Source organism: Sciurus carolinensis, chromosome 1 (genome assembly GCF_902686445.1).
Source record: "Sciurus carolinensis chromosome 1, mSciCar1.2, whole genome shotgun sequence".
NCBI classification, from domain to species: domain Eukaryota; kingdom Metazoa; phylum Chordata; class Mammalia; order Rodentia; family Sciuridae; genus Sciurus; species Sciurus carolinensis.
Genome location: NC_062213.1, coordinates 54,946,269 through 55,223,894, shown reverse-complemented (window position 1 = coordinate 55,223,894; position 277,626 = coordinate 54,946,269). Strand labels below are relative to the sequence as shown.

Below are 277,626 nucleotides of genomic sequence, written 5' to 3'. Positions count from 1 at the left end.
AATCATGTTATCAGTGACACCAATCAGAAATCCAGAGGCTCAAGGGCCTTACTCACTGTTACAGTACTAAACCCAGGTCTGATACAATTTGTCCTACATCGTCTAATTTCTAGATGCTCAAGACTTTTCTGCTGAAGCTAAGTATTCAAGTTAGATTGATTAATATAAAACCAATACAAAGATTATGGTAAAATCATTTAGTCTGTGTCAGTGGGTTTTCTAGTTGGGGAGAGTAATCAAGCTGTTCAGTGTCTTCACTGAAGACTAGGGAATGGAAAAAACAGCTTAAATCCTAACAAAGTTTCAGTAAGGAATGGTGTTCTAAGAGTGGTGAAATACCTAGCAGAGCAGGAAGGAAGGACAGCGAAAACCTGACCTGTGATCCTTAGGAATAATTTACGTTAGGTGGTTTTGAGTCAATCCTAAGAGGATAGTTTATGTGATTTCTTAAATTCCCTTTTAGCTCTATGCCACATTTTATTAAGAAAAAAATAAAGGATATATAGCAGCACAGTCTGTTTAATTGAGACAATGCTTTAGTACCTTGTTTCTTCCTTTCCTTTCCTTTTTCTTTTGTTTGCTTCCATAATGGGCATATTGGAAAATAACTTCTATGAAAATTATCTGGACATTAAAGTCAAATAAGTCACATGTAATTATTAATGGTGTCATAGGCCCCATCAAGAAAAAAGAAATTCATAAGCCCCCCATCCTCCATCCAGTCTTGTTGGTTATCTCTAGCTTGATTAAAAGGAATGATACTCATTTGTAAATGCATTTGGCAAACTTACCCTGCTATTGTTTCCATTATTTTGCAAATTACAGACATTGAGATGAAGGCTCTGTAATTTCCTAGCGTTTCCTTTATTCCTGCTTGGAAAACTGGTATTGCCCTGGCATACTTCCACTTTGCTGTTATTTCATTTGAATACAGCAAATTCTTTATTATGATTAACAAAGACTTCTGCTCCATTCCTCTTTGAATATCAGTCTGCTTGTGAAGATGAGTTGATTTTGAGCCTGCTGTCTCCCTGCATCTCTGTTTCGCTGATCTCAAAGATGTTCAAGATAACAGACTCCCAAGTATTCCTAAATGACATGTTTTTTGTATGTTCTCCATTTTGAATTTGTTATATGTTTAGTAATTTAGCCATCGTCTGGAACTTTTTTTCTCCTTTCAATTGTCTGATTCTAAATGTCTCCTTCGCTCATTACTTAAAAACCTGAAAATATGCCAGTGGTTCAGTTTGGTAATTGTTGGGGATCAGAACAATGATGCCTCAAAGCAAAAGCCTCAGAAGCAGTTTCTCCTTGACCTTCCCCTGCCCTCCTATCTCATCCCTTCTCCCAGGTCAGCCACAGAAACTAGAATTCCTCTTTCCCAAGGCAGGTCATAGAAACCAGAACGCTTTTCCTTAAAGCCAACCACAAATCCTAAAAGTACTTTAATTTTCCTGCCCTATGTAAGAACTGACCATAAAGAAATTCTCTGGCCCACTTTGTTTGATTGTAGATGTTAAGACCTCCCATTCCAGAGAGGTCCTGTCCCATACCTGGAAGAAAGGAATGCTACACAGAGAAGCCACAATCTGAGCAGACAGCCTTGCTGAACTGGGCTTCCTCAATCAGTGTGTATACATTAGCTCTTGACCTTTTTGCCCAATCACATGTCTATGTGGGTGTCTTAGGCTTTATGAAACCTAAGCATCAAAATGAATAGCTTACCTCGGGTCTTTGGATCTTCAATCTGAAGGCTCTTGGGTTACATGAAACTGTAATTGAATCAATTTATTAGGGTTTTCTCTTGTTAACCTGTCTTTTGTTGTAGGGGCATTTGGCCATGACCCTTCATGATGGACATGACCTTTCCTTCCCCTACATGATCTTGCAATTTTTCTCTTGTTAATCTTTTGGGTTTTCTTCTTTGTCATACATATATCAAGCTTTTTATAATATTTTGTAAGTAACCTTGATTCCAGGTACTTTTACTATTATTTAGATATTTATCCTGCATGTATTGAGCGCTACTGCATGCTAGGCTGGATTTGACCTTTCACCTCATTTAATTTTCACACAGAATTAGGATTTCCATTTTACAGTCAAGTAAATGGAACGTCAAAGGCATTCTCTAACTTGTCTGAGATTACTCATGCTAGTGGGCAGGGGAAGCCCCCTGTACATCCTGGTTAGTCTCCCCTTTTCATCCCTCTACAGGGGTTTGCTTTGTAGAACATACTGAATCTTTTATCATCAAACTGAGGATTCTAACAAGGTCAAGGTCACATTATGACAACAACTTGGAAGTGAGTAACTTGTGTTTTCACCTGCACAAACAGGCAGTAGTCACTGGAGGGGAAGACCACATGTGCTCACACAAGTCTCCTGCTGGGAGTTGTCCCTGTTCTGTGGGATCCCTCTGCCCAAGGCATGGTGGTTGGGGGGTGTTGTACAGTGGCCAGTGGCAAAATGGGGAAGATGAATTCACACCTCTCTTATCCTTATGGTGCTTCTAGGGCCTTGGTACTCTGATACCTAGCGCTATTGTTTTTACGTTTCCTTAAACATGTTAAAAAGCTCTTTCACTTTTCATTTAAAGCCCCTCTGCTGTCCATACAATTCAATTACAAGTGCATGTGGGCCAGGCAGGTCCTAGGGCCCAAAATCCTATGACAGACACCATTCTGCATCAGGAATCCTCTTCCCGCCCACCGACTAACATGTTTTGCTCCCTGGTTGACCTCACTGAGCCTGGATCTACTTTCTTCAGAATGACTTCTTGCAGAAGACTCCTCTGGCAAGTCAATCTATCCATGTTCTCAATATGTTCTACACTCTAAATCTCATTTCAAACTTGGGAGGAGCCTCTAATGACTGCTTGTCACTTGCTGTCTGTCCAGTATCCAAATGGCAGCACCTATTTCTTTTTGGGAATTGTCCTTTCTCCAAAGTTTGTTATCTTTGTGGAGGGCAACACCTGTCCCCTCCCACAGGAAGAGAACGGGTGATCTTTTTAGCCAATCAGTGCTCTTTTCTGGGACCCTGCCTCTTGAGTGAGTGACATGAAGGTGTGAGGGTGTGTATCAGTGGGTGGTGCAACCCACCAGCAGGGTAATTGCAGCTGGGGATCCTGAGGGCTTGCTCTTGAATGTCCTTAATGCCTACCAATTCTCTGGGTTTCTGCTAGTTTTATAATAAATCACAGTGTGTGTGTGTGTGTGTGTGTGTGTGTGTGTGTGTGTACTGGTGACTGAACCCAGAGCCTCATGTATACTAGGCAAGCGCTCTAGGCTATATCCCCAGTCCTAATAAGTTACCTTTAACATAAACTAGTTGGAGTGCATTTTTGTTGCACACTGTGAAGAATCCATACTGAAACTTGAATTGACAATGTAAATGTGGCAAAGAACATCTTTGTGGTCTTCTCTTGTCCCCTTTCCATTCCTTTCCCTCTTGGCTTCTCCTCTATTTCTAACTCCCAATGATCTTATGCTGCCCTTACTGCACAAGCCCTCTCATGGCCTGAGCTTGTTCTCTCCAGAGCCCTGAGGTCTGGATTTCTTTCTCCACCTTTTGCCACAACCCACAAAGCAATGTATTCTGGGCAAGGACTGCTGCCCAGGTGATCTGCACTGTTGGATGCCATAAAATCATATATCTTAAACCATAGAATACTCTTGAAATGAAGTCTTAAAGGGGCAATCTGGGTATCAGGTAAACAGCAGTTTCTCTGGCCCACACTGAGTTTGAAAACTAGTGTTATAAGCCAGTTTATGATCCCCTCTCCCAAAGGCATTCATAGCTGTTGATGGTTTTGAATAGGCAGGGCAAAGAAAGGTTATTGTCTGGGTCTAAGGAGAACTAGAATCATCTCCTACCTCTGCCACCATCTCAGGGGGTAGCTTTAATCCAATCACAGAGACCTTTGGGGTTTCCATTTTTGATTTTGGAAAAACAAAGGTGTTGCTTTAGATTTTCTTTAAATTCCTTCCAGCACTAGGATGTGGCTCTTACTTGTTATGGTGGTATTTGCATATTCCTAGAAGATTCTTGAAGATTTCAGACTCTTGAGTTCCAAACATAAATTGACAGTGTCCAGAAACTGAACTTTATGACTGGTATCAGGAAAGATGTTTTGGAAGAAGGAGAGAGGAAAGGAAAGAAGAAAAGAATTATCTCCAATTTGTTGATGCTTTCTGTCAATTACAACTCCACAACCAATTCTTTTTCATTAGACAATGGAAGGGTCTAAGTGCCACATCAGCGTGGCATAAAAGACTTCCTGGTATACTTTGATATTTGGCACAAACATAAGACTGATGACTTCCTTCCAGTGTGTGTGTGTGGCACTACCAACTCATTGCCCAATACCTTCCAGTGTGTGTGCAGCAATACCAACTTCCCTAGGAGAGCTTCAGTTCAAAGCACAGACTCCACATTTTATCCTTGAGTAAATAAAAACCCCTCCTTGCCATTCTGCACGAGTGGAGGGAGCTTGATGGCTTTCTGCTATATGGGTGTTTGTCTTTGTATTCTGTCCCTTTCATCGATGGGGATGTGTTTCTATTGTTACCTGGTTACAACTCTCACCAAGGAATGTTAGCCATGAGGTTGTAGTTACCCACCTTTTGACTCTTCAACAAAGACAATGCTTATAAAAGTTTTAAAATATTATCATTTAGTTTCAACAGTTATATGGAAGAAATACATTTTCCTTTTCATTGTACATGAGGAAACTGGGCAATGAGAAGCTCAGTAAATTTTCCAAAGTCACACAGCTATTAAGAGGCAGAGATGGGATTTGAACTTGCACTGATTTTCCTCAAAGTTCTTGTTGCTAAAAAGAACCTTGAATGAGATTTTTCAAGAGTGTGGGCAGATCATCTGAGGAATCAGAGGAGGATAAGCGCCTATTTCTCTCTATTCATTGTGACTTGGCCTGTCTAAAAGCAGGAGATATAAGGCATGAGTGTTCCCCATAATATTTGCAGTTCATAAGTTAGAAATTAGCAATCAGTCCCTTTTCACGTAGGACACAATAATAGACACTGGCACAGTCCCTGCAATTTGGTTTGTGCAAAGAAAACAGGAAACAAGCCCATTTCAACTGCAGCTTCAGTCTGAGGAGGGCTGGCATCTGCCGACTGAGGGCTAGATTTTCTTGTCAATATTGTATTTACTATCCTGGTCACATGAGCAGAGAGAGAAGGATGAGTCACAGTTAACTGACTGCTAAATTAGGAAAATGTAATCCATTTGTTTCTTTCAAATTAGATTCCCCCAAAGCATTTTAGATTTTTTTTTTCCTCAGCAACCACAGCCACAACCTAAACAGCAAATGCATTCCCAAATTGTGCTCATCTTGCTCTCTATTATAAGTAAATAAATTATCATTTTGTAGCATTCTCTTCCTAAGTTAGCAGGTTTTTACGTATATTTATCTTCACTTTACAAATGCCAAACCTCTTCCACCTTGGTCTTACCCATGACCACCCCTCACGGCTTACTTTCCAGAGCCATCAAAATATATCATGTCAGATGATGATTATTCCTGGTTAGCCACAGTATAGTCCTTATCCAGTGAAAATCATAGATCAGTCACTCTGTAAGGGATGTGTTGGATCACTCAATGCAATTTTCTTTTTCCCCTGTACTGAGGCTCAAACCCAGGGCCTCACATATACTAGGCAAGCACTCTATCAAGCTACACCCTTACCCCTTTTGATTTTTTTTTTTTGAGACAGAGTCTTGCTAAGTTGCCTAGGTTAGCCTCAAATTTGGGATCCTCCTAGCTGGGATCCTAGTTAGCTGGGATTGCAGGCTTGTACCAACATGCCTAACTTTAACTTCCTCAAGTTATAGGTAAGGAAATAAGAGACCCAACAAGACTTAGGCTATTGCATGCATGAACTCGGGTTTCTGGATGCCCAGTTAACCATTATAGTCCCATTTTTCCTGTGCACACCAGCACAACTGAACATCAGTACTATAGAGGAAACCTTGGTTTGAAAGTGTCAGTTGCATAATGGTTAAATCAAACAAGCTAAAAACAAAAGCCCCAAACCAAAACCAAACAAAGAAAGTAAGAAACACAAAAAGCCTATATAAATCAGGAGGTCCACACAGATTCCAGTTAGGCCATTCCCCAGGAGGGGTATGGTGGCAGGTGGGTGTGGGAAGCCACTCACAGTTAGCAGAATCAAGCTTGGCTGAGCCTTGGGATACAGAGGTCTGACTCCCAGGAACTGGCAGTCATGAGAGACTGTTTCAGATAGCCTGGGGTATGTGACTCTGTGCAGGTGGCTCACCGCCTGAGGAAATGCTAATTCTAGAGCAAATGGCTTCCCTAACTCCACCCCATCCTGTTCCTCTCAGAAGAAGCTCCTCCCCTACCTGTAGGACTACAAATAAAGGGAAGGTGGGCTTCTCCATGTTGTTAGAGGCCAGATCTTGGCATGGCTCAATCCGTCACACCCCCTTCCATTTAAAAAGTCATTGGCTCCTGTGTTTATTTAATTAAATAAGTTTCTTAGTGATTAATCAATAGCTGGCACCATCCTCTGACAGAAACTCTTTCCCTCACCCACACTCGAAGTGGCAGGAACATCCCTGGGGGGGGGGGGGTTCTATAGGAAGTAGTTGTGTTTAATCTCCTAATCTGTATCCTTCTTATAAAATTTGCTTACTTGAATCAGAGCCAGATTTCTCATTTTACCCACCTTTATTTAGCAATGAGATCAGCAAGACTTGGGTTTTTTCAAGCATAGTCACTAGATTGCCTGTTTTGGTCTTTACTTTTCAAGGAATGTCTCTGCTCTTTGGAAACCACTGATGATGTTTCTCCTGATGAACAGGGATGTGTTTCCTTTGGTCCTGAACAGAGGAGGCACAATGTAGCCCATGGGTAAGAGCAGGCTTCAGCAGTAATGTGGGCCAGAAAAAGGTACCCCTGAAACCATCCTTTCTCCTCATGGTCATCATTACCTCTTCATTTATGCTGAGCACTCTGGTAGGGTTTTATGTGAATGCCTCACTTAATATTCTTGTGAATTTTTTTTTCTTATTAATGAGAACATCTAGACTTAGGTTAAGAACTTGGTCTAGACCATTATAACTAATGAGAAACAACAATCTGAAGTGAGGAGTTTGACTCTGGAGCAACAGATCAACACACCATTGCAGGAGCTTTTGCCTCCTGCAAGTTGATAGCCCAGTGTTTCCAGCAGTGTGTGTTTTGAAAGAGAGCATCTATAGTCATAAGGGTCTAGGTCCTGGTTCAGATGCTCCTGCTTTCTGCTTGGACCATGGAAGTTAACTTTTCTGTCTTCAGTCCACTTCCAGGGTTGCTGTAAGCATGAAATTAAAAAGTTGTATTATCTTTGAAAATCCATAGAGCCACGAAAAGATGTGGCAAATTTCAATGGTTTCTTCTCTTCTATCAAGGAGACCACTAGATGAACCCAGAGGAATGATCTATGCATTTAAATGGTGATTTTTAAAACAATAGGGGCCAGTCCTCATGGAAAGAGATTTTGGGGTGACGGTGTGGACTTCCTTTCAGTCATTTTGAGGAAGTAGGAATTTGTGTAACAAGGAGTTCTAGCACAGGACTAACAGCAGTCAAGCCAGACAGCTAGCTTGGGTGCAAATTTCAGTTTGCCACTTGCTCCTCATGTGGCCTGAGTGCTCTGTGGCCTGATAACTCTGTACTTTGGTTTTCTTGTTTGTAAAACTAGATTATGGTAACAGAAAATCAAACTACCCAATTAAAAAGTTGAGAAAGGCCTTATATAGATATTCTTCCAAAGAGGATATACAAATGGCTAAAAATGACATGAAAAGATGCTCAAATGTCTTCAGTCACCAGAGAAGAACAAATCAAAACTACAATGAGCTATCACTTCACAGCCAGTGGATGGTCCTAATAAAAAGAGAAAATGACTAGCATCAGCAAGTACTTGAAGAAATAAGTACCTTTGTACATTGCTGATGCATATGTGAGGTCATACAGCTTTTGTGATTTGGTGGTTTGGTGATTCCTCAAAAAGTGAAATATAGAATTAGCATATGACCCAACAAATCTACTCCTAGGTCTATACCTAAATTATTAAAAACAGGCTTTCAAACAAACACTTATATATGAACATAGCAATATCTACGATATTTAAAAGGTGGAACTAGCCCAATGTTCATCCACTGGTGAATGGACAAATAAAATGTGTTCTGTTCATCCAATGGTACACCATTTGGTCATAAAAGGGAACAATGTACTTTACTATCCTATAATATGGATGAACCTTTGAAGCTTTGCACTACATGAAAGAAGCGAGACACAAAAACGATACAATATTGAATCATATTAGTATTTAATATGTATGAAATATCTAGAATAGAGAGATCCACAGAGAGTGAAAGTTGATTAGTGTTTCCAGGGTTGATCAGAGGAGGGAATTGAATTAGTTTCTTAATGGGTACAGTTTTTCTTTTTGGTTGACAATGTTCTAAAACCAGACAATGTTCTAAAATTAAATGGGTTCTAAACTTTGACAATGCTCTAAAACTAGATGGTGGTGACATTTATGAATGTAATAAGTGTCACTTAGTTGTATACTTTAAAATGATTAAATGGTAAGCTTTTTTTGCTATGTGTATTTTATCACAATTTAAAAAAGAGATCCTGGTAACATACCCCATAGAGTTTTCAGACTTAAGTTACATGGTAAACACCAAATAATTGTTGTCAGTGATGGTATTGACAGGGATAAAGCCTGGGAGAAGATAGAAAGGGGGTCCAAAAAGTCAGGATTGAAAAACTAGTGTGGAAAAGAAAGAAGTTGAAGCCTGGGAGGCCACGTCATGAGGAATGAGTCCAGAAATTGTGTAGGAGGCACAGAAGAGGTGATGTAGGATAGAAAAGGTATGTGCACGTGTATATTAAAGTAGGGGGAGTTATAGCAACCCTTTTGTAAAATTCTAAGCAATGGGCTAATTTCTACAAAGCCAGCCTAAAGTCAATGGAAGGGCTGACATTTTGTGGCAAGAATCAGATCTATGAATTAAGTGCAGCATGCAAGTTCTACCTTGTGAAGTAACCCAAGTTCACGTTAAGGGTTCCTCTCACTTAAACAGTAACAACAACAATAACATTTCTGGGTGAAATAAAAAAGCATTATTGGGGTACTTTGATCAGGATGGACACATTTGACAAGTAGTGTAGTAGATTTCAGAAAATGAGGATGTGATATCTGACCCTACCTCTGTCCAGCAGCAGCTCTGATTCTAGAATATTGTTTTCCTTTTTGGGAAGTGGATGGGTATCAGGGATTAACTCAGGAGCACTTGACTACTGAGCTACATCCGCAACCCTATTTTGTATTTTTATTTAGAGATAGGATCTCATTGAGTTGTTTAGTGTCTAGCTTTTGCTGAGGCTGGCTTTGAACTCTTAATCCTCCTGCTTTAGCCTTCAGAGACACTAGGATTATAGGTGTATGCCACTGCGCCCAGCTAGACTATTCCTGATAAAAACATTCCAAGGTGTGGTTCCAGAGTGAAAGAATAATTAGCTGTGGCCAGTTTTGCAACTCAAGGTGGCTCTCTGGGTTCTTTTATTTTAAAAAATATATATTTTTAGTTGTAGACACACTATGCCTTTATTTATTTATTTATTTTTATTTGGTGCTGAGGATTGAACCTGGTACCTCACACATGCTAGTTGAACACTCTACTACTGAGCCACAACCCCAGCCCCTCTCTGGGTTCTTTTATGAAAAGTTACCTATCTCTCCTATCCACTTCACTTCCAGTCCTCCTTCACTCTCCCTCCCCTAATATTCTGGCCACGCTAGGCTAGAAGTGATTATATACATTACACATAGGAAAAAGCTGTAATTCTCAGGTCAAAACAGAAGGGAGAAGAAATAAGATATAACTACTACAAACTCTTGTAATTCATAGCTATCTTACTTTTTGCTCTGTTTCTAAGCAGAGTACAAAGAAACTTCCAGAAGGAAGTTTCCCTTCCCTTGGGAAGGGAAAATAAAATGTAGATTTGCAGCAGACTAGGGTTAAAGAAACCTGAGTGGATGTTCTAGGGTTGGAGAAAGAGTGATAACTGTATTTAGGAGCTGTCTGTCTTGAAGTCCAGTGTGTTAAGTTGTTTATTGGCCAATGTTTCCATCTTCCTCCCCCCTCAGCTCTTACCCGACTCATGAATTTTCTTCCAAAACTGGGTCTCTAATTACTAATTGAGAGTCCTTGCCAGTTGGGTTCCTGGACAGTTTATGAGAAAGAATTGGGACAATCAAGGAAGGCAAGCTAGAGAAAAATGGGTGGGTTGATGGGAAGAAAGTGGGATAGGGCAAATTGCCTGGAATGGCAATGATGGTCCACATAATGAAGAAAAGGAGAGAGAAACAGGGTCAGGATGGAGGAGCAGAGAAAAGCCTGGTGGGCTGTTCTGAGACAGTTTTGGATGTTGCATATAAGATGGTTGCATTGGATGGTTGTGACAGAACTGGGTTGGGGAGGAGGATGGGGTTTCAAGGGCTCTTGAGGGAGATTAAAGCTAGGATTAACTGCTAGTAGCCAGCCTGATTAGTCCTCCATGAACATAGAGATGAGACCACAGGAGATGAACTTATATTTGGGTAAATAAATAAAGAGACATGAAAGCCTTTCTGGTGTACCTTGTCCCTTGTTTTTTTTTTTTTTTTTTTTTTTTTTTGTGGTACTGGGCATTGAACCCATGGCCTTGTGCTTGTGAGGCAAACTCTACCAACTGAGCTATATCCCCAGCCCACTTGTCCCTTGGTTCTGAGAAAGCAACTGAGATAATGCCAAGATCATTGAATTAAATACATGGACAAAAATCTGTAGCTCCAAGAAGCTTAACCCTCCCTCAAGCCATTCGGGGTTGTATGGTTTACAGTGAGATGCTGAATGGGTTCATTTTAGTAGCAGCAATGTTTTTATCCATGTTTGTATTAGATGGAGTTGTATCTCTGCAAACCAAGGTTTTGTTTTGTTTGTTTGTTTGTTTGTTTAGGGAAAATTTTCCTTCTCCACAAAGAACACAGGTTGAAACATCTCTACAGTTGTGGAAGCACGGAATATTCCGGGCAGTGCTACACTGAGGAGGACTCAGAAAAGATCTTGAGACACATTGGTTGGGGAAATTTAGCTCCAGTTGCATCCATTTGACCAGTCACTTCTGCCTTGCTTTCACAACCAAATTTCAGGGACATTTAAGTTCCTATAAGCTAGGGAAGAGTTTCAACTATTCACCATGACTAAAGTTACAAAGGACTCTGGTGATTTAAGTATCCAATTATTTTTTCTTATTTTTAGAAATGGATTTTTTTTTTAACATCTAAGAAAGAAAGCCTATTTCTTTTGATCTTTCAAAATGTTACAGCAAGGTTATTTGAGCTCTGGTTCTGGTAAAATCATCACTTCCCCCAAATCTATTGCTACCTCTTGTCTCATCTTAGGAATGATCAAAGGGATCACATATAGCGTCCCCTCTAAAACCTGGAGCAAGGAGAGGGAACCACAGGCAGCCCCACGCTGTGGAATCTTTAGAAGACTCTGGCATAATAGAAAACTTAGAATAACTGAACTGTAACTATATCTCCTATTTAGGCATGAGGGGCAGTTTCTTAAACTCCAGTTTTAAAATCAGTTGGAATCTTAAATCTCTCAACTTCCCACTCTCTCCTCTCTCGGTGACTTCTGAGGACAGTCCCCAAGTGGGGCAAAAAAAAAGTTACTGTGCTTTTAGTTCCTTTATGTTTCAAAACTTCTGAGTCAGAGGAAATTGTTTAACGACAATTTTATCCCAACATAAATACATGTGAGGGAGAGGAAGGAAGAAAAATCTCACCAGCTCACAAGAGCATTTTCCCATTCACTGCCCACTTTTGCTGACCTGACAAATTAAAGCATGTCATTTCCTCACAGCATTTCAGGCATTCTTTCAGCAATATTTTGAAAGAGGAAAAAAAGTCCAGTTTGCTCTTCATAAACAGGCCTCTTGGACTTTGGTTCCCTGAACACAATCCTGAGTTTGGAAACACTCCAAGTGACAGAAAATTGGCAGGTTCCTCATCATTGATTCCTCACTGGCTGGAGGGGCGGGGAGAAAGGGGTTCTGCTAGGGACTTGGCTGAGTTCTTTGCTTGGCGCCCCAGCCAGTTACTCAAAGTTCAAGGAACTTGACAGACAGAGGCTGCTTGTCTGGCGAGAGACTTGGACGTGCTGGTTCAGTCTGCCATCTCATGTCTGGATCTTCTGTCTCCTTCCAGGGAAGCCTGATTTCTGACTAGGCTCGTGTTGGGTGTATTCTATGTGGGAAGACTTTTGTCCACTGAGAGTGGCATTTGCCCTGTGTCAGGGCGAACCCTGGATCCCTCTGGCATCCCACCCATGCAGCCTCATTGGGCTGCACAAGAATAGTGGCTCTGTGTGTGTGTGTGTGTGTGTGTGTGTGTGTATGTGTGTGTGATTACTCAGTTAAAAAAGAAAAAAAGACAGAAGGCTTAGACAGATTTCCAACAAACAGACTGCAACAGTCTAGACTAGTTAAACATAGCCAATTTAATTTCTGGATTTGCGAATATTATTGCTGTATTTATTTTCTATTTAACCTCCCTCCCTACCAAAAGAATAAAGCAAGAAAAACTGTATGTATGTACTAAGCTTAGAAACTGCCAATCATATCAACTGCTATATTGGCGTCAGGACCGTGAAAATTCCAAGTATTAGAGAGTATATATTGTTTCTATAAAGAAGAAACTTTGGTGTGAATCTCTAAAGATCACCAATTTTTTTGAAGAGAAAACTAAAATTATTTTCAATTATACCATTGTTTGTGTAGAAAATACAAAAAAGCATAAAGATCACTATTGTTTAAAAGTCACATTGTTAAAACTTTAGGGAAAAATAAACCACGTGTAATCTCTCCATCTAGATATAAGATTACATGGTCTTGCAAAGTGGGGTTTTGGCATTGGGTTGGGTAGAACATAATTAAAATTATGGGCCTAACTGTATGATTCAGAACATGTTAACCTTGCTAAACATCAATTTTGTCTTCATAAACTGTGTAGGGTTGTGGTAAAATTTAGAACACAAAAATAATTGCTGATTTATATCCATATTTTATTCCCTGAACTATTTATCATATCTCACTGTTAATTTCATGACCTACAGTTTCAGAAAATGAGTTCCTTTGTTTGTTATATTGTTGTGACATGAATTCTTGACTTTATTCTTCTGCTTTGTGGTTTCTATTGTTTATACTTGTCTAGGGTAAGATGTATACAGAGCCATGTTTTATAGAGGGTAAGTGTGACTCCATAGTCCTACCATTTTGTTTTGTCAGTGAATGACACTGTAGCAGATCTGAAACCAACTTTATTTTACTCTATATAGGTGATTATTTTGCCTGGTAATTGCTTAAGAGTTTCTTAAAGTTAGGAAGTGTACTTAAGATAAATTTCTATGTAGATGTTCTCATTTAAATAATCCCAGAACATGATATTTATTTTTTATCTGTAGTTTCAGTAACAACTTAAAATTCAGATAATTCCCTTGTATTTTATCTTTGAATATATATTTTCTTTGGGGTTTTCAAATTCAGATACATCTATCATTCTTATACTGGATTATGTTTATCTACTGTATACAATGTCTTCTATATAATTGCCTTTTAAAATTTTGCATTCACTCAATAATTTGGTATTCTTCAGTTTTTTATTTTATTAGCTCTATAGCTTTGCTACATTGTTCAATTTTTCTTCATTCAGAAATTTTTTTTTTAAATCTCATGTTTCTCTTTCTTACTGATTTGATGTTTTTATTCATACGCTAGTGAGAAATAAGTGTAATATATTTTGGTTGCTTAAGTTAAATTTTTCTAGTTTGAGGTTTTTTTCTTTTGTACACTATGGTCCCCCTTTTTCATCTGCTTATTTTTTTAGGGGGTTAAAAGTGGGTTATTATTATATTATTTCATTTATTATTAAACTTTTTATTTTGGGATAATTAGAGTTAAAAATTAATACTGAGAAATTTTATGAATGCTTCATCAATTCCATGCTAACATCTTGTAAAATTATAATACAATATTGCATCTAGGATAATGATATCAGTGCAACCAATCTTGTTAGGCTTTTTCCAGTTTTACTTGTGCTTGTGGGCTCGTGTGCATGTGTGTCTTTTGTTCTATGCAATTTCATTACATGTGTAGGTTGGTGTATCTAGCACTAGAGCAAAAATATAAAATATTTCCATCAAGATTGGTATCCCCTAGATTGTCTTTTATAAGCCAAAGGGACTATTTTGGACATTTCCTATAAACAGAGTCATACAATATGTGGCCTTTTGTGACTGGATACTTTCATTTAGTATACTTTTTCTGGATTTATCAATAATATAGCATGTTTCACTATCTCATTCATTTTTATTGCAGAAAATATTCCATTTTATTGATACACCATATTTTACTTCTCTGTCCATCAGTTAATATTTGGGGTTGTTGACACTGGCTGTTATGAATAATGCTGCTATGAACATTTATGTGTAAGTTTTTGTGAGGACGTGTTTTCATTTCTCTTGGGTGTGTATATAGGAGTAGAATTGCTGGTTCATGGGACAACCATGTTGCAAAGTGATTACACCATTTTCATCCTCACCAGTCATAGACAGAGCTTTCCATTTCACCCCTTTCTCACCAGTTTCCTTTCCTTCCTTCCTTCCTTCCTTCCTTCCTTCCTTCCTTCCTTCCTTCCTTCCTTCCTCTCTCTCTCTCTCTCTTTCTTCATTAGAGATATCCTAGTTGGTGTGAAGTATTATCTTGCTGCAATTTTTCTTTTTATTCTCCTGATAGCTACTAATGCTGAGTACCTTTTCATGTACTTATTGGCCAGTTGTATATTTTCTTTCCTCAAATATATGTTCAAATCTTATTATTATTATTATTATTTGGTACCAAGGATTGAACCCAGAGGTGATTTACCACTCACTGAGCAACATCCCCAGCCCTTTTTATTTTTCATTTTGAGATAGCGTCTTACTAAGTTGCTTAGGTTCTCGCTAAGTTACTGAGTCTGGCTTTGAACTTGTGATCCTCCTGCCTCACAAGTAGCTGGGATTACAGGGGTGCATCAAAGCATCCAGCTTGTATGTTCAATTTGTAAGCTCATTTAAAATATTTTTATTACTGATTTGTAAAGTTCTTCTTATATTTTACCTATAAGTCCCTTATCAATTATGTAGTTAACAAATAATGTCTCCAGTTCTGTGAGTTGTCTTTTCACTTTCTTGATAGTGACTTCTGAATCAGAAAAGCAAAACAAAATTTTTTGGTAGTACTAGGTTTTATTTTTTCTTGAGACAGGGTTCACTAAATTGATGAGGGTTGCCTTAAACTTGTGATCTTTCTGCCTCAGCCTCCCAAATAGGATGTACCCACAACTTTCAATTATGATGAAGTCCAATTCATTTATTCTCCCTTTGTAGCTTATGTGGTGCTGGTGATTGAACCCAGTGCCTTGGACATGCCAGGCAAGCACTCTACCATGGACCTACATTCCCAGTGCTGTTGCTTGTGCTTTTGTGTTATGTCTAGTTAAAAGTACAAAGTCATTAAAAATCATGCCTATTTTCCTCTAAGAGTTTTATAGTTTAATTCTTACACTGAGATCTTTAGTTCATTTTCAGTTACTTTTCATATATGGGAGTCAGATAATTTTTGTATATGGGGCAAATCATTCCAATGTCGTCCTTTGACACATGAATGCTCAGTTGTCCTGGTATTATTTGTGAAGTGACTATTCTTTCCCTCTTTGAATCTTCTTGGTTCCCTTGTAAAAAAACAAATAAACCACAGATATGAGAGGTTAACCCACACCCCCAACTCAGTTCTGTTACACTGGTCTGTGTCCTTCCTTTTGGTAGTTGCTGATGCTTCTTGTCTGGGCCTTTGCTTTCCCCCTAACTCCCTGACTACACAGTTGTTTTTAGATGTTAATTTCCCTGAGCCTTGCCACATTTCTCTCAGGAAATTGGGGCTGTAATAAAGACATTCTATGAAAATCTATAGTTTAGCCCCCACCTGGCCTTGCATGATGAGGAAGCAAACACTGGATGACTTCCTCAAGCTGTGTGAGATCCAGGAAGATCTTTCTCTTCCACCCATGGTAGGGCTGGTTCCTGTGCTCCAATCTTTTCCAGGAGTTCCCACAAGGTTCTCACACTGCTCTGGATCTTCTCTGTCACCAGGGTTTTGTGTGGCTTCCTTTGGCTACTTTAAAGCCAGGCGGAGTCACACCTACTCTCCTCTCTGTTTTCTTTCCCACTGGCTTTGTGTGAAGAGGAAGCAAACATTTTCCATGTTTGTCTTTCTCTATTGCTAAGACCACAGAATACTGCTAGTCTGCCCTCTGTTCCTTAAAAGCACAGTTGGTTTTTTGTTTGTTTATTTTTCATCACAGCTCTGCTTCCTGAGGCTTTGGAACAAGGCCCAGAGAACTGAGCAGGAAAGACCCCTGACTGCTCCTTCCCTGAGACATATTTCCTTCCTCCCTCACCCTATGGACTTACCCCCAGCCTGTACCTCCAGGACCAGTCCCACCACTCTCTCCCCGCAGGCAATTTCCTTTAACTTTCCTTTCCTATTCCGAATGGCCTTTGGGGCTGGGGTTGTGGCTCAGTGGTAGAGTGCTCGCCTAGCATGCATGAGGCCCTGGGTTTGATCCTCAGCACCGCATAAAAATAAAATAAAGGTATTGTGTTCAACTACAACTAAATCAATAAAATAAAAAGAACTCGGAATATAGCTCAGTGGTAAAACCCCCTGTGTTCAATCCCTAAATCTCTAGTACAATAAATAAATAAATAAATAAAAGGAATGTCCTTTATTTGCTCATCAGCCCAAGGGGCTTAGTTCTTGCAGAAAGATCTCTACACCAGCTGACTCGTGGTGCTGAACTTTCATGCACAATCATCAGAGCGGAATAGTTAAGTGTCTCAGTTAAGCTGCAGAGATATGAGTCAGAGCCACCAGTGACCATGAGAATAAATGAAAAATTGGGGACAGAATTTGGACCCCTGCAGGGCATGGAAAAGAGTCGAACTGATGTTATCTTTAGCTTGTTGACCATGCTTCCAACTAACATCTGGAATCCATAGAAAGCAACACAGGCTGCCTCTTGTTATCTAAATTTCTACTTTCATAGCAGTGTTGAGAAATGTGCATTTTTGCCAGTTTGGAGAAGGTTTGTCAGTGTAAGATCATGCAACCTTAACTTTGCTGGTCCCAATTTCTACCCACCTGAGAAAGAGCTGCTCAGAGTGCCTTGTGTATGGAACCTCCCTGATACCTCTGGATACTTTAACTTTGTGCCCAAGACTATACCCAGGCATTATGTTTATTCAGGGAGCAATGAGGGAGGACTTGAGAAAGACGAGTAGGAATTAGCTAAATGAGAAAATGGGTCAGGAATTCCCAGCAGAAAGATAAGAGTGCATGCAAAGGCCCTGGGGTAGAGTGGTAGGGGCAGATGAGGCTGAAACTAAGTTTCATCACCGTGAAGACCTTGATATGACCGAGTAATAGTTTTATATTGCTGTTGCAACAAGTAAGCTCAACACAAATTTATTATCTTTTAGTTCTGGAGGTTAAAAGTCTTGCTTGGGCTAAAATCAAAGTATCAACGGAACTGTGTTCCTTTCTGGAGTCTCTAGAAGAGGATCCATTTCCTTGCCTTCTCCAACCTCTAAAGGTCACATGTATTCTTTGGCTTGTGGCCCCATCCTCCATCTTCAAAGTCAACTGTATACAGTCTTCTAATGTCTTCTGATTTCTTTTTCCTTTTTATACTTTTATAACCTTTGCGTCTAGATGGAGCCCACCTGGATAATCCAGGGTCATCTTCCCATCCTAGGGTTAGCTGAGTAGCAACTTAAATTTTATCTGTAAACTTAATTCTCCCCTTGATGTGCAAGGTTATATATTTACAGGCTCTGGGGATTGGGACATGGATATCTTTGGGGGCAACTATTCTGCTTACTACAGATAAGGAACTAACAACAGATCTGAGCAGAGGAGTGACATGATCAGATTTGGATTTAGAGGAATAGGTATTTTGGTTGGGTGAGATGGGGTTGGGGTGGTTGGGGTGGTGGGGTGGGTGGCATGGGGAGCCGGGCTACCTTATAGAAACTGTAAGTAAACAGCTCAGTAATTAAGTGAAAAATGATTGTGTCTACGTGTACACACATTAGCTAACTTAACCATAGAGTTCTTTCAAAAGTTCAATATAACTAAATTTGAGACAGACCTCATAGTGTGGAGACATGAACATTGTTTTAACATTCCAGTTTAACACACAAAGGACTTTGGAGCAAAGATTCAGTCTTCCCATATAATTTTCTTACTTTTCCTAAGAAAGTTTTCTTAGTTTATAAAATGAGGCTGTTGGACTAGGTCATCTCCAGTTTTCTCCCTATTTGCCTTCCTCAATTCTATGAAAAAGAGATGGAAATTGTTTCCAGTCTACTGAGATTGTGACCGGGAGGTAAATCAACCCTTATTACAGAGATGTTTGCAAACATACCAACAGAGCTAAGGGTAAAGTTGAATCCCATCAACTATTGAACTATAGAAGATGAGAGGAAAACATGTAAGTATGTAAAATCTGAACATCTCTGAATCTCAGGGACTGAAGACTGAAATTCTCAGGGTGTGTTTTCAAAAGAAATATAGTAGGTTTTAGCTTCAAATTTTTAAAACCTTGCAGATGGAAAGAATGGTCTGAGGGGCGGACTTTTCCCATGTCCATCAGGACTCTTGGTGGCAGTCAACAATGGAAGCTGACTGCCTTGGGTGGCTCTTGAGGATGGAGATTGGCAGGGAAGCTGAAGTCTGGCCCTGGAGGATTGTCAGGAAGAAAAGAGCACAGACTCTCAGAGATAGGATCATGGACAGGGGATGCTGCAGAAATATGCTGTCCCTGTGCCTGCAGAGAAAGTGACCTCATCTTTGTGCTGCTGAAAAGTAAAGCTGAAGGGTCAGAGCCTGAGGCACAAACATCTGATGAGTTTCACACCCACTTCCTTAGCTGGAGAGAAAGAATAGGGCTACCTCAGCTTCACCTCCCAACCAGCCACTCTTCACAGTAAAAATCTCTTATGAGGGTGGAACAGGTTCCAGTAAGTGTGCAGATGGGGTGAGGGTGGATGGTGGGTGGGATGTTTGGTTGTTAAATGGCCAAAAAAAAAAAAAAAAAAAAAGACAAATGTCTTCTAACCCAACTACTTTGGGTTTTCTCTCAGCCTCCTTTTAGTGTGTAAACTTACTGAAAGGGAGATACGCTGCCTCATTCTAGAATGATAGTTAAGGTAACACCTGAATTGCCAGGGTGAGCCAAAAAATGAGGTTTTAAGAATCCCCAATTCTTTGGAGAGTAACATCTGATAGCGCATCTTGGCACCTGCAAGTGCTAAACCCCCACCTCAAGGAAGCTTAGGTGGATTTTTTTTTTCAGCCAATTTCTAACTTGTTCTTGTAGTATACGTGTAGCTCCTGACTGTCTCCTATCAAGGTTGGGTGGACAGACAGAATGCATGTGGATAGTGGCCCAAAGGGACCATTGCTTTGGGAGATGGATACATTAATGGCAGTTACCTTTGTCCACAAGGTTCATGATGTCTGTCTAATTCTCCACCATTCTTGCTATGTAGTAATTCTAGTCAGAACTCAGTGACAGGGATAAGCTAAATTGACTGCTTCACTCTGGAAGTATCTGTCTGTTGTTAATAGGACCAGAGGTAGAAATTAGTGCTTAATTTCACCATCATGCTGGTCCAGAGTGAAAAAATAAGATGAAATTCATCTACCTGAGAGGAAAACGTCTGGCTTTTAGGGGGTCACTCTGTGTCTGGCTGAGAGGCTGACAGGCTCAGGAGTACCAGTAGAAGAGGAACCAAAGGACGAGGCTGGAGAACTGAGTTTCAGTGGTTGTGCCCAAGAAGCTAGTTGCTGAGAAATAAAGGACAACAATTTTTCTTCTTTCTGAATTATTTCTTTTCTGAATTATTGTCATGTTATAATATTGAAATGTTGCAAAAATCCTCAAAGAAGAGAATTTTGGAATAATAAGCAGCAGCAACTGTTAGTGAGTGGAATTTATACAAATGACTTACAGTTCATCATATCTTATATGGGAAGAATTTTTTTTTTTTTTTTTTTTTTTTTTTAGATACTAGGAATTGAACTCAGGGAACTTCTACCACTGAGCTACATATCCCTTTTTTTAAAATATGTTTTTAGTTGTTGATGAACCTTTATTTATTTATTTTTTATTATATGTGGTGCTGAGAATTAAACCCAGTGCCTCATACATGCTAGGCAAGCTCTCTACCACTAAGCCACAACCCCAGCCCATCTCTTTTTTGTTTTTTATTTTGAGACAGGGTCTCACTGAATTGCTCAAGCTTGACCTCCAACTTGTGATCCTCCTGCCTCAGCTGCCTGAGTAGCTGGGATTATGGGTATGCAGCACTGAGCCTAGTTTAAGTAGTTAGATTTATAGTAATTTATTATAGCAGCAATAAGAAATGAACGCAGGCCCTGTCTCGGTCTGCTTGTCATAGACTGGGTAACTTAGAAACAACGGGAATGGACTTCTCAGTTCTGGAGGCCAGGAGGTCCACCACTGAGGTGCCAGCCCACATGTCTGGTGAGGGTTGCTTCCTGCTTCCAAGATGGCACCTTTTGCTGCATCCCCTGAGGAGAGGAAGGCTTGTCCTCACATGGAAGAAGGGATAGGGGAGCAAAAGTCTGCTCCCTCCAACCTCAAGCCCTTTGCACAAGGGTGGACCCTCGTGATTCCATCAGCTTCCAAGGGCCCACCACCTCTTAACACTGCTGCATTAGGGATTAAGTTTCAACATGGTTTCTAAAGGGAAAATGAACATTCAAACCATAGCAGAACCAGAAGATAAGAGGTGATGAGGCAAATGATATACATTGAAATTATTATGGGATAGTAAAACCAGCCCAGCCTATTACCCCCAGTAGACTATAAAAGAGAAGGCAGGACAGCTGAAGATAAGTTTGTTAAAGAACTTTTCATGGAATCTTTGAAGCACAAAGTGTTTTGGGTCTGTCTTTCTTCCTATGTGCATTGCAGAAGGTATTCACCCTTACATCAAGCATGATGTGGCAAGGTGAGTCAAAATTAGAGATGGGCCAGACCTATGGCCTTTCCTCCATCGATGGAGGCCGATTGAGCTGCAGACGTGCATACATCCACCTCAGCAGCACCTGAGGGGTGGAGGAGGGCAATGAGAGGTCTTAGGAGGACTGGTATTCCTGGAGACCAGTGCCTGATTCTGGCCTTGAGAACTGGAAGCTTGGAGGCTTCAGGAGATAGTTGGGGCCATGGGTAAAGGTAGAGGCCATAGCTCTACTTCCATTGGGACATGGGAGTGCCCACAGGTACCTGACAGTGCTGTCTTCAAAGAACCCAGTCCTAGAGACCTGCTTACTGGCCCTTCACCCAAAAAGCGAGGCTATGGGATAGCGTCTGGGACTGGAACTAAGGTTGAGATGAGAAGTCACCAATGGTGCAGAGCAGTTGACCCCTCTGGCCTCCTCTGAAGGTCCCACTGACTAACCCCTCCCACTTTTTCACTTGGGGCTCTGCCAAGGGAGAGCCTGAGCAAGTTGGGGAGAGGATTAGAGAATTGTGGATGTACAGGTGAGGAGGTGATGTCCAAGTTACAGAGACTAGTTCAAAACTCAGGATTTTGAACATGGCAGGATCAAGAGTGTATATCACGGGTGAGAGGCATGGCAATGCTGTTCCCACCCTTTTATTTATCTATTCATTTAAAAATATTTACTCAGTGTTGACTGGGTAATCACTTTATCTACAGAGCTGGTCTTTCTGAGAAAGGGTCAAACCCCTTCTTGGATTATTTAGCTGTGTATGAGATTCCCCCTAGTGACTCTGAGAGAGATCCACCTTGCTGAAGACACTAATGTCTCCTTTCTCATCATTACCAGCATTGTGATATAAAACGCTTGCACTGCAAATCAGATGAGCAGTTCCGTTTTGAGGGACTATCTGCTAATTGTACTCTGGAGGTTTGTTTTCCAAATATTTCTAAGTAAGCCAAGTACCCAGAAGTGGCAAAACTTTAATCCCTCCAAATCCTGGCTGATCGCTTCAAAAGTATGAACAACTCACCACTATGTTCCTGCCTTAAGTCCCTGGGAGAAGGGGTCTCATTTTCTCACCTCTCTATTGGTAAATTAGAATTTAGCCACTGCGTACAGCTGAATCAGAGCCTTGTACGGCAGCCAAAACACAGTGTGCCTTAGACAACTAAAGATGTCTTTTCAAGTGAAACAAAGAAATTTAATTAGAGCCAGGCGGAAAAGTGTTTGCAGTGTGACATCTGGCTTTGTACCCTCTCTCTGGCCCTGCAGGCACCACCAAGGATGGTACAATGTGGCAGGTGATTGTTGGGAAACTAAGCCAAACCTAGAAGTTAACCGAGAATCCCTCACAGGATGGCGGCTACCACCAGAGCTAGTGCAGGTGAGCAGGTTGGGTCTCCCACAGGGAGTAAGTCAATATCAAGTGTGTGTGTGCGTGTGTATGTGTGCATGTGCACGCATGTGTGCTTGCAAATTCTGTATAGAACACAGGCAGGAGGACACTAAAATAAGGTTGTGATGATGATAAATGGGCATTTTTTTCTTCCCTCCAATGTAAAGGGACAGTGTCTTTGAAGGAAGGAATGAAGAAAGCTGGCCAAACTGTGGAGGATAAGTCAGGCACTTTCATATGATCATGTAATCCCCTGAGCTGAGTGGTGTCCCCATTTCACAGTTGAACAGACTGAGCAGAGTGACTGATCTGATCGAGGTTCTATGGTGAATAAGTACCAATGCTAGGATCTTTGATGTCTTGAACACCAACTCCCATGACATCCTCTCTCCTACATTGCCCCTCCAATAGCTCTTTCCAAGGACATGTGCCCTTGAGACTCCATTGGCGGAACTCTGGAGGTGGATGACTCTGCCTTTCTAGCCTCTGTGTCCTCATCTCTAAAATGAGGTGGACCAAGTAGGTGAGCTCAAGATCCCTTTTAGCTGGAACATTCTGATTTTGAAAGGTATCACAAACTCTAGAAGATACTAGCTGTGTTGGAAATCTTACTTCATCATCAGACCCAGATACACACAGTTTTTCAAAAACTGACTTGAAATTGGATACTAGTTTCCACTCTCCTCCACTGCAGGCCTCCTGTTTTTAGTGTCTGGTACATAAAACGCTCAGCAATTATCTGACAAATGAAAGACGAAATGGAACACAGCACTCATTTGGTGGTGTGTTCAGCGTCAGGAAGGAGAGTCTTCTATAGGTAATAGCATTGAGGAAGGACTGTCAGGGTTCCAAGGTGAATGATGCCTTAATTTAAATTTTTTTTTTTTAATTTTAAAGCAAACAAAGATCCAGTTTCAGTGATTTGGTTAAATGACTTACCTTGTTGTGGCTACTTTATAGGCATGTTGTGGAAGAGCAGAAAAGAAGTGAAATTTTAAAGCTACTGTCTGTTTATCTTTGTGGCAAAGAGGGAGATTCAGAGCAGATGATATTTTGTCTGCAAAGCAGCACATCAAACAGTCTTAGAATATGTGATGGAAAGTCTTGAGCCCAGCAGGGAGTGGAGAATGGAATTGCATGGCATGTTCAAATGAGGTGACTGAGGGAAGAGTGTTGGTGACCAAGGCTGTTGGGGTGACTCCACACTCCATCTGAGATGCCATACTCAGTTCAACTTTTTCTTTCTGTGACATCTGTTACCTTGATCAATGCTTTGTGTGTGTAAGTTTGAGGGAAATTAAAAAAAAAATGGGTTCTGGGTTATTGCAGAACTAGCAACAGAGGAAAACAAGGTGGATGGTTTAGTATAGACCAAGTACAGCTGATGCCTGTTGAAGTCACTAACATTCTGCAGAGATCTGAGGACAACCTTGACCAACCTATAACCTCACTTTACAAGGAAACCAATTTTGTTGAAATTTCAAATGAGAGCTTGACCTTCACTGAAATCTGTGTAATCTGGAGGGTATGGGGCTTTGCCAAGGCAAGGGCTTCCATTCACTACAGCCAGAGACAGGGGCATTTGGTTTAGGAGGCACAGCACAAGCAGGGCTCTATACACATGGCTGCTTTATTTCAGGACTCAGGAGGAAGCCATTGGCGCCAAGGGATATGAATATTTAACATGTTCCCAAGAAAACAGTCAATCTGTTAGTTTTACCCTTCTGCATGCAAAAGATGTGGATGGTAAGCAAGTGAAAGACACTGAGGACAATTCAAGGTCACTGGATCCAACTGGTTATGAGAAATAATGAAATGAGAGAAACACCAGAGGACTGAAGATCACGTAGAAAAATACGAACAAGAGGAGCGTGTAAAGGATATACATATGTATTTTTATCGGGAAACTTTTTACCTTAATTTAAAAAAATGCTAATCAGGTGATCAGTAGATAGTTCTCTGTACATTCTTTCTTTGTCTCCTTCTCTTCTTTGATACTGAGGGTTGAACCCAGAGATGCTTTACCACTCAACTACATTCCTAGTCATTTTTATTTTTCCTTCGTGATAGGGTCTTGCCAAGTTGCTGAGGCTCGAACTTGTGATCCTCCTGGCTTAGTCTCCCGAGTTGCTGGGATTACAGACATGTGCCACCATGCCTAGCATTCTTCCTTCTTTTTAGCTGTTCTCTGGCTTTCCACTATGTTGGGCCTCTATTCAGTTACCACGCTAGTCTTCATTCAAGTAACTGTGCACTTTCATCTAGTACTGACAATCATATCCTGCAACACTTATTGGCTGGGGGTAGGGTTCATGTACTGTTAACTAAGTTAATGGACAATAGCTATGAGTTTTTGGGAAAACCATTAATGAAGTCTCCATGTGGAAGGACCCACTGATTGGTTCAGGTTTTTCAATTCATTATAGTTGGAGAGCTTACATCTCCCTCAACTCCATGTCATGAGCTTCTTTCACCAAGAAGCTTAAAGTATTATTATTATTATTATTATTCTGGTACTGTAGGTGGAACTCACCTACACTTTATCACTGAGCTATATGTTTCCAAAGCTATACATCTCCAGTTCTTTTTATCTTTTATTTTGAGAAAGGGTCTCACTAAGTTGCTGAGGCTGGCCTCAAACTTGGGATCCTCCTACCTCTTTCTCCAGAGTTGCTGGAATGACAGGTGTGCACCATCACGCCAGGCTCAAAGCAGTATTATTAAATAATTATGAAATCAATAGGAAATAGGTAAATAGTAGATTATTAGTTGTGGAAAGAGAGGTGCATATTCTAAGTCTCAACTTAAATCATCTATTCCCTTTAAATTTTCTCTTTCTATCCCTGTAGGCTAATATCATCATCTATCCAGAAATCCAAGAATTATCTTTTCATCTGTATGTCCTTAATCCTTTACATTGTAGCAGTCATCAGATCGCTTCTGTTCTACCACTTAATTAGGTCTAGAATTAGATTTTTTTTTTTAAACCCTCATCATGTGTGAACTGGTCTTCCTGCCTCTGGTCCCAGCACTTCCCAGTACTGCCTCTGGCTGAAGTCCCTCAACTCTGCAAATGCCTGTATCTCCCACGGACTGAGTTCACCTTTATGTCACCAGTACACCTGTACAGCCTGGGGGCCTGCCGCACATAAACTTAAATGCTACCTATCTACCTGCTTATGTATCATCCATCCCTTGACATACATTTAATGCACTCCTATTTTGTGCGAGCATACTTATAGGTGAATGAGATCATGGCAGATATTGCTGTCTTTAAACATGTTGCTTCTTATTCTGATGGATATATTTAAACATTTATAACGAAGTTTTATAAATCTATGGTGATAAACATAGCAGTGTCTTCCTTTATGATTTGTGCTTTGGTGTATTGCTCTAGAAATCCTTCGGTTCTAAACCCTACCAAAAATCTTCATAGCACAAAGCTGGACAACTTAGTTAACTATGGTAGTGCTTCAGTTTGATCATCTATACAGTGAGAATAAGAATATTTAACTCATAGGTCTTTTTTTTTATTTTTTTTATTTTTTTACGTTTACATAGGGTAATGATGTTTATTATATTTTTCCCCTCCCCCCCACCCCTCCCACCCCTCCCACCCCTCCCACCCCTCTTTTCCCTCTACACAGTCCTTCTTTCCTTCATTCTTACCGCTCTCCTTAGCCTAACTCTAAACCTAACCCTAAACCTAATGCTAGCCCGTCCCACCCCCCATTATATGTCCTCATCCGCTTATCAGCGAGATCATTCGTCCTTTAGTTTTTTGAGATTGGCTTATCTCACTTAGCATGATATTCTCCAATTTCGACCATTTGCCTACAAATGCCATAATTTTATCATTCGTCATTGCGGAGTAATATTCCATTGTATAAATATGCCACAGTTTCTTTATCCATTCATCAACTGAAGGGCATCTAGGTTGGTTCCACAATCTGGCTATGGTGAATTGAGCAGCAATGAACATTGATGTGGCTGTATCTCTGTAGTATGCTGATTTTAAGTCCTTTGGGTATAGGCCAAGGAGTGGGATAGCTGGGTCAAATGGTGTTTCCATTCCAAGCTTTCTGAGGAATCTCCACACTGCTTTCCAGAGTGGCTGCACTAATTTGCAACCCCACCAGCAATGTATGAGTGTTCCTTTTTCACCACATCCTCGCCAACACCTATTGTTGCTTGTATTCTTGATAATCGCCATTCTAATTGGGGTGAGATGAAATCTTAGGGTAGTTTTGATTTGCATTTCCCTTATTACTAGGGATGTTGAACATTTTTTCATATATCTGGTGATTACTTGTACAGGTCTTTTGAAGATTAAAGGTGCTGTTGTTCATAGGAAAATGGATGGAACTTAAGACCATTATGCTAAGTGAAACAAGTCAAACTCAGAAGGTCAAGTGTCCTGTGTTTTCTCTCGTATGTGGAAACTAAAGAGGAAAAAGTAAAAGAAATGTGGTGGGGTGATGGCAAAAAAGCAAAGTGAGATCAGCAGAATAGAGGAGGGGAGAGTGGGGTGACGTGCCAGGGAGGACTGTTATCCAAATTATACTGGTATATGTGTGCATGTACAAACATGTAATAACAAATTCCATCATTATGTACAACTATAATGCACCAATAAAAATATGGAGAAAAAAGATTAAAGGTGTTAATACAATTAAATGTGTATAGAATGTCACCTTACAAGTGGCAGGCTCATACAGCTATTTCATTATTTATCTCTTTAATGGAAATTTATTTTCATTTGTTGTATAAATTTTGAATCCAATTTTATGTGTTTTTTTGGGGGGGTACGGAAAGATAATCATTGCTAAACCCATTTAAAACCTTTCAATACCTTCTTTTGCTCCTAGACTCACCTCTCAATTTCTGATTTTGGTCTACTGTGCTCTATTGGATCTGATCCCTGCTCATCTTTAAATTTTTTTTCCACCATTGTTTATCACTGGGGTTCCCTTGAGGCCTTGAACATACAGCCTCTTTTCCTCCTTAGGGTTCTTTGCAATTGCTATTTCCTCTTCTTGGACTATTTTGCTCCTCAAGTTTTATATGGCTTCAGGTCACTCACCACCCTGACTATCTACCAGAAAAGATATCTTTCTTCACTCCCAAACTCTGGAACTCTTTACTTCATCCTCATTTATTAATCTATTTTATTTATCACACATATGATCTGAAATTTGTTTTGATAAGTTGTTTGTCTCCCACTGGACTGTATGTTCATTGGAGTAGAAGCTCTTGTTTTACTTAGTCCTGCATCCTCAAAACCTGGAACAGTGCCTAGGAAATAGTAAGGACTTAGTGCTTACTTTATTGAGAAATCTGTCCTTGTCTAACCCAAGTGGGCTTACTTTTTGGAAGAATAATTCTAGTAACATTATGGAAGGTTTGGGTGCTGCAGAGGTACTCAGGAGGGGAATGGCTAGATATGGGCAAGCATGGTGGAGACAGAGACATCTGGGAGGCCTGACTGGTTGACCCTGCACTGATTTGTGTATATGTGTATGAGAAGGTCTAGGTTTTCCTGGCTTGGAGTTTTGGTGTTGGCTGGGTGCCATGACTGGAGTGCTCTTTCTTTGAATTACCCTTTTGATCTTATATGAACTATAACCTGCTCACAGACCCTTTTATCTAAAGGGGATCTCCAGGGGTCATACAATTGGCTGAGATATCAGGATACTGAATTCCCTGAGAATTTAAATGTTTGTCAAACATTTAAAGGTAGGCACTAAAGCCATTACAATGTGAGCTCCAAAGAGAAGAGTTTTGTCTCTCTTCTGTCACTGTCTTTCAGCACCTGGAACATACTAAGTGCTTAGTAAATATTTATAGAATAAACCAATAAGTGGATTTCCTGTGGTTTCTTTTGTTTTCCTGTTAACTTGTTTTTCTACTTTGATGTTGCAATGATTTTTTTTTTTTTTCTTTCTCTTTTGGGCTTGAGCATTGAAAGCTGTTTGCTTTGAATCACTAGTCAGTTTCAGAAGACCCTTCTGCCAGGTGGTGAGGTTGCTCAACTCCAAGTCAGATGCCTCGCTTCTTCCCCTGCCACTTTTTGGGCTGGTCTATTTTGGAGGACATCCCTACCTTGTTACCCTGCCATCTATTCGGAAATTCAAAGTCACAGAGAAGCTTTTTGAAAAGCTCAAGTATAAAATGTTAAGGCTTGAAAAACACTATTACAAGATATACTCATGAGACTATGGATGATAAGAGAGGTGTGAGAATTTGAGTCAGACGAACAGGTATTTGGTGCTTGCTATGTGTAGAAAACTGCAGTATATGTTATGAGGGCCACTTCACATCGAAAATGGCCCCCAAACAGTAAACAGGACAGCTGGGAAAGATGATTCTACTCCAGAATGATCACATTTTAAGATGACAACAGGACAAACAGATGGAGATGTCTTGGAAACAGATGTGATGCTGGTAGACAGTTGGCTTTGGAGCCCCTGGGGACCAGCCTTAAGATTTTGATTTAAGAATCAACTTGGATGACAGCAAACAGTCACCAGGATAACCTTAAAGGTAGCTGGGGATGTAGCTCAGTGGCAGAATGCTTACCTAGCATGAGTAAGGCCTTGGGTTCAATTCCCAGCAGTGCTAAAAAACCCCAACAAAAAAGCCTTAAAGGTATAGTAAGGTCCTGAATAATTTTTTAAATGAATAGAACCATAATGCAGATTGCAGTCTCAGAGGTAGAAAGGTGGAGTACTGAACACTTTTTTAAAACAATGACAAAATAGGTGGGATATGTTTGAGTCACCATAATTAGGGGATCTGAATTCTCATCTCTCAATGAACCCTCACTAAATGTCTGCTAAGTGCTGGAATTGGCAATGCACCTCTGGTAGAACTGGAGAGACTCTATTCTCAGGTGACAGAAACCCTACTGAGTTCCAGAACTTCAATTTGCCCAGGTAGTTCAGATGCAATGATGGGGTTCTGTGACCCAAAGACTCAGAACAAGCTTTTCTTAGCTCCGAGGCTTCACATATAGAATGGCGTTGAGACTAATGGGTCTGAGAAAGGAGAGGCAGTTCTACATGGTGAGAAATGAATCCGGGGCTTGAAACCAAAATGATCAGGATTTTCCCCACGCTTGCTTCCAGGTTGCCATCAGTGCTTTGTATCACATGTAAAGGAAGGTAAGTCCTCTGGGGAGCCAAGCCCTTTGACGTGGGGGAGTGGCAAGCATGGCCTCTGTGAGGGTTCAGCAGGCCTGAGCTGAGTGGCCTGCAGTCTGGGGAAGCCTTTGCTCCCTATTCTGCCTCTTCCAACCCATATGCTACCTGCAGCCTCTCTTGGGCTTGCAATGCCTATCATGAGAGTGACAGATGGTTCTGGTTCAAGAGCCACAGGAGTAAGCTTCTTAAATTGTGAATGGTCTAAGGAAAAGCGGGGAGAGTAACCCGCTGCACAGGAAGGAGTCAACTGGTTAGAAATGAGCAGGTGAGGAGAAATAGGGCCACCAGGTGATTATACTTGTGCAGATAGGGTGGGACAGAAGGAAAGAGCAAGGAACAGGCTCAGAAAGGGAGGTTGGGCTGGGGGTGCGTCTTATCTGAGGGAATATAGATTACAGGGTTTGGGGGCCTCCTGAATTCAGGGGCACAGGCAAAAAGGCGTCAGAACACAAAAGAAAACCCTCACTGTTACACCTTTTGGTTCCAAGGCCAGTCTTTCCCCCCACCCTCAATATTTTTAGTTGTAGATGGACAAAATACCTTTATTTATTTTTATGTGGCGCTGAGGATCAAACCAGTGCCTTACATGTTCTAGGCATGTGCTCCACCCCTGAGCTATAACTCCAGTCTCCAAGGCCAGTCTTGATCAGGAGAGAGTAGCCAAAGTTGGATTCTGAATTAAAGCCATTTGCTCTAAGACCTCCTCCTGGAGTTGCTCAGCCCCTTCAGTGGACTTACAGATGGGTCTTCCTCAAGACCTGGGCACTGCTTGCTCACCTTCCTAGAAGTACCTGTTATGTGTGGGCAGATACCACTCAAAATTTCCCCAGGGTCATTGTGAAAGACAGTCTGATAGTATTTGAGAGCATTTAGCATTTGCTGGGTGCTATGCTGAAGACTGCACTTAGTCCCCCAGGTAACCCTGTTAGTCATTTCTATGCTATGAGCCCTCCTTTAATGTGGAAACGGGCACAGAGAGGCCACAGTCACCTAGGAATTGGGATGCAAATCTGCAGGTTCTTTTTTTTTATTGTAAACAAATGGGATACATGTTGTTTCTCTGTTTGTACATGGAGTAAGGCATACCACTTGTGTAATCATAAATGTACATAGGGTAATGTTGTTTGATTCATTCTGTTATTTTTGCCCTCCACCCTACCCCTCCTACCCCTCTTTTCCCTCTATACAGTCCTTCCTTCCTCCATTCTTACCACCCTCCTTATCCCTAACCCTAACCCTAACCCTAACACTAACCCCTCCCACTCCCCATTATGTGTCATCATCCGCTTATCAGAGAGATCATTTGTCCTTTGGTTTTTTGACATTGGCTTATCTCACTTAGCATGATAGTCTCCAATTTCATCCATTTGCCTGCAAATGCCATAATTTTATCATTCTTTATGACTGAGTAATATTCCATTGTATATATATATACCACAGTTTCTTTATCCATTCACCAACTGAAGGGCATCTAGGTTGGATTCAACTCTGCAGGTTCTTTTATGCAGATTTCGACTCTCACCACTAGTCACTTTGGTCTGATCATTACTCATATTCCCCTTCCTGTTATGGTGGTGAGCCAACTGCTGGAGTTCCCAAACCTGGCTATGTACTAAGAGTACATGAGTCACCCCTTCTTGACCTTCCCAAATACCAAATGAATTTTAACAAGGCTTTATATAAAACTGACCTTTATTATAATTAAAAAAGAACAAAGACAAATTGATAAGTGCCTTTAATTATAGTGCACCTGCTATTTATATGTAATTATACTTTTTATATACAGCTTGGATAAGATTCATTACATGTAAACTATAAGATATTACAAGCTACACTCCAGCCTTTTCTGAATATTCAGAATTAAAGTACTACCAGCAGGAACACAGAAAACAAATACCCACTTTAGTTCTTTAGGTAACATTACGATGAATAATCAAGATCTGGTCACAGAAGAGAATTGGAAATATGCATCAGATTGAAAGAGATTCTTAACATGACTAACAGTATTGCTATTGTCTAAACTCTAAACATAATTATTGTATCATTAAAAACAATACAACTTCAATTTATATAGCACCTTTCTTCGAAAGAGGTCAAAGCATTCATACTTATCTAAATTATCTCATTTGTCCCCAAAACATCCCTATGAGGTAGGAAATGGTTGGTATCATTATCCCCATTTTGTATATGGAGAAACTGAGGCACAGAGAAGTTAAATCATTTCTTTGAGGTCACACAGTAAAGTAAATGCTGGAACAGGTACCACAGCCCTGTGCTCTTGTCTCCAAAACCAATGTGTTGTTTCAACTAAATTGTTGCATTAGAGATTTTAATGCAACATCTCAATTCACTTTTCGAAAAAATTAAAAAATGTGCACTTTTTTTCACTCATAAAAATTGTTGAAATAATAAAGGCAAGACCCATTCTGGGATGGATAGATTGATGTTATACTCTTCTAGAAAGAGCTTAGGGAAGTTTTTGTTTTGCTTTTTTCATTCATTCAAGGAGTTCTCTTCCTAGTTGAAACACAGAAGAATATTTGAAAGAATTCTCCCAGCCATATCCAAATTTTAGCTTTTGTGGCCATATTATGTTATCTGCAAATCAGATTTATTCCTGAGTTTGAAAAAGAAGAAAATATCTAAACAGTAAGTTGTATCTTTGAAATAATTTTTCTCACTGATACATATTTTCTGCTCACTCCTTAAAAGACTCCAGGTGGTAGACAGGGAGCTGGGGTCATACATTTTCCAGAGAGACATACAGATTAAGAAATGTAAAGGCAGTTAGTCACCCAGGTCATTTGATTCAAATTTTACTACTAATCCCTGCCCCCTCTCCGAGTCAAATACATAGTCCATACTCAAAGGAAGGAAAAAATAATTTTTTAAGAAGTGTCAAAATCTAAGAAATAGAGAATGCGCTCAGGTCGCAAGTTGTTGACTTGAACCTCAAATTCAGTTTTCCTGGTATTTTTCATGTTGCCTGTCCCAAGAGTCAAGCTCTGCTGAAAGGACTGCCCCCTTCTGGGATATCCACGGGCAAACGTGGAGCAGCACAGAGGAATTAAGGTTCTGGTGCTTCCAGAAAAAACAAGAGAAGCCTAAGTGTGAAAAATAAATTTCATAAAACCAAGTGAGCTAAGGGAGGGGTGGCCAGTGTCACATCAGGTTCCTCTGGGGGTTTTACATGGAAAATGCACAGAAGCCTGTCACAGCAATGTCAAGATCTCAAAATCATTTGCAAGTAGTAGACGTGCTTTTGGTCTCAGCTGCTTCACTGAGGGAAGGACACTGCTGTCATTTAGGAAGCCTTCACTGCCTAAATGGGAGCTAAAGGCTAAAAAAAAAAAAAAAAAAAATCTCTTTAAGAAGAGAAAAGGAAATATATAGAGTGAAGGGGTGGGGAGTGTGTGTTTATATGTTTTTGTCTGGGAATTAAACCCAGGGGTGCTTTACCACTGAGTCACATTCCCAGCCCTTTGAATTTTTTTATTTTGAGACAGGATCTCACTAAGTTGCTAAGGCTCATCTTGAACTTGAAATTCTCCTGCCTCAGGTTCCTAAGTAGCTGGGATTATAGGTGGATGCCACACACTTGGTTGGAGATAGTGTCTTCTAAACTCATTGTTTCCAAGTTGTTGAGTTAAAAAGCAAACTAAACCAAACCAAACCAGGACATTACAAGGCAATTCTGAACTATAGGCTCCAAGCACCAAGACTGGTCTGTCTTCTAGCCTTAGTGCACCATTTAGGGTGAACTTTAAAAAAAAAAAAATGTATAGTGAGAATGAGTAGATATGTATACTGTTAATTTTTTTAAAAAATTGTACTCTCAAATATTCAAAGAACTATGATGAATTATAAGGAAGTTTAAAAATAAAAATTTGACACATCCTGGTGCCTTACGTATGTAGAAAATGAGTACCTAGCCTGCTTTATCACCCATTCAGCTGTGCCAGTTCTTAAAAAGTTAGTCTTGCATTCATAAATCAGACCTTTGCCTATAAATGGTTCAGTTATTCTCAATATCTGGGAACTTTTTATTTAGATGCTTGAACACTGTCAGTTTTCTTGAGACCTGGGAGAGTAGAAAAAACTAGTTATAACTAACACAGCCCACAAGCACCACTTTCCAGGGAAGAGTGTGTGAGAGTTGGATGGCTAAGACATTTTACATTCAGTTTATTTTAAAAGTGATTAATTCTTATGAGGATCTTTTCCTCTCAGAATAATCATCTTTCTCCTACTTTTCTAGCAACAATTATTCTGCAGCGGTACGAGGGTTACCTTTAACAGGATGCTCAGTGAGGCTTCCTTCCTTGGGACACATGGGGACATGGACCAGTCTTGGAACATTGTGGGGGAAAGCAAGCTTACTTGTTATTTGGTGACAGCATGGTGCTAATATTTCTGAACTTGTGAGTCTGATTCTTCCTCACCATTTTAAAAAGTTCCTTTCCATCTCCCCTTAGTGTCAATTATGCTCATGAAAGAGATGGGCAGGAGCATACATGGTTTGGCAAAACTTGTGATAAAGAACACCAACACCTGCTTCCCCAGGTTGACCTCTGGTCTTATCTTGATAGCCTGTGAAGCAGGGAAATATGACTTGGGCAGAGTTGTCTGGTCACCTAGCAGTTATGGAGAACGGTTTTGGGTTGGCTAGCAGGGTCTGTGGTAACAAGGGACCGTGATTTGTACTAGAAAAGATGTTAGAGGATGTCCTTTAAATAGCAGACAGATAGGGACTGGGTGGGGAAGAGACCCAGGTGTGGTGCTACACAAAGGGACGGTGACAGAATCTGTGTAAGACAAGCCAAAAAAAGGCAGGAAGAAATATTAACTTCATGACCCCATTCTTTAGACTCCCTTCTTCAAAGGACTAGAGTCAGGGAGACTCAACATCTAGTAGGATTTTGCACTTAAAACTATGGTTTAATAATTCACTTAAGTATTAAAAGCAACTTCCCCACTGTTTTATGAATTGGACAATTTGACCATTACATAGACCTTTCGAGACAATGAGTGAAACTGCTGCTAAGTGCCCCAAATTATATTTTGCTGTTTTTGAGTAAGGGGGAGTACTTTCACACTGATCAGGACCTCCCTTTAGACAGTATGTCACTTTTGGGGTAACCATTTTTATGAGGAAAAAAATACACAAACAATGAAATGCTAATTCTTATTTAAAACAGATTTTTGGGGGCTACATTTCAATTCCCCCCAGAAAACATGAGACATGTTAATATAACACAAGTATCTAAAAAGTAACACTAAAACATTTTACTGTTGACAATTTAATATACAGAAATCTGAGGAAAGACAATCACTCATCTTTATAATACATTATATAAGTGATACAAAACAACCATAGCACAATACTTTTTTGAAAATTATCCATTGTATGTAAGTGGCAAGCAAATAAAAACCTGCTTTAAGATAAATGAACACCAAATTGGATAATTTTTAAAAAAACAGTCTTTAAGTAAAAACATTTTTCTCATTTCGAAGGCTAACGTTCTGAGGAATTTGAACTACTATTTTTCATTAACTTGAAAATAAATGAAATATTTCACAAATATGAGAAACTAGATGTGAACAAGACTTAAAAATGAGCAACAGGATAAAAACAACACCACTACATATGTTTGTTCTCTTCTGGACCATGATTTTAAAATTTCATTTGGAAATTCCAGATAAAAGTTGTAACTCATCTGGGCTTTTGGACTGATCTCTTAAGTCGAACACTTTCAGTCTCGGTGTGTTCAATTTGTCTGATGTCACTGCCAGGAATAATGAATTTAAAATTTCCATAGAGCATGGAAATACCACTACAAGATAAGGAAGTCAGATTCCACTGTAAATAAACCGTATTTGATATTATAGACACATGTTCCTATTTTCACATCAGTCACTTATCAACACCAAACATTACACTTTAACTTTTCCCAACGACACAGTACAATAAGCCTGTCAAGATTTCCAGGAAATAATCATCAGTACCTACTGTGCTTCCAGCAGACAAAGCTTGGCTGGGTACCTGAAATCGACACTTTTAGAACAGCATCGCAGGAGTACATGAACTTGTATTAACTATTACAAGAATGTTGAAAAAAATGTCACTCATTTCCACAGTCCTAACTCAGTCTTGAGTTGGAGCTTTGTAATCTTAGCCATGGTGTCCTCTCCGGGCTGTTTTGCATATCATATCACATCGCTGCCTGTTGATTCTGCTGGAAAACCTCTGGGTTTTAAAAGGGAATGAAACAGATTGCCACCACCAGGTAACCAGTTGGGTACTGAGACCTGGGGCTCACATGGCCTGGGCTCCATCCTGGGTTGGGGTCACTCACTTGTTGCTTTTGACCAAATCTCTTCTCACACACTTATCTGAGAAGTATACCTATGTACATTTCCTCCTCTCAGAGAGAACATGTAATAAGTCACACGTAAAACAAAACCTTAAAATACTACTGTTTTTCAGCCAAGAGAAGTAGAGACATAATTTAAAATCTAAAATGTATTCATTAAAAAAATTAAATTAAATGAAGATCACTCTAGTTTTCTCTTAATTACCAAATGCAAACTTTTGGTGGACTGTTTCTTCTAATCCTGCTTTTATGACAAGTTCATCTTACTCATATGATAAATACTTATAGAACGTATCCTAATTATTAAGCACCAGAGTTGTGCAGAGCAACCATACATACATACGTGTGTGTGCGTGTGTGTGTGTGTGTGTGTGTGTGTGTGTGTGTGTGTGTGTAGTTTATTACTGGTTAAGGTAAGTGCTCTAATTTGAAAATTGAATAAGAGAAATAGATACAGTGACATACTGAGATTAAATTTTAATACTTTGTGTTGACTACCTATTGTTAATTTAGAACTCAATTAGAATTAACTCTGGAATTTTTGATGGCAGATAAACCAGTGATTAACCTTTTCCCCACAAAGAATATTGGTATCTTTAAAAGCTTTAAAAGACTTAATGATGTAATTTAGATCAGGACAAGAAAAAAATACATGTGGCTAATATATCTGCAAAAATTACTTTCTTCTAGAACTTCTTAAACATTTCACATAAAACACACTGACTTTCTGCTAACTATATTTGGGAAATACTAAAAGAAGCACAAAAATGCTTCTAAACTTTTAAAATATCTGAACAAAGATCTTCCAACCAAGGCAGATTTATAATTCAGATTTATAGCACAAACATTTTCATACATTTTACTATCTTTTTATATAATTTCACATAACCTAGGTTATAACTAGATGCTTACTATAGATGTCAGGGGTGAATTATGAACATACAGTGAATTGTTCTTGATAATCACCTTTCATACATTTAAACTCTGTAGCATTTAGATCAAGATCAAACTTTTTAAAAAAAGTCACAGGTTTCTAACTCCAAGACTGGAGTATAGATTTTGAACAAAGTAAAAGAGATGAAATTTATGAAAAACCACAATAAAGTCAAAACAAAGATGATACATCAATAAATACACTTTAATAAAACACCCAATGCCCCGAAGAGCTGAGCTGTCTTCCTAGGGTTCACTCTTTATCTCCCTCCCCCATCCTGATGGACTGTGCTATCATATATTCTTCTAGAATTTTTGCAGGAGGGCCTTAGAGTTCTTTTTAAAGTACACTTAAAATATTTTCTATCACAACATATTCTCACCACTTGTTCTCAAATTAAGAGAGTTTTTTCAGTGCATATTTTATGACTATATTGCATAACCTATATTTGAAAACTTCTGGAGGAAATTCTGATAATGAAATTTTAAGATGACATGATTATTTATAAAGAACTTGTCTCTAAAAGAGTATTCTACACTTTAGAGATCAGACCTATTTCCCTGGCTATAAGTAAGATAGTAGGAAATGCAATGAATGTTTGACCTTCTCTGGAAGGTGCCTAGAGAGGAGGGTGCAGCAGCACACTGTGTGCAGGTGGCAGCTGTTCCCATTCACTAGGAGAACCCGTGACCTGAGATTGCTGGGTCAAACTCGTTAATACAAAGCAGTGAAAATCAGCAGGCAAAGCAGGGTTTACGAAAGATCTGAATTCAGAGGGGAAGTGCCTTGAACTTTCCTGATAAACTTCTCTCAAGAGATTCAAGGTTATTCCACCGCTGTTTTCGAATCAGCAATAACTGTGTTCATGCACATGACTTCTTCATGGGAGAGACTTAGTGGACTGACGAGGAATGGCAACCAACCTGTGCTCCCTGACAGAGTTCACTTTACAATTTCAAAAGTGTGATACAGAGCAGTCACAAGACCAATCTACAAATAGAGACCAGCGAGCGGGTCTTGACAATTTTCAAGATGCTTCATCTTGCCAATTGCATTCTTCATAAGGAGGGAAAAGAAAGATTATTAAGTGTCTAAAATCACAGATGTCACGGTGGCATAGGATAATGACCTCCCCTTCCATAGCCTACACTTGAGATACTTCAAATGACCAGTGAACACATTTTCCAATGTTGGCCACATAAGACTAAAGAGATGATTAAATTCAAACTGGGATGGCCTCTTAATCTGAGCTACTACAGCCACTGATTTTTGTAAAATGAAGGAAAAAATTTTAATAGGCAATTTGCAGTGGCAAGTACTGGACTGTAGAATTCATCACTGTTTTCTTAAAAATGCTATGAAACTTTAATAAAAGTGTGATACTTTCAGGAAGTTCACAATTCCTTGTCCTATTTTATTCTTCTGTCCCTTTTTACCATTTCAAATATTTCAGTATTGCCCTCTACAGCCACTAAAAAGGATTATTTATTCCTATCATGACTGATCTAGGTTATTGATGAGGAGTTCCAAGTACCATTTGAAAAGCTGAGTCTTTAAAAACCTTCAAATTTTTAAACATTTGTTATAAAAAAAGAATAACAACTACTTGTAATTATCTAGCTTATGTGCTTTGTGGTGTCATTCCAAAATGAGAGTATAAATCATTGTACATAAAACCAAAATAGTTAATATACATTTTTCGGCACTTTCTAGAAATTAGGCATTAAACATAAAACATCTTATAAATTTATATAATAAAAATAAATGTTTACATTTTAGTCTTAGATTACCTTAGGGTGCAGACAACTTATGCAAGTCCACACTGTTGGTGCTGGCAGCGGAGATCACTGGAAATACCCATGTCCACAGCCCTTCCAGGATGGACGCCTCACTGCCATCCACACGTGTGGTCTGTGTTCCAACATAAAGATTAAGGCTCTCTGTTTGGAAGGAACGAGCTCTGGGATTAAGGAGTACAGACGTACCACGGTATTCACTGAAAATACTGAAAAGGCTCTAATGAGTTCCCAAGGTTTCGATTAGAAAAATAAAACAAAGCATCTAAAACTGACTTCAAGTACTTTAGGGAAACGCTGCTGATGCACAGTGCCAAAATAAGAAGGAAGGGACTCAAGGGACCTCCTGCCCCAAACCTATGCATAGTTTGGATTCCCAGAGACCAAAACTGTAGCTCTGGGAAGAGGAAGGGTGAGCTGGGTGGGGACCAGCAACCAGTTGCTCCCCATCCTAACTTGCCTATCTTGAAAACCTTTGCCAAGCCCTGTAGGAGAATTTCCTTGGACTGAGTCATAGAAATCAGAAGATTCTATAGGGGAACATGCCATATATTTTAAAGATGGTAGCAGACAGAGAAAAGGGGAAGAGACAGGAAGAAAAACCTTGTTCTTCCAAATGGCAGTATTTCAGGCGGGTGGAAGTGTGGTTCTTGCTGAGTGTAGTTCTTCCTTACAGCGTGGCTGTCCTCACTAGTGGGATAAACCCCCACAGGACAGCTGGGATCTTTTGTGGAGGGTTAGAGAGTTTTGTGTGGGTGCTGGGGTGTGTCTTCTAGGGCAGGCAGGTGCACACTCAGGGGCAGCCAGGCCTGAACATCACAGTTCCAGAAACCGGGAAAATGGTCGGTGCGGCATGTCCAATGGTCTTCAGTTTACTAAAGCAGCATATAAAGTAGAGATTGATGTCACTTCTTATCCCCACAGAACTGTCCCAAAATACTGACCACAGGCTCTTTGGAGTTGTCTTCTGGGTTGCTAGAGTCTGGTGACATCTCTGCATTGCTGCAGGTCCCCAATGCTCTCATAGTCATTCTCCTTGGGAACGAGACCAGGGTGGCCATTTATCTCCAGGGGAGCCTTTTCTTCCTCTCTGTTTAGAGTCTGTATTGCTTCATAATCGGGCTCTGGCTCCTCACTGGGTCTCCCTGCTGGTGGAAGCGTGTTGTTCGGAGTTTTCTCAAAGTCTTTAACGGTGGCATAGAGGTCATTACAGGAAGAGGGTGATCTCTGAGGGGCATCTTGAATGGAGGTGGATTCTGGTGCTTTAAACAACTGTCCCGATTTATGCAGCGACTGTCCGGGTTTATTCACTGATGAGTACATGGCTGAGATCTAGGAAACAGAGGGAGAACTGAATAAACAAGCTTCAAGCTGTGACTTCCTCCTCCCTTTCCTGGCACAAGCTATATACTTAGCACTCATGGGTATCTGAGAGGGCGTGTGTGTGGGCATGTGTGCGTGTATGTAGGCATGTGTGCGTGTGTGTGTGTGTGTGTGTGTGTGTGTGTGTCTTGTGTGCCTTTAAGATTTGTTTTACTTATCTGTACTAATTCTAGTGTATGTTACCAGAGAATAATGATAGACGTTATCTTCAAACTTTGTAAATATATCAATCGTATTTGCTTGATTCTGTGCAAACTGAGTTCCTTGGGTCTGCTGAGGGGACTGTGGGCACCAGGAGAAGCGGGAGCTCAGGAAGCCCCAGGACCTGGCACACACCCTCCATATTTATTTGATTTTGATATCAGGATGATATTATGCTCAAAAAGGTTCCACAGCTTTACCACAAAAGGGTAGAAAACTAGCAATTCTCCAAATGTGGCTTCCAACCAACAGCAGTAGCCTGTTGGAATTTTTTAGGAGGGTAAATTCTCAGGCTGAACCTCGGAGCCTTTGATTCAGAGACTCCAGGGTGGGGCTTGCCATTTGATGCCCCTAGTGTGAGAACCACTGAAGGAGACTGTTCCAGGCTTCCTGCTTCCAGACAGTGGGAGTGGCTGCTGGGCTCTGGTACATGTGCACCTTAAGCGTACAGTTCTCCACCCTGCTCTGACCTGGCTGCACATTACTGGTTAAAGACATTTACAGAGCAGGCTTAGTTTTCTTTAGTGGGAAAAATTCATTCTTTTCTGCAGTCAGAAATGAAATTTGGGGACCATTTTGGGATTCTCTTTCCTCTAGTCAGAGGGGTCCTTTCCAAGCACACCTTGGCAGCGCTAATACATTTCCTACAACCTGTAACATCAAGAGAGATTTAATTCTTCAGTAACGAGAGACTACATGTACTGATGCACAGATATTTGGGGAGTACTACTCCTCAAATTTTTGTTAGAAATCGTCCAATAAAACATATTCTTCATTTACCTGTATTTATTTTTACCACAGTGATTAATTCATTCAAATGCTCTGGAAATAAATAAACATGTTTCCTGACAGATGCTTGGCTTCCTGAGCGCCCAGGGCCCTGTTCCTGTTCTCCCACATCTTGCAGACTGTGGGCGAGCTTTCCAGCTGGCTGCAGAAGCTTCTGAAGATGGCCCCACCGCCTGCTAGCTGGTCATCTGCATCAGAACTTTTTACTACCGGCTGGTGGCTCTGTTTTGTGAGGCCCTGACAGAGAAATCATCTTTGGAAGACTCTTGCCGTGCCCATCTGACTGTTTAATTAATATTACATGAAGAGTCCTACCTTAGAGGTTTTTGTTTTTGTGGTGCTGGGGATCCAACCCAGGGCCCTGCACATGCGAGGCAAGTGCTCTACCAATGAGTGGCACCCCCAGCCTTCACCTTAAGGTATTAATGGGAAAATTGCCCTCAAACAGAAGAATTCTAATTTCTTTCAATTTGGGAAGAATTTTAAAAACTCACCAATTTTCATAGTGAGGTACATATATGGGATTTATAATCTAAAAGTGGTCCGGAAGTCAAAAATGGGAATGGATTATAAATGGGTAAACCATGAACAACAGGGACAAAGGGATTATCTTTCACTTTTACCTGGATGGTGACAATGACAGGTGACTCTCCCTGCCATGTCAACTCCCCACTCCAAGGTCCCTGACATTAACATTTTCCTCTCTTTGTAAGAGTTCTTGGGTCTTCTATTCTTTTTTTTAAAAAAAATATGTTTTAAAAAATATTTTTAGTTGTAGATGAACACAATGCTTTTCTTATTTTATTTTTATGTGGTGCTGAGGATTGAACCCAGGGCTCATATGTACTAGGCAAGCGCTCTACCACTGAGCTGTAACCCCAACCCTAGAAAATATGTTTTTATTTGTGCCATATAGTTATACATAATAGTGTGGTTTGGCTTTTGTTTTTAAAATTTCAGGCTCTTCCATGAACTTGCAACTTAACATTGGCTCTGGGAATCAACCTATCCTATACTGGGTGTCACTGGACATTCCAATTTGTATAAAAGCTTGTCAAACCTTCGATTATTCCTTTCGAATATTTGTCTTCTATGACTATTATTTCTAGTTTATATATATGTTTCTCTTCAAGCCCCCTTGCAACTTCACTTTTCGATTTTTCTCTTTAAAACCTTTAATCTCTATTACTCAATACACTATTACAGTCTTATGGATTACATGAGTCACTCTTTCCCTTTTTCCCATTTCTTATCAGTTTATAATTGTCTCTCTTCCTCACTCTTAAACTGGGACCAGGGGACTCAAAGAACACACCTCAGTTTCACTCTAGGTTATCACTAAAGGCATACAAAAATAAATAACTTCTACATTTGGTTTTTCCAAATCTTCCTCAAATGATTTTTGTGAGTCACAGTTCTTTATGTTAAAAATTCATCAATATAACTAGGTGCTATTTTCATAAACCTCAGAAGGAGTAAAGTACTTTTAAAATTTTACATAGAATGGATTTATTTTCAAGGGCAAGCTTCCAGTTCTTCTTTATATTTTGCTTTCTTTTCCCGATTGTGTCTCTCTGGCTGAAAAAAACAGACCAGAGGGAGGCAAAGGAGTTGCCAAGGGACCTGGGAGGGAACTGCGGTGGTCTCGTGAAGAGCCCAACAGATGGGGTGTGTCTATGAAACCATTTGGAGGTATACTTGAAGGAACCTGGCAGTTGACTGCACCAGGGAAAGGAGGCATCAAGGATGACCCCCAGGCTTTTGGCTTGTGCAAGCAGGTGGACAGATGGCAGGTCCGTTCCTGGGGGAAGAGACATGCAGGGGATTAGGCAAGATTGCCTAAGGAAAGCACTTCTGCTCCTTGAACTTTCAATGTGGGAGTCTATCTTCACACTGATACTTCACTCAGAGTCCTATATAGACACATACTTGCACACATACTTCAGTCTTGTACATGTGCAAATTTACTATGCTGGAAGTTTCAGCTAGAAGCTGCAGGCAGCTGATCCATGAAGAAGTTTAGCTCTGTCTGAGCCTTGCTTGATATGTACCTCACATACTGGTTTTTATAATTGTAAGGCTTCACTAAAAGTCTAGCAAATTTTCAGAGCAGTGTTTGGAAATACACAATTTGTTCTAGTTGGCTGCTACGTTTGACCCTTGTTCCAGTCTGGAATGGAACTTTCTAAAACTTCCTGCTCTCTGGTATCCAAAATCTTCACTGACCCCATCTTCCAAGTGGGATCACATTCTCCAACCTGCTCTTGACTTCCTTCTGATGTGTTCTTCTTGGCTTTTAACTGAAGCTCCCTTATTGAAATTCCTCTCATCCTGTTCTTACGTCCTCCCTTCTCCTGTTCTTCTGACCCTCCTTTCCTCCTCAGGTCTTTTTACTTAGACTATCTGTTCTTCCTGTTATTCTGCTTGGCCTACCACCTGCCAGTCACCCTCCCCAACATATAAATGCCCATCCCCAACCTTGACCTCCACACATAGGTGTAAGAGAGTATTTCAGCTCTTTCAGACAAAGAGAAACATTACAGTGCATGCATTCAAGGAGAGAAGCTCTATTATTACAGAAGCTTTCTGGTTACTTAAAAAAGAAACCCAGCTTACCTCCTCTTCTGTGAGAGTCGGGTCTTCTTCTCGAGACTTGTATGACAATGAGCTAAATCTCTGTCAAAGACAAACCAAAAAAAGGTAGATTGAAGTCAGTAATCCCATCATCATTTACATATGTTTCCATGGATTTATTAAAATGTCTTCCAATTACTTCTATGGAGCCACAAAGAAATTGTGTCAAATTATTTTTATGGAACTATGAAGGAATTTTGTGAAGTACCTGAGAAACAAACATTTACACAGTTATTATATAATATTCTTTTATAACTAGTAGTATTACAAACAGCAAAACTCTTAACATTACGATCTGTAAGTACAAATAAGCCAGAAATAAACACTTAGACTTCTACTTCAAGTTCTAATTGTCATTAAAGAATTGATCATTAAAGAAGGATTGGTAATAAAAGGTATCTCTTTATCTAAATGCCTGAATTTGATATTTCTATGGCTTGATGGCATCATCAGAAAGATCCTTAAGTAATTCTGGAAATTTCAAACCCAAAGAAGACATGAACTCTCATCTTGTGGCTTTCCCCCACCTGATTTCTCAATGACTGGTTCCTGTTTGCTAATTTAAATTCTGTGATTGATTTTGAGATTTGATTTTTGAGAGGTAGAAGGGCTTAGGCAGCCAGGGCAAGATGGCGAGTGAGGAGTTTGGGGACAGTGTCAGAATAAAGGAGCATGGAGAGGGTCTTCCGATGAGGTCAACTTCCTGGTTGACCCCTGTGGACACAAGCAGGAGACCCACGCAGACACACACTTCCATACAGTGCTCCTAAGCGGGGGATCCGATTGAAAAACTAAAACACACATGGACAGAGGGGGCACCAAACACTAACAGTGAGGAGCGTGTGGACAGGGGAGGAGATAAAGAAAGGAGGAAATTCCAGAGATCATAAAAAGAACAGGCCAAAATTCCCCCAATGATTACCAGCTTGGGGGCCCCTTCTTTCTGGAGAAGTCTGTCACTTTCGGAATAAACCTGATGCTTGCTTGCTATCTCTGTGTCTTGTTCTTCAGTTCTTTGCTGAATAGAGACAATGAACCCAGCATCCCTAGACGATGACAATTTCAACAAATGATGATCCTCTCAAACCTGGCACATGACCTTGTGCTCCACCTGAGCACCCCGCCTACTCTCAGACCTTTGCACACCCTGACCCACAGCCCCTCCCTCTACCAGCCCTGTTCCCAGCCACTCTCTTCAGAACAACGCTCACTGTCCGGTTTCTCTCCTTCTATAACCAAATTCCTAGTCTTTTAACACTGTTGTGATCCAACCATCTTTCCAATGTCCTCCCTTCTTGATGGCCCCTCTTTCCTACTTTACCAAGCTTCAACTCCAGAGTCAACCATCACAGTCACCCCTGCTCCCTCCCTGGTCAATGCTGAACTGGACCCTTGAGTGAGAGAACCTACAATGCTGCTCTGTTTTGTGGGACTCGTCCCTAGTACATCCAGTCCCTGCCGGCCCATCCGTCCAATATGCACCTTCTCTTCTCCCCTCAAACCTCCAACACCTCTTCACCCAGCCTCACCGGGAGCTGATGACTCTGCTTCCTAAGTCACTAAGAAAACCAAAGGCAGCAGAAGAAATTCCTGTGAACTCCCCTACACCCCCCAACCAGACCCTGCCTCCACCTATTTTCTGTCCTCCCAGTTACCACAGGTGAACTTGCCATGCTCTTCCCGCCATGTCATTAAGGCCACTCCTCTTCCTGACCCATGTGCAGCATGTGCCACCGTTGTCGCTCCTCCTTCCCTGGACACATTCTTTAACTGCCTTCTAGTGCCCGGCACTTAACTAACCAGGGTCCCCTCTGCTGGTTCCTTTTCCAGCTCTCTCCTCTTGGACCCCGTAGAGCCCCATTTACACTTATCCATTCTGTGGCTTCATCCTACCCCATGGCTTCAGAAACCACATTTCCAAGGACCTCCAATGTGCAGATCCAGCCCTGGACACTACATGATGTGCCTCCGCCAGGTCCAACCCGTATCTCGAAAGAAACACATTCACCACTGAGTGCCCACTTGCCTACTCCACACCCGTCTGCCTGCAGCCCGCTCCACCTCTGTTCATGGCGATTTCCTCATCCAGAGGCTCAGGCCCAACTCTGAACTTGCCCCTGCCTCTTTTCCCTCTCACGACACTTTGTCCATTGGCAAGTCTCTTGGTTCTAGCTTAGCTTCTCTCATTTCTGCTGCCTCTGCCATCTCTTCTATGGTTCACACATTGGCCAGGCATGGTCCTAACATCTCCCGCCCTTTATGGTCTACCTCAAAACTGCAGTGAGGGGGATCCTTCAAAACATGGGTTGGGTTGTGCCACTCTGCTGACTTTTGTTCAGACTATGAGCCAAGGCCAACCAGGACCACCAGCGGTTACCTTTCTCCCAAGGAATCTTATTTTTGTCTTCCCTTGTCAATCATATCCGTCCCTTCCTTTTCTCTTTGCAAGCCACCACGCTCCAGCCTCAGGGGATTCACGCTGGGAATCTGCTCTGCTTCATTTGCTCTCCCCACAATAGCAACTTGCATAAGTGTCCCAAAGAGAACTTGCGTAACTCACTCTTCACTTTCTTTACTCTGATCAAAGGTCCCCTTCATGGTTATGTGGACACTAAAACTACACTACGATCCCCATTTCTCCAACCTTCCTTATTCTATTTTTTCTTATAAACTTTAAACTTTCTCTCTTCCCACTAAAATGAAGTTCCATAGGGGTAGAAATTATTGTTCACTTATATATTTTGTTCATTGGTGTAGTTCCAACACCTAGAAGGCCATGTGGCACTTATAAGGTGCTCATTAAAATCTTTGTCAAATACATGAGTAAGTATTAAACACTTCAAATTCTCAATTCATTTAAAATTAGGTTTACAAGGGAGATGATGGATTACTCATTAAACCATAAAAAGATAACTTGATTCCCAGAAAGACATTTGCAGTTTTTAACGTGAAATCAGGAGAACTGCTTATTAGTAGCTATTAGATAACTGTCTCTCCTATCTTCCAAGGACTTGAAAAGTTTTAACTGGTTTAGGCATCATAAATTTACATTGGTTTTATTATTTTTGGTTACATGGAGAACAGAAAATTTTACTGCATTTTTGCATTTTATGAACATGTTTGTAAATGCTTTCATTGGTGATCTCACAGCTGATTTCATGGGTAATATGAGAAGTTGGAACATAGTCAGGGAATAGTTTTAAATTTTTTTTTTTTAGTTGTAGATGGATATAGTACCTTTACTTTATTTGTTTATTTTTATGTGGTGCTGAGGATCAACCCCAATGCCTCATATGTGCTAGGCAAGTGCTCTACCACTGAGTTACAACTCCAGCCCCAGAGAACAGTTTTAAGAATGACTTCCTTCTTGTAACCTATACAACCACAGCCAGGGGTCACCTCTGACCGTGAACTACAGAAATGTTTTAAGGCCATAATGAACTGACCAACTCTTCCTTGTCCTTCCCACCTGAGTAGAAAAGAACTTTGCTTTTTTCTTTTCCCATGAAAAGCAGACTAGGCCTAGTTAAACCCGAAGGAAATTTTGACAACTGGAAATGTGAAGTTCCAGACGTCAAGTTGGATACCACGGAAGGCTGTGGAATACCAAGGCATTTCAGAGCTTTGCTGAGGTCTCAAATTTGGAGCTGTAAGTTATTGCTTTGAAACTCACAAAATAAGATCTCTTGACTTACATGAAACTATATACAACTAGATAGAACCAGTTGCACCTGTGAGTTGGCTCTCTCTGTAAATGTCACTATGCTTCGATTTCTGGGGTCCTGAAAGGGTCAAAGTCACATACCACTGAAGGCAGCAATAAGCAGAAGAGGTAAAATGTGCAGTAGAGAGTCTAGCCTAGTTAGTTCTTGGTGTTCAAGATGAAGAAAATAATACTTGGTCCTAAATAGACATGATGCAAAAATTGGAAAATATCCAAGGAAGGTGCTGGGAGAGAAATATTTTATAAATATGAGTTTTCAGAATTTTATTATTTGGAGTGGGAAAAAGCAAATACTGCTGATGCTTAAATAGTTTTCATCAGTTAGTGCACTTCCAAGTGTTTGGAACTAGTTCCCAGGGCAATGTGCAAGAAAACCCCCAGGGTGACCCACAAAACAAAGAGCTGGAGCCCACCTTATTGGTCTCTCTGCTCCCCTCTGGGGCTCGCTCTTCTGCTTCTCTCTCCTCCTTCTCCTGAAGGTTTTCATTCGCATCCAGGAGTTTCACTGGAACAGGTGGTGGGGCTTCCTCTTCTGGATCACATGCATTTCCAAGAATGCTCTCTACGTTAACACTCTGGCGACACTTTTTGTTTCTGTCCACAGAGGCATACTCAGCAAACTCTGCTTTGCCCTCAGTTTGGGGCCCCGAAAGCTCTTTCAAGGTGGAAGCAGACTTTGACTTGCCACCCTGGCCTCTGTCTGGGTGTCCGGCAGCCGCCAACTCCTTGATTTCCTTTACGGTTTCATACAAGCAGTCCTCCACCATGTTTTCCTGGGAAGAACTGTCCTTGAGCACCTCGTATGGCCCCTCTGTGCCTGGTCCCTGGTCCCCATCCACGCTCCTGTCAGCGAGCATGGTGTCCACCCCACTCTCGGGGGGGATCCTGGGCAGCTCCCGACTCTGATGACACTTAGGCTTCCCTGTGCTGTCCTGGGAGTCCAGCAGATCAGAGGCCGAGGTCTGAACTTCCTCATAATGCTGCATGCAGGTCAGGGTACTGTCTTCTGAAAGAACTGAGAGAGCAGAAGCATTACAAGAAGGACAATTCCAGAAATGACCGTTACAGTGAATCAGATGTGCAGCCTTAGGTTGGATCAAGGTGCTTGTTTTTTATTTGATACCCCACAGCAAATTACGGATGTCATGTTGTCAATTTATAGTCTTAAATTCTTGTAAGGATTCTTATATTCTTAATTCTCCATCACAGCTTAAAATGGAATCCATCCATTATGTCTTTCCCAGTATAACATTTAATAAATCCTCCTGGCTACCATCTGGCTCCCTGTTACTTTCATTACTTAATATTATTCCTGATGAGACTCCTATAGGCAGAGTGTCCTATGAGACCAGAGGATGAAAATGACAATCAATGAAGACAAACTGGGAAGCTGGTCACCAAAGAAGGGAGCGTGTGGTGGCCACTCTCCCTGGCCCTCCTGGCTTCTACCTATTGGGAGGGAGTAGTTGGTAGCCATCTTCTTTCACCGGTCACTTTCTTTTGGCAGATGTAACAGAAGCAATGGGGGAAAAATGTACCCTTCAGCCAATATCACAAAGGGCCTGTAAACCCCATGCATCCTTAAGCAACTTTTTGCATCTCACTCCCTGATCCCAACATCCCTATCTCAAATTAGGACTTCCAAATGAGAAATTCTCCGACTGTCACAGAAACGTTCCTGTGTGAAGCCAGCCAGTTACCCCTTCATCAAACATTTTACCAAGTGCCTGCTACATACCAGGGATGATTCAAGAAGGTGGAAACACATTCGCCCATGAAGCAGAGTCCTGTCCTTGTAGTGCATTCACTGGAGTGAGTTCTTAAATGACTGTGCAGCCATTTGGGGTAGATTAGAAATAGTATCCTTGAGGGTGTGTGGGAAATGATCCAGAATTCCTGGACCTTTGAACTTAACAACAGCCCCCTGTGTTCTATACTCATCCTGCCCTTTGGTCCTGGTTGTCCGTGTCACGGAGGACAGAGAATGGGCACTTGTGTCTGAGACTCGGGTGTCAATACTGACCATGCCTCAAATTCCTTATCAGTAAATGGGGATAACAGGATGACCTCCTACCTCAGGTGCAAGTGCACTGTAGATTGTAAGGTCTGAAACAAATGTAGTCACTACCTTTGTCAGCAAATCCAGTGCACCAAATGGACATGATTGTTGAATGGTTCTGGGCATACACAATGATTCTAGGTGCTGGTTCCTACAGGTCCTCAGCAAAGGACTCTAAGACCTTAGGCTGGTTGGAAGAATGGCTCCCCAAGGATGCCCATGTCCTAATCCCTGTTAACTGTGCATATGTTATGTTATACTGTGAGGGGAATTAAGATTACAGATGAAGAATGTGGCCATTCAGCTGACCTTGACATGGGAGAGAATCCTGGACTAGCCAGTCTCCAATGAATTACAGGTCCTTATAAGTGAAGGAGGGAGGCCTCGAATTAAGGAGGCTGAGCAGGGCAAGGAAATGGGTCTCCCCAGAGACTCCAGGAACAGCCATACAACAGCCGATATCTGGATGTTAGCTCTGTGAGATCCATCTCAGAATTAGGACCTCAGGAACTGCATCTTAGTTAAATAAATCCATGTTGCTTTGGGGTACTAAGTTTGTGGTAATTTGTTAGAGTGTGAATGTAGACAGTTTCCTCCCTTTAAGTGGTGGGTAGCAACGGTGCCCATTTCAAGGCAATACTAACAGTCATATCATTAAGAGTAATATTTCAGGGTTAGGGTGATGAGTTGGTGCACACACCCATCTTTCAGCAATGTCTGGCACACAGAAGACAATTAGTAGATATGAGATACTGTTCACCCAAGTGAGATTGTTTGCTAAGGCTGATAGTAATACTGAAAGAGAGCAAGAACACGTTCCCTAGTTTCTGACCTACAGTTTTGAGACCTAGTACTTTTGTAGGTGATGAGGCCTGTGTGGGAAACTGGCTGGTTTTTTTGTTTTTGGTACTGGGGATTGAACTCAGGGGTACTTAAGTCCTGAGCTACAGTCCCAGCCCTTTTTTGTATTTTATTTAGAGATAGGGTCTCACTAAGTTGCTAATGACCTGGCTAAGTTGCTGAGGTTGGCTTTGAAACTGTGATCCTCCTGCCTCAGCCTCCCGAGCTGCTGGGATTACAGGTGAGCACCACCACACCCTGGTAAAGCTGGTGTTTCTGCAGAACTTACTGTCACCGTTGGTGAGTGCCCCGTTCTGTTCACTGCTAGCAAGAGCATCTGTTGTCAGGCTAGTCACCGAATGGCTGAACATCTCCTTGTCTGAAGGCTGCAAAAAAAAAATGTATCCACATTGGTAAGAATATGGACTGCACAGCACAGAATATTCCTGGCTTTTTCTAAAACCCAGAACAGCAAAAGCAAAAAAAACCAGAATCCACTATTTAGTTTTAAATGAAGTGAATCAAATCAAATCAAATTGAGCTTCTTGGTTAACTAGTCATATTATAGTGCTTCATAGTGGGGATAGAGACAGTACTAACACAGAACGTTCCACCATTGTGAAAGGGGTCTATTGGACCATGTGGTTACAGAGTCTCAGGGGCAATGGGAAACTTCCAAGACCACTGGCAGGACTCCCTACCTGGTGATCTATAAACGGACTACAAGTAGGTTGTGACATATCAGCCTCCTTAGCTCAAGGTAGGGAGGGGATCCGCACTGACTCCAGCAGGGAGCAGCCTCATCCTCACATCACAGGTGCTGTGAAACACTATTCTCACAGGTGTGCTATGCTGTGAGAGAGTGCAGAGCATCACCCTCTGTCATAGATGAGCACTGACTTAAATCTGGTCAAATACAGATAATGCCACTGATTTCTGAGACTATTTCAAAACCAGCCAAGTCTCTGGCTTCAAGGTTCACAAAAGAAATCATGTACTAAAAAACAAACAAACAGCTTTGTAAACCTTTCCTGTTCTCACAAACCAACATAGGACACTTGGAGGGAAGAATGGCATTGACAATTTTTGGCTGGGCTAGAATATGTAGCTACTTCCTGGGACAATATACCAGGCTGAGCTATTGCAAAGGGCAAGTCAGTTCTTTTCTTGGGGGCAGGTACTGGGGATTGAACTCAGAGGCACTCAATCACTGAGCTACATCCCCAGCCCTATTTTGTACTTTATTTAGAGACAGGGTCTCACTGAGTTGCTTAGCACCTCACCTTTGCTGAGGCTGGCTTTGAACTCTCAATCCTCCTGCCTCAGCCTCCCAAACAGCTGACATTATAGGCATGTGCGACTGCACCTGGCAACAAGTCAGTTCTTGCTGCACTTCTTTACATAACCAACAGGTCCAGACAGCAGCCTGACTCAGAATTTGCCCCCTCTCAGCCTTCTCATTTTTTTCAAGGTTTGTGTGACACAAGAGGTAACCTCAGGCTCCAGGATTCCACATGGAAAGTTCTGGCATAAAAAGCAGAGGAACTTTGTCTAATTGGTCTTGAAGATTATCTGACTCCTGATTGGAAATCAAATAATAATAGACAGCAAATAGTCCAGGCCTAAGTTTCTTGGGAGTCTTCTGTTTCAGTTCAATGCTGCTTACATGCACTGCCATATGAGATGGCCATTGTGTTGGGTGGCCAGGAACTTGTGATACAGATGTGAACATCCAGGTCCCAGAAATGATGACCTGACAGAGCAGGAGTGAGTGGGAGAGGAAGGCTCCCAGGTGGACCCACAGCAGCACAATTCATCACAGCTGAAGGTCCATATCCATTTCTGATCTTACCTTCTAAGAGACAGGGAATCTGCAAGTTGAATGTACATGAATTGATTTGGGAGCTGAGCTCTTAAGAGCAGGCAGGCAAGTGTGTGTGTGTGTATGCGTGCGCACGCTCATGCACACCACTGCCAGTGTCAGCACGCGTTCCTGTGTGTACACACTTGCTCTCAGACACATACAGGTACACAGGAGATGCTGTGAGGGACCAGTGACAAAGGAGACGGTGTGTTAGGAAGAAAACACAGAGGGCTAAGATTTTCCTTTATCCAGCTGCCTCTCTCTTCCTATCTCACCCAGGGCTGCTGCTGACCTTGAGCAGAACAGTAGGAACCAAAGGTCTAGAACTCTTGCTTGATGCCCTCACCTCCCAGGAGAATTTGCACTTCTCACCAGCTCCTGGGTGATGCTGCTGCTACTGATGACGGGGCCATACTTGAGAACCCCTGTCTTAGAAGAGGCGAGGGCAGAGTTGGATGCTCTTACCCCAACCCCACCTCACCCCCAATGGGCTCTGAGGATGGTGAGGGGTGAAGAAAGATGGGGCCCGGGCTCTGTGTGTGGGAGAAGCAACAGTAGAGGGCCCCCTCCATCCCTCCACCTTCTCTCCTGATTCCTGTACAGTGACAATGACTAGGGCAGAATAGAGACACTGGGAACAGATCAAAAGTGGGGACAGTGTGGATGATGAGACCCAGAAAGAGTCTAGGGAGGATCAGTGCTGAGGGCCAGGAGAGCTATCTGGGCAAGGAGTGTGTGCGTGTGCAGATGGAAGGTGAGGGAAAACTTGGGGTCTCTGAGAGGAACCCAGAGTCCTGGCTATTTCCTGCCTGCTTGGGCCACAGGAATCCTGAGAATCCAGTCAGGCAGCCTGGGCTGGGGGTGCCCCTGCCTGTGCTCCGAGTGTGTCTGCCGGGCTGAGAGTCTAACCTGGGTCTCGCGTTAAGTATTTGGCTCATCCATACTTTCCTTTTTGGATCCTCTTCCCCCAACCAGTCTTCACTTCCTCTTGAGAAATGATGACCAGGACAGGAAGCATCTTTTGTTTTAACACTGTCTCCAGGGTTCAGGCAGGACTCTGAATAGGAGGGTGGACAGGAGGGTGGACCTGTCCCTAGCTGCTGGGGCTGCCTGGCAATTTAAGAGCATGGCCCTGAGTCAAAGGACGTGGCAGGACTGGGACAATCTCAGGCTGTCCCTCCCCAGGTGGATCCCTGAGACTCTCAGGACCCACCAGAACCCAGGAGAGGCTGAGGACTGTCAGAATGCAGCAAAGCTCAGCTGTCTCTCAGGTCTCTGGGCTCCAGGCCGGGGTGAGCTTAATCATTAGCTGTTATGGGTTGAACTGTGTCCTCCTGCCCCCCAATTCACGTCAAAGTCCTAACCCCCAGTACCTCAGAATGTGACCTTATTTGGGAACACAGTCATTGCAGATAACACTGGCTAAGATGAGGTCACACAAGGATAGGCTGGACCCTAGTCCAATATGTCTGGTGTCTTTATAAAACGGGAAAACTTGGACTCAGACAGACATGCAAAGAGGGAAGATGATATGAAAGACAGAGGGAAAACGCCACGTGGAGATGAAGACAGTTTGCACTGACGCATCTACAAACCAAAGACTGCCAGCAAACCACAAGAAGCTGGGAGAGAGTTCTGGAACAGACCCGACCTCAGAAGGAACCAACCCTGCCAACACCTTGATTTTTGGACTTTTGGCCTCCAGAACTGAGAGACAGTAAGTTTGTTATTTAAGCCACCAGTTTGTCCTTATGATAGCCCTAGCAGACTAATAACACTGGATGGAGCCTGGCAGAGGCAAGACAGAAACATCCCTGCGGCAGATTGGAGCCACCTAAGGATCTTTCTGGCAGCAGCACAATTACATCTATTTCAGAAACTCTCCCCACAAACCTGGCTAAGGCACAGGCCTCGGGCCATGGCGAACAGGAACCTACAGAAGGCGGGCACAGTGCAGGCAGTCACAGCTAACTTCTGCTTAGCTCTGCTCCTGGTTCCATTCAGGTCATCCACAAGTGGGACAGGAGGTGAGGGGACTGATGTTTTAAAGTGCTCACAACACACACACACACACACACACACACACACACAGCTCACACTCACCACGTTCATCAGGTTCTCATGGTCCCCACTGTGAAGTCTTGGCTTCTTTTCTCTGAAATGGAAAATAAAACGTTGTTCTAATGCCAAATGTGCCCCTTGAAATTAAACACACTCTACCTTTTCCTACCCTAATTTCTATCAACTTTAAAATCGCTCATTTTAAGAGCCATATTTATTTTGTTACGAGAATGCTGGCCAGTCACTTGATCTGTCTGTAGGAGTCAGGGGTAGGAGGAGGCCCAGTCACAGCAAGGGACTGCTCCCTTCTTGCGAGCATCCTTTCACCAGGCGTAGAGAACACACGTTCACAACGAGAGGACCGAGGTGGGGTCCAGTGTGGAAACTGTTTATACCTGGAACACTGGAATGAGTTATATCATTTTTGTCTTTAGAAAAATGTAGACGGTTATCTCACCTCACAAAGTCTGTGAAGTCACACACTGCAATGGAACAGAGAAAGTAAAGAAAATACAAATTTTGGCACGTCAGGGAGGGTACATGCTCTCAGGATGAGTCATTTGTACTTCGAGTCTATGGAAAAGTCTGTTGAGTAAAAATAGAAAGTGTTTTTACCCAGGACAGTCTAAAGAAAGCTTTTGGTTGTAGAGGATCTCCATCTACGGTCGAGGCAAGAGTGCCACCTAGTGGTGGAGCAGGTAATTGCAGCAGCCGACCTCTGAAGCCTAGGAGAGCCAGTACCTCTATCTTTTCATCTTCCTGGCTGACTGACTTGTCCTCAGCCATGGAAGCCCGGGTCCAAGATGGCAAGTCTTAGGAGGCTCTGTGGGGTCAGAGAGCCTGGCTTTCCACATCTGGACAGATTTTGGCATAGGATGTCATATCAGACTTTTAATTGACACTAGTCTAAAGTTTCTTCTGAGGTTGAGAAAATAGACAGGAACAGGGCCAGACAAGCTGGTCCCCACTGTCTCCCAGCAGCATGGCTTGCACCAGAAAGCTGCATGCATTGTAACCATTCCTGAATGTCTGAAGAAGTCACTCCTGGTTAGAAAGAACTTTACTTCTCTCTGAGCAAAGATCTCCTTTTGGGGGTTCTGATGTTTTATCTGAGACAGAGGATAGAGACAGAAGAATAATTCTACAAAAAAAAAAAAATGATACTAATGAGTATTCCAGATACAGTCTATCTCTCTTCTAGGAAAACTAATCTGCTTCTTTAGAACTTGAAGTTCTACCTCACACATTTAAATAATAAGCTCCCTCTCCAAAACCATATGATAGGAAAACTCCAAATAGTGGTAAAAAAGATGCATATTGCTCTGAGATTTCAAAATGTCCACAGTTTGGAAAAGACAATAAAATATTGACAAGGATTGTACAAAAGAACAGAAAAAAATTTTATTAAAAGAAGTTTAAAATATAGGAGGGACTCTTTGGTTTTCTTCCCAGCAAAATCAATATGGATTTTCATTCAATTAATGTGAAATGTTCTGGGAACCCTCTGCAGCAGAGAGAGGTAAGCGGATCTTAACATATGAGTGTGACTGTCTTTACAGTGAGGTTCCATTTATAACAGGGTTTTTAGTGTAAAGATGCTTCTGGGTACAGGGAACAGGTTGAGATTCCAGTTAAATACATGTTGGCTCTCACCTGTCACAACTCGAGCACAGAAAGACCAGGAAGGTGATGAGGAAGAAAGTGGCAACAGCTGCCAAACTTCCCCAGAGGACGATCTGCATCTGTCCGCCACTCAGCACACTCCCTGCGGGTCCCATGGTGGGAGAAAGACCTGGTACAGCTGAAGGAATGAGTCAATTCTTCACAGGTGGCCACATGGAGGGCAGAGGGCTGTGTCTTCCTGCAAAGAAACCGATGTGTTTGGAAATTACTTCCCATGTGAGGTGCCAGACCATGCACAGCTTGAGCATTCCTAATCTCTAAGCCCCAAACTTGAAAGGCTCTAAAATCTGAAACTTTCCGAGTGTAGGCATGACTCCACAAGTGGAAAATTCCACACCTGACCCCATGTGATGGGTCACAGTCAAAACACGGGTGCACTAAAAATATGTATAAAATCACCTTCAGGTTATGTGTATAAGGTGAATATGAAGCAGAAATAAAATTCATGTGTAGACTTAAGTCCTTTCCCCAAGATATCTCATTCTGTATCTTCGAATATTCCAAAATCTGATAAAATTCCAATCCAAAACACTTCTGATCCCAAGAATTTTGGGTAAGAGGATCCCAACCCGTAGTCAGGTTCCTGCCAGAAGCAAGAACTCAGAGCACAACCAGGGAGGTGTATGCAGGAAGCAGATGTGATCTAAAACCTGACTCTAGGCAAGTCCCCAGGCATAATCTAGAATCTGTTTTCCTCATGTAAACACGTAAAACAGGAAAGTACCTGTGACTCGCACAGTGTTTGAAGCAATGAAAGTCATGTTATCTTTATATACTTGGGTATGGAGTCTTAATGTCTTCAAATAAAGATTCCAAGGGCCTGGGGTTGTGGTTCAGTGGTGGAGCACTTGCCTAGTATGTGTGAGGCACTTGGTTTGATCCTCAGCATCACATTAAAAAAAACAAAACAAAACAAAACAAAACTAAACAAACAAAATAAAGGTACTGTGTGGGGAAAAAACAAGCAAAAAAAAAGATTCCAAGTACTCCATACTGTATGGCAGATACATGTTGATTTGGATTTGCTTTTTTTTCCCCACCAGAACTGTATAAACATTATATAGCTTTTGCAAACAGGCAGTCATCACCTCCTTCTACTGCCATCTCTTAACTCTCCAAACCCATTTTTCTCTTGGAAGGTTTAAGGTTAATAAAACCGTGAAACAGAATGTCTCTTTATTCACCTGCATACACAGCTATCTATTCTGAGTATGTGACTTTATTTTCAGGGCAGGCTTCCACAAGCTGCTGTGAGCACCAATAAATGCATTTTCAAATGACTAGCTGGAAGTGTGGGCTTATAAATATATCCTCGGTAGTAAATAAGACCTATTTATAAACAACTACAAATTAAGCATAAGAGCTGTACTTAGTACGTTTTAGTACCTGGTACGTGCCAGGGACTCTGCTAAATGCTTTCCTCATTTAATCGCCCCCGTGACCTTTGTGGGAGGAACTGTTAGTCCCTGTTTTTCAGACAAGGAAGCAGAATCCCAGCAGAGAAGTAATCTGCTCCACGCATCCCAGGAGCTCCAAGGCAGGGAGGTATGAGTCCGGCCATCTGGGCCCCAAAGCCTATGGTCTCTGCTCCTCCAGGAAGCTCCTGGGGGCCACTGTTTCCTGCTCCTGCTACAGGGCTTCTAAATGAGTATGGTTAGATTACTCTTGCTAAACATTTTAAGTATTCCAGATCATTGGAAAATACAGCTGTATATCAGGTTGACAATGACCTGTCATCAAAGAGGCCTTGTTTCAAGAATATTGGTCAATATTCAGATTTACAAAGAACAATCTGGAACTTAATCTCAAGTGTCAGGTGTAAAGTAAGCACATACATTTTTGTTTGAGGACAATGATTCATAACAGCATTCTTCTTGAGAAAAACTGTTGGCCCATGTGTTCTGTTTGTCTGCTTCGGGGAGGAGGTGTAGACGTGTTTGGCCACCTGAGTGTCTGCATGGGTATCTTAGCAGCACACCAGGGTTTGCCTGGATGGGGGAAGATAAAGGCCATTTTGGCAAAGGCAGTTCAACTGGACCAAATTTTCTGCAGGGGAAATATGATCACATTTGTTTGAACATTTCAGGTGGAAGAATAATAAAAAGCTGAAGCACTAGGAACTGTTAGTTACAATGGGTGGAGAGAATTCTGGGAGATAAAGTGGGGAACTGCCTTTCTCAGTCTGTGAGACAACATGTACAGTTCTTTATAATGTTCTATAAAGATATAAATTGGAACTTTCTGTGTAACATAGAACGTCTTTCTTCCTGTGACTGGCTATGCATCGTGCTTATAAACACTACAGGCACACAGTAATAAACAATTGCTTTTACTTGTTTGTTCCTGGACAGCTGTAATTGAATGAAAATAACCACATTTCTAATGATTTGTTGATGCAAAGGATAATTCACTTTAAACTGAGTCTATGAATTGGCACCCAGAATAGGTTATTAAAACACATTCATCTCACTCCTGTCAGAAGGGCAACAATCAAGAATAAAAGTGACAATAAGTGTTGACGAGGATGTGGGGCAAAGATACACGCACACACTGCCTGTCAGACTGCAAATTGGTGCAACCACTCTGGAAAGCAGTAGGAGATTCCTCAGAAAACCTGGAATAGAACCACCATTTGATCCAGTTATATGACTCCTCAGTATATCCCTAAAGGACTTAAAATCAACATACTACAGTGACACAGCCACATCAATGTTTATAGCAGGTTAATTCACAATAGCTAAGTTATGGAACCAATGTAGGTGTCCTTTGACAAATGAATGGATGAAGAAAATGAGGTATATGTACACAATGGAATATTACTCAGTTATAAAGAAGAATGAGTTTATGATTTTTGCCAGGAAATGGATGGATCTGGAGACTATCCTGCTAAATGAAATAAGCCAATCCCTCCAAAATCAAAGGTTGAATATTTTCTCTGCTGTGTGGATGCTAACCAACAATAAGGGAGAGGCAGATGAAGAATAGCAGCTCAGTGGATTAGACAAAGGGGAACGAAGGGAAAGGAGGGGGGATGGGAATTGGAAAGACAGTGGAATAAATCTGACATAACTTTCCTATGTCCATAAAGGAATACACCACAGTGAATCTCAACATCATGCACAACCACAAGACTGGGATCCTAATTACCGTATTAGTATAAATATGTCAAAATATATTCTACTATCAGGCATAGCTAAAAAGAATTTTTAGAAAAAGAAAAAAAAAAAAAAAAAAAGAAAAACCAAAAACCAAAGAACAAACAAAAAAAACCCCAACATGTTCAAGGAAGCCCTGAAGTCATGAGGAACTATGAAAGCATATGAAATAACTTTTTGTATACAATTCCAAAGCATAAAACATTGTAGGGAGCACAGATAAAAGATCTGTCACTTGCACAGATATTTGTTTGTTCCTTCATTCACACAACAGATTCCACGCTTATTTATAAAGTGCTAAGTTCTTAGAAAAGAGATGCTGTGTGAATTGCTCAAAGGCAGAGGCGCATCCGGCAGGCCTAGCATGGGATCCGTGATTCCTCCCTCCGTGGCTGTATGTTTCTATACTTTCCTCTCCTCTCTCAACAGGAGGAGGCTGATAGGATACAATGAAATATGTGGGGTGCCAGACTATTTGGAACTTGCAGGGAGAAAGAGACTATATTACAAGCTCCCCAATAAAGACAGGAACTCTGAAAAAATGTGTCCAAATTCCTGGCTTACTCCCCTTCAATCAGAATTTTCTCAAAAACTATTGAAAGAAAGAACTTTTTCCTAACATTCTCAACCTGGATAAAAATCTCACAATGAAAAGAGGTCTTCTGGCACAGGTTTCTGAGTGAGATACAGTTGAATCCCGAGAGACAAGTGCTCCAGTGGTTTGGGCAGAGGCCTGCTAGTGCCACTGACCACGTGCCCTGTGGAGGCCTGGCAGCATGTGTGGAGGGGCAGTCATACACACCTGGCCCTTCATCCACACAGTAGAACTCTAGGTGAGATTACTCCCTCTTAGAGCTCTGCCATTCTTCTCTCTTGGTCTCTCTCTGCATTTACTTGCTCCAAAATTCTGCTGCCCATTTCTTCTCTGGCTTTCACCTTAATTTTTTGAGGGGGGCGGGTACTGGGGATTGAACCCAGGAGCTCTTAACCACCGAGTCATATCCACTGCCAATTTTATTTTTTATTTTGAGCAGGGTCTTCCTCACTAAGTTGCTGAGGCTGGCTTTGAACTTGCCTTCCTCCTGCTCAGTCTCCCGAGCTGCTGGGATTACAGGTGTGTACCATGGTGCCTGGCTTCACTTTAAACTTTGATGGCTTATCTACAACTGGCTAGTATAATCTCCCATCCCTTCCCCTCCTACACTGTAGATGAACGGCGCCCCATCTGTGCAGAAGTACACGTGTGACTTTTCTGCTCTACCTTATTGGCAGGGATAAGGGTGGAGTCTTCATGTGTATGAGCATATGGTCTGGGGGAGAAGTGTTTTGTCTCTGAAGTTTAAAAAATACTCTGTTGTAAAAAAAAATCCAGTTTTCAGACCACATGGGTATATATTTTTGATTTATTCAATCCAGGACAAAGGAGGACCATTTATTTCTACTCTACCTAAACTGACATTTATGACACCTGAATGCCCCACTAGAATGAACTACAGATATGAAAGTAATTGCAGATGTAGTTCATAATTGTATATGAGTTATTTTTGATTCAGAATAGGCTTAATTATTCACTGTGCTGAATTAAGATCATGGCCAGAGACTGCAATTTAATAAAAACCTACGGGATTGCTGGAAGAGGCAGTGGTATTCCCTCTGTCCTCCAGTGCTATATAAATTTGAATTACCATGGCAATTTGTTCTTTGGTCCTGAGAAGGTTATTGTTTGGGGTTATGGAACCTTATAGGGACTATTTAAGAAGTGAGTCTGGTTAATTATTTGGAACTGAAAACTTGATAATCTCTTATGAACAATCATACCATGATTTTAATGAATAAGGGAAAGGAAGTGCCACTTTCAACCACAAGGTGGCAGCACAATTCCAATCTCAGCCCTAATCAGCGGCTCCTCCTCCAAGGAGAGGTGTTCAATTATTCTTCCCTGTCTCCTATGTTTAGCATTTTAAGTGTCTTCATTAGCCTGGCCTATCAGCCACCAAAATCAATTCCAACAGGAAAGGAAATAAAACCCAGATGAAATTAATGAAAGTTTGCAGACCAAATGACAAGCCATTTACTTCTTTAGCCAAACACCCTTAACAGGTAGGTGCTCTGATCACAGCCAAATCTCCAAATAATACTTCAGGGAAACTGGGATGGCCAGTGAGAGCAGCTAAGAGGCAGGTACTTAACAGTTTCTTTGAAGCAGGTTTAGGTCAGTAATGACAGTCATTACCACTTTACATCTATCCAAGTCAGCCCATAATTAAGGATGATGGAAACCACCTCCGCTGATGACCCCAGTGATGGACAAAATCAGGAGAGTCAAGTCCCAAACCCCATGGGAATTCATCCTTCCCAGTCATTATCAGGTGTGGGAACTATGTGGTAAAACAACGCTCCATGGGCTACAAATTAACCATGACCAAGGAGCCACATTCTCTGATAGGTCTCTGTCCTGTGAGTACATTGGTGGATGCATCGGCCAAGGTTAAGTATTTAAATTCTTAACCTGTCATAGGAAACTTGGTATGAATGAGGGTAGACCCAGCCTGCTGTGATGCAGAGAATTGAAATGGGCGCTTATTCTTCCATTCTGATAAGGGTACAAAGTTGCCCACATCCTCCAGGAGACTGTAACCAAGATCTCCCTACATACTCCTTCACCAAGTCAGGGAAAAAACACAACCAATGAGACAAAGTGGTGAAGGACTCTGAGGCAAGATGTTCTTGTGTACAGTTTCCTGAATCATTTAATAATGTCACAGGAGAGCAACATCCTGACATTTCTTCCTGTAGCAGCTTGAGAAAAGCACATCACCTGGAAACCTTTCCACCACTAGACCAAAGGGGCACTGGTATCAAGGCTTGCTTACAGAAGAGGAGGCAGCCATTTGTCCTAAGAGTGAGTTATGAATCCTTACAGCCGTCTGTCAGGCTCAGTCAAATGTTTCGTATATGTAGAGCCTATTGATCTACTCAGGAAATAGGAAAGTGGACCTATTTGAAGAGGGGTGTGTGTGTTGTCTCTTGTCTTAGGGAATACATTAAACTTACATCACAGAAAAAACAGCTTACTGCTTTTATGTTTTTTTTTTTTTTTAATTGTTGTTTTGCATGGTGGTGGAACTGAACCCAGGGCCTTCTACAGACCAGGCAAGTGCTCTTATGACTGAGCCACATTTGCAGCCCCACTTTTATAAAAGATTAGACACTTGGCTTCTGCCTACAGGGACAAGTGACTTTGATGGGAAATGAAATGACTTCTAGGGTTGCTTTTTCTCATGTCATGATTAGGAAGTCAGCTGCCAAGGTTCATTTTTCATGGGGTGGAAAGGACAGGGAGAGAGAAAGAAAGAAGGCAGGGATAGAGGGAAGGATGGAGGGAGAGAGGTCCTTGCATAAGTACCTGTTGTTATGTACTGCGTGCATCCTGAGAGGAGCCCCGACATGCGCTCCTACTGGGGTTAAGACCACATGTTCAACAGACTGGGTGAGGTGACTTTGTTTTGCACCTAGAGTCTTTGTGTGATGTTTCAGAAAGCATGCAATTTGGACTTCAGGTCTTCTCTCTTCCTGTCTTGTGTGTTTGCACAGCTGGTCTACCTTAAAAGTTCCTTTAGGGTGAGATGTCCTGGTCTCATTTCCTACTATATTCCTGCAATCTACATGACCTGAAAAATCAGAGCCAGTCAGGGATTTTTTTTACTGAATATATGTTTCAGTAGGAAGAATGGTGATTCCTAAGCAGACTCTCAAAATGCAAATTTAATTTCTAATTTATATGGTACAAAAGAGGAGGAGAATAAAGGAGACCAGTACACCAAGAAAACAATTAAAAAATAGGCCCAGGGTGTCTTAAGGCCCAATCCTAACTCTTGAATGAACATAGTCTCCTGCCTTTGTCCTATCACCAAAGCAGTCGGATCTCTTAAAAAAAAAAAAAAAAAAAAAAAAAAAAATCACTGCACTGGTAATCTGTTTCTGTACCTGCATCACCCCAAACTCTGCCAGCCTCTCGAGACTGGGCAATCTACCTGTGTCCTCAGGCTTCATGTTCCTCCACCTGTGCTCCTGGTGACAATTCCATCTCTCTTCCATCTTTCAGGAATCGGACACTGGCCCTTCCCTTCCCTTCCCTTCTCCTCGAGGGGCCTGAACCTTGTGTTTCTCCAAGGAAAAGGCAGCTTTCCATATTCTTGTGACTCCTCCTCTTGATTTTCACCTGATGAGGCCCCCCACCCCCCACTTTAGGTCTCAGTTTAAATGGCACTTTTTTTGGAGTAGTTTCCCTGATGCTCCAACCCTCTCAGCCCCCAAGGATAGTTCAGGACCCTCTTTGATAAGAATTTCCCTTCCCAACATTATTCAAAACTGAAATTATGAAGGGATTGTAGTGTCTCCTCAGCCAACTAAGCCCTGTGAGGAGCAGATCCATGTGGGACAATGCTGTTGCCCTAGTGTGCAGCACACAGTGGGCACTATATATATATTTAGTGAAAAAACAGTTCAGAGGAGGAAAAGCTTCCAGGACAAGTACCTACTGATTAGGCCTTCAAAGATGGTAAGTGTGTGAGTAAGAAGTGACGGGGCGCAGCAGACACAAAATTTAGCTTGCCAGCCACCTGGCCAGACAGGCTAATCTGCACTGAGCTCCTTCCTATACTTAGTCACCTTGCCTTCCCCAGGGTCCCTGGTAGCCTTAAGAGGTCCTCTACAAATCAGTTGTGATTCACAAGCTTAAATAAAAAACACCGGAAAAGCTAAGGGAGTATACTATGTGCCAGCCACTTTTGCATGTGATCTTTTACTTAATCCTTATGACCCTGTGATTTTGGTGTCACTGAAACTATTTTGTGGATGAGAAAGTTTAAGCCCAAGTTAAGGGTCTGGTCTAGGGTCACACAGAGACAGCTTTCCTCACTCAGGGTCCCCAGGACTTTCTATTCTAGGATGTTGGCTGGCCGTGTGTTCTCATCCCCAGGTCGTTCATAACCCCCGGGTGCCTGGCCTGTCTGGCAGCAGCAGACAGGTGAGGACCTGGGAGCCACACCCTTCTTCCTGTTCATCTCTGCTTCCTCCATCATGACTCGTTTTTGGCATCAAAGAGAAGAATGTTTTCTCCCTATTGGTTTGGCCACCACGTGACCCCAGCCATGCATCCATCATAGACCGTCCCTCCAGGGGATCTGGAGAGCTTTGCAGAGCTCATCTGGCCAGCTACGCTGTGATGGATGTGGCGTTTACACGCAGGCCTGTTTCCTGAGACCAGGACTGTTTACAGTCACACTTGGCTAAGCATTGCTCTGTACTGTTTTTATTTGGCTTCTGAGGCTCAGTGATTCAGCCATTTTTTTTTCATAATAATAAAAGACTTAACCAAAAACAAACTTCAGTATCTTTGCTGAGAGAGGTTCAGAAATGTACTCTAGGGGAGAAATGGCTCTCAGTCAAATCCTCTTTGTGGTTCATGCTATTTAGAAGATCAGCTTCACTTTGACATGTGTTTAGACAGGGCTAATTACAAATGCTCCCCTCTGCCCCATGCCCTGACCATGCCACCCACTGACCTTGTACATCAGCAGGTACTTATTCTGGGAACAGGAAACTCAAGACTGGAGAGGTAGACCTTAAAAGCAGACGGCAGTTTAAGTCACACAACAGAGGAATGTGCACTGGGGTATTCAAACAGCAGCTCACTCATGTCTACCATGTTGTCAGAGGCTCCGCTATGGTAGGAACCATTGGCTTAACATTCTACTCAGATGCCAGCAAGAATATAGCTCAACTTATTGCCCAGGAGCCACGCCCTTATTACCTAGCACTTAATACATCAGAGTTATCTTTACTTATAATATTTTAAATTACGAAATAGACAAAAATACGTCTTGACTTTTGAAAAATAGAACCTGAATCCTTAGAACACACGCCTGCAAGCTACTTGCTGTGGTTATGTGATCTACATAGGGCTGAAGAAGCATATGAAGAGTGACTAGCTTAACCAAAATAAGCCTGAACTTGCATTTGAAAATGTAGGTTCTCAGGGCTTGTCTTCAAGGCTTCCTGGCAGGAGCAGGCAGGGGAAGGCAGATGGCTCAGGGGTGTGACTCTCCAGTGCCTAGGCCTCAGTGCAAGTATCACAGGCCATCTCAAAGAGTGTTCCTGGGAACTTGTTGAAAATGCTGAATTCTGGACTTCCCCAAGTTTTTGATGAAGACACTATGGGCTAGGGCTGGCAGCCTGATTTAACAAGCCCTCTGGGTAATCACAATGCACCCTGAAGTTTGAGAAGACTTCTAGAATGGTGTTTCTTCAACTTGAATGGGCCCATGGATGATGGGGGGTGGTGGTCCTGCTAAGGTGCAAATTCTGAATGACCCAAGCAGGAGGCAGTTCAGGTTCTGCATTTCTAACTGGCTGCCGGTGCTGTCCACACTGCTGTCTGCAGCCTTCAACCTGAAGTTCATCTTCCTTCCAAACAGGCTGAAGGCTTAGGCAGTTGGATTCCTGGTGCTGAAACTTGGTCTTCATCTTAAAGTTATGGGACCCCAAGGCCACGACTCCAGCATCCAAGAAAGCTTCTTGATTTCCATAGAGGAGCTTAAGTATAAGCAGCTCTCTCAGTCCAGAGTCTAAGAAAATGATAGTGAGTGGACACTGCCCAGGCATGGGCAACACAGTCCCCATTGCTATTCCGTGCTTTCCCACTACACTGCTGTGTGGCCTGAAACAATTCTAAACCTCCTTGTGCCTCAAATCCCCCTTCTGCAAAAAATGCAGTCATTTCTAAGGTTTCTTTCCAAATCTCAGCTTCTATCATTTTATAAAAGTGGCTAGTGATTCCTAGGGTCATAAAACAAAAATTCAGGACTTGGCACATGAAGGCAAATGTTGCTCTAGCAAGAACCTTAAATTTTCAATGTGATTGATAGTTTCAACTCCCCAGAAATCACAGTCTTGGTAATTCATGGGAAACTGGGTGCACCAGTTAAACGGGTGTCAGGAGGAGAAATCATGGGCGACCTTTCCAGGCAGTGTGCAGTGCCAGGAATCAATGCCGACTGCCCTTTCAAAACATCCAGGGCACTCTGCCGATGCCACCATTGTATACTGGCCGTGGAGCTGACTCCAGAGTCCTTTTATCCTTTCGTTAACATGTAGTTTTTATATTTACACATTTCCAATGAGATTTATAACAGCCTTTCAACAAAACGCAGGGACAGAACTGAAATGTGCAGCTGGCTCAAGAACAGGTAATGCAGAAAGAAAACACTTCTCCTGGAAGCTTCGAGGCTCTTTAAAGGCAGATATCCCAAATTTGGAAAATCTTACAGAGATAGCAAGAGGGATCCATCTAATTCCTAATCTGAATACCTAATAAGCCTGGTAAGACACTGTGGAGACCTTTGTTTTTAAAGACATCTTGGGTTGGTTTCATGACAAATACATTTAATGATATTTCTTACTCTTTGACACTCTCATTCACTGAACGATAATTGCTAAACATCTATCCTGTGCTAAGCACAATTCATCTTCTAACTACATCCTGACCCTGAAACCATACTGGTTCTCTGTAATTTAATTTTGCAAGTGGTAAAAATGTTTAGATATAAGTTCCTACTGCAGGGATGTATTTTGGCCAAAGATTAAAAAGCCAAAACCAAAACCACAATTTATTGTCGAATTCCAAGCATGTGAATTCAGAAACACAAACCAAGCAAACTTGAAACTCCTTCCCTCTCTACCATGCTGCATTAGAGATGGCACTTTGTCACAGTAACTGCAGCTTGATTCTATTCAGCTTGGTGGCAGAGGCTCCAAGGGATGGATGCAGCGGCAGTGCCCTTGGACTGATGTTGTTTCAAGCTGAGAACTGTCCTCAATGTGTCTAGTGGATTCCAAAGGCAGCCTTTGCATGTTCAGAGGGTGGAAAGGCCCACCTCCCATGTGTGCACACCACACAGCAGGTCTGCTGGCCTTGGAGGGTGGGCCGGGTTCCAAGGCGGGGATATGTGTGTGTGTGTGTGTGTGTGTGTGTGTGTGTGTGTGTATGTGTGTGTGTAGAGCCCCTGCCCTGGTATAAATGGAAGAAAACTAATTTTATTTTACAGTTAAGGCCAAAACTTTAAAAGCAAATACTCAAAGGAGGGCTGGCCTGTGCACTGACTATCACACTAAGGGGCTGGGGGCGTCAAGCTTACCTAGCATGGGTTCTAACCCCAGTGCCACAATAAAGAAAAACAAAACAGGAAAGAAAACTGTCCTAAAGCATGAGTGACAGACAACAGACCAAGTCACCTGGGGAGGAAAAAAAGGAGGAGGATGGGAGGGCTGAGGCCCAGACACAGGGGCGTTGTGTGCCAGAGGGAAATAAGACATGGGGGAATCCACATGGGTAGCTTTTCATGTCATTTTTCTCTGCTTTTCCATTTTGTCTAAGGCTGACCTTAATCCATAGGGAACTCAGTGAAGAATGACATATATATATGTATGTGCCTATGGACATTGGCCTCCCTGTCTTCCTTTACTCAAGGTGGAGGAGATAAAACTCTGTCAACAGAGGTGGGGAGACAGGTACATGGGAACAGTAATACCCGGGCAGAGCCTGTTCTTACATGGTCTGATGTAACTGATTATGGAACTCAACGATTAGAATTAGTCACTGCTTTGGAAGAGGCTCATGTTCATTTCAAAGGCTGCTCATACCCTGGAGAGCCTAAAACACTTTGGACTAGATATAAAAGGCAATATGGAATAATGTCAGGATCTCAAGGAGAGACATGACAGTAGGACAGAATAGTATCTCACTTCTGACAAGAGAACATGCTGTGAATCTATGTGGATGAGTGTTTTGACTGTGGTCCTACCACACCGGCCTAAATTTATATCAGAATACGTGACCTGTAAGTCCCTCCATGACCACCCCTCATCTATTGGCTTCACAGGTTTCCCTTGCTGTCCTTCCCAGGAAAATTCTCCCTCCAGAATCCCTTACTCCTTGACCTCTCCCAGTTCTTGCTTTGTTACACCTGGGACATTTGTTAAACTGTCAATGCCTAGACCTGGCTCTCAGATCTTCTGATATAGTAGATTTGGATGGGGCCCAAGTATTTGTACTTTTAATATGCACCTTATACCCCATGATGAATGAGAACAATAGTTTGTTCACTGAAAATCCTTTGAAGAACACATGTCTAGAGCTTGTGAGTCCTGTACTATTCAAGCCAGAAACTGTTCTTTGCCCCTCCAACCCCAATGAGCTGCTGAAGGGCCACTGCCTTCCTGACCCCTGTCATCTCATGGGTTCTGCAGACAGGCCTCACTATGGATCTGATGCACTGGCTTCAGTTTCTCCTGCCCAAGTTGACTCACAGCTCCCAATCGAGAGCTGAGCAAGAGAGGGCAGGGGAAAGGAAAGGGATTTTATACCACATATGGACAACTTAGGGCTGATTCTGAAAGCCGAGGCTTCCTAGTTTGTATGACACCAGTGATAAATATATGGAGTATTTGTTACATAGGAATTCCAGTGGAGTGGGGGTTGCTCATTGCATCAAGACTTCAGAAGTTCAGGATTATTTAAAACTGACATAGCACTGGGCCAGGGGAATCATTACAGAGGGTGAGCATGATTTCTACATGCAGTATTGTTTTCACTGATTCATCCTGTGAAAGGAAAAAAATCTAATCCCATCGTGGGCCCCTGTGGGCAGAGGGAGTGAAAGTCTGGGGAAGTCCAGGGGGACATCTCCAGAGGCCAACTCTGCTCCTCACAAAGCCACGCAGCTAATGTGATTATAAGACCTAATGAACTGAAACAAATCCAGTTTTGAACATCTTCATAGCTAATGACGATCACATCTTCTCCCTCAAGATTTTTCATTTTCTGTTTGTAAATCATGAATAAAATGGAGGTGATGGGTTCAGGATGACAAGTCTCAGCAGTTCACAAGTGTTTTATGCTGTGGATGTCACAGCAGTTTCCAGGTTGAAGGATCAAAGGGAACTTATGCTATATTACATGCCACAGTGAGAAGAACTTTTTTGAAGAGAACTTAGATTATGGATTTATTAAGCTAAAATTTTGGAGAGAGCCCTTTCTCCTTATTGAGCTTAAAGTGCTTGTATCTAAACAGCCTATATGGTCACTCTAGCTCAATTTCCATTTTCTTTGGAAGGTAAAGAGCAGAAAAACTCTACAGTCTTACACAATGAGAGCTAATATCAGGTACAGCTTGGACACCACTACCCCTCACTGCTCTATGCTGTGTTTCACTCCTTTTCTGGAAGGGACATTTTAAAGTCATTTAGTTGAGAGGCAGGCAGTGACAGATGGTGAAGCAGAAAGCTTCCCAGACTGGGAAAGACTTATCTTAGAGATGTGTTCCAATGCTGGCCATATCTTCCTGGAATGTTAAAATAACTCAATTCTAACTTTGTTAATTTAATAACAAAGGAAAGGAATATTTATGGAATACCAGGCTCCATTAAGAACTTTAAAAATAAAACAAGGGAACTCAAAAGAAATTTTGCACAAAGCATCAGGAATTCACTCTTCTCTGTCATAGAGGCTTTGAGTAGGTCTGATTGTGCCAAGGGCACAAGCTGCATTGTGAGTGGCGCCTCCCAGAGGTATGAGGTTGGCATTGCACAACCATGGTGGTGGATCTAATGTTGTAGACTGGAAAATAAAACAGCGGGATTTGATCTTGAGAGGACCACTGTGTACTTATTTCTCATAATTCCATTACATGAAAACTTCAAGAAAAATATACTTACAAAATGGCACAAGAGATGTGTTTTGGGGGCAAAAGGAAAACTCATCTGGAAGCCAGGTGTGGTGGTGCATGCCAGTAGTCTGAGGCTCAGGGAGGTAGATCACTTGAACCCTGGAGTCTGAGACCAGCCTGAGAAGCACAGTAAGACGGTGTCTCAAAAACAAAACAAATTCTAAAACACAAAACCAAAAGGTCATCTAGAAAAATCAAGCTGTCACTGATGTTTAGTAAATACTAATGGAAAAAGAAGTTCATATTTTAAATTCACTAGATTAAATAAACTAGTTAAGTGGCTTCATATCAGTTCTTTATGTAAGCAATTATTTGTAACAGTTATGTGGTTTCCCAATGCTAACTATAAAACAATAAATTGTAATACCTCTGAAGAGACTGATTTGGTCTTTTTCACATTACCTTTCTTAGACCTTTCTCCAAACTCTTAAAAACTTGAATTCATTTTCCTTCTTCATAAGCTTCCATGTTGTACTATATCAGGAACAAGCAGATTTTATGAACAACTGATCCACCTGTAGCTCAGACACGTTCTGTTTCACCTGACTGAGAACTCAATTAAGAGCAGTGCAAGACACTGAACCCTCTCTAGTCAGAATGATCTAAGTCTGCTAAGTATGTTTCTGCTGCCAGGATCCTTCTAGGACACCAAGGCATATAATTTCAGGATAGTTTCTAAACTGTTGTTTTTTTTGTTTTGATATATATATATATATATTTTTTTTTTTTTTTTTTTTTCTAAACTGTTAATACTCTCCCAGAGTACTAGGACTATAAGTGTTAAAGAGAGCAGGGGTTGGTTGAAGGGGCAAATGCCAACATTTTTATACTTCCTAATAGCGTGGTGCTCATTGGCCCTTTCCCTTAATTTATTAATTGGTGTGGCTTTCAGATGCACTGAAGGACATCCTTCTGCTGCAGGTGACTAGAATATTAATATTCTCCTTTACTGTGGCCTGCACAGTCCTATTGAGGGGGCTGTATTAGGTACCAGCTGAACATACTGATTAATGTCATAATAAGTGGCTTTTATAAAATATTAATATAAGAAAATGTCAAGATTTGTTTACCTGCCTTTTTCATAAAAGTATAAAAATGGTATTGTTCTATTGGTGGGTACATAAAGCTTTATGCCTCCATGTAAGAAACTCTTAAAAGATTTTAAAAGGTTTTCTGTCTTGATGAATTAGCTTGCCTCTTTTTATAAAAACTAAACTATACATACAAAAACCATATTTCCTTTTTTCTTCTTCCCTCGTAGGCTGACTGTAAGCTCAAAGAGTGTAATTATCTTCAATTATAGCAATTATCTTAGTCTATCTTTTTTTTCCTCTCTCTGCACCAACTCCAATTACAAGTTTATTTCACACATTTTGAAGAAACTTGTATGTCTTTATTATATCTTCAATATTTTTAGCAGCAAGTCTTAATTTCTGAGTAATGTATACACAGAGCTTTAAATTTAATTACAATGGACTATTCCTTTATAGATTTTAAACATTTTCAATGTCTGGATTACACTTTAGAAGGAAGATATGCTTTCATAGGATCAAATATTGAAAGGAGGAAAAAGGAAGGAAAGAAGAAAGGAGAGAAGGATAGAAAGGAGGAAGGAAAAGTTCTCCCATATAATTAAACTTTGGACCATAAATTCAGATACATAACGATATAATGAAGGCAGGATCCTGATGACATAAGACACAAAGACTAAGGAGATTAAGCTCTAACCAGCTTTATCCTAAGGGCTATCCAGGAAACTATGAAATTCTTTGACTATTCTATTTCTTTGAAAGAACTAGTAGCCTTCATCCCTATCTATACATTAGAATCACTCAGGAAAAATTTTATCATATATCAATGCCCAGGGCTAATCCCCAAAGTTGGCTTAATTGGTCAGGAATAGGGGTTGGGCATTTGATCCCCAGGGCATATGAATATGCAAATTTCAAAATTTGAATGTGCAAATTTATAAATTTGCAAATGCTATGTCAAAATCTTACTCATTTCTACTGCAGTATTGGGAAATGGTGTGAGTAAGGTGGGACAATATACAGCAGATACCGTTCATCTTTCTGCTTTCCCCACAAGTCTGGACCAGGAATCATGTTGACCGAACTGTTTGCTCAGATGTTCCCCGACTTATGATGGGGTTACAGTCCCAGGGAACCCCTCATAAAAAATACTTAAGTTGAAAAGGCATTCAATACCCCTTGTCTATCAAACAGGGTACTGTGTGAGGGGGGTTGTTGGTTGTCACCTTGTTGGTGGTGTGGCTGACTGGGAGTGGTGGCTTACTGCTGCTGCCCAGCAATGTGTCCCCCTGGGAGAAGGTACAAATTCAAAGCACAGTTTCTACTGAAAACACATTGCATTTTCACCATCATAAAACTGAGAAAACATAAGCTGAACCAATTTAAGTCGGGGAAGGTGTTATATTCTTAGAGCCCAGCATCAGTCTATTCCAGAGAGTGAAACACAAAGACTCAGATTCATCAGATGCAGGTTTGAGTCATATTTTTTAACTGCTATATTATTTCTACAACATCTTCTCTGCATTCCTCAAAATGCAAACTTAAAGTTATATAACTATTCATGATTTATTAAAGAAGCTGAAATAGCATGGTTTAAAAGTTTTTCTACTATAAAAATTTCAACAAGAAATATATTAAATCTCCCAACCTGTTATTGGTGTGAAGCTCACATACCACTGTTTCAGGGATGTGTGTCAAAGCTGATCTAAAATACACCTGTTACCAATCCACTTGCAAAATCATCCATAATTCTTAGAGGTAAAGAGGATAGAAGAAATTGACACAATATTATGACAATAACTTTTCTTTATGCTTTAAGTTATTTTAGTTTTTCTATTGATCTTCATTGTTTAAGTGGACACTATATACTTTGTTCAGCTCAGCTTGACATTCATTGGAAGATTATCATCATGGGCCAGGTGGGCCTGAACATTCCAGCCTTAGTCGGTCCTATCTCCTTGGTCATGACCTCCTGTGGGCTTTTTCTTTCCAGCCTTTGACCATGCTAGGTTTACCCTCACACTGGAACTTTTATATTAGTTGTTTATTTTCTAAAATGATCATCCTTTAGGGCATCATACAACTGGATCCTTATTTTTTAGTCCTGATGCAACATCATGTTCTCAGAGCTCTCTCTGACCAATCCACTCAATGGCCTGCTGTCCACTCCCAGCTCAGTCTTCATCTCATTACCCTGCCTTCTTTTCCTGTTAGCTGAAAGCATCTTATATATTGGTCTTTGTGCTTATTGTTGCATGTGTGCTCTACAGAATATAACTTCCAGGAGCACAGGTTGTCTTTGCAGCTATAATTCCTGCACCTATACAGTAGCAGACACCCAGTAAAACACTGATAGAGTGAATGAATGCACATCTCTTCAGTCTTAGTAAGAACAGAAATTAATACAGTCCTGTATTCTTTTGAGGTTGAAACTACTGATGGTTACTAGATAATAAATGAGTATGCACAATTGCAATTCTAACCTACAGTTCTCCATGCAATCTGCACATGTTGGGATTTTAATTGGATCCACAGTGCCAGCCACTTTTGCAGAGAAGGCAATTTGCATCCTGAGCCTCACTGACCTCTAGTTGGCTCTAAGCTTCTGCCAGAATGAGCTTCTCCATTTTGTACATCTTGCAGTCTTGGCTGTTCCTTTCAATTCCCAGCAGCTAGACATTGTTTGAAACTGCATTTCCAATCTTATGTTGATGCTTTTTTTTAGACTGCTTTATTGGGAACAACACCATGTTTATTTGGCCTAGGGCCCTCAGTATGCCATGGTAGTTTTGGGGTCTCTTTTCACATGTCTGTCTTGAGATGGGAGTTACATTGCAAAAAACATTCATTTAATGTTAGTGGATTCATTACAGTCTGGGATCTTTTGTCAGTAATCTTATCCTTCCATTATTACCACATGATACTAAGAGAACTGGCCAGAAAGTCAGTTGTAATATCTTCAGGACAAATCCTAGTGACATATGGCATAGACAGTTGGGCACTACCACTATTTTGAGATGCTTCTGCTTGGTCTAGACTAGCGCTTTCAGTCATATTGATAACACACTTCGCCAGCTTTCCAAACAAGTGCCTATGTTTGCATGTCGCTCTATTCAATATCGTCAGTATTTCAGTTTTCCATTCCATATAGAAAAGTATATTTGACAGCACTATTGAAATCAGCTACAGTTGGAGCTTGTCAAACATGCAGAGTCCAGTGCCCTCACCCAGAATAGATTTCCAATAACTATTAGTCCCTTCTCTTGCTTCCCTGGCTGATTTAGTAAAATCTTATTTTATTTCAAAATATACTTAAAGAATCTGTATCTTACTCTATTAAAAGGAGTTGATTCTGATATTATGATTATAATTTATCACTTGAATTTAACTGATGAGAAATAATTAGATACTAGCTGTACATTTATATACATTGAGTAATATTATTAACACAAGAAGATTCTTCTGAACCCAGTAGTTAATTTTTTTTTTTTTTTTGGTACTGGGGATTGAACCCAGGGCTGCTTAACTACTGAGTGACATACCCAGCCCTTTTTTATATTTTTTATTCAGATACTGTGTGTTGCTGAGTTGCTTAGGGCCTTGCTAAATTGCTGACCCTGGTTTTGGACTTGTGATCCTCCTGCTTCAGTCTCCCAAGCTCTAGTGGTTAATCTTAACATCGTGGAAAGAGGCACAACCAGATACTGTGTTGTGCAATGCAATAGGAAGTCATGGGCACTAGCTAGAAAGTCTAGTTATAATGTGAGCATGAAATGACAGACTTTTATTATGATGACTTTGTTACATTTATCACTTGAATGATCAAATATCACAGATTTTGTCTATCCCTGCCAGTAAACGCACATGCACATAATTTCAAAGTTTTTGAACAAACTTTTAGCTTTCTAACTGTGTAAAAATATCAGACCAAATTTTAGATGTGGCCCCTATATAACTATCCATAATGATTATCATCCAAGTATTAATTAAAAAGGTAGACAAATGGGTAAGAGGAAGATGACAGACTATGGCAATTGTGCATTTGAGTGAATACTCCCTGAGTTTGGTTCCTCTCCTTAGCTGTGACCTATTGTAGCTCCTTAAGGCCCAGGCTTAGACTCTTTTCCATACTTTGCTCCATGCTATCTTCCTGAATGAAAATGTGTATTACCCACAAGAATGGCTTTAATTCCCACCAGGTTGCCTCCATCCCCACATCTGGGTCTGAAGCACAAGCCTCCATGAGCTGCACCTGGACTCTCCATCTTCCTATGCCTCAGGATCTTCCCCCTCTCTGTGAATGGTGCCACTTTTAGCTAGGTGCTCTAGGGCAAATCCCAAGTTATCCTATTTACCACACTCTCTCAGCTTCCCTCCATGTCTATGCAACATCAAGTCCCCTCAATGTCATCCCTTAGATGACTTTCAAATTCAGGTCTTCAACTTAACCTTTCTCTCTACCTCCAGAGCCAGCACTCTCCCTGGTCCAAACCACCCTCTCTCACTTTGGCTACTGCAGGAGCCTACTGGTTTCCTGCGTTCACCCTGCTGCTCTCCAGCCCCTTCTCTAAACCTCTGCCAGACAGATGTTTTCAAAACGAAAGTCTGATCACACCAAGCCCACTGCTTAAAACCCTTTAACAGTTTCTCATTGATCAAGGAATAAAGAAAATGCAACCATATAAAGTAGCCTTCAACCTCCTGCAAACTCTGAAGGCTGGTGGCCTTTTGCCTACCTCCCCCCTCCACTCACTGCACTCTCTCACTGTCTACCATCGTGGCTACTTCCTCCTCGGGAACTTCTCCAACCCTACCACAGGCTTTCCCCAGTGAAGTTCCACATTTCTCAGATGTTGGGCAGTCTTCTGAACACAAGGTCACTGCCCACTGCTGTTGGGCTTCTTTCACAGCACCTCATTTTCTTAGTCCACCTAATATTTGATTCATGTTCCTCACAAGGGCCAGACTGTGTGGCAGTCATACCATGAAATCAAACCTGAGATAGCGGGCTGGGGAGATAGCTCAGTTGGTAGAGTGCTTGCCTTGCAAGCACAAGGCCCTGGGTTCAATTCCCAGCACTGCCAAAAAAAAAACAAAAAAAAAAACCACAAAAACCTGAGATAGCGTTAGCAGGACACTGTATCATCTCATCTTGTGGTTCATGCAATCTCACCTCCCGTTGCACACGCTTAATCTTGCTGGACCTGGAGACCCTCATCAGGATTTGATCTTGGTTTGTTTTCACCATTAGTTTTAAAAGAAGTTACATTTGAAAGGAGGGCCCATTTGCATGATGTGCTTTCCCCAATGCCCATGATTATAAATGATCAAATACTTCTGATTATCTAGTAGTAGACAATTATTTTATGAACTTTCAAGTTCAAAGTTTCACAGAACTATTTCCTCAAACTGATATGGATTGACTGATATGGATTTGTATCGGACTGACTTGGCACTATAAGAAAAAGGTACTAACAGAATTGTCAATGACACTGGGATGATGGAACGCCACAGTGAACACGCAGGGCTGAGGAGCTGAACAGAAAAGGGAAATCCTGCTCTGCTGAGATGTCACCACATGCTCAGGCTGAGTTCCCTAACCTTCATCTTTTACTCGCCTACAAAGACCCAAGAGCCTTCTCCGGTCACTACCACCACCCGGCTCCAATTCATAACAACTATTTTAGTTTTGTGTAAAGCTTCAGTTTATCAAGCATTTTCACAGATTTTCCTTTGTGAGGAACTTGAAAATCTTGTAAGAAATGGGGTCTGTGTGTGTGTGTGTGTGTATGTGTTGGTGTTTTTGTTTTTAAATCATTATGGGTGTTTTACAAATGAAGAATCAATAGGACAGAGAGATTCAATGGCTGCCTGAGACGCACAGCTAGCCCAGGAAACAGTCCGCTCCGCCTTACAAACCACACTCTATGTTCCTTCCTCATGATACACTTGTATTCGTAGAAATGTGGTTCTGCAAAGTGAAGTTCTTGCCATAAGCCAGGAGGACACACATCAGACAGCTACTACCATCATGAACCCTGAAGCTGCAGGGGCCTGGCAGCCAGTGCACATGGGGGCAGGCCAGGTGGATATTAATCTTTCTTCCCTTTTGCAAAGAAACACCATCTATCCCATTTTTATTGAAAGACATGGTCTACTTATTCTGTTTTTCTTTTTCTTTTTTCCCTTAGCCCCACCCAAAAAAAAAAAACCCTGGCACAAAAATAAGGAAAATGGTGATTTCAACTTCATGATTGGGGAGTAACAGAGGAGTGGGGCTGGGCCAACCATGATTCCCTCCACTCACCTTGGGTCTTGGCTGCCATTCTTTTAAAAAGACATGACATCCTCTAAAAGGGATGTAGTTCAAGAGTTTCAAAGAGTGAAAGAATGGGGGCGTCTAGGACAGTGTTGACCTGTGAGAACCATGTAAACACTGCAGAGGTGCAGAATAGAACCAGTACTTATGTTTTACTAGTTGTTTAAAAACTGAAGACGAAACAGATTAAGCTTACTAAATATGTGGATGGCTTTCATCTGTGTAGGGTTTCCAACCACTTTAGATGTTCGGTGCTTAATGTAAAATGTTTAATATAAATTCTTTACCATATTAAAAATATTAAAAATCTTAGGCTGTTCAGGGATTTCTGAGATCTAACCTAGGAGATTATCACTTATTTTCTTACTTATTAAGAAAAATCACTGAAGTAATTTAAAAATATTTGCAGGGCACGCAAGGGTAAAATTCTCTTATCCTAGGCTCATAAATCTGTATACAACTTCTAGTTTTGCAAACACATGTCAAAAATATGGAATTCCCCTCAAAGATCTATGCATAAATAGAGTCATCAAGTTTAGACTATGAAGCCCCAGATGGTCTATCGGTATCAACAGAAACCACTTTCCTTGCCAACACAAATTTCATAAACCAGAAATCATTCTCAGGCCTGTGAATGCAGGCATGTCAAGCCTATAAATACATATTACTGTATTCTCGGTACCATGGTAGGTACTTCATTACATGGTCCATAAGATATATTTCAAAAACAAACACTGAGTGTTCAAAATGAACTGTTTATTCTTTACAGCAAAGGTACTAATGCCTTTCTAGAAAGACTGACCTGTGTTCACATGTGTTTGAGTGAGGCAGGACAGTGATTACAGACGCCACCAGTGACCTTTAAAAGCAGAAGCAATACTCTCAGCAGAACTGTTTGTGTCAGGTTTCTTGGACATTTTAACCTATATCCTTTTTTCCTTTCTGATTATCTCAATTTCTGGAATTATATATTTGTGCTGTTGTTAGCAATCTAATAACTATAAATGTGATAGAACAGCTATGTAAACCTAAGTGGTATTATATGATCATTATTGACACAATAAGGAACTTATGAGGTTTTTGAGGTTTATGGCTTCAATAGCTTCCTCTTGTTGCTCAGAGAAGAAAATAAAAGAGATAGGATGCAAGACGCCGGTTTTATCACTGCACAAGAACTTTCTGAAATTGTCAGAGGTACTACAGGACAATGAGAACTCAGTGTTTGAAAATCTCATACAAGCAGGGGACACATGTCTCTTTGATGTCTTCACTGTTAAAGGAGTCAACAGGTTGGAGTCGAGAGAGGCACAGCCCAATGAACATCTGAGATTGCTTTAAGGAATTCCAATGAAAGTGCCATTTTTGTAAAAAGCAGGCACCATCCTCAAAGAACACTGCCTATTATTCTACCCTACACATTTAAAAATAACTTTTGATGTTCTATTTATTTCAAAAAAGACAGGTATTTTTTTGATTCAGTTCACATCACTGATTAGAGATGTTCTAGCTGCCAAGTAAATCTCCACTGAATGCAATTTATGACATTCAAGAACAATTTATGGATCAATTTGGAACTACATGGGACTTAGCTGGTTTTATGAAAATACTTATAGTGCTGAAAGAAATCAATGAAGATTTATTAAGATTGTCATTCTTTGCATAGGTTTTGAAATAGGTTCTTACCCCTTACAAAAAGCCTTTAATATTTCTGGAGTTGAAATAGAGTACTTTACTGCTCTGGTCCTTTTCTTGTGTTGACCCCTTACTCAGTGCTATGCCAGGCTCTGTCAACCTTGTCAGGTGATGGCATCTGGATTCTAAGCCAAGATACTCATGCACTCATAGATCATAAACTTGTCCCTATTTCTATCACCTTTCTGCAACAGGGAGAGAATGTATACCATTCAACCTTCCTGAGTAGCATCTGGAGGCTCATCTGATATTCTCTGAAAGTAAGCAATTAAAGAATCTGACTGAAAATCTGATTTTTAATATATATAAGCATAAGTTGATCATGCACGATTTGCCAGGTACTTCTGAACTTGGTGCCTTGCCTAAAAAAATCAAGTTATATCTAACTTGCTTTTCACAGGACTGCTGTGGGCCATAGGTAGGAGCAGAAGATTGCATGGATAACCATAAACCTTCCTCTCCCTGTACCCAAACTTACTGTAATTTAACTGTAGCTCTTTTCAGCAAGAAATACTCTCTTTGTGACTCTCTTTGGTCCGTGGAAGGCAGAAGGCCATAGTGTGTTAATTCTGAACCTACCCATAAGCTTTGCAGGCTTCCCTCTCACTCTTGGAAGCTTACCAATCCCCTCTGTGAATAAGCCCAGTCTGGCCTACTAGACGATGAGACAGGCATCCCAGTTGCCCTTGCTGTCTCCCAAAGGTCAAGCAGTCCCAGAGGCAGAGACACAAAGCAGAGTGCAAACTGACCATAGACTCATCCATGAGCCTAACTGAGAAAACCTGCCCAGCTAAGCCAGTCCAAACTAGGAAACCACTGAAGCAGGAGCTAAGCAAATAAAATCTATTGCTTTTAAGCTATAAAATTGTGGACTGATTTGTTACATAGCAAAGACACCTGGCACATAAGCATTGTTAACCTCACTTACTAAACAAAGGCCCTGGAACTTGCCGAGCTCAAGAAGTTGGTAAATGGTAAAGCTATCAGGTTACCACATCTGCTTTAAGGGTTCATGCTCTTACGTCACTCCCCTGTTTTTATCTAAATATGAAGTACATATGGAGTGCCTTCCATCCATGTTCCATGTTGGGCTAGACACATTTCCTACATTCAGGGAGCTAACAATTCCTATTTTGTATTTCACTAATGAAACTGCAATTTGATGGTCTTGCTCATACTCTTGCTGTACCTGAAATGCACTTTCCACTATTTTATATCTTTGAAGTCTGCTCAAATGTAACCACCTTGAAAGAATCTTCCTTAATGTCCCAAGATAAAATTTTCCACCTTGTGGTTGATTGCAAAAATAACTGCAATTGCTCACTCCTTCCTTCATCCTTGTTCTTTGCAATGTGACTTTTTGGCACTTTGTATCAAAAGATGAGAGATCTATTTTCCCACCTGCTGAATCCAAACTGGCCTTGTAATTTGCATTGGCCAAGAAACGTGGCAGAGGTGACAATGTGCTGTTCTGAGATAAGGCCTAAGGTATGCTGCATGTTGCCATTCATTTTCCAGAAACCTAACTCGACCTCTTTAACAAGCCAGAGCTGGCCTTGCTGAGGGTTGAGACCACAAGGACTAGAGCTTGGGCCGCCCGTCTGTCTCAACTAAAGCCCCCAGACATGTGAGGATCCCAGCCAAGATCAGCAAAGCCAAACCTCCCTGAGCAGGGTTGCTCACAAGGGAGACCAGCTGAGCCCAGCCTGAACTGCCCACCACAGAGTTAAATGGTCATTGAAAACTACTAGGCTTGTGCTGAAGCAACGGACAAGGGGTATCTATTGTACTTTTTGTGTAAGAGATTCTTTGTACTTTTGTAGCATTTCACCAAACTTATTTTTTGAATATCTCATGTATTCAACAAATGTCAGTGAATGAATGAATGGATAGGTGACTAAATATTCAATTACACAGAGGTAAGCTTTTTCTAATGTAACAGAACTCTGACTCTTTACTTTTATTTTGGAGGGAATATCTTCTATCTTGTCTGGCTGTGAATTAGAGCAATGTTGAGCACAGGGCCCAATACTTAGCAGGTGTGCTCAATAGATGTTCATTCCCATTGAGCCTGTACGTAAAATAAGATGTCAAGCAAAGAAGAAGCCAAAGCAAACATCATGCATTGAGACATGCAGAGCATTTTTCCTAAATGCTTTCAAAATCAGGACAAACTCTCCTGGTTATTGCTGGATGGAGATTTAGGGCAAGTGACATGCTGCTTTGTTTTCCCTTTGAAAATATATTCCTTTAAGTGGTTTCATGGCCCCTCAAGCCACCCAAGCACAAAGAGTAGCAAAGTTCCAATAGGAAAAGGCTGTCTCTGGAGGTTTTTCTACTTTCTCTAGGCTAGGAGTTTTCTTAGTTTGGGATGCACACTTGTAGCAGTTTGGGAGCTTTAAAAAAACACCTGTAATCCTAGCTATTCAGGAGGCTAAGCAGAGAGAAGATCATGAGTTTGAAGCCAGCCTCAGCAACTTGGTGAGACCCTGTATCTCTTTCTCTCTCTCTCTTCCTCCCTCTTTCCAACCCCACAAAACCACAAACAAAATAAAACAAAACAAAAAAGACAATGAAACGAAAAAGAAAAAAAAACCCACAAAAAACAAAAAAGCACCTCCAGAGGTTGATTTAATTAGTCTGAGGGTACAGCCTGCACATGGGGACTTTAAAAAGTCCTTTGGGTAATTTTACTAAATAGTCAAAGTTGAGAATTGCTGCTCAAACTTTCCCCAGAATATTCCACCAGTAAAATGGTTATGATTGGATTTAACTTTAAAGACAGTCCTAAATAAACCTTCTTTTTCATGTACCTATAATCAAAATCCAGCACTGAAATACTATAGCTGGAAAATAATTTCTTATAATAGACGACGACTGACTCAAAAGGAATTAAGAAATAATTATCAGATGAGCAACTTCCTGATGATCAACTCAACAGGCATAATACGAACACTTGGCAGGGTATTAAATGTCTTACAAGCCTTAAACATTATTAGATACTCAAAATTTTACTGACCTAAATTAAAAAACACAGAATACTACAGATTACATTAAATAATACATGGGAACTAAAATGCACTTAAGTGTACAATCTAAAAGTATATTAGCTTAAAAATCTTTCTCTGAAAATGTACACACATGAATAAAAATACTTTATTGTAAGTCAAGGTACAATATTTTAAAGTGATTTGGGGTTCAGATTTAGGATGTGAGTTTCAAAAGAACAGACTTCATCTTCCTAGTATATAAATGACATGACAATAGTGTTATTTTCAGGATTAATTATTTCTGATACTATTCAAGCATTGAAAAATGACAAATAATCTTGTTATAAGCTATGTTAAGGCATGCAAATGCTTTAATGCCAAAATTTCATTCTCAATAAATTCTGTAACTGTAATTTTAAGGACCTCCAACTCATATTCAGAATGAGAATTATCCAAGTCAAAGGTTTCCCAGGAGAAAAATCTGGTTTGACCTTCTGACTTCCAAGATAGGGAAAACAAGACTCAGAGAGGTCAGGCAATGCCCCCAACACTGCCCCAGTGACTGGGAATCCAGCCCTGATTGACTGATGCTCCCTCCTCTTGCCTCTATAGGGGCATCTGGAAGATAATGGTGAAGAGTATTCCAGTCCTGCAAAAATGGTGGTACAGCTGGATTTAATCCCCAGATTTTGCCAAGTATTTAGATTTGCCAACTTCTGCTATAGGTGGTTGTGTTCAGGATTTTGGCACTGGGAGAAATTATCACTTTCTACCCTAATTCTTATTATAAACAGGCTAAAGTCAACTGTTGTAATTTAATACACTGGTTAAAAATACATTTACTGTATTTTTTGTAGTCTATTTTTAACATATTACAATAGTATGTTATAATTAATGAACCAATATTGGCAATTATTATCTATGGTTCAAACTTGGTTTAGATTTCTTAGTTTTTATCTAATGTCCTTCTTTTGTTCTAGGATTCCATCTAGGATGCCATATTACATTTAGTTTTAGTTTGCCCTAATTTTCATTATTGAGAGGGAGGAAAAAGGAGAAAGAGAGAAACAGAGAGATACCAGCATGCACATGCACACATACAGAGAGAGAAAAGGAACATGAATATTTCTCTTCTACTTTGAAGCCAATCAAGGCCAAAATCCTACAAATTACTGTTCTCATGTTCTCTAACATAAAAGAAAAGGGCATATGTTAATGAAGAGATTTAGAATTTTAATAATGAGAAATACATTGGGATAAGAGGTTTGGTTAAAAATAATGTGACATTTGGAAAGACCTGGCCATGTGGTCTCTGATTTTAACATGGAATAACGACAACTAAAAAGCAAGAAATGGGGTAGAGTAATGTGAGAACTTAAAGTAGTAACAGGCAGTTCACATAAAACCATAGTAATGTGGTGCAATTTGCCATCATTTACTTTAGGGAAGTTTGCATTTTCAAAACCCATAGAGATTCAGTGATAGTTTCCTTGCCAATATTTATGTAAAACATTTTCCAAACAAGACTGATTTATCTTACTCTGCAATGAATTGTTAGATCACAACAGAGAATGTTAAAGCGTTTGCATCCCTTATAGAAATGCCAAACATTTTACTCTGCCTGATGCTGTACTATAAATAGGGAGATTCAAACGCTAAAAATGTTCAAGTTGCCAAACAGTTCTTTAGCATCTACTTCCTAGTACAAATGACTTGTTCTTCCAAAGTTTGAAACTGAAAGCTAGTTGCAATTTAGAGAAATGCTGTGGCTTACTTCAATTAATGAATTGTGAAAGATACTTCATTGATGTGTATTTCTTTTTCTTTTTGTTTAGATCATATTCATTGAACTGCTTCTTTCGGCATTTACTAAAGTTTTGTTAAATAGGAGCTATTCAGATGACAGTTGGGCTTTTAGATAAACAATTGGAACAGTCAAGGAACATCAGTATTGCTGGAAAATAATGATGCAGATTGAGATTACTTTGAATTTTGTTAGCTCTGTTTGGATGTAATACTAGATATAAAATTTATTTATAGTAATGAAAGTGAATAGTAAAGTCAGAACTTGAATACTAATAAACCCATCTAACAAGGTGATATAAATAAGACCCCAATATCCAGGAACATGAGGAGATTAAAATTAAACTCAAATTTTAATGGATTAAGAAAAACAGGACTTCTTAGGAAGAAATAACCTTTCGTGGTCAAGAGAACATTAAATGGGGAAGTGCCATTGATTGATGATTGGTATTTCAAATCTTTTTATGTCTTGCAAAGAGAACATAAATAATACAGGGATTTATGTGAGATAGTTAAGGCCAGCATTTACTTGAAGAAGTGATGATTAGGGCAGGAAACAACAGGAGATCTGTGACATAGAGTGAAGCACAGTAAGAATGGCTTTGTGACATTTTCTTCCAATCAACTGACTATCCCACTGATCTTCAATCTTCCTTCCACAACTGAACAATCCTCATACTATCCAACTGCAGTTATGTACTCAAAAAGGGCAAGATCTCACTTAAATGGAATCCAAATAATTACATTTTTTTCTTAGTGTTATTAAATGTGTCACCTGTGTTGATTTGCTGGGTTAAAATTTTGCAATGCGAAATAATGAAAATATCTATTATGGATTTTATAATACATAAGTGACTTAAGTAAAATTATTCAATTTTAGGTAAGTTATTAATTTTATTACCACGTTCACTTAAATACAAACTTTATTATATTTTGAGTTTTTCCAACTTAGGTCATGAGTTACTTAATTTACTTTAAATTCATTTTTAAATGAAATGTATGACTTGCAGGCAATTTTTGAAATTGTGGCATATATTCTTGACTTGGGGAATAATTATGTAAGTTTCAAGCTGTATTTAATATGTCACAATATCAAATAGATGTTATTTTTATTAACTAATGTCTTGATATCTTGCATTTTAGACAAGGGTAATTATCATCCTATAATAATCTTAGTGGATTATAAAATGAGAAAAGAGGAAAAGTTCTAGGCTGTTATTTTAAGCATTTCTCTGCAACTGATACATACTGTGTTTCGTTTGACTGTGTTATCAGCTCACCAGGGAGAGTCTAGGATGGACACACACAGTCCTCAGATACCTGGGGTTATCGCACACCAGTACATTGTGAAATTCCTATGCTTGGGGATTGATGTGGACACACAACTTTAAGAAACAGAAACACCAGGCTCCATCATGTTTATATTTCTGCCTAGTTCCCACTCCAGGGTTTGCACAGTGCTTTAAACCTTTGCTTTTGCAGTTTTGCCTTTATAGTTCTGGATGTTGTGGGTGTGGCTCCCTCTCATACTATCCCTAGAAATGTACCTCTTACTGCATGGCATGTCTTTAAATGTGTTTTTTCTCTTATCTTAGGAAGCACACACATGCTCCTATGAATCATAAGATAGTGGGCATAAGTCATTTATACCAACATGGATGCAAATGTACAAGGAGCAATGTTAAAGTAGTCTGGTATGTTCACAGAGTATTTCTAAACTTGCATGATTTTCATTCTCGTTAGTACAGTATTTAGATAGGCATACTGCTCTCTTAAAGACCTTTCTCATGTAATACATGCATAATGCAATGTGAAGAAAGGAATTGGCTGAAAGGAAAACTATTTCTCCAAATTATGACTTGCATCTCAGTAATGAGAAGCTATTAAAATATACTTTAAAAAATCCCTAAGCTGATCTATTCCTTAGCATTTTTAGATTTCCCACTGCTTTGCTATTTTCCCATTCTGTATGCACAGCACAGATTCCTGCCAGGCCTATTACAGTGAGCAAACAATGTCCTCTCTGTCAGAACACAGAATGAATAGTGTCACAAAATTCTCCTCTAATGTACAGCCTACGTTCCCCTACCCAAGCTTTTCAGAAGAGAATAACCAGGATGAGGGCTGAGGAGGAAAACTAAACTCTTCCTTTGCCATCTGAGATTGCCTTCTAGAACACTAAGGAATAAAGAATGGCAATTAAATATTAACTTCTAAACAGAGAAATCTGACAAGCACATTTTCTTTTAAATCGGATCATGTGTTTCTGCGTTTTCTGTGTATATGGGTATGTAAACATCTTTATCAGGAAAGAAGGAGGCATTTTATCAGATAAAGTTTCAGGGCTTAGCACAAACAGCTTTTCGCTACAAACTGAGCAACAACAGGGGAATTTCACAGAAATGACACAGCAATTTGTGTTAAAATTTTGGCAACTAATTCATGAATTCTGGAGCTATGAATTCAGTTGCTTTTGTTAAGCCTTGATTCCTGCTAAGCTCATGATTCATAAAGAACCTAGAGCAAGTCCTCTGATACACAACATGATGCTGACAGATTTCTCTTTGGTATCAGTATCTGTCTGTCTATCCGTCTCTCTCACACACTCTCTCCCTTCTCACAAGAGACATTAAGTATATGATCTTCTAAAAACAAGAAACCCATGAAGTATTTTTTTGTAAACCAGAGAAATGGTGTTTTCATAGAAGAACATGGGTTTCCTTAAACTCTACCTTATTTGTAAGTTTCAGTTAGTGTAAAATATGATGATTCAGGTTTTTCTGTCTCGTGATATGAATACAGTATTTATTCTAGTTAACCTTCAGGGGAATTACCTCATAAAAGTAGAAGTGCGATTTTTATAATCAAACTACATTGGCTTTTGTTTTTCATGAATATCTGCAACAGAAAAAAGTCCAGCTTCCCCTTCCCTCACTTTCCCACACATTTGCAGTCCAGCCCAATAAGCTTCCAGATTCTGATGGCATTCTCCTGGTAACACATTTAGCAAAGGCTGCAGGACACCCCAACAGCTTGGCTTTTTTCTCTCTTTCTCCTCTCACATCACCCTAGGTCTGTATTAGACTAAACAATTAGACCTTTGTGCTGCACCACTGCAATCTGAAAATTCTAATGCCGTGCCCCTAATTGGTACAATGGTAATATTTACCTTGGAGTGATGTTTGTCCAAAAAAGTATTACAAATTCTGGCAACGTGTCCCTTTGAAACGTTGTTGTGGCGAGACTCTTCTTTCTTGGCCTACAACCAAAAAGAAAGTTAGAACAAAAAAACAAATGGACACTGACTGTGAAAGACCCTTGTCCTGTTCACTATAAAAACGTTGGTGTTTTTATACCAAACATTGAGCTTTATATTCCTTCCTAACCTAAGTAAACGCAAAGTTTTAACCTCTGAACAGCCACAACTACAAAGAGCAGTGAATGAATATAAAACTTTATAATAGTGGCCAAGTCAGTGTTTGATCAAATACAAATTAATTTACTTGCATTTTCAATATTTTTCCAAGTTTATAACAAATAAATCTGTTGTTATTATAGTAATATTCATGCTTGAATAACTTATCTGAATTTGAGCTAAAAACCAAGTGATTTCTTTGAAAAGAGCCATTTATGAAAGCTATCTATGGCAAGGTAAGCTGTAATTCAGTTCTGGAAATTTCTTAATCAAGGGAGATGGGTGAATGGTATGATCTGAATGACTCGTAGATCTAATCCCAGGTCATTTCTTCATTCTGCCCTGGAAATGGGGAAGACATGTACATGAAGGAGACTGTCTTCCCTCTGATCTGTCAGCTCTCAATCCTGTCTGTGGTTTGGCTCAACTTTTTCCCAGCCCTTCCTCCATTCCTGATTCCTCTCTGGTTCTCTTTCCATAAAGCATCTCCTGCACTGAATGTTTACTTTGTGTAAATATACCATGACAGATGCTGGTGAGAGGGAGGAGGGGACAGGGGTGGATGGAATGAATGAAGGAAGGAAGGAATGCGTTCACACTGTAAAGGAGAATATCCTGTGGAGGACTAAGATCCAGACCCTCTCCATGACTAGCACACTGAGGCTCAACTCCTGATTTTCAATATAAAACACTGAGTAGAACATGAGGCTTCCAGATTTGCATCTACTGATGTTCTCTCAGCTGTATTATCATCTCAGACTGAGTGCTGCTTTCTTCCAGAGTCAGCAGATTATTTATATTATCTGAAGGTGCATCTCTTGTTTCCCTGCCAGTTATCAAGTGGGAAATGCTGCCTTGTTTGCCATTGCATTCAGCTACATTATTATTTTCTTATTTTTCAAAATAAATCTAAAAAGATCAGAACAACACACACAATCATGGGCTGTCTGCCTCCAACCTGACTGCAGGTCTTTCTACTGTCAATCATGCAAAGTAGGAGGACAGGGCTTCACTGGGAGAAGTGCTTGACAGATCAGGGCGCTCTGAAGCCATTGTTCTGCGTTTTCATTAGATTTCAAATCAAACCCCCTTCCAAACCCCCACCACTCAGTATTTAGATGTGGATTCCGATTGTAAACCTCTCCAGTTTTCTATGTTAATGGTCAATCCCAGAGAACTCTCTTGAATTAGTTAGCTGGATAGTTTTAATTATCCAAATCAAATGGTTGCAAAAAAATTAAATATTTTTCTTAAAATATCAGATCTTATTAATATATGTTAGAATAATAACTCAGTAGGTTTTTGTCCTATTATGAGATATGAATAAAGAGCTAGATTTAAAAAAACTTTTGCATTTTCAAAATAGACATTTCATGGGTTAAAAATATTCCAAGGAAATGAGGTAATCAGGACAGTTGGGGTAGTTTCATAAAGACAGACATACAGATCAATGGGACAGAATTCAGTCTCCACAGAAATAAACCCACATATTCATATTCCTTTAATTACATGGTGAGTTGATTTTTTTTTTTTTTTTTTTTTTTTTTTTTTGGACAAAGGTACCAAAACTGTTCAATGGGGAAAGAATCGTCACTTCAACAAATGCTGCTGGATAACTGACTAGCCATATGCAAAAGAATAAAGTGGGAACCTTACCTTAGACCATTTGAAAAAGTTCACATAAAATGGATAAAATACCTAAATGTAAGCAGTAAAACTACAAAACTCTTAGAAGGAAATAGAGGTAAATCTTCATGAGTTTGAATTTTGGCAGCGAAGCTTTAGTGTGACCCCAAAGGTACATGCAACAAAAGAAAAAAAAAAAAAAGATCTGAATAGACACTTCTCCAAAAAGGATGTATAGATGGCCAATAAGCACATGCAAAGAGCTGGGTGTAGTGGTGCACGTCTGTAATCCCAGCGACTTGGGAGGCTGAGGTAGGAGGAGCGAAAGTCCGAGGACAGAAGCAGCAATATAGCAAAACCCTTAGCAACTTGAAATAAAAGCACAATAAAAAATAAAAAGGACTGAGGATGTTGCTCTGTGGTACAGCATAGCTGGGTTCAATCCCCAGTGACAAAAAAAAAAAAAAAAGAATGAAAAAAAAAAAAAAGAAAGATAAAGGACATGCAAAGTTGCTCAAAATCATATCACCAAAAAGGAAATGCAAATCAAAGTCACAAGGAGATATCCCACTGGCACAGGTAAAATAAAAACGTCTAAGATAATAACAAGCATCAGGGAGGCTATGGAGAAATCAGAACCCTCACACCCTGTTGCTAAGAGTATAAAACGATGCAGCCACTTTGACAATCACCGGGCAGTTCTTCATCACTGTTAAGTACAGAATTGTCATTTGACTCAACAGTTCCCTCCCAGTTATACACCAAGAGAAACTTCAAATTTACGAACACAAAAACTTGTACCCGATGTTCACAGCAGCATTATTCAGAATAGCTGAAAAGCAGAAACAACCCAATGCCCATCCAATGGCAAGTGGATAAACAAAATTTGTTATAACCACACTAAAGAATATTATTCAGTCATTAAGTGGAATGAAGCACTGACACGTAGTTCAGCACAGATGTATTCTGAATGCAGAACACACAGTAAGGGGAAAAACCCATATATTATACGATCTCTTTTCTAAGAAATAAAATGGGCAAATGCATAGAGATGAAGAGTGAATTAGTGGTTGCTTAGGGCTGGAGGAAATGGGGAGAGAGGGAGATGATGACAGCCAAGGGGTGATAAAAATGTGCTAAATTGATGACTGCACAACTCTATACTAAACCCCATTAAATTGCATCCTTTAAATGAATGAATTGTATGGTATGTGAATTGTATCTCAGTACAGTTCTTACCAAAAAACAAACAAACAAACAAAATCCAAGGGATGTGGACATCATAAGATCAATCATGTTCCAGATCAGTCTTCAAGAAATGTGGCAAACCCAAGTGTAATTCTAGCTGGTTTGCTGGAGTTGTGGCACTGAAGCAGATCAACTAGCTCCACTGAAATCTATCATGTTCTGACTGATACCACCTGAGTATAATTCCTCATGGACCAAATGCTCCTTCAGGTCCCCTTTAATCTGCCTGACTACCTCTACATGTAGATAGGAGTTCATCACTGTAAAGATTATTGATTTAATCAAGCAGAAACCTCATGCTTTCAATATTAATTTTTCTACCGTATGGAATTTTATGACTTCTGAAACCAGCTACCTACTCAATATGACTGATCCCCCCACCTGCATATACTAAGTCAGAAGAAAGTCAAGTTCTACATCTATCTCATCGACAGCTTTCGTGAGGGCTGTTAGCAGGTTCCCACCACTGATGGTGAAATTCATAAGAAGACCTAAACAAGGGCATTCTGGGAGTTCATGATGTGGTTACCCAACTAATCTATGGGTCTATTCTGACTAACGTCACACAGAGGAAATGAAATAGAGTTTAATTTCTGGGCCACTGGGACCATGATGGATGAGATCTGCACCTGACAGATGGCCTAGTCTGAGCCCCTGCTGACATTACTTCTATTCCCAGCTTAAATTTAACAGTGTTTCTCAGAGACAGGACTCTGTAGGATGGAGGATGTCCTTAATTATGAAGGGAATCTGGCATAGGTTGGCTTGTGTTCTGTTTATTTCTGCTGTAACATGAAAGATAGTGATTACGTGGATGACATTTGCATGTTGGAAACATAGTGGTGGTGGGATGAGTGACCTAATCCTACTCCCTCCTTCGTCTATAGGGACTTTGAGTAAGAGTGGCTTTGTTAGAGCAATATCCTTGAGTCTACTTTGATTTTTTAAAAAATTAATTTACTTAATTAGCAAGTAGAGTGATTACTGTCTCTAAGGCCCTGTGATTCATTCAGTGCTCAGTACCCAGAAACACAGGAATAGAATGAGCTGATACACGGCATATCCAACTACCATGGAATCCTGGGCATCATTACTGGGATGCCAGACCCTGCATCTGGATGGCAAAAGACTACTAGGAATGCAACGATATTCATCCCTGTAATCAGACTGAGACAATACCATCTCAGCGTGGGAGGTTAAAATTCAACAAACAAATTCAGCCAGCATTGAGCAATATTCCACTGTGGGTTAGGCTCAGAGAAAGTGTGATTAGTGACATGCTCCATGGGATGAAGAGTACATTCCACCATAAGTATTTCCTGCTTTGACCAGAAAAGAAATCAGATTTGAGGAGGGAAAGACATGACAGGCAAGAGGAACAAATGGCAAGGAAAGAGAGAAAGCAGGAAGAGACAAATTGGGGGCTGATACTTCCATTTTCTGGTTTTCTTCTTCTACATGATCCAGGTCAAAGACAGTTCTCCAGATGAACTAGCCTTTCAGTAAAGAGTGGTACAGGACCCGGACTTTTGTTAGTCTGTATAACATACTTTATTCAGGAAGTGGACAATCAGAGGAGTTTTTTTTTTAACCATCTATATAGTATTGTTGACATACTGGTAATATTTGTAGTATTATTGACACACATTAAAATATATTTGACTAAAACAAGATCTACAGACACTCACCTGATTTATGGGTGTTAATTTTGTATTCTGCTACTTTGGTGAATTCACTTATGAGTTCTAGAAGTTTTCTGGTGGAGTATTTTGGGTCTTCTAAATATAGGGGCATGTTGTCAGCAAATAGAGATAGTTTGAGCCCTTCTTTTCCTATTTGTATCCCTTTAATTTCCTTCTTTTGTCTAACTGCTCTGGCTAGAGTTTCAAGAACTATGTTGAATAGAAGTGGTGAAAGAGGGAAAGAGAAATTTGGAAATCTATCCCATTCACAACAGCCTCAAAAAAAAAAAATAACATACTTGGGAATTAATCTAACAAAAGAGATGTAGGACCTCTACAATGAAAACTAAAGAACACTAAAGAAAGAAATTGAAGAAGATCTCAGAAGATGGAAAGATCTCCCATGTTCTTGAATAGGCAGAACTAATATTGTCAAAATGGCCATACTACCAAAAGCACCATACAGATTTAATGCAACTCCTATTAAAATTCCAAAGACGTTCTTCATAGAAATAGAAAAAGCAGTCATGAAATTCACCTGGGAAAATAAGAGGCCTAGAATAGCCAAAGCAATCCTTATCAAGAAAAGTGAAGCAGGAGGCATCACAACACCAGACTTTACATTATACTACAGAGCTATAGAAACAAAAACAGGTATGAAAACCAATGGACTATAATAGAAAACACAAAGATAAAATAGTCTAAATACAGTTATATCATCCTGGACAAAAGTGCCAAAAACATACACTGGAGAAAAGACAGTGTCTTCAACAAATGGTGCTGGGAAAACTGGAAATCTGTATGGAGTGGAATGAAATTTAACCCCCATCTCTCACCCTGCACGAAACTCAACTAAGTGGATCAAAAATCTAGGTATTAGTCCAGAAACCTTACATCTAATAGAAGAAAATGTATGCCCAACATTCAAACATGTCAATTTAGGAACTGACTTCTTCAAAAAGACTCCTAAATTGCAAGAAGTAAAATTAAGAATCAACAAATGGGATGGTATCAAATGATAAAGCTTCACAGCAAAGGAAACAAACAAGAGCATGAAAAGAGAGCCTACAGAACTGGGAGAGAATCTTTGCCAGCAGCACCTCAGATAAGGCATTAATTTCCAGGATATATAAGGAACTCAAAAAGCTTAACACCATAAAAACAAATACCCAATCAAAAAATGGGCAAAGGAAGTTAACAATCACTTCTCAGAAGAAGACATATGAGTAATCATTAAATATATGAAAAAATGTTCACCATCTCTAGCAATTAGAGAAATGCAAATTAAACCTATACTGAGATTTCACCTCACTCCAGTCAGAATGGCAATTATCAAGAATACAAGTAACAACAAATGTTGGCAAAAATGGGGGGGGACATACACTCACATTGCTGGTGGGACTGTAAAATTAGTGCAACGACTCTAGAAAACAGTACAGAGATTCCTCAAAAAACTAAGAATAGAACCACCATTTGACTTCCTTGGTATATAACCAAGGGAGTTAATATCAGCATACTACAGTGATGCAGCTACATCAATGTTCATATCAGCTCAATTCACAATAGCTAAGCTATGGAACCAAACTAGGTGCCCTTCAACAGATGAATGGATAAAGAAAATGTGGTTTAAATACACAATGGAATTACTCAGTCACAAAGAAGAATGACCTTATGACATTTGCTGATAAATGGATAGATCTAGAGACTATCATGGTAAGTGAAATAAGTCAATCACAAAAAAACCAAAGGTTGAAAGTTCCCTCTGATATGTGGATGGTAACCCACAACAAGGAGGGGACAGAGAATAGAAGTTCACTGGATTGGACAAAAGTGAATGAAGGAAGGAAGGGAGGATAGGAATAGGAAAGATAGTGGAATGAATCTGATATAACCTTCCTATGTTCATATATGAATACACAACAGTGAATCTCAACATCATGCATATACCTGCGAGAGTGGGATCCTAATTAGAATAATATTATACTTCATATTTGTATAAATATATCAAAATAGATTCTACTGTCATATATTACTATGAAGAACAAATAAATATTTTTAAAAAACAAGATCTAATTCTTTTTCAAACATGATGTTGCTAAACCATGTCTCTCCTTTCTGTCCTTTTGCAATTTCCCGGGGGAGAGGCCACTTGTGTGATCTCTACGGCAGTTCTGCTTCTGAGCTTTGGGTGACTGTGTTAAATGTCAAAATGTTCCCAAATTCTGCTTCTGTCATTTGTTACATTAGCCATCTCTTCCAGCTTAAGGTCATGTGCTTAAGGATTAGAAAAAAATATCAAAAACCTCCCTTCAGGAAAAGAACTATTTATTAAGCAGCTCCTTCTGGATATACCTACCAAAGATGCTGTTAACCCAGCTAATTATTGATACCCCTGATTTGTTCAAATGATGAATGTCAGCAATTTGATATACTTTTGCTGAAAAAAATCCACAAACTAATGCATGCTATTTCTCATTAATCTATCTGAATTCTATGATGGTTTTAATAAATTAATAAAATAGAGATCCACCTCAAACCACAGACATTTCCTTTCATTAAAATTTTAGTGTTCAGTCCTTTATAGCAATCATGCAAGAAAACTGTATTAAATGTGCTCAATATTATAGCAATCAAAGAGGTGGCTAAAAACAGTGTAGTGGGCTATGATGTACTGTGCAATATCAGAAAAACATAACCAGCAGTGCCTTCTCCTTCATCCTATGATTCTTGCTCTCTGTGGCCTCTCTTCTTTCCTTGATAAGCTCCCTCTGGTTTCTGGCCATTTCTCTTGCTGGTTCCCCTAGCTGTGCCTCTCATGCCCCGACTCAGCTGCTCTGGCTCACTCTTTCAGCCTTCCTCGTATTTACTGTGTTAACAGTTCTAGTCTTCGTGCCATCTGATGTCTCCTGCTTCATTTTTTTACACACTTGAACAGCTGAAATCCCTGATGGATACAAAGCAACAGTCCATTAAGAGGGGTGTGTTCTGGGTTTTATTTTCCTCATTGCAAACAGAAAAATGGAAGAAGCAAGGAAAGACAATTCACAGAGGGGCCAAAGAGGGAGGCACCCTGGAGATAAAGTTGAAGATTTTAAAAAACCCAGATTTTTTTTAAGCATCAAAAAGATGATGATACTCGGAAAATAGTTCCTTCTGAAAATCCTCTCAAAGGTACAGTTTAATAACATAATCTCCTTTCTAAGAGGAAGATATTTTTCTTGAATTTTAGAGAGTTGATAAAAATCCTTAAACATGTATTCTTCTACTATCTACAGTCTACAGGACCCAGATAAGATAGATACAATTATACATATGTTGATTTATTAACAAATGACATTTTATTAGCAAAATCCTTCTATTTATAAGTATACTACCTGGAAAGAGGCTTAAAATGAACTGAGTTAGCATAAGCCTTATCTGTCAGCATAAATCCCAAGCATGACTTGGACATAAACTCCTTGCAGTTTTAATATTAGAAGAGAAATAATTAAAATAATAAAGTACTCAACAAGAAACAAAAATCTCTCTTACTGGCAAAGAACAACATAGTTTGCAATATATACGTGTGATGTATTTAAGGGAAGTTCTGTAGCATGCTCCTCAGACATCTGAGTATAAAGGTAGAATAAATGCTAACATTAAAAAGATTAGCTTCAGTATTTAAATGCTGCTTCATTATATAAAATGACTCCTCTAATTGCTAGTTTATACATTGGTAGCAAAAGATACATTTAAAAAAATTTCCTTTAGACAATGTAAATAAACATGGAACCAAGTACAAAGAGGGCATTCATTCATTCATTCATTCATTCATTTTCTTTAGCACCTGTCAATGTTTCTTTCTTGCTTATGAATAAAAAGAACAAAAAATACATGGTACTCCAGAGCTTTCTACTATTTTTTTTTCTTTGCACTAGGGCTTTTCCTGCTGTTTAGAGGGTTTTGAGCTTTGTCTTATCTTTGCCTCAGGATGGACACCTCCTTGAGTCAGCCGCCCACAACACTGCCTGGTCCACCGCATAACCTTCAATCAGCCTCCAGAACATCCTGATGAGAAACAACTCCTCTAACTTCTGTTTCCTCTAGCCTTGGGATCACCAAGGGGTGGTGGAGGTAGGCAGCCAAGCTCTCCCAGCTGTTGTGTGAGTGAGTGTGTATGTCAGGGGAGAAACGCAAAGATGATTTTCCCCTCCCAGGAAGCAGAGGAAGGTGCAGGGGCAGGAACTGGAAGTTTGTTCAGGCATATCTTTGAGAACCCTAAATTCATGAGTATCTATTTACAGTTAGAAGTAACAGCCACAGAGTCACTTTGGGATAAAAAGGGTCCTTTCCTTCCCTCTGTTCTTGAGAATCTGCAAAATGGCAGTGCAGACTGTGTAGACCTGAGGCCAGGGCTGCCTGGGAGGGTCACAAAAGGAGATGCCTCTGAGCTCTGTGGATGTGACTGGGAGCCCTGTGTGCTGTCAAGGACAGTTGTCTGTAAAGTGTCTGTGTTTCAGAGGGATGTGGGGGCCCATGTAAGAGTAGGGGGTGGGGTAGGTTAGCATTCTGTAAATGAACCACGTGGGACAAAGTAACTTTGTGGTCTCCTTCCCTTATATGTATATACAGACTATATCTCCATCTTTCTCTGTATATATTAAGACTATATATACATATATTCTACAGACTCACAGTTAAAAAGGAAAATTCCTGAGACCAATTAAATTTAGTTAAGCTTATTGGAGTAAAACAAAATAAAAACAGATTCCTGATTTGGCAGTTTCCAGAACCAGAGCAGATTCTGAGAAACACAAGCGAGGTATAAAAACAACTTAATTGGTTACAGTTTAGTCAGCCAGCCAGTCAGCTGGTTATAACTTAACTAGTTAAATTGTCTATAGTCTAATCAGTCTGGCTACAGGTCCTCCTGCAACCAGCCAAAGTTCAGTACTGTGATTAATCTTGATACTGGTTTGGTCTCTTGGGCTCGGCGCAGATGCCCAATCCAAAGCCAAGGCCTCCTACAAGATGTTATTTCACAAACACACATGGTCTTCTGTGTCCATGCATTCAACCAACTATGGATCAAAAATATTTGATAAAAACCTGCATCTATACTCAATATATACAGACTTTTTTTCTTGTCATTGGACCCAAACAATACAGTTTAACAATAATTTATATTATATTAGATACTATAAGTAATCTAGTGAAGAATTAAAGGATATGGGAGGATAAGCAAGGTTATTTGCAAACACTGTTTCATTTTATGTAAGATTTGGTATTTGCAAGGAGGGGAAATATCCTAGAACCAACGCCCCTGCTACATGTGTACATGAAAGAACATAGACATGTGCACACTCACACTCAAGCACTCGGATCTTGGACTTCCCACACTACTTGAAGACTCCACACCAGCACGGTGCCATTTTCTCATAGCTCCTTCTATGAAATGCTGTCTTATGTACGTTTCAATCATTTCTCTGAGGGAAAGTAACTACTAGATGACTTAGGTTGAATTTTAGGGAAATTCTGAGACACATGCTCAGTAACACAGAGCAAGTCAAGAGATGAACCTAAGTACACCTGAGTCATGCAAGAGTAAGTGCTCAGTGTAAGTTAGATTATGAATTATAAGACATGGTGTGCTTAGCAGAACTGACATATCATGATGGCATGGTCTCCACAGGATGGCCACACTCAGAATACTGGACTGTGAGAGAGCATACAGACCTGTACACTATCTTTCTGAGCCTGTTATAGGGATGAATTATGTCCCTCCAAATCCATTAAAGTCCTAATCTCAAGTACCTTGGAATGTGACCTTATTTAGAAAGGAGTCATCAGAAATATAATTAGTTAAGATGAGGGTATACTAGAGTAGGGTAAGCCCCAATCCCATGTGACTGGTGTCCTTATAAAAGGGGGAAATTTAGACACAGTCTTGCACACAGAGGGAAGGCAGTTTGATTCTTTGCATCTCTCCTCTTAAGGTCCACACATCAATCCAGCTGCTGTGCTGAAATTATTTCTCAATTATATCAACTCAAATGAACATTGAAATAACAGGCAGATTCACATAATTTACTAAACAAAGAGGGGATTTATATTTTTTAAACATTGTTTTCAGCAATAGCTGGAAGGACTAATTATGAAAACAACATGCAGCAGAATTAATGAGAAAACACACTAATTTTAACTTGTGAGTAAAGTTTTGAAAGGATTCCATAAGAATTCAAATTTACCAAAATTCCAGGGGAACTGTTTTCCTTTATTGGGACACACTACATTCCAACTCTCTCTTTCTCTGTATGTTAGATCACTTAATTTATTTTGACTCCTCTTCATTAATCTACTCTGCCTTGTCTTTGAAAAGTCATTCCAAATTCATGCTTCACAGACTGACCTGATTCTCCTATATTTTCTCAGCCCTTAGTGTATCATAATGTTTCTGTTCGATTGCATAGTAGTTGTACCTATTTCAGAGTTAGATTACTATACTTTCAGACTTAAAAGCAAATCCTACAGTATTTCAGCTCAACTCCTAATGTCAGTGACAAGGAAACATAGCCCAAGTTGTGGTCACACAGCTGCTTAGGGTCTGAGTCATGAACAAAACTCAGCCTCTTTTCATAACCTCCAGCTCTATGGTGGTGGCATAGACATTTCATATCTGCTACTTTTATTTGTTCTCTATTATCAGAGGAAATACCTTGACCCAAAGATTCTCCTGCAATACTGTATTCAGGTTAGACATGCCAAAATGCTTGTTTAAATTCAGATTATTTGTTATAGCTAAGTTTTGGTACGAAGAGACTAGCAACTGATAGTTTATGACTGTTTTAGTACATTGCTCTTTTTTAAACGAGTCTTCAATTTACTAACCATCTGGAATATATTTCCTTCAACTTATCTGTAGAAATAATTAGCATTATGTATAACCCAGTTATTTTTAGTTGTTTTAATGTCCAGACTAATGATATTTTAAGTGAGTAATAAAATCTTGACTGTGCTCCTACAACCCTTTGCTGTCTAGTCAAAGAAGGAACATGAGCCCATCTAGTTGATCATGTAAGGTGGGGGTGCAGGGATGAAAGGAAAGAAGTAAATAAGAGAGAAAAGGAGAAAGGAAAAACAGGTTATAAAGATTTTGAACTCTTGGACTAAGACCTATCTTATTCTGTTATTGTTGGTAAAAATTATCAGACAATAAATACTCCAGAGGGTGATATGGTTGCATCTTAGCATGTCAAATTAAAACAGCAGGAAGTAGTTTCTGCATCCATCTGCCAAAATGGAGAAAATGGGTGCCACCAACAAGACTAGAAAGAAACACAATTATACTTTGAATCTAACTGGGGGAGTGAGGAGCAGGACAGTGAGGTGGTGACTTCCTCACTGCAGAATTACATGTTTTTATGTTTGATCTGCCATCAACAGGTGTTGCCATGGTAACTATCGTGTAGTTAAGAAGCAGAAGAGGTAAGAAAAACCATATCAAACCATCACAGAAGGAAAAAAATAAGTTCTATAGCAAGACCAACCTCTGACTTAAGAGAAGGAGCACCTAGAGACTTGATCTTCCATTTCATCAGGGTTTTATGTTATCTTAAAGGAATGCTGCAGTGAGAGAACACTATGCAGAAGCACGGTCCTTGGAGGAGCCAGAGCTATCAGTGAGAGGATGTTGTGGCCCTCAATTTATCTTAGGTGCTACTTTATATCCCCATTTCCATCAAAAACATTTTAGCTATTTGATAACTTTGGGGCATAAGGAGACAGTTGTATATTATTATGTCTGGAAACTTCTAGAAAATGAATATATCAGTATATGATCCTATACTGTAGGACTGTACTTCCACAATTTCTCTGCTTTCTTCTTCAGATGGAGAAGCTAGGGATCCCATGCTATGCATTAGTGGAATAATCAGTTAGCTATTTCTTCTTATGAACAAGTATTGCCAATATTTCTAAACCAGATACCAGGAAATACCCCAAAGCCTGGTGAGGATCAGAACGTCATTTCTTTGGTCCTTCCTCTCTTGCTTAAGCTCATGATAGTACCTCTAGATTTAGCTTCACAAATGAAGAAATAATTATTACTATTTCTGAAATTAAATTATAACAGTAAGCTATGTTTGGTAGCCTGCCAAAAAGGAACATTTTATTCCCATGACTTATTGAGCTTGTTGTTAAAATGACCAATCCACTTTACCTAACATGAATTAATATGCTTTGCAAACTTGTATGATTCTTCAAAGGTAATAAAACTGACAGAAGATTTTGGGGGATAAAATTTGAAAAGGTTTAGGCTGAGAGACAAATCCCTGGGGTACCAAGTACATCCTGCTAAGGCCAGGCAGGTATCAGAGTGTCACAGAAAAAAGAAAGCTGAGTTGTCACTGGACACGGGTCTGAGAACTGTCTCTACCTTCTGCCCATTTCTGGGACTCAGTTTCCCTTTCCACATTACTCACTCACTTTAAAGGGTTGGTGTGAGAACAACCAAATGAGATAGTACATGTGAAAGTGTTTTGTTTACCAGCTGTAACACACTAGACATTTGCACACTGTCACTGGAAATTCTACTGTTAGCTGTTTTTCAAGCTTTCTGCTCTAACAGTACCTGAGTCACACTTCTGATGACAAGGTAAGTAGGTCCTGTAAATTTTCAGAAGGTGATTTTGGTAGAACATCTGTTCCTCCTTATTTGGAGATGCTTATCTGATCTGGACATCATTTTGTCCTATAAGTTCCCTTTCTTTCAACTTTTTGTTTTCAAGCTGGAAGATTTCTATCAGAGGGATGGATGGGTGTGTGTATAAAAAAAGTAAGAGGGACAAGTGGAAAGGAGGATCAGACAGGGAAGGGAAACAGAGGGACAAGTGACAGAACAAACATTGAGAAGGGGTGAAGAGTTCTCCCCTGTGTTTCACAGATACCTACTTATCTTTGGTTTCGTTATTACTACAATCTGTTGCTCACTAGGAGAGTCATGGGTGCTCTATGCTCTTCAGTAGAAGCAATTTGGGGGATGACACAAATTTCCACAATGGTGATCTCATTAGGTATGGTTTCTCCATTCTCTGTGGATAGGGTTCACCAGGTGTGGTAGGAGATGCACAAATAATTCCTGTTCTTAAACTAAAACTCCCAGTTCTCCTTCATAGTAGGATGCATACTTGTGTTTTTAATCAGCTTTATTTTTACTTTAAATGTCACCCTTTTACCTCTGTTGTGAATTCCTGCTCCCCTTTCGTCCCTCCACCCTTCCTCCCCCTTTTCCCTCTCCATACATTTGAAAACCCTCATTCCTCCATCTAAATTCCTTCTCTCATCCCCTAAGCATTACCAATGCTCTCTAGTAGTCTTCAGAGCCACCTTCTTTAGGAGCTGTTTCTGATAGCCCCTCCCCACAAGTCTCCAGGCTAGCCCACTGTCCCCAGGGCCCCTTTGTGCTATACTCGGACACTATTTTGCACTGGTCTATGCACATCCTCCCCTCTCCTCGGTTGCAAGCTTTCTGGAGGTGTGTCCTGGCAAAGGTGCTGCACGTAGAACATTCAAGAGGGATTTTGCTGGGTAAACACTATTCCAATGCCATAAAACCATAAAAACTAGAAACCACCGATCATAAATTTTAACTCTTGAGAAGCGTCTCTTGCAAAGGGATAGAGTACCGTCAAGACTGCCTGCAAATGGCCCATGCACACAATGGAAAATGGCTCAGGAGTACTTTCCTACACACTGAATTGGTGGCTGTTTTTAGCCTGTTATTTCTGATGAGATTCAGTCTCTTAATCAGCCACATTTAGAAACTTTAGTCTTTCCCATCAGATATTGCAAACTAACAGCTCCCACCATCAAAGATAAGTGTACAGATAATGCTGCCACATGGGATGTGGACTCTGGTATTGACGGAAGCTTCCTTCATTTAAGGGTTGTTTATTAGAGATGGGAAGTAAACCAGTGGTGGTCCAAGGCTCGAACGGTAGGAGACGGAGAAATTGGGGTGGAGTGACAGATAAGGTGTGAGGAGCTTCCTTCCGGGTTTATGGGAATGTTCTGGGGTTGATTGTGCTGATGGTTGCACAACTCCGAATACACTGTACTGCGAACTTTCATCCACAGGGTCAAAACTAAGTCGACCTTCTGCACAAAAAGAAAAAATTACCACCACTGTGATGTTTACAGTGTCCCAAAGGAAACTTGACAAGCAGGCATTGCAAGTCTTGCCCTCCTACTCTGACCAATTTTCTAGTTGTAGCAGCATAAGCAGACCTCAGGATGCCCCTTTTCTTTGACAATGTCTTCACCGTCTCTTCTTTCTTTCTGTGTCACTAGAGAGACCCTGGTTCAAAAAATTGAGAGCCAAGAGGGAATGAAAAGATATTCACTTGGACCCAAAGCCCTCAATTTTATAGGTGATACAATGACAGTCAAGAAAGGAGCCCTAAACGTCTACCAAGTCTTAGGTAGTGGAGGTCAGTAAATTCAGGGACCAGTGTGTTAATCAGGACATGGCATGTCAGTGTGTCAGGCAGAGGACCTGTTCAGGAAGCCTTCAGAACAACCAAGGTAGTGCATGCCCATAAGCAGCATCTTGGTGCTTACCCACATGCGGCCTGCATCGATGACCCATCACATGACGGCTGGGAACAGCTCCCCAGTAAACTCCCAGCTTCTGAATGACAGGGAAGGTATCTGGTGGCTGGTGTGCTTTTCTGCTTCATGCTTTTCCTTACCACCTTTCCCTGAGAATTACTTAAGTTCCACAGTGGTCCATTCCCAAAGCATTCAGCAGAGCTAGCAACTGCTTTTGAGGTACAGCAGAGGCCTATTTCATGGTCTCACAGTATTGAAGTTTTTTTTTTTTTTTTTTTTTCCTCTTTTTAGTGATATTGTCTTTAAGCACACATGATTCATAATTTAATATATGGAATCATAAAACATATGTAATAAGTTGTTCCATAACTAACTGCTATCATGCTTTGAGGCCCCATTTTTAAAGACTTGATCTCTTTCCATTTTTTTTTTTTTTTTTTTTGCAGTGCTGGGTATTGAACCCAGGGCTTCACACATGCTAGGCAAGTGCTCTACCACTGAGCCACACCCTAAGCTTAAGGACTTAATCTTGAAATAAATTTATTGTGCTGTCACTTAAACAGAAACAGAAGTCTTCCAAATCAATAGGATCTTATTTTTTGAATATATATTTTTGAATATATGAACCTGTGAGCAGGATCCCACTGGGTCCACCCAGATTGACACATTCTATAGACTTCAATTTTGATAACTATCTCATAACTAAATCTTTTTTTGGAGGCAACTTTTAATGTAATCACAAACAAGATTTTTATCATAAAAAGGGTGGAAATAATATCTGTCTGCAACATGTCCTTATATAGATCGTACATTATAAAAATTACAGGCTCTTTGCTATTGAAATTTGATGATCAGTCACTGAGTTCAATATGTAACTGGAAAGCCTATAGTTAACTATAATTAGCCAAGATAAATTACAGAGGGAACTGTGCAAATATATAAAAAATATTCCCAGAGTTTAGGGTGCTAAGATAGAATATAGCAAAAAGCAAACCACTTATCTGCAATCAAATACTCAACTATGCTACTGCTGACAGCTCCTTAGGTAAGACACTTGGTTCTTAGTTCCTGTTATCAGCACTTTCCAGTCCTCAAACATGAATCCCAGCCTGGCTTTTTTTTCTAACACAAATTCACCTCCCCTGCACGTACCTTTGCTGATACCACTTATTTATGCCTAGAGTGTTCCTCCCACTTTATGCCTGACCACCAAGTTCCAAGTCCTGACCATCTTTAGGACTGTTCTTTTCCTTCGGTCCTTAGATTCTGTGCAGTTCATTTGGTGACAAATATTATTTTGTCTGTCCTATACAGGAGTGAATTGTTCCCCACTCCCACACTTTATGCTTGCATAAAGCATACCACATCTTCATTTACCCCATCTGCCAGGAGGTGAAGTGAATCATTTATTGAATGATCTACTGAATGATGCAGGGAGGTGACCCCTGGCCTAAGTTCCTCCTTCTCTTCAGCGAGTGGGGCTTCCCTCTGGGATGTGAGCTCTCCTCTGATCCTCCAGGTCATAATCTGAGTTGATCTTTTGGGCCCAGTTACCAGGGCCTAAGCCGGTCACTGTGGTCTGCACTTCTGGGGTTCTATATTAGAACAACAAACTCTGACCTCCAACCTGGCCTTTTGTGGTAATAATGGTGATATATGAGCCTTGTCCACCAATGATTTTAACCATCTCTTAATTTTTCTCAAAACTTGGGAAAGTCACAGAACTGTCATCGTAGTGGTTTTCATCAAAGACTCTACTGTCATTCCTATGTGTAAGGAAACATATAGAGATACGTATATAGAGAAGAATAAAAATAAAACAAGACTTAGGACTTTGATACTTGTGATTCTGGCTAATGGTTATGACTTTATTAGCACATTTCTGATATCACTTTTTTGCAGGGTTACTATCAAATTAATACAGGCAGGGTGAGTATAAAACTATTATATGCCACACACTGTGATCCTGCAGAGTAAATCTAATTGCACATTGAACAAGAAAAGAGAATAAAAGATAAGGCACATACTGATTGATTTTTTTCATCCAAACTCACAAGATTTAATTTCAACAAAACCCTTCATTAAATTGACAGAATATCTAAGAGTGACTTTTATGTGACATGCATCCTAATGTAACTGCTTAAACAGTGGAAGCAATCCATTTTGAACTGATTTTTCATTTACCTATGTCTTAAACCTTCATGTTATATGTTACATTATCCTTTGCTGACTCTTATTCACTTGTAGATAAAAAGTTATTAATGTACAATGTTGCTCAGAAATCATTTAGTTGTCTAAGTATGTATCTTTTTTTTTTTTTTTTTTTTTTGTACCAGGGATTGAACCTAAGGGCACTCAACTGAGCCACCTCCCCAGTCCTTTTTTTGTAAATTTAGAGACAGGGTCTCACTGAGTTGCCTAGAGTCTTGCTAATTTGCTGAGGCTGGCTTTGAACTTGTGATCCTCCTGCCTGAGCCTCCTGAGTTGCTGGGATTACAGGCATGTGCTACCATACCTGGAAATATGTATCAATTTTGAGAGTTCCTAATACAGAAAGGAATTACAATTATGTCTAAAAAGTTCAGTGTTTCAAAAATTTTATAACAAATAATCGAGGATGAATTAAATTTTCCTTAATTTTAATGGACAAATATTAGCTTTAAAAAATTTATTTATCGAATGCTAACTGGATGCCAGTCCTAACCACAGCACTGATAAGCAGCATATAACACAACATCATGCTGGTAATGACTCCCTGGGTCATCATTTTCCAGTTTTCAAAGACGTGACATTTTTCCTTTGATTCCCAGATTTTCATTCCTTTGACTCTTGTCTTCCATTAAAATGACAGAGTACATATTGTTATACCCAAAGTACAAGTGGGGAAAATGAGGTTCATGGGCTCAGTGATATTCTGGAAGAATGGCAGGGCTGGCACTCTGGTTCAGAATGCTGACTCCCTATGGTTAATCATTCATTTGGAGATTCAGTAAATAATTATTGAGCATCTCCTGTGTAACAACCCCATGTTGGTATTGGGGGTGGAGCTGGTCCCTGCCCTTCTGGTCCCTCCTTGTGGCTTCCCTATTAGACATAGGTCCACATCATCATGCTTATGGCAATTCTATGTACTATTTTCATTTTATATATGGATAAAACAAAAAATAACTTAGTAAATATTTTTCTATAAAAACAAAAGTAGGGAAAATTGCTTTAAAATTAATACAGCTTAATCATTTGCTTTAAAATCTTAGCACATGTTTCATTGTTACTCCTTAATGCTCAAAATGGAATGATAGTGTTTCAATTAAAATTGAGACTCTAAATTAAAAATGTCCTTTGGCATTTTGCAATGAAACATTTAATCTTCTATCAAACGAATGAGGATTTAATCACATAAATTAGTCTACCTCATGCACACACCAAAATGTCAGAATTTATCTAATAAAACAAACCTAGTGTCACACATTTGTAGGAAGAGCTGTAAGACTGTTGCTGGGGAAGATCCTGTCTGGAATTCAGTTTTAAGCATTATGTATCTATAGTCACAGGGATCTGAAGTCCAAGTACCACGCTACAGTTCTCAAGCCACTGTTTTGATATGAGTTTGTCACTTTATAAGTGCAGTTGTCTTAAAGTGCCATGAAACACGGGAGAGAGAAGACCCATGTTTAGTCCTGTAATGAAAGGTAATCACCCACAGAGCTTTTTATCTCTTTGCCCACAGGTTAATTCATGAGCGGTAAATGTTTTGGGCAGGCTTCCGTCCAGGTAGGAAGAACAACAGACAGACAAGCAAAAGTGATGCAGAGAAACCCAAGGAGGCAATGAAAAGAGAGAAGTGGTGCCTGCAAGTGGCTCCAGTCACAACCTCCCCACTCCCGCTGAGAAGCTGGGACCCTGTAGAAGGTGTGCTCAACATCATGGGGGCCGGGGAGTCATCAACCTGGAGCTGAACAACAGGGGAGTGCCAAAGGGAATCTGAGTTGCCCACACCCTTCCACTAGCTTTCTCTGTGTAGGACTGTAACTTTTCATTTGTCTTATGATTCACTTTTCATGAGATAAAGAGAGAGTGAGTGAGTGAGTGAGTGTGTGTGTGTGTGTGTGTGTGTGTGTTAAAAGCCTCTTACTGAACACAGCACGATTTCTCATGTGGTCCACTTTCCTGGGTCAATCTCTAAGCTGTCTCTCCTACGGTCTAGGTGCTGGGATACGTCACGTGATGCCAACTCTTATCACTGCCTGAGTTAAGCCTGGTCCACGATGATGCCCCAAGCCTCTGCTTTCTTATGTAAAATGAGCCCCACCATATTAGGGCCCCTCTTAGATACTGTAAGAGGAAACAGAAAAATGAGAACAGAGAGGTTCCATTTATATAAATCACGGTCATGTGTCCTTTACAAACTCCTTAAGTTTTTTGAAACCATCAGGCCCCAGAGTTCCATATAAATTGCTATAGAAGTATGCATCCATTTAATATTTCTCTACGTGGGCTCAATTAATTAGAGACCTAAGTCTTCTACTTAACCTTTCCACATGCTTTGGCTTACTGTATATACATAGGAATTTGGCAACCTGTGGGGGGTGGGGTGCAGAAGAGGCTTGGTTTACAAACAGGTTTTATTCCATGAGTTCATCTTCGAGTCTATCACAAGGAACACAGAATGCACTTTCTCATTAGAAAGTGAAGGTTGCTACATCTTAAAAGATAAATCATAACAATTTTTATGAAGTAATATGACTATGGAGAACAGAGAAACAAATGAAAATTAAATTCTATTGTATTCTAAAGTTTCTGTTCATCTTTCATTTTATAAAAATATTTACCAAGTTACTATTCGCAAGTAAATACTGTTAAGTACCATTTTCAGTTATGACGTCAAAAATACTTTTTCGTGTTTCAAAACAGTCTGCATGTGTCACTTAAAACTTATAAACTGTTAAACATTTTTATATCCTTAGTCACTTCCTACTTATTGAAGCAGAGTCACCAAATTCTCACTTTTTAAAAAATGGACTGTCATGCATGACATCAGATTTTTCTCAATGACACCAAATCATGATCTCAAATGATAGAAAATTTAGCATCCCAGAGAAGAGCCCTTTATTTATCAATATTTATTCTTCCTCTACTCAGCTAAAGATGGCACCTGTGAGTGACAAGGACAAGACCGGAAAACTGAACAGAGAGGAAGAATTAATTAGCATGATACTTGGAAGGTGGTGGCAGTGGTGATGGCAATTTTAGCATCAGACATGACCACTACACCAACCTAAGCACCTGCCCCCAAACATTATTCCTAAACAACTTTTATAAGGTAGGCATCCTTATTCCCATTGTAAGCATGAAGAGGGGTTAAGGGACTCTAAGGCCACTCAGTCTCCATGGTCTCAGACTGCCTCGTTTACAGAAAAGAATCCCTGGATGGGACAACTGATCTGCTGAGACCTCTTCACTGAAGACCTGAAAGTGATTTCTAGATGAGACCTGGTGGAGACACTTTATGTGCCACCCTTCAGCTTAGGTGGGAGGCTCTTCAGGGCCGGGAGCCCCCAGCACCACCAGCAGATGGAATCGTGACATAGTAAGAGCAGAGGCGGCCACCTCTGCAAGAGGCAGTTGACAAAGGGACACTATGACATGATTTTAGCTTTGCATCCTTCACCACTTACTTTTTTTCTTCTAAGTATGTCAGTTTATTTTGAAGCCTGATGATAGGTGGCATTTTTCTTTAAACTGGAAAGTAAAACCATCCTTATTTTGACAGTAATGGAGCTATATCATTTCTTTATGTGTCTGATCAAAATACAGCTTATAAAGTCTACAGATAGTTAAAATTTCAGGAAGTGTTTGGAGAAACTTATTAATGTATTACATAATCATTAACCAAAGAAAAATATAAATCATGAAGATCGTGCTCAGCCCGGGCAACAATAATTCTTGGGCTTATTTTGCATGAACAAACTCAAATCCTTATGTTACACAAAGGCTAATGTCTTTGCTCAGAGGATTAGAATTAATTTATGACTTCTGCTTTTGACTTAAGTGCTGTAAACAGCTCTGTTGTTCTTGGAAAACAAAGGCTGCTCCTGCGTAAGTTTTCCAATAGAGAAACTGAAATTAAAGTACTATGAAAACATTTGCTGGATAGAACAAATGCCAAGATCAAAGATGCTAAGACACTGAGCAGATATTTATTATCCCCACTAATCCTTTTGTATTTCAAAGTTTATTTATTTTTACTATGCTCCTCTGTGCTTTTCACCAGTTATTACAGCAGAATTTAAAATTCAGAAAGGCAAATGCAGAGTTAATGTTATCACGAGCTTCAGAATAATATCCAAGTAATACTGATGAGGGTGAAAATGCATTTATTATCTATGCTCTTTGGATGAACAAGAAAAAATGATAACCTGATATTAGAGTTCTAACTTGCTACCCCCAAAGAAGCCCTGCATAAAGAACAGAGATTTAGTTTTAAAACATTAGTGATGAACAGTTTTAAAATGACAACTCAGTAAATCAGATGGCCATGTACTTATCTAAGTAGTGCACATTCTACAACATTCTGACCTTCTACTGTTTCTAAGTTCTTACTTATGAAGCAGTTTCACAGCTTACTTTGAGTAACACAATGACAGTCATTCTCATCTTGTATATCATATGCAACTTCTGAGGGTCTGGACAGGGAACTTGGGGTCTGACTTAGGGTGGGTCCTGAGAACAGGAGCATGAGGAGCACTGACTGTCACTATCCTCAAGGAGTTTATGTATGTAGGAGAATCAATGGACAGGATTTGGCAACAGATTAGGCACGGACAGGAAAAGGAAGAAAAGCAGCCTGGCATATGGTGGTGCCATTAACCCGGGACGGGAAACTCAGGAAGAACTGACTTCAGGGTGGGAAGAAAACACACAAAGAATTTGGTGTGGTAAATGTTAATTTTAAGGTGGAAATGGGGTGTGGCAAGAGTATTTGCAGTGTGGCTAATATTTACAATTGAACATCTCAGGGAAAGATTGATAAGTAAGCAAGATCAGGGAATGTAAATCTTTTCTGTAAAGGGCTGGGGAGTAAATATTTCAGATTTTGTTGACCACACATTTCTCTTTGTACACCAAAGCAGCCAAAGTGAAGAGTGAGGGTCCCAGTGTTCCAATAAAACTTTATTTTCATAATCAGGTGCTGGAATGTATTTGGTCTGCAGGTCAAAGTCTGCCAATCCCTGAATCAGATGACAAAGGAAGCCCTGGGAATGGATTGGATAACAGAGAAAGAAAACACGAAAGGTAAATTTGCTGCTATGAAAACGTGAAAACACATAATTCTGAATTTTGATCAAATCCAGTAAGGATATACACTATATACAAGGTTTGCAGACAGACAGATGGAAAATCCCTGGCTCTGGGTTGTACCAACTGTATGTGAAATGGGGTGAGTTATTTAATCTCTGAGGTTCAGTTGCTTTGGCTGCAAAATGAAGATAATGATGATTACAGCTAACCCTGGGCACAGTGCTAAAGAATGTATTAATATTAATACCAACACTCAGAATTAGATGCTATGATTTGTGGATATGGAGGCACAAAGGGTGCTTAAGAAACCTAAGTTACCCGGCTAGTAAGTGGTTGGGGGAGGTCTGATTCCAGCCCAGCAAGTTGACCCTGAATCCCTTGTTCTTCATCATCCCCATACCTGGAAAGGTCATGATGAGGGTTAGATGGGAGAGGGGAGCATTTATCATTGCATGAGCATGCAGGCCACTATTATTATAACCTTGAGTGATGTTAATAGCCTAAGGCTATGAGGAGGGCTAAGACAGGTCAGTCTTGTCCAAGACACTCTCCATCATGAATTTCTAACATTAGCTTTGAAAGGGTCCCCAAGTCAAGTCCATTGCTAGTTTTCGTCCTCTCTTCCTTCTGAAGAGGGGGTGTTGAGGACAGGAAATAGTAGCAGCTTTCATTCCATTTGCTTGGCAGTTGTTTGTTTTTACCAAATGTACCTAGTAAATTTGTGCTGATGCTTCTTAGTGTAGACACAAGGAAGCTTCCAAAAGGATGCTTTCTTTTCTTTGCATTGCTGGTGATCAAACTGGCTGTAAGAATCTACTGGTCCCTTTTGGAATCCTTGGTAGATTATGTTTTAATAAGCATTTAATCTTCGCAGGAATTAGGATTAGGGTTTGGGGGGTGGGGGAAGCATCCACAAAGAAATCTTTGACCAACCGAGTCTCCCCTCTTCTGCAGAGTTCCCTAATTCCCTGGGTCCCCAGAGCTCCACTTTCTCTTGGCATGTTTGATACTTAAATCAGTAATTACTGTCAACAGTTCATTTTGTCCCTTCTGCTGGAGAAGGAGTTATTTGACTGATGAGACTGGAGTTATTTTTCCTGACATGTAGAATAATGCCTAGCAAAGGGATTTACATATATGATCTCAAGAAGTAAAAGAAAAGTCATTAACCAAAAAAGAAAATGGGATTTAAGTTATAAGCAAAAACAGAAAGTTTTCAGATTCAATCAGCAATCATTTTTCTAAACATTTTTGAAAAGTTTAATAATCACATATAACATACCCAATTATCATTTAAATATCAACTGTTACTAAGCTGAAGTTAAAGTCAGTTTTTAATTTTTCCAAAAGAATATGAACCCTGGGATGTATTATCCCAGCTCAGGAAATGGATTAAGCATTTGTATCTTAAGAAGCCAAGGATGTCACAGCAAGAGAAAATATAAAAATTAGGATTTGTAAGGGCAGACAGCATTCATGACATTTAAAAAAATCGGCTTATTTCTGTTAAGTATTCTATATAACTATACAGCTATTTTTAAAATAACTGTTAGCATCTTAAATAAGTACTTCATGACAAAAAGACTAAATAAATGTTTCTGTTTACAGGTTTTTACAACTTGAAAAAATGAGGCATAGAACCTGGGTGGAAGATGTAAGTCAGGGGGCTATAGATAATTACCAATGGTTCTCTGGTCAGCTTTGGAGGTTCTGTGAACTACCTGAAATTATAGGTAAAACTTTATATAGGTGTCTTTCTTTAGAAACAGTCTAGAATTGTCATTAGACTCCTAAGGAGTCTATTGCCCAAGTCAAATTAGGTTCTGCAAATAGGTTTCCCTTAAACACATTTATGTTGTTTAAAAAGTTAAAGTATTTTTCTTAAACTTCTACTTTTGAAAGAATAGAGAATTAGATTACCAATACAAATTATGTAAGTAAATATTTGTATTTCTGCACCAAACTCAAGATTTTGTCCTTAGTGCAAAAGTAAGTTCTCCTCTCACTGTTTACCCAAGGTAACTTAGCCTCAGAATTTTTAGTCAGTCTGTTCAAAGTTTTCAAGGATTTAGGAATGAAAAAATGAAAGACAAAAATCAGTAAACACCCCAGAAGTTAAGGCTTCTGAAATGTTCAACTATCAATGAACATACCTTACCTTTAAATTAATCTTTAGAATAAACTCTATTTAAAAGTGAAAACACACTGCAGTATGAGAATATCATCACTACAGGCTATTTTTTGAGGTTAACCACAGCAAGTTATGGCAAAATAAAAGTAAGAATTGAGAACTCCCAGTATTCCATTCATAGACAACAATACATTCTCCTTAATAAATAAATGGCATTTTAGCATCTCTTGGAAGACAAACTGACCTTTCTAGAACAAAGTAAATTTTCTCTTGGGGATTAGATTTTTTAGAGATTTTAAGGCACTAACAGGTTTTTCTCTATATCCTCCTGCAAATTTAATTTTCTGCCTTTTTTCTGTTAATAGCCAGGATCAATTTGGAATACCTTTTTGATATTATTGAAAATCGTTGAGCAAGAGTCTTATTAATGCTTGCAGGTCACTAATGTACAAAGGTCACCACTTCAAAGTGTAAAAAGATGGTCAGAAATGAGTTGACCTTCCTAAATTAGTAAGTAACAAAAGCCTTGAGATTCAAAAGCTCTTTCTGTTTCACCTGAGATCATTCAATAAACATCTTCGGTGAACACAGAGCCAACATTTCCTTGTGTATAACCTGACATGAGCTCATAAAATTGTATTCCACAGGCTCCACAACAGCTCTACTCCCTGAAACAATAGTATGATTCATACACACTCCAAATTATATCTGTTTTGCATAAATGAAGTAGACCTTGTAGAAAAGACTAGGTTCATTATCATGTAAAATACAGCCATTAGCAGAAAATCTAGTAATTATATTCCCAGACATAACAAGATCAGACTCTTAGGCTACTGGCTGGAGTTGGGGGATGAGAAGTGCAGTGTTCCTTAAAGAAAAAAGCCTTCCTTCTTAGTTGTTCACAGGGGTGAATGAAATAATAGGACCAGAAAAGGAAGCCACAGCAGGCCAAGCCTCAAGTCTACCATCAGAACATGCTGTCCAACTGCTCGTCTGTGTGAACACCAATGTAGGCAATTATTAAATGTGTGTGTTGTGTTTCTAGTTCAAAACCTTTCTTAAGCTGTCTTGAGGCTGAAAGTTTTTAGGACTGGTCTCAAATGCCTAGCATGTTGACACATAGTAGCTGTTCTCATTGTTATGGTATGGAAATGAGGTGTCCCCCAAAATCTCACATGGGAGACAATGTAAAAACCTTCAGAGGTGAAATGATTAGATTATGAGGTGTGGCCTAATCAGTGGCTTAATGCCCAGCAGATTAACTGGGTTGGTGACTACAGGCAGGTAGGGTGTGGCTGGAGGAGGTAGGTCACCTGGGGGTGTATCTTTGAGGTGAATATTTTGTCCCTGGTGAGCCAAACTCATATTTCATGTCCTGAGCTGTTTTGAGTTGGTCAGTTCATACTGACCCTCTGAAACCATGAGCCAAAAGAAACTTTTCCTCCTTTAAATTGTTCTTTTCATGTGTTTTTGTCAACTTTTTCATCACTGTGTTCTCCTCTACAAGAACAATTATAGAGGAAGAAAAGTTTATTTGGGGTTCATGGTTTCAGAGGTCTTAGTCCACACATGGCTGACTCCACTGCTCTGGGCCCAAGGTGAGGCATCACGACATGGTGCAAAGTGTGGAAGAGGAGAGAAGTTTAGTACATGAAACTAGGAAGGAGGGAGGGAGAGGGGGGAGAAAGAGAGAGAAAGAGAGAAAGAGAGAGAGAGAGAGAGAGAGAGAGAGAGAGAGAGAGAGAGAGAGAGAAAGAGAGAGAGAGATTGATCACACCATGGACAAAATATATAACCCAAAGGCACATCCACAGTGACCCACTTATCCAGTCACACTCTACCTGCCTACAGTCACCACCCAACACATTAGGTTAAGGTTCTCATAATCCCATCATTTCATCTCTAAACCTTCTTGCATTTTCTCACACATGAGCTTATGGGAGATACCTCATCTAAACTATAACATCAAGTCTTGGTCACAGCTATGAGAAACTACCTAAACTACCTACACTACTCAGTCCTACCAGTCAGATGCCAAAACCAGAAAGAAGCTGGTGATTAATGACAAAAAGACAGAGGATAAAGCACCAGATTCTAGAGGATGGGGTGGCCAAAGCAAAGTCTCATTCATCAGTGACCATGCAGTGGCTGGGAAAACAGGCACAGGGAAAAACCCAGAGAAGCAGCACATGGATGGAAGGGGCATTCACCAATGTGTGCCAAGTGCCAGGCACCATGCTGGGCACTGAGGATACAGGGTGAACAAAACAGGTAGATCTCAGCTGACAATGAAGTAATAGACAGGGAAAGCAAATTAAAAAGGAAGAGGAGAAAACAGTGACAGAGTGTTTTGGGGGGTTTCCTGAGATGTAGGTCTTGGGGAAACCCTTCTAAGAAGGTTTCAGTGACAGGAAGAAACATCCTCTATACTTTCAATCTACAAAAACCACCTCTGATGGGACAAGAGTGACAGATGGCATGCTGGAGAGGAGTGATGGAGTCTCATCTTTCGATGGTTTTCACCAGATTGTGTGTGTTTGAGGGACACTTTCAAATATCAGAATATTTATCAGATTATACAAAGGGATTATAAAACAGAGTAATTCAGAATCACTCGACAATACTTAGAGTCCTGTCAATCACAACACTTCAGCTAACAACGCCTTAGTTTTCATAAGAGCACCCATACTCACGCAAACAGTCCTGGCTGTGCTGCACTTCCGAGTTGCTATTTGCAGCCTATACCACACTCTCTTGTAGCCAAGGACAAACGAGTCTCCAGGTAAGCAGATCTTTTGTGAGCAGAGGCTCAGACATTAAACTCCTTGCATTGGTGTGTCCTTGGCAAACATAACCTGTTTGGCTTACTAATTATTAACGACACTTTTAACTGTATGTACACACATTATACTTATATATTTGACTGTGGAAAAATACATTTTAAACATTAACATTTGAAGTTAGTTGAGCAACAGGCGGGGAACACATTAATGGAGCAGTGAACCTATGCTGAGGTTCTAGTTTCCTTGCTGTCCCGTGATGAGATATTTTTCATTCTTCATGGGATTATCAACCTTTTGTTTTTTTCCTTGTATGAAAAAGGAGAAGATTTTATTTCTTTTGCTTTTTTCCTTGTTGGCAGATTCTTCATAACACCACCAAAGACAGGTTTAATACTGTCATTTTGTTTTTGCTACTGGGGATTGAATCCATAGGTGCTTAACCACATCCCCAGCCTTTTAAAATATTTTTTTTAGAGAAAAGGTCTTGCTAAATTGCTTATGGCTTTATTAAGTTGCTGAGGCTGCCTTTGAACTCATGATCATCCTGCCTTAGCCTCCCGAGCTTCTGGGATTACAGGTGTGTGCCACTGTGCCAGGCTTAACTTTTTATTTTTTTATGAAGAATATTTAGAAGCACAATCAAAACCATGTCAAATTCCACCATAGCTGATCTCATGGCTATAATGAAAACCTAGTTTTAGAAAATATTAAGAAAGTATGAGAGTTTCCAATTTGGCAAAGTGACATGCTATGTAGCAGTTTAGGTACTGATTTTTAAATCTGCTAAGTAAAGGGAAAAAAGGGGAAGATGGTGAAAGATAAAGGAAGAAAATCAGATACACAGAAGAATAATCCAGAACATCCCTCTTCCTGGTCATGAACAACCATGGGAAACCTGAAATTTCAAAAATCTAGAAAAAAACCACCATCCAGAACTGGGCCATCTGTCCTGGGGTGCCTGGGCAGAGCCACTGCAGCCCAGGTGGTCTCCTCTACTCAAGCTGCCTCAGGTAAGGCATAAGAGCCAAGGGCCTCCTTCTTAGCACAGTATTGGTGAGAGGCTCCAGGAAGGTCTTCATTCCCAAAGTGGCAGACTCATCAGAGAATGTCAATGTCATGAGAAAGGAATATGAAAGCAGCCACAGCTGTCTCTGGTGCGAGAAGGAACTGGAAGGAGAGCAACTCCACCCACCTTGCCTACCAGACTGGCCTACATATCCATGGCTCATAAGAGAGGCCTCCATGAGCATCCCTGGTCAACTTCAAGACACTAATAACCAGTGGGCAATTGCCTTCTCCACTGGAGTGGTAGTGGAGGAAGCTTTCCAAAGATGGAGTGGGAGCAACAGTCTGAAGAACATGAAAACAGGGCTGCCCTGGCATAAGAGGGGGATGAGACTAGGAAGAGAACGCAGCAGGAGAGAGGAAGGATGGGACCTTTATGACAACAGGTGAGATCTGGAACAGTCTTCCCCTGTGTGGTGCATGATCTGGCTAGAGCTATAATCACTATCTGTTGAAATGCCATCATTGGGAGATCTAACAGGATAAAGATGCTTAGAGGAATCTTTAGAGGATAAAGATTCCACTAAGCTGGATCCGAGGGAGGCTGAGAAGGCTGAGAGAAAGGAGGGCTTCACACCCCCAACCCAGCATGGATGAGGCTCCAGTGCATGCCAGGTGGGAGGGCCATAGTCAATGGCCCTGCACTGGCTACGGAAGCAGCCCCAGGCATGAGAGGCCATCAGAATGACTTCCCTGTTGTCTGCAGAGAAGAGTGAGGATGCACAGAGAAGGAACGCCCCCATCTCCTACAACCCAGAATTATCAAAGTACTAGAAACTGTGGGTGACCCTTGAAGTCCAGAGATCAACATCATCCTGTGTTAGTAATCTGGATGTGGTTGACTGTCTGGCTATGCCACTTGTCACTCTGATGATGACCAGGGTTGATCTGGTAAAGATGCAATCAAACACAGGCCAAGGAGAATGACTTCATGATCAGTTCTCTAGAAGAGTGCCACTTTAATTAATTTGAAAAGAGAGCAAATGGGCAGTGTCAAATAACATAAAGTGGATAATATTCAGGAATGCTAAAAAGACTTTGGAGGACTTAGCCTAGCTGGTTAGGAAATATAACAAGCAGCCCTTAACATAATGACTGGATTCCAAACGGCTACCTCTCTCTTCTTCAAAGGGGTTTCCTGGAGAAGGTGCAGGTTAGGCAGCTCACTTCTATCAAGAGATCCCAGCTTCAGGCCTCCCAAAGGCAGCACTGAGGATTCTCTCCTTTGTGAGATGAACAGCAATGCTTTCGAGCTTAATGGGAACAATTCTCAAACACAGACATGCCACCAGGCTGTCTGAGAGTCCAAGGCTGATGAGGCAAAGGAAAACAGGTGTGACTCCCAGAGAACTGCCACTGTGAACGAGTTCATGTCCTTTCCCTTCCCATTCCCAGCCCTTCCTCTGGAGAGCTTCCCACATTTGCTACCAGAAGAGAGGAAAGGGCTGAGATCTGAAGGGACAGCACCTTAAATGCTTCTCCCAGCCTGTGAGAAGGAATTGGGTCCCTGGGAGCCACAAGCCTGGTGGGAGCCCCAGCTGCTCCTGGGAGCAGGCACTGCAGATCCCAGTCACTGAATTCAAGTTGTGCACCCCTGGCTGAGAAGAAGGGAATCATGGCCACTGGTAGCTGAGCAAATCGTGTGAAATCTTTTTTTTTTTTTTTTTTTAACAGAAAATCATGGGGTTTTAAAACTGGAAGAAAACCTTTTGTTCATGAAGAAATAATCCTCACTTCTCTCTTTTTTTTTTTCTGTTTCATTTCCTCCTTTGAAAAAAATTCTACTCGTTACCTTTGAATGAAAAAGACATGGAAGACTACAGAAATCAAGAACTGAATGCCTGCCAAATTCACACACCCTCACTTACTGTTTCAAATGAACAAACGAAATAACAATATAAATAAAACAGTCCCAGAGAAGAGCAGGAATCCACCTTAGGTCACATAGCAGCCATGAGTGAACAAAACTAGTGTCTAGGTCATCTGATTACCTAACCAGTTACACTATGCTAAGATCAGATTCCTAAAAGAAAACAGGGGTGGGGGTGAGAGAAGAATGGAGGAACTTTGGATTATGTAGCAGGAAATGAGAGGGAGGGGGTGTGACAAATGGTGGAATGAGACAGACATTATTACCCTATGTACACGTATGATTACACGAATGGTATGAATCTACATCGTGTACAACCATAGAAACGAAGTGATGTGTCCCATTTGTGTGCAATGAATCAAAATGCAGTCTGTAGGGGCTGGGGAGATAGCTCAGTCGGTAGAGTGCTTGCCTTGTAAGCACAAGGCCCTGGGTTCGATCCCCAGCACCCAAAAAAAAAAAAACCTACAGTCTGTAAAAGAAAATAAATAAAGAAAGAAAGAAAATAAAAAGAAAATTCGACATTTCAGCTTCCAGATGGTAGAATGCACTTTTGACATCAGATACACTTTTCAACCACTAGAAAAGATTAGTTAAGATTCTGGGCAAATATGGAGCATATTTTTTCAAACAAATTTAAAAGGACCTATAATAATTTTCATATGATATAAACACTTTTAAAAGAAAATATACTATTCATAACATACATTTATCAACTTCTAGATTACACATGATTTATATGGCCCAGCTACATAGAGAGTTGCTACATATATTTGAACAAACCATGAAATATTCCAAAGTGACTATGCTCATACAGTCTGCCTCCTAGGCAGAAAAGCCCACCCCTGGAGCTCCTGCACCAAGAGGCAGACTTAGAAGGGACCGATGACAGGGTCAGCAATCCTTTGCAAGTGAGCTGACAGATTTAGTGTCATCAAGGGATCAGAGCTGATGCCTGGGTTCTATCCAGCCTGAGATTCCAACAACCAGTCATGCATCTGACCCAGACAAGGCCTGGTTTTAGTCACACCAAAGAAGCACAGAAAACAGAGGCAAGAGAGTCATCCTATGTTGAAGTTTTCCTTTTACTCATGGAAGTCTGGAAATGCACTTTTCCAGGCTTATGAGGTTACCCTCTGGCATTGGCTCATTGATTTCTGAGTCTTACAAAAGCTCTTCTTATTGTGCCTGCACCACAGATTTACAGTGCTGTAACTCCTGTCAGACATCATCTTAGCTTTATGAATAAATAAAACTATGCTCTAGGGAAACATTGATTTAAGAAGAAAAATCAATACCTATCTAGCATGTGACAGACCTGAGCTTTAAGGCTGCTTATCCCCAAAGTACAAGGCAATACTAAGTGTAAAACCTCACTTTTTGCCTCCTTATAAAAGGTGAGGGAGGAAGGACAGGGAAGTGCTCAGTGGTAGTGCACTTGCCTAGCATGTGCCAGGCTCTGGGTTAGATTCCCAGAATGGCAAAAAAAAAGTGAAGTAGGCAGGCAAATAATTTTTTACACAGTCCTCAGAATGTTGGGATCCTTCTTTTTCTTTTGAAAGTAGTTAGCTGCTGTTTCAAAAAAGGAAAGGAAAAGAGAAAGAGAAAAAAGGGATAAATGAATGAAACCATGGTGGCAAAATCTTGATCAACCTAGCTTGTGAGTACATGATGAGTCACTGTACAATTCTCTCCCGTGCATGTGAAATTTTTCATTATAGGAACTTTTAAAAGTGCACATGTATGCTTTAGAAGGCTAGGATCAACCATGCTGCTGACAGTGGTTCTCTTTGGGTGACGGACTCACGAGGAAACCTCTTTGATGAAGTTTTGTATTTTTTAACAACCTGCAGTGAATAGAGGTATGTGGGTCTTATCATTTAGAATATAATGAATGTAGGGGAGGACAGCGAAAAACAAAAGATTAAGAAGACAGGTCACAAGGTATTTTGTTGACTACCACCCTGGAGACAGCTATGATGTATATCAGAACACTTCTACTCCAGACCAACTCTTCCTTCCTGCTCTTGTGCATTCCACAGGGCACAAGCAGGTTGCTGTTAAAATGGACTGATTTCAAAAACAAAGCCAACAGCTTATGCTGAAATTAACTTCATCTTTGTGAGCCGAAGATAAAACACGAGACACGAGCTGACTATAGCCATCATTTCCTTAGCTCCGCAATCACCTTATAACCTAAGCCAATTTTTACAATGGAGACAGTTGTTAGAAGTTCCGACGTGCCCTGCGGTAACCTCTGATTACAAAGCCACTCCAGAAAGCCTGGCTCTTGTTCAGAATAGGCTTGAATCAAAAATGAATTCCATTCTTTTCCCTTAGCCTCTCAAAGATGTGGTTCATCACTAATTGTGCTGTGGCCTCTCAAGAAACACACTTATTTGTTGATTTGGATTAGGAACTTCAGTTTCACAGGACAGTTAGTGATCCTGTGTTTTCATTGCTTGTCTTTCTAACAACTGGGAACTCTGGAAATCTAAATTGCATATCCAATGCATGTTAGAAGTCTAAATATCATTTTGAACACATTAAATTTTGAAACTCAAATCAAAACATCACAAAAGTAGCTGGAGAAGATATTGCCTGAATCAACCTCCAAAGGGGACATGATACATAGTTTCAAGTTCTACAAAGATGTTGCCACTGAGTTAGCACTGATACCAGCAGAAGAGGGAAAGGGACCATGACTTGATTTTGGTGGCTCTTCTTTTTAACACATGGATACTAAAAGAAAAATAGAAAGCAAAGTCTCATTATTGAGAAAAAGTGCTTATGGGTAGTCAGAAAAAAAGCACAGCTTGAGATCAATTACTCTTCATGAATGTCCCTTTTTTTTCTTATTACAGTGTTAAAGATACACTCATTTAAAGAAATTACAGCATTCCCTGCATGACACTATGTGCCAGGCATTTATTAGAAGTTGTAGGTACATAAATAAGGTCTGAACTTTGCATTTAAGCTTTGCATCTAAAAGAGGGTCAGCTACATTACATAAGGAGATGACCACAACAGAGTGTGATTAGAGATAGAACTGAGAGATTGTGGGAGCCCAGTTATACTTAGAGGAATCTGGGAGAACTTCTTAGACAAGATGGAATCAGGTGGATCTTGAGAGATGTATTATATTAATCCTGAGAAAGTCATGTGTGCCTGATGGGGCACGATGTGTTGGAATACCCCAAGTAATTCAGTCTTAATGAAGCAGAGGCCAGAAAGTAGGCAAAGGCAGGCACTGTGCTGGAGGATGAGCAGGGCTGGATTACAGGGATCCATGTCATGGAGGCTGAGGCTAAGCGAGGTTATAAAGGCCTACAGAAATCTTTAAGAGGGAAACTGTTATAAATTTGGGAGCAGGGTCCACAGACTGGGACTGTCGGCTGGAAGACAGCTATAATAGTTAGCTCCAGGCATTGATCCGTGAAGAGGTAATGAGGATCAGAACTAAAGCCGTGACCAGTGGGAGGCAGAGGAGGGGAAGGTCAGAAAGACATTTACAATGAACATTTGTGAGAGCTGGCAGTGAGTATGTGACCTCATCAAGCACCAGTCCTTGGTCTCAAAACTTTCATATATTATCTTAGATCAAGAATCTGGTGTGGACTGAATGAGGGGGATGAGGCAATGACAGGACAGAGATTTCTGGCTTGAGTTACTGGGTCAACAGGGATGCCATTAATTGAAGTATTGATTCCAGGAGAGGCAATCAGTTGCAAGCAGAGGATGAGTGAGGGAGGCGGGGGAAGACGCATCATTGTAGACCTACTAGTTTATTTTTTTTTTTAATTTTTATGTTATTTTTAGTTTACCTATTAGTTTTGAGAGCTACTTGGTACACACAAATGAAGATAGCCAGAATGTCAGGGACAGGAAGGGGACATAGCAGAGAACAAACTGAAAAGTCAGGTTAAATAAAGGAAAAAAAAAGCGTAGAAAATTATCTTTTTAGTAAAACTCTATCAGTTGGGCATGTACCAAAAAGGACCTAATGTTTGTAGAAACTGAGGAGGACAAGGAGCCCATTCCAGAGGCATCTGATACATAATCTAAAATGTATAGATTCTTGAGTTAAATCTTAATGACCTCCTAACTGGAAAATACTCTGCACTTCAGACTACCACTAGAATGTGCCAGGCAAGCAGCTCTGATAGAAACAGAAGTGCATTAGAGAAAACAATGTTTAAGCCCCAGATCGAGATTCTTGTCAAATGTTTGAAGATCAGAGGAAAGCTTGTGGAGTGTGGATAATCAAAGCTCTTAATGCACTGATTCTTTAGCCTAAGTTAACTGACAAAAGGCAGGCTGTCTTCCAGGATCTGCAGTTATATTTAGAAAGATCCAGGCCTCAGAGGGAAACCAAAATGACCCTGAACTAGCTCCCTGCTCTCTTCAGGGGAAAGGGTTATTCTGGTTTGAGAAAGAATTTCTCACCGAGTTGAAGGAAGGTTTAATGAAGACAGTGGCCTATTTTACAAGGTTCCTTCTGTGAAGAGATGGGGAAATTCAGACCAGATGGACCCCTTCCTCTCTAGGCCATAAAGGAACTGGATAATGATATATAATGGGTATGGGTCAGGCAGGCCACAGCACTGGAGGTTTCTAAATCTTTTGAATGGGCTGGGCATGGCACTTCAAAGTCCAGAATTCATTATAAAAATTGATAACCCTTTAGTAAACTAATTGCTAAAATCAAATATAGAATGTCTTTGTGTCGTCACTCATTTGGGTTGGATGATTTCTTTCCCGGATTTGATATTAACAGAAGATGACCCAAGGTCATTAAGGAATTTTCCATGCTAATAATGATAACGACAAACACAGTCTCATATTTTTGATGATGGTGGTGGTGGTAAAGGTGCTGTGTATTCTACTAATCTCTCCATTGTGCCCATGAGGCTATCAATTATTATCCCATCTCAAAGATAAGGGAAGAGATTGAGAGAAGGTAAACATTTGTCCACCTTCATAGGAGCATTAAAAAGCAGAGCCAGGGTTGTGTCTGTCACTGATCACAAGGGAAACAGCATGTTGTAGGAATCACAACTCTTGATGTCTAGGTCTCTAAGATAGAAGACTTGTGGTGTTGAACTCAAAATGGACTAGCTCGTGCCTTGAGGTTTTTCAGCTTGGAAGCTATGTCTACAGACCCACAACTCAATCCTCAAATAAACCACTGATACGTATACACAAAGTAATCCAGAAACCAGTTTGAATGATTAATAATTCAGATAATAAGAGATAAATTCATACCTTGAAATCACCCTTTCCCAGTTCCAAAGTTGTGCCCAACTGTCGAAAAAAGAGGACTCCCTGCGTTCTTGAAAGGAAACACAACAGGAAACAATTTCAAAATTCTATACTGGCTTAAACTTGCAAAAACTTAGGATAAGATGATTATCTTTTCATTTACTTATTGTAGTTTTGGGTAATAAAAAAAAAGCAACTGACAATTGTAACCTTTAGCATTTTAATACTGTTTAAGGAAAATGTTCAAAGGCAAAAGTTAAAACTTGCTCTTAAAATATGCACAGACATATGTAGTATTCTAAATTTTATGTATGTAGGAAAATTAAAAAACAAGGTGTTAAAACATTTGAAAATTAATGCAGATGCTTTGTTTTCTCATTGTTCCCTTCTATCTCTTTCTGGGCGCAAGAGAATGGCTCAGAACCAGGAGGCGACTGTTAGAACAAATCTAGCCACATTATCCTAGGCCTTCGTCTTGAAATATACTGTATTTTGAACATGGTTCCTTATGCTTAAAAATAAAATTATATCACTTATAAAGATCACTTGTTCCAAGAGGAGGTGTGATTCAAGTTTGAGGAATGTAATCTTGAATCTCAAATTCTGCTTTTATACAACTGTGGCTCGAAGTCGACATCTTCAATGTGCCACGAGAAGGGAGAAGCCTGGACAGTGGAGTGGGTGACGCAGTGACTGGGCAGAAATTTTTGAGAAAGGGTCGCCACTGAGGTAAGCCAACATCTCTCCCCATCTCTACTTTGTTCCCCCTTCTTTTTTGGGCAAAGTTTAGATGAGAAAAGAAAGAAATGAAAGAAATGAAAGGCCAAACAATGCCAGATGACCACAGAGAAAGAGTAAATTGGATGACAAGCAAGGCTGGTGGCCCTCGTGAGCTGCCCATGTCAAGAGTCTGATGACAGCAAGACAGGAACTCCCAAGCTCCACATGGCCCCACCCACCCTGACCCTGAGGGCCAAGAGCCCTCAGATGTAGACAATGGGACAGATGCACAAGGTGAGAGGAGGGTGCACACAGGAGAGGCAAGAAAGGAGTCAAGATCACTTCTGCAAGAGGCCGCCTGCAGCAGCAAAGGGCAGGGGAATTCTCTGCTCTTGGCCTTTTGCTGGGAAAGTCCCATCCTGAGCAATTCAGCATTACAGTTCAATGACACTGTGGGTTCTGGACAATTTCCACACCAGCCTGGAAACCCATCTTTTTTCAAGCCAGGAAGGTAAACTGCAAGCTCTAAACAACTTCATCAGAATGGCACCTGTTCAAAAGTAGTGCAGTCACAGTTGTGAGATGCTGCTAGTGGTGTTTAAAGCACAGCTAAAGCTGTTTTATGAACACTGACAAACCTTCACGCTGTGTACAAAGGGCACACAGAGCCAACAAATGCGGACATGCATGTAATATAGCAGGAATATGTACAGGTTGTGAACAGGGTACAGAAAAGAGCATGATATCTTTGTTCTGGAGGGCCCATATGTACAGCTCTTGGGATAAAAACCACGCAGCCTGGCACAGCTTTGAGGTCTCCTGGAGCAGCACTTGCCGCCTGTCCAGTGTCCTCTCTCACTGGCCCCAGCCCCCACCCTGAGATCCCCAGGCTTCTGCTACATTGGTATTTTTTTAAAATATAGAAATCAAACAACTAATAAAGAAATGAATATCTAATAAGGTTTTTAGGTTAGAAACTGTAGTGTGTTTATAAAGAGTAGGTAGATCTTATAGCTGGCAAGTAAGGCCTTGGGTTGATCTCAACCTCTTGTCCCAACTATGTCCCTGGTCTGTCACATTCTACTTAACACTCTCCTTCTTTAGAATCCAGTGAAGAAATAAACTGTAAGCAGTGTAAAGTTTAAGCTCCAAAACAGGGGTTTTCGACTTCTGCCCTGCGTGTGTGTGGGGCTGGATAATTTTTTGTTTTGAGGGAATAGCAACCTTTCTTTAAGCTGTGACAACCAAAAATGTCTCCAGACTTTGACAAATGTCCCGGGTGGTAAAATTACCTCCATGTTAAGAAAATCACTAGTCTAAAATGAACAATAGCTTATTAAAACACAATATTTATATCTTAATTTCCATATTACACTGAAAGACAGTATGGGTGGGACCCATCAGAAAGGGCACGGATGGGAGAGGGGAGAAAAAGGGAGGGATGTGCATTGAGTACCTGCTGTGTCCTCAGCCCCATATTTGCAAAAACCCTGGGGGTCCCCCTGAAAAAGAGTTTGCTCCAAACCTTGAGCTGCAACGAGTCAGGGTATGCTGACGATGCTGTGAAATGCAGAACTCTCAGGAATGAACTAAAAAGAAATATGCTAGAACTTCATGTAGACGTCAGTACACCTTTCCTTCATCTTCAGCAGACAAAACACCCAACTCCTCGTCCTCAGGACCAGCTAGCACCACACGCTGTCATGCCAAGTGCCTCCACTGTGTGAATTAGGCTATTTCATCACCAACTCAAAGCCATGTGGTTGTTTTTCATAATGATATGCTTACATGGAATCAGAGGCATGGCTGAAATATCTCTTTTCCTAAAACCACAACAAATCAGGGATATTTTGCTCATGGGATAGCTATGAAATGCTAACTGGTTACAGCTCTTTGCCAGTGTCTGAGGAGAGCTTAACAATGCTTCCGAGTCCCACACAGCATGGTTGGTAAAATCCTGCCTTAAACTAGAGACCTCTCTGAGTGTGTTTATTGAGACAAGGGATAGGGATTCTCAAATGGAATTTGATACTGGTCATTTTCTCTCCTCACCTCTAACGGGTCTGGCATGCTCAACAATCTCTATTAAATTCAACAGATTTAAATCCCAAAGAGTCCCCAGACAGGGATCTTTCCTAGCCCCATCGATTCAAAAAGAACCTCAAACACCTCTTTTTAAATACATATGTTGGTATGCATTTTTTCTCCAGTTCCCTTTTTCTGATTCTAATGTAATCACATCTCTTATTCTAAGATCTATTTAAATACCTTAAGGAGCATGTCTCCCTGTGCCAGCTATATTCTAGGTGGGGTTTCATTACTGACCAAGCAATCACAGAGCTTTCTAGAGGAGGTGAAAAACAAACTAACCATCTTGCAAACCAAATGTAATACCCACTGTACTGAAGCCAGCAGGGAGTTGGGGGCTGCCCAAGGGGTGGGACTGTGTTAAGTGGAGAGTCAGAAAGTCATCCTAAGAGAATGCTGGATGGGCAAAGGCCTGAAGGTGGGGAGACGTAGGTCATGTGCCCACGATGACAGTGCTACTCATGGAGCCAGAACAAGCCCAGTGCTTCTGTGGACATGGAGGAAAGGACCCGGACCCCCACGGCACACACAAAGATATGGGGGTAGATCCAGGAGAGGAGGAAAGGCCATGGAAGAAGTTCTATTCTGTCCTGTCACAAAAAAGAATGGGAAACAAGATTATCAGCTGACATGAAGATTGAGAAAAAGGTATTTGGGGTTTGAAGAGGGAGCATGAAGCCGACTGGGAGAGGGCAGGAGTGAACAGACAAGGGGACCAGCAGCCTTGGGACCCACTGGGCTGGAAGTGAGACCTGTTAGCATAGTGGGGTGCGCTCCTCAGCCTTTTATCAGCAGAGGTGAGCACATGGAGTGGGCAGAGAGGTGGGATCTACAGGTTTTGCCAGGTGAGCTCAAAGAGTAGGAGAAAGAAGCAAAGAATGTGAGGATGGATGCAAAGGAGTGATTATGAGGAGATGGTGGAATTTAAGTTGGGTAAGTAGGAAAGAGCTAGAGGGAGTGGTGGACAGTGAAAACAAGAGGAAACAATGGATTGTGAATACAGGTGGAATTAAGGTACTGGGGACAGAAAGACAGGCAGTGGTGAACAGAGAAAGTGCTGCTTGGGGAGAGAGTAGGTTAGATACTTGCTACTCAAAGTATGGTCCCTGGACCATAACTTCAGCAAGACTGAGTCTCATTAGAAATGTAGGTCTTAGACTTCATCTCAGACCCTTGGAATCAGAATCTGCATTTTAACAAGCTCCCCAGGTGATTCATGTGCACAATAAATGTGGGTAAGAACTGGCATAAGCCACTGCTGCATCTGAGCCAAGTGGCTCCATCTCCACTTACATAGAGATGTGACTCCATCTCCACTCATAGGAAAGCCACAGATGTCTTGTCAAAGGTGCTGGTGGACAGGTTTCTGAGGTTAGGGCCTTTCCTGGGGGCTGTTTCCCATATAGTTGGCTCCACTTGAAGCGGCTCACTTTGGTTTCTTGAGTTTCTTTCCAGGTGTCTTACACCTTGTTCTGCAGGTCTTCTATCCCTACAATACAGCTGGCACGCTTCAGATTCCACTTACCAGGGAACGCTGCCCCATGACTTCCTCCCTGTTCTTACTTCCTGAGACCAAGTTCCAGATACCCCCTCTATTCTAATTTGCCTCTGAGGGGGCAATCAGACACTCAGGTCCCTCAATCAGGGCTGCACTATTCTATATGCCCACAGATCTATCATGAGATGCTACTGTAAAATACATAGCATTGCCATTTGTGGCTTTTTCAAAGCTTAGCTTCCTGCTTTAATAATTATTCATACCCCAGCACCTCAAAAAGAGAATCTCAGTTTTGTATCTTCTTTAACATGAGTAGACTGTCTTCATGCTTTACAGTTAATTTTATTTAAAAAAAATGAAATCAACATCTGTATGCAACATTACAGAATGAAAGATGAAGTGGAGCCTAATTAATGGAGGCTTTGTCTCCATAGCAGCTTTATTCCTAATAAACAGAGTGTGACATTTCATTAACCCAGAGACAACCTCCTGTACAAAGACATGAATGTGAAGTAATATAAAATACTAAATTTAGAATTGCTAGCTCTTTTTTTCCATGACAGAGGATCCTGATGCTTGTCATATATACCAGTTTTATTATGAAAACTGATAAAACTATTTGCAGACACTGTGCTACACATTCCACACATTCTCATCTCATCTAGTGCTTGTAAGAATTCCATGGGATTCATACAACTGTCATACTTGTTAGGGAAACTGAGGCTCAGAAAAGTGAATTAGCTCAGTCAATGAGTGGTGGAGTCAAGTTTCGCACCCAGGTACATCTGATTCCACAGTGGTTCCTAATATAAACCATAGTTATAGACTAAGAACAGCATTTCCTCTACATCTTTGTATCCCTGGGCACACATGTGGTCACTACTAAATATTATATGTGCCTACTTGAATCAAAAAGGCGTAAACCAAGGGTCAATAGTCTCATTATTAGCAAATATTTGATTCAGAAACCCCTGATTAAATATGAACAATTGCGAGGTCTGTGATAATTCTCTTAGCTCTTCCTGAGTTAAGAACAAATAAATAAGTGAACCATCCTGGGGTCACTCTGCTAACCAGAGTTAAGGTTATAACAAACTGGCTCATCATCCACAAGGACCTGAACATAATCTCTGGCAGGTGAGTGGCGTGACCTTCAGGAATAGAACTTGTGCTGCTGTCAGGAGAAAATGCTGGCAATTACCACTTCTTTGTCCCTATCTCAACCAAAGTAGTGAAGTCCTTGGATCAGTGAAGCCAATGCAAGTGCATACAGATGAAAAAGAACCAAATTCTAATATTTCTGTGGGAATTAATTACCATGAGCTTTGGACACACAATTTTCCCCTCTGCATCATCTAACAGCCTAGGAATCAAGACAACCGCATCCAGTCCTCCCTCTGCTGCTTCCAAGGGTAGCATAAGGGTGACTGATGGCCCTAGGTCCTCAGCTAGGAAGTGCTGAGGTTAATTTAATGGCCCTTAGTTCTGCCCAACAAAAAGTCAGAGCGAGGCACCTGCACATGGACAGGGTTAGGCATGTCTGGCTAATACAAAATTTTTTTAAAGTTAGTGAACTCAAAGTCAACCAAACAATAACAAAAGAAGCCTCAGAACTGTGCTGTTCCTAACCTCTGTCTGTAACACAGAAACAGAAACTTCTTGTTGTATTTACATAAAAATTATAGAGAACCTCTTTAGTTTCCCAGATTTTAAAAGGAACAATACATGCCCATTTTTATATTTTAATGTGTTTATATGTGGGTGAGCATTTATCACTCAGTATCTATTACTGCCTCAATATTTATTACTGTCTCTACATCTCTTAGACTGCCACATCTGATAAGGCAGGGACCAAATGTTTTTAGTTCTTTTTGTAAAGCTTGTAAAACTGTTATGTATAATTAGGCATGTAAAAGGTGTTTGATGAAGATGATTGTGAAGAATGAGAACAGTTAACACCATGGTAGGCATGTTTTGTGAAACACTCCTGTCTTTTCTGAGACATCAGATGATCACACTGTCATGGAATCATAGAATAAATGGAAGCTTGAGTCTAGTGATGTTGTGGAACTTGGTAAGCAATGTATGGTCTGTGGATCAGCAGCACCAAGAGCCCCTTAGAAAGGCAGACTCCAGGCCCCACCCTGGGCTTACCAAGTCAGAATCCGCAATTTTACAAGACTCCCAGGTGACTTCTATGCACATTAGAGTATGAGAGGCAGTGACTGCAGAACCATCAAGCCCAACTGCTCCATTTTACAGCTGAGGAAGTATCAGACCCAGGCAGGCTGAGTGACTTGCAAGGGGTCACATAACCAAATCTGTGACTTATACCTCAGATTCCAACCTTCTACAGCCCCTACTCTTTCTGGAATATCCTCCTTACATTACTCTGGTGGGGAACAATAGGAACTAAACTGCAAATAAATAACAGTCAACACCCTGCAGGAAACACCACCACTGACTGTATTTGTTTGCTACAAAGGTCTTTTTCTTTCAATGTTCTGAATATATTTATGAGATGCTGGCAATAGCAATCCAGATACCTATTTTGTAGAAGTGGGTTTGCTCACCACATGCTGCCAGAGACAGCGACCACACTGACGGCCTGTGGGACTGGCCGAGCTGTGGATCCTCACGTTTTTTGCAGGTCTCAGGACCACGGATGCAGCCCAGGCTGCCATCTCCTCTGATCTCCAGTTTCCTACTGCATTAGATGCTCCTAAGTCCTGGCTCACGCATGGCTCTCTCGGAGTTTTACAGCCCAGCCACAATGAACATAATTCAAATTTTCAAGGATTTGTAGTCCAAGAAAAAAAAAATGCAACTACTTAAAAACTTCTTAGGGTTGTCACTGATAGGCTGACTTCATCTTTCAAACCAGTTCCTGCCACACCTTGCCAGTCTGGCCATTATATACTTTCTATAACATATTTGGAGCCATTTAATGTCTAACTGGGGGAATATTATTATGATTATTTCCCCCTAGACTTCGTCCATAAAGTGTAGTTAGTAAAGTATATTTAATAACATTCAAATTCCATCACTGTTGTGCCACTAATGTTTTCCAAGGCTGAAAGGGACCCACATGCACTTTAATCATTCTGTGGGGCAGACATCTGTCTTCCCTTGTATTTGCATACCAACTGGCACCCTTCAAACATATGGTGACTTTTCTGGAAAAAAAAATATTCATTTCTCTAAGTATGAAGAGATTGGTTGTACTTTTTTCCACAACAAATTTTTGTTTTTCCTGCATATTTAGAAGTCAGGAATTTGCTGGATATAAAAGAAATTCACTGCACTGAAGAAGGTAGGGCTTAAAAACACGGTCGCTGGGACTGTAAATTAGTACAACAGCTACCGAAACCATATGGTGGTTCCTCAAAAGATGAAGCATGGAACCACTCGATTTCCCAGCTATACGACTATTTCAATATTAGAAGAATTAAAGAGATCTAACTACAGTGGTACATGCATACCCATGTTTATAGTAGCACAATTCAAAATAGCCAAACTGTGGAACCTGCCTAGGTGTCCATCAATGAATGAATGGATAAAGAAAATGTGGTATAGACACACAAAGGAACTTTATTCAGTCATAAAGGAAAATGAAATTATGGTATTTGCAGGAAAATGGATGGAACTAGAGATCATCATGTTAAGTACAATAAGTCAAACTCTGAAGGTTAAGGGTTATGTTTTCTCTCATATGTGGAAGCTAGAGAGTAAAGGAACACAAAGGTGGAGGGGGACCTCTTAAAAATCAGAGGGAGATCAACAGAAGAAAGGGACCAAGAAGTGGGAGGCAGGGCGGCAGGTGGGGAGTGCTGGGGAGTGATACTAGTCAATTTATATTATTATACTGGGAGCATGTGTGATGTGACTATGTAACAACAAATCCCATCAATAAGTACACCCATAACGCACCAATAAAAAATGTGGAAAAGAAGAAAAAAAGAAATACAAAAGAGTAAGTGAATCAATCATAAAGATTTGAAGGGGACTGGGATATAGCTCAGTTGGTAGAGTGCTTGCCCTGCATGCACAAGGCCCTGGGTTCAATCCCCAGCACTGCAAGAAAAAAAAAAAAAAGATTTGAAGGAAAGATTTGGAAAGGATATTGAAACTTTGCTGAAACACAGGACAGACTGACTTGTGTCCAGCGCTTCCTAACTAAACATTGAGAGGGACCAGCATTTGGAAGAGAGAAAGGGGACGGGTTTACCTAAAAGCTCTCTGTTTTGCCTCCAGGCAACATCCTCACAGAAGTACACCATCCCATCATTTGGGGAAAAGTACAAAGAGTAGAGACAGTTGAACTGTATGTCCCATGGAACTTGTCCAGGGACAAACTATAAACCTCGAAGGCATGCCTCCAGTGATCTACATCCTCCAGCCACTCCCCACCTGCCTACGCTTACCACCAAGGTTAATCCATATAAGTGGATTAATCCACTGATTAGGTTATGGTTCTCATAAACCAATCATTTAACCTCTGAAAATTCTTGCATCGTCTAACACATGAGCTTTTCAGGGACACCTCATATTTAAATCACAACTTTCTTCTGGTACTTCTGAAACTCTTCTCCCCAGCTGCCATTCTATAGTTCAGTAAAGAAGTTGGTGGATGTGACAAAGGGGGGATCAAAGGAGGGGATGGCAGCAAGAGAAGGAGAATGAAACATCCTCACCTTTGCTGCTCAGGACTTCCTAGCCCCCGGGGAGAGATGAAGTCAGTAGCCGCTGAAAGAGCTGGAAAGAAAAGATACTGGAGAAGGTGAACCCAGGGGAATGTCCTCACGCCTCCCTGTGACCGGCCACTCTAGCCTTCAAGCCTCCTTCACCCCAGGTCCTCACCTCAGTGCCCCGCTTCCCCTTGGCCACATGAATCCTTCTTGACATAATTCACTTCCCTTCTACCACATCCTGAAATCCATCTGAAAGAGCACTAGCAGGGGACCAAAAGATCTTGGAAGTCAGGATCCCCATCTTGTTGGGTGTTACTGTGCCTGCCGTTCCCTGGCCTGTGACAATCAAGCCTACATGAATGAAACTAGACCAATGCAAACCCTGAACTCAAACATATTTAATTCTCAGCAAACCTCTTGAAATACATTATTAAGAAAAACATAGAAGGCCTCTGATAGTTTATTTCCCTCAGATTTCTGGGCTTGAATTACTCAGTTGCATATTATTTCTCATGCACCTGCTTATTGACAAGATGTCTTATACTTTTCTTTTTTTTGGGGGGGGAGGTGGATCTGGGGATTGAACCCAGGGCTGCTTACCCACTGAGATGCACCCCTAGGCTTTTTAATTTTTTATTTAGAGACAGAGTCTTGCTGATGTGCTTGGGGCCTCGCTCAATTGATGAGGCTAGCTTTGAAATTGTGATCCTCCTGTCTCAGCCTCCTGAGCTGCTGGAATTACAGGTGTGTGCACCACACCTGGCATTAAACTTTTAATATGTTTAACAAAATCAACTGAAGAAACTTTAAAATTTAGTACTACTAATATTTTAAAATATCTAGAGAATTGAGGTCAATTTCACTGTACTAGGAAGGTTTTTCTTCTCTGGCTCTTAGGAAAGTAGGGATAAGAACTAGGCCTCCACCAGGGCCAAGGTCCTTCCTCATGTATTTTTAAGTCAAGAATAGATGTATTTTGGAAGTGAGCAGATATTTGGGTTTGGTGTACAGACTGAGTCGGGAAAAATATCTAAGGTTAGAAATGGGTTCTCCAAAGAGACATCTGGAAACACGCATTGCATTGGCTAGGATCCCAAAGGCAAGAGACATGACTGTCAATCTTTATCCTTCCTTATTTTATCTTAGTTTCCTCCCTGGTTAAGATACAGGCCATTTCGGATGACTTGGTAGGCATAGAATAAAAACAGCAATTGACAAAGAAGAAAAATAATTGTAGGAAGTAGAGCTGTTGCCACTTATGAAAAAGGTTGCTTCTTACTAGCTGTGGAGTACAGCCTCTTCTATCCTTGTCCCAGGAGCCTTCCCTCTTACAACAGCAAATGGCCGTTGCGCACCAGGCTGACAGCACACCAGGCACAACTGCATGCACTTTTCATAAGATAACAACCCAAGGGGGCAAATACCATTATGGTTCCCATTTTGCAGATGGGGAATCTGAGAAGTTAGTTATTTGCTCAGGTCACAGCTAATGGGGACAGGGGAAATGGGACAGAATGCTGAATACAAACAGTTTGGCCCCGAGTCTAAACTCTTACCCTCTCAACCTTTAGAGCTATTTTGCACCCATTCACTCATGTCCTTATCTTCTTCCTTACTCGCAAGTGCTAGAGTTCTGCCCACAGTGGCCAGCCTCAGCAACTTAGTGGGACTCTGTCGCCAAATAAAACGTAAGTAAGTAAGTAATAAATAAATAGGCTGGAAATGAAGCTCAGTGGTAAACATTCCTGGGTTCAATACCCTATACTGCAAAAAACAACCAAGAGTGAAAAGACTTCACTAGAAAACCAGATGTGAAAGAAATATGTCTACTTACTATGCATACTACATGCCATGAAGCAAAATCAATTTATAAGCACCCCACTGAAATCCTAGATAAGGAACTAGGAAGTCTTTAGCAAGAAATGTTAAAGTAATTATAACAATGAAGAAAGTAACATAAGAAATGATGAAGGAGACAATCTATTTCAGGTATGCCTATTCCATCTTAGTGAACAGTTTCAATGGATAGTAATTTTGGCCCCTCCAAATCCATGGTGGGGGTCTTAAGTTCAACAACTGTAAGTTCACTAATAATGGAGGTTTTCAGACAATAGCTTTAAGCCATTTATAACTAGGAAGAATACAACCAAACTGCTAAGATTAAAAGTGGAACCAAAAAGCTATCAGAAAGAAATACATGGTTTACATGTTAAAATAAAAATTAAAGCATTCAGTTTTTACTAAAGAGATCAGAAGGGATGAAAAAGCCTTGAAGGCATCCTATTGGCCAGGTGGGAAGGGAAGGAGAACATGGTCCTAGCAGGGGTAATGGCCTTCACAGTGTTAAAACCAGACGCTGACAGGCTCAGGCTGTACCCCACAAGAGTCAAGTCATCAAGAGGAGCACCAAGTAGTCTCAAAAGGGCTATGATTTGATGGAGAGGTAGGTAAAAACATTTCCCTTTATCCTACTTTAAGAAAAAACAATGGTGTCAAGTGACAATAAAAAGCTGCTTATGGTTGGCTGCAGAATCTGGGAGATAAGAAAGGTAAGGATTGTAGCAATCATGCCTCAGATAAGAGCAGCTCCTAAACATCTGTATCAAACTCTTTGGGGGGAATTTGGGAATGTGAACCCAGTGTTGGCAGATTTTTCTGATTTTGTCTAAGAGAAGCTAGAAAACTGAATTTTTATGATTATCTTATAATGTTTAAATTATGCCATTAATGTAAATTTTAAAATAATATCCTATCAACATTAAGAAGGCCAACAAAATATGCTTGAGGGTCTGTGTACTCCCTTCAATAAAATCTCTTTTCTATTTGCCTATTTTCTAATTGTACCATTTAAAAAATGGTTTCTAGTCCTCTGCTGATCACAGGGTTTACAAATATTTTCTCCCACCGTGGAGCCTGTCTTCTTATATGTATAACAGAGTCTTTTGAAAGGTCAAAAGTTTTAATTTTTATGACATTCTATCAGTACTTTTTTTTATAGAAATAAAAAGAAGTGCTTTCCCAGGTGTGGTGGCACACATCTGCAATACCAGCTACTTAGGAGGCTGAGGCAGGAGGATCACAAGTTGGAGGCTGGTGTGGGTTACTTATCACAACTGTCTCAGAATTAAGTAAAAGAGGATGTAGCTACAGTTCAGTGGGAAAGCACTTGCCTAGTATGCATGAGGCCTTAAGTTCAATTTCCAGTAACACACAAAAAACCCCAACAAGAAGTGCTTTGTGCATCTCTGTCCAAAAAAGAACAGTTGGGCATACTTGTGTGAATCTATTTCTGCACCTCTGTCAATACCACACAGTGTTGATTACTGTAGTTGTATAATGAGTCCTGTAATGGAGCAGACTGATTCCGCCCACTTATTCTTCTTTCCCCAAATTGTTTAAGCTATCTTAGTTCTATATAACTTTTAGAATAATTTTGTGTATGCCTATAAAAAAATCAAGCTGAGATTTTGAAATTTGTTAAACCAGTATGTTAACTTGGGAAGAATCAGCATCTTTACTATGTTGAGCCTTCTCATCCATGAAAACAGTATGCATCAGTGTTTTATAGCTTTCAATACACAAGTTCCATTTTGTAAGATTTATATTTATATATTTCTTTTATTTTTAGAGTTACTGTAACTGGTACTGTATTTTTAAAAATTTACCCTTTTAAATAATTTGTTTCTTTTCTATGTTCTCTCTCTATTTTTTTCCTGCTGCACTGGGGATCAAACCCAGAGAGAGTGCTTTACCACTGAGCTACATCCCTAGTCCTTTTTACTTTTTAGTTTGAGACAGGGTTTTGCTAAGTTCCTGACGATGGCCTGAAACTTGTGATCTTTCTGCCTGATCATCTGGCATCGCTGGGATTACAGGTGTGTGTAACTGCACCCAGCTAAATACTTAATTTTTAAAAAATTTTTTATTTGTTATAATTATTTATACATGACAGTAGAATGCATTTATACATTTTGATAAATCATATACGTGGAACACAATTTCTCATTTTTCTGATTATATATGTTATAGGATCACATCGGTCAGGAAGTCATATAGGTATGTGAGGTAACAATGTCTGTTTCTCTCTACTATCCTTCCTACCCTCATAGGGGTTCCCTTCCCTTCACTTCCCTCTACTTAATCTATAGTAACTCTATTCTTCCTACTGTCCTGCTCCCGCTTATTGTGAATCAGCATCCGCATATCAGAGAAAACACTCAGACTCTGGTTTTGGGGGTTTGGCTTATTTCTCTTAGCATGATACATATATGATGGAATATTACTCAGCTTTAAAGAATGAAATTATGGCATTTGCTGGTAAATAGTCTTAATTTTTAAGCAGTTTATGTTCATAGCACAATTAAGCAGAAAGTAGAGTTCCCAAATACTCCTTGGCTTCCCCTAATATACAGCACCACTCCCCCAAACTCCTACATTCAACTGGTACATTTGTCACAACTGATAAAGCTACACTGACACACAATGATCACCCCAAGTTGTCATTAGTGGTAGGGTTTGTTCCTAGAGTTGGTATTGCATTCTTAATTTGTTGTTTATGTATTCATTGCTGGCATGTAAGAATACTGCTGTTTTCCATGGTCCTCCTGAACTTACTTGTTAGTTTTAAGAGTTATTTTGCAGATTCATAGGTGTTCTCTACTGAGACAATCAAGTTTTCTGTAAACAAGAGCAGTTCCCCCTGCCAAATCTGTATATTTTTTTACTTTCTTTTCTTGCCTTATTGCACTGAGAACTTGTAGGGCTATACTGAATAGGAGTCACAAGAGTGTACATTTTTGCCTTCTTCCCAGTCTTAGGAGGAAAGCAATCTTTCACCACTAAGTAGCTGTAAGTTTTTGCAAATTCTCTTTATCAAGTTTTATTTTCCATTGGTTCTGTTTTTCACTTCCCTGTTTGCTTATACCTTCTAGTGAGTAACTTGAACATTGTTTAGAATTCCGTTTTGATTTGTCCTTAATGATTTTAAGTGCATCTCCTCATGTAGTCTTTGTAGTGGTTGTTCTAGGTACTACATTATAGATACCAAACTTAATCACTGTCTCCTGCTACCAACACTATACTTGGAGTGAACTATAGAAATCTTAACTTTCTTTATGTCCCTTTATCCTCTCTTGTATATATTTATCTTAACCATTTCTGCATATGTTTATAACCACATCAGTTCTAATTTTTTTGCATCAACCTTCAAATAAAACTTTAAAAACTCAAGAAGAAGGGAAGTTTATTGTCTTAACCACTATGCTTGCTCTGTCTTCCAGATTTTCTCCGTTAGTCATTCTTTTAGGGAAATTTACTGGTGACAAAAAGAAAAGAAGAAAAAAAAAAAAAAAAGGTTGTTCCTCACCCCCCCCACCCCGGGTCTTGATTTCCTCTTCATTCCTAACGAATATTTTCACTGAATATGGGATTCTGAGAAGACAGTGATTATAGTGCTTGAAATATCCTAATTCCTTTTGATCTCCATAGTTTCTGATGGGAATTCTGCTGTCATTCAATTGTTTTTCCATTGCCCCATGGAAAATGTTTCCCATTTCTTTCAAGACCTTTTGCCTTTAGTGTTCAGAAATTTATGAAGTTATTTTGGTGTGACTTTCTTTGGGCTTGTTTGAGGCTGACTCAGTGGATTAGTTTCCTTCTGCTGGTATAACAAATAACTACAAACTTGCTAGTTTAAAAAAATTAATTTATAATCATATAGATATTGAGGTGGAAAGACCCTCGCTGCAGTCTATCTGGCAGCACTAGGGAAAAATATATTTTCTTGACTTCTACTTTTTCAGTTTCCTGGTTTGTGACCTTGTATCACACTGCCTTTTCTCCTTCTGCTTCCATTATCACATCTTCTCTGATCCTCCTTGTAAGAATTCTTGTGATTGCAGTGGACCACTCAGATAATCCAGAATATTCTCTTCTTCTCAAAATATTTAAATTAATTACCTTGGAAAGTCCCTACCATGTAAGGTAATGCATTTTGGCCCCTCTGTCTTCTTCTGCAGTGACGCGAATGTCATGTCTTTAGTGTAGTCCCACAGGTCCCTGAGATCCTTTTTCTCCACTTCAGTCTATTTTTCCTGTTGTCCAGACTGGATAATTTCTATGGTTCTACCTTCTAATTTGTTGATTCTTTCCTCTGTCTTTTCTATTCTGCTATTCAACCTATCCACTGAGATTTTTATTTTGATTACTGTATTTTTTCATTCTAAGATATCTACTAAGTTCTTTATATCTTCTATTTATTTGCTGGCTTTTCTCTTTTTTTAATTTATATTCAGCAACATGTGCATAATTACTCAACAAAGAATTTTTATGATAGGTGCTTTAAAATTTTTAGCAGATAATTCTAACATCTTTGTCATCTTGCTATTGATGGCCTTTTTTTCCTTTTTCTTTTTAATCCAGCTTGAGAGCTTCCTGGTTTTTGGTATAACAAGGATTTTTTCATTGACACCTGAATTTTGGGGTTATTAGGTTTTAAGACCCTGGATCTTAACTATATAACCTATTTTAGTTGCCTTCCTCTGATAGCAACTCCAGCAAGGGAAGGGGGCAACTGTGTTATTACTGCCAGTTCAGGGCAGAATCCGGTCCCCTTTATACCTCCACTGAAGTCTGAGTGGGAGATTCTTTCCATAAGGCCTCCATTGATACCTTCCTGCTTCCCATGTATGGTCCTCTGACATCACCCCAGTGGGAGAGGAAAAAGGTACCTCATTACTGCTGGTAACTGGGAGGGAGGAAAGACATCCAGGTTCCTCCTGTGGTCTTTGCCTCATGGAGTCGGGGGTGGAGAATTTTGTTACCATCCATTGGAATGGGACAGTCAGCTCCCAACTCAGCCATCTGTCACCATCCAGTGGGGAAGAGTGGGTTGCCTCCATTCAGCCTGGAAAGAGTAGAAGTCTAGGCTTCCCAATCAGCTCTTACTGACAGAATTGGGGCCACATTTTTTTCTGTCATTTAAAGTGTACACAAGTATATACAAAGTGTACATGAGGTCATAATTTTACAGTTATTTTCCTTTAATAGTAAACACTAAGAGATATGTAAATGTAAGTAGCTTTCATGTTGATAAAGACACTTGAAAAGAATCTAAGATTTACTCAGATATGGTTGTCAGGCCTTAGAATAGTTCCGAGGAAATCAGGGCTCTGATTTTGTGCTCCACATGCCAATTAGAAGCAAATGGCGATTCCTCAGGCTAGACACTAAATTCATCACATTATTGCTTAATGTAGCCATTTTCTCTTTTTTTGGGCGAACAGAAGGAAACTGCATGGTACAGTACTCAGTGGAATGTAAAATAAGGATTAACAAGCCATTCTGGAGGATTTAGCAAAATTGAACGTCATCAACCAACTTGACTCACAGCCAATCCAGCAAAAAGCACCCTAGAAAGAAAACTAGCAGGGAAGTGACAAGTAACACAAAGAATTAACACACAGAAGCATTAAAATTGTGAAAAGGTGCACTGTGCTCAGCAATCAAGACAATCCATTAGTAGAATAAGAAGAGTTCATTCTGCATTCAATACACAATCTCAAAACGGCCCAGTGGCCCACCTGAAATCTGCTTAGGAAGAAAATAGTACATTGCCCTACCTATCTCCACTGGGGGGAGTTGTCCACCAGACAGGAATACACAGGCCTGTGTGAAGACATATTTTCCCTTCATATATGAAGGGTACATGAAACATCTTTACAGAGCTAAGTAGGACAAAAGGTCCCATCTCCAGCTTCTTGAGACCTAGAAGGATAATGCTGAGTAAATTTGAGTTCTGTTTGGATGGAATAAGTCTTTCATATGCAAAACTGAATTGTTAATACAGTCAAGTAAAGCTTAGTACACAGTCAATATTTGAAGCTGTTGAATGTTTAAGACTATAGCATGCATTTGGTCCATTATGTCTTTTTGATTTATGATCTTTTGCTTGTATAATTCTAATTCTTCTAGCAAGAAGATTACACTTTTTATATGGCTGGTTTATAGGTGCTATTTAACAACAGAATTTTGCCTAATTTAATAATGAATATATACCCTAACTTAGAATTTAGAACTGGGAGTACTATAGAAAAGTCATCAAGTTCATTCTCTTATCTTGAGATGGGACTATGATAAAGAATTTCAGGCCTAATAAGAGTAATCCTTACTCTCACTTTTGGGGATGAAGGGAAATAAAAGTGCTTTTGTTTAAATGTTTATTTTTATACAGGTGTGCTTGATTTTATAGTGCTGGAAATCCAACTCAGGGCCTGTGCATGCTATGCAAACTATCACTGAGCTATATCCCCAAGCCTTATTTATTTAATTTCTATTTAACCTGTTAATTCACATGCTCTAACTTAAGCCTGTTTTCAAGTGTTCATATCTTCTAGTTTGAGAACAAATCATTAGTATCTTTCCCTACAATACCTGAATAATATTAAAAATACTAGAATAACTGGTTATTAAAAAGGAATTATTGGGTCACAACTCACACACTATGCATAAACATCAATTTCAGGTAAATTAAATATTAAATGTAAAAGTGAAACCATAGAACCTTGAGAAGACAATGTAGAAAACCTCTTATAAGCTCAGTGTCAGAGCAATATCTTAAGACACAATACTAGCTACAAGCACAGAATCTACCAAATTCAGCTACATTAAAGTTAAGAGGTTCTTTGTGAACACAGTAAACAAATCATTGGATTGTATACTTTCAGAGTAAACTTCATGCCATGTGATTTGTAGTCTAGTTAAGATATTACAGGTTGAGCAATCCTAATTGGAAAACCTGAAGTCCAAAATGCTCTGACAACTGGAACTTCCTGAGCACCAACAGGATGCAGTTGGTAAAGTCAAGCAAACATTCCTGAATCAGAAAAAACCCTGAAGTCTAAACATTTCTGGTACCAAGCATTTTAGTAAGACTCAAACAGTATTTGGGAAAAAAAAATAAGACACTCTACAAAAGAATACAAAATCAGGCCACAAGAGAAAATATCTGAAACATAATAGCAGTGGAATATACAAAAATTCCTACATATTGAGAAGAAAATTTGCAAAAAGCCCAAATAAAAAACAAGCAAAACATACAAACGAGCACTTCACAGGATTGGAATCACAAACTGCTGACTGGAAATTGGGGAAATGTAAATTGAGGCCCATAATAAGATACCATTTCTATCTATTAGACAAATAATTAAAAATACAATAATGTCATGTTATGGAGTGGATGAGGTACATTGGGAATGCTCACGTATTATTTGTGGGAGGATAAATTGATAGAATCATGGTAAAAAGTTTTCGGTTGCCTGTCAAACTGAATGTGACTATAACTGATGATAAGTGATTCAACTCTTCAGTATATACCTGAAATCAGGGTTCAGCAAACCTATGGTTCACAAGCTAAGAATGATTTTTACGTTTTTAGAGTTGTTTAAAAAGAAGAGGTACACATAACAGAGATCATATATTCACTGCAAAGCCCAAATATTTACTACATGGTCATTTATAAAAAGTTTTGTTTATAGAAAAGTTTTGTTTGTTTGGTTTTGCTTATTCATAGCACTATGCTCTTAAGAGACCAAAAGAACAAACCCAAATAATCAACAAAAGATTAAATAAATCAATTGTCAAATATTTATACAACAGAATTCTATTCAGCAATGAAAATAAACTACAGCCCTATGCAATACACTTTATTTCAAAACTAACAATAAAAGAATTGAGTCACAGGATGTATGGTGCATGATTCCACTTGCTTACAGTTACTGAGATGATCAGCTAACACTCTGGGGATACATGCATGGGTAGTGAAGCTAGCTGTGTCTTGCAGCGCCAGGCACTGTGGATTTGTGGCAATAGGACCTTCAGCTGCAGAGCCACACCAGGGTGTGGCAGGCACCAAGAGCTGGTGCTAAGACCCAAAGGCAATCCTATATGTTGCCCACCATGATTTTAAGAACTTGGATAGTTATAGGAAAGAGGGGGCATTTGAAGTGTCACAGGGCTCCTCACAAATATATATTAAATATCAATTTAAAAAACACTGATTTAAAGCTAAAAGAAAACATTTACTCTGATTTTAAGATATCTTTATATTGCCTAACTGCCTCATGTTTGATTAAAAATAACTCCTCCAAATCCCTTATCTCAAGAGAGGTTTGCCTCTGGGTGTGCTTCTTTGATTATGTATTATTTATATACCAACTCCTTGCTATTAGGAGTTGAAGCAGTCTAAGTGATTTATAAGTTTAAGAAAAAATGTAGGAGACACAAATGTTGTAACAGTAGGTCATTAAAATTACAACTGGATATCAATGCTATTTTTATGATTTTTAATACCCCGAAGTCCATCACCCTCCAAAAGAGTAGCTCCTGGCACTAAAATAAGCAATCCATAATCATTACTAATGGAATTTTTTCACCTCTGTTTTTTCCTCTAATGCATCTAATCCTATAATGTGTTCATTACCGTTATGGGCAAACAGCAAAATGACTATGATATATTTAAGTGTAATCAGAGAAAACTGGCTATAGAGATTTGAAAAATAGTTGGAAAATGCTAAGATGAAAAGAAAAACAAAAGAGCCCAAATAAATATGCCTTGCCAAATTAATACTAACACATTTTAAATAAACAACCTCCACCATGCATAACACATTCAGAAAAAAAAAGTTAGCTTAAGATGTCAGTAGAAAGACCCAGAAATGCTAAATTCTAACAAGAGCAAAGGGAAGTCGTTATAGAAAATGTCAAAATGAAAGGCTTTAGACAAATTGAACAAGTTAATTTGTCATCCTTAAAAAGTTATATCAGCAAAGAATAATTTCTCTCTTGGCAACAATAACTGGCCTATTTGTTTAGCTTTTTGAGAAAGCATTGTGCCAAATTCTTATTGTGTTCACCCTTGTACTTCGATATGCCAGATAATTTTTGCAAGTTGAGATTTATCAAATTTTATCAAAAACTTCAAAAGATCTGAGATTTTATCCAATTTGTAGTCTAACAAGTTGACCTGCACATTTTCATGGATGCTGGAAGAAGACACAAGATTCCTGGATCTGAGACAAAGGTTATAATTACCCATGGCATGGCAAATAGTGTGAGTTTTATGTTCAGTCATTTCTGCTGTGCTGTAGTATGCTTGCATACACATGCAGTATGCTTGTATCACAACTGAAGAACCCTGAGTTTAGGGTACCTGAATTGCTGGTAATGGAGCCTTGCACTGAAGGGAGACATTATTGCATTAGGGAGTAAATAAACATATCCTTTGTTTTGGAGGGAAACACTATCTCTGTCTTCTACAGCTATTCACATCACAATATCCTTGAAAAGAGAGATTGGAACAAAAAGATCACTACTGCTTCTGCTTGCAAGACATATAGAAATGTAAAGAAAACATGGAGAATGGTCTCCCAATATTCTCATTTTAAAGCAAAAACAAACCTGTGAAGACTTTGATAGAAATTGCATTGTAGTTACATATTAACCTGGAGAGGGACAGCATCTTTCCAATACTGAATCTCTCAATCTGTGAAACAGTATTATCTTTCCACTTACCTAGTTATCTTATGTGATTCAACAGTTCTATAATTTTCTTCACAAAGGTAAGACATATTCTAGTTTCTGTTGCTAATTAAATGTTATTTTTACAGTTCTAAAACAATTAACTGATTCTCCTGGTATATAGGATACATTGAGGATATATCCTACAATCTTTCTAAACTCTCAGTAACTTGTCAAATTCCCTTTACTTTATCAATCAATAGCATTCTACAAATATCCAGTGATTACTTTACTACATTTTCTTGGGGTGGACTATAAAATAGGAAAACATCCATGGAGTTCTGTGTGCTAGGCATTATATTGATGCTTTCTATAGAGTAGCTCTTTTATTTCTCAAAAAGATTTTATGAGACAAATTTTGTTACCTAGATGAAGACAATGAAACAGGATATTTAACTTGACCAAAATGGCAAATATTTGATTGGTTACTACAGACTAGATTCAATGCTTGATACTAGGGAAATAAATATTAAGATGCAATGTCTGTCTTCAAGGAACCCCAAGAGGAGAAAGAGAAACCACTAGCCAGTCAACTACAATGGAGTATGAAAGACTCCTTAAAGGGATACGAGACAGCCTTCTGGAAATGCAAATGAGGGATGTCTAGACCAGATAGGGTTGAGGCTGTTGGACAGTCAGGATTGGCTTCTCAGAGAAAAGGGCATCCGTAGAGTGAAGCAGGAGTTAGTTGAGGAACTCAAGGGAATGGCTTATGCAAACCCTCAGGCCACATTTGAGAAACCCTAAGTTATGTAACTAGAACACAGAACACTTAGGAGATTATGAGATACTAGGCTGATTGACCATGAGGGACCTGATCACTGAAGACTCTGTAGCCTCATGCTAAGGAGTTAGAACTCTTTCCTGGAGACCATGTTCAGAAAAAAACAAAAAAACAAAAACAAACAAACAAAAAAAAACACCTAGGATTTTAAAGAATGACATGAACAAAATGGCATTGTAGAAAATTCTCTCTGGCACCAGAATAGAACAGACCTTGGGTCACATCTGGCAGAATAGAGAATAGCTAGGAGACTTTAAAAATAATATAGAACCACATGTCTTCCAGATGATGACAGAGGAATTTCAAATTAAAAGGCAGAAGCAAGATTTAGCAGATATAGAGTGCAGACTTCAAAGAATAAAGAGGCATCAGAGCGATTTCCTGTTTAATTTGTGGAGTCTACTGAATGGGTGATGGTAAGTGAGACAAAGACTACAGTAAGAGATCAAATGTGGCAGAAGGAAGCACATGTGGCAGATTGATGTCAGGTATTTGTCCATGCTGAGTTGGAATATCACACAGCAAGTATTCACTTCATGTAAGGCACTTCATGTAAGCTTCCAAAAGAAGCTCCAAACTTAATTATTTTACTCTATGATCTAGTAAAAAAAATACACATATGTGAATAAATAATCAGGATTTTTAAGTGCTAGAGTCCATGAAAACTTTAGCAATCAGTCAACAGTGAGTTTTATCAACTGGTTTTACAATAGTTGTATCCTAGGTCACAGAATAAAGATAACACCCTGATGATACTAGTTTGGACATCTGCTTGAATCAAAATAAATTACTTACACATATTAAAAAGACAATATCACTTTCTCTAATGAGGTTTCAGAGAAAGATATTTATTCTGAATATTATTTCATCATTAAATATCTTAAGCATGACAAATCCATAGAATGTATCTTGGAGAGAAGGGGATTCTAAATATCAACCACCTATAATAATCAAATGCTGATGTCCCTCTACAGATCTACCAATATTAGCCTTCTCCAAAATTTTACACCTCATCATGGACCTGATGTGACAAACAGTATCACACTTTGTTAGTTAAGTTCATCATTGAGCAGCATGCTTTTGCTCACATCACATAGAAAAACACACTGAAAATCATTTCTCATATCATCCCAGTCTAATCATTGTGACAGAAGAAAGATATTCTCTGAATTTTGAGGAGGAAAGAAAAAGGAAAATCATCTGTCCAGTAAAGTCATGTATCACTTTACCTAAGTCAGATGGACATGTGATCTGATTTAATATTGCATTCTTAAATCCTCAATTGATCTCAAAACTCATGCCTATTTCTTGTGCTGGTGAGCCTCTGAGGAGCAATCTCAGCAAAACACAGGTAGGAAGGCAGGGATGACACTTATAGTGTATTTCCCTTTCAAAACCAACCAAAACGCTTCCAGTCTGCAGGAATGAGATGAGGGATACCAACCCTTTAAGTAGATTCCTTCTCTTACAAAGAGGAAATTGTGGGGCCTTAATGATACACACTAGTGTGCTTGAAAAATACTTTGGTTTCAATAAATGTTTAAAGAATGAGGCCCCAAAGACATATAGCAGCTGGCCCCCCAAATCCATGGGTTCTGAGTTCATGGATTCAATCTGCTTTGGATGGAAAATATTTGGGGGGAAAAACCTGCAACTGTACTGAACTTGTACATACTTTTTTCCTGTCATTATTACCAAATAATACAGCATAACAATTATTTATATAGCATTTACATTGTATCAGGTATTAAGTTGCTTAGGGCCTTGCTAAACTGCTGAAGTTGGCCTGGCACTTGCAATCCTCCTGCCTCAGCCTCCCACGTACCTGGGATTACAGATGTATGTGCCACCACATCTGGCTTACTATGTCATTTTAGATAAAGGCCTTGAGCATCCTTGGATTTGGAGATCCGCAGAGAGTCCTGGAATCTATCCTCTACATATATCAAGGGGTGACTCTTCTAAAAACAACAAGAAGAAGCAGAGAAAACAGAATATCAACAGTACACAGTCATTTTGACACCATCAAAACCAGCTGTACAAAACCAGAACTAACTATATACCTGACCCAACTCTACCCCAGGAAAGACATGGTGCCCTCAATTGAGTCAGGATCAAGGATGTGGTAGCCCCTGAGAACACTATCTAGCAATTCATTTTAAAAAGGTCTAAGACTGGTCATAAAGTCTAGAAATAGGTGAATATCCATAACAAATGGCATAATGATATTACTGTACATTACATAATGCATTCTGGAACATATCTACCTATGTTTCCAGACTTTGTGGACAAATGATATTATCAGCACATAAATGCTTCCACTACAGTCATTAAGCCTATCTTTTATCTGTGCAAGTCTACTGTTCTTAAAAGTGGCTAGCCATTTACAGTTTTCTTTTCCTCTCAAGATTATCACTCCAGTTCCTCTTTCACTTAGGCACAAATGCAGGCACAGATGAAGCACGTGTTGCTTTCAGGATATGATCTGTATGCGATACCCCCAGAGGTGACCCTGAGTCCACCCTCAGTGATGAGATTGAGGCTGACCACCAACACTGAGCAATACGACATCCCCTTGGGAAAAACCTGGACACAACTAATCACACTCTCTGGACAATCAGCCCCTCACAGTAGCAACAGAATTTGATCACCAGTGATGAAAATCACCTAGGAAAGAGAGTTCATCTAATGCTCTGCAACAAGCAAAGCAGACATCTATACTGTGACCATCATGGTGAGGCACCCAGACAAAGAGGTCTACCTCTCCCCTGCCAATTCCGTAGGACATAACAGCCAGGCTTCAGGGGGAAAAAAGAGACCCTCCATCACTTCTCATTTAAGCTGGGTTTGTGCCAGAGACAGATAATTCACAGCCTGGACCCTGCTTGGAAGCAGAAGTTGGTGTTCTAGAGGACATTAAGGTGTAGCTCATTGCAATCTTCCCTGGCCCCTTAAGGTCACCAAACAGAACATGTGGTGGGAATGATGCAGGGTGGGTGGGTTGCACTGAAGAATCCTTTCTTTTCTTATCTTCCTTTGTGCACAGCTGGTGATTAAAGCCAGGGTCTTGCACATGGTAGGCAGGTATTCTAGCACTGAGTCACATCACCAGGAGAATCCTTTCTTGCCTTATGGATGTTATTCTTACCTATTCCCTAGGAGGGACACCTTCCTTAAACACACACACACACACACACACACACACACACACACACTCTTATGATGAAATTAAATCTTCCAGATAAATAAATTTAACACCCTATCCACAGAAGAAAATTGAGCTGGAACCTTCTTCACACATTTGGATGGGGGCAGGCAGGTAATTTACTGAAGCAAATGTGTTTTCGAGACAGGTTTTTTAAACAAGATTTCTAATTATTAGTATGCTTTTCACTCAGGAACCTTCCTCCACCTCTTCAACATCATTTCCACAACTCTTGGTTCAAGAGCCACTTAAGAAATAAATGATTCATGGCAACAGAAAGCATGATAATTCTCTGTGATACATAATGGTTGGGTTTCTAGGTCTACGGGTGATAAAACATGCTACCCTTTACCCCGCTCAACTCCTTTAAAAAAAAAAAAAAGGTAAAAGGAGACTCAGAAAGACCAATAAAGATTAAGTATCTTCTTTGAAATATAGATATTTACCCCTAGGACTTAAAATTCTAGCTTTGAGGAACAAAATTAAAACTTTTCTTAGAAAAAAGAAACATCAGCAAAAATGAACATTTCTGGTTCTTCCCATGATGGGATGTACTGAGTCCCAAATGTGAGAGATGGATCATGATCATGCATTAAGACACATGAGCCCACAGAGGTTTTCTGAAGGTTGCAGGGCTGTTCTTACTATTTTCACACAGGCAGGACTATCCACAAAATGGGGCAAATTGTTTTGCCAGCCGTAACATACGCCAGCTGTGTAACCTTGGGCCAGATGCTTAATCACACTGAGCCTACCGCCTAATCTGTAACCTAGGAAAAATAAGCCTCTCTCACAGGGTTCTGGTGAGATTTAAATGGGATGTTAAAATTAAATGGGATATTAAAGTAAAGGTACAATCTTTATTTACAATATTCCTCAAAGATTGGTCCATGGACCTCCTACATCAGACTCATCTGGAGGTTTAGTGAAGTACTGGATCCCACTCCATGTCATTCAGTGAAGATGGGGTCAGGAAATCATCATTTTCAACAAGCATTTTAACCAGTGAATTAAGGCTGGTGTACTCACCAGCTGTGAGTCCCAATCTGGGTTTAAGCAGAGGACAAAAGAGGAGTCCAAGATCAGCATTTTAGTAGTATCAGGTCGGCATCCTGCCTTCTCTACCCTGGCTGGGAGGCCCAGCATCCCTCTCTGGTTCCAATTTACCTTGTATGCTACTACCCAAGTGGTCCTCATTAAATACAAAGTTGGCCAGGAAACAGGCTCCCTGCTTCAGGGTGCAGGTGTCCATTAATTCTCTGCCCCACTGGCGTCCTCTGACTATCTGGGTCGACTCTGTCCAGGCTGATGCCAATTCCAGCTAGCCCTGTTGTCACAGTCACATCTCATCTTAAATGTGAATCTCCCCCGGAAGATTTTACCTAATGGCCCTGTCATTCCTGGTGACATAAATATATTTTATTCTCTAGAACCTAACACCTGATGATACTCCCTTATTTATGTGGTTGTGTTTACCCACGGGAATTAAGAGTAGATAGTCTGTTAGCTTCTGCATCTACTGCCTATCATGGTGCCTGGCACACAGTAGACCCTCAGTAAACATTCTGAATGCATGAACACGTTAGATAGCTATTGATCTGCACTACCACCAACAGAGGCAACATTCTCACTACGGGCCTGAGGGTTGGCAGGTAGAAAAGCTGCATTTCTTACCACTCAACAGGACAACTGCAGACCACAGTCTGCTTTATGCAATATCTGTGCTCCAGGAAAACTGACACATAAGTAAAATTTCTGTAAACTGACTGCACGAAATTAAAAAATAGTGGCATTTAAAAAATTCTTATGGAAAAGCAGTTTGTAAAATAAAGCATTTCTTTACATTTTTTGAACATCTGGATTGTCACAGAATTTTCACTCAGATTTCCTTGTCCTTAACATAAAAATCATCTCACTTAAAGTTTCCTATTTATTAATAAAACTATCATCCTTGGAACAAAAAGCCTGTGAATAATAGTGCAGTGGGGTCCAGAGAGTATTGTAAAACTGCCCATGTTCTAACTATTTGCAGCTTCTTAAGAAATTGTGTCCTGCTTTTTGGAAAAAACACAGACTTTCTGAGCACAGACACCTAGAGGAGACACTTCCTAAAGAAGGTCATGCAAATTAATCTCTGCCCAACTCCTGGACTTGTTAATGAAGGATGTTTGAGACTGTCTATGTATTGGGAACAGAAGAAAACTATGAATAGAGAAGATGGTTCAATTTTGGTAATGGCCTCCCTTCCCACCAACTCAGAAAAACATTCTATACATGAGTTCCCCAGGAGACTCTGCCTCCATTTTTACTACAAGTGAAAAATGAAGAGAAAGGAGCTGGGGTTGTGGCTCAGCAGAAGGCAGAGCACCCGCCTCACATGCATCAGGCCATGGGTTCCATCGCCAGAACCACCAAAAGAAAAAAAAAAAAAAAAAAGAAAAGAAAAGAATGAAAGAGAAAAATCTCCACTTGAGAACTTGAACTTGCTCCTGTCATTGTGGCTACCAAGTCTCAAGTGAACCAACAGCAGATGAGCAGGGTAGACCACATGGCTTATAGTGTATAACATAAAGGAAAAATGGAAATACTAGGTTGCAAGGGAGGAAAATCAGGATCCAGGTACCCAACATGAAGAGGTAAGTACAGGCTTCACCAGAACGGTTTCTTGCCTGCTGAGGCCACAAAGATGCCTGGGATGTACTGAGAACATAAGCCCAAGGGGGAGAAGTCACACCAGATGTCACTTCCCAGAACCCACTCTCCTGAGCTGAAACTGAAAGTAAACAGAAAAATGAGGGAGCATTTTTGTTTGCTTAGGTTTCCTCCCATCCTTTTTCAAAATTCCCTGCTACTCCTTCCACACTCCTCTCATATCTATAGCACACAGGTGTTGTACCCTGTACCCTGGTTGTTATCAGCACTGTCTGCTTCCTCCAGGGAGTTTTCAAAAAATGATCAAGGTCAATCCCCTCCAATCTCCCCCCAACCAGCCCCAGGCACTTTACTCAGATTACTGGGGGTGGTCCCGGACATGAGTAAGTTTTAAACCTCCCCAATGAAGCTTCAAGTGCAGCCAGCAGGGAGAACCGTGGCTCTCAAGAGCATCACCAGACATGAGGCGGTGATGGTGGTGGAGGGTGTATTCAAATGAGGAATAGCGTGGTGTTCACAAGGTGAGGCTCCTGTGGGTTGCCAACATTTTAACGACAGGAAATGTGGTAATAAGAAGAAATGTGTGCACATTCAGGAAGGCACTTGATGAGAAGACAGGTGCAACAGGAAAGCAGGACAAGTTCAGCTCTTTCAAGTTGGGAGGTAGGAGAGAAAATGATACTTGTGAGGAGTTTTAAGACCTGTGCAGAAACCACTGGCTGATATTAGAGCAAGAGGTGGCCACGCACTGAGACACCCAAGAACAAAATTTGCCAAGTCTATGAATAGGGAAGGCGGGGTCCATAGCTCCACAACCAAACTGCAGTGACTCAACCTCTCTTCATACTGATGGTTCACTTTCAGACAGGTATTTGGATGGCACACTTGAAACAATTAAGAATTTTAAAAAGGGGCCTGGGGTTGTGGCTCAGTGGTAGAGCACTTGCCTAGCATGTGTGAGGCACTGGGTTCCATGCTCAGCACCACATACAAATAAATAAAATAAAGGTACAGTGTCCATCTATAACTAAAAAAAAAAAAAAAAGAATTTAATAAAAGAAAGAAAATAAAATACTTCAGGCATGGTGGTGCACACCTGTAATCCCAGCTACTTGGGAGGCTGAGGCAAGAGGATCTCAAGTTCAAAACCAGTCCAGGCAATAAAAACAAATAAATAAAAAAGGCTGGGGGTGTAGTTCAATGATAGAGTGATTTCCTAGCATGGGCCAGTTACTGAGTTCAATCCCAGTAACAAAAAAATTTAAAAAATAAAAAATAAAAAACATTCCGGATTTACCACCTTACTCCCTAGGTTGAACTTTAGCATCATACTGCTCTTTTTGCGGGGGTACAGGGGATTGAACTTAGAAGCACTCAACCACTGAGCCACATCCCCAGCCCTATTTTGTATTTATTTAGAGACAGGGTCTCACTGAGTTGCATAGCAACTTTGCCATTGCTGAGGCTGGCTTTGATCTCTCGATCTTCCTGAGCCACAGAGATTACATGTGTGTGCCACCACATCTGGCTCATACCACCCATTAATAACTTACTACTGCCTTAAACATGCACCCAGTCCTTGGAAGGCAACCTTCTTCCATGTTCCTATATCTGTTAAATTTGTCTCTGGTGCAATACCACAATCTTTCTGCTAATTTGCAGAATTCAGGTTCCCTTGTTCATATATGGAACCCAAAATCTGTAACGTGTCCTGTCTCAGAATTACTGCCATCAGAGAATGCTTATTCACTCATAACAAAAGCAAATTTTATATATGAATCAAACTATTTATTCACATTCACAACTGGTTGAGAGCAAGGTTGGAAAACCAGTGAACTGTGCCACTGCCAAACAGGTATAGTTTCCTGAGTATGACCACTGGAATTTAGAAATTAATACAGATGCAAAATTTTCAAAAGATGAGTGAGGCTTACTGAGTACCATTAGGGCAATTATTTTAAATGACGATATAAAACTTAACACTTTGGAACATGTCTTCACAGTCTTGTTTTGAACCCCGTCCTACTTCTGAGATGCACGTCCACTAAAGGACACCACATTGTTCTCAACGTGTCCTTATTTTTCTTGAATTCTAAGTATCTTTATTTATCTCAAAAAAATCTACCCTAGTGATTCTCTTCCTGGTTTTCATCTTTTTCTACAGCTGTTTTGTGACAGGTGTGTGAGTCACCAAGCACAAGTCCAGGGCTACTCAGAATGAAACTGGTAATGCTTCCTTTGGATTTTTCTCCAAGGATATATTTTTGATCCAACAAAACCATCTGATTCTTTTAGGTTGCTGGTCCTGAAGTGGATGAAATGGCTATAATCCAGGCCTATGGCAGGGAGGTGAAACCACAAACCGCAAACCTGGCTGGCTAGAATAGGTCCATACCTGGCCTCCATCCACCAAACAGAACAGCTGACTTGGCATTTTGTCAAGTCTGATGGGAAGTTGTCACTATAAAAAAGCAAGGAAAACCCATCCATGGCTAAATTACATCAAGTGGGTATGTGGCAGAGGGAAACTGAGAGAAGCTGGAAAGAGGAGGAACAATTCACTAGACGTAGTATTTTGGGATGCATTGAGATTCTCTCACAAATCTTTATCCACAATTTTGAAATGCAAAAATTTCTGAAAACTGGAGTTTTTACTTTGCCACAAAATGAAGCTACTCCCCAAACTGACCTGAATTGTCATGCAGTTATTTATATTTTCTCTTCCCAACTAGATGTAAATATTCACCAACTTGGTAACCAAAACAACTATGTGTTTTCTGGACACTGATAAACACCATACTAACGGTATTATCTTGCTCAAAGTTGGATTCTGAGACATTTGGCCCCAGGATGGTGGGCCTGTACACAACTCCCAGACAGACAAGTTCTCCAGAGCTGATTCTTTAATACTTTCCTCACATTTTGCAGGTGTCACCTGACCTCAGCTCTTAAAGATTTCTACAATATTAGTAGAGTAGAAGGAATGTCACTACTGACACAGGGAACAAAGCAGGAAAAAGCTGAGAAAGGCACACCATTCACTCTTTAATGTGACATGTACTGCATTAAACATCCGCTTATCATCAACTCTGCTGTGTTTCTCAGTATAATGAAGGGTGTCCATGCCTGTGTTACCGCTTGGGTATGCCAGAGATAGTGTAAAAAATAAAAATGTGACACTGATCTTGAAAAAGATACCAAACTACATCTTACCAGTAGAAATTAATATCCCAAATGAAAGGTCCAGAGATTTTCTAAAAGGCAAATGTCTAGAGACAGACAGGAAGTGGGACAGAAAATGGAAAGTTAGTGACTGCCTGGGGTTGGCAGTGGGAAGGAGGATCAACCCCAGACAAGCACGAGGGATCTTTCTGAGGAAGGAAAAGTCCTAAAACTGAACTGTTGCATCTGTTACCTAGTTCTGTAAGTTTAATAAGCATCATGAGTTGTGTAGTTAAAAGATGAGACTTTCATGACATATAAATTACACTTCAATAAAGATGTTCAAAACCAATAACTTAAATTTATAAAGTAACACTTTTCATGTCAATACCTCCTCTTCTTTTCTGACATTTTAAATTAAAACCAGTTGAAATTAGAAGAGAAAAAAATGGTAAGGGGAATCTATTCCTGACTGCCAAGGGAAAATGAGAAATTTCACATATGAAGGTCTAATACTCCATCGAGACAGAGAACATGATCCCTTCCAGATATTTTCCTAAAATTAGACAATGCAATCTAAATTATTTTTATTTCAACATGCCATGCATGCCTCTAATTACAGTATACATGATAGTGAATAATAGTATTTTATTACCAGTCATTCTTGCAAAGAAAGTGCTTACTCCTGAGGGCAAGAACTCTGTCACCGTCTTCATTGTATTCTCAGAACTTAGTAGGTGTTTATTATGTTATTATATTGAACACAATGATTTCTTCACCAGAACTATTTCTCACATTTCCACTTGCATGAAAAACATAAAGTGAATCAAACTAACTTTTCCCATCTTCGGAACAGAGTCTCTCAACCTCAGCCCTACGGACATTTTGGCCCAGAAAATTCTCTGTGGTGCAGGCCTGTTTTGTACATTGCAGAATACAAAAAGTTTTGACTAGCAGGTGAGGATTCTCTGACCCCAGGTGTTGGCATATTACGGGGAGAAGAAAAGGAGAAAAATTCTTTTTATTCTCCATGTAACTGTGAAGATGTGAAAGGTTTATTCTCATCCAAGGCTGACAGTTTTCAGGATGTGTGGAGCTGTGAAAATACATAAGAGAAGGGTCCAAATGCCAAACGGCCTGTGGCTATAAACAGTTTGTGAGAAGCATGTTCATTGCCAGCACTGGGTTGTTTATTATGAATTGTATCTAGGAGAACAATTTCGAAAAAGCTATTGAATATTTATTAAAAGGAAAGATCTCTAAGAATTCAGGTCTTGACATGCTACTATTAGCAAATAACTTAGTTGGAGAGGTTAAGAACTGCAGAGGCAGAAACCATTAACTTAGGTGTAAGTTTAATATATCAGTGTTTTGTTTTTCTCAAAAACCAGAGTGTTTAGTAATCCTCTTCCAAAGAGCTCAGCACAAAGCCTGAAAAGCTGTTATCCATATTGTATTCTTTCAATAAGTCTCCAAACTTTCTGTCTCAATTCTTCTTTGGAAATATTAAGCATTTTACAGTAAGGTTCAAGTTCAAGATATACATTTTAGGCAAAGTGACCAATATCATAAAACTAAGGAAAAATGTTCTTAGCACTATACAAATATGTACAAATATTTATGAGTATTCATGAAGTATTACTTCAAAGCACCTTTTTTTAATTTAGCAAAACAAAGGAGTAGGCTTCTAACCTCATTGCCAACAATGAAGGTCCTACAAGCAACACCATCTGACTTTCAATCACCCCTATATTTCTTATCAATCTCTCTCACATAAAAGAAAGTTATAGTAGATAGCTATATCAATTCCTAACACTGAATAGGAAACACATCTTTTCAAATTCTGTTCATAAAATATTTATATTTTGCCCTGTGTCCTTGCTGGTAAACATAAATAGGGGTAGGAATGAAATATTGAGCATGTAATTCCTAAATCCACTAAAAGAAAGAACATACACAATATGCAAAATAACTCTATTCAATCAAACTGTACACATAATTACAGTATTCAAATTACATTACTAATCTAGACATGTCCTATCATGTCAAGTATACATGAACATAAAATGAATAAAATTCAAAAGGAATAAGAAAAAAAGACATCAAGAAGATTTAACTCTTCTTATTTAGGAAATGAAAACTCCTAGGACCTGATATTAAAATATGAAATCATGGAAAGATTAGTAGGAAATGCAGCTTAATTGTTCTTCTTGGTGAGTACTAAATATAGTAGTGTCAAATCACCTGAACAGACGTCTAACTCTACACCCTGGATTATCATATTTGCATTTGGATGAAATTGGAACACATGAGGCATGAAATGGGCAAATTAATCTTCATTTTGCTTCATTTGGGTTTCCTGATATATTAGTATAAAGTACAATAAAATCACAAATAAAATACTGTATTGCTTTACATTGTTATTTAAATTTTCATATAACTATATTGTAATTCCTCAGCTACACTGGACTAAAGCTGTGTAATGAAAATTACCAAAACTAAGCTTAACATTTTATAAAACTTTTTAAAATTTATAAATGTACTGTTATTTTAAAAAATCTGTACCACCAACAAAAGACCAATCACCGAATGTCACAATGCATAAGCCCCTTTGAATTCAACTTTTCCTACTGAAGCTAAAATGTAAAATTGGTACCATGAAGCTTGAAATTGAGATTTAGGGATAAGCATTGGCACCAGAGCTTTACTACTTGCTAGAAATTACTTTCATCTAGAAATTGCCATTTAGCAGCCTCCTAGATATTTTTTGTGAAATAAAAAATGGCATCATCATAAACTTTTGCCAATGGCCATAACACTCTATGTACATTTCATGATTCCAACATTATTGCATGTTAATAATTAAAATTTGCTTTACTAATAAAATTAGGGAAATCAAAATTTTAGACTGTCAAATAAAAATACAAAGTATGAAACTAAAATAAACTTTAGATTTATCCTGCATCATTTTATACCTCTTATGAAAAAGACAATTGCTTTAAGACTTTGGCACTAAATGGGTAACCTAATAGCTGTTTTGGTGAGACAAAGAAAGTTGCATTATTCAATATATTTGGAGAATTCAAGAATATTATAAAAGAAAATCCAATAAGTTGAATTTAATTTGATTTTCATCTTATATACACGGACACACTGAAAGCTTCTTACATCTAATAGTCATTACAAAATAAATTTTCACTGCATCACAAACAGCAAGTTTAACTACAATACTTTTTGACAGTTTAAAATACTGAATCCTCATTTTTTTAATACTCAGATGCTTTTTCAAAATCAGCACCAACAACAGATAATGAAAGAAAAAGATGTTCATTTTGTGAAACAGCAGATTTTCCCCCGGTCTAATTTAATCACATATATTTGCATAAATAACCTATGGCCCATGAAATAAAGAAATTGTAGCCAATACAGTTTCTACTGTTGGTGCTTAAACATCCACCCCCTCATTTTTCTTTAGTAACTAGTCACCAAGAGATAGGAAATGCATGAACATGGGATTTGAGGTCAGAATACCTCATTTTGGGTCCTAGGAGCTCAGCCACTTGCTAACCATGTTATGTCCACTCAGTCATCTTAACCCTGAATCTCAGTTTCCTCATCTACATAATGGAAGTAATTATACTTTAAGTAAAAATGGAAGGACAAAATATTTAAGGACTGAAAGGCAGGATACCAACTAAAACACACACTATTATTATTTCCATCATTGCTAAATAGTTCAGTTTGTCTATGAAACAATGAAGTAGTTTTATAAGACAAGTAAAATGATATGATATTGTACTCAATGTACCTCAAATAATCCAATGAGCCAAAAGACACATTCATAATCTATAAAAGAATTGGTCCAAAGTTCCAAATCTTCTAAAGACCCCATGGCCAGGATAAAAGCTTAGGTTTTACAAGCTGTCAAATAATGTGTCATGTATCGCTTTCCCTTTCAATGTGTTCATGGATACAATAAGAGACATGCCTGTGGGAATGCCCGTAATCCGAGCGGTTCAGGAGGACCGCAAGTTCAGAGCCAGCCTCAGCAAAAGTGAGGCGTTAAGCAACTCAGTGAGATCCTGTCTCTAAATAAAATGCAAAATAGGGCTGGGGATGTGGCTCAGTGGTCGAGTGTCCCTGTGTTCAATCCCTGGTATCCCACCCCCACAAAAAAAAAAAAAAGATAAGCCTGCTTTGGAGAACCAAGCACTTTATGCACCAAGAAAGTTGTTCTGTTCTTCCCATGTTCCCAAGTGTCTGTGTACTGTTGTCAACAAAGGAGAAAAATGAAAGGAAAAGAAAAACAAGAAATGACAAGTCTATCCTATAAGCAGCTTAGGATCCAGGATCATGCTTTATTCATGATTTGACTTCTTTCCCTGCACCTCACCCCCACTCACTTTCCACATAGTAGGTCTTAATATTTGACAGAAACTGAAAGCTAACAGAGAACCATTACCTGCAACCATGACACATGCAAGGTAAGAGTCAGGCCCAACCCTCTGCTCTCTGGGCTTTTTCTTTGTATTTCACTTCCTTTGTCACTGGGCTCCCATTCAATCAAGCACTTCACTCTGCTTTGCCGCTGGCTTCTGCCACTTTGTGTCCAAGCCCTTGTCAAAAACTCTGCTCACTTAATATTACTCTCCCGTCCCCTTTTCTCCTGCCTGCCACCTTGGCTCATCTGGTTTTTAAAAAATTTTTATTCCACACATTCTCCCAGGCAGATCACAACCTCACAACAATTTTAAATACACAGAGGACTTGCAAACCTCCACCTGCATCTCAGCCTCTGCCTTGCATCCCCAAACCACAGGGTTGTACAACTGTCATCGGAACCTCCAGCCCTGATGCCTCACACTGTTATAAATCTACAACTGGTCATCTTCCCCTTTGAACTGGTCCATCCTCTATATTCACTGTCATCACCAATGGCACCTCTGTCTATTCATTACCCAAGTTAGGCTCCTGGGTGTCATCCTTAAAGTCACCATTCCTTTCTTGCTTCTCTGCCTCTCCCAAATGTCCCCACCCTTATCCAACTGAATTTTGACTTTAAATCTGCACTAGGCTTTAATAGCTATTTTCCACGGTTTCCTTTTTGTGTTCTCTACCTGTGCAACACGCCCAGGGGGGTATTCTAAAAGAACCACCACAAGAGAGAAAGGTCCTCTACAAGACCAACTATGGCCGACAAGACCCTCTGTGAAGTGGTTCTGGTCTCTGCTCTCCAATTAATTCCAGACACACCCATCATGTTAACAGGCCCCAGCCACCTGGAATGAGCAGCTCTCAAAAACACACTGCTCTGTTTGGTGCCTTCCTTGCACTGAAGTTCCTGTTCCTCTGCTCTGGTGATTTCTCCCAGTCCACTCCCACCCTCAGCCATGTGGTACCCTGTTCCTGACTCTTCCAGATCCAGACCAAGCCCTGCTTCCTAGGGCTTGAAGTCAGGTACAGAGCCTGCTACCCAGTGCCTTCTTCACCCATGAGTTGGAGATTCCAGAGGGTGCAGAGAGAGATTTGCTTGTGCTTAAGTTCTCATCTCTCACAGTGCCTGGTATCCTATCAATACACATCTGGTGAATATATAAATGAATAAATATCACCCAACTAAATTTGTCTCAAACACAGCCAAGCTGTTAGTGATTATGTGTGAATTAGAGGTTCACAGCTCTCCTAAGGTGTCAGATAAAAAAAATAATAAGTCCATTCTGGTTGCAATTCCCAAGTGCTGAATACAGAGGGTATGGTATACCCTTGGGTATAGCTATGTTGGTTACTGGCTTTTTAATTTTAATTAAAAATTTTATTTGGATTCTATCCCTAGCACAAAAAATTATTGTGTTGTGGTTTTATTGCCTCTGGTTTATAACAAGTGCTGCCTCAACATTAAAGTTTCCCAACAGCTTCAGCATGTTCAACCACAACGGGGGCAATGGAGCAACGAGTTAGAGGTGAAGGGACGGAGTGGGCGGAGGCCACATTAACAGTAATGGATACAGTGAAACCAGATGCCTCAAGAGTCATCTGATCACCCTTCATTCCTCAGAGAATAAATTCACATAAAAGCTTACATATGCAGTCCTGAGTCTCTCCAGCCAAAGACGGCAGATGACAGCAATGCTGAGTTAGTCACACCTTTTGGTGCTTTGAGGAAATCGAGTGAAACTGATCATTTGCAAATGAATACAGGATATGGTATGTAGGAACTGGGTCATCTGGAGACCTATGAAATTGGAGAGGAAGGTACAAAGCTGCCAGTGATTAATTCTAAAACATTTTTTTTTTCTTTTTACTTGCTCGCCCCATAAAGTTTATAGGGGTTTTAAGTGCTTTGTATTTTAAGTAAGGACAGGACAAATTCCCCTGACCTCTGCAATAAACAGATTACATTTGTCAAAATGCATTTTAAAATAAGTTTTTAATCACTTACTGGTTTGAAAATTGTATAATCCTATAACATCAGAATGGGAGTAGAGGAAACAACAATGATATGCCAAAATATTATAATGATAATAGTTACTTCATAATTCAAATCTCAGGGGATATGAAGAACTTACTGAACAAATGTTGGGTTCAGTGTGAAATCAAGAAAAAACAGAAGTGGGGTAAGCGTTGTGAAAATATTACAGCATAGTTTGAATTTTCTCCTTTTCCTCTCCATTTGGAATGGAGTTAAAGGCTATACGTAGCCACAGGAGATTGATGTGAAGTTCTTGTTAGCCATATGTATGCATTTCCTCTAAAAACCATAGTCTCCTTGTGAGTGACAGATGACACTGATGTAGTAATGTAGTACTTCAATGACAAGTTATTACTGATGCTTTTTTTAGATTTAAATAAACTTTTTTTTTAATGCTACCTGAGAATAATCTCAGGCCTCTCCACTTCTCCCTTCTTTAATAAGAATGGTGCAAGTATCTGCTCCCAAACAGATAAAGTGAACATGCAGTTCCACTGTGTTCACCTCAGCTCAAGTGTCTGTGCTTCCTATTTCACAAAATGAACACGTGGTTTCTTTTTTGAGCACTTGCATGAACTAAGCTTAAGCTCTTCCTCTACAAAGATGTGGAGATGATACTTCCTGAGCTGTCAATTCCAGACGTTGGCTATGGGCCAGAAAGTTTTGGAAAGAATAACATAGTATACCCATACAATATCATAAGGCTCAAGACCAGAGGCAGTAGAACGTTGTATCTGGTGAACCAGTTTTGTCAGAAAGCTCTGGGTTCCACTTTTTATTATGAAAATCACTCATGTGGCCTAGGACAAATGTCCTGACCTTTCTAGACCTCAGTTTCCTCTTCTGCAAAAGACAAGAAGGCAACCACCACACAAGGTTATTGTGAGGATGAAGAGAAATACTGTATATTATGTTGCTAGCATGGAAACCAGCACATGGTAAGTGCTCTCTGTTAGCTATTCATTCCAATTCTTATCCAGAAGGGCCAACCAGTAAGGGCTGGGAATAGGATCAGATAAATCATTCTCAGAGCTGTCTTCCTACCCCATACCCAAGAACTCTGCAATCACCTAGTTCTGAGGCACACTCTTCCAGATGACATATGAACTGCTTCCTTGTACAATCAGAACCTTGTATGACCCTCAGCATATTTCTCACAATGTGTGATGTAAGAGTTCTAGAAATATCAGCTCTCTACTCCTTATACCACAAATGAAATTCCAAGTAGCAGATATAATTGGGGAGAGTAAATGCTCTCCATTCACTTATATCCACATTAAAACAAGTTTGTATTTCCTATGTACTGAAGGCTAAAGTAAGCTGAGTGTCAGAAGAAAAGTTATTTACAGATTTAAATGTGGCCACAGATAACCCACTAAATAACACAGACAGGAAATAAATCAACTACATGTAAATCTGAAGAATTAACGAATAGTAAATCATGGATTTAGCTCAAGTCACAGAAGTAAGTGCTCAAGGGAGACTTTTACTCTAGAAAAACCCAGAGCAGAGGAACATTTGAAATATGACTATTGACTGAGCCAAGGGGAGTATCTGTTCTCTGAAAAGGAGGGCTAAAATTGAAGTAAAAGCTATTTCCGAGAGATGTGAGATGACTCAGTTGGCAGCAAGGGCTCTCTTTGGCACAATGCAACTGGCTGTGTCCCCAGGCACAGGGAAGCAGCCTACTGGAAGCTCACTCCTGGGGAGTTCTGATCTTAAAAAAAGAAAGCCACTTTGAACATCTGTCTTAAACTACCTTCCAGCGGTAGATATATTAGCTAAGAGGTTTCATTAAACAGTAAACCCATCTGGGAGCAGGCTGTTGCCTATGTACTTGTACAACAAGTAGATTTTAATATCTAGAAAATAAAGATTTACCAAAGGCCAGAACCCTCACTAACATCGGGGTGATGACCTAAGAAAGCCAAAAAATACTGTAACCTATTAATCGTAGGAGAGAAGTTCAATGGGTTATGGAGACTTTTAGTCCTGCTCACATAGGATCCCTGAAACTGTTTCCAATGTCACTGGAATTGAGGTCAAAAGGAAGCAGACATATTTACTGTGAAGGAGAAGTTATTCCCATTTCTGAACATACAGTAGGAGGCAAAGTGCAAAGCCTTCTTTCTGCCCAAGGGGCGTTCTCTCACAGGAACTGAATTTATGCTCAGGGATGATGCCATTCGTGGATGGATTATTGCTGCTTTTGGTGTTTTACTTGACTGTGTGGATCGCTATAGTTATGTGTGTGGGCAGGAAACAAAACAGAAGGTAACAACCTCCAGTGTGAACTGCAATATCAGACCAATTATTTTTTGACTCTGACGATATGAATGGGAGGGAGAGCAAAAGAAACCACTTCTAATTGGCGAAGAAAATACAGCTCACCTGGCATCTCTCCTGCACACAAGAAAGTATGCAACCAGGGCAGGGTATTTAACAATAATTATGATGCTAATAATAGCTCCCAGTCATGGAGAACTGGGTTATGGGGCTGTTAAGCATTTTGCATACTTTAATCTTTAAGCTTAAATCTCCTCACCTGTAAATTGAATATAGTAATGCACTTATTTTGTTTGCAACTGGAAGCAGAAAGGTCAAAAAGAACATAGTTTCAAACAGATATGGGTTAAAATGTCAGCTCCAACCTCTGCTATTTGATCTCACTGAGCTTCAGTTTCCTCATCCTTAATGTGAAAATGAAGTAAACTATCTCATAGGCCTACAGTGAAGAATTGAGAGGGACACTAAGTTAAATACTAGCTGGTATTGGTATGATTAGTAGGTGCCAAATCAATATTTATATCTTCTATTTTGTTGTACCTGTAAACTTCTGTTGCATCAACAGACATTCAATACCTACAATATCCAAAGATGCACTTCCTTTCATAACAGGGATAATTTTATCCAGGGGAAACAATATGCCAGACACTGACTCAACAGCTTTACATGAATAAACTCCTTTGATCCTCACCACAATCCAGTGAGGTGAGTACTACTGTTATTCCCATTTTACAGCTATGGACATTGAGGCATATTGAGGGATTATGTAACTTTCCCAGATTCAAACAGACGGTACCTGTGCTGGCAGTTTGGCCTCATACACTGTCCTCCTAACCATAATGCCACAGTTCTTTTTGGGTCAGCCTGTTTGAGATTCCATGCCTGAATGCAATCTCTTACAGGTAAGCACTTGGATATTCTCATGAACTACTAACTTTTCAAATTTTGAAGTAACATTTTCATATTTTCTAAGAATTCTTAACAAAAACTACACTTTAAATAAAGTATTTATAACTAGTTCACCTTGTTTTGTATATTGCACAAATAAATGCACTCTCTCTAGATTACCCAAATAATTCTTACATTAATATATACCCTGAAGTTATGGTCTAAACAAAGACTTCAAGTCCAAATTCACAAACAGATGTATATATACATATTTCTTTGTCTCTCCCTATGTATGTATATGTGGATGTGCGTATACATATACACATACCCATACTCATATATGTATTTCAGGGAAGTGTTAATGGGATCTATTCTGTTAAACTAATGATTTCTATAAATATTCCAACTATTCCCCTTATTTCTGATATTCACTATCTAATAGCCACCGCACAGTGTGATATGGTATTTCAAAGTATTCCTTTTACAAATTTAATCAACTCAAGTATTAAACATCAATGATGATAATCTATTGCTCTGCTTAAAAGGAATCTCTAGGGGACAGCTGAGAAATAAAGGTTAAAGATTTCTATCCTTCAAAGCAGGACACTGCAGCTACCTATAAATCATGCTCTTTGTTTATTAAGATAATTAAGCCCATCAGTACACTTAACTTTCAGACTCAACAATTGTCTGGCATGAACAATTTCTACTTTTTCTAAAACAAAGGGGATGTGTTCCAAAAGGGTCCTTTACATGCTCTCTGCACAATGCATGCTATTTTAAAACATGATTTATGTGTCTAATTCCTGGAGCTGCCTTGAAAAATATACTGGGTTCTTCCTCCCCTGCTCCCTATTACCAGAAGACACTCCAATTTGAAGAGTGCACTCTGTTTCTGACTACAGGCTGCTATATCATGTCAGCGTTTTCATTAAATACTATGCTAGCTGGACTTTAAACAAATGGAATGGAGAGCCACAGCTGCAGCCACTGCAGAGAGGTAAAGTTATCCAGCCAGGAGGCTTACATAAGAGGTGCTGGGCAATCACAGTGAAACCCAGGTGTCATCATCTAAATCCTATTTCTTTGAGACTTGCCCACATCCTTAAAGTACATGAAATCGCATGCCACACAGAACATGTTTTTCTCATTTTACATGCCTTAGAGCACAAAACACTTGGTTGATATATAAGTTGTTTTTCTCTCTAAAGGACTAGGCTCCAATTATGGGAACATTGGCAACTTCAGCCTAGGGGAAGGGAAAAGAGAGATGCGCGGGAAGCCTGCAGGCCTGAGAAGGAAGGGCTCAGCTTCCATTCCCAAAGATCCATTGCAGTGCTGACCATCCAGGAGTAACACACAAGAGTCCTCCCCAGAGGACTTGGGATAGAGGTGACAAGACCCTGAGGACCTTCCCCTGCCCGCATACACACACACACACACACACACACACACACACACACAGAGTCAAGGAGCTCGGAATGTGCAATTAGCAGTAGGCGAAATGCCCTCTTGAGCACCTGTCCTCTCCCAACACATTCCTAACTGGCACCTTTGCCAGAGGCTGGAGGCAGTCCTGGACTCCAGGGCTCCTCTCGCGAGCCCAATCCCCTTCTTTGCACCCTGCGTCCCCTCTCCTAACTGAAACCCTGTTAACAGGAGGTGCCACTCCGGTTTCCTCACAACACGAAGATAATAAAAATGAACCCCTCCTTCTCACAGCTCCCAACTTCAAAAACTAAAGTCAACTTACCGGGATGCAAGAGCCAAGGAGTGTTCTTGGGGGACTGGGCTTCGAGGAAACCCCTGCAAACTCTGGCTGTGCGCAGCCCCGCTGATCCTGCAGTGGCCGGCGGCAGCTGCGGCTGTAGGACCAGGCGCTGCTGCTCTGCACCAGTCGCCTAGACTCAGCGATGCCCGGCGCCTGGCACTTGCCAGGGCGCACCGCCGGGCGGCGGCGGCGACTAAGATTGCACCCGGCCGCGCGAACCGGAGCGCTGCAGCTGCCGTCGGCTCTGGAAAGCTGCGCTCCGAGCCCCTGGTGCGTGTCTCCGCCTCGCAGGGAAGCACGGCTCAACAAGAAATCCCCTATGAGAAAAGCCAAGGTACTGCTGTCCGCAGAGCCGCCAGCCTGCCCCCAGAGGCTCAGTCACATCGCTGGCGCGCTGGCGAGCGAGTTGGCAGGCGGAGACCGCAGTCCGCACTCGCCGCCGCGCCGCGGAGAATGACAGGCGCTGAGGCGGAGCAGCAGCTCGCGGCGCGGGGCACAAGTGCGCATGATCGTGGCTCGCTGCGGCACGTCACGCGGAAGGAGGGGCGGGGAAGGGTAAGCCGGGCGGGGCCGGGGTGGGGGCGCCCGGGACTCCCCGCCTGGGTTGCGCTGTTTTTGCACGCTGGAAGGTGCAGGAAATCTCCCGGCCTATGGGTTTTGTAAACCTAAAGCTCTGTGATGAAACTTGTTTGCCTCCAGAGTCCATCGTCCCTTAAAATGCACTGTTTATCTCAGCAGTCTTTCAGGTCCCAATCGAGCCCACAAAAGCCAATTTAACTCAGATTATTGCTTAACCATAAAGCGCTGCGATTTGGGGGACAACGGTCCTTCACCTCGGTCGTACCTACCTTGGGGAGATGTGTTAGGACCCTTTGCCCCGGCCGCACCCCCAGAATAAGCACAGGAGAAGTTCTGGGTGGGGCCCAGGTATGGTAGGTCGTAAAACTTCCTCAGAGATACCAGGATACAGCGGTGTTTCTCAAGTCTTTAGTGTGCCGCAGAATCGCCTAGGGAATTTGTTAGTATGTGAAAGAATGCCCTGGGGTATGTGTTAAGATGCAGATGCCGATTCAGATTCAGTAGGTCTCAGAGGATAAGGGGAAGAATCTTCATTTATGAGAAGTTTTGAGAGACTACCAGTGGTGAACTCCAGACCACATCCTTGCTAGAACCGGGATCAGAGTTTCTGAAATGGTCTGCTGGACAATCACCTGAGAGACTTTTAAAAACAGAATAAGTTCCCATGCCCTGTCCTCAGTGGTTCTGGTTCAGCCTCTGGGCAAAGGTGGGGCTCTGGGATTCCATGTATAACAAGCACTTTAGATCAATCTGATAGGAGTTTTGTTTGGACAAAATCTCAGATTATTACACTGGCAACCTGGAGTTGGGGATCGACATTTTGTAGTTACAAGGAGCCAAGTTAATCCTAACTCAACTACCTTCTAAACAAACCGGTGCTTTATTTGACTAGTTCAAATTTTCTACTAGTATGACTTAGCATTCTTTAGCAGGAAAAAAGGTATAAACGATGCACATAATGTATATCTGTGACAAATATCATTATAGGGGGCTTAGAGTTGGCTGGTGAAGAAAGCTCAGTCTGAGGAGAGGGATGGGAGTAGGGAGCAGAGTGATGGATCAAGGGAAATTAGTGTGTTGCAGGGAGAGGTGTGTAGGAGGAAACAAACTTCCAGCTCAACCTAGATCTTAGAAACCTGCTTTGGTTTCTAAGGTAGGAGAACCCAGGGACCAGGCTTGGTTTCCTGCTTCTAAGACAGAGTGAAACTGGGATTTTGAAGAGCTGAAAGGTATGGATTACACTAGGTTACCTTATTGAATCTTACAGTGGACTTTTAAAGTATATTTTTAAAAAGATATTTTGCACTTTCAAAAAGTACATCTAGGCATTAGTCATGTGTTCAAGTGGAATCATGCCGGATCTAAGTGTTGAACTTTTTAAAAAATTATTATTCTTATTATTTTTTATTTAGCTTTTAATTTTTAACAGACTGCATTTTGATTCATTGTACACAAATGGGGTACATCATTTCATTTCCATGATTGTACACAATGGAGATTCATACCATTCGTGTAATCATACATGTACATAGGGTAATGATGTCTGTCCCTTTTCACCATTTTTCATAACTCACTCCCTCTCATTTCCCTCTGTGTAATCTATAATGGGGGTTGGGGTGACAGTTTTTATTGTCTGAGGAAAACACTTTGAATCTTAAAAAGAAAATGGTTTCTGTATTTATTATTCATATCTTTTTAAAGGTATGCCTAAATTTCTAGTTAGACAGACTTTCATTTTTGTAGGGAGGAAATGCAGTTTTCTGTCTTCATTCAATTTTGTAGTTCCACATAGCGGGATTGCAAAATATTCTAAGAGCATCCTAGTTCTAGGACACTGCATTTACACAGTGCAGGCTTTGTGGAGGAGCTCGAAGGGCAATGCTGGCATTCTCTGGTGACAAGTGTAATTATCATCCTCATTTTATCCAGGCCCAGAAGCTAAGTGATTTAGACAAAATCCTGACAGGGGCCAGTCTCAAGGCCCTGTCCATTTCTTCTCCTTTCTTGGCCAAATGACTATTCACCAAGTGAATATTATTTTTCATTTCCATATTGTTCTTACCAAGATTTCCCATTGGTAAATTAGAACCTAAATGTATGTCAAAGCCAGTTCTTGTACTTGTAAATGCTACGGACTGTACTCCCAGTCTGATTAAAGTTTTAGAGACAAGTGTATGAGATTTATATGCAATCTTCCAATCCAGGAGTTGGTCTTTGCCAGGCATGATGGCATATGTCTGTAATCCCACCAACTCAGAAGGCTGAGGCAAGAGGATCACAAGTTCAACGCCAAACTAAGCAATTTAGGGAGGCCCCCGAGCAACTTAGTAAGACCCTGTCCCAAAATAAAAAATAAAAATGACTAGGGCTGTGGTTCAGTGGTTAAGCGCCCCTGGATTCAAACTCCAGTACCAAACAACAACAAGAAGACAAAAACAAAAACCCCGAGGTTGGTCATGAAGTGCTGTTGCAGCGATACCCTGCCCACCTTCATCTTTATTCCTCATGTAACCCTTCTATACTCTTCCATTAGAGCTATTCTTCTGATCATGAAATAAAAAATAAATGAATTCCTAAGAAAAAGAGAATTATCTGTAAATGAGGAAGCTGCTACACATTGATTGTATGACTCAGTTCAGTTTTTAATAAGAAAATATTTTAAATTTTTTTAAAAATGAAGGTAGCAGAATGATCACGTTGGGACTTTTAGGTTAAGAACCCATTTTCAGTTTCCTTAGTTGCTGGATACTCCAGTCAAAACATTTATTTAACATTTTGCTGTCATGTATAACTACAAAGAACAAATAGAAAATATTTTAAATTAAAACATTTATTTTAAATAGTGTTTTGATGCACTTGCATACTGACTTCAAGAGATCCAGAATTTAATTATATATAAAGTTAATGAGTATGTCCCACTATTATTAAATTTTGAGTCACTGTTATTGGCATTAAGCACTTGAAATATGCAATATTGTCTTAGTATTGATTATGTCTTAATATTGACTGTGCTGGCATTTAGAATTTGTTTCTCATTAGTTGCTATTATTGTCTGGCAGAAATAGCAGCTACATTTTCTTCTCTGAGATCTGTATTCCTATGGGTCAGGAAAGCCTACTCTGGCTGATAATTTCCTCATTCAATGCCCCTAAAAGTGCTGGCAGTAAGGTTCTTAATTATACAGACACAAGAAACTGCTCTGAACCTATTCTTCCTTTATTCAAGAAACTGTACCTAGGATAGGGATTTTTTTTTTTTTTTATTAAACTCTTCCAAGAATCACAGGCTGATCACTGGGCTGAAAAGCTTCAACTCAAGAATTCTTTATCTTTATTAATTATGTTTTTTCATCCTTTTCACTCAAGGGACTCTGACAGAAAAACCCTTCAACCCTGCTTACTTTGTAGATATAGAACGGATAAGAGAACTGTTGTAGAGTTCAAGGTGGCTGGCAAGACTGAGTCGGAGTTGGGAGCAAAGAATTAGATGGCACTTTATAAAAAATAATTTTGCCATAAAAATATATACACATTGTGCTTGATTTGGGGGCACAATTTGTTACAAAACTTGCATTGATGAACATATGTAGCAACAAATAGTATCACTGCAACTCTAACTAAATCGCTGGTGAGGACAGAGGGTGGTTAGCTTTCTATCTTCTTCTCCTCAGACACTTCTGGAAACTATTGAAAAACCCAATTCTTTTTGCCATAAAATAGGAAACCTACAAAATACCTGCATCTCATCTGTTGCATCTAAATTATTTCATTTAGAGTTTAGAACAGGCAATATACTACAGAATTTGGATTTCCTAGATAGCTCTAAAATACTTTTTAAACACAGAGATAAGTTAACAGAATGTTAGAATTGGGAGCTTGAGTTCTGGTTCAGTGGTAGAGTACTTTTCTAGCATGTGTGAAGCACTGAGTTCCATCCTCAGCACCACATAAAAAAATAAACAAATAAAGTAAAAAAAAAAATGTTGTTAGAGTTGGCTGTGTATATCCACAGGATTCAACCCCCTCCATGGATTAAAAATACTCTGGTATGGATGGGGGTGATTGTGTTTGTACTGAACACCTACATTTTTCCTTCTCATTATTCCAGAAGCAGTACAATATAACAACTATTTACATAATATTTATATTGTTAGGTATTATAAGTAATATAGAGATGATTTAAAATATACAGGAAGATATGCACAGGTTATATGCAAATACTATGCCATTTTAAATGAGGAATTTGAGTAGTCACAGATTTTGGTAAGTGGTAACTGAAGGGAACTAACCTCCCATGAATATATAAGGACGGGTCAACTGGTAACTATAACTCAAAGCCTGGAAGAAGGGAAATTTTGGTAAGGATTCTGGCCCAAAGAAGAAGTGGGAGGAGTATGGCATTTAGGGACTGCAAAGGAAGAATGGAGGTGGCCTTTGGTGGCTAAGGAGTGGAAGTTGGTGAAGACTAAATACCACCAGTTCCTGAGATAAGGTCAAGAGATAGCCTGTAACCAAGAAGAGAAAGACCAGTTTGTACTCTGATGGCAACTTAGGGTTTGCCTATACTTAAAGTGTGGAGGCTTCAACATTTGACTTGATCTATAGGACAGAGTGATCAGAGATACAATAAGCAGTTTGTAAACCCTTAAAACCTACAATAAAGAACTACCATAGAAATGGACAATTTCAATCTCTAAAAAATACTTACCCCTCTCTCTCAGCCAAGTTCCCCACTAATAAAAGGAGAGAGTGATGGAGGAGAGGCCGCAGGCACGGTGTGAACCGCACAGCCTTGTCTGGCCCAGATGCTCAGTATCTTAGGCAGTTGTAATCATACAGTCACCCTCTTTGATTATCTAACATGAAGTGATGATAATTTCAGGCACATAGTAGGTATTTATTAAATGCTTGCTGTTAATGAGTGACTTAAAAAAATCTCTTCAAGAGTTAGAATTTGTAGCTAGAGGTCTCCTAATGTCCATTTTTATCATTTTAATGTAAGCCACGATTGACTGTAGTTTTTACAAGAGTGAACAGAACTCAACTAAGAACAGGAGAATCTTGTAGAAAAGGCTTTCAGGGGTGACCAAAGAAAACCTAATATAACTCTGTGGCCTCGCACTGCACTACAGAGGAACATGAGGGCTTTCGTACTTGACATTTCCAGATCTTTCTACTGGGAGAAAGAAATTATGGGAGCAAAAGAGAAAGTACTTACCGAAGCGGAAACAGAAAGTGTCTTAATGAAATGCCTTTATAGTACAAATTAAAGAATGGATATTCCTGTCATCCTGTGCATCCTGATCTCACACAGTCCTATTTCAATCGTCACATCAGCAGTCAAGACTTGTGGCTCAAAGCTGGCGTGGATGCTTGAATGTTTGTGGAGGTTTTTTTAGGTTCATCTTACTTCTTCCACCTTTATCATTTCAATACAGCACAATTTTTATAACGATATTTAAAATAGTATCAGAGAAATATATGTTTTAATGATCATAAACCATGTACTAGCCATCAAAACTTGAAGACTGAGAAGGAAGATTGTGAAGTTAATGAGGGCTCCATTTCCAAGGGAAGCAATTCATGCAATCTCTAGCATCAGAAAGGTTGGAAAGATTTTTAGTGGCTGTTGCATTTCTGTCATTTCTTGCTGTGCTACACATCTTCCTCTCTTCAACACTTCAGAAAATAAACTTTTCTGCTCTTGGCCTTATTCCCTCCCTAGAGTGCAGGCCATCTCCTGTCATAACAAGAAGGGGCATATCGTGACTTTCTCTTTCAATCAGGATTCCATTTAGACATGGAAGAATCTGCACTGGTTACATGGCTTCCTTACTCAGTCAATTTCTGCTCAACTCCCTTCATCCCAAACAAGAGAACATCTTCTAGAGAGAGGTGATGGTCAATAGCAGTGAGGGACAGGGAGGGTCAGGGCTTCTCAAGGTTCTCATACATTTGGTGGTGACTAAACCTGATATTTGGGACAGGTGACAAAAATTGGCATTGGGGAGGTTACATGTGTAGTAGGTGGTCAGACTCTCAATGGATTCTCAAAACATGTTTTTCCAGGTTGAATAAAAGCACAAGATCAGCTTGGTAGAAAGGCAAGGGACCTTGGAAATTTCACAGCAATTCAGATAGAATTCCCACAGGCAAAAGCCATAAAATAAACCATCACTCCAAGATGTCTTGTAAAAACAGCAGTTGCTTTTAGAAATATTTAATCCCAAATTCCACTGAAGTGCACATGGTATTTCCTGTTTCTGGAAACAGAGGAAAATTAAGCTCTGTTTGAAAGAAAGCAAGCAGAGCCAGATGTTGGTGTTGGTAACAATCTGCAGAGCTCAACACACATGTGGCGGCAGTCAGGGAAATGCATGACAGCTGTCTGAAGCCCTGGGAGCCTAATTTCTCTTGGCTAGAAAAGAAACAAAGTGTAGGGGCTGTTTTGTTTATATATACAAGGAGACAGCTGAGTCTAAGAGACATTATTTTGGTTAGTAGAGCCAGCAACAGCAATTTAAAATATTTTTTCTCTTCCTTTAACACACATAGCTCAAATTGCTTATTCAAGAAATATTCCAAATCCAACTAAATGTAATGGCATTCTAAATCTTGCATTTATTTATTTATTTATTTAAGAAACTTCGGGATTATTCCATTTGGAAACTAACTATAGGCAATCTCATGGTATTTTGCTTTGTCCATATTAATACTTAGAATCTTTACTTGGAAAATACATGATTAGACTTCTTGATTTAAAGTCTTTGGGTTTATAGGAGTGATAGCAATCTAGTTTATCTTCCACTGCACCCCATCCCAAATTTTCTCTTTCGGTTAAACTGGTTTTACCTTTAGCCTTTGTCCTTTCTTGTTTTTGTGTTTCACTGGTGTTTTTATCCAAGCTCTCTTTTCCCCTCTCTGTTCTTGAAGTACTAGCCATACTCTAATGCCTAATTCATGCTCCAGCACATCCTTGAAGTTCACCTTGATCTTCCTAGCTGGAGGAGCCTCTCCTGTGTCTGTACCATCTACAGTCTGTATCATCACGTGGCACTTCTAAACTGCTCTCCATAATAGCTATCAGTGTATGTATCTCAACTGCTCTATGAAACAGAAAGCTCCTCAAGTGTTCACACTTTGTATTTCCTCTCCCTTTCCCCATTTCTCAACTCTGTAGTTATTTTATGCAAATTGCAAGATGATCCTCTTTGTACTGCAGTACTGGACATATTAGCAAGGTTTATATAGTTATTTGCTTGTTGCATCTGAATTACAGGGTGAAGGCTTGGTTTCAAGGACAGAAACATAAGTAGAAAGTGTGAGCCTGATTAATACTAAGATTTCCTTAATTGAGCTCTGGACCAAGGATACTTCAGTAGCTCCTTCCCACTAACAAAGGACAGGATTGAACACAGCCTGGAGAAGGATTGGATACCTAACTGGGGGAAAGATGATCCTCCATGGAAACAGAAGGAATAGTGGATCAGAAAACATAAGAGAATTTTTCTTGATGCAATGCTCTTCATAGCAGGTTGCCTGACACAAAGAGTATGAGTCTTTGTGTTCGTCCCTCATCTTGCCACCATCACTCTGTCCTGTTTATGGTTCCTTGTTCAGAGAAGTGACCCCAGGCTGTCACCTGATCCTAAGAGTAGGCTGATGCAGAGTACTTAAAGGGGTAGCCAGCTGGACCAATAGAATTAGCTCCATCTGAAATGTAGATGGGAGAAAATGGAGTGGATTGGACAGTCTACAGAGGAAAACAGAACAGAAAAACAAGGAGCAGCAGAGAACCAATAGAAGAAAGAGCATCCCAGCCAGTGCAATGATTTTCCAGACTCTTCATATCATTAAATGAAGTTTCCTTTCTATTTCCCAATTCTTGTAAGCCAAAACCTAGTGCTTGATGAATGTTTATAAAATGAATGACTAGAAATAAATTACAAATATTATCAGGGATTCAAAAAACAATATTTATGTGCATTTGCGTACATAATCGTAAAAAATATTTCTGACCTTTGTCTCTAGTTCCTAGTACAGATCTTCAAAATCCTTAGAATTTCCTGAGGGATAGGAGTGTCTTTTGTTATTCATAATTAACCCCTTTGGGTGCTTGAGTTTATGCTAATGAAGTCTGGGGGCGGGGACTAGTTTTGTGATTAGAAGGTTGGAACTTCTAATCACACACCCCAGTCTCTGGGGAATAAAGTGGGCATGGAGATTAAGTTCAATCAGGATACCAGTGATTTTATCAGTTGCACCTGCATGATGACACTCCAATAAAAAATTTGGGACACTGAGGCTTGGGGAGCTTCCTGGTTGGTGAAAATACTGATGTGCCAGGAGAGGTGATGTACTTGACTCCACAGGATAGAAGTTTCTGTGCTCTGTACCCTTCCAGATCTTGCTCTTTGTATCTCTTCTTCTGAATGCTTATCTATACCCTTTATAATAAATAAAATGGTGATCAAAATTATAGTACTTTTTTGTGAGTTCTCCCCAAGCAACTTTTTGAACCTGAAGAGGGGTTGTAGGAACCCCCAACTTTGCAGCCAAGTCAGACAAGGATATGCAGCCTGGGGATTCTCCTTACAGCTGGTGTCTGTAGTAAGAGATGTCTTGTTGGGAATTTCACCCTATAACTTATAGGATCTGATGCTCACTCCAAGTAGTGACAGAATTAAATTGTGGAATACTCAGTTGATGTGAAAAAGTTGCACCAGAACAGAACATTATGTTCTTTGGCTTTTAAAAAACATACCATGTCTTTTGTGATGTCTATTTTCAGTGTTGATTAACACAGAGCTTAATGACATCACCATCTCGAGGTGAAGGAGAGAGCAATTATATGGTTATTATATTTCTATAAGTCAATCTTCATGTGTTGATTGATGGTCAGTGAAGTAATCAACAAATTTTAATATATACATCCCATCTCTTTAGCTGGACGTTAGCTTTGGGGAGTCAAGTCCACATATTCCAAATCTTTATATTTCAAGCTATGCCTGGTGAATTGCCTTAAGAATCCTAAGTACTACTGAAATGCTTTATAGTTCATATGATAATGTACAAATAAGTGCTTGTTAATTATAATACCTTGCATTTCATGCTTATTTAATATTCTTGGCTCTCTGGACATTAATAATCTCTCTTTTTTTTTCTGTCTTTCCTTATTTCACAAATAGTAAAAGCTAAGCCATGGGTAAGTGCCTTTCTAGTCAGTCTGAGAGCAAGTCAGGATTAGATGTGATAGTAAAAGTCAATTTCCCTGAGTTTCCAAGTCTGTCACTTAGCTTATCAAACCCTCTTTCATTACTAAGAACTACTGGTCATGTCCAGTTCTGGTCATTCTGGGGAAATAAGAGTACTCATACAAGTTCAGAATCAGATTCTATCATGCCTGGTGCACATAGAACCACTTTGTCATTCATCTTAGAATTGTTCATTTGGCCATATGTTCAAGACAGTAGCTAAACCCAGAATCTTCTTGCCAAATTAAGTCAGTGAGTCATGTATATTGATAGAAAAGTTTAAGGATCTAACCTAGGATATGCCAAGGAAGAGAAATACACTCAAGCACTGACAAAAACAGAAACAAGAAACATTTTTTTAAAAAAAGAAATCTCAAGAGTATAAAAATTGCTGTCTTTCTTATCTAGCAGGGTAGTACATAATTAGCCCTACTGGGTGCAGCTGAACTCACCTGCCCCATCTTCTTCAAGCTATAAACAGAATTGAAGCAGTAACTTTGCAGCAGGAGAAAATGTTAATGACTCTGAGGGATATTGGCCAACAATTTATTTCAGATGGGAAAGCAGTAAAATCTCAGTTTTCTTTTATCTGATTGAACATTACTCATCAGAAGTAATTACTTGCTTTTCTAACATACAACACATACTTTGTTACTAACAAAATATCTGAAAATGACAGCGACTGGAGTTGGGGCACAGTCATTATGGTAGCATTCTATTTGACAACATGTAATCATACCCATTAAAGAGCTCTACGTTCCCCTCAAATGTGGTAGGAAACTCCCAAGTTGATTTAACCCAACGCTGAGTACATACCAGGCTTGATTTAGAAGCAAATGTCAGTACACTGCCCCTCCATGCCTGTGACTAGAAGCTGCATCTACACAGTGAACACTGACACAGGTGACAGTTTCCAGGAGTCTGAGGTTCAGACCTACTTGTGACACGTTCTCTGAGACAAAGCAGGTAATTTTAGTGGCCACTTTGCAGATAAGAGAAAGGTTCATGGTCCTTCTGTTCCATTTCCGGATGAGGCTGTAGGTCCAGAAGGTACTTGGGTGGATGCTGATATGTGTCTGTTCCATCCTGGTCCTTGTGTGTGTAAGCTCTTGATTCAGAAACATCTGGGTGCTCTCCTCTTCAAGAGCAGGCCTCAGAGGTTGGCCTGACTTTTGACTATTGCAAGTGTATAATTCCAGGGGAGCCCAGATTGATTCTCTCTATCTTTTTTTATACTGATGATTGAACCTAGGGGCCCTTAACCACTGAACCACATCCTCAGCTTTTTTTAATATTTGATTTAGAGACAGGGTCTCACTGAGTTGCTTAAGGTCTCACTAAATTGCTGAGGCTGGCTTTGAACTTTCGTTCTTCCTGCCTCAGCCTCCTGAGCCGCTGGGATTACAGGCTTCATTCTCTTTTTGAGATGCCCCCATAGTAATTCCTTACTTCCTGAATTCCAGAGCAGGTTGCTAGCTAATCTTGTTCAGGATTCTGGATGATGTGACCCACTGTAGAATCACCTTCCAGAGGCCACAGAGAATTTCTTGGGGAGAAAACAGTGGCCTTGTTATAGAGTTCTGTACCTGCTGCAGAAGGAATCCCAAAGTAGTTTTTCTTTCTAACCAATCAATAATGAGTTTTAGCCCCCAGTTCAGTGGTTAACAGTGTGGGCTCCGGGGAAAGATAACCTAGGTTTATATGCCTCCTCTGACAGGTATTGAAATCTTAGTCAAATTGCTTATGCTCTCCATGTTTCAAAATTCCTTGTTTGTAAAATGAGGTCACTGCATATATTTAATAATATGCCAAGGGTGTATGTTAATGATAAACCTAATGGTTTTTAAACATTTGGCACAGTCTCTGGAACACAGAAGTACTCAAATCACCACCACCAGATAGTGCTTACCCTATGTCAGGTGTTCTTTGTGTATTTTATATATGTAACTCATTTAATTTTCATGAAATAATATGATATATATCACATTCCCCTTTTACAGATGCAGAAACTGAGACACTTATCAGATAAGGAAATTGTCTGAGACCATACAGCTAGGGGACAACAGATTACCTCTAATGCATTTTAACCCAGGCCATGTGGCTCTGGACTCTATGCACTGAGCCACTGCTACTTGTGTCTTTAAAAAGATGATATTTTATTTACTGTTTTCCTTCCTGTAAGTCTTTCCAACACTGACCCCTGCTCCCGCAGGTCTTAGGCCCCAGGAAAAGCAGTGGCTGACTCCTTTCATTGCTGAGCCACGGTGATCCATGCAGTCATTTGCCACTTGCATGATTCCCAGGGTGAAGAGGAAAAGGTATAGGAGGGTCTGAAAGTCTGCACGTGGGGAATTGTATTTTTTTTGGATTCTGACACTTTCCTAGCTAGGTAAACTTGAAGACCTTCTTTGGGCCTTAATTTCCTAAATTAAAAAGGACAGATTCAAACTGGAATATTTTTTATGCATCTTCTACATCTAGAATTTCACAATAGATCATCTATTTATTTAAACTTAACAAACATTTACTGACTATCTGTTAAGTGCAGAGCGTTGTGTTCTTTGCTGTGGATAGAAAAAAAAATTAAATAAATAGAAGCCATGATCACAACCACAGGGAATTTTTATCTTAAATAATAGACAACTGTATAAGTAACCAAGCCTGTAATGAATGGGAAGACCTGGGTTCAAATATACTTTTCCATTTCCTAACTATCACCTTAAACTAATTATCTATTAATTTTCTCATTTTAAAAATAGACTTGATAATATTTTTATCGTAAGATTTGAATCACTGCTTGCACTCATAAATGTTGGAAATATTCAACAAATGCTTTGAATAAATGCATTATTTAAAAAAAATCAGGTGAAATGGAGCACAGTGGTGTACACCTCTTATCCCACCTATTCAGAAGGCTGAGGCAAGAGGATCACAAGTTGGAGGTCAGTCTCAGCACTTAGTGAGGCCCTTAAGCAACTTAGGGAGAACCTGTCTCAAAATAAAAAAATTGAAAATGTGCTGGGGATGTAGTTCAGTGGTAAAGAACCTTTGGGCTAAATCCCCAGTACCAAAATAAATAAGTAAACCATCACCAACAACAGAACCTGAGTCAATAAATGGAACGAATTTAATTCATTTTTCTCTTCTGAATGTGAAATATGGTATAAAAAGATGTCAACAAGAATCTCATAATTACAAATATGTAATTTTAATATATCTCTTTAATGCTAAAAGAACGTATGCTCTTATCAGATACCTAATAAGAATCAAATGCATATTAAAATGAGAAGCATGCCATTTAGCCAGTGTATAAGTAAAGGGAAAAGATGAAGCAGAAGGAAACTAAGTTTAAATTCACACTGCCTGTTAATGGCCATGCTAGGCGTCAATGGTGGATTTTTGAATGCTGGTTAAGCTTACAGACTGACCCCTTTTAAATTTGGGGGCTCACACAATAATACTGTCTATTTAGTTCAGTGCAGCAAATATTTATTTGACTCAAACTTTCTTTATGCCACATGTTCTGTTTGTGCATAAAAGCTATAACCCAAACAGGAGGAATGCCCTCCTAGAGAACTTTAGAAAGAACCCAGTTGTGTTTGTTAAAGTTCTAATTATTAACAGAGAAATGCTTTCTAAAAATAAGAACTACATTGTTTAAATATATGTATTATAATTTTTATTGCTATTTCTTATAACAGGAAAAAAAATAAGAGGTGAAAAATTCCAGTCTGAATTCCATTGACAGAAGATGTTCTCATAAACTTGAAATAGAAAAAAATAAGACTGTGTCTCAACTAAGAAAAACAAACAGGAAAATAATGGGATGAAAGTATCAAGATGGTAAAAATATTTGTCTCTTGGTAGTATAATGATTGTTATGAATAAATTTTTCTCTCCTTCTGCACACTTTTATGTATTTTCTGCATAACCATGCATTTATGTAGCAACCAGAAAAAAAATTTGTAAGGAAGATGTTTATAACATTTGACTTATTAATTCTGCTCCTAAGTTTCTTCTTAAAAATAGAAACTACCAGAAGAATACCAAGGTAAATAATTTCATTTAAAGTAATTAAAAGATTAAACTACATCCTTGTTCCAGTAGTCATTATTTAACACAGTTTTTGGATCTTTTGGCTTTTACAGTGCATTCAGCAACATCTGGGAATATTGCACTCACTCCAATTAAGTAACACTTTGTTTTCAAGCAGATCTCTAAGTGCTAACCAGGTTCTAGTTGTTCTGGGGAAGGCTCACTCCGTGTTAATCTGTGATATCATGATGCAAATCCAGGAAACAACTCATCCCTCAGAAATTCCACAAGCTGTCCCCTTTAGCCATTAACTATATAAAAAGGGGGATAATCTCAAACTAATCAATAATAATAATAATAATAATAGGATTCTTATGTAGAAATTTATATTCTCAAACTTGAGAAGCTTAAAGCTCGAAAATTGCTTACTTCTTGTGTATGAAAAGGAGGATCTAATTCATTGAATTCTAGTGGGCAGGCAATCCTTTTGACAGTGATTGCTACTATGTTTCATCTTCTCATCTTTGGAAAGTGCGGTGACAGATGTAAATAGGAATTACACTGGGTTGGATGCTCTCCTGGCTTCTGAGGCACTGGGGCTGGTCACTAGGGAGTAAGAATGGAGAGAAGGGAGGTGCGTAGGAAATTTTAGGCTCAGTTCCTACCTTGAAAACCCAGCATGCTGTTACAACACTCTTGACATGAAGGAGGATATTTGAGATGTTCTGTCACCTTCAAGTTTTTTGAACTTGAGCAAGTCATTTAACCATTGCACAGTAAACCTCTGATTTAATCTATGCCGAATTAAAAAAAAAGTTAGAAAAATGTATAAGTATTTGCATTTATTGTGAGGATCAAAGGAGAAAATGTATGCAAAATTATCTTATGAGGTGTAAAATTTGGTACATAGGTCAGATATATTAATATTCAAGGGCATGTTTACCTTGGAATACATAGGATAGTGTCTTTTACTTGGTCATTATCAATTAAATATTTATTAGATTTATTTGGTGAGACAGGACATAAGCTGGAGATAAAGTGATGTTTCAGCAGCTATTTTAATTAGAAAAACTAAGGTTCCCTGGGTATTGTAAAATTAAAAGACGGTTATCAAATTTCACATAGGAACAGAATTCTTGGCATTGGGCATTCGTGGAACAGGTGGGATAATGTGTGGTCATTTGAGTCAGTGTTCTACTGGTGGCTAGAATTTATCTATTCTTTCCTAGAGCACCAGTTGGATCCAGTTGACTCAATGTGACTCATTGGTTCAGTTATTCAGTCAGTAAATATTATTTAAGAACTAACTATGTTTCAGACACTTTACTAGCAATGGTTTGACATGGAGGTAAGAAGAGACAAACATACTTCCTGTCTTTATGGAGTTTACAGCATAGTGTGGGAGAGAGTTATTTGTCAGGTAATCACATAATCCATGGCAAACATTATTGCTTAGAAGGAGAGATACCTAATTCTACAGGGGTATATCATTTCTATGCTCAGGTTAATCGTAGAGGTTAGGAATAATTCTTTGAAAGGGAGATTCATGGCTGAAGGCTTTAATCTGTAGGCCAAAGGTAAAGAAGGGAGAGAGCATTCCAGACAAAGGGAGCAGCATGTACAAAGTCCCAACTTCAGAACTTACCACTGTTTATATGCTAGTTTATCCATCTTGATTTTGTCAATGTATTAAACAAGTTTTATAGAAAAAGGATAAAAATATTATATTAGTCAGTGTTCCATGACTGTAACAATACCTGAAACATTCAACTTATAAAGAGAAAAGGTTTATTTTTCCATTATGGTTTGGGAGGTTCTAGTCCACATTGCTTTCAGACTCTGATGGTGAGGCAGTACATTATGGCAGGAGCATCTGGTACAGCAAAATTGCTCCCCTCATGGCTGGAAAGTGGAAGAGAAAGGAAGGGGAGGAGCTGGGGTCTCATCCCCTTCATGGACACACAGCCAATGACCAGAATATCCTTCTAGGTTCTACTTCTTAAGATTTTCACTACCTCCCACAAGCACCAAGCTAGTGACTATGACTTGACACATAAACCTATGGAGGACATTCCAGATCCAAACTATAACAAATAAATTCTTTTATAACTGAATTATTTTCCTTAGTGATATAATTTTTTTCTCATTCCTTTTTTTTTTTTTTTTTTGGTTCCAGGGATTGAACCTGGTACTTAACTGTTAATCCACATTCCTAGCCTGCTCTTAATGTTTTTTTTTTTTTTTTTTTTTTTTTTTTTAATTCTAAGACATGGTCTTGATAAGTTGCTTAGAGTCTCACTAAGTTGCTGAGGCTGGCATTGAACTTGTGATTCTTTTGCCTCAGCCTACCAAATTGCTGGGATTATACAGGTGTGCACCACCATGCCCAGCCCTCTGGTTCTTTTTAATAGTGGCATATTATTCTATTTTTTACTAGATGTGTCCTACTTTATTAAACCTATCTCTTATTAGCAGACATATAGCTTGCTTTCAAAGTTTGCTATTATAAACAATGATCTAATTGATAGGTGCAGATATCTTTGATTATTGTGTGATAGATTTCTAGGGTAACTTTCTAAAATTAAAATTGCTGGGTCAAAAATTATACACATTTAACATTTTAATTGTCATTATAAATCTGTCCATTAAGAAGACTTTTGCAGTGTTTCTTTTACCTAATCTGGGAGTGAGAAGATGGAGGGAGAGTTCAACCTCATTTGGAAACAAAGGAAACCCTGTCAAAAAAAATCTGAGATGGGAATAAGGTTACAACTTCAAGTAGTCTAGAAAATGTGAGAGTTAATGAAGATAACACATTTCCCCTACCCTGGTACTCAGTTAGGTACTGGGAATATTGTATTGGTATTAGGGTTTTCAAAACCTAATAATAGAAATTATGCCCCCTCCTTAGTTGGTAAACCACCAGTCTAGTGCAAAGTTTTGAAGGAGATGGTTTGAAGCCAGGTACAGTGGCACATGCCTATAATCCCAGTAGCTCAGGAGACTGAGGAAGGAGGATTGTAAGTTCAAGGCCAACTGCAGCAACTTAGCAAGGCCCTAAGTAACTTATTGAGACCTGGTCTCAAAACAAAACAACAGCCACAAATGGGCTGGGTTTGTGACTCAGTGGTTTAGGGCCCTGGTGCTTTCTCCATAAAAAATAAAGGAAATCATTTAAGGGGATGAAGTGATTGGTTAGGGAGTGCTTCCTATTTGAGCTGAGTCATTTTAATGAGTAGGATTTTGGAGTGGAAGTGGTTTTTGTGTCAATTGTTAAACATCCCAGAATTTGAGTTTGCAGAGTGGTAAGTAGATTTGTGGAGCTTGAGGAACAGGGTCCAGGAGATAAACCTGGGAAAGCTTCTGGTATCAGTCTGTTGGGTAAAGAATGCTTTCTACTGCAGGTGATAAGAAGTACCAATGACTTTTAAAAACTTGGGGTTTATTTTTCTAAGTTAGAAAATCTGCATGTAGGCAATTGGAATTGGTTCAGTGGCTCACTGGTGTTGGGCTGGTGTCTCTAGTTCTCTTGACCCTTCTCTCATGGTGGCAAAATGGCTGCCTCCGTTTCTGGTCTCATCTGTGTTCAAACCTAGAGGAAGGAGGAAGTGCATCTGTCTACTGCATCAGGAAAGCGTAAGATTTCCCTGAAGCTCCCACAAGAGAATTTCTGTAGCTTTTTTTAACTGGCTACCCTGTCTGATGGGAGAGAAGCTGAGAGCATGGAGGATGGATGTCATGACTGGCTTAGTCCAGCTCTGACCATTGCTGTCAGGTGTGTGCTCAGATTTCCACAGAAAACCAAGATCTTCGAAGCAGAGGGACATCCATAAGAAGAGATAATCAAACTATCTCCTCATGGGTTAGTTTTTTTTTTTTTTTAATATTTGTTTTTGGGAATTGAACCCAGGGTGCTTTGCCACTGAACTGTATCCTCAGAACTTTTATTTTATTTTGAGATTAGGCCTCTCTAAGTTACCAAGGTTGACCTTGAATTTGCAATTCTCCTTGCCTCAAACTCCCGAGAGGGGTTGGGATAACAGGGGTGTACCACTGTGCCTGGCTATCACGTATTACAAGGTTTTAAAGGGCCTTGTATGCTATACAAGAAAGGCAACTTCCATCTTGGTACAGCAAAGGCAGCCCCGTGGTTTGCATATGGTTTATAGAGGTTGTTACTAGTGGCTGTTTCTTCCCAAATAATTCCAAGATTCTGGACTCGGGGAGTGGGGGTGGATTATTGCATAGTGACAGTGACTGATCAAATGAACAACTCACCTTTTTTAACTTCACAATATGATGGGACAAGAATGTGCTATCTCTTTCATCTGCAAAGCTTTTTTTGACTTCAAAAAGCATATTATAAACAAAAGCATGTCACAGGATGTGGTGATGAAAACAAGTTATGAAACCAGTTTACATGCCACAGTTTAGGCAGTGTTTTTAAAAAATTCATACTTACACACACACACATTTACTAATATGTTTTTATGAATTTCAAAATGTCTTTAATTTGATGATCATACATTCATCTTAAATGTGCCATTGTTTTTCTGGTCACACATAGTTTTTCTTATATATAAAAAATTTTTTTGTTCTCATCAAGTCAGAGAAGCTGAAAACTGATACTGAATACCCTAAATTTAGTTTATCTTTGAGTTCATATTTCTTCACTGTGATATGTTGATACATTTTTGTGTAGTAGAGGGATAAATGGGACTATAGAACATTAGAGTAGGAAGTCCGTTATGAATCCTACATGAGTTAAACATTAAAAGTAGCCTTTTAAAAATTTAGAGAACATTTGGATTTATAAACTGGCCTTTTGTACCATAATTACTATATTCTGGTTAAATATTAAAAGTATTTTGGGATAAGAATAGAAGATTATTTTTATAAATAATCTATTACTTTTAAAAAAATTCAACATTGCTGGGCCTGGTGGTATAAGCCACCTACTACTCCCAATTACTCAGGAGTATTGAGGCAGGAGGGTCACAAATTCAAGACCAGTCTCAGCAACTTAGCAAGATTCAGTCTTAAAAAATTAAAAAAAAAAAAATAAAAGGTGGATATGTAGCTGAGTGGTTGAGCATCCCTGGGTTCAAGGCCCAGTACTGAGAAAAATAAATAAACAAACACTATTAAGAAACTATGATTTCTCATATGGAAACAGTAGAAAGATTTCAAGTCTATAGATAGTCTTCAGGGTTATACACCCAAATATATGAATACATGGTTTGGTTACTTTTAATTAGAAATTTCTAATCATAATAAATGTTATTTCATGTTGTGATGGATAGCAATAAACGGGTATAAATATTTCAAATGTTTACTTGACACGAGTTCCTAAATCTGTCCCACACTATTATTATGAACACACCAATGGAACATAAATGGGTGGGGGGAAGCACAGGCAGAGACTTAGCAATGACAAAAACACCAATATTATCCCTTACCCTGCCCTGCTATATATGAAACTATATGGCTGATTAAATGATTTCCAAGTAATAAGCATAATCTCTTCCTCACAAGAATGCTGAAGATGATCAAACTAAACCTGCTCGCTTTTTGTCCTAGGAAGTATTCCTGTCCCTTCCCCTTCCCCTTCTGCCTTGTGGGTTGTGAGCAGTCTGGAGTCCAGTGTTGCTGCCCTAGACATCACCCCTAAAATGAGTCAGGGCTGTTCATTCTCCCAGCTACCCTGGCTCTATCAGTGCAGGTCCTCTGGGAAACTGATGCCCAGCATGATAGGTTTATTTCGGGAGTTTCTACAGAGAACCCAAGTAGTAGACAGGGAGAGGCTTCAGACCTGTGCAAGGAAAAAGGGAAGGAAGGATGGAAACAATGAGGCTCAGATCTTAGCCCTTTTAAGAAAGTCTCAGTAGAGCCAATGGGAATTCCCATTGAAGAAGATTCCTGTTGGTTAGGAAGGGAGATTTTGGAGTGGACACTGCTGTGGACCCAAAAGAGTGACTGCTGGAGACATTAACCAGCTCTGCCCTCTGCCCAGGGGCTCTTGAAGGAAGATCTGAGCAGAGCAGAGCCTGGTCACCATACCAGCATTATCATCCTTGCTCTGGATCATGTGGCTCCCCTGCCTGAAAGCTTTCAAAGGCTCCTTGCTGGTCACAGAATAATACTCAAACATGCATTGAAGGTTTCTGAAATGCTGACATAGGATTCATTTACTTTTACTTTTTTAGTATATTTCTCCCCTGATTCCTGTTCTCCAGTCATAGGCAAATTCAAATGACAGTTTGGAGATCCAGTGATGACTTTGAGCTTCTGCTCAAATTGTTCCTGCAGCTTCTCCTTAGGTTCGCCAAATACTACTCATCTCTCCACACCCAGACACTCTTCTCCATTGAGTTACCGTCCTTGAGCCATTTACTCAACATGCATCATCTTTCCTTTGTGCTCAGACTCCATATTGTGCATATGTCTAATTTGATGTGATTTCATTTTGCATCTTTTCTTCAAAGATCTAGAAGACAGGAACTGTATCTTTAGGACCCTCCCAGGTTGTGCATGTACCAGTGATAATCTGATGAATGTTTATTAGAAATACGTGAACCCAAATGCAGGAAAGGACATTGGTTTGTTAGAAGAAGAGATGGGACTAGAAAGCTGGAACTATTTCAGGAATTTCAGACATTTCTGCACACAGTTCATTGAATTCTCTTCACTTCTCAAGTCCCATTCCTGGAACTTGAACCAGATAGTGACCAGAATGGGTGAGAGGTAAGGGGTGGGGAAGCAGGTAGATATTTTTGTCCAACCCTTTAAGAGCACAGCTCCAGAGGGAATTAAATCTGCCTTTTGTGTAATTCTTTCCTTCCTTTCTTACATCTATCCATATGGTGTAAGATTCTCTCACCCAGTTCTTACACGAAGACTGAACTGTGAGGCGTCTACTTCCTGCTGGTGTTTATCTTTGAGTCCCCATCACCCAGCCAAGGGCCTGGCAGGGTGCAGGTGCAGAGTTGCACAGAGTCGAGTGTGGTGTGCAGTGAGGGAGGAAGTGGGCACACTCACAGAAGCAGAAATCTGATCATCAGAAGGTGATTGCCAAGAAATCAGAGAGAGAAATACAGCAGCTAAAAAAATGTAGCAGGAGGAGAAGAGGCAGATGGCAGATGCAGTAAAGAAACCCAAGGGGGGAGACCTTACCTTGCAATAAGTGGTCAGTTGAATTAAACTAGTTCTGGTCCTCCTGAGGAGTAGATTATAGAAGTAGAAATATTAATTGGGTGCAATTTAGCAGTCTTCACTTTGTGGTCATTTTTTGCAAAAGTCCATCCTAATTTCTATAGTTAAGTTTAAAAATTAGGATATAATTAATTTCCAGTGGCAAAGCCATTCTAATCTAGCTGAGAATACATGTATAAAGACACATGAAATAGTTTGTGACATGAATTTGAGTTTTTTCCCCTTCTACCTTCAATTAATCTGTGAGTCCAGATGGCTTAATTTGCAAAGTATATCTGGACTCTATCAAGGTCTCTATCTTTACCATGCAACTTTAGATGCTTGTCTCTTTTGGACCTGCAACAACTCCTAACTGGTCTCCTTCATTCTAGTTTTGTATCTTCATCTGCCCAGAAGACAAAGAGAACTTTCAAAATAAACAATTCATGTTGTGACACTCCCCTGCCTAACAGGCTTCCAGGATTGCTAGGATACTCAGTAAAAGGTGAAGTTCTGCCTTGATCTGGCACTTGCCTCCCTCTGAGCTCCATTTCTGCCTCACTTCTTCTGGCTCACCACCCTCCAGCCACACTGCCCTGCTTTCTGTTCTTGGGAATCACCATACTCAGTACTAAAGAATTTAGGGCCTTCATGATTTTTATTCTGCAATCAAAAATAAATAAATGTTGAGTGAAAGGAAGTTCAGTAGAGTAGAGGAAGGAAAAAAGGGATAGGGAGTAGGGGAGGGGAAAGGGGGGATGTGAACTGAAATTGAATTCTATGTTTGTATGGTTTTGTCAGGATGAACTCAACTACTATGTATAACAATAATGCTCTAATAAATTTTTTAAATGCACAAAAAAACTTGAACTTATATTTCTAATATCATTTTTTATTGTAAACAAATGGGATACAACTTTTTTCTCTGTACATGAAGTAGAGGCATACCATTTGTGTAATCATACATTTACATAGGGTAATGGTGTTTGATTCATTCTGTTCAAGTTTTTTTTTTTGTGGATTACTGATTTATACATATATCTAACTAAAACAATAAAAATAGAGGGTTTTTCAAATTAATCCTCTTCTTATAGTGTGCAAAAAAATTTTAAATGCTAAAATAAAAATCAACAGAAATATTTTAAAAATTTATTCTGCTTGGGACATCTTGTGTCTCTTCTTTGTAGGAATGATGGCTTCTTTTAAAACATGTTTTATTTTTATTGAACTTGTATTAATTGTATATATCAATGGGGTTTGGTTTCAATACATATATCATGCACTGCTCAAATCTATCTAGCCTTCCCTTTATCCGTTCTTTCCTTCCCCTTCTCAGCCTGTAGTAAATCACTAGTTTACATTCAGGTTGCCTCTTTAAAAAATTTCCACATATGAGAGAAAACAAACGATACTTGACTTTCTGTGTCTGGTTTATTTCAGTTAGCATAATGTCCTCCAGTTCCATCTATTTTGCTGCAAATGTCAGGTTTTCTTTCTTCTTTATGACTGAATTCTACTGAGTATACATACCACATTTCCTTACTTATTTCTTGATGGGCACCTAGGTTGATTTTATATCTTGGCTATTGTGAATAGTACCGCAAAAGCATGAGTATGTAGGTTTCTCCTTGGTATGTCGATTTCATTTACTTTGGATATATACCCAGAAGTGGGATGGCTGGATCATATGGTAACTCTATTTTTAGTTTTTTTTTTTTGAAGAACTTCCATGTTGTTCTCCATAATGGTCATTCATGCTCTTTACATTTTAACGGTGTATGAGTGTTCCTTTTTCTCCATGTCTTCGCCACCGTTTTTTCACTCAGATTTCTTCAGTGAAGCCCCTTGACCCACCAATCTAAGCTATCAGTTCCTTCTCCAGCCATTTTCCCATATCACCTTGCTATAGATCTTCATGGAGTTTAGTACCATCTAAAATGAGTTTATTGTCTTCTCCCTCCCCACAACACACACACTAAGAAGTTGAGCTCCAGTAGAGGAGAGTCTTCTTTCCTGTATGTCTTTTAATTGCTCTGTTCTCAGGACCTAGCACAATGTCCTGTGCATTGTGGGTTATCACTCAAGAACTGTCCAATGAATGAATAAACAATGCCTATTGTTAGAGATAAAAAAAAAAGACATTATAGTTCAGAGTACTTGGGCAAAGTGCTTAGAGGAAGAATGGTTATTTTAGTTGCAAAGAATACTAAGAAGCAAAGACCTGGAGGTGACAATATGTGTGTTTTTGTTCAAGGGAGGACACAAGCTTGACCGGAGCAGAAGATGCACAGAAATAAAGGTGGACCTGAAATCAGAGGATGAAAGAAAGTCATTACACTGACTCAGGTGGCAAAGCACTGAAATTCTATAGGGCACCTGAGAGCTAGAATAGCTATTTATCATCCTGTTTCCAATTCTGACAAATATAGAACTGAGTACAATTCCCGAATCATGAACATAATGAAAAACGGTCAATCAACCTTGTGTATTTTGTTTTTATGCCGGTGATGATGATTTTATTTTATTTTTTGTCTTCTCTGTTTCTCATGAAACGGTTCAGTATTTTGATAGAGCAGCTCCCTAAATTATTCAATCTAGAAATAGTTTTCATTTATTTGACATTTTATTTTCTCTCAGGAATGGTCCTTATAGAATATGCATTTCTTTTCCTAGAATGAGATAATATATTTGAAAGTACTTTGCAAACCATCAGATGCTACTGGAACGGAAGGTAGAATGATATTTCCTTTAACGTTCTTAAGGGACATAAACCACAGACAGCATCATCTCACTGCCCTGGGTTTCCTGCATTTTATTGTAATAAGAGGAACCAATTCATTATACCTGGAGATTTTTCTCTGCTACACTCTGGAGGCAAACATGTTTGTCTACGCATTGCCCGGTTACAGACTCTAAGAAAATTAACAAAATTCACGTGTTTCTGAAATAAATCACAGATGAACAATCAGTCATAGAGCATGTGCATGCATTGTCAAAAGGACAAAGAACTGGAGCTAGAGTCGTGGCTCAGTGGTAGAGCACTTGCCTAGCATGTGTGAGGCACTGGGTTCGATTCTCAGTACCACATATAAATAAATAAAATAAAGTCCATTTTCAACTAAAGAAATATTTTTAAAAAGGACAAAGAATTAAAGTTCTGCCATTTTAAAAGAGTTCCTATTCCTCTTGTCTCCCACTTGGCTCTTACCTCATCAGCAAGGAATATCTACCAACAGAGTCAAGGAGCGCAACAGTTTCTTTGAGCACCTAAGATTGCCATGGTGGGCTGATGGGGAGACTTATTGTGTAAGTAAGGGGAACTTACTCATTAAAGAATTTAAGGAACATACCAATACGTGAACATGTTTTTCAAAATGGAGTCTATCTGTCTCTTTATCCTCCACAAATAGCCAAGTGAAACATGGTGCCTCAGCATGATATTTCTGTGGTCACATTGATGCTTTCTATGTAAATTTTTAAAACTAATCGTTTTTTCATTTTATAGATTTCATAGGAGAAACACGTTCTTCTAGGAGATATTGGAATGTCTGGCCTGTCTCCAGGAAAAAGCAAGACTGGAAATGCCATTAGGAGGCAAAGGACAGACAGAGGTAACAAGAAGAGTGGACTTGGCCCCTGGCCTGGATGGAATTGCAACAGTGAACTCAAGTGGTGAGCAGAGGGTGTTGGTAGGGCTGAGTGAGGCTCTATCTGAATAAACGTCGGAAAATGGACACCCAGGCAAGAGTTTTTCAGGGAAAGAGCAAGGCAAAGGAAAAATACAGCTTTTTTTTTTTTTTTTTTTTTTTTTTTTTTTTTTTTTAAAAAAAATACAGCTTTTTACATGGAGAAGTGGATAGAATATAAAAGCAATTGTAAACTCAGAGAATGAGGGAGAGAAAGATCTTGTCTAGTTTAGGAGCAGGCAAGGATTAAAATTTATATGATGGCCCAGGTAAACATGAACTTTGAATGTAAGAATAATAGTAATATCTAATATTTATTGAGATACTTTTGTACTAGTTACTACATGAATCATTTTCATGAATAATCTTGAATTATCTTATTAATCCTCACAACTTCATGAGATAAGAACCATACTCATCCTTATTTTATAGCTGAGAAGACAAAACTTCAAGAAATCAAAGATGGCTCAAGTGGTACAACCAGTACCCAAACTGTCTGTCTGACTCAATATCTATGACATAATTTCCAAAAGCATAATATTTTTTATGTGCTTATATATTTAATTTGAGATATATATTTATTTATTTGGCACTGGGACTTGAACCCAGTGGTACTTTACTACTGAGCTACCAGTCCTTTCCATTTTTTTTTTTTTTTTGAGATAGGGTCTCACTAAGTTACTGAGGCTGGCCTTGAATTTATGATCCTCCTGCTTCAGCCTCCTAAGTAGCTGAGATTACTGGTCTGCACCACCATACCTGGCTAACTTAAAATATTTAAGTGCACATATACAGAAATTAAAATTAACCTTAATTTTACCACATAATAAGAATATAGCACTTCAGATAATATTTATTCCCAAAGGTAACTGCTATTACAACTTTAGTTTATATGTTTGTATGTGTATATGTTTCACATGTATACATACATATTCATAAATATGTTACTGCATATTCACTGTACATATTCCTTTTATTTATGTAGATCATCTTATAAACAGTTTTCTGAAACTTTTCATATTAAAAATATAGCAATCTTTCTCCAAAGTGATATCTTTCCATATTTGTGCATTTTTTTCCCAAGGAAAAAAGCATTATAATTTATATATATGTGTGTGTGTATGTGTGTGTACATACACACAAAATATATGCATGCATGAAAACACAAATTTTAATATATTACTAATAAGGATTGAAACACTTTATACTTAAGAGCTCTTCTTTACTTATATTTTGCACCAACTTGTTAATTTTTAAAACTTGTGTGATTCTGATAGTGGGGAAACGTTATCTCATTTGTTTTGCATATTTTCAGTTGTTATTTAAGATGAAGATTTTTCACATATTTATTGACCTTAACATAACTAAATTTCTTAAATATATTAATACAAATATATTTCTTCACTTAACGGTGACACTGTTTTCTGTGTATCTGTCACTGTACATGTGTGTTCAGTGAATAATTTGGAATGTAGGGATGAAGAGTGTTAGGAAGGAGTAAGAATAGTGTACAGTGTGAATTTGTAAAGTGGAGATAGAGTTCCTTTACCTTTAAAAGGACACTTTGAATGTTAAAAATAAAAATAAAAAGATAAAAAAGAAATGAAAACACTTGGAAAGCATCATTTCTCCATGTCCTGATAGCTATTTTTATTTTGTGTTGTTGATGACATACTTTCATATCTAATCTAACCCATTTTAAATTCACTCACACTCTTTCCTACCCCTCTTATAAAAACACTTCACTTTGAAATAGTAAAAATTGCACATCCCTTCCATTCTCTCAGGTTGCTACTATCTAAAGCTTAAGGAAAGATGTCTTATTCCAGAGTTCAGATTAAGAATTATTTGAGTTTTCTTTTACTTAAGAACTCAAAGTAGGAGAGTTTTATAAATGAACTCAAAGGCCTGAAATTTTACTTTCTTTTAATTCAGAAAAATCTAAACCTGCTTTCCCTTGGGGTGTTACGTAAAGCATATCTGTTAAATCAGGATTTTCCTGATATAAATGGACATGGGCTCTCTTGACAATTTTACCTATTTAAATTCTGTCACGTTGCTGTACATATGCCTGTAGGGTCCTTCAAAGAGTGAATATTATAAATCAAAATAAAAAAATTCACTTAGCTATATCATAATTATTATCCATGAATCATTAGAAATAATCCCCCAAATCTTCATCTTAATCAAGTGCAGTTTTATTAACCACTATACATTTTTAATAGCCAGCACTCTCTATTCATTGTAATTCAAGCTTGCGCCTGAGCTGCCATTCGTAAATCACTTGTTATGCGCTCCTGCTTTCTAATACCAGCTAACCTTTTGCTCTATCTTGCTGTCAAAACATTCCAATCTGATTTGATGCAATTCTATTCTGCATGTGTGCATCGCTATCTAACCTATGGAGTGGCAGAAATAATTAGACTACATCTGAGTAGTTTTTTTTTTTTTCTGTAAACACCTGTACTAATTAAAACCCAAATAAATGGAAAATTCTTGACAATAGTGTTCATCATTAAGAACTTCTTTTCATAGGCACAACAAACAAGATGTGGACTGTGTACAATGGCTGGTCAAAGATGGATGAATAATGGAAGCTTTATTCACAGGGCATTCCAAAAGATCCCATTTATGAGCGAGTTAAAACATGATTCATGGGATCCAACAGTGGTTTCCACACCAGTGGCAGGCTGGTATGAAAGACCCACATGTCCAGGCCCTATGAAATGGTAGCCCTTTTACTGCCTGAAACAAAAGTGATTCCATGCCACTTCCCATGTAGATTACATACTTCTATTGACTTTTCCTTGGTTGTTTTACAAAACATGGATCTTAATTTGCTTGGATCAATCACACAGCCATTTTGGTGCTCAATCAAAGGGCCTCTGTCACCCCATACCAAAAGCAGTTAGAGAGACATCCTGAAGGACACAAAAATGAAAATCTCCATGTAAAGAGGTTTAATTAATGGTGTAGCCTTCTTTTTTATTTTCTGTTACCTGATACTTGAAACACAAATGATGTATTTTGGCTGGCAAATGTTTTCTTCCTGCTTTCTGTTTTTATGCATATACTAGCTGAGAAGGACACAGGAAGATCATACTGATTTAGATTGTTCTAAAGGCAAGACTAGAAATTAAGTCTCCAGCAAGAAACCACCTCATAAAGATGTACAAATATGGCATCTTAATAAAAATTATACATGAATCTTATACAATTTGTAACTCTTTCTCTTTTCCATCCTCTAACAATAATCCTTATATTCCTTTAGTAGAGACACATGCCCTTTGCTTGTTCATAGGAACACAGGAACTATCCTTTATGTGGAAATGAAAAACCTATCTGGAAATGAACTATTTGCTCTCCTTATGCAGCTTCCCACCATTCAAATTCTCTGAGAAAAATTTAATTTTCCTTATATGGGTGTAGTGTCAGATTTCATTATTTTCTTTATCTGTAGTTTCTTCAGTCATATCATAGATGCAACTTGGGAACCAATTCTCTTAAAATAAAAATGGGCTTATAGCCTTTTATTGCTTCTACTATTGAAATAAACTAGAGGGAAAAAAAGATATTGGCCTTTGCTTACTTAAGGAAGTAGTATAATGTCATTGCAGAGAAAGATCTCAAATGTATCATGGAATTTCTGCAGGAAAATTGGACTTGGCTTCAGTGTGTGGCTGGATGCCAAGGACCCAGATTAGTATAAAATACACAGTATCTGCTCTGCAACAGTTTTTGATATAACAAAGGAACCCAGATTAGTGTATAATATGTATAATGTATTTGCTTTATGCATAAACATAGGGTATGTCACATGAAAGGCAACTGAGCATGACCCTGAATGCTGTGACCTGAGCAAAGGAGGGCAGATCTCAGTGTGCCCAGATTCAGAGAATGATTTAAGAGATTAAAAATACATGGCAGTTATGGGGTGTTATCTCTATATATTGATGCTAAGAGATGCCAAATGCAGTACTGACTGTGTATTTCAAGGGTTAAATAAGAAAAATTTCCCAGTCCCTAAAGTACTCCTTCATGAAATTTTGTATAGAAGTTCCAGAATTTAAGAACAGAAGTATGAATACTCACTAATCCATTTATTACTTTATTTAATTGCATTTAATGAGTCTTCTTAAGTGTGAGATTCCAGCTGCTGTGAGTATAGCCATCTTGGTCCTAACTGCCATCTTGTCCCCCCAGTGACCTGGCACTCATTCCAAACCCTATAGGATAAACAGACTTGTTAAGATTGCTGAGCATTTCATGCTGCCCACTGATGTCTGGACTGTTTCTTAACTGATGTGTGACATTTTAAGAGCTTTTGAGAGAACCCAGGTACATTCTCAGTGGTTGCAGACCACTTTTGTTTAGCTTAGCATAAAAAGCTCTTTCTTCCCACCTTTGAGTTTGAGGATTCTCCTGTCATGTTGCCTTCTAAGACACACTACTGTCTGTCGTCCCTAATAAGCCATACTTGTGCAGTCCTAGCTCTATCTGCCTCTTTCCTCAGTCTCTCAACACCTTATGCCTTTGGCAGTGGGTTTTCATACCATAGGATCTGGTTTTTGTGAAACACTATATTCTAGGTGCAAAGAACAATCCACACAACATCATCACTAACTTAGAGCTCAGAGTCAAATGAGTTCTCATGAAGGAAGTCATGTGAACATGTAACCATGATAAAATGTGATAAGTGTGATAAAGAAGTGTGTCTAGAGTACTGTAAGATAAAGGGCAAGATAATTCACTCTGTTTAGTTAAGACAGTAAATATTCCTGCTGACACCCCCTATTCCCCTTTCCTACTTATATTTTAGTACACTTATTATCACTTGATTTAGTAAATATTTATTTATGAACACATTTTTAGTTTTTTTTTTAATTTAAAAAATATACTGTTATTGCTTCCATCCCAAATGTAGGGTAGATTCTCTGAGAACGGGAACTTTTCAACAGTATTTAAGGTGTATATCCTAGTGTCCAGAAGAGTAGGTAACATTGCTAAATCATTTGTTGAATGAATGAACAGAATGCTGGCTCTGTGCTGGATTCTGAATTAATGCTAGAGATGCAATGGGGAGCAACGCCTGCAGTGAACCCAACAGGCAGCTTACATTCTAAGAGGGGGAGAGAGAACCAAGCCATACAAGTGAATGTGATGGGTTCACACACCCACCGGAGCTGTGAACAAAACCATGGGGGATGCACACAGGGAGGGAAAAGGGGTGTTGATTGCTGAGGGAAGCCAGGCTTCTGTGAGAAGATGACATTTGAATTGACACCCAGATCACGAGAAAGAGGAAGCCATGTGAGGATGCAGAGGATGAAAGAGCAACTTGCGGACTGTTCGGGTTTGACTGTGTCCACTTCAAATTTCAAGCAACTGTTGAAACTTAGGGGCCAATGGGTTGATATTAAATGGTGTAGTCTTTAAAAAGTGATTATTTCATGAAGGATCCTCCCCTTTAAATAGGATTAAGGCTCTTGTAAAAGAGACCCTGTGTCCTTGCACTTTCTGCTGTGTGAGGACATCGTGTTCCTCCCCTCTGGAGGATGCAGCAACAAGGCGCCATCTTGGAAGCAGAGAGCAGCCCTCTCCAGACAATCAAATCTGGTGATACCTTGATTTTGGACTTCCCAGACTCAAGAACTCTGAAAAATAAATTTCTATTCTTTATAAATTATCTAATCTTGAGTATTTTGTTAGAGCAGCACCAGTGGACAAGGCTTTGTGTTACTTATAAGCCAGAGAGGACTTATGTGTCTAGAAAGAGTTGATAAGAGGTGATGAGTGGGAGGCGTGATACCACACAGGGCACTGCAGGTGAAGGTAGGAAGTTTGGAGCTTATTGTGGTCTGAAAAGGAAGTCACTAGAATATTTCAAGCAGAGGAGTGTCATGATCTGATTTTTTGTTTTAGAATGTACATTTGCTTGTAATTAGAAGTTCAGAAGGTGGTCTGTTGAAGGAGGAAGGGAAGTTTCTTCAAGGAGTCTGTTACAGAGGTGTAGAAAATTATGATCCCTGCTTGGATTGAGGTTATAGCAATGAGAATGGCAAGAACTGTTTGGAGTCTGGATATGTTATGGAGATAGAACTGATAGGACTTGGTGATGGATTCAGTGAGGAGATTGAACAACTAAGTTGGTGAGTCAATGACTGGTGATTTGTGTTGGTTGAGTAAAACAGAACCAGAACATCATAAGAGGTAAGGAAGGGTGGTGAGCTTCCTAAGCCTGCTCTTTGGAAACTTGAGTCAATAACCTTGAGAAGAAGACTGACCTGGAGATTACAAACTTACAGGATTTTAGTTTGACCCTGTGGCTGAGATAAGCAGAACAGAATCTGAAGACAGTCCTTTTAGCTTTCAGTTGAGGGTTATTTAAAAAAATAACTTTGGAAAGAATAAATCTTAGAAAGTTGGCACACACTGTGCCGAGACACTGCCAAAACAACTGTTCTATTTATCAAATGCAGAGGAAAAGCATTTAAACCTGTAAACATAACAGCTAACAGATTGACTGCATTCCTTACATTCTAGTTACTTGTTTTTATACTACATACACAAATCTTTTTACAAGCACTGAAAGTAATGGATGAAGCAAAGAAAAATTTCTGAGTTTGATTTCAAATTTGGTTTCAAATGAATGAGGCCACAACTATTGTGCTGCCACCTATGATCAGGAGAAACGAAGGAGAAAAGAAAGAGACTAACGTAGTTACCTGAACCAATGAAAGGACATCAGTTCTTAAGAGAGCTAAATAAAATTTTTTCACCCTTTCGGCTTAGAAAATGTTTTTATGTTTACATCTGAGTGCAAGAGGGTGTGGTTTTCAGGAAATTCATTTAAATATAATGAGTTAGGAAAGCTTGCATTGGACTTAGGAAATGCTGGGAAACTACTTCATTTCTCAGCATCAATTCTGTACTGGGAAGAGATCACTGTCTTGATTCTCCTGGAAAGATGTCCTTTCTGGAGCCTTCCCAGAAAAATTATGGGAAGAAGCTATGTGTTTGTGTCTAGCATCATGAAAAAAAAAAAAAAAAAAAAAGAGGAGTTGAGATGTCAGCAGAGCTATAATTAAACTCATTCATTTTTTTCATTTGACACATTGAAATTGCAGTCAAGTCTAATAGTACGTGACACATCTTCAAACCTCCTTGAGGTCAGGGATCCTTCCACAATGCAGCTTTCTGTGAGCACTTAGTGCAAAGCACTTGGTGAATGAGATGAATAAAGATCTTATGGGGGAAAAAGTGACTGTGGCTACGATGGGAAGAGAAGCCTCTTGGATGAAGTAGAATTTTAACTTGTTCTTTAACAGAGAGATAACCTGCCTAGAAATGGAAAGATGTGAGGAATTACAGCTGTGAATAAATTTGAAAGTAAGATTTGCCTCTAGATCCAAATGTGGACAGACTGATCAAAGGCCATTGATTCATTCATTCATTCATTCATCTCTCCCACAATTCTAGGCATTGTTCTGCACCTTAAGCATGCATGGTAAGATAAAACAATCTCTGCCCTCATGAGGCTTATAGTCTAGTGAAAAAGAAACCAATAGGTAGGTAACTGAATTCAAAACAACAACAGCAGGAAAGAAACCAGCTTGTGCTAACAGAATGCATTGAGAAGGTATCTGGTCGACCAGGGAAATCTTTTCTAGGGATTGAGGACATTGAATCTGGATGAGAAGCAGCCAACCATTCTATGAACAGAGAATTTGGTCAGCAGAGGTAGGAGTTGAAGTGGTTGATATTTCAGGCAGAGGCATACAGAAATTTATGAGACAGGAAGCATCTTGATTTTTTTGAGAACTGAAAAGAAGATCTGCATATCAATTTTTGAGTCTTGACTTTGAACAAAAATGAGACTCACGAGTGATGATCTTCTAGAATAAGGAGGAAGTCAACAACCTAAAAGGAGGATCAGATGTACTGGAAATATTCATTCCTCTGATAAATGTGCATCGATTTGGTTATTATTCTGGGCATTGTGGAAATATCAATAAGGAGTTTGCACAGTAGAAGGGAAAACAAATTAGAAAACAAGTAATCCAATGAATAATTACTTTCAGGTCATGATAGATACCATGAAGAGGACCCTATTTCATGGGACCAATGGTGACCACTTTACACAGGCAAATCAGAGAAGGCACTCAAGTAGAAGAACCAGCTGTGTAGCCTGGAGCAAGAGCATTTAGCAAAGCACATGCAAAGGTCCTGAGATCTGCTTGTTCTGTGTAGCTTTTTCCACTGCAGCAAAAGCTGAGGATGTTCTTGTGATCTCATACCTCACAAGTATACTTTACACTCCCTTGATCTCAGTGGTACCTACCATTTCTGGGAAGCCTAGGTCATCCCTCCTTTCTCCTTGACTCTTGCGTCCCTTTTCTTTCTGTCACCTCTTACAACTCATCTTCCCACTTTAGCTACACTGCTAGAAAAATCTTCTTGAGAAGAGTAGGGCACAGTGCTGTGGGGCAGGAGGAAACCCCAAGAACCAAAGGCAGGAAACCTGTGTGAACAGGGAGGTCAGATCAGGAAATGGGTGTAGCACAGTTCATGGGCCAGGCTCAAGAGTCAGTTCAACAACCTGTTGCCAATTTCCTGCAGCAGGGTCTGTGGGCCTCTGGACCAGGTGCTTGCATCTTCCTCAATATGTGTATGTGCATTTGGCTGAGAAAGTGAGTTCAAAATTCGGAAGTAAATGATGGGGTGTGTACGTGCAGAGTAGGAATAAAGTGGAGAATTAGGTTCCCAAATTCAACCCTAGATTTGACTATGTTGCTATTAAAGATGAACTGAGTTGGTATCAAGTTGCTCTTTAACGTAAAACTTTAAGAAATACACATATTTTTATTATAAAAGGAAGTTAACCAATAATTAGATGCCATGTATTTTAATTGATCACCAATGATATACCAAATACTTTGGGAAATAGATTTAATTCTTACAGTGGTGCTTTGCAATACGTCTAATTTTCCTCATTTTCTTAGCAAGAAGTGAGGGAGCAGCCTGATGCACTGGCCATACCTTGGACAGAGGCAGAGCAAGGTGCCAGAGCAAGGGTGTCTCCTGACCACCAGTCCTGGGGTCATCTCACAAGACCCCAGTTTCCTCCTCAACACGTGGCAGCAGTTGGGAGGGAGCCTGCTGAGCAGTGGTGGCTACTCCTGGTGAAGATATGACTTAGACGCTCAGTACAATTTCTTTCCAGTGGTGTGAGGGTGATCTCTAAAATGGGAAGTGTTCTCCGTATTTACCAGTTCAGCATCAGCAGATTCAACCAGGACTGAATATTAAAAACAAAACAAAAGTTTGCAAAAAGTTTGCATCTGCATGGAACGTGTACAGACTTTGGTTATTCTTGAAACAATATAACACTACATAATGTTTACATTGCGTTAGGTGTTATAAGTAATCTAGAGGGTAATTAAAGTATGTGGGAGAATCTGCATAAGCTATAGGCAAATTAGCTTATGTTATATTAGGGACTTGAGCATCCATGGACTATGTATCCAATGATCCTGGATACTGAGGACCCATGGATACTAAGGAATGATAGATTTGTTTAAGGATTCGATGAACTTCTTATATTCAGTATCCATTATCATACTTAGCATATTGGGCCCTCAAAAAATGGGAACTACCTGTCATCTCAGAGGTGAGCACTGGGCCCTTATGTCCCTCTTTTTAAGCTTGGCCACATCCACTAGCTCATTGTGTTGGAGGAGATCAATGCAAGTGGAACAAGTGGAGCTGGCTGACCAGGGATCAGGGCTCCCCAAGATAGGTGTTTCCTGCTCTCCAGCCCTCTCCATGGAGAATGAGTGTGCTGGTCACCTCATTAAAGAATATACTTCCCACCCGTGACCTTATGTCTGGCATCAGCAAAACCAGCAGGGGACATGAACTGCAGCCAACAGGGGCACTTGTTGTCTGGAGACATACCCAAACCTAAAGTCTTTTGTCAGAGAACATTGAGGTTTCAGCAATGGAAGAGCCTCCTGTTGGAATCGGGGTGTTGCCCTTTAAAACAATCCCTGCTCCCCTATGCTTATAGACAGCTAAGTAGGAAGAGCTATATAACTATCCCACACACCATGTCAGAACACTTAACTGTGTATGTTTGAAATGGACTCTTCATTAGGAAAAAAATGCTTTTCTAATTTAATCTTTTGCATGCTTACCCCATCAAACCATTACCTTCCTAACAAATTATGTTTATAAAAAAAGTTAAAAATGAGTGAGTCACATGAACTTTGAAGTTAGAAAATAAATCAGAAAGAATAAAAAGGGAATTAAATTGTTCTAAGAATGCCAGAAAGGCCTTATGTATTCAGAAACTCATTTACTTTTCTCCAAATCAATATGCAGTGCTCAGCACAGAGAACTCTCAGAGAACTATTGAATAGAAAACTGGGAAGATAACGGCGGCCGTGATTACAACGTGTGATTGTGCAGCTGTGATAGCATCCCCTCCCCTCCTCTGGGTCTCCTCCATCAGATTGGTTGCTATGTTAATATTTTAGGCTTCAAGGACCAGAATTAATGCATTCAGTCTTGTCTCTGATGTGTTGGTTTCCTGTCAAAAATTTCTGACAGAATTAACAGCCAATGAATCAGGATAATTAGATATGGAGTCAGGCAGGCAATCATGCAGTTCTTGGAATTATTGGGCACTATGATCTCCTGCTTGGATTCAGGGCTCTGACACAGGGTGGTCTCTCCTCCCCATCCTTCTACAGGGCAACAATTTTGAGTTATAAGTAGGTCACTCAATTATTATTTTTTCTCTGAATAATTGATGTGGAGGATAGTGTCCCTCTGTTTTGATGAACAACTGTAGAGATCAGATGAAATCATGGAAGGCACTTGGAGGAAGTGTTTCAAACTCTGGAAAGTGACAACGTTTAAGCTAAGAGCATATTACCAGATCAACCTTATTGCTTCTTGTTTTCATGGTGATGTAGTAGTTTTCTATTAATAGAGATCCAGAGAGATAGATAACGTCTTCCAGAGAATGTTCCAGTTCATTCAGCCTTACAGTAAAAACAGGGAAGGGTTGGGGAAAGATAACAAAAGCACAAGAAATTGACAGCTGGAGATGAGAATGTGAAACTCCAGGATTTTCATGAGAATCCCATTCTCTGTCCCTCTCCCACTCCACCTCCCCTTTTTCCTCTGAGGTTTTTACTCTTGAATAGGAAGGTGGAGGAAGGCAGAGGGGGAAAGAATTATACAAGCGTCTGGCTGCCAGTAAAGAGGGCACCTACTTCATGGTCAGAAATGATTCATCTTTATGACCTTTCTTATCAACATTTGCTCAAGAACAGTTGAGAGCAAGGTCACAGGCCTGGCTGTCAGCAGCCAAATCCTCCTCATCCAGACTCTCTACTTCTGCCTTATTAATCTCTGGTTGGTTCCTCCAACCAGGGGTTAGATTTCTTTATTTGCCTTTGAGAAATTTATGTATGCCCTGAAACACTTTTAGGAAAGAAAAGAAAACTACCACGGATCATCCTGGTATCTAAATCTTGTGACCACTATGTATTTGAGTATCTCCACCCACCACTAGCACTGGAGATTGGACCGAGGACCTTGGGCAAGCTGACTGCTAGGCTGGCACTCTACTACTGAGCTACACCCCAGTCCCCAAGGGGGTGTTTCTGAACCCGGATAGGCCATGACCTGTATCTTTTGGGACATTAGGCTGTGAGGTGGGCAGTTTCCTGAGATCTGTGGCTTGCCAACAGGATCTTGGAAATGGGGGTAGGCTAGAGGAGGAAGAAGATGACAAAGAGATGAAATTGAAAAAGGGAGTTAATTCCCTAGATTTCTTTTCTGAAATTATCAAAGGTTGGTTAGCAGCGAGAGAGGGAAATATTTGATAGGCAGGAACCAAGCTGGTATAATAAATTATGAAACCCTCATAGCCAAAGACCTATGAAATACACAATACACCCTTAAAAGATGGCTTCCATTGCTCTAGGAAATTGCTTATTATTGAGATGTTGGGTAATACCTATGCTTTACAGCAACCCATTACAGATTGATAAATGCTTGTCACTGTCACAAGGCACCAGACCCCAACATCTTTGATTTACAACTGTAGTGGCAGTGACAGACATAGGTAATTAAATAATTAAATATGCACATGAATCTTTTCTCTGTTTGTCTAAAAGTTTCACTTTTCTAAAGATTAGAGAAGATTAATTTTTAATGTGGTTAAATTAGAATAAAACCTAAGAATAGATGCATTTGAGAGAATATATTTTCTTCCCCTTATTATGAGAGTAGCATCTAAGCCTCCCACCCTTGCTTATTCAGCCGTTACTAAAATTTTAAAAGGGAAATAATTCATCAGATTAAAAGGGCTAAGTGTTGAAAGGCATTAATTTAGTTGTCCTTTAATATGACTAACTAAATTTAATAAAAAATAAAAAATAGAGAGTACACTCTTCCAATTCTTTCTTATCTACAGAAAGGAAAAAGATGTGCAGATGTAGATAATATTACAATGTGCACATGATTCTAAAAATAATTTTTATTTAATTTTTAAATGCATTATATACGTTTTCATAACAGGAATTAGAGAATATGTTGTTGGGTCAGTTAATCATCTGTTAAGTCAGATGTGACAGGAAGATCTCTTTTGTATCCTTTGCAAATATTAATATAATTAATTCTTCATTATAGGACCACCAGCCTACCACAGAATTTTTGTCAGGTTCTGGAAAGGTCATGGATATCATGGGTGTGTGTTCTTACTTCTACCTACTTAAAACCCATCATCTTAAGGATTTTTTTTTTTTTTTTTTTCGGTTGTACTGGGAATTGAACATAGGGCCTTGGGTATGCTAGGCAAATGCTCTACCACTGAACTATATTTCAAACCCTTTTTATTGTACATTACATTGTCTATGTTGGCTTTGAATTTGTGGTCCTCTTGCCTCAGTCTCTCAAGTAGCTGGGATTATAGGCATGTGCCTCCAAGCTCAGCTTCCAAGATATTTTCTTTTAGAACTGTTTGAGAATATTTTCTTTTTCTGGAACTATATAGCATGTGTGCCAATAAAATGGTGAGTCCTTTGATCTTGTTTACTTAAAAAATTATTTTGATGAAACTGGTAAGAATGAAAATAGATGTTACCAAGTACACACTGCTAGAGCTATGTTGTGACCTAAATTTCTGAACAAAGCACTGTGTATAATAATTGAGTACTCATTTCATAAAATGCTTAATTTTACAAAATGTTAGTCAAGAGAATTTGATTAACCTACTAAATTTTATTCAGATTGAATCTACTTGGAAAAAATGATATCTACTGGGGCAAAATTGTGGCCATATGTATTATGCTGTGTTTGAAGCTGGAGAATGTCCCAGGTGGTACTCAGGGTGGCAACATAGGTGGCTAGAAGCAATTCAAGAAGTGATGAAAGCCCAAGGGCACAGTGGAGGAAAAGAAAACTAATAATGAAGAAATGACTGCTTTATTGTTATGTCCATCAAAGGCAATGGTGAAAAATATCCTTGGCATGGGGGTGATTATCTTTTCTTAGGGTGAAACACTTTTATTAAAATATCTTTTAAAACGTCTGTGTTTTAAAATGCTTTAATAGAGATTTATTGGCACAGGTTCAAGTTATTGTTTTCCCCAAACAGATGAGAGACACAAGCATTTAGAGATCAGTTTCTGAAACAAATTAATATTAAGTTTATTTAATCTAATGAGACATGTAAAATCACTCCCTTTCCTCTCTCACAGCAGCAAGTTTTGAAAAAAAAAAAAAGAAATTTCCTAAAAAAAAAGAGAAACCTGAAGCAAAGAATTCATGGACAATTGGTTTACAATGGCATTCATAAGGCTTATTAACATGACTCCTAGAGCTTTTGATTGATTGGCTGATTGATCCCTGGGTATGCCTGGGGATCATACCCAGCGTATCACACATGCTTGGCAAATCTCTACCGCTGAGGTATGTCCTCAGTCCCTTGTAACCTATATTTTAAATGCATGAACATTTATGTATACTTAAAACAATTTTTTTTTAGACAGAGTCTCCCTGTGTTACCCAGGTTGGCTTCAAACTCCTGATCCACCTGTCTCAGCCTCCCAGAAGCCTGGGATTACAGTCATGAGCCACTGAACCCAGCTATTATTCTTAAATTTTTATCAGTTTTACAAATAGCTTTTAAACTATTAGGTCTGAAAAAAAAAAAAAAGAATTAAGTCTGCAGAGAAATAAAATTATTTTTCAGGTCATTAAGCTTAAGATAACAGACTCATTTCATTTTATGATCTGAATCTAGTTCAACAGAAATCTGTGAGTTCCTTTCAAAGCCCAGGAAGAGAATCCCAAGTAAGCAGGGGAACACGGGTCGCTTTAACTACCTGTATTGAGGAGTCACAGCAATTTTGATTTTCTTTTTTCTTACTCATTTTTTCCTGTTCTGTGGTTTCCATGGTGAATTCCTGTAATGCAGGTAGACTAATCCTATCTGCCTTTGAATCCAACAGTTCCGGAGGTGATGAATCACAGCGGTTTGCATCAAGCAGGGAGAGGCAAAAGATCTAGTTTCAGAAATCTACCCTCAGAAAAGAAATAAGCTCCCAATAATTAAAAAGAAAAATCAGGTTAAAAGATTTAATGAGGTTTTATCCTCGTAATTAGTCACATCATTTTATTAAAAAAAAAAAGAGAGGGTATAATGAGCCTTCTGTGTCACATAATAAGTCAGATTTACATGGTGTGTTGCCGTTTACAAAGCTTTCTTACAGATAATTTCATTTTAATTTGTATGGTGCCTGCTTATTTTCCTGTCCAATTTGAGAACTCTGCTGTGATCAATCATCATCTGAAGCTCAATGCTGGCTACGTGCAGGACTTGGGCAATAGCAGGTGTGTTGTCTTGAAATATAACAGAGACCAGGACTGGAAGTCCCGGAAGGCACTTGTTCATGCACTGGTCCATCTCTAGTATGATCTCAGAGCCAGGACTGCAGAGAGAACATCCATGGGAGACCCTACTGTACTTAATTTGATTTTTTATTACTCAAAATCATTTTCAAGGAGGCAGCATTATTATTGAAGTTTAGTTTTTAACACCATTTCATTTTTACCACTGTTGGTTTTGCCTTTTTTCCGGATTGAAATTCTTTACAAAAACTTCCTTGTAGTCAACATCCACAGAAATGAAACAGGAAACAATTCAGCCACATAGATTCACTTTTAAAATGCTGATAAGGTAAAATTAAATATTTCTCATGGTGAAAATAGCTAACATTCTTATTTGCAACATTCAAATAAGCATTTCCTAATCGTTTGTGTAGATCTAATTCACTTCATAATTTCCAAACTGCCACCTGGATGCACCAGGCAGTTCTGTGACACAGTTGAGCTAGTTTTGAAGGTTCCTCCCTTGTCTGTGGGCTCCTTCTCTTTTATCCCCCTGGGACTGTCTGTTGCAAATTATTTTATCTGAAGCTATGCTGAACATGAATAGACAAATGGAGAACTGAGGCAATTACATTATTAATTCGAGCAGAAAGAAAGAAAGAGAAAAAGAAAAAACCCAAAACACTTTGCCTAAGTTATCAGGAAATTCCTGGCAAACATCTCTTTCTATTTCAGTGATCTGGAAGATTGCCTAACTTCTTTTCTTTGGGGTGCAGATCTGACCTGTCACATGGTTCTGATTGCCTCATTTCCTGCTGCCCTAGACTACTGCATCTATTCTAGGAAGGCTAAGACATGAGAGGAAAGTTTAGTGGGTTTGAGGTAGAGTACTTAAGACATCCCTTTAAAGACTTATATTGATGTTTTAAGTCCTTAGCTGATCTTGGAGCTGGGCTCACATATCATGGTGAACTGGACCAAGTGACATTTTCATTTATTCATTCACTCATTCATTATGTATTAAGTGGCTGCTCTGCACTAGATCCTGGGATACAAAGATGACAATGTCTAGGCAGCAGTCCAGGAAGAATTCAAAGATTCATTAAAAAGCAGTTTTAGCTTGAAATTCTAGTAACTCAGGAGGCTGATGCAGGAGGATTGCAAGTTGAGGCCAGCCTCAACAACTTAGCAAGAATCTGTCTCAAAAATAAATAATAATCTTAAAAAGGGATGGGAAAGTAGCTCAATGGTAGAGCAATTGCCTCACATGTGCAAGGACCTGGGTTTAATCCCCAGTACCAAACATAAAACAAAACAGAAAACCAGTAAGAATTCAATGCAGTAAGTTTGAACAATGATTCCACTGTGGGCAAAGACAGATACCATCTAAAAGTTTCAAATAGACAGAAGCAGAAGCACTAAAGCCATTTCTCATAAATACATTTTTCCTGCTTATCTTGTTTGGTGCTTCCCCTACAATCCTTTAAGAATGATTTAAAGCAGATTCATTTGCTATCTCTGGAAGATAGTCTCTGGGAGTTCTGGGGCACACATTTTCAATAGACAAGGGTTTGGCAGAGGTTTGTCACATCTTTCTGCCAAGGGCTTTCCCTGGCAGATGGCAACAGCTGCTTGTGATTGAGTCTAAGAACATACAGGAGGAGCCCTGCAAAATGTCCTTTTTATTACACTAATGACTTTTTCCCTGAGAGTGGGTTTTCATTGTATCAGTGCATAATTGTTTTTGCTAATGCATTTGCTCCCATCATACAAAAATCTAATTACTCTATGTAATGAATCATTAACAATTTCCTTAAATTCATTTCAGTGTTTGCATGCTGTATTCAGTTTATGCTAATAAACCTAAAATATTCATGGCTTTAAATCTGAGATTGCAGACTACGTTAAAGGATTTGTTTTAGTAAATGTACATTTTAAATCTGCATTTTGTAAAGTACTGAGGTGTAAACTCGCTAAGATTTATTCTGGAATATACCGTGCTAATTTTCTATTCACTTTTCAAGTAGAGTTCTTTCATCTTCTTTACACTCCATGTTTGCTTATCTACAACAGAATTAAACGTGGTCACGTTTAACTTAAGAGCATTAATTGGTGTTTAGTAATGAAAGAAGATAAAAAATGACTGATGTTGAAGTTTCTCACTTTGATTTATCCACATTGAGATTCAGCCTCTGATCCATTTGCTGAAATAGATATCAGGAACAAGTACCTTATTATTATTTTTAATTGAAGAAGGAGAAATTAAACATCGAGTTCTATTCATAAAAATATACTATTCATAAAAATATTCTATTCATAAAAATATAAAATCAAAGTCTTTCCTCAGTACTGCCACTATTATTATTAAACATATACACTGTACTAAGTGTCCACTTGCTCTGTTAAAGTATTTAGGGTTCTCCATTTCAAGTAATCACCCCCAAAGCCTATGAGGTCAGTTCTATTATTATCCTGTTCTTGCAGATAAAATATACATTTAGAGAAGTGAAGCCACTTGCCCAAGAAGTGTCACACAGTAGTTCTTGGCTTGGGGCAACTTTGCCTCCTTGGGAACATTTGGCAATGTCTGAAGACATTTGTCATTGTAACATCTGAGCAAGGGGAAACTGGTACCTAGTGAGGAAAAGCCAAAGATCCTGCTTAATATCCTGCAAGACCCAGGACAGCTCAAACACGAAGAATGATCTGGTTCAACATGTCTGTGGTGCCATGGTTGGGAAAGCTGGGAAATCATGGTGTAGCAGCTGTGAGCAATGCCCACGTCACAGCGCTTGGGCTACTGATTTCAGAGCAGCTGTGGTGGACAGCTGTGGTAGACAGCTGTGGTGGACAGGGGAGTGCAACTGAGTCTCACTCCAAGCACATGTGGTTGTGGTGCTTTGCTTTTCTGCCCCAGGACTTTCTTTGAAACACCTCTGCAGGTGTAGCCTGGAATTGTGCAGTGTTATCACCTAGTGAGGGTGGTGGGGAGACTCTCAACAGTATTCAGCTTTTTTTTTCTTTGATGGGAAATTCTGAGGACCTTCTGTCCAAATCTTCTGTGTGTCTCCAGAGGGACTGAGTTTAGTTGCCCACTGTGTGGACCTACTACCTTGTCCCATCAGGCGCAGATTGTCTCAGGGCTGTGGACAACTCTTCTATGACGAACTGCTTCTGTTCTGGGTTTTGGAGAAAGCTTTGGGGCAGAAAACTGGAGAGACATACCACCAATTGAGCTTGAGGTGGGATACTGGTAATTGCACTGAACTGTCTTCCATAACTGGCTGAAATCAATAATGCATACTTCATCAATATTTATCACTTCTCTTACTCCCCACACCCTCCCTTCTCCCTAGGCTTTCCTCCTAATAAATGTCTGCACCCAAGCCTTATATTTTTTTAATAATTTAAAAAATTTGTTCTCATTAGTTATGCATGACAGTAGAATGCATTTTGACACATTGTACATAAATGGAGTATAACTTCTCATTCTTCTAGTTGTACATGGTGTAGAATCACACCAGTCGTGTAATCATATATGCATATAAGGGAATAAAGTCCAATTCATTCTACGATCCTTCCTACCTTAGGCCCCCTCCCCTCCCTAAGGGAATTCAAGGTAAGACACAAAGTTAGTAAGTCTGCTGTATTATGTTGTAAATACAAGTAAAGAGAACCAAAAGGTGAATGTCAGTCCATTTGTGGCCTTTGGTGTATTACCTCCCTCTTCACTCTAAAGTTCACAGCCAGCTATTGAATATTGCTTTCGCAGGACTCTAAATGTTCTCACCACTTTTTTTTTTCCAGATCCAATAACATATCCCTTTTTCTTTTTTTCTGTGTGAAAATCATATTGGCCTGCAGGAGAGACCCAGTTCACTTGGCCTATTGCAGATTCATGCTGAGAACTTCAACTTAGCCTTTGCTGCTGTTTGGAAATCTTTACTAAGTAGTAAATATCATATCTCTCTTTGTCTCTCTCTCTCTCTCTCTCTCTGCCAACTCTTTGTTTTCTTTAATCCCTGGCAGTTGTTTTTCCTCCTTCATCCCAGGATAAGAAAACTCATCTTTGTTCTTCCTGTACTCACTCTGGGTGAGCTCACTCATTTCTTTACGGGGGATGTGTACATTTCCATCTCCCGCTCTGACAGATCCCCTAGGTTCCAGGGTCGCTCTTCACTGCCCACTGCAGGTCAGATTAGTTCCAAGGAAGAAACATCTTTGAATAGCTTTTTTGCAGTTTAATACATTCTCCTTAAAAGTCATATTAAACTCATCTCTGGCCCTCGAACTGCTCTCTCTTTTGTCATAGAGCTAGAAATCTTGGAGTCGTCTTTAACTACTTTCTCTTTGTTGTCCATTTTGAAGGAGCACATTGCTGGTTGCAAACCCAGCATCCCTTACCCATTCCCTTTTCTCTTAAAGGAACCCAATTTTGGTACAATATCCAATTCTCTTCTAGGAAGTCCAAGTGTCTTGGAAGGCACAACCCCTCTCATGTCCAGAAATGCACTAGAATAGTCTAAGAGGAATCCACTTTCTCTTGCCATGCTGGTTCAGCACTCATATGTAATTGGTTCCGGTCCTCCAGGTTCAAGGCAGGATTTGTTAGTGATTCTGGGAAATTCTTCCTTGCTCTTCTGGGAGAGCTTTCAGAGGTCCTTCTTTCCTTGTTTTCCTTGATTTTTTTCTGAGGATATATGCATGTGTAGCTGTGATGGCATTGAGCCGCATGTCAGTACCACCTTGAGGCTGAGGCCAGCAGATGGAATAGTGCTGATCGAATGAGTCTGGAGGAGGTGGAGCTGGAACAACTGTCTCTGTGGGTACACTGCCTCTGGACATTGAGCAGCCTTAGTAGTTGATCCTAGTTTATAGTTTCTGTTACTTGCCGCCCAAGTCTTTCTGTGAGAAAACATTCCACCTCATTCCCTTTGAAAGCAGCCTAAGTCTTTTCTTTCTCCCTGTTACCACTGGCACCTCTGCAATTCACATCCAGTTACTGAGTATACTCTTGTATACTCTTGTATACTCCCCTCTTCCTAATTCATCTTTCACACTGTTTCCAGGTGACGTTTCCTAAAAGACAATTTTCATGACACCACTCTACTCCATGAATGCCCATGATGCTTTCTTTTTTGCTTTCAGCTTTTAGTCCAAACTCCCAAGACTTATCTTCAAGGCATTTAATGTTTGGACTTCTTTTTGTGGGTTCTCCATGTTCCCCAATGTGCAGACATGTTTCTTCCCGATGCTACCTGAGAAGCATTTCCCTATGCCAAGTCAGTCTATGCCTTTAGTCTTTATTCAGGTTCTAAGTTCTATGGAAACTTCTTGTGAATAGTCAGGCTTTCTTCTTGGAGTCGTGATTAGGTACACAGTAAGTGCCAGGTGCTCAACAAGGCAGTGGAGCTACAAAGACAAGTAATCATGGTCCTTCTTTCCTCTGGAGCAGAAAATTGAATGAAATGATTTTCAAAGCTTTTAAGTAAATGTGTCAAGCAGAATCTCATAGACATTGTAGTTTTCTATATATAGGATTGAATTACTAAGCAATGAGGCTGTTTCATTTGATGCAAAATTTGAAATCAAGGTGTCTGGATGAGTGTGCTGGTCTGAAATTTTACCTTAAAATGTAATTTATATCTGTAGTTTATTCTGGTTACATAATATTAAGAAAACTATGACGCAGGAACTAGAGGTGTGGCTCACTGGTAGAGTGCTTGCCTAGAATGCACAGGGCTCTGAGTTTAAGCCCCAGCAGCACCAAAAAAAAAAAAAAAAAAAAAAAAAAAAAAAGAAGGTTGTGACTCATATGGTCAAATAACCATAAATGTTAACAATTTTTAGCAATTTACCTTGCAATCTCAGGATTCTCTTAAACAGGAGGAACAAAAAAATTTCTCTGACATTTGTATGAAATTTATTTTTTGTGGTATATGTTAACATGTAAATGGTATTCAGTGCAAAAAATTTGATGTTTAAAAATTATTATTAAAACTCAACTCAAAATGGATCAAGGACCTCAGAATCAGACCAGAGACCATGCATCTAATAGAAGAAAAAGTAGGTCCAAACCTTCAACTTGTTGGCTTAGGATCAGACTTCCTTAACAGGACTCCCAAAGCACAAGAAATAAAAGCAAGAATCAACAACTTGGATAGATTCAAACTAAAAAACTTTCTCTCAGCAAAGGAAACTATCAGTAATGTGAAGAGAGAGCCTACAGAGTGGGAGAAAATCTTTGCCACTCATACTTCAGATAGAGCGCTAGTTTCCAGAATCTATAAAGAACTCAAAAAACTCTACACCAAGAATACAAACAATCCAATCAACAAATGGGCTAAGGAAATGAACAGACACTTCACAGAAGAAGATCTACACACAATCAACAGATATATGAAAAAATGTTCAACATCTCTAGTAATAAGAGATGCAAATCAAAACGACCCTAAGATTTCATCTCACCCCAATTAGAATGGCGATTATCAAGAACACAAGCAACAATAGGTGTTGGCGAGGATGTGGGGAAAAAGGTACACTCATACATTGCTGGTGGGGTTGCAAATTAGTGCAGCCACTCTGGAAAGCAATATGGAGATTCCTCAGAAAGCTTGGAATGGACCCACCATTTGACCCAGCTATCCCACTCCTTGGCCTATACCCAAAGGACTTAAAATCAGCATACTACAGAGATATAGCCACATCAATGTTCATTGCTGCTCAATTCACCATAGCCAGATTGTGGAACCAACCTAGATGCCCTTCAGTTGATGAATGGATAAAGAAACTGTGGCATATATATACAATGGAATATTACTCTGCCATGAAGAATGATAAAATTATGGCATTTGCAGACAAATGGATGAAATTGGAGAATATCATGCTAAGTGAAATAAGCCAATCTCAAAAAACCAAAGGACGAATGATCTTGCTGATAAGCGGATGAGGACATATAATGGGGAGTGGGAGGGGTTAGCGTTAGGGTTAGGGTTAGGTTTAGGGTTAGGGATAAGGAGAGTGGTAAGAATGGAGGAAGGAAGGACTGTATATAGGGAAAAGAGGGGTGGGAGGGGTGGGGGGGAAGGGAAAAAATAACAGAATGAATCAAACAACATTGCCCTATATAAATTTATGATTACACAAATGGTATGCCTTGACTCCATGTACAAATAGAGAAACAACATGTATCCCATTTGTTTACAATAAAAAAAAGAGAGAAGCATGAAAAAAACAAAAAAAAATATTATTTACTTATTTATTGTGGTACTGGTGATTGAACCCAAGGTCACTTTACCATTGAGCTACATCCCCAACCCTTTTTATTTTTTGAGGCAGAGTCTCATTAAGTTGCTCACTCAGTCCCTGAAGTTATGATCCCCCTGCCTCAGCCTCCTGAGTTTCTGGGATTACAGGCGTGGGTCACTGCACCTAGAAAGTCATTTATTAACTTAGCATATAGATATTTATTATCTACTACATAAGAGGTCTTATTCTTGATCATGCATTCTCTACCAAGGGGGAAAATTGGTTATGAGGGGGATCCCCCAAACCTTAGATATTGAATTGATTTGTGGCCCTCCAAAAATAAACATATACAGAGTAGATCCATGGTATTGAAATTTCATGATAAGGAAAAAAGATGTCCAAAAAAGGCTTAGGGGAGCAGTAATGAACACCAAGTTGAAAAGTACTCTCCTATATACTATATTGACTCGGCCACATCAATGTTCATAGCAGCTCAATTCACAATAGCTAAGCTATGGAACCAGCCTAGGTGCCCTTCAATAGATGAATGGATAAAGAAAACATGGTATATACACATGATGGAATATTACTCAGCCACAAAGAAGAATGACATGATGACATATGCTGGTAAATGGATGGAGTTGGAGAATGTCATGCTAAGTAAAATAATCCAGTCCCCAAAAACCAAAGGTCCAGTGTTCTGTCTGATATGTGGATGCTGACTCACAATAGGTGGGGTGAGCAGAGAGGAGTGGAGGTTCACCAGATTAGATAGGGGGAATTGGGGGGAAGGGAGGGTGTTTTGGACTGGGAAAGGCAGTAGAATGAATTGGACATCATTTCCCTGTTTATAAACAAATACATGACCTGTATAACTCTGCATCATGTACAACCACAAGAAGGGAGAGTTATACTGCATGTATGCATGATTGTCAAAATACATTCTACTATTATCATGTAGAACTAAAGAGAACAAATTTAAAAAAGAAAAGAAATGCACTCTTCCAGACACTGGGTAAAGAGGAGCGAACAAAATGAGGAAGAAAATCCCTGTCCTCCTGGAGCAGACATGCTGGTGAGGAGGGCGAGCACCCAATGAGCAAGACCAGGAAGTAAAATGTATCATGTCTTTTGAAAAAAAGCAGCACAAGACACAGGAGAAAAGTAAAAGGAAAGGAGATAGGAAGTGGATGTATGGGAGGCCAGGGCCTTGACCGCGGCCAAGGTGACCATGAGCAGGTGAGTGTGGACCTTGCTGGGTGATAGGTAAGTGAGGAGGAGCTCTCCAGTGATGGCACAGGTGGTGCCCAAGTCCCAGGGAGAGGACAGAACACTGGAGGAACAGCAAAGCAACGTAGGAGAGGATGCAGGAAGAGTATTAAAGGTGCTGCAAAGTTGACAGAGTCCAAGTCACAGGGACCAGGTAAGGACTTTGTTTTAACTTTTATTAGAAGTGATTGGGGCGTTTAGAGGAGGAATCCATATCATGTGATTTTCATTTTTGCCAGGATCTTTCTCACCACCGTGCTGAGGATGGACTGAACAAGACAAAGGGGACAGCAGGGAAACCACTTGGGCTACCAAAGCAAATTACCGCAGGCTGAGTGACTTAGACAGTAGGCATTCGCTCCTCATGGTTTCGGAGGCTGGAAAGTCCAAGAGCAAGGTGCCAGCAGGGTGTGGTTCATTCTGTTTGTTCTGAGGTCTCTTCTCAGTTTGTAGGGAGCCACCTTCATGCTATGCACTCACCTGCCCCTTCCTTGATTGAATGTGCATCAAGGAAGAGAAAACTCTCTTGTGCATCCTCTAATAAGGGATACGAAGGGCACTAATCCCAATGTACCCTGGCCCCACCCTATGACCTCACCTAATCCTACTCACCTCCAAAGGTGGCATCTTCAGATACCATCAGATTGGAGTTTGCAGATTTAGCACAATTTTGAATTTGTTGTTATTATGATGTTTTTATTCACTTAGAATCATTCTGTAAACACTTTTAGATGTTTTTTATCTCATGATCATCATTTAGAGTCATTATTTGAGTAGTTGCAAATAGTTCATTGTATTTACTGGTAGAGTCTTCCTTTTTTTTGTTAGGTAAGTTATTTCTGGTCTTTATGAGTTATATAAATATTTCCATTTAGTCTTTCTGCCATTAATTTCTTTTTTACTCTATTAAAAATGTATTGATGGATGGGTAGCATCAATTCACCTATCTGCCTTAGCTCTGATCAATGATAGTGGATTGAATCTTTCCAGCTCTTCTCCAACATTCATATCCTGGCTCCTAATAGCTGATACTCCTCATCTCATGATACTTAGGTGGTATTTGGTATAGTGTGAGGCAATGATTTTTAATGGTTAGAAAGAAGACATACCCTAGAATAATTGAAACATTAAAAAGTCACCTATTTTCTCTTTTGATGAAATTTCCTCCCAAGATATTCCTGGATTGCTTGATAATACAATATAAAGACTGATTAGTGTTTTCAATGTTGAATAAAAGCAAACATATAAATAGCAATCATAACATTGCTAGAACAAAATGATGTTTTTGTATAAGTTGTGATTTGGTTTAAAATAGCATCATGATTGTACCTCTTGACTTTGGGGCACATTAAATCTATCAAAGCTAAGATTCCATAGAAATACAGGTCATATGCAATGACAAAAGCTCAGAGAAACCAACAAAGACATATTTGTGATTTTGTGTGTATATAACCTACAGAAATCAATTTCATATATATGACAAGAGAGGAGAGAAAACTCTGTTTACAATTCAGCAAGAAATACAAACTGCTGAGGAATAAATGAAATATGGGAAAGAGCTATCTAAAGAACACTTAAAAATGCTACTGAAAAGTCCAAAATACTCAAAACCAAAAATAAACATTTGCCACATCTCACCATTGTGATGAGTTTGGAACCCAGGAGTGGCTTAGGGGGATGGTTCTGGCTTAGGGAACCTCATGGAGTCATAATCAAGATGACAACTGAGGCTGCAGTTATTTGAAAGACGTCAAGGGTTGGAGGTTTTGATTTCAAAGTAGCTTACTCATATGAATTGAAGTTAGTGCTGTTTGTTGGCAGAAGGCCACAGTTCTTCATGAGGGTTTTCAATAAACTATTTAGGAGTCCCAGCAGCTTGGTAGTGAACCTCTTCCAGAAAAAGCAATGTGAGAAAAAAAAAATAGGAGAGAACTCACAATGTCTGATCTAATCTCTAGGACATATTATCTAGCCCTTGAATATAAAATGCCCTAGAGACCTGTCAACTCTATTCAAGATGGAAGAGAATCACGCAAAGTATGAAACCAGGAGGTGAAGATCACAGGGTACCATCTTGGAGCTTGGCCACCACAGCATGCCTCTTCCAGTTGCCAATGAGGAACGAAGAAATATATGGGCTTCTGTGTAAAACTACAGCCTTCAAAGAAACCAAACTGATGGAAAATGTCATGAAATAATGAGAATAATATATCTTCTATAATGAGTTCTTTTCTTCTTTCTACTCCATTAGATTTCATTGTCAATACACGCTCTGGAACTTGTAACTTGGATTGCATATTATGAAATAATTGGTGAAATCCACAGGGTTGGTAACCATAAGCCAAAATTGTCCTCCTTAATGAGACATTTAATGTAAAGCAGATGGATTAGTGATGTTTTCAGGCTCATTTGTTGAGTATTAATGCTTGCTTTCCTTGTCCTCCTAACAGTGTGCATGTAATCTGCTTTAAAGCTGCATTTGATTTTTAAAATTTTATGGTTGTTTTGTGTTGATCTTTTTATCATTTGAAAGGCCATTCCAATATGATAAATAACCAAAGTCTCCATTATTTGAATTAGTGAAACTAATATTCAGTGAACACACAGATGGCATTTTCAAAATAGGCCATAGTTCTTAATTTTGAATATGTAGAGGAATTACCCAAGAAGTTTGTTTGCAAATATAAACTTCAGAACCCCACCCACAGAAACGGATTCATTCAGTCTGGATAGGGCCACAGAACAAACATTTTAAATAAGCTAGTGACTTGATTCTGAAATAGGTGTCCCACGTGAAGATGCAGGACTGAATTTTCTTACAAACGGTTCATTAACATAATATTCAGCATTTTACAGAATCGAGAGAATGAATTGTTTCTGACAAGAGGATCTAACAAGCGTGAGGGTGTTTTTGTTTGTTTGTTTGTTTTTGTTTATTTGTTACTGGGGGTTGAACTTAGGATGCTCGATCACTGTTACCTACCCAGTCCTTTTTATTTTTTATTTTGAGACAGGGTCTTGCTAAGTTTTGAAGCCCAGTCTCAAACTTATGGTCCTCCTACCTTAACCTCCCAAATGGCTGGAATTACAGGTGTATCTCAACACCCTGGCTCCAAATATTTCATTTTTTAAAAGTGACGTGGCAAATGTCCAAGGTTAGATTAGAACTATCTATGGTTAAGTAGTGAAAATCTGAAGAAAGAGGAGATTCTCTTGAGAGGAGCAAGGTCTGCTGCAGATAGCATTTCTTCCTCATCTCATCATGAAGATTCAATGGACTTACTGTGGATGGAGTGCTTAGAACAGTAGCAAGCACAGAATACAACCTCAATAAAATGTTGTGATGGATTATGATAATATTACACATTTTATCATTCAGACAGGACTAGAACAGATATTATTCTCTTGGAAACACTTAAGGTTATCATCCACTAAATCAGTAAGAAAGAATTAAGTATTAATATCAGATCCTACTGTGTATATAGTTTGAACAGCTTACTAGGTATAAAAATATAAATGCAAAAAGTAAAATGTAGGCACTTCTTATCTCAATGAATCCAGACATCCTCAAAGAATATCCAACTGCTGCAAGTTAAAAAAACATGAGCAAATATATTAAAAAAAAAAAACAAAAACCTCTCTATTAGTTTCGTGGGGCTGCTATAACAAAGTACCAGCAAACTGGGTAGTGTATACAGCAGAAACTAATTTTCTCATGATTCTGGAGCCTAGCAGTCTGAGATCGAGGTGTAAGCAGTTTTGCCATTTCTGAAGGTCATGAGGGAAGGATCCATTCCAGGCCTTTCCTCTTGGATGATAGGTGGCTGTCTTTCTCCTGGTCTGCATCCTGTCTTTCTGTGCCTGTCTGTGTCCTAATTGCTTCCTAGGAGGACATCAGTTATAGTAGATCAGGGTGCACCTAGTGACCTCATTTTGATTTGATTAAAACTCTTCAGCTCTCCTTGCAAGGTCTTATATTTATAAGTTTTGGTTTGGGACTGAAGGTCCCTAATAAGCATGTTTAGACTAACACACACACACACACACTCACATACACACCTACCTGACAAATGCTTTTCTTACAGACTGCTTTTGTAATAAAGCTTTATTTAAAAAAAAAAGATGGCGGAGGGGAAGAGGTTGGTGGATTGGCATTGTGAGCTATTAGAAGAATGAATTATTTTTGCCCTCAGAAGGCTTACATTCATAGGATGCAGAAGGTATTAGTGTGTGAGAAAAAAATGAAATAACAGTGCACAAGTATCTGCTAGTTCAATTGAACTTAGTTTAGAATGGGACCAAATTTGAAGTTTTGGTTAGCACCTGGGAGATGCTCCACAAAGGGTACCTGTTATCACTTTTCTACTACTATTAGCCTGGTGTTCTTCCAGAAAGACTTTCTACAAATCAAGTAGAAGTGCACTAGAAGCAGAGGGAAGTAGCTTAATGAAGTAAAACCAGTAGTGCACGCTAGTCTGGAGTTGCATACATTGTTCTTAATCTTGGAATAATAGGGTCTAAGTGGTCAACCAATTTTTATCTTTCACTTTATGAAGTTTCCCTCTTGTTATTTTCTTTGTCTCTGACTTCCTGTATTTTTAAAATTATCTCTCGTTTTGTTAGTTCTCTCAAATATCTTCTGGTACAACAGAGGAAACAACTACAATAAGATGCTTAGAAGGGATTGTTTTGCTTTGTCTGGTTTGCCATAGAAAATACTTTTGTGAGTCAAATTAGCTTTCAAAGGCTTGAAACTGCAAATAAGAAAAATGAGCAAAGGAAAGGTCAAATAATGGGTAAAACTAAATCATGTAATTTATATTGGATGGATTTTTTTTATAAGAGAGTGGAATTGTGTCAATTGAGTTGATTGTAGTTTTAATAGAAGAAAAGGTCTCAGATCCATAACTGCATGGATTTCATAGAATAAACTAAAACAGAAGTGAATAATAGTGATTTATGGGATTCCTCTTGATCCTGACATTTCATTACTTTTATACAGAAATAGCATTTCTGGAGCATGCGTTTAGTATTAACGTTTTCTCATCTTACTCTGAAATAACATATTATATATATGCTACAACCAGTCATCCCCTTTTATAGTTTTCTAACTTACATCAGAAAAATTGTTGTACCATAAACAAGAGTCTTGATCTATTTTCAATTGATTGTGTTTTTCCACAAACTTTCTGGAGGTATGGGAAAGAATGGCATGAATATAAAACCTAGCATTCACGACTTACTTCTTACAATTTACATGAGCACGCACTCACGAATTGGTTTGTGCAGTTTAAAAATAGATAACAGAATTAAAATGATATGACTTTATTCTTCCCATTTAACTGAGTTTTTTCCTTCGTGTGTGTAGAAAATTTAATTATATTTCTGAACCTTACAATTACTTACAAATGAAGAAACAAGGTTTCTTTTTGTAGCAGGACATTTTTATTAATATGATTCTCTTCATTGCCTCAACATCTTTTTGTTTAAGATAGAACTTTTTAATAAGTGATAGGAGGCACAGAATTTTAAGAGAGTTGGAGAAAGAAATTATTGTGTGTGGCAAAAATCTATGGGTTGGGTATTGTGTCTTGGCTAAACATTCATTGTATGCCCTGGCCTTGAGTTCACCACTGTAGGGTATTAGCTGTGTAGTTGGCTGGACCTGGGCATGTATCTTTGCATTGATAATGAGTTGGAAGGACCTACTTTACCTTTCTAAGCCTCATTTTCTCCAACTGTGCAATTGAGTCCATTCCACAAGACTTTATGGAAGATGAAATAATAAATATATATAATAAATATTAGGCACTACCTCTGGTAGTACTTACTTCCCCACAATAGTTTAAAGGTTCACTGACTGAAGTTATAATTTTAAAAAATGAGAATAGTAAGCCAGGCGTAGCGGCATATGCCTGTAATTCCTCTAGCTTGGGAGGCTGAGGCAGCAGGATCAAAAGTTCAAGGCTAGCTAGCCCCAGCAATTTAGTGAGGCCATAAGCAACTTAGCAAAACCCTGTCTCAAAATAAAATATATAAAGGGCTGAGGATGTGGTTCAGTGGTTAAGCATCCTGAGTTCAATCCTCAGTACCAGAAAGAGAGAGAGAGAGAGAAAGAGAGAGAGAGAGAGAGAGAGAGAGAGAGAGAATAATAGAACATTAGACTTGGAGAGGTTGTGGTTAAACTGGCCAACTGCCCACTGCAACAAACGTCTTTAACTTTGTAGCCTGTGCTTGAAAGCTGTCAGCGAAGGTGCAGTCACCATCTGCTAGTGTACTTGACTCTATGATTAACTGTTTTAATTACTACCATATTTTCCGTGTCACCGTATGCATAACATACCAAGATCCAGTCTTAAAACTAACATTAGAAAGGAGACAACTTATGGCAGCCCATGGCTTGTGGACTTTACACTTGTAATGATTACGACTCACATAGCAAGGAAAATACAGCAACACCATAATATCTAAATGAAATATTGCATGCCTGGGAGCGCATCTTTTGGAAAACAGATGGTTCTTTGTTGACAACAAAATATGATTATGGTGTTTGCATGCAAGAAATCTTACACCATCTAATTAGAAGAATAAGACTAGTTGTAGATGTTTTGAGAATGCAAAACTTCTTCAAATCAGTAGAGAAATGCCCTACTCTTGAACCTATACAATTGAGAACAATGAGATATGGTAAAAAGTCTCTTTAATGAATATCATTTTGATGTTCAGATCTATGTAATAAAACTATATGCATATGTAGACTTGTTTCAAAATATACCACTTTGGTTGCAATATATGATGTCGGCACCAAAAAGTTAGCATAGCTGATGTTGTCATCACTGGGCCCTGTCTGTTTAGAGTTTATTTCCGTAAGCGTTGCTCTGATATTTACCATTGCATTTTAACTTGCCTTCAGAGCAGTAGAACATTTCTTTAAAATTTAAGAGGTAGGAGTAAAGAATGACTACCCTCAGGAAGGAGAGAGTACAGGATCAGGTGGGTTAGCAAGACCATTAAGAAGAAAAGGGAAGAGTGGAGCTTTTTCCGAGTTAAGAATCTTCAGTTGATAAATTAAAACAACTTAGTGGCTCTCTACTGGGCTAGTTGGCCTAGAGGCATTTGGAAATGTCTGGAAGTATTTTCGGTTTTACGACAGTGACACTACTAGCATCTACTGAGTAGAGACCAGGGATGTTGCTAGTCATCCCACAATGCACAGGACATCCCCAAGTGGCCCCCAAATGTCAGTCCTGATCCTCCAAGACTGAAAACACTGCAATTTGAAAGTCTAAATTAAATCCCTTTATGTGCATTTTATCAATAAATATCTATACAAAAGAATTCCTAGCATAATAAAGCAATTGTAATCTCTTATCCATTTTATATGAAATTCTACCCAGATTCTATAATTTAAAAAATAGTTAATTCCTGAATGTGATAGGAAAGATTTCCTCAGTGATAAAAATCTTTCCTGAACAAATAGTGACCTTGGAGCAGTCTTTCCATAACTATATCTGAAATATGTGGACACCAAATCTGTAAATACCTTAAGCCCGTTTGCATTCTTGGTGATTCCACAGATTGCTCTGGGTAATAGTAGTGTAGGGGAGGGAAAGATGGAAAGTCTTTCCCTCTACCTTCTGAGGTGTCATGAGTCTATGAAATAAACTGGCGGTGGTAGATTAATAGGAGAAAAAGATACAGAAAATTGTTACATGCATGGGAGCATTGCAATAAGGAAATGATTTTGGGGACAGATCTGTGAACACTCAGAAGGTTACTGTCTGTGACAAGAAGTGTCTGGGCATCGTGTCAATCTCCAGTCTCCTCTCCTGTGATATGAGTGTAATTTTCCCTCGTTAATCAAATTCTTGGAAAGGGAATTCGTGATGAATGGTTCCTTCTAGAGAATCTTCCTTTCTTTATTTTTATTTTTACTTTTGTTATTTTTATTTAAAAAAATTTAAATTTGTTCTTATTAGTTACACATGACAGCAGAATGCATTTTGATTCATTGTACACGAATGGAGCACAATTTTCATCTCTCTGGTTGTACATGATCTAGAGTCCCACCATTTATGGGATCATTTGTGTACTTAGGGTAATGATGTCAATCTTATTCCACCATCTTTCCCACTCCCCTTCCCCCACCCCTCTTCTCACTCCCCTCTGCCCAATCCAAAGTTCCTCCATTCTTTTCTTGCTGCCCCATCTCCAAAGAGGGAGCTCAGAGAAAGTCCTTTTCTGCATTTGCTGTCCCCCAAGAGCCTTCAGTTTGAAGTCCAAAGCAACATACTTTGAGGTGGTGTTTTATGATTTTTCAGCAGAAAAAAGCCAAACGATGTGGTGTACAGAGGTGGTGGTAATTTAAGTTGTAAATGTTGGAGCAATAGTGAAAACAACTAAACAGAATTTAGTTACAAAATTAGAGAAATGGAGGGAAGATGGAGCAAATCTTACTTTAGCCTGGATAAATTGCACTACAGGACTCAACAAAAACAAAAACAAAAACAAACAAACAACAAAAAACAGGAAAAGTAGTCCAGAAAGCAGAGTTCAAGGAAAATCAATCTCTTCAAACCCTAGACTAGGCTAGAACAGATGGTTGACCACATAATTCTCATATGTTTGGTCAGTTATTACCACATAACCATAACACCTCAGTGCCATTCAACAGTAAGTGTTTATTTTTCCTGAGTCTGCTGGCTGCCAAGAGTTGGCTGGTCTGGGTTGGACTTTGTTGTGTGGGTTTGCTTTGAACTGCAGGTTTGACTCTGATCTTATTCTGTGGTAAACTTGTGTACAGTGTGTGTTGATTCATTTTCTATTGCTATGATAAAGTACTTGAAAGTGGATAACTTATAAAGGAAGGAAGTTTATTTTGGTTTATGGAGGCTGAAAAGTCCAAGAACATGGCACCAGCAAGGGCCTTGTGCTACATCATACCATGCTGGAAAGTGGAAAGGAACTCAGGAACAGGTGAGAGGAAAAAGCGCAAGGGGTGAACTCACTTTGTAACAACCTGCTCTTGTGATAACTCCTTCCCTCCCATAGGAATTCGTGCAGTCCTGTGAAAATGGTATAACTTCCTTCCTGTGGCATGACCCACACACCTCTGAAAGGTCCCATCACTTCTCAGTACTGTTCCATTAGGGACCAAATTTTCATGGATTTTGAAAGAAACTAACGATATTCATACTGTAGCACAGAGGGATTGTTTCTCAGGTTATGACAGAAGTACAAGAAGATAACTGTGCAAATCAACAGATGGTAGAGCACTCCTCTTATGGAGGAGGGGGGAAAAAGCATATTTAAAAACAACAACGTAGCCCCCATCCACAATTGAGCTTAGATTTTGTAACAGAATATAACCTTTACATACTCAAATACAATATCATGTTTCTAATTCTCTGAAAGAAAAATGGTCTTGGTAATAAGTGATGTAGCTGGATTCCTGGGTTCTGAATACTGTTCTCTCTATCACTGATGTGAACAGCTGAGTATATCGATTTTTCTTGCAATCACCTCTCTGCCATCTACTAAATGTAAACAATGTTTCTGTTGACCCACTATTCTACATCTTCCAAAAACAAGGTAAAAACTTGAATATTTAAGGAAATCCTCAGTGGGAGGTAGTAATGAAGATCACATCATTATGGAGTTATTTAGCCTTGAAAGCTTTTCTGCAGTTATTTTGATGCTAGTTAGAACATTTCCAGAATAGAGAAAAAAATTGGCAAGATAAGCATTTGATATTTTTCCTCATCTCTTCCTCCAAGGGATATTACTTTGTAATTTGCTTAGCATTTTAGTAAATCCATTAACCTTTCACCCTAGACTTAGAAAATAGGTTTGATGGTTTAATTCTGTTCCCCAAGGAGTCAATAACCACATCATAAACTGCATCGTGTTAGACATTAATTGGAATGTATTTTCAGGCCATATTCAGAGTTAGGATAATGGAAGTATAGAAAATTGTTACTGGAGGAATCAGAAGAAACTTCTCCAGCTTTGTTCTTACTGAGTTTGAAATAGTTGAGTCAATTTCTGTTGATGGGAACGGTATGTATGAGCAAGAGTGCTCAAAGAGTAAACTGATTTTTAAAAACTATTCACTTAAAATGAGCCTATTCTTTTTCTTGTGTGAGATTGCCACTGATAGCCTTGATTTCGTCTCTGACAATTGCTTTAAGTACCCTTGGTTCTCTAGTTGCAGTGATGTTCAGGGCTTAGAATAAAAGGAATATCTCGGGGAGGAAAGATTTCAGTTTCCAAATAGAAGGGTTAATTCTGAAGTCAGTCTTTGCTTTCTGTTGCCCCCTTTCACTTCCTGAATGGATCCCATAAAGCAAGAAACACGTTGATAGATTCATCAGATTAACATGAGGGAGAGCTAACGAGTCTGATTCCTCAGTCCCCATACAGCTGTGATTATTGCTACCTACCTGCTATCTTCTACCTGGGTGGTGTGCCCAACTTAGCTCTACCTATGACACGTGACGCATGGGGAGAGCGCCTACCTTATACCTGGATTTCAGGCCCCTGAGGGTTTCTGTCATGTGGAGGTCATTTCTGCCATCTCCAGTCCCTTTGGACACTGGGTGTTCTGCTACCTAACTGACTTGACAAAGGTTATTCTTGTAACCAGGTTAAATTTCCCTCATCTTTCTTGTGTTTGGTCACGGATTCCTCTCCAGTCCAATTTCCAGTATAATGGAGGTGTCAGAGGACCTCATCTGACTCAGATGAAGAAGAACTTCTAGGAGAGGATAAGTGTGAATGCAAATCCCAACATTTCCCAATTTTAATTTATGAAAACATCTTTTTCATTTCCAATGAAGGCATAAATCATTGACTAGGTAGAGCTGTATTATTTTGTAAAATTGAAGTGAGTGAGGAAGGAATGGGAAGTGATAATATGCAGGTCTCATATTTTACTCCTTTATTTTTTGAAAATGGGAGAAAATAGCCTGGGACACGCATTTAAAGTTCCCTTAAGAGCTGTAGAATATTAGTTGTTCTTATGAATTTTTTTCTTTTTGCAAGAGAATTAGGAAGTGGGGTAGTATGAGTGGGAAGGATCAAGGAGAATCATTAGAAAGAAAAGGAAGTATTAAATAAGAATAGGAACAGTGCCATTAAGAAGGAATAAAATAATTATGCACAATGGGAAGCAGAACACTGTTCCTGTCAAATGAGAGGGAACATTTAAGTGCTATGTGAAACTAAGAAACCTAGTAGTTACAGTTAAGTAAAATATTCTTCAGAAAAAATACCCACTTTCAAAATTGTACTGACGATTTGTTGTTATTTTACATGTTATTCATGATAACTTAGAAACATAAAATGTTGGCATAGGTAGGAATTTTTTAAAAAGGCTTTTAGTAAGTCCCATACTTTACATATTTGAAAATTGAGGCACAGAGAATTTACTTAATAATATCTGTCAGTTATGGAACTGGCATGTGAATAAACAGTCCCAAATTTAATGGCTTGTCGTAGGCTGAACGTTGGCTACCCAAAGATGCCCACTTGATAATCCCGGAAACTGAAAATGTGTTACTGTAAAAGTAAAAGGAACTTTGTAGGTGTGATTAAATTAGGGATGACTGTAGATGGAAGGAAGATCACAAGATTCTTCTTAGGAAACAGAGAAAGTCAGGGACGACAGAAGATGCTATAATGAAAACAGCTCCTGGTGATGTGCTTCGAAGGTGGAAGAAAGGCTATGACCAAGGAATACAGGTGACCCTGGGAATCTAAGGCAAAGAAACAGGTTCTCCCCCAGAGTCTCCAGAGAGAGAAAAGCCCTGCCAACACCTTGATTTTGGTTCATGAAATCCACTACGGATTTCAGACCTCCATACATGTAAGATAATACTTTTATGTTGTTTTCAGTCACCAGATTCATGGTTTTTATAGCAGCTATACAAAACTAATACATACTCTTGACTGTTTAAGTAGCTTTCTTTCTTTAAAAGAATCGTGGGAGTTATCAAAAGAAGTGGAGAAATCCAAGAACTATACAGAAAATTCAAGTTGCTGTTATAGATAAACTGTGATGTGGTTTTATGAACCTGCTGGCCAGTTTCCACAAAGGCTTACATATGAGCTAAGCTTACTATTTAAAATAGTTTTAAAACCCAGTAAGTTTAAAATAATGTCAAAAATATGGTAATAAGATTTTAAAATGAAATGGAAGAACGACTACATCAGGAATACATTTCGTTGCCAGAAACCAAATTAACTCTGGTTAACTTAATAAAAATATGAACTAGAGATTAGAAGAAGCCAAATGCAGAAGAAGCAGGACATTTTCTAAGAACTAAGGTGACTACCTTTCCTATCCAGGTCTCACTGCATAGTCTCATGGTTCACCTGTTTTCTCTCATTCTAGTTTGTCTTGGGTTGAACATGGCTGTCCAAGTCTGATTTTTTTCTTTCTTTTATCCCAGTTGGAGTCCAGCAAACACTGACTGGTGTCACTGCCTTCCAAATCTGATTTTCACGGAGAGAAAAATCTGATTGGTTTGTTGGATCAGAAGCTCATCCCATCTAACTGATTGGGTCCCAAGTGACTAATTAAGGGGTTGTAATATACCAAGGTCCTGCTCACTAGAGGTTGTACAGGCACATGATCAGGGAAAGAAGAATGTGAAGTAGAGGACAAGAGACCAATGTGCCAATTACATATCTAAGTATTTACGTGGAGCTGGATCATAATGTTAAATGCTATTATTGTTTCAAAGAAGATTAAAATGAACTAAACATTTTAATTAAAGAGATAAAAGGATTCACAATCATAGTAATATATGAAATAAAATACATCAATAAAAAACTAGGTTCAAGGAAAGAAGCAAACAGAACTAAAATGGTAAAAGTAAATTTTAAATTAGAAAACACAAGGATGTAGAAATGACCACTTAGAGTAAAATAGGTTCCAAAATATTTATGGAATGAATTGAATAAAACAACAAGCCCTCAGTGCATCAAATCAAGATAAAGTCACATTTAACAAAAGGGATTGACATTATAAAGAAGAAATAAAATCGTAAGTACCTTAAAGAAAAAGAAAGTCAAGAGGGTACTACATATGACATGTGGAAAAGGTGAATATTATTTAGAGAATTAAAAAAATAACTCCAGGTAAGATAGAAAACCAGTAACCCACAATTGTTTAAAAAGGTAAATAATAGCTCTCTGTTCCCAATTTACAATTTTTCTTATTTGTTACCCAGCACTACATGAAAAGATATGAGTCAGGAAAAGATTTTTATTTTTTAATCTAATCAAAAAGCATAAGGTCTAAGCAAGGATAACAGTTATTAAAATGCAACATTAAGGAGATTACCTGTTAGGCTATTACTAACTATGGAAAGACTTTCTCAAACGTCATCTATTCCCTTAGCCAGTCTACTGTGCAGTATGGAGGGAGGGGGTGAGGAAGCAGGCACATTTCAAGGGAGGTTGGTCATGAAATATTCAGACGGTCAACATCTTGGGAAAGTCTGAGGGAAAATCAGTGGGAAAGTCAGAGAGCTCTAGAATTTCAGGACCGGACTACCAAGTACCTGGTCAGGATCTCTGACCAAATTTCTTTCACTGACCCTTCTGCACCCTCCTCCTTTCCTCTCCATGGTTTTCCTAGGAATGTTTCTGAGGAAAGGGCAATCACATGAACTTCTGATTTTCCTACATTATACTTCTAGTGTGAACCAGGTAATTTCTAAGGCCCCTTCCAGCTCTGAGGTTAATATATTAAAAAATTATATTAAACTTTTAAGAATAGTTTGAATACATCTATATGTACCACTTTGGCTTCCTGATAGTCTATTATTAAGCACTTTTCCAACTCTGCCAAGGGATAGTGGCCTTCCATCAAAAGACACTGCTTGATAGTATCAATGTCAATGGGGGGGATGATCAGTCATGCCCTCTTGCCCATCCTTTAGATCACTCGAAGGGTCTCTTTTCCTCATAAGACTTTTGAAAGTGATTCACTTCAACTGCTTGAAATTTTTAATATTACAAACATGTTAACTAGAGTGCATCACCTGGATGACGAACCAGGAAGCATCCTGGCTGTGTTTACTGAGGTTACTCAATATGGTTGCCCCGTGTGACCCTTGTGCAGGCAGAGTAGCGAGAACATTGTTCTACACTCAAGAATTTATGGTTCAATAAAAGGAAGGTATAGTGAAGAAACTAAAGCATCAAATACTGCATGTAAGTTGAAAAGGTTAGTGTAAAAAGGCATATGTCTGTAGCTCTGTCTTTCCCTGTAGAGAAGGATCTCTGTACCCACACACAGCCTGAGATGTGCAAACAAAACTTTCTTCCTGGGAGGAAACTCAAGTAATTTTCCAGCATGAGAAAATGATTCCCATAACATGTCAAGACGCTACTCTGCAGTTGTAATATTCACACTAATTTTTCCAAGGAAATTATAATTTTACAGAGAAATTAAAGCAAAAAAAGTTCTCTACCGAAAATTCTGAAGAACGCGACAAATTATGTAGACCATTAATTCTGAATTCTATTTACAACCATGTTTGTTGTTTTCTCTTGACTACCTTTATGATCAATAGCATAGAACATCCCTGCTTTTCAAGCCACACAAAATACAGAAGGCCTTCAGAAAGCCAGAATGTCAATAATAGCTTGCTGGGGTTAATTATTGACTCCAAAGGGAGAATGCCAACCAATGAACCATCAACAGATCTCTTGCCACACCTGGGGTTTTCTCTGGATGACTTCCATCCAAATGTTGACAAAACTTGACCTTGGATAGTTACTAAGATTTGTTAGGACTGTGGCCAAAGGTGCTTACCTGCCAGTGGGACAGGGTCCATGCTCATTAGCCAGATTATCCTGCTTCACATATGGCAAGAAATGTACTTTTTTAGTTTTCTACATTAATGCTGATTTCGAAAGCTTCCAGACTAAAAGCCTCTAATTATTGTAAGCCCGTGCAGTGCCGTGAACTCTTTCCTGATACAAACGTTGTAAAGCTAAGTTGAAAGACCAAAGCCCAGTGATAGGTTGTCCAGAAATAATAAACATGCCCATTTACTAAAGTTATAATTCAGGCCACAACCACACTAGATTTTACCTTTTTAATGGTCCTGGCAGCAATCAGAACCAGGGTAGTGCACTGTTTTCCAGTTGAATGGACTGGCAGGCCAAAGAGCAGGAGTCCTGACCCCAGCTGTGTATCTGATTTGTCCTGGGAAGGACATTTACCCAGATCCTCCCATTTTTCCTTGGAACATAAGCTCATTAAGTAACTGACCTTGAAGTTTATTGTGAGAAATGATGACATTTTAAGGAAGGCTTGTCTCCTGGGTTAAAGGGTGCTTCATAGTAGTCTCACATGCTTCAGTGCTTTGACAATGGGTAGCAAATAGAATAAAGGGAGTGGAATAATAGTAATAAAAGGGGCATTATAGAAAAAGACTAAATAATGCTGTCCAGACTGTTAAAACCTCTTCCTGCTGCTATTATCTGTAATTTCCAGGTCAATTATCCTAATGTCAACCCAGAGCCTGAGTTAAGGAGAGAATACAGGAAGATTTGTATTGACATGAGGTCAGGAGAAGAGTGGCATGGGGTTTGGCAGTGCCTCATCCTGCCTCCCTTGGATGTAACAGTCCCATTTATTGCAAGAGTCTAATACAACCTGATGGTTCATCTTGTCCCTGGGTAACAAAGCCAGAGACTTGCTTGATCACAAATCCCAGAGAAAACTCAGTTGCACAAAACATCAGGTTAACAATAAACTTTCAAAAATTACTTCTCAAGAAAACAGAGAAATCTTTGAAACATACTAGAAGACCAGTTATTAATATCTCTTGAAGATGCTTTCTGTGTGCCAAATCTGGATGAGACTCTTTAAGCATAATCACAAATCACTGTCAGGTCATAAAGCAAATTTAATAAGATGAACAGAAAATTTCTAACCTAAAAACTAAGGCACTGGGAGTGCATCTCAGTGGAAGAGTGTGTGCTTAGCATGCACAAGACCCTGAGCTCAATCTCCAGCACCAGAAATGAATGTATTAATTTCAATAAATTATCCTGTTCCATTTTCACTCTAAGAAATCTTTGTGATCTAGGAAAGAAGATTTACTTCTAAATCTGTGTTCAGCATATGATGAGGAGACATACATTTAAACCAGGGTAAATGGATCTCTGCCCCACGGTAGGCGTCCCAGCACAGTAAGTATCCCTACTGGGGAGAACCACCTGGATATAACACCCAGCTTTTCCCCAAGGGCCAAAGGTATGAGCCTGGGAATGGGACAATTTGGTCCTGTCTTTTGGAATAGCTCTGTTCTCTTCTCCATAGGGCCCCAGAATTGGTGGAAATTTATCTGAGTGTGTTTGAGTTTCTGTTGGATCTTGTGTAACCTGGGATAGGGAAGCGTGAGTAGCTTTCCTTGACATGTGGGCAGCATATTGATTCACTTTTGACAGTGTTGTGTAGCAATGTAGTATGTGCAGCATGTTCAGGCATAGCCTTGATGTTCTCAGGGTGCACACCCACTGATAAGCCCATGGGTGCTATGGAAGATGGTGGATCATTCACACTTCCTCACTTAAGGAGGTAAAGCCAAGTAACATTTGAGTGGCCAGTCCTTATACCTCGTGACCATAATCACTAGGTATTCTAGCCTCTTACTCTTCTCGTTCTGTATACTTACAATCTGGACAACTGGCTAGATGTCCTTCAATCAAACCGAAGCGCCAGTCTCTGATATCTTGCTGGATTCCCCAAACCCTCACAGACACTACTAGCTTCTTTATTATGGGCCATATGTTTTCTTCTTGGGAGCAATTTATCATGAAATGTCTATTTTTTTGCCCAAGCAAGGCAAAAATAAGTGCATAAGGACAAAAGTGCAAAGGTATTAAAGTAGTAGAAGAATAATATGGAATAATTAATTGTAAGAAGAAACTGGTCTAGAATCACATAATGCAGCTTTCTGTAGAGGAAGAATAGAACATTGTGGGGGATATAACATGTGATGATTAATAGACAATTTTATTCTTGGGATTGATAATGAATAAAATTTGGTTAAATATGTTCTTAAAAGGTTTAAAGTAGCTAATGGTATAATACAGAATTAGGCTACAATAATATGAGAGCTATTAATTTTGGCAGTCAATGTAAAGATTAAATGGCCCTATTAAAAGAGATTTTTGTATTGTGTCAATTAAGCTAATTAGACTGTCCTGTTTACAAATAGAATTTTGTGAATGAATAGACTGAAAACAAAGTTACTGTTCAGAATAAAAGTATGAGGTAAGTAAGAAGGCAATTAATAGAATCAAGCCAGCATTAAAATGGGCAAGAGGGCTTTTTATTTGATGTAGAATATAACTGATTTATTAATTCAAACACATTTTGAGTGGGCACATGATATACATACACTCTTCAAGATCCTGAGGACACAGTGGTGAGCCAAATAAATACCAAGAAAGGAGACAGAGAAAGATGGGTGGCTTGGACTGGGGGTGACAAAGGTGTAGTGATCATAAATAATTATTCTGCCTAAAATTCATGGCATTAAAATTACTGATAGAAACATAAGTAGAAAAACAGTTCTATTATATCTCTGCAATATATTTCACTCTCTTTGGAAACCAAATAGGTAAATATAAAACATGATAAAGAGAATTTTAATGTTTAATTAGTAGTGTTGTGGTATTGATTTTTATGTGTAGACCGTACATTATCTAGGTACTTTACAAGAAGAAATCAATTTTCACCAGAATCTGTGAACGTTTAAAAAAATCATCACTGGTTAAGTCACGAAAAATCTCACATATTCTCCAAAGGAAAGGTTTTATAGATTTTGATTTATTAATAGAAAAGTATAAACCCAAACCTAACTGTGAGAACATTAAAAACTGCCTCATAATTCTTCATCAAAGGATTCAAGAAGACAGTGGAAAGCATTACATATGAGAACAGGAGCTGCAGTCAAAGATGTACCCAGAGACAAATTCCTGTCATTAATAGAAGGGCAAAAGGGAACACAAATGACTCAAAGCCAGAAGTTTTTTTTTTTTTTTTTTTTTTTTTTGCGGTGCTGTGGGTCGAACCCAGGGCCTTGTGCTTGCAAGGCGAGCACTCTTCCGACTGAGCTGTCTCCCCAGCCCCAAGGCCAGAATTTTTTAAAACTGTGGTTCTGTATGACACCATGTCACAGTTGTCAATAGAGTACCATAAAAAGTGTTTCTGAGTTTAAAATAATTTTGGGAATTCTGTGTTTAAAAATCTAGGTTTTTAAAGGCCATTGAGGATTCCTCAAAAGCTTTAAGATGATAATGAGCATGGCAAAGCTGTAAGAGAAAATATAAGATTTGGTGTTTTCCAAAATATTTGTTTAGAGAAAATTTGGATCAAGGATCTTCTGCACAGCTTAGGAAACGTTGAATCTAGTGTTTAAGAAGCACTGAGGAATAACTAAGTAAAAATAATACTTAAATAAAAATAATACTAAAGTAAAACTACAAATTGTTCAAATCATAAATTCATAATCTGGTTCTCTAAAAATAAAATGACTACTAGTTGATAGTCCCTATAGAGAAATATAATAAATTATTTGATAAAATAATTTAAATATCAATAAAAATGGTTTTGAGTGAACTATAAATTGCTTAAATTATCTTGAAAGAAAAATGAAAAGAAGACTAATATGGTAAATAAAATTGGAAAAAAGTCACCTTTAGTGAAAGGTCATGAATTACATGATTAGTTATTTCAGAACTTCAGCAGATAATTCACTTATTATATAAATGTTTCTGGAAAATCAAAGCTCATACAAAGCTTATCAGCTTATTTAAAATATCTAGTGTCATATTTTTCCTAAACTAAAACAGGATTCTACAAAATGGGACCCCCAAATAGCAATTAATTTTTTTTTTAGCAATATAGATTAAAAATTTCTAAGTAAACTACTAATAAACCAAATCTCTTATTTTAAGTGACATACATGCATACATATACTTTTACGATTTTTTTTTTTTGGTGGGGTATTGGGGATTGAACCCAGGGGCGCTTGACCACTAAGTCACATCCCCAGTCCAATTTTGTATTTTATTTCAAGACAGGGTCTCACTGACTTGCTTTGTGCCTCACTTTTTCCTGAGGCTGGCTTTGAACTCATAATCCTCCTGTTGCAGCCTCCCGAGCTGCTGGAATTACAGGTGTGTGCCACTGCATCTGGCTTGCTTTTAAGTTTTTATATCTTTAAGTATTTATACATAGTTTATTGAGGTGATACAAATTGCATATGAAATATATTAATATAATGCAGCATATCAATTATCAGAGACAAAAAAGGATAAACTTGATAGATGTTAGGAAGGCATTCAAAAAATTCCACATCCATTTCTAGGGAAAAATATTCAACTATTTAAAAATAATAGTTCTTTTTTATTAAGATGGCAAAGAATATTATCTCAAGTTCAGCATACTGAATATGTGCATAGAGAACAAAAGAATTTGATGCTTGGTTTTTGCAAAATGCTCACTGAAGTTGTCATCTTGAGAAAATGGATTGCTTAATATCTTGAGAATACTTTACATTTAATACCTTTCTGTTTTGAATTGCATATCGGATGGCATCGTTGCCCTCTTTTCATACTTAGTCTCTACAAGTCTCTGACTGTGCTCAAGCAATACAAACCTCGTCCTTAGTGGAAGCCTGCTTAATGTTTAAATAATTATCATTCCTAGTAAACTAAATAACAAAGCCAAGATGGCCATTATCATTTGTATTTTAATAGATCTGTCAAAGTAATAAGGCAAGAAAAATAGGAAATACTATTATGAGACCCGAGGAGGCAAAATTATCATTTTATGCTAAGATTATGGTCATTTACTTTGACAATCCAAGAAAGCAATAATAAAAAAATTAGATACAGTTTAAAAAAAAAAAGTCCATTCTAGAATAAATGTGGCAAATCTTTCATTTCTCTATTTACCTGTAGTGGTAAGTTCTAAATCATAATGGAAAAAAAAAATCTCCATTGCACTTCAAACAAAATCATCTTGGCAAAGATAATCAGAAAGAAGAGCTGATAGGATTAAAATGACATGTTTCTGTCCGGAAAGACATAAAAGAAGACTGAAGATATACACCTTAATCTTGAATGAGAAGTCTCAAAACTTTCTGGATTGTCACTTTCAACAAATTATTGGCATCCTGTCATGTTGACTTATTTGAAATATGAATAATTCTCACATGTATCTGGGAGAATAAAGTCTTTGTGGGTTAAATGTTAATAAAGGAATCACAAGATTGGGGGAATTAGGAAAGAATCGTTTAAATAAAGTAAAAAATCTGCAGAAGTCATGCAGAAAGAATAAAATATTTTGATTACACAAAAAATGTAAAGTGCTATTTGGTTAAAAAAAAATGTTATAAACAAAAATGTGTCAGATGTGGTGTTGGTGCATGCCTATAATCCAGCATCTCAGGAGGCTGAGGCAGAAAGATTGCAAGTACTAAAAAAGCCTCACCAACTTAGCAAAATCCGGTCTCAAAATAAAAAATCAAAAGGGTTGGGGTGTAACTCAATGGTAAAGTGTTCTTGGGTTCAATCCCCACTAGTGTGAAAATAAACAATAAGTAAAACACTACAAAAATGTAAAAATGAAAGTTAAGAAGAAAATGTTTGCAAAGAGCATTATAGATAAATGATTGCCATTTATTACATACGAAGGGCTTCTATACATTTATGAGAAAAACTCAGCCAAATTACGTAAATAGGGAAATAAATGGACAACCCATAGAAACGGAAATCCAAGTGACTCAAACTATATACATGTATAAAGATGATCAATTTTAGCTATGAAATACTAATTATCCATTAAATTTATAAAATGTTTTAAATGAAAACATCTGGTATGTTAAGGATTTGGGCAAAATAGTAGTCTCATAAACTTCTAGCAGAATATGAATTGTAGCACTCTTTTGTGAAGGAAGCAATCTGGTAATATCTGTCACCAAATATTACTTTTCAATCCAGAAATTCTATTCCTGTGAATTTATCACATAGAAATAAAAGCTTTGCTACCTTAGAATATCATCCGCTTTAAAAATCTGCTATAGCATTGTTTGTAAAAGAAAAGTTCAGTAAGTGATTATCCATCGGTAGGAAAATCATTAAATATATTGTGTTATATCCATGCATGGATTTTTATGCAACCATGAGAAAAAAAAAAAAAGCTATGCTCACCATGGTAAATTTCCAGTATTAGATGGGAAAATTAAGATACAGGGAAATGCTTATGGAATTAACCTCTTTTCTTTATGCGCTACCCAGTCTGAGATGACCCAGAATTCTAGTGTCCTCTGTGCTCAGCTACACCTCTGTTTCTTTTTCTGTTTCAGGGTATGCTATGGTTTCTTTAGGATTGTGTCCCTCAGTTTCATATGCTGGAAGCTTGATCCCCAGCATGGTGGTGTTGAGGTGATGGAATTTTGGGGAGGTGAAGCCTAGCGGGAAGTGGTTAGAACATAGGAGATACCACCTTGCTTGAAAGGGATTGGGATAGTTCTTATGGGACTCCAAACAACCCATTTGCTCCTGCAAGAGTGAGTTGTTATAAAAGAAACAGCTTGGTCCCTGAATCCCTCTTGCCTTCTCTTATACTGTGACCGCTCCCTCTCAAATGCACTCATGCTATGATGTCAGTAACCATGCTGTGATACAGCCAGAGGGCCCTTGCCAAGATGCCAGTGCCATGCTCTTCAGTCTCTAACTTTGAGCTAAATAAGTCCTTTTTCTTTATGCATTACATGGTCTCAGATATTTTTTTACAGCAATAGAAAATGGACGAATACAGAGAAATACAACTGAAGTCTCATGTGTAGTGGTAACAGGATCATGTTCAGAGTGTGAGTTTGAGTAAGAATAAAATTCTTCACTTGGAAGTAGAAACACATCTCACTAGAAGAGTCTAGGAATCAGCTGCTGTACATCCCACCCTTTGGAGAAGTACCTCTTTCTTGATCCTCATTCCATAAGGTAGCATAGAATTTCTTGGGTTTAGAAGTAGTCCACCCTGAGACTGCTGTCTTGGAAGAATCCAGAGTGCCCACACATTAACACTAGAATAATCAAGCTGTGCCTTGCAGCTGGTTATAAGACCTATTCCCTCCCCTTTAAACAAGTCGTGTGTTTTCATTTGTTGCCCATATGATTGAGTTCTACAATGAGGACAGACATGTGGGCCCAAATCAGCTATGTCTTGAACTCTAAAGGAGCTCTAAAGGTTGTCAGTGGATGACCATGTGGTTCTAATATCAAATGTTCAGAATTTGGGGAGAAGGATGGGAATGCTGATCAGTGCCTTTTTTCAATCTACATTTGAACCTAATCCACATAACTGTATGACTTGACCAATAGGCTGATCATGTGTCTTCATAATAACTACTGCTCCTCTAAATGATTATAGTGAAGTCTTCTTACAAGTAAAGCAATAGCTTCCAAGTTTTTCCCTTTTCTGGAATTCACTAAATGCTTTTACATATTTCATGCTGTATGATATGCAGTTAGATCTTACCAATTTTATGCATCCCAAGCTTTATACTCTTCATAAATATTTTAATCAAATAAAGTAAATTTCAAAGTGTTATGTCTTCTTCCAGGACTGGAAATATAACTGTTATTAATCTTTCTGATTTTATTAGTGTTTTCTAAATACCATAAAACAAATTAAGATTATGAATCTTAGTTTAGGTTGTCATTTCTTAAAGTGGCCCTAGTTCGTGTTTGAGGAACTTAAATATTTTTCTGAAAATAATTGGAAAAATTGTTCGTTTTACCTGAAGATTGCATCTTCAGTTGTGCATCTCTAATTATTCTGTCTTATCTACCTGATATTTTGTTCATATTCTCCATGCCTAATTTATCATCTGTGGCTTGTCACTACTGATTACAGTTGGCCCTTCATATGCATGAGTTTCTCATCCACATATTCAACCACCACAAATTGAAAATGTAGTTAGGCCTAGGATAGACGCATCTGTTCTCAACATGAGCAAATTTTTATTCTTGTCATTATTCCCTAAACAATACAGTATAGCAAGCATTTACATAGCATTTGCATTGTAGTAAGTATCATAAATAACCTAGCGATGATTTAAGTATATAGGAGGATGCAAGTAGGTTATATGCAAATACTACACCATTTTATATGAGGACTTAAGCAACCACAGATTTGAGTATCCGTGGGGGTTCCTGGAATATAACGTCCTGGATACCAAGGGACATTGTACTTCATATACCACTCCTTGGTTTCACCAATTGGAAATACTTGTTTCAACACTGAAGCCAACTACACCCTTTAAGGAAAGAGAAAAACAAGACAATTAAAAAGTGAAAAAAAAAAAGTGTTTTTTTTCTATTTCCCCCCACTTTCTCTGGAGATATGTACACATAATTAATTTCATAAGTTTTGGTTTCTCTCATCGGGACCAAGTCCAGAAGGGAATGTAACCATTAATAAAATAACTTAGTGTGAAATACTCCTAATTTTGCAAGATCATCTTAAATTTATTCTCATTAGCAAGAAAATCCACCTATAGAAATTTTTAATTTCCCTGAGGAGTATGTTCTTTTTGGAAATGAAACAACTGAAAAGTCACTTCAGTAACATAGCAGTTTTACTAAACCCTGCTCTGATTTCATACACAGTAGAAACACAGTAGGCTTTCTCCCTCTTCTGTTTTCTCAGAAGAAAACTTGCTTTGGAAAGAAAATATTTAGAGAGTACATTGATGCTAAAATTATAATTATTTCCTGAGTTCCAATATGCAATATTTTTAAACAATCAATCAATTAACCATGCTAGAGAATTGGTATGGTTTAGGAATACTATAGTACATAAAATGAACCCACTTGGATTGGTTCTTGGATATTAGTTCATGAGGAAATACATTTACTAATCATACAAACATCTTTAAAATCCTGAGTTCTGTTGGATATCAAGTTCAGAAGTATTTCACTCTATGCTAATTGTTGCTTCCACTGATACCTTAAGAAGATCAATTGGCATCTGGTTTTTTACTTAAAAGGTTAATTTATATTAGAAGTCATCTTCTCAAGTCTGCCTGCCTCTTGCTATTACTAACTTTGGGTTCTATATGCTTCTTTGGTTTGCAGGTTACAGTAATACTTTTTTCCCTTTCTTCAATTTTTCATCAAAATAAGGTCTCAGAGTGGAAGGCATCTCCACTCACCACACCCCACTTCTCTTGTTCAAATCACTCGTTATTTTTCTCTGTTAATACTAATAGAGTACTTACCTGTGGACAACACTGCATAGGGGATTCAAAGATAATTTTAGCTATATAAAGGTGTCTTTTCTTATGAAATTTCCCCCCAAATAGTAAAAGTCTATTAAAGTGTATAAAAGCCATGTCTATAAATATTACAGAAACAAGAAAAGGACAGGGACATGAGAAAGGGGCAGGTCCCATCTTGGAGTCAGAAGAGGGTGCAACTGTACTTGGCAGGTGGATTAAAGACGGTTCCCTGGAAAAGGTGAACTATGTACATAAACATGGACACATACAAAAGTCACACGTTGCCTGCCATTGTGACTCCTGCCCTGACACTCTTCTCTCCATAACCATGCTGACTGTATTTGATTCTGAATCCAAGATGGTCAGTGTTGACTGGTTTTCTTCACCAGCCCATGAGATAGCTCGATGGAAGTGCGAGCTGATCCTGCTACTAATACTATATTCTTCAAGTCTCAGCTGCATTTGCTCTCTTGCATCTAATACTGTTGTCCACTTCTTTTCTCTCTTTACTGCCCAAATGGCACCCTCACTTGATTCTGTTACGCCTGTGAGCATTTTTCCTCAGACTTCTTTGTAAGTTTTCTTACATGAGAGTCGATGTACGTCAAGGTTCTCAGACTCTCCTAGTTCTTCACCAGTCTATTTGTGCTGAGGAAGCTCACAGAAGCCAAAGGCATCAGTCAATATCTTCGCCCCAACTCAGTCAAGGGATTTAGGACCCAAGGGCTATCAGACAGTTCCACATCAATCAAACTAAAGCGCTGTGGTAGGTTGAGTTCTTTAAAAAGTAGATGAAGCATTTGTCAGTATCCCATTTCCTTGGAAATGCTTTTGGGAGTAACACCTATAGAAAGGAAAGGAAGAAGCCCTTTGGGGCAGCGTGAGCCATTGGTCTGCAGTGTACTCACAGGGCCTCAGCTAAGATCTGAGAAACAGTGAAGCTGGGACGGCCTTCAGGACTGTCCCTAGTTGGCAGGGAGGTGCTGGGCCTTTGTACTCCTGCACTGATCTGCATGCAGCCTGCCCTTAGAAAGGGAACTTCAGCAGCAGACAGTTCTAGGGAGGGTGTCTGCCAGGGGACTCCCAGTAGGGCAGAGGGTAAGTCCTTCAATCCTGAAGAGGAATCTGGGCAGCCCAACAATGTCCACTACACATACCTAAACTTTTAGAACTATACCCTTATTTTTTCCTGAATATATGACTTCTCTTCTACATTTGTTGCATTGCTCTCCTATCCAGTAACCTGTACTAGGTCCAAGGAGGTCTCCTTATTTAGTCCTCCCTAGCAGCTAATCTAAAACCCAAGTCTCTCCATCCTCCATCTTTAATTTTCTCACCTTTTTTTCTACTCTCCCACCCTGCTGTTGGGTCCTAATGCAGATGCACCGTCTCTCACCCAAACATCTGCAATTGTCTTTTAAAAAATGTTATTATTATTACTTTAATTGCACTATTTATGGGGTATAGATCGATAATTCAATACATATATACAGTATTTCAGCATTTCAGATCAGGGTAATTAACATTTCCTTATTACTACTTTGTGTTTGGAGTCTTTGAACTCTTCTTTTCCAGTTATTTATAAAACACATAATAGGTTAATGTGAACTGTAATCACTCCATTGTGCTGCAGAACATGAGAACTTATTCCTATCTGTGTTCAAGTACTTGATAGTCATCCTCCTTCTCTGCCTGCTCCTCACCACCCTTCCCAGACTCTAGTAATCACTGTTCTCCATTCAGATCAACTTTTTAGTTCCCACATATGAGAGAAACTGTGGTATTGGTCTTTCTGTGTCTGAATGATTTCACTTAAGGTAATATCCTCCAGTTCTATGCATGTTGCTGAAAATGACAGGATTTCATCTTTTTATGACTGAATAATATTCCATTGGTGTATATATATATATAGATATGTATATATATATAGATATGTATATATATATCACATTTTTCTTTATCCATCTTCTTAATTGCTACTATAGGCTCATGTCTTGCATCCTTCCTATTTATTCTTACATAGGAGGATGATATTCCTACAATGCAAAACTAACCACATCAGTGTTCTGTTTGTTAAGGGCTCCTCATATTCTTCTGTATAAAATGTTCAACCTTCTTATTTTGTCAAGAAATTTTGCCAGTCTCATCTGAAGTCTTCAGAAGTGCTTGCAGTCCTTATCAGGTGACTTCTTATCACTGTTTTTGATTGTGCTGCTCTTTCTTCCTGGAATGTTCTTTCATCCTACTCCCTTGCTGCTTGAAAATGCCTTTTTATGAAAACTTTCCTGGCTGTTTGTATCCTTCTAGAATCATCTTATTCTTTATCTTTTCATATGACATCCCCCATGTCCCAACATACTGCTATCTTTTTATCTGTAACTCTTTTTTTTTATTGTAAACAAATGGGATATATGTTGTTTCTCTATTTGTACATGGAGTCAAGGCATACCATTTATGTAATCATAAATTTACATAGGGCAATGTTGTTTGATTCATTCTGTTATTTTTTTCCCTCCCCCCCCACACCTCCCACCCCTCTTTTCCCTCTATACAGTCCTTCCTTCCTCCATTCTTACCACTCTCCTTATCCCTAACCCTAAACCCAACCCTAACCCTAACGCTAACACCTTCCACCCCCCATTATATGTCCTCATCCACTTATCAGCGAGATCATTCGTCCTTTAGTTTTTTGAGATTGGCTTATCTCACTTAACATGATATTCTCCAATTTCATCCATTTGCCTGCAAATGCCATAATTTTATCATTCTTCATGGCAGAGTAATATTCCATTGTATATATATGCCACAGTTTCTTTATCCATTCATCAACTGAAGGGCATCTAGGTTGGTTCCACAATCTGGCTATGGTGAATTGAGCAGCAATGAACATTGATGTGGCTGTATCTCTGTAGTATGCTGATTTTAAGTCCTTTGGGTATAGGCCAAGGAGTGGGATAGCTGGGTCAAATGGTGGTTCCATTCCAAGCTTTCTGAGGAATCTCCATACTGCTTTCCAGAGTGGCTGCACTAATTTGCAGCCCCACCAATTTGCACCCATATCTATCTGCCTTACTGTTTTTCTTCCTGAAGGCAGAAATGATATACAATTTATTTCTGAGAAGCATGGTAGAAAGCACATTAATTACTAGTGAATAAAAAACTTACTTAATAGAGAGAATCCATTTGCTAACCCACAGGATGAATCTGAAAAACAAAACAAAGAATCTTGGTTTTGTGACATTCTTCATAGCCCACCAACCTTGTGATAGGAAGGAAGAGATCATATGAAAAACTCTGAGTGAAGAGTGTGTAAATTAAATCCATGGAAAGGAGAGGGTGTAGGGGAGGTTAAGGCTCCCAGGGAGAGCTTCCCGGAGAGAGCTACCCAATAGCAAGTCTGTATGGGGACAATCCGCTTTCGCCTGCTGGATGAGCTGCCAGAGGAGAGACCAGAGGACCAAGGTCACAAGGTGGAATAAGTAATCCTGCTGTAGTGGAAAGCCCAGGAGGAAAGGTGCATTGTGGAGCTCAAAATTTTGCAGACTTGGGTGATGACAAAGTCCAAGTCATAGTCTTAAATGTAGGCAGGGTAATGGGGGGATGATCAAGGTACAGGCTGTTTTCATTAAGGAAATGGAGAGGAAATTTGAGGTCAGGACTGGGGAGGTGATTAGAGTGACTATATATCTCCTGGTTTCCTCCCCACATTCTGGTTGTATCTGCTTTTCCAGCATAATTAATTCATGACTTTTCCTTATTCTCAACAGTGTCCTTGTTTAGGTGATAGCTTTTAGTAAGTAGCATAATAATAATATTTGGTCTAGATAAAAGAAAACTATCTTTCTGGACTTTGGGAGAAAAATCTGGATGTTAAAATGAGAATTAAAATGTAGTAGGGGATTCAAAGAATAGCTAATGAAATTTACCATAATAGCAATGAATTTTTACCGGGAGCGGTGACACACACCTGTAATTCCAGTGGCTCGGGAGGTTGAGGCAGGAAGATTGCCAAGTTCAAAGCCAGCCTCAGCAAAAATGAAGTGCTAAGCAACTCAGTGAGATCCTGTCTCTAAATAAAATACAAAATAGGGCTGGGGGTATGGTTCAGTGTTTGAGTGCCCCTAAGTTCAATCCCTGGTACTCTCCTCCTCCAAAAAAAGACAATGAATTTTTAATTGTAACAAATAGAATATCACAAATAGAATATCACAAATAGAATTTAAAAATTTTATGCTTATGCACAAAGCTTTGGGTTTTCTGCAATAGGGGTTCTGCCTTTTTATGTTGTTTAGAATAGGATGATTTAAAAGGAACAGTCACAGCTTATCATGCGGTTAAATGATTTATACTTAAAGGGGACTCTGACAACTTTAAGATGTTCTTAAATGTAATTGCAGCATCGCACAGGGGAGAAAGAACACAGGATGAAAATCGGAGCTAACACGAAAATAACAAAATCAATTTCCTCTAGGCCATTTCCTCAGGTAAAAGAGGGTACTAACATACATCTGACCTCTCACAGTACTTGTGGTGATGACCGAATGAAATAATGGAAAATTCTTGTAAAAACTGTACGCATGCAAGTTCTTTCTTAAAAATAAAAAGAAAAAGAAAAAGGATTCCAGGTGATTAGCTGTAATTTTGCTTTTCATCATATTGAATATTTTATATAATTATAGAGTTAACAAATACATTTGTTACAAATAGTATATAAATAACTGAATTGTCCACATCTTACAAACTCATTTCAGGGAGACTGAACACTGAGTATACACGAGAATCACAGTTTCCTAGTTAGAAACTGTCTTCTCATTTTACCTGAACGACAGACAGTAATTAGTGAACCCAAGGCCTAATGAGAAAATGAGGTAATTTTTGGAGACAGAAATATTCAATTCATTCTTTTATAAGTGTTTTACCTATTAAAACCAGCAGCCTAGTCATCAGAAGGTCACGGTTTTATAGATTAACTCAGTCAACCCATGTCAGAGGGCAGGAGCTTGCTGGTAGGAACAGCTGTTGGTCATTTGTCTTTCCACATCAAAGACCCAGGGAGACTTTTCAGTAAATGAGGGAGGTATTAAGGAAATGAAATTAGTTCCTGGCATTAAAAAAAATACATACCATGAGACTAGCCTCCCCATAGAAAGTAGGAAGCATTAAAAACTGATTGGTGCAATAAAACTTCCTAGAAAAATCTGTCTTTGATTATGAAGCTAATGGGGCTGTTTGATTTTGTAGATTGTTCCTAGGACATTGTATTCTAGTGTTGAAAATATGTCCAAAGTGATATTTAAAACACCACATATAAATTTATATTAGAATGGTCTTTATTTTTCCCAGCAAAATGTAGATTTTTTTTTTTTCAGGGAGTAAACTAAATTTTAATTGCTAAAAAAGGAGCTGTTTATTTTTGTACACAGTTGGTGGCAAATTACAGCTTGGACTAATAGGAAAAGAAGGTCCACTTTTATGAAAAGGAATGTGCTTTTGGAAGAAAACAAATATATTTCAAATCCTGACTAAGGTTTAGGGTCTGTGCTCAGCATATTACAAGCATCATGACGTTTAATTCTCAGTGGTTGTAAGGAGATAGGGGTGATTCCCGCCTCTACTTTTCTTCTAAGGGGAGATAGAGCAAGTTCAAGTTAGAAGCCATGGGAGACAGAACTCTAAAGATTCTCATCATCCCTCCCCAATTCCAGTCTCCTCTGATTATTTAATCATACACTTATCGAGGACATGCTGTGAAGGGGTTTTACAGTTGTAATTAAAATCCCAAGTCAGTTGACCTTAAGACCTGGAGATTATCCAAATAGGCCTGATCCACTCACATAGAGCTCTTTAAAAGACAAATGTGGAAATTAAGAGAGTTGAAGTGTGGGAAGGACGAACTTGCTCTTTCTGCTTTGAAGATGGAGGGGTCATGGGAGTGCACGCAACCTCAGGGAGCAGAGTGGACCCCAACTGATGGCCAGTAAGTAAGCAGGGGCCTCAGTCCTGCAGCCATAAGGCAATCAATTCTTTCCTCTAAACTCTTCATAAAAGGAGCCCAGCCTGGCCAATACCTGGGTTGGGCTTTGTGAGACCCTCAGCAGAGAACCCAACTGAGCTCTAGACTGTGAGATAACAAACAGGCATGCTTTTAAGTTGCTAAATCTGTGATAATTTGTTATGAAAGCAATGGAAAACTAATACAGAAGTTCAGAGGCATTGTTATGGGGTGCAACTTAAGAACAGACCGATCACCACTGAGAAGTCCAAATTTGAGAGTCTTTATTAAGTCGGCCGGGTGACTGTCTCACACAATGCCCCCAAAAATGGCTATTGGGAGAACAGCCTCAACCATAGGCTTGCAGGGGTTCTTATACCAAAAATCACATCAGTCATAAGTGTGTCTTGCTATGATTCAAAATTACAAACTAACATCATGAGATCATCAACAGAGGGGGAAGTGGGTCAAAACGACTCTTACCTAGGTACAAACTAAAGAATGGTTACTAACATCCACACAATCACTGTTCACATGGTACATTGTTTAGGAGCAATAGGAATCAAAAGAGAGCAATTTTTCATAACATAAGAATTGTCATTTTGTATTGCTAAACATGTCACGCTAAGTAAATGTTGATGGGGACAGAAGTGGGGTGTTCTCATGGGAAAAGCCTATTTCCTATATAACATAGAATCTCAGAGCAAAATGGAGTCTATCTGGCCTATAACATTCTCATGGAACCAAATCTGTCAACCCATCACATTCCCCACTGGTTTTATGTACATAATCAAATCACTGATTTATTAGTATAGAGGTGATTGTAGTGGGTGCGTAACACCATTAGTTTAACAGATTGGATTCTATCTTTAACATATTTAGTTAAACAGTTTATCATGTATGGCCCGATTAAAAGCCCCAACATACTATGATGAGAAGTCCCACCATGGCAGTTACTAGGGTAGTTAACCAGGGGGACCAAGAGAACAGATTTTGGTACCAATTTTCCTCAGGTTTTTAGCTTTTCCTCACTTTTTTTGAGCCTTTTCCTTATCAAAGATAAACTATCATGAATGACACCTGAGTGGTTAGTATAGAAACAATAGGTCTTCCCCAAGGCCATATATAATTTTTCTTATTTTAAAAACAGCAAATTTAACCCTCTTTTTTTTTTTTTTTGTAAAACTACTTCAGCAGGTGAATCAAGGAAATTTTTAAGTGGCTTACAGAGTTTGTTTTTTAAATTTACTTAAGTTCAGATCTATTTGTCTACTGAAGTTTTTGAAATTTTGACTTCCAGTGTAGCGGTCCCTATAGCTGTGGAGTTGGCTGTTTATTCCCACTAGGAGGGGAACTAAGACAGGGGCCACTCATTTAGATCAATGTATGAGTCCCATATGTTCCATTTTCCCCTCCCCATATAATAGTATACCTGGGGAAAGATGTGAACAGTAACACAGAATTCATCCCATTTGGTAATCTCAAAAAGTTGAAGGGCCAAGCATGGAGTTATTCCTGACATAGTCCAAGCAAGAGAAAAAACATGATCAACATTTTTTCAATCTTATCTTGAGACAGTGGTTGGGGTCTCTGAGGGCTGTCCATTTTTCTGTTGTCTTGACTCAGATTTGATGAGTCCATGTTGTGAGTAAGATCCCCTCCATTTTAGCTGGGTGTTAGTCCTTTATGGAACCATTTGATGTAGATGTAGTCTTCTGACTGAAATGGGTGTTGGAAATCAGTGATCTCTTGGGGCCGATTCTCTCATAAGTTGAACCTGTCCCACTTAACAACAGGTTAGAACAGGAGCAGGTTCTTTGAAAGGGTGGAGGAAGGGCTCTGGAATCATTAACATTTTAATCTCTCAGTGGTCATTTGCCTCCAACTTTCTGGACCTAAACTGGCTCTTATTTTTGTGATTTAACTCAAGTTACCTATCTATATTGACTGTCTTTTAAATTTTTTATTATTACCCCTCTAATTTTAGGGACTTTTTACTGCTGTAAGGAAAAAGGTTGATGACCACTTTTGCTGCTTCGAGCTGAGAGGGGGTGATGTGGGGTGGGGCAAGCAGTAAACAGTTCCTTTTTAGAAATTGATTCTTTCTACAGGTAAAAGTCTTGTTCTATGAAAGAAACAAAAAACCATGGGTACAAAATAAATAGCAACTGGAACATGTCAATGAATATTATGAAGATGCTAGAAATCAATAATCTCTTACCAGAGGGGGAAGAGCTGAGACGTTGTTTACATAAAAAGGCCTAACAAAGTCTAACAAGGCTGGAGAGGATAAGGTCTTAATTGTAAATCTTTAACATTGCTGGAGTTATCAGGAATGTAAACACAACATTTAGTTAAATTACCTAATATCATCTGATTTTTGTAAAATATCCTTTTATTGGCATGATCTCTTTGTTTAGTAGAGATCCCTTTATTTTTGTTACTTAGGGCTAGAGAATCATACTAGCAAACATTGATTAAGTCTACCTGTATTGGAGGTTAGAATGATCTGTAGGCCTTAAACTGACTAAAAACTTATAACTCTGGCAGTTTCTCTTGGTAGTTATCAGGCATTTTTGTCTAAGAATCTTTTTTGTCACCTTCAGTTTTATTTATTGGGGGGGCTAACACAAGTGTACATCTCAAGTTACGTTAAAATAACTATATTTATTTTAAAAAGTCCAGGAATGACTGTGTTTTGGTTTTAACTGTTTTTGCTAGGGGTTTAAGATCAAGTTGGTCAAACTGACCTTGTTTCTATCTGTTGTTAAGAGTCAGTTGAGTTCCCATAGGGGTCACTTATGGGGAACTTGAGAGCAGCTTCTTAGCTCCTTAGTTCTATTCACTAGGTAGGGTCTCCTTGATGACATGGCTTCCTTTGGAAGCATTGGGGATGTTTCCCTTTTCCGATGACCCTCCTCTGCAGCAGGTGCACTGATTGGCTTCTCATCCTCTAGTGGTCTCACCAATCTCCCTGATTGGAAGGTCTTGTGGCCCAGAGTTGCAAAGCTCCTTAGAGAAGTTCCCTGGGTTCAGGATGACTCTGAGGGCAAGAGCCAAATATTGATTTTCTTGGTTCCTTTATTTTAATCTCAATCTTTAAATCTTGATCTTGAACATCCAACAAGTCAGTTTCACCAGTCATACAGTAAGAGTACTGGGCTTTAATTTTAATGTCTATGACTTCATAGTCATTTACCCACTTTTATTTAATTGGGGTCTATATTATCTGTCCATAGGTGATGACTTATTGTCTCAAATTAATTTAGATTGTTTGTTCTTGAAGCAGTACCTCTGCAAAACTTTAATTAGGCAACAGTTATAGAGTTTACAAGAAAAATACAAAGTGGAATTAACAACAGTAAAAACATATTTAGTTGTGTAATAGCTATCTTAAATTTTGACTGAGCTATATATTATATCCCCTGTTTGAGATCACAGTAATTTTACAACAAAATCCCCAATCTTTTGAATATAACTTTAAGTGAGCTGAAGTTTGGCCTATTTTGGAGCCACTGTAACATGTAGTAAGGTGGGAGGCAGAACCTTATCTCAGGTAAGGTGGGGCTCTTCATAAATCTTAGGTAAAGTGGTCTAGTTCTGAAGCTGATCTTTGTCTTCTTTTTAAATACCATTTTATAAAGTTTACACATGCTGTTTCCTAAGTCTATATGAATGTTAGTTAATACAATATGATATTACTTCTAAAACATGAATCAAAGAAAGCTGAGAGAGCCTTTAATTTTCCTGTTGTGTAGTAAAGTGGCAAAATGTTTTCCTGTTTCATGATATTAGCCTTTAAACAGATCAGGCTCTCATTATCTTTTAGAAATACAATTACATTTTTATCCCAGTTAGTAACATAAGGTTTAGGTCCAGTTACAGAACATTAAATGATATAAATAAATCCCCAATAAAATTTCTTATTTTGATAAGTTTAAAATTACCATTACAACTTTAGGTTGGAGAACACCAGCTTGATAAAATGTTCTTTTAAACCTTTTAAAGTCTTATATACCTGGAAGATATGAACACATTTAATATATAAATAAGGGTAATAGAATTATAATTACATTAATGTTTGTATATTAACCATGTTTAGCTTTTAAAGAAAACTTACATTTTGTAATGTAGTACAATACTCTAAAATAACAGTTGCTCTTTAACCAGAGTTGTACAAACCCTCAGTTTTTAAGACTAGTTGCTCTAGAGAATAAAACTTAACAGATACAATGTTAAGAGTAAATTAATATTTTAAGAATTATTGGTCATTTTGGCATATAGACTGAACTTTGGTTTATATCAGTACATTAATACTTGACCTTAGGGAAAAAACCTTGAATAGTTTTAACTGTTTTATTACTTATATATACACATAAGCCTTTTAAAATTTACCCTTAATTTATACTTCTTTAATCTCTTAATTAGACCCTCTTGCTATTACTTAGATTTGTTACAGCTTTATTTTATCACATAAACACATTTTTTACCTAGAAACATTTTTTACTAAATATATTTTTATATCTAAAACCTTATAATGTTTTAATCTGTTAAGCCCCTTTTTTAAAATTTATATTCTGAAATAATCCTTATAAATTTCTGAATTTAGACAAATTACTCCATTTTAATTAGATGAAATACTTTGTTTCTTATAGAACTCTATTTAAAATAGTTGAAACTTTTGGACCCTTTACATAGAATAATACCTGTTAAGACTTTTAGGAACCATGTTTTCAGTGATAACATAAAGTAAATTTAAACCCTCTTTTTATTTACCAATTTATGAAAACACCAAAAATGTTTTAGTTATGTTACCCTGTGGAATTTAAGGGGTTAAGAGTACTTGATGTTATATTTAACAGTTAGTATTTTAATTCTCTAAACCAATTAGATATCTCTAACAAACACATCCATGATCAATCCCATATATGTTAAATGTAATTTAGTTATTTTTACATTAAGATATCAGAGATGGAAGAGTCTTTAAACATTGAGCACATGAAAAAAGAACAAATCAGTAGACAAAAAAAATGATAAATTATCAAATTGAACACTTTTTTCTAAAGAAACTAGTAAAATGAGAGGGAGGAAACTGTACATTGGGTGAAAATATTTATAAATATACATCTGATAAAGAACTTGTATTCAGCATTGCTGGTAGGACTACAAATTGGTGTAACCATTCTGAATTCCTCAGAAAACTTGGACTGGAACTACGATTTGACCCAGTTATCCTACTCTTCAGCACATACCCAAAGGACTTAAAATCAGCATACTATAGTGATACAGCCCTATCAATGTTTATAGCAGCTTGAATCATAATAACTAAAATATAAAACCAGTCTAGGTGCCCTTCAATAGATGAATGGATAAAGAAAATGTGGTATATATACACAATGAAATATTACTTAGTCATAAAGAAGAATGAAATTATGGCATTTGCCACTAAATGGACGGAACTGGAAACTGTTATACTAAGTGAAACAAACCAATCCCCAAAAACCAAAGGCAGAATGTTCTCTGTGATATGTGGATGCTAACACACAACAAGGGGTAGCGGGAGGGAAGAATAGAAGTTCATTGGATTAGACAAAGGGGAATGAAGGGAAGGGAGGGGGAGAGGAATAGGAAAGACAGTAGAAAGAATCAGACATAACTTTCTTATTTTCATATATGAATACACGACCAGTATAACTCTACATCATGTACAACCACAAGAATGGGAAGTTATATTTATCCATGTATGTATGATACGTCAAAATGTACTCTATTGCCATACATAACAAGAAGAATAAATATAAAGTTTAAAAAAATTGTGTTTAGAATATGTAGAAAACTCTTACAAATCGGTAATAAGAAGACAAAAGATGCAATTTAAAAAGGGGAAATTTTTGAAGAGGTACTTCACCTAAAAGACTGGTTCATAAATGGCCAACAAGGACAAGAAAATGTGTTTAATATTATTAGTTTGGGGAAATGTCTAATGAAATCACAATGAGATACAACTATATACCTAAAATGTCTGAGGTTGAAAAGATTGATATTGCCCATTGTGGGTAGGGATGTGGAACAACTGAGATCTCATGAATTGCTGGTGGGAATACAAAATGGCCTAACCAAACTCTGGGACAAGGTTGGGCAGCATCACATAAGTTAAACACATACTTGCCTCCTGACCCAGCAATTCCCCTCCTAGGTATTTATCCAAGCAAAATAGATGTGAATATTTATAGCTGTTTTATCACAATTGCCCAAACTAGAAATAACCCATCAACTGGTGAATGGATAAACAAACTGGCACATCTATATAGTGAAATAAGGAGAAATAACAAGGAATGAACTACTGATACATACAACAGCATGGCCGAATCTCAGAAACATTTTGCTAAGTGAGAGAAGACACACAAATGACCACATACCTATGATTCTTCATGATGTGCTAGGAAAGGCAAACTATAGTGATAGTGAATTGGGTTGCTGGGGTCTGGGAATGGGGAAGGGCATTTCAAAGGGCTTCAGGGAATTTTTGGGGGGGCTATCCAACCCCTGAGCCACATCTCCAGTCCTTTTTATATTTTATTTTGATACAGGATCTTGCTAAGTTGTATGTGACTTTGCTAAATTGCTGAGGCTAGTCTCGAACTTGTGATCCTCCTGCCTCAGCCTCCTGAGTTGCTGGGACTACAAGCATGTGCCACTAGGCCCAGCAAGGGAACTTTTGAAGATGGTAAAACTATTACATGTTGTTTGTGGTGGCAGTCACATAACTACATGTTTATAAAAATTCACTTAACGGTACACACAAAAGAAAATCTTAATTGTATATAAACTCTCCCCCACCAAATGTAATAGTACTTGGTTTAAACAAGGGACTGACCAGCTTCGCAAATGTGATCTCTGTCAAGTAAACATGGCTTCTTAACACAGAAGGGCAGAAATCTCCTCCATGGGCCAAGCTTTACAATCACTGTTCATGCATTAGCATTTAGCTGTAGTGTAAATTTTCTTGTTTGGTTTATTAAATCAATGTAAAACTTTAAAAAGGATATTTTGTTTAAATTTAGGAACCCAGAGATGAATTAAGACAGCCCGAAAGAAAAACAGGAAATATTCTCACATCATCATGGAAAAAAATGCACTCAGTTTGATGCACAGTGAATAGTATATTGAGAATTACACAATAGTGTGCTGAAATGAGTGTAATTTATCTCGCTCAGTGTTCAGGAATAGACTTTTAAAGGACTTTTTGCTAAAAAGAGGAGCATTTTCATGCTTGTAAAGTGCTCTAAGCTCCGCAGAGAAAAATGCTAAGTACAGGGTATTATTATTTCATGAGCATTGGGCTTACTTTGACAGTCATTATAGTTGTTCCGTTTATAATTGCTGGGACTTCCTCCAAAAGTACATCTTTTGTATGTGCATATGCAATTCATTAAAAGCACATATTCATTTTGGGAAATGCCTTTTCAGAGAAATGGACACAGAACTTGTGAAAAAGCAACTGTTTTTCCCAAATCACTTCATGCCACCTCAGGGCATTGAGGAGGTCAAGTCCAAACAGGAGCTCTTCATGTGGCATCTTCCGTGTCAAGATATGGCCTCTGTGACTCTATGAATTGTTTACATGAGAAAGACTTTTAAGAATTTTATTTTGTGGACAACTCTTTTATGGATGTATTTTGGTAAGAAACTATCATCCTTGACTTTTATTCTCCAAAGGGGTTCTAAAGATTAGAATAGGAAAACCAGTAGATGAGAAAAACGTATTTTCTTTTACTTACAAATTTTATAATCAAAGGGAGAAAACATCCCAATCCAATTATTTGTTAATATCCTTCAATTGCAGCATATTTCATTTATAAATGCGGCATGTGTCTACTATTTTAATAAGCATTTCTGCCTCTTCCCTAGAGGGTTGGTGATCGTAGTCAATAGCCATAAACTGTAAGATGTGACAGGATGTTTCATCTCATTAAGATGCCCCACAACCAGGATTCCTTCATTCTCCTTCTTACATCTGATTTGTGCTCCTCAAATATGACCTTTAAGGCCTTTGTTGCTTTGCAAATACATTGCATGTCCCAAGGGCCCATAATTAAGTAGGCCACATGCTTCCTATTGCATATTAGTGCTTGCCTTTCAACATGTATTTCCTCTGCTCCACTGTGGGAAAATTTTCTTTTTTGTAAGACATTCACGGATAAGTTCTTGGCACTTTCTGCAGAAAAAATGTCCTTGATATACAGTGGGAATACTTGAGGTCATTTGGGATTTTGTCAGTCATGAGAATAATTGGACTCACATTTTTCAGAGTAGAGTCCACTCACACTATTTGTAGAATTGCCTTGGGCTTGTGATCTTTCAAGGATAATAGTTTCATTGTCCTCTTTGCCAATTACAGTACAGTATACCAATACATTTTGAATGACATTCTACAAAATAAAAAAACAAAATGTATTTGGATAATCTCTGACATTAATAAATGCACATGTAATGGGTAGAGTTTCTATTAATTCCTTTTGAAAATGGTATTTACTATGCATGCTGGAGGACTTCCCAATCAAATAAATAAATATGCATGCTATAATCATTTATAATTCTGCTTGCATACCTTTAATAACTGAGTGTGAATTTTTAGCAACATGTTAAAATTTCATCTAGCTGACTGTAATTATTGAATTGTAGAACATTTAAAGATATTTAGTATAAGTAGGTTTTTGCTTTTATTCCCAAATGGATATATTTAAAATGACAGATAAAATTGTATATATTCGGTACTAGTAGATTTTGAAGAAAATCGGGATTAGTGACTTCTGTCTTTCCATTCTAACATCACAATCTTCATTCTTTGTAAATCAAGTAAGTTTTCTCCACCCAAGAAATCAGCTAGATTAATCCAAGATGAAGCATTTGAGTACGTATTAAATCTACCTTAATTAATTTAGATTGCATGACACACTATGAGCATAGTCAAAAAGGGAGACTCATTTGGCCGATAGGAGATGGTGGGGAGATGTGACAGATGCTGTGCATGTCGTGTGTGTGCTTGTGTGTGCCCACATGTGCCCTGCCACCTTTAGTGGGATGGAATCCTACCGCCATAGCTTCTTATTCTCACTTTTTCCCTATAACATGGACTAGAACTTTCATTTCCAATCTTTTGGACTGTGAGCACCTCCTTTTTAATATAAAAAGAATTCCAGGAATTTTATTATGCAGTTGGAAAATTTTTATTCAAAAAATTTTGAGATTAATTTGCCTCTTATGTACAAAAAATTGGGGACAGAAGCTGGTGTGAGAGGCATACTATTCGCTCAATTTATCGTGGATAGTTTGTCCCTGTGGCCACTCGATTACCATGAGTTGGCTGATGGACCTCACCACGTTGAGATGTCCTTCTGTTTTGTTCTCCAGATGGAGGATTCCCTGTGAAGAGAAGAAAGTCAGGAAAGACTGGAGATACTGACTTATGCAGAATCCAGAACTGGAAAGTCCTAGAAACTGTTTCGAAAACAGAAAATAAAGGATGTTTTACTTTTCCTTAACATAATAAATGAGGTAGAACTGACAAACAAATTCAAAGATTCCTGTGAATGCCTGGAGATTTTTTTTTCTGTTTCTATTTATTATCTTTGGCTGGGTGATGTTTCCTTATAAATATTGAATCAACAAAGCCCATGGTAATACGTAAAGGCTTATTGCCAAGATTTCACTATCAATAGAGGGGACTTCCACGTTTTGAAATAACAAATACGGATTCACTGTTTCCTTTTCCTTCTGGCACACGACTGGTCCACATCTCCTATCCTCCCTCACTGCCAGTTATAGCTCTGTGACTGACTTTTAGCTAATGGATGAGAAAGAAATGCATTCCTTCTCTAAGACTGTCTCATAAAGAACTCCCCACAATTCCACATGTGCTTTTACCCCTGGTGACCAACTGGAAAGGACAAAAGAACTGAGAGGAGCCACAAGGTGGAAGGCGCCTTGGTCCTGGAATGACCGGGTAGAAGGTCATCAGGAGAGGAAACTTACCAGTGTACCGTAAAGCTACAGAGGACTAAGCCTCTGTTGTTTGGAGGCATGATACGTTTTGAATTTGTTTGGAATGCAATAAACCCATCCTAAGAAATCCAGGGACAAATAGAAAGTTAAGTCTACTTTAAAAAATTTTTTTTAATTAATTTTTTTTATTTTTATGGAATGCATTTTGATTCATTGTACACAAATGGGGTACAACTTCTTGTTTCCATGGTTATGCATGATGTGGATTCATACCATTCATGTAATCATAGATGTACATAGGGTAATGATGTCTGTCTCATTCCACCATCTTTCATAGTTAAGTGGACTTTTGATGTCTACTCTTAGTGTTGAGGAGAACAAGTTTTCATCTTTGAATATTTGGCAGAAAACCTTGTGTTATTAGGTATGCCATAATCCTTTGCTGAGGAGAGGTGAATTTAGTGCTACTATCCAGATCCTGCGCCTTTTCCTTAAGCCAGTGGTCCAGAGGATGACAGTCTGAGAGCCTGCATTTCTCTCAGACCTGTATTCAGAAACAATTGGGGCTATTCTATTTAAAAAAATAATTTTACATATACTTTCTTTATACTTGTTTTTAAGGGGTCCAATTATATTCACTTGTCAATATTTCTGTTTTGAATCTTTTTTTTTTCTGTTACAATCTAAAAGACATTTTTATTTAGTAGTAAAAAAAGGGTTATCACAACTGTCTTAGTCTGTCTTAGTCTTAGTGTGTTGCTACACCAGATCAGAGACTGGATTGTTTATAAGGAACAAAAAATCTATTTCTTATGGCTTTGGAAGCTGGAAAGTCCAACATCAAGGTGCTGTAAAGTTTGGTTTCCGGTAAGAACACCATCTTGACTTGCAGGATGGCGCCCTAATGCTGCGTCCCCCAGAGGGAAGAACACTGTTCCTCACGTGGCAGGAGAGTGGAAGAGCAGGGAGATGAACTCAGCCTTTTAAAATGACACTAACAAAAACAAACAAACAAACAAAAATGACACTAACGTGTCCTTATAAACTGGTGTGTCCCTCATGGCTAGTAACATCTTGAAGATCCCACTCTTATTACTGTTAAAATAACAATTCGATTTTAACATGACTTTAGAAGAGAACAGACATTCAAATCATAGTGGCCACTTATTTGGGAATGAAGTCTGTTTACTGGATGGCAACCCTTACAAGGAAAAAGGTCTTGTGATGGAGAGAAGACTAGCAGTAGACAAAAGGGAATGAAGGGAAGGGAGGGAAGGTGGGATTAGGAAAGACAGTACAATAAAATGGACATTATATTCCTATGAACATATGTGAACACGTGACCAGTGAAACTCCACATCATGCACAACCACAAGAATAAGAAATTATACTACATGTGTGTGTAATATATCAAAATATACTCTACTGTTATATATATCTATAAAGAACAAATGAAATATTTTCAAAAAAAAGAAACAAAAAAAGGAAAATGGTCTTTTGTGTGGAAGGGTGAAACCAGCTCAGAGCACATCCCAAAGAATAGAGGCTATAGACCTTCTTTTGCCCTTACTATTCCTCTTGAAGAATTCTTGACCCAGAACCTTATTTGGCTCTGTGAAGTCTCTAGCAGGGTTACAGTAGGTGTACAGAGGATCATGGGATATTGACATGAGGCCTGCCTTTATTGAGCAGAGTAAATGGCAACTTCCTTCTTCCAGATGGTCAGGCCCCAAACCTTACACTCATTCTGAGTCCTCTCCTCCTCTCCTGCACTTACCCAATCTCTCAACAAATCCTGATTCTCTACCACTGAACCATCTTGCTATCTATTCTACCCTGACTGCTATTAGCCTCCACTAAGCCATCATCAGCTTTTACTCTGACTTCTATGGTAGCTTCTGATTAGTCTCCCTTCTCTAAGCACTTGCTCTTCCTCATAGAAGCCAGAGAAACCCCCTCAGATTATTTCATTTCCCAGTAAAGTTCTGCCATGGCTTCCCAATTTGCAATAGACTATAGTGACTTGTGGTCCATGTGGTTTTCCCTGGGCCTCTCCAACTTCACCTCCTAGCACATCCCTCTCTGCCTACCCCATTCCAGCCCTACCGACTCTCCTTCCTGCTTCTCTTCAAACACGCTGAGCATCTCCTTGTGTCAGGGCCTTGCACCTGCTACTTTGATGCTGTCCCTGCTTCCTGTGTGTTCCGTGAAGAATGATAATGGCTATAATGAATAGATCCAAAATTATAGGATGTAACAAACACACTCCTGCGTACAGTGTGGGGCAGGTGAACAGCTCTGTGGATAGGCAGGTCTCCTCCGGAACCAGGTGAAGGGAAGTTCTGCTACATTTAGCATAATGTTTCCAAGGTTGCTCAGGGGGGTGCCCTTCTATTTCCAGCCAAAACTGGGGAAGAGCGTGGAGGAGTTCATGGAGAAGGTTTGGTGGGATAGACTGAATGAAAGTTGCTGTCATCGCTTATGTTCCATCAACCTGAACTCAGTCTCAAGGCCAAACCCAAAGGCAGGAGAGTTGGGACCTGAAACCCAGTGTGGACGAGGGAAGGAGAAAGAATCTGGTAAGCAGCTCACCGCCCTGGCTTACCCTAGCAACCACGTAAATTTGTCTGTCATTTCCTTCAGGCCTATTTTTAAATATCACTTTCCCAGGGAGACCTTCCAGTCATTACACAGGTACAACACCCACGCCTGTGCGCAATGTTCTTTTCCCTTGTTTTATTTCTCTCCACCTACTGTCATGATGTATTTGCTCCGCAATGTTCTTTTCCCTTGTTTTATTTCTCTCCACCTACTGTCATGATGTATTTGCTCCGCAATGTTCTTTTCCCTTGTTTTATTTCTCTCCACCTACTGTCATGATGTATTTGCTCCTTACTTTAAAAAATTATTTTTATTTCTTATAGTGGATTGAAATATGTCCCCTCCCTTACATACACACAGAAGAGACATCCATGTACTCATCCCTGGAACCCAAGAAGGTGACCTTATTTTGGAAAAAAAGTTTCTTTGCAGATGTAATTAAATTAAGGATCCTGAGATGAGCTCATTTTTGGATTACCTCATGGGTCCTAAATCCAATGATAAGTGCCCTGTGTAGATTGAAGGAGAAGATGTGAGCTTCGCATGCAGGTGAAGGAGGCAGAATGTAGCGGAGTGTGGAGTTCTGCAATGGTAGCCAAGCTCTCAGAGAGCCGTCAGGGGTGGAAGAGGAATGGGTGATTCCTACTCTGGAGCCTTCAGAGGGAGCGTGGCCCAGTTAACACCCTGAGTCTGGACTCCTGGCCTCTAGAACTGTGAGATCACACATGTCCGTTGTTGTATGCCACCCAGTTTGTGATAATTTGTGACATCAGCCCTAATAAGCAAATATAGCTTTGCTGCTGTAATTGAAGCTCCCGGGGGGTAGAGATTTTGTTTTGTTTATTGTTGTGGTTTCTATGTAGAGAACACTGCCTGGCCTGTAAATGCTTGTTGAATGAATGAGTGGAGAGAGGCAAATGCATCTCCATCTACTCAGAAGATGAATTTACTTTTTGAAAAGCTTATAGAGTCACTAGGAAATTTTCCCAGAAGATTTTTTTTTTCTGGGTTGTCCTTATTCTGAGACAGTATGTACAGTGGTTAAAAGCTGGGGCTCTGAAATTTGGATCAAAACTCTGGCCATGGAATTGCGGACAAGAGTGTATTGGACAAATGAATTAATATTCCTAAACCTCAATTTCTACATTTATAAAACAAACCTGTCTTTTATGAGATTGGTGGGAGGATTAAATGAGGTATATAGAAGCTCCTTGGCTTTTGACTGGATTATTTCCTGATAAACTTATTGTGATGTTGAAAATGCACTGAATACACCTAACAGCCTACTGAACATTCCAGCTTGGCAACAGCACACACTGTGGAGTCCAGGTTGGTCACTTCTGATGACCTTGGTAGACAGCAACATTGTGCACATGGCTAACCCAGGAGAAGACCAGGGAGGGACCTGCAAAAGGACAGTCAGTGTAGGTAAAAAAATAATTGAGTCTAATTAGAAAGATGGGGGCTGAGTCAAGAGGAAAGGAAATAAAATACTAATATCTCCAAAGTCCTTCCCCCTCCTCCTCCAGCCTGTTGCCAAGGCTACCTGCCTCCAGGGAATTGCTCCTCCCTGCAGGGAGTTATAGGAGCCCTTAATGAAATTTGTCCTGGGCAGCTCTCTTCCTGCCTGTTTAGGCAGACACAGAGGCACCCGTAAAGGCTGCTTTCCCAACTTTTGGTCACTAGTCACATAGGCAAGATAAGGGGAGGAGGAGGGCATGAGAACAAAGGAAATATAAAACCTATAAAAGGGACAGGACACCCCCATTCTTCAGACACCCAGCTCTGAGGCCCCTTCTCTGTGGAGAAGTCTATTTCCATTCTATGTTTTAAATAATGCCTGCTTTCTATGTTTGCCTCTGTGTTCCTTAGGTGTTCAATCTTCCCATCAGGGAAAAGGGACTCAGTTCTGATTCTCATCACCAGTATCAAAAGTACAGTTTCTAATGAATGTGTATCACTTTAACACCATCATAACGCAAAAACGAATATTAAGTCCAATCATTGTAACTCATAGTTTAATGCAAGGCATTTAATTGTATAATTTATTGTAGTGATCACGATTATTTAGGATTAAAAGGAAATATCTAAAGTTTTATTGACTTTATTACCTTTTTAACTTAAAATTTTTTTGAACTCTTTTCAAAAAAAAATTTTTTTTTGTAGTACTGGAGATTGAACCCAGGACCTACCTCACATATGCTAGGGAAGCACTCTCCCAACTGAGTTATATCCCAGTCTTTATAATAAATCTTTACTAAGAATTTCAATTACTGACCCAGTGATGCATGCCTTTCAACCCAGCAACTTGGGAGGCTGAGGCAGGAGGATTGCAAGTTTGAGACCAGCCTCAGCAATTCAGTGAGGTCCTAGGTAACTGAGACCCTGTCTCAAAATAAAAAATAAAAAGGGCTGGGGATGTGGCTCTGCGGTTAAGTACCCCTGGGTTTACTCTCCAGTTAAAAAAAAAAGAATTCAACTAAGTAAGCCTTTCCTAACCTCAAAATATCCTACTATAATATTTAGCATTTTCAAAATTACTGCTGTGTGACACATATAAGCCGTGGCAATTGTGTATTAAAGATGGGCAAATATCTGGGGAATGCACATTACAGATAAAACCAGGCCAATTTGAGCACCCTGACTCCCTCACTGTCTCAGGAAGACTAGAGGAACCCCTGACTTCTTGCTTCTCCGCCTTTCCACTTACTGTGCCCAACGGGACATATCACAATTTTTCTATCTCATGAAAATCACTTCTCTCCCTGCTGTTTATGTTGTGATTAAATGCTTCCGATCACATATTGATACTGTGTGCTACTCAAGGATATAACTTTTCAAAAACATAATTACTCATTTGCATACATTAGCATAATATTGGAGCACAGACAAAATCACTGGAAATAAATAGATAAATAAACCCGATAGAAAATCTCTAAGAATTTGAGGAAATGACTGAATAATAACGTTGTGGAGGATTTGCCAAAGAGGTGACTAGGCCCAGAAGTGGCTGGGCAAGTGTCCTTCATCAGGTTCCTTTGTCTGTTCACTGAACCTAAAAAATAGTCATCAGAATTTCATACATTCACTCTCCACCTCCTTAACATTAATTTTCTTCTAAGGTTCTACATTTGTCAAAGGTGAGGTAATGTAACCTTTGCATTCAGTGAGAGAGTATATAGCACTTACAATAAAATCTGAACTTGTTCCCCTGGTGGAGGAAATCTTGCCTGCTCTACCTCCTGAATGCTTTCCCCTCAGAGTTATTCCCACTTGTGTCCCAGGAATTTTCTTCCTGTTCCTCAGGGTGAGCTCCATCCGCCTTTGCCTTGACTTTCTCCTTGGCCTCAGAAGGTGTGTTCCCACTCCTCACTTATTCCCAGAACTTCACGCGGCTGCTGTCCTCAGAGAGGCTTCCTTACATTCCTGCTCACCACACATCGTCCTGGTTTTATTCTTTGCCAGCATTAATATTTTTCTTGTGTATATGTGTGTGTTTGTGTCCATGCACATTTGCCCATTCACTGATTAACTGAACATCTCCCCATCTCATTATAAGCTCCACAAAAACTACAGCCCATCTGTCGGGGTCCTGGCTATATCCCCAGTGTCTAAAAACACTTACTGCCTACTAGACGCTCAATAAGTACATATTAAATGTAATTAAAGCAAAAGCCCCCACCCATTTATTTAATTGCTAGTTCCTCTTTTCAGTCCTAGGTGGTCTGACTTTTAAATTCTAGATGCAGTCTGAGCTCGTCCAAATTCTGACTTCTGAGACTATGAACAGTACATAACACTAGCATGATATTTAGCTGTGGAACATTTCTCCATGTAGCTGTTGGAGTGTGGGTGTAAATGAAGAGCCTCTGCCAGAGGGATTCAGGAATGCACATATTATCTTGCTCCTGGCATTCCTTCTACCTTGATGTTACTGAGAGAGAAGCATGTGCAGAGAAACCTTGACCAAGAGCAGCCAAAGACAACTTTATTGTTAGTGGTGATGGCGCCTCAGACCCCAAGGAAAGTTTTCTGGTAAAGGAGCTAGAACAAGAAAGAAGTGTGTGTCCTAAGGTGTATCTGGAGAGGTGGCAACCGTTTGACAGCTTTATCTTGTTAGGCTCAAGTTTTTAGAATCTTATTGTTTCCCTTGCCAGTGAGATACAAGATCTGTTAAGCAGAGAGATGGGGTGTTGATCCAGTTTCTTCTGCATAGGCAAGGTCCCTTAGTCTTACTGTATTCCAAGTACATGGATTTAGAAAGAAGCACCACACATAGTACATATATCCCTGTATAAACTGTGGGTCAGAGTCTTAAAAATTAAAATTATACTTGCTGACCAGGAAGATCCATTATACCCACCGCTGAAGAATTCACTGGAGATAAATGAAAACATGTGTTTGCACAGACTTGCATTTGAAGGTTTTAGAAGCTTTATTCACAAAAGCTAAAAACGAAAAAGAGGGCAGTGTTTGGTGTTGGTGAGTGGGTAAACAAATTGCAATATGTCCATGTAATGGAATATTGCTCAGCAATTAAAATACTCCAGTGATATAGATGATGTTATGGTTGACTCTTACAAGCATTATATAGAATGAAAGAAACCAGGCTAAAAAGGAATGTGTATTTTCATATGGCATTCTAGAAAAAAGAAGAACTAGAGTAACAGAAAGCAGAGTATTTGTTGTTAAGGGCTGGAGGGAGGTAGGACATTTTGTACAATGAATGTGAAAAATTTGAAGTCATGAGAAATGGTCAAAACAGTGGTGGATAAACAAAATGTAAAAGCTCATTAAAGTGTACATTTAAATGGGTGAATTTTATTTTAATAATATCTGGATAAAGTTGCACAAATATATGTATACCCATGTGGACATATACATAGGCACAAACTCATAAGTATTTCCTATAAACATCCTAGAACCTGAGGCTAGAATGTTATTCTTTCTTTCAAAGAACAGGGAAGAAGGAGGAAGAAGGTAGGTTCTTGTGTTCTCATTTAATAGAACAGCCTCTGGGGCATGTTCTAGCAAAATTACAATGGGTGACATACTTTCTGTTTCACTCAACAGCTCTGAATTGGTCTTCTTATTTTGGAATTACAAATTCTCCTTTGTGTTCACTAATGACATATTTTCTGGCTGGGATTGCTTTTTCTTTTAAATATGGTTGGGGGGTGGGCAAGGGGCATGAAGGGGCATGAGGAGTGGCAGGGTTGTGCTCTAAGAAACAGAAATGGGTAGCCAAGGATCCTCTTGGTCTGTGTGAATAAGTTGTGACCTGAACTTGATGTGACTCAGCCCAATGCATCTCTTACGCATTTTGAATGTCCCAATCATGAATTCCTTAATTTCACAAAGGTCCCAATGTGTAATAATAAAACCTATGTTTTATTAAAAGATTGTAGGGGTGTCCCTTTGATCTAGTCCTTTAAGTTGGTTAGGAGATCTTCTGGTAGTGAATTGTGTTAGAGTCAGTGCTATGATTATTTTAGATCTTAGAACAAAGTTTGCTTGAGTTTTGGTTTCAAAACAACTGAAGAAATGAATCTCATATGACAGAGGATAAAATCAGGTCCTGCCTGATAAAATTATTTATTGAACTATGTTTCTTTCTGTTAAATATTTGTATCTAAGATTTGTATCTATTTAACCCAAGCTAAATACAATAGTTGAAAAGTCATCAGGGTAAAGGAAAATATAAGTCAATTGCATAGACACAGGTGCTGACCTGGCCCTTCTCTGGGTAATTGCATCTCTCAGCCCATAGGGTATTCAGTCCCTAAAATGAGGTGGGCTGCCATATCTAGACTTACTGCAGCAGATAGAGGTATGAGACCAGATACATCTTTAATTAAATAAGCCAGAATTACAAGACTCCTCTGTGAAGGAAGAAATAAGGGAGATACATTATTTTCTTTAGCTTTCTTTGGTCAGTTACAAGTTTTCAAATATATGGGAAACTATTTTGAATATATGTTTGTGGTTCTTGACTTTGGACAATGAAAATGTTACCCTTTTAAGCTTAACTACCTAAGGAAGAACATTATTTCTGACCCCATTTCCTAAATTTGTAGGGAAACAGCAATTTGTAACCATTTCTAAATCTCGTCTTTTCCAACATTTGACCCCACCCTGGCCAACTGCTCTCCAGACTGGGCACGTTCTGCCATCTAGTGGCTTTCTCAAGAACTGCATCAATAGGGCATTGCCTGGTTTCACCTGTTCAGACACTGAGAATTAATTCTCATTTAATATCATGTGATTAGTTTTGGCCTTCATGTCCTTTCATCCTCATCTATTATCTGTCTGACCTTGGGAAAATTACTTAATATTTCTGTGACTCAGTTTATTGACCGGTAGAATGGGAGTAAGTACCTACCTCCTACAGTTTTCATGAAGCTCATGTGAGATAATGTATGCAAAACACTTAGCAGACTGGCTGGCACAGGCAAGTCCTGGAAAAAGACTCAATGTTGTTATATTATAATTGTGACTACTATTATGTGAGTCCAGAACTGAAAAAAATAGGCCAAAGCTTGGGAAATCAAGTTATGGATATATACGAGCCTTTCAGAATAAATTAAGACTATCATATTTAAAGTTTGGAAGAGGATCAAGTTTATTTAGGCTTTTTATGTACACTGCCAGCAAATACATTATTTCAATTACACTTGCCTCATTCCAAGTCTTTCCCCACATCATTTTAAATGTTCCCAACACAGCAGACAACTCATTACTCTGCGTGCATTTTAATGCCTCGCTTGAGCTTTCTGAAATTTCTCCCTCACATTTTCACACTTCCCCACTTTAACTCCCAACTTGAATGTCAGCTTCCTGTACATATTCCTGTAGTGCTGTCATGCGGGGTTTAATCCTGAGTAGCTCTGGACTCTTGTGTCTATTAGAACGCTTGACACAAGCGGGCTGTACAGCAGAGAATCAAGTGGTGTGCGTGCAGTCACGGAACTCGAGTGTGAAGTTCCCACCTCGGTCGCTGTGTTCTATTCTCGAATCTTCTTTATTCTCTTCTCTTCCCCATCCCAATGCCTAGCACGAAGGCTTCCACAACAGAGCTCCACTGAAGCTTGTTGTATTGAAATAAAAGCTCAGAAATATATTAGAACATCCTTTTAGGGAGATCAAATGGTTCACAGAGCCTTCTAATCTATGTTGGACTAAACTGGTCTAGCGGTTTGAATTGGTAGACTTGATCCATGAAAATATGCTTTGAATTAAAAATTAATATTCTTATAATAATAATGATGATGATGGATTTCATTAAAGAACATGTAAAAATTCCCCAAAAGTAAAAAAAAAAAAAAAAAATTAGGGCTCCCGTACTCAAATATTATTAATATTTGGTGTATTTTTCAGCATTTTTCTGTATATTATTTGTATTACATGGTTATAATGATTGTCTATTTGCAATTATATCCCGATTTTTAAATTTAACGTTATTTAAAAATGTTCATATTATACTATATGCACATTAAGAATATGATTCTAAAAAACAGGATTTCACTAAGTGTACCATTGTGCACTTAACATGATTATATTCTAGGCATTTAGCTTTTTTTGTAATTTCTTAGCTATTTTTACATAACATCACAGAGTAAATCTTTGGGCATAAAGACTTTCCTTTGTCTAGGATTACTTGCTTTCATGAGTCCCAGAGGCATAATGGCTATTGCCTCTGTTATTATAGTAAGCTCGGATGGCCCAGGAATTGAAATATTGTAACAAATGCAAAGTCCTGTCAACTGAAAGGTAACCAGAAAATCATTTTTGACTTGTAGTGAGGTCACCTTTATGAACTTGACTGCCCAGAGGTTATTGTATATGTGAAGAAAAAGAACGTAGGCTGAGCAGGTCTGGAGGAAGTCCTTGTTCCCAAAACATTCTTTGATATTAAGGTGTTTCCTTGATTCGTGTGTGTGTGTGTGTGTGTGTGTGTTGTTATTTCATTCTGAAAGTGACTCAGACTGAGTGCATGTTATCTAACTGTATCTTTATTTCACAAGAATAATTCCTTTGGTTCACAGATGTATTTATTTATACATTTATTCATCTATTTTACAAATATTGATGGGTATTACTCTTTGCCGGGTACTTTTATTAGGTGTTAACTACCCAGAGATTAATGAAACACACTCTTAAAAGGATTTAACAGACATTCTCTTTTAGGGGGTGAGTACCTGGGATTGAACTCAGGAGCACTCAACCGCTGAGCCACATCCCCAGCCCTATTTTGTATTTTGTTTAGAGACAGGATCTCACTGAGTTTCTTAGCACCTCACTTTTGCTGAGCCTGGCTTTGAACTCGAAATTCTCCTGCCTCAGCCTCCAGAGTCACTGGGATTATAGGTGTGTGCTACGCGCCTGGCTTAACAGACATTCTTAATGAGGAAAGGACAAATAAACAAACAATGACAATTAGGGAACTTGCTTTAATAGAAATTCCTAATCTACATAGCTTCAGGAACAAAGTGGAAGAGGTAATTCTGTCTGGGGTGGACAGGCAGGCTTCACTGAGGAGCTTGTGTGTGAGTCTTGAATGATGGTAGAAATTTAAGAGATGAACTTCAGAAAATTCCAGGAAGAGTGACGAACATATTCATGGGTAAGAAGGGATTTGAAATGACATGAGGAAACTAAAAAATTCTTTGTGTCTGAAGAAAGGGTTCCCATGGAAGGGAGGGGCAGGAAATCAATCTGGAAAGACAGAAAGAGGCTACATTACAGTACAGAGGCTGTTATACTCTTATATGTCAAGCTAATAGAGGCTTTATAGCGAAGCCTATCAGGAACTGTTTAAAGTTCGTTTTTTGTTTTTGTTCTTGTTTGTTTGTTTTTTAGGTTTCTTTTTCTTTTTCGTTTTGTAAAAGAATGACACTAAAATGATAATGTTCAGTAATGGAGCCTACTTTATGCTGGTCATGTTATTTTCGCATTGTACATGATAAATACCCTCAACAACACTAGGAGACAGCAAAGTTGTTTTCTTGAATAATATAAAAGAGGAAAACGAGGCTTGGTGTTAATCATTTGTTGGCGGCCAAACAGAAACAAACCTGAGCATGGCTGACCACAGAGCTTAGTCTCTTACCCTCTTAATGCACCTTTGAAGTCATATTTAGAATGATTATTTTGGCATCTGGAGGGAAAGGGTTTACCATAGAGAGAAGCAGAAGTCAGACCCACTTGGGAAGCTGTTGCCAATAGGACAGAGGTGGTGAGGACCAGAACCAGGAGGGACCAATGGAGGCAGAGAGGTAGAAAAAGTTAAAGCTCTAGGAATGGTGCTTGGATAAGCAGAAAAATCACAGTAACTCCAGAAAAAATAGGTAAATTTCAATAAGTAGACTGAAAATTTTCCCATTTGTGGTACCTGCCTGAAATTAAGGGACTGTCATAAAGCTCTTGAGGAAAGACATCCATCTCTGATTGGTCCTGGATAATGGCATTCCTTCTCAAAAATCTAGCATAGTTTCATGGTTAACCACAAAGTTGTCTTTAATATAGAGAATTTTTAATGAAAATCGTTCATCCATAATTCAGTACAATGCTCTATCCTGGGACACACAAAAATGAGGAAGACTAAATAGCTTCTCTTAAAATTCTCCCCATCAGGAAGGGCCAGTGAGACCAGAACAAAATAATTGCAGCACTGACAAAATGTACCAAGTATCCGGAGGTGTGAGGACCAAGCATCCTGGGAGTCCTGAGGGGGCACTATCCCCGGATGTGGCATGTGGGCAAAGTCCAGAGGTAGCTTTCTGATGAAAATTTGCCTGGAAGTTGAACAAGATGGAGAAAGGGAATTGAGAGAGAGAGAGTGATGAGTTCCAGGGAGGAAGAAAAGCATCATCCAGACGCGGGAGGAAGGCCAGAGCCTGGTGTGTGGGAGTGTGACCCAGTTAGGTCGGGGCAGGAGGCATTTGCATATGAGGAACCCGAGTGCCTTGTGCAGTCCACAGTTACACAGCAGGACAATGTGGTTGGCACTGGTTTTGTTGTTGTTGTTGTTGTTGTTTTAAATAGGAACTTACAAAGAAAGCAAAAGTTAATGCTCTAGATTGAGGAGAATTTCTTTTTATCAAGAATTACAGGATCATATATCATTCTGAATCCTCACACGTTAAACATCCACACAGTCGTGATGGCGGATGCCAGGGATGTTGAGAAGCTATTTGTAGAGTGTGTGAATGGCTTGTGTCCTTCCCTCCATATGTATCATGCAGAAGGCTGACTTTTAAACAAGTTCACATCTGTCAGAGAGGTAAAGTCATGAATTCTGGAGTCAGAAAAGGCTCCATGGCTACACTTAGGATGAAAGACCAAGCCTCTCTTTGGGCCCTGATCATAAACTGGGAACAAAATTAGAATCTATCCTCTAAGGTTGTGACATTTTAAAAGTCTGGCCTAGAAAGCACTACACATACATTAACTCTTGTTTGGAGATGTTAGAATTCTAATTTAGCAAGGCAGAGCAACGTTTTCTTAGGCTTTTGGCACCCGGAGACCTCTCAAGAGATTCTTCTTTTTTCACATCTGTCCTCTTGTCTTTTAATTTTGCCCCCAGAAATGCATAAACCAAAGAATTAGAGACACAATAATGATCACTTTTCCTTGTCCTTAATGATTTAAACCCCCTTTTAGTGGCAGGCTTCAACCGGCACACACCGGCTGCCTGCTGGCCAGCACCAGCTCTTGCGGCATGCTGTCCAGGCCATCTGGCCCTCTGTGGCGAGCCATATGGAATGTAGCCCCCACTTCTTTAGAAAAGCTGAACTTTTTCCTTCTGTGGGTTCTCGGCTTGGCTGTACTTCCCAGTTCTGTGGAATCAAGCATGGATGCAATCACAGCTTCCTTATCTTTCAATGATAAGTCTTAATGACTTAAATTTTTGTTAAGGTACTACAGCTTACTCATCTTAAGACCAAAAATGCCACTCCAAGTTCTGTGACATCCGTGACACACGATAATTCAAAAATCACACTTCCGCAATTCTTTTTCTGCAACTACCCTGGTTCTCTACAAAGGGAATAAAATTACATTTTCCTTCCTTCTTTCTTCTGCTAGTTTAAGCTGCTATTATCTCTACGAAGTCCAGAACAGCAGGTATAGCCATGCTGAGATGATTAGTTCTTAACTGTTGCAGGTTATTAGCTGCGTAGAAAATGACATGCAAAGTTCCCAGATATGGTCTGGCTCCTGCTGTGATAATCTCAGTGAGATTTACAAATATCAAGATGATTTCTAAGCCCTCCTTGAAAGTCATGGCAAAAAAAAAAAAAAGCTTGTTTCTTAAAACTAGGAGCTTAAGTGAAACCTTAATCAGTTTCGAAAATTGACTTTTGAGGCTTTTGTCTAACTAAATAAAAATGCAGGTTGCTTAAAGATATTAATAATTTAGAAATTTTTAAAAAATGGAACAGAAGTGAGAGGATACAATCTTAGTCGATTTTCAGCAAAACTGTGAGGTGTGTTTTCAGTTGATTTAATGCCTTTTCTGTGCTTCTTAGTTTTTGTTTCCACTGTGGCCCAAGTCACTTACAAATCATGGTGTTTTGTAGCATAAGAAAAAATATATTAAGATACTAGCAAGTTATTATAAATTAATCTTAAACTGTCAGGTCCCTGAAGATAAAAAAATTAACATGCATCCCTGAGGAAGAAATAAGCAATTAATTTTCATTCTCACTATGGGATAATTTGCATCTTCCATTCCTTTTCTTGGGTAAGTGATTCTATTTACATAAAAAAGAAAAACAAAGGCTATTTCCCCTCCAATCCTTTCCAGATCATGTTCGACATATTTACATTTCTCTTAGCCTTGTTCTTTCCGTAGCATTTATCCCATGTTGCCACAGAATATGACCATTTGGGTACAGCTTAATAAGCTCAGACTCAAATCTCAGTTAACTACATCTTATTCTTTGTCTGCTCAGTAGCAGGAACAATGCCTGAACCTATTGGGTGTATGATTAATGATTTTCTGTTGAATGATGCTGTAAAGTATATTATTTATTACAGAACAGGGAACATTTCATGAACTGAAGATATGTCTGGTGTTAATACTACAAACATAGATCTTACATTTGAACTCAAAAGTTTTATGATTCTCAACCTTTTCTGTAATATTCTTTAATTTTTGGTGGCCTGTTTGGAAACATTAACAAAACAAAAGCTAAATAATTCACAAGAAATACAAGCTAAAGCTAATACTTGGCAACAAGATATCAAGGGCTCAGGACAGGCTCCCTGGGGTGAATGGGCAGGAGGAGCCCTACCCCCACCTCTACCCTTTGTTCCAGAGTCAGCAAGCATTGCCTTGCTGTAAGCTGCCCCAATAATATATAGTATAAATAAAAGCTGGGTCTAGACATACAAATTCAGTTTACAGGTCCCCTGTGTTTACTTTTAAGAAATTCACTGGTCACCACTGGGCAATTTAGGATCCACTATGACTTCTTTCCTAATGGCTTAGCCTGATGCTGCTCTGCCCTGCCCAAGCTCTTTCATGTGCCCAAGAGGAAATATATTCTCACATTCCATTAGGCTCTCTCTCTTTAGCTGCAGCCAGCTGCACTCCTAGTCTCTGCACTGGACTCTTGGTCCAGCAGACCAGTAAGCAGCTGTTGCTGCACCAGCATGAAATACTGTAACAAATATGGGAGAAAAGGAGGGGAATCCGGGAAAGGGTCTGCTCTCCATTGAACAGGCAGGCCACAGTCAGCAGTCATGAAGAATCAGCTGGCTTCTGAGATTCTGTTCAGCTTTGAGGTCTCTTGGTTTCCTCCTCTTGACCCTTCCTATATCCCCTACCCAGGGGCAGGTTTGGATTTTGAGAGCTTGAAACTTATACAATGTGGAAGTTCTTCATGATGAAAAATAAGAAAAACAAAAAATTACAGAATTAGCCATAATGTGGATGTTTATTTAGAACGATAGAAAGCAATAAATCACAAATTAAAAAAATATATACTCCAAGCATCACAAAAGTCACAAAAATGATACAAAGTTTTCAAATTAATTAATTACTTGATGCAATTCCATAATAGTATTTCCTACTCATTTTGGCTGCCTACTCTTATTACTTCTATATACAACAAATGACATGATTTCAGGGATTTCCATTTTACTCAAGCATTGACCAATTTCAACTTGCAACCATGCTCATTACTTAGTCTAAGTAAATGCCCTTTTGTAGTAGCACATTATGAATTTTAAGTATCTTTGATCCTATTTTTTTTTTTTTTTTGGTACCAGGGATTGAACCAAGGGGCACTTTAACACTGAGACATCAGTGTTACATCTCCAGCCCTTTTTATTTTTTTCTTTTGAGACAGGGTCTTGCTAAGTCACTTAGAACCTTGCTAAGTTGCTGAGACTGACCTTGAACTTGCGATCCTCCTGCCTCAGCCTCCTGAGCCTGCTGGGTTTATACGTATGTGCCATTATGCCTGACTGAAGTTATCCTAACCAGTGTTGAGAATGCTTGTTAAATCAGCAAGAAATTTGTACCATTCTTCTGTGTGTTTATATGAGTTACTCCTCTTCACTAACTTGATTATCAAATAATGCAAAAGGTTATTCATTATTTTCAGAATTTATACCTTTCTTTTAATTAATCATGGCTCTTGGTGTGATTCGAAATTTAAAAATAATTATAATGAGCTTCTAGATGTCAGCATAATATTTTATCCTTATTGCCTTTGTTTCATATTCCATTAATATTTATCTGCTTTTTCTTTGTATTTATTAATAAATAATGTTACATAGTGTTATTTAATGTTACATAATGAAATAACTATTCTTCATATTCATTCAATTAGGAGTAACTTCTTACTATTTTATTCAAACATCTTCCCAAATTGCAGTTAAGGCGGCATACATAAGCTTGTTCAACATTTTGAGTAAACTTATTGTCTTGAGGTTTTCCTTAAATCTTTAACTATATTGTTAAAAATATACTTTTAACCATTGAAGGATTATTGTTCCCATGCTTTCAGTTTTGAGTAGCTTATAATGAATATACTATCCACATCCAGAATCATTAAATACATTGTTAAAAAAATCCAACTCACATGTGTCTTCAAAATGCTTCATATACAAAGAGTGTAAGCAAACAAAGAAGTGTTTAAAATTTGAAATTGTCAACAATTTCATGTATAGCAGAGGCATTTTCTCTCTCTACAGTGAGATTAACTGGATAAGCTGCACACATCCTGCAATTATTAATTTTTAAAAGAGCACTTACATTTATTTGTCTTTGCTGCTCTCAAAAGCTAATCTCTATATTAAGTGCTTTACGTGCATTACTTCTTATATCCACAAATTGTGGAAATAATGAGTACTGTTATTTTCACTTTTCAGAAGAAAAAGTGAGCCTCGAAAGTGTCTATCAACAGCAAATGAATCAGATTTCATGTTCAGAAGTGGAATCCGTGACTCAATCTCTTAATTACTACAAAATACTGCTTTCTTTGATTATCGTTATCTATGTAAGTGAGAACAGGATTTGGAAGAAAGAATGTTTGCCCTGTGTACTCGAAATTTTTGCATGACCTTTGCCTGATGGTATGTGTGATCAGAAAAACACATTGAGCAAAACTGAAAAGGTTCATTTCCACCCACCTCCGGAGCCCTCAACCTTACTTGTTCAAGGCTGAGTGAACAAGTGCCCCACATTTTTAGCTTTCAAGACCTGCAGGGGCAGCACCTACCCTTTAAGCCCTCAGGGTTCTGCAGGCTACATACAAAGCACAACTTTGTTCTATTGAAAGGACCCTGGACCTTCCCCATGTACATATCACCTATGGTCAGTAATTGTCAACATATGTCTAATCCTGTTTCATGTATACCCCACATTATTTTTTCTCTCTAATTTTGTTGAAATTTTGTTGAAAATCTCAAACTTAATTAAATTTTTTCACAAATAAAAAAGAGAGAAAGAAGAGAGGACCCTGGTATCTTGGAGCCTGTCCCTGAGTAACAGTGACATCTTAAGCTATATTCTCTCTCCAGGCTACAGGTTCCTCATTTATTAAATTAAAGAGCAACACCACATGGCCCCTGAGGTTCTTTTCACCTCTAAACTTCTGGGGAGTTCAATTGCAGTGCTAGTTTAAGTAGGAACTTGAAATCTACTTAGTAGCAAAGACATTTATTTATCTTTACATGCTGGAATAAACCATTTAGATAGGAAATCATGGTTTTAGGAAGAATACAGAGTGAAAAACAAAAACAAAACCCCCAAACCCAAGCTTTCCCATCTTCTCAACTGAATCAGTTTACTAATTATTTGCAAAATTAAAATGAAGGGCTTTGAAATTAATATGTTGTATCATGTATAAGTAAGAATGTTACATAAGATACTCATAATACTACTAATAAAACAATAACAAGAACAATCTCTTTCCTTGAATTTATATGGGTTTGTAGTAAGCAGATACATAGGTTCTGTAAATCCAATTTAGCAATTCAATCATTTTTGAGACTTATTTAAAAATAAATATTCCCAGCTTAGCCTTGTAAGTAATCAATAAACTCATGAAAAAGCATTAATATCAACCAGAATCAAAGAAGTGAAAATTAAAGCAAAGAAATACTCCTTATAATGATAAAGACTGAATGGAAGTATCACTTGGCAAACTGTTCTAAGGGAAAACTTGATGATACAATTGAAATTTTGTATATAATTTTACCCAAAATATTTTTTTCTCCAGAAATTTACACTTAGTAAATAATTATAGTGAAAACAATAAACCATTGCTGAAAAGAATAGAAGAAAATCTTAATAAATAGAGACATCAGCATTCATGGATTGGAAGACTTACTATTAAGATGTCTATAATACCAAAACCAATTCACAGATCCAAAGCAATTTTAATCAAAATTTCAATGGCATTTTCTTTTTGCAGAAATAGAATAGCAATTCCTCAAATTCATTAGAATTGCAAAGGGTCTTGTTTTAATCAGCTATTTTATTACTGTAACTAAATGATCTGACCAGGACAATTTTAAAGGAGGAAAAGTTTATTTAGGGCTCATGGTTTCATAGGTCTTAGTTCATAGAAGGCAGGGTCCATTCCATGGGGATTGAGGTGAGGCTGAACATCATGGCAGAAGAGTATCACAGAGGGAAGGAGAGAGAGAGAGAGAGAGAGAGAGAGAGAGAGAGAGAGAGAGAGAGAGAGAAGAGTCACCACTCTCCAGATACAAAGTGTATACCACAAATCCATGCCCCAATTCCTGCCTCCTCCAGCCATACCCTACCAGCCTTCAGTTACCACTCAGTAAATCACTATCAGGGGATTAGTTCACTGATTGTGTTAAGACTCGTACAACACACATGAACTTTTGGGGGGACATCTCATATCCAAAATGCAACAGGTCTCAAATATCTAAAACAATCTTGAAAAATAACAGAATTGGAGGATTCACACTTCCTAAATTAAAAATTGACTATAACGTTCAGCAATCAAAACAGTGTGGAACTGGTGTAAGGACAGACATATACACAAGTGAAATAGAACTGATAACCCAGAAAAAAATTCACAAATCTATGGATAAATTCCTTTTGATGATGGTGCCAAGATCATTCAATGGGGGGAGGAATAGCTTCCTCAACAACTGGTGCTGGGATGACTGGATGTCTTTGTGGAAGGGGATGAATTTGGACTCCTACTTCATGCCATATATAAAAATTAACTCAAAATGGATCAACAACCTAAATATGAAAGTCAAAATCATTAACCTCTTAGAGTAAAACAGGGGTAAATTTTTATGACCTTGAATTAGAGATTGTATTCTTAGTTATGCCCCCCAAAACATGAACGACAAAAGAAAAAAACATAAGTTGGACTTCATCAAAATTTAAAACTCTTTGAGTATCAAAGGACATTATCAAGAAAGTAAAAAGAAAGGAGATCCAAGATGGCAGACTAGAGGGAGGTAGTGTTCCTTGTCACTCCTTAACTCAGATTTCAAGCAGAGGAAAATCTGTTTCTCTGTGAGGCAGTCTTGGCTGCTCATTGATCCCCTGCTGTTTACCGCATTTGTCCATATCAATCACCAGCAGTCTGCCAGCATATTGACTACTTTTTGAGTGAAGATCGCTTGCTGACTGCCGCCTATCATCCTATCATCCACCATTTGCCCACTTGCCTACCTCTTGCCTGCCCATCACCTGCGTTTCACCTACCCATCACCTACTTCCTGAGGTCCATCTGCTGATTGTCTGCTGGTAGCCTGCAGACCACCCACAGACTGCCAGTGGATCATCAGCTGCCTGCTGTTGCCTGGAAGTCCACTGTCACAGTACCTGCTGGTTTGGATACATGTGGCTGCTGCCATTTTGGGACAATAGCCAGGACCTGCAGGACCTCTGGCCCAACTGACCATGCCCCACCTTTAGGACCCCTCAGCCTGACTGACTACACCCTACCTCCAGGACCCCCAGCCCAACTGACCACACCCCACATGGACTTGACACCCATGCCCTGCGCTGCAACTCCCCTTTTGTCAACATGTTTGGAAGCCAGTGTGGCCATCTTGTATTATCCTGGAAGCTGAAGCGTCCTTCTTTAGGTGGGGCAAATCATACCCTGCTGGAGACTGGACACTCATTGTCAGGTATCTCTCATGCATTAGGCTGCTGAAGACTGGGAGGTTTGAATAGTATATAACTGTTATAGTGTAGATTATTTTTCCTCTTCTTTGAAAAATTTTAAGTTTTTCTTTCTTTATTTTTTTGCTATTTTCCATTTGTTTACCTGTTTCCTCAGAGTCTCTTTCTCCCTTTCTCATGCGAACAACCAACTTCTTTTGATTACACTTTCACTCTTCCTATGATCTAGAACTTCTATATACTCTTTTCTTATCCCATTGACAATTACATCCTACACCCCTCCCCATCTTCTTTGGCCTCCATTAGAAAATGCAGACTTCATTGCAAATCTATTTGTTATACTGAGATAATAATTGAACTCATTCTCTCTGATTATTATGACAATATTGTTAATTTCTTCATAGGGGCTATTTGGTTTAGGGCTGCATATTTTCTCTGCTGGGTGCTGCTAATATCGATCTCCCCTTTAAAGAAGTGGTTTTGGAAACCTGCAGGGTCACTATAAGCCTATAGGGGGAAAACTGCAATACCCCAGATCTGCATTGCTAGTGGGGAAGATACATGAACAACATGAAAAAACAAGGGAAGAAAGTGTTCCAAACAAACCAAGATTCTATATTAATAAAATCCAATGACAGCATGGTAGAAGAAATGTCAGAAAAGGAGATCAAAAGATACATAATTAAAATGATTCATGAGCAAATGCAGGCAATGAATGATCGCTCCAATAAGCAGTTGAAAGAACAACTGCAGGAAGCAAAAGATCATTTCAACAAAGAGATAGAGATTCTGAAATCCTTGAAATGAAGGAAACAATAAACCAAATAAACTCAATGGAAAGCATCACCAACAGACTAGATCACTTGGAAGACAGAACCTCAGACAATGAAGACACAATATTTAATCTTGAAAATAAAGTTGACCAAACAGAGAATATGGTAAGAAATCATGAACAGAACCTACAAGAACTATGGGATATCATGAAAAGACCAAATTTAAGAATTATTGGGATTGAGGAAGGCACAGAGATACAAACCAAAGGAATGAACAACCTATTCAATGAAATAATATCAGAAAATTTCACAAACCTGAAGAATGAAATGGAAAATCAAATACAAGAGGCTTATAGAACACCAAGTGCACAAATTACAACAGATCCACACCAAGGTACATTATAATGAAAATGCTTAACATACAAAATAAAGATAGACTTTTAAAAGGCTATGAGAGAAAAGTATCAGATCACATATAGGGGGAAACCAATATGTATATTAGCATATTTCTCAGCACAGATCCTAAAAGCTATAAGGGCCTGGAACAACATATTTCAAGCTCTGAAAGAACATGGTTGCCAACCAAGAATCCTATACCCAGCAAAACTAACCTTCAGATCTGAAGACAAAAGAAAATCCTTCCATGATAAACAAAAGTTAAAAGAATTTACAAATAGAAAGCCTGTGCTACAGAACATTCTCAGCAAAATATTCCATGAGGAGGAAATGAAAAAAAAAATGTAGGTCAGCAAAGGGAGGAACCACCCTAAAGGAAAAGTCAATCAAAGGAGAAACCAGGTCAAGTTAAAAACCAAAAATAAGCCAAAATGATTGGGAATAGAAATCATATCTCAATAATAACCCTGAACATTAATGGACTAAACTCATTAATCAAAAGGCATAGACTGGCAGATTGGATTGAAAAGAAAGACCCAAAAATATGCTGCCTTCAAGGGACTCATCTCATAGAAAAGGATATATATCCACAGACTAAAGGTGAAAGGATGGGAAAAAATCTTCCGTGCACATGGACTCAGTAAAAAAGTGGGGGTTTCCATCCTTATATCAGATAAAGTGCACTTCAAGACAAAGTTAGTCAGAAGGGATAAAGAAGGACATTTCATACTGCTTAAGGAACCATAAATCAGGAAGACATAATGATCGTAAATATTTAAGCCCCAAACAACAGCACATCCATGCACGTACATCAAACAAATCCTTCTCAATTCCAGGAATCAAATAGACCATGACAAAATAATTCTGGGTGACATTAACACACTGCTGTTACTGCTGGATAGATTTTTCCAAACAGACACTAAACCAAGAAACTATAGAACTCAGTAACACAATCAATAACTTAGACTTAACACATATATAGAATATGCCATCCATCAGCAAGAGAATACACTTTCTTCTCAGGAGAACATGGATCTTCTCTAAAATAGACCATATATTATGCCACAAAGCAGCCCTTAGTAAATGCAAAAAAATAGAGATCTACCTTGTATTCTATCAGCTCATAATGGAATGAAATTAGAAATCAATGATAAAATAAAAAAGAAAAATCACTCCAACACCCAAAGACTAAATAATTTGCTATTGAATGAAACATGGATAACAGAAAACATCAGGGAGGAGATAAAAAAATTCTTAGAGGTAAATGAGAATGATGTTACAGCATATCAAAATCTCTGGGACACTATGAAAGCAGCACTAAGAGGAAAATTCATTACATGGAGCTCATTCAAGAAAAGAATAAAAAGTCAACATCTAAATGACCTAACATTACATCTCAAAGCCCTAGAAAAAGAACAACGGAACAACAACAAAAGTAGTAGAAGAAAGGAAAGAATTAAAATCAGAGCTGAACTCAATGAAATTGAAACGAAAGAAAAAATTCCAAAACTTGACAAAACAAAAGGTTGGTTCTTTGAAAAAGTAAACAAAATAGATAAACCCTTAGCTACACTAACAAAGAGAAGGAGAGAGAAAACTCAAATTGCTAAAATTCATGATGAAAAAGGAAATATGACAGATACCACTGAAATACATAACATAATCTGGAGCTACTTTGAAAATCTATACTCTAAAAAAATAGAAAATCTCAAAGACATCAACAAATTTCTAGACACATATGATCCTTCCAAACTGAACCAGGAGACATACACAATTTAAACAGATCAATTTCAAGCAATGAAATAGAAGAAGCCATCAAAAGCCTACCAACCAAGAAAAGTTCTGGACCAGATAAATTCTCAGCTGAGTTCTACATGACCTTCAAAGAAGAACTGCTACCAATACTCCTCAAAGTATTTCATGAAATAGGAAAGGAGGGAACCCTTCCAAATTCGTTCTATGAAGCTAGTTTCACTTTGATGCCCAAACCAAAGACACATCAAGGAAATAAACTTTAATCCAATTATCTCTGATGAATATAGATGCAAAAATCTTTAACAAAGTTCTGGCAAATTGCATACAAAAACATACTAAGAAGATAGTGTACCCATGATCAAGTGGGGTTCATCCCAGGGATGCAAGTTTGGTTCAACATGCAGAAATCAACAAAGGCAATTCATCACATCAATAGACTTAAGGTTAAGAATCATATGATTATTTCAATGGACACAGAGAAAGCATTTGACAAAATACAATACCCCTTCATGCTCAAAACACTAGAAAAAATAGGAATAGTAGGAACATACCTCAACATTGTAAAGGCTACTTGTGCTAAGTCCATGGCCAACATCATTCTTAATGGAGAAAAACTGAAAGCATTCCCTCTAAAAACAGGAACAAGGCAGGGATGTCCTCTTTCACCACTTCTATTCAACATCATGCTTGAAATACTAGCCAGAGCAATTAGACAGACCAAAGAAATTAAAGGGATATGAATAGGAAAGGAAGAACTCAAGCTGTCACTATTTGCTGATGACATGATTCTATATTTAGAGAATCCAAAAAACTCTATCAGAAAACTTCTAGACCTAATAAATGAATTCAGCAAAATAGCAGGATATAAAATCAACACACATAAATCTAATGAATTTCTCTTCATGAGTGATGAATCATCTGAAAGAGAAATGAGGAAAACAACTTCATTCACAATAGCCTCAAAAAAAAAAAAAAAAAAACTTGGGAATCAATCTAATAAAAGAGGTGAAAGACCTCTACAATGAAAACTATAGAACATTAAAGAAAGAAATTGGGGAAGACCTTAGAAGATGGAAACATCTCCCATGTTCTTGGATAGACAGAATTAATATTATCAAAATGATTGTACTTCCAAAGGCACTATACAGATTTAACACAATTCCAATTAAAATTCCAATGACATTCCTCGTAGAAATAGAGAAAACAATCATGAAATTCATCTGGAAGAACAAAAGACCCAGAATAGCCAAAGCAATCCTGGGCAGGAAGAGTGATG

The 277,626-nt window shown here is 39.1% G+C and overlaps 1 protein-coding gene across 7 annotated transcripts; it reads right to left on the bottom strand.

The window, feature by feature from the left end:
* Positions 1-37,315: 37,315 nt before the first annotated feature.
* Positions 37,316-165,136, bottom strand: Pag1 (phosphoprotein membrane anchor with glycosphingolipid microdomains 1). Of its 7 annotated transcripts, none has more exons than XR_007109004.1 (10): positions 164,682-165,136; positions 122,915-122,981; positions 87,113-87,202; positions 56,137-56,344; positions 54,526-54,577; positions 50,848-50,944; positions 48,073-48,674; positions 43,918-43,977; positions 38,923-40,260; positions 37,316-38,188 (listed from the first exon to the last, which is right to left on the bottom strand). XR_007109004.1 is itself a non-coding variant. In XM_047554667.1 (10 exons), exons 5-10 carry the CDS (start codon positions 56,259-56,261, stop codon positions 39,904-39,906), a joined length of 1,293 nt encoding a protein of 430 aa, XP_047410623.1. In that variant the 5' UTR covers positions 56,262-56,344; positions 87,113-87,202; positions 122,915-122,981; positions 146,092-146,227; positions 164,682-165,136; the 3' UTR covers positions 37,316-39,903. The 7 variants fall into 7 exon arrangements, 6 of the variants coding, with proteins under 6 accessions (XP_047410623.1, XP_047410638.1, XP_047410618.1 ...); XM_047554667.1 differs by adding an exon at positions 146,092-146,227 and having other exon boundaries at positions 37,316-40,260; XM_047554682.1 differs by adding an exon at positions 70,098-70,225 and having other exon boundaries at positions 37,316-40,260.
* Between the last annotated feature and the right edge of the window lie 112,490 nt (positions 165,137-277,626).

Excerpts from the sequence above, each read along its gene's own strand:
- Pag1 (XM_047554667.1), bottom strand. The coding sequence starts at position 56,261 with ATGGGACCCGCAGGGAGTGTGCTGAGTGGCGGACAGATGCAGATCGTC. Across the intron at positions 50,945-54,525 it reads ATGAGAACCTGATGAACGTG|CCTTCAGACAAGGAGATGTT; the intron begins GTGAGTGTGAGC and ends TTTTTTTTGCAG. Across the intron at positions 40,261-43,917 it reads CGACTCTCACAGAAGAGGAG|ATCTCAGCCATGTACTCATC; the intron begins GTAAGCTGGGTT and ends TCTGTTTCCTAG.